This window comes from Emys orbicularis, chromosome 1, assembly GCF_028017835.1.
Source record: "Emys orbicularis isolate rEmyOrb1 chromosome 1, rEmyOrb1.hap1, whole genome shotgun sequence".
NCBI classification, from domain to species: Eukaryota; Metazoa; Chordata; order Testudines; family Emydidae; genus Emys; species Emys orbicularis.
Window position 1 is genome coordinate 60,039,568 of NC_088683.1, and position 288,358 is coordinate 60,327,925.

At 44.4% G+C, this 288,358-nt stretch overlaps 2 protein-coding genes across 2 annotated transcripts; one reads left to right on the forward strand and one right to left on the reverse strand.

Annotated features, from left to right (window-relative positions):
* Positions 1–954: 954 nt before the first annotated feature.
* Positions 955–23,940, reverse strand: DBX2 (developing brain homeobox 2). Its single transcript, XM_065423857.1, has 4 exons — positions 23,625–23,940; positions 8,282–8,377; positions 3,521–3,708; positions 955–1,281 (listed from the first exon to the last, which is right to left on the reverse strand). The coding sequence occupies exons 1-4, from the start codon at positions 23,938–23,940 to the stop codon at positions 955–957; spliced, it is 927 nt and encodes a 308-aa protein (XP_065279929.1).
* Positions 23,941–116,414: 92,474 nt separating this feature from the next.
* On the forward strand, positions 116,415–242,563 carry ANO6 (anoctamin 6). Its single transcript, XM_065404068.1, has 20 exons — positions 116,415–116,564; positions 165,461–165,540; positions 180,710–180,838; positions 200,548–200,613; positions 202,052–202,330; positions 202,644–202,757; positions 203,929–204,044; positions 204,426–204,560; positions 212,657–212,762; positions 213,436–213,496; positions 217,665–217,810; positions 219,564–219,641; positions 222,857–223,082; positions 223,922–224,091; positions 224,957–225,054; positions 227,740–227,870; positions 229,874–230,079; positions 238,259–238,461; positions 238,879–238,984; positions 242,357–242,563. The coding sequence occupies exons 1-20, from the start codon at positions 116,492–116,494 to the stop codon at positions 242,561–242,563; spliced, it is 2,730 nt and encodes a 909-aa protein (XP_065260140.1). The 5' UTR covers positions 116,415–116,491.
* Positions 242,564–288,358: the final 45,795 nt, after the last annotated feature.

The window sequence follows — 288,358 nt, forward strand, 5'->3', positions numbered from 1 at the left end:
CTGAATTTAGGAACAGATGCATACCCACTGGAACCAGCTTAAATGAGCAGTCAAGAATAAGTCTGGTACAGCATGTTAGCTGTCAAATATTTTTTTATATAGAGTAAGAGTGGCAGTTTGCACAATTATAGTACTGCTGCCGATTCCATGTAGGTTCTAATTTTCCCTTTCGCTATCACCAATTTTAAATGCGAAACACGATACAAGAGACTTTACTGACAATCTGACAAAGGCTACTAAAGCTAAGGACATTGTATTTTTCATCCCCAGGCAAAAAGAATTGACTCAGTAAATTGCATTTCCTGGCATTTCCTAGCTTGTGTCCAAATTAAAGTGATGTAAACATGGAGATTTTTTTTTTTAATATTCAATTCTTTCATTAGGATAACTCATCTGAGTTGTTGCACTGTACTGTATACACAACTGGATACCGATATAAATGAGGAAAGATGGAGAAATACCACTAAAAATACTTAGATGTTTTCAGTATAAACCTATTGTCAATGTCACAGGCTGTAAGCAATTAAAAAAAAAATTATAAGCTTTAGAGAAAGGGTTTTTCTCTATCCTATGGCCAAAAAGAGCTTAATGAGTCTGACTACAATAAGAGAGAAAAAGTATGGTATCAGTGTGTTTTAATGAATATGTATACACAGCACAGTATGTAAATCAAAGCAAAATGTCAGTTTCATACTCTTCGCTTCATTTTACTTACCATTCCTTCCTAATTCATTTATAAGTTCAGTATAAGACCAGAAAAGACATAAGAGAAGATTGAATATTAAAGAATATTTCTTGCAGCATTAATTGTTTGTCATTTTAATGGTGTTAGATTTTAGTAAGTGATGAGGTATAAACTAGTTAGCTTTACAACGTTCAAACATTGTTAGTTTTAAAAAACCACCCATTTAAAGTCTATGTTCTTTGATCAATTTGCAGAACTCCATCATTCCTTTATACTGATAATGTAACTGCCTTGTCTCCAGTGTCTTGTTCAGGGTACAAATACAATGTGCCCTGAAATGAATCTGCTTCTTGAGGTGGCTGCGCGCTATTTCTATTATTCAGTCTTTCTGAAGGTTCTGCAGAATTCTCTCTCCATCTTGGACTTGCCTGCTGTTGAGACACTTCCCATTTAGGACACGGGGAAGTAAAATTCAGAGTGGATCTTGAGAGGTAGTTCTCTTGAAGACCCTCTTCTTGGAGGCACCTGTTTGAAAGCACTTCTTTTTCTTTGGAGTTTCGCCATTTCATCCTTCGGTTCTGAAACCAAATTTTCACCTGTTCCCAAGTTAATTGGAGGTTATTATTGTTTCCTTAAAATAATTTTACCTTAATCCCTTTTTTCTTGAAATCCCTTCAATTTTATACACTCCTCTCTGGGCCTGACTGAAGTCAAGTTCAACATAGCTCCAGTGAAATCAGCAAAGCTATGCCGACTAACACCAGCTGAGGATTCAACCATTATTATTAACAACAGTCAGACCAAACACTCCCCTCTACTTCCACCAGCACAGATGAGGTGAGGATTTGGCTCAGCAGACTGGGAAGAGGGCAGGTGGTGGCCAAGGAGACAACAACTTTCCACAGCATAGCTACAGGAGCTGTGGCTCTTATACCCACAAGAGCAGCTGAGCACGGCCCAGCTGCAGGAACAACGTGGCTATTGACAGTGGGCTGCAGGCCAGAAGGCAGAGTGGTGGCACTGCAGGCTCCAGGGATCTCCTAGGATCCATGTGGCTCTCATGTGGGTTTTGGGACAAAATCCTCTTCCCAGTCCTTAGATGGCAAATCTCGCCCCCAAAGGGTACAGACAGTCAAACTACAAATTGACACTCTCAGTCTCTCCTGTGTTTTATATAGGAAAAACCTAGAGAGGAATGATGCCCTATTGTTTTTATTAAATTGTTTTTCTTTTAGTATTAGTAGTAACCTCCCTCTCAGTCCATTTCCTATTCCCCTGGGCTCAACTGAATACCCAGAAGGCAAAAGAATGTAGGAGGGAAATACCTGCAACGTACAGTATGTGAATATGCACTGTGAGGATTTTAGAAAGCTCATTGCAGAGTGTGACTGTACACTGTCAGCATGAAAAGAAACAGTTTGTCCTATGGTGATTACTACTCTGCTTCAGCTAATAGACTGGAAAGGGTCTCAGTCTGTGCATTCTTTATTGTTTCTGGCTGAAGTGTTCAAGTTAAAAATTACAGTAATGTACAGTGCTCCACCACCATTCCTAGCCTTTATATCCCACCAGTTATCTTCTCCCTCAAGCACCTCCGGGCTTTCTTTTATGCCCCTTATGCATAGAAAAAGCTCATTCTAAAAGTGTACAGTCACTATCTCTGCCTCTTTTGAATTCATCCTTAAGACTCATCTCTCCCAAGATGCCTTCAAAACCCTGCTTGCTGACTATGGCAAAGCAGGTGATATGTTAGGACTGTTCTTCCTATTCCCTTTATCTCACTCACTCCCCCATTCTTGCCACTTCCCCTCTCCCTGACCATTACCTCCATGTAATTAACGAAATTGTGCCAATCACACAAGCTTATTTTCTTGTGTGTTCTATTCCTGTCCCCACCTTTTGTTTGCCCTGCAAGCCCTCCAGGGCAGGTACTATCACTTTAGCACAGAGACCAATGCACTGGGGTCCCAAAGCTCTCGGGCACCTCTGGGTACCATCCTACTATATGCATATGGTAAAAGTAACACTGTAATGATATTAAACACTGGGCCAAATCCTGAAGTTCTATTCTGGGACAGATCATACTCCCATATGGAAAAACCCCCGGAAGGTGGCCAAGTAGGAGAGCTGGGAACCTCCAGTAAGGTCACCTCATGGAATTTTCATTCTAATGCTTCTCTCAACCCCATAGGTCTCCCTCTGCCTGGATCCAGGATCAGCTGAAAGGTTGCTGCCTCCATTGCCCCATCTCCCTAGATGGCATGAGTCCAGTAGCAGTTGCATTGCCATTAGCATAATTCCCTGGTGGCTGCTCAGTAACAGGTGCAAAAACAGAGAAAACTAAAACAGCTCTGAGCCTGGATTTCTGTGCAGACACCTAGAAGCAGAGCAGAAGACAGTGCCCTGCTCCCAGATCCCTGCGGAGCTTTGTGCATGCAGAGCCAAAAGCGGCCATCAGTTAGGACAATGGGATTAGAGGGTGCTAGTGTTCAGAGGGGATTTTCCTCCACCTTTGTATGGAAATGGAGATATTAACTTTTGAATGCAAATCACTACAGGATGGGGACTCTCTTTTATTCATTCTTTACTCAGGTAAAACTACCATTGACTTCAGTGAGACTTTTGCCTAAGTAAAGACTATTGGACTGATCCTGGGCTGTTTATATCCCCATCCCTCTCCAGCAAAGCTATTTTGAAGATTTTTGTTTCAAAGACAGAAAGCTGTGAATTATTATTATTTATTACTTGTCTTACAGTAGCACCTAGGAGCCCTAAGTCATGGGCTGAGACCCCATTGTGCTAAGTGCTGTACAATGTCTCCCCATCCCTCCATACCTGTGACTCTTTCAGACCCAGGTTAATGGCGAGTTTCTTTCTGTCTGTTTTGCTGATATATTTCTGTTTCTGAAACATCTTCTCCAAAGCTCTTCTCTGGTCTTCAGAAAAGACAGCTCTTCTTAAAATACCTCTCCGGGCTTTGGAGTTGGAGTCCTGGGTCAACAGAGGCAGAACACTTTCCTCTCCTAGAGGAAATGGAAGATAGTGTAACGCTATGTATAACATATATCAGAGGAATATTAAGCATTATACTTTACACCACTATCAGACTGGAGTCTCACTTTTGAGTTGTTGGTGTTACAAATGTGTCACCATGATTCAGTCATGTTCAATAAGGGTCAGATTCTACACTGGATACAGCTCTGATCAACTTCAGTAATGCTGGGATCTAGATGTGTTATAGATGGCCAAGATTCTGCTCTTTGGAGTGATAAAAAGCATAACCAGATGAGTCTATGTAGGGGGTTGAATATAGAGCTCTTTTTAGTGTGAAATCCAGATATGGTCAGGGAGAAACATCTACACTTTTACTTATACAATATGATCAGGGTGAGCAAACTGCAGTGAGTTTTTCATGGGTGCTCATTCTGCCCCAGTATAAAATGCATAATGGGATAAGAATAGTTTAAGGATGGGGCTAAGTAAGCTATGCTATATATACAATGTAATGACAAGGCTTTCGTAGTAGACTTTTCCATAGAAAATAATTGGCCATTCACATCTTGATTATGATGGAAACCACAGATTGTTTATTAAAAGCTTTCTGGAGTACTTGAATTTATTCCATTCAGTCTAATTTTTAATCCTTTAACACTTTTCAGCAAGCCCTAGTATGGCAGTTTATTCCGGGCCCAGTCACACCCCTTTGATCTGTGCTCTGAGGGGACCTTCTGCTTATCCAACTCATGGAGCAGGGGCATTCACATCATCCCTCCACCAGCCCCAGAAAGATGATAAAACCTAGACCTGTATCACTTTTTCATGTGCCCTTTCCCCCACTTCCAAAGAAGGATCCATTTTCCACGGGAATCCACAAAGCAGCTGCTGGCTAGGAGTGCTCTGGCAGTGCACCTCCAAAAGCACCAAATTCCAGAGAGCAGGGCTTGGGGGAGGTACCAGAGGCCCACTAAATATGTGCTGAACCCAAAATATTATAAGTGGCTTTTGGGCAAGAACAAATATACTCCATAATCACTACCTACAGGAAAGTGCTTTCTTTGAGTAAGAAGCAATTTCCACATCCACAAAGCCTTAGACACCTGTGGACTTTCTGTGGGCCAGCAGCCATAGAGATGGCTTTGTTTTGAAATCACATTCATTTTAGACCCTAACGGTACAATCCAAACATCTTAGATATAACCTTCTCTCTCACAGAAGCTTCAGAATGATTGCCTTCTTAGTACAGTGTCCTGATCATTCTCCCTTTGAATTCAGTGAAAAAAATCCTATGTAGAGATGATCAAAATAATTTCAAGTTTTGAAATTTTCCAACAAAAAACTGAATTATTTGACGAAACAATTCATGGAAATGTATCCCTTCTTCTGACAATTTTTTTAAAAATTTCAGTGAAAAAAATTTCAACAATTTTTTTCACAAAAAAACATGTCCCTATTGAAATGCTAGTCAAATTCAGCTGCAGCTTTCACTAACCACTAATTGGGGGTGTACTAATCTTTAACTTTGACACGTTATATATACAGATTATGTGCGTGCTTTTGTAGATAGATACACACACGCACACTTTAGTCTGAATAGAGTCCTAACATGTCCCCATTGTATATATCACAGTTTATTAGATATTTTTTTGTGATGAGTGTCTGAGTGGTTTTAAAATTAAATGTTAGTATATATGAAGTTACAACTTGGTACAGCCACATTTCAACTTTAAAACTGATATTTCAAACCACTCAGACACAAACATCAGAGTTTACTGGTTACTTTTGTTATGTTTATGTATGTAATGCAACACAATAGAACTCTGTTCAGACTCAAATATGCTGACTATGGCACACAAGCCCCAGAAAGCCATATTTGAGACTTCTGAAGAAGGCCAAGCTTTTCATGGAAAATTTCAACCCAGTGCACCCTCTAAAACCCTCTAAAACCCCATTCTGCTGCTGAGAGCTTCTTGGGGGCAAGAACCTCATGTAAATCCACACGTTGTCTCCCATATATTACACCTTCCAGATCAAGGATAGTCTCCGTCCCCCACAGGTAAGCATAGGCAGTGGGGAGATACAGCCTTAAAGCTGTAGTCACCTCATACATGGCTGCAGTAGGAGGGAGAGAGTTAAGTTTGGGCTGCAGTTTAAAAAATAGCTGGGGTGGTAGTTCCTGACCAGTCTGTACAGCCTCCAGTGAAACAGGTGGAAGAGATATCTCCTCTCAGCCCCACAATTGCCACAGGGGAGAAAGAAAATAATTTCTTAGCCAACAAGGCTGGTCCTCACCTCACCTCCCTTGCTGAGCTCCAAAATGGAATTGTCAGCCAAAGACAGGGTGTCAGATTATGTGACCCCTTTACAGTTTTCTTTCCTTGATTATTGACTGGCAGTCACTCAGCTAAGAAACAGCCACTAGAACACTGTGAGTTCATGCACCTACGTGCCATACACAGGAAGCAGGTAGGTGACTGTTTTAATACCAATATTAGAATTATATAGTAGGGAAGAACCCACCCAGTTTGGGGAGAAACCTCTCTGACTTTGTATACCACAGTAATGGATGTACTATAAATGCCAAGCTAAACAAAAACTAACAGTGAGCAGAACCACAGACAAGCACTAGTGAAAAGTGGAGCCAGCCACTTGGTCAAATTTTAAAACTAACATTTTTGGGGAGGTGAGCATTCTGATAAGAAGGTGGTCTAGGAATTTTGTTTTAACTGCTTTATATTAAACAATATAAAATACACCAAAACTGTACACATAAAAGCCAACCTATGATCTTATTGATGGAGTGAATACACTAATCGTACAAGTGAAATCCACCGAGTGTACATTGTCTATTTTTCTGATACTTGGAGGCATGAGCTTACACACACAGCACAACAGTTATGTCAAAATGAGTTAAGCGAAGCAAGTCTGCAGTCTGTCCTGCTGAACAGACACTGAAAGGTTTAATACTGTGTTGACATAAATGCTAATATGGTACCAAATGTTTGGCATGGGGTTTTTTGTTTGTTTGTTTTTTAAAGTCTTTCCTTAGTATCCTAATATATGGTGATAAATGTCTTCTTAATCTGTGGAACAATCTTAATTTGCCTTCATGGCAGAGACCACCTTGAAGGAGCGAGTAAAAGCTTTAGTCATGGTTTCCATTTTTTCATTTGAATTCAATACATTCTAGTTAAATGGACAATTAATAGGTCACTTCCAAAATAGTAGTGTATCAGTCCTGGTTAATAAACAATCCCCACAGTTGATAATGGGCCCTATGTATTCAGCAAGTCCCTGTATACACGCAGCTCATCCACTAAATCCCTTTTCAGGTAGACAGGGTTATATGGGAAGATGAGCTAGAATGAGTCTATAAAAGTCAGTTTCATTCACTGCTTTATTTTTCAGTCAAGTGCTTTAAATGCTGTCCAGAAATTCTCTTGGAATGTGAGACAGGAGAAAAGACTGGCACATAGAGCATTGCTTTATGACCATACAAAAGGGCAACTGACCCTTGCCCAGGCCTTTTCAATGTGAAATGGTTCCTAAAGTTCATCTGCACAGTGAAAAATTGTGGTGAGGTCGCGTGTGGATGAGTAAAGTGAAAGTGGTGATTGGTCATGGTGCTGTCAACCATTGTGATGGAGCCAGGGCCATGTAAAACGCTCTGTGGGAAAGTGTCAACTCCCTAAAGAGGTGCTCAGAAACTTGCAGCTCATTAAACTGCCAGCATTTGCTGCCTCACTTGTCAGGAATCATTCGACTTAGCAACTGCCCTTCGGAAACATTTATAAAAACACATACACATAGTCCGCAGTGGTTTGAATTCAACTGTGATAAAAATATATGCTGCAGAATGCATAAATTGCAATTTCCATTTGGCCTGACACACAGTTCTGTGCTTTTTACTCAATTCTGAGGAACTAAAATGTATCCTCTGCTTGTCTTCCTTAGTCATGAACATCAAAACTCTTTAATAAAGAATCTTATATGATGCACAAACCTAAAAAATCAAGGTTAAATTTAGACTTGGATTAAATGGTAATATAAAACAAAGCTTTCATCCCAAATGTATAATACTGGGACCAAATCATCTTCCAGTTTTAACATTATAATCTAAAAAAAAAAATTAAATGAATACAGGTGTTTGTCTCCTATGAACAGAATGGTTGGGTTTTGAGGATTTTTTAAATCAAGTTAATGTTTCCTGAATCATAATTTATGCCAAGCAGACATTAATATGCAGTGTCCATTTTATGATCTTTCAATTCTTTTCTTTTCCTGTTTGCAAATGCGTATTGATACAGATTTTAAAAAGAGTTATTGACTCTTAAAGGATCTTTTCTAGCAAACTGAAAACAAGGAGCGTTCCTTAGTTAGCTGTCTGGATGTCTCAATGCCATTAGAAATCTCTCACAATTGCTCAGTGTACTTAAGTTTGATAAATCTTTGGAAACCTTCTGAATAGGATTGCTGTGATTTTACTGAGGAATTAGCTGCTGCCATTGCATCACCAATTAGTTTTGCAGAACACATTAAATCCTGCTGCTTTGGTTTACAGAATAACTCAAGCATTACTGATGAAGCATAAAAACTTACTTGGAAAAGCAGTGGGGGATACAGGGTGCTGACAGGACCCACCGCAGCATGCTGAGTAGAATGGTGGGGCTCGGAGAAAAAAATGTTTGGAAAGAACTGCAAATAAAGCATAGATCTAATTGATTATCCATTAATCTTAAGTGATATTCACAACAACAATTTTCAAAAAGTCAGCATTTGAAGTCCTGCCTCACAAACCCTGCTTCCCTTTTCTTAAGCAGAGATTTTTATAGCAAAGGACAATCTGCCAAGTAATCTTTAAGTAACTTAATCAAGGCTAGTTTTAACTCATTTATTGCTTCAATTATGACATACTGAAGCATCACAGTACATTTATTGCAAGACTGCAATTCTGAGGATTCAATATTTATTTGTTTTAGTGCCATACATCCTAAGTAATATATCTGAACACATTGGCCAAAATTCATAACTAACTGTAAATCCATCTAAAAGTTATTTTATACAACCTTGCTAGGTAAAACATACTGGGGAGGGATACCTTTAAAAAAAAAAAACAGAACCGACAGGCACTGCCTAGCAATGAATATCTTATTTACAGGTCAGTTTTTTTTACTTTTACTCACATGGAATAAGGAAATAAATAAACAAGTTTTTATGAAAATGCCTATAAAATGTAATAGAGATAAATCAACTAAGTTCTATAGAAATTATTCTAAAACGACATGGCCTGATTCTGCCATTCTTCTGTTAAATAGTATCTCACTACACAAATAGTCCCATTTATTTGTAAAAACTTGCAGAGGACGATTCTATTAAATACAACTAAGAGCTGCAGAACTGGGCTCAGAGAATTTGACATCTCTATAGGGGTTTTTTAACCAGCCTATAGAATTCTGTGTTAATTTCTACAGAATGCCAAAAAAAAAAAAACACAATAGAAAAGATCACATTCTGTAGTAAATTCTATAGGATATTTCCATAAAGATAATTTTTTTCTAAGCTTACTCTTGATTACATTCATATTTTTGCCAGCACCAATGAACTATTAAAATGTGGTTTTCTCTTTTTTCCCCCTCCATGTTGAAGGCAGACATGCTGTAATTGAAAAAATAATATTTTTTCAAAATTTGATCTGCAATGTAAAAAGCAGCCAATAATCAGAACTAAAGATGGGTCAAAATGAGTGCATTTGTCTATCAATCTGCCTAATTTATATGGTTTTTAAAAAATTTTGACATGATTTTTAAAATGGAGCACTCAAAATTAGGCTCTTGATTCCATATTCAGACACCTTCATAAGTAGCTTGATTTTCAAATGTGCTGCACACCTCCCATTGTAATCAAATATGGTCTTAGAAGCCTAACTTTAAGAACTCATTATTTAAATCTTGGCCTTTATGTTAAATTTATCTTAACACATGACAACCCTTATTGTAAATTTCTTCTCATTTGATTATACAGCTACAAGGATGTTAATTATTTTGTAGCTGCAACTGTTCATCAGCACTTTGGAATTCCAAGTGCAATATAAATAAATACACTAACGTAACTGATTGCAAGCTGGTTGTCCAAACTGTCGGTATGTGCTTTGGAGGCATTTACAAACAGACAGGATCATCAGACATGGAACTCTTTACCATCAGAAACAGTTATGGTAGGCAGTTTAAAGGCCATCAAAAATATAAAGTCAAAACTTGCCCACCTTACTCATCCAAATAGTCCCGTTGGCATCACAATGACCTTAGAGTACCGGGCATCAATAGAACTACTGGGGCAAGTAAGATGGGCAGGATTTGGCACTAATTTCAGAATCACAGAAGACTGAGATGGAAAAGACCTATTAGATCATCTTGTCCATCTCCCTGAAAATGCAGGCCTATTCCTTCCAGTACATTTGCTAATGTTTTGTCCACTGTAGTTTTCACAGTCCCAAGTGAGAGGATTTCTCTGCTTTCTTTGGGAGACTATTCTATAGCCAAATAGGTCTTGCTGTCAGAGAGTATTCCCTGTCAGTCAGCCTAAATTATCTATTTCTGATCACAGCCTATTAGTCCTCACTATACCCCAGGCACCACACTTCTTGGTATTTAAATCATTCAAATATCTAATCTGTGGGCTGTTATCATGCCCTCCCCACCCTAGGCCACCCTATATCTACTTAAGGTTTTTATCTTTATAAATCATTCCCTCCTGTCCCGCAATCTTTTTTGTTGCTCATCTCTGAATTCCCTCTAATTTCTTAATATCTTCTTGAGAACATGGTGCCCAGAATGCCCTTGCAATATTATACTCCCGTCACCTGGATATATCACAATTGAATATACCATCACTTCAGAGAGGTGGGTAGCATACTCCTGCGTATAGAGTTCTCTCCATTCACTAAACCTTTATGCTTCTATACATGACTTGTAAACATAAAAGGCCTGCTCCTTTTATGTCTATGTCCTTTTATGTCTATTGAAGTAAATGTTAAAATTCCCATTGACTTCAATGAGAGCAGCATCAGAAACTAAAACACAATCCTGCCTTATAAAACCTGAAATAATCTATGCAGTTGCATGAAAGCTGCAGACAGCACCTGAATCCACTGGGATTCTGCAAAAAGAAAGAAAAGATCTCTAAAGGCCTGCTCTCAAGTCCAACAAAGTCAGTGGGAATCTTTCCTTTGACTTCAGTGGTCTTCTGATCAGGCCCCAAAACTGCCTCTCTCTTGTATTTGTGATGATGCACCCAGAAATAAGATGCAGATGACATCCTTCCACAGATCTCAAACAGGTGGCTTCTAGGCTGTTTTTTTAGATTAATCTATTCCAGACCTTGTGGGATAAACAATGGTCCTGAGTTTCCTTAGATCAGTGTTTCTCAAACTGGGGTCGCCGCTTGTGTAGGGAAAGACCCTGGCGGGGAGGGACTGGGCCGGTTTGTTTACCTGCCCCGTCCGCAGGTCTGGCCGATCGCGGCTCCCACTTGCCGCGGTTTGCTGCTGCTGGCCAATGGGGGCTGCTGGAAGTGGCGGCCAGTAAGTCCCTTGGCCCGCGCCACCTCCAGCAGCTCCCATTGGTCTGGAGCAGCGAACCGTGGCCGGACCTGCGGACGGGGCAGGTAAACAAACCGGCCCAGCCCGCCAGGGGCTTTCCCTACACAAGCGGCGACTCCAGTTTGAGAAACACTGCCTTACATGTATAGCCAATGGTCATTAAACATCTTTAAATCTTTCAGCTATGAGAGATCTACATGCAAATTCTTAGAGACACTGGGTCAGATTTTCAGGAGGTGTACATCAGTGTAGTTCCATTGAAATCAATGTGTGGGAACTACACAGATTTACATCAGCTCAGGCTCAGGTCCATTATGTAGATGTATAGCACTCCCCGGGGGACCGTGGGTCCATAAAAACATAGAATATCAGGGTTGGAAGGGACCTCAGGAGTCCAACCCCCTGCTCAAAACAGGACCGATCCCCAACTAAATCATCCCAGCCAGGGCTTTGTCAAGCCTGACCTTAAAAACCTCTAAGGAAGGAGATTCCACCACCTCCCTAGGTAACCCATTCCAGTGCTTCACCACCCTCTTGGTGAAAAAGTTTTTCCTAATATCCAACCTAAACCTCCCCCACTGCAACTGGAGACCATTACTCCTTGTTCTGTCATCTGGTACCACTGAGAACAGTCTAGATCCATCCTCTTCGGAACCCCCTTTCAGGTAGTTGAAAGCAGCTATCAAATCCCCCCTCATTCTTCTCTTCTGCAGACTAAACAATCCCATGGATGGTTTATCTTGATTCAAACAAGTACATTTTTATGTATGACAGATATAGTAAATAGTTTTAATTTCATTTTATTAAAAAAATTTCAAGTACCATGTGTGAAACAGCATAATAGAATGGAAACTGTCTGCGCAAAATGATGCAATACATATTGGTCAGGTTAATTTATTCCTGAATTTTATGCAGCATGATTGTAACTGTAGCTATCACGTAAAACAGATATTGGATATAAGGATGGGACAACTATTATATACATTTTATTTCCTTGTCATATACGAAATGGTAAATCAAACTATTTGTTGGTCAAGCAATTTCAACCAAACATTTTTGAGTCCTTACATAAGGCCGAAAACAGCTGCAATGCCGGTTGGTTGCTAGGAAACCTGGGGGGTTTTGATAGCCAGAATTAAGCAAATGGTAGCCATAAAACTGCTTATGTACAGACCCATCTGTGAATTAAACATTAACCTTGGGCCAATCCCGCAAATCCTTACTCATGTGTCTACTCCTCTCTCCCCTAGCATTCCCATAGAATTAAATGGGACAATGTGCAGGATTAAGCAGCACTATACATAGGTGTAAGGGTTGCAGGTTTCGTCACACAGATCATGAAACGCAAAAGTCAGAATAAGGAATAAATTCCACTGTCCTGATTACATATGAAAGAGCTAAAAAATTATTTTATGCGCTTTTTTCTTTAAAGTGACAGTACCTGGTCCTAAATCTCCCAGGATTTAGTATTTGAAACGATGATAGATTCTTGTTATACTGTAACAGGATGGTGAATACAAAATATAATTAATAATGCTTATTTATATTCAGCTTTATAAACCCAAAGCATTTTACAAATACTAAGCAATTAAGTATACTGTAGTATACTTGTACATGTAAACTGAACCTTAGCATTCAGCAAAGGGTAATACTTAGACATTATCTCAGACACTGACATTCTAAAATGCTTTCCAAATCTGAATACAAAATAGTTCTAAAACTGAAAATTCTGCCACACTAGAAACTCATGTCTACAATGCAGACAGAGGTCCCAAAGCACAGTCCTTTCTGTAGTCAAGTTCCTAAGTACAATTCACGTGAAATGAGTTTAGATTAAATCATTATGAAATTCTAAAGTGACTTGTTTTCAAGGGGCTTCTGGGGTGGGGTATTTTTTTAAAACTCTAGCACTTTGAAACACGTTAGGAAGTATTCTAGGCCCTAATTCTACAATTCACTGTGTTGCACCTATGTGGAGTCCTAATTCTTTCAGCTGCAGCATTGAGGCTCTCCTTTCTGCATGATTAAAGACCTAGATAAACGTATTTGAAAATATACCTTTCCAAAATATTAGACCTGAATAAATAATTCATCTGACAAATTTAGACTCTTTTTCTGCCCATGGAGTAGATAATAAAAAAAATGTGATTTCCTCACATTTATTCATTCTTCAGAATAATTAAAACACATTTTCAATAAACAAAATTTAACTCTATAGAATAATCATGAACAGTTCTCTGCAAATATCCAATAGTGGATAGTCCAGGGGCATTGGTTAGTTGTGATTGGCCAAATAAGTCACATGGTCTTGTTTCTGTTCACAGATTGTATGAATGTTCAAGTCTAAGGGACCAGAGCTGCACACACCATGGTCATCAGAGGGGATCAATCCCAAGACTTTTTCAGCACCAAAAGCACAAGCTTTCACCACTTGACCTAAAGGTGAACTTCCTGTCCGTGAGACAGTAGCAGATTGCCGAGTTGCTGAAATCTGCCACCAGAGGGAGTCACAATCACATGCACTTGGCTAGTGTATTTAGCAAGCTCTACTCCTGGGGGAATTCTGCACCAAAAAAATAAAAATTCTGTGCCAAAAAAAAAATTTGGCGCATAATATTTTAAAATACTGAAAAATTCTGCAAATTTTATTTGTCAAAATAACACTACATAATCACACCAGTTTCAATTATTTTAGTAATTTATTTCAAAATACCCGTCAGCAAGTATGTCTGTGACAATACAGACACACATAAAAATTCTCCCAGGAGTAGAAAGTTAAAGAAACCCTTATGACAACCCAGTTCATGTTTCTCTGCCCCCTCTCCCCCCCCACCCCCCAAGCCCAGCTGCAGGGCCTCCCTAGTCCAGATACCCGCACCCCTTTCAGAGCCCAGCCGCGGGGCACCCCCTTGCCCAGACACCAGCCCCCCTTTACCCCTCAGAGCCCAGGGATCCAGAGGGAGAAACAGCTTGATGCTGGGTCCCAGGCTTGTGTGGAGTTTCCTGCATGCCACTGTCTCCATCCCTCAGGGTGTGTGGGGAACTGCAGTTGCCAGGAACCCTCTAGCTTCCTCCCGCTCCCCCCAGCAGTGTCTTCTATGTATGAGCTGGGCTCTACTGGGTCCAGTGGCCTCTAGTGGCATCCCATTTCTGTGGGGAAAAGGAAATTCTGAGCACACATTATTTTCTGCAAAATTCTGCACTGGGCAGTGGTGCAGAATTCCCCCAGGAGTAAAGCTCTTCTGATGCATTTACTGTTGCAAATTTAAATTTGGGTTTCTGTGAATGTTCACACATGCCTTTCTTTCCATGAACATTCATGTCAATAAAACTTGATGTTCAGACAGCAAACATAAAAGCAGTGCATGTGTGGCAGAAATAGATCTATTTAAAAATGTGAGCAAATATTCCTCAAAAGTATTTTGCGGTTCTTTTTAAAAAAAAACACCCCAAAAAGTATTTTAAAATCCTGCATAGAAAGTTAATGGAAATAATTGTGTTTTCATTTTTATGTTGTTAGTTTTCAGTAGGGCTTTCAAAAATTAGCCAGACACTGTAAAAAAAAAAAAAAAAAAAAAAAAAAAAAAAAAGATACGTCACCCAAAAGGGGTTGAAATATGCAAGTAGCAAAATGATCTCTCCCTTTCAGCCACAAAAATCAGGCAGATGTTAAAGACACACCTAAGGTTAAGTGACAATATCTGAGGCTCTTTCATTTTTGTAAGCTCCTTATCACCTTAGGAGCCTATGCACATTTTTGCACATTTCTCTATGTATCCTTTATCTTGGGGACAATCTACATAGCAAGAAGAGTGCACTGGAAGCATGCCATGTGGCAGGCTTTGGTCAATGGCATAGCTGGCATGGATTTCACATATGGGAACTAGAACCACTTCTGTGACAATATTAGGCACTCTGCAAATTTTAACACCACATGTAGACTGCAAAACAATAGTAGAACATATAGACTCATTGATTTTGTGGCATGGTTTAGGCAAACAGTCTCAGCACTGTCTGCTGATACTCATGAAGCTACCACTTTTAGCGCACTAGAGACCAATCACGTCAGTTAGAGTAGCTGTGCTAGAGTGTGGCCAGATGTCTGAAGGAACAGGAAACCTCCACCTCAAGCCACAAAACAGCTGTGACAATGCTCTGTGGAAGCTATTTCTATCTATTGGCTGAAATTAGGATTGCCAACAGTCCCTTATTACAATGGACATCCCTTTTTTTTTTTTAATCTTTGTATAACAAGATCAGGAGTTGCAGAGTGCTGCAAAAAGCACCAAGAAATATCCTTGGTGAATGTAGAGGAGTACTACTTAATAAATAATCAAATAAAAAATACATTAATTAAATTAAATAAATAATATCAGAAGGAGGGGTGGGGTGGCGGTACTAAGAAAACAGTCCCTTATTTTTGAAATGCAATGTTGGCAATTCCTTTTACACAGCCTAAACAGAAGACTGGGGGATCTACATAATGGTGGATCCATTGGCTTTGCCACCAGGCCCATCCTGCCCTTGTTTTTCTCCCACATGCTACCTATATACGGCTGTGCCAGGGCTCCCTGCTGCTTATCTATTGTCTTATTGTGACACTAGAGTTCTCAGTGGGAATGTTCCTCCTGCCCACTCCCCACCCACTCTCTCTCTCACTCACACACACAGGCACTCATGTACAACAGCAAAAGAATATCCTTCTCTTTGTAACTACTAAGGACACCGTAAGAGGAAAAACAACAGAATTCAGCCATAAATGGACTGACAGATTTTCCTTGTATTCTTCATAAAACGTCTTTGTTTAAAAAGAATTCCCTGAACCCCAGTGAAATTGGGGTTATGTGGTACAATTGATTAGAGAACTTGGCTTTTGCTGCTGCAGACCTGATTTAAAATCCTGCCTTGGGCTACAACTGAAAGTAAAAGCAGCAAAGAGTCCTGTGGCACCTTATAGACTAACAGACATATTGGAGCATGAGCTTTTGTGGGCGAATACCCATTTCGTCAGCATCCGACGAAGTGGGTATTCACTCACGAAAGCTCATGCTCCAATACATCTGTTAGTCTATAAGGTGCCACAGGACTCTTAGTCTGGATCTGTAAAAGCAGCAAACACGGCTACCCCTCTGATAACTGAAAGTAAAGGATTCTCACCATGTGCAACTGAAATGCACCTGTTATTCTAGTCCTGGGTCTCTCTTGGTCAAAATTTGCCAATTAGGCTTAAAAATCATGAGATTTTAAAAATAATAAATATTGGATTCTTTTTATTTGCCTTGTTTTAAGCCTTTAAGGTCCGTGTTTGCAAGCTTTTCGCTGCAACCACAAGGGCTAGTATTTACACTTGTTAAAATGAAAACTGAGATTCTCATCATAATCTCATGACTTCAGGAACTGGGGCTTTAGGAAAGACACCAAATATCACAAGGCTCATGATAAAATGGTGAGATCTGGCAACACTGTAAATGTTGTATAACAACCTAGATAGACCAGCATAATTTGGTAATATACAGAAATAGGCATCCTGTTGACGGGAGAATTGTGGGAGTAAGGACTGCAGGATCAGGCCCTTTCCTATTTAAAACCCACTCTCCTACCCCAAGAAGTAAGTGTCTGATGTTTAAAAAGCCTCCTAGTGTCTAATATATTGGAATATGTTTTCATCCTTAAGGCTGTCAAGGGTTATTAGCCACATAAGTGTCACTCAGAACAGTTAAAGCAATTGTTAGCTTGCAGAGCTGAGTTCTCCAAGGAAAATTTCCTGAGGGCCTCATTCGGCAAGCAGTACATGCACAGAACCCCCACTGAAATCAATGGGAGTTTTTCACACACAAAAATCATGGCATGAAATAGCCATAATTTTGCAGTCAGGAATTTAAGCAACTTACATGATCAGATTAATCTTTATCCCTTTTCATTCTTCTATTTCTTAACAAACATAAGCATATGCCCTGAGGTTCCTGTTTCAGAAGCATCTCATTGTGCAATATAAAATCCATGTTACAATAACTGATTTCACTATATTTAGTGAAATGACTAACTCCATCATTTCCCCCCTAAGAACCTGTTTTTTCTCCTACAGACCCAGATCCTTGGCCCTGCTAATGCTGCTTTGTGCTTCTCCAGCAGTGCTTAAACCTTTAAGCAGGACCAGGTCCAATGCCAATCCTTTCCTCAGACTGCAAGGCAGAAGGCATGGCTAGGGGGAAAGGGGCATGACCAGACTATCCCTATGCTCTGATGATCTCTGCTGCAATGGGCCCTGGGGGCTGTAACTAAACAGCATCATTAGGCTAGCCTCAGCATAGGGGGAAAGCAAACGTAGCGTAAAGCCACCTTTGCACCCACTCTACTGCATTATGCTGGGTACCTAAAGACCTGCCTTTAGGAACGGGCCCACAGACTGCAACGGGAGCAAAAAGAGGTCCTGAATAATGTGAAAATTAATTTTACATGTACCTAGTCACCACAGAATCCTTTGCATGTCCAGAGAGAATCATGGTGAGATGTGAGAGTCCCTAATTCTTATAACAGGGAGTTTACATTACCTAGTGAGAATCTAGAGAGTTCTAATAGTTAAAAGCACTTGATTCTTTTCTTCTTTTAATTTCAATGAAAGCTACAGAGTTACATGTCACTTGAGGACACATTCTGATTGTCAGCCAGTTTGGAAGAAATAATTAATAATGCTTTTATTAGTGTAAATCATAAAAAGGGATATGAGCTGAAAAATCATTTAATTTCAGTAAAACATATTTACCAATTGCTAGATTCTAGAAGGAGTGAAATGTGAATTTGCCACAAGCTTCCTATATGACCTTGAGCAAGTCACTTTGTGCCTCAGTTCTCCACCTGTGAAACGATGGTGCTGGCACTTCCCTATCTTATAAGGGGTTCTGAAGATAACTGCATTAAAGACTGTGAGGTACTCAGATACTATGGTAATAGAATCCTGTAAGTACTTTAGCTAGATTTGTGTTAGTATGTGTCTGATTTATTATATACTTATATACGTTCTGTGTATATACATGTGCATATTTTACTGTAGGCAAAAATCCAATGTGTTCAGTATCCCAGCAAAGTTTGTAATGCAAGCATGCCCGCTGTTGTATTTTATTTATTTATTTCCGTGCAATATATATCAGATGTGCTTATCATTACTCTAGGCACATTACAGAATGTAAAAGCACAGGGCCTGATTTTGGTTACATTTACCCTAGTGAAAATTCATTGTCTCCAATGGATTTGCTGTCATTCTGCACTGTGTAGATTACTTGAGAAGTACACAGCTTTCTAGTGACTGATTTTCACAACTGTCGAGCAACTGCAACGTTCACTGAAATCAATATGAGCTGTGGTCACTTGGCCCTTCTGGAAATTAGGCCGTAAGAAAACCTGCCAAACAGACCTCCTAAAAGCCTTCCCAGCCCCAAAACAAACTACATCCCATCAGCCCCTAACGTGACTCTTTCACTCAAAAAAATGTTTGGGAAAACAAATGAGTTGTTGCAGTTCTACAGGGAACCACACGCAGGCTCTGGTGGACTAGAGGCAGAAGCAGATTCCAGAGCCAAGGAACACCTTCTCTTACCAGTCCCCTCCCATTTAAAGCAGGACTGGTCAGAAGAACCAGGATCTTAAATTTCACCCCCATAGTAACGGATAGTGCATAGCTATAAAGTGCTCCACTGGGTAAAACACTGCCTAATAAGCATGCCACCGGGTTCTACAACAGCTGTAATTTGTAATGGTTAGATTAGCACGCACTGCAGTAATTCAGTGTTTTAAAGAGGTGGCATGATTCTTCACTTTGTGCAGTCATTTAGACTTGTGAGTGCAAAGTGGATGTCAATTTTAACCGGATCAGAAGGGCAGCATTTTATACAGGTGTAAATGACTACACAAAGCAGTGGAGCATCAGGATCAAGCCCATAGTATACAGAGTAGGACAAATTCTATCCTCTGATGTTTCAGAGTAAGATGTAAGAAACCCAGCAGTAGGTGGTCATGGGATAACCTACCTCCAGGGAACCTTCCCTCATAACTCCCAGTAGTTAATGGCTGGCTTATGCCCTGAAAAATGAAGGCTTATATGCCTCAAAAACTCCTCTTTATTATTTTAATATTTACTGTGATAACTCGAGATACTCTTGTTATTAATATAAATGTCTAATCCTTTTTAAAATCCTACTAAGTACAAGGTCACAACTATATCCTGTGGTTATGAGTTCCAAAGACTAATTAGGCCTGTCATTCCAGAATTAATGGCCATAGGTGTTTAAGCAGTCAGAGTCAACAGTTAAAATATTTTTCTTTACTAGTTGTGGTGCAAGAGATCCTCAGCTGGTGTAAATTGACATAACTCCATTGAACTCAATAGAGCTACAACCAGTTTACACAAGTTGAGGATCCCATTGTGTTTGCCTTTATGGTTTAACTTTTATATAGTATACTATTTGCACATGGTAGTAATCATTAAAAACCAAAATAATTTAAAATAAGCTTAAAATTCCATAACTCAGTTGTACAATACAGCGAAGGCAAGCATTCATTTTAACCCCTTCAATGGCCTCATAGCCAGCAAAGGGATGTCTCTTTGAACACTGCTCACTGTGTGACATATCTCATAGCGTGATGTTTTGTGGATGACTGTTCGTCATCCAGCTTTTCACTGGGGACATTTTGGCACTATTATTAAAGTACACATGGGGCTAAAAATATGGAACTATAAATGTAGACCCTTTGTAATTCCCAACAGGAATGAAAAGGCACACGATAAAGCACTGCTGATGGAGAGTCACAATGGCTGAGGCAGTCAATGGCCGAGCTCTAATGTAATCAGATGTTGCCATGGCCAGATGTCACAGATAAAGAGTGTCATCCTGCATCCCTTGCAGGCATTGATGGGAGTTTTAAGGTTCAAACAGAAACCAGGATTTGGGTTCTTACACGGTGTTAAAAGATTTTATAAATCAAGCCCATTTGTTAATTTTTTTATAGAAGTTGTGGATACTTGTTATTTTCAGAACTGTAGCAAAGGTTCGGTTTATTCAGATTTTCAGTTTCCAGACTGATTGTGCATTCCTTGCTCTCCTAATACTCCCATTAACCTCACTGGAAGTTTTGGACACATAAGCAATACAGGATGAATACAATATTTATGATACATTTCAGTTCCCCTTCATTGAAAAGTATACTTTTTTCCTTTTAAATATAACTGAATGCTAAGAAATTCTGCTACAGTAACTAGCTCAAAGTATACATAAAGCCGTAAGAGCTCAATTCGCTTTGTCATGATCATTCATTTTAGTTAAGACTTGGGCCAAGATTTTCATCAATACTGGTTTTGAGTGCTGAACTTGAGACAACTTAAAGGGGTCTGATTTTCAGAGGGTGAATGCCCAGCACTTTCTGAAAATCAGGCCCTTTTAAGTGACCTCGCATTGCATATCCAAAAACATAAAATCAGTGGTCATTTTGAAAATTTTGACCTCTGAGAATTATCCTACTGGGATATATAGGAACGCTTCCATGCACATTTACTACGTGAAGAAAAATCTTATAATAAACATTGTGACATTACCCAAGCGTATAGCTTTTTAAATGGAAAAAAGTAAGTATCCCTAGATACCACATAAGAATCAGTCAGTAAGTATAGTATATAGTATAAATCTTCTAGTTAAAACATCTTTATTTTGCTCCTACCATCCTTACTCTGACAAAACTCTTGTCCTTCTAACGGTTGCATCAACAAGAAAAATAACATAAGGGCCTGATCCTGGCACCTTTACTCACAAATATAGCCCATAATCAAGTGACTAGTTCCATTGGGATTAGTCTAATGAGAAATGACTCCTTACCTGAATATAGGCTGTAGAATCCAGTAGTAAAGGCCAGTTTCTGAACTAATTTGCAATTATTAAAGTTCAGGGCACCTCCTACAAGGCAACAGCTTCTGCATTTACACTGATGTAACTGAGATCAGAAACTGTCCATATAATGTTTACGGCTTTTTAAAAACTTTACTGAGAATTTTGCCTAAGTAAATAAGGAAGGATTGCACCCAGCATTCCTTGTTTCAAGTAATAAGGGACGGATCCTTCAACCCAAGGTTCCTACTGAAGTCAATGGAAACTTTGAGCTCAAGAGAAACTCGGATCAGGTCCATTGCCACTTGAAGAGTCTCACCCTGCAACCCTTTACTCATCTGAGTATCCAGAACTCATGTCCCCATGGCCTGCTAGCAAGAGTAAGAACTAATCATGCAACTATTTGCAAGATTGGGCACTCAGTAACTTCCACCTAGTTTCTAACAACTAGAAATAGTGATGAGATGATCTTTGGGGAATTCTCTGGGAATTCATTTCCTTTTTTAATATAAACAACATTTACTCAAAATCAGGTGAAATGTGCATCCTTTCTCATTTCCTTAACTGCTTTTAACTGAGTTAGTATAAAGTAAGAGGGAAAAGTAAGTTAAAATAGTTTCAAATTTTTTTGATTATTTGAAAATTTAAACATGCACCTACCTGGCCCAGTCCTGCTAATTTCTTGGAGTAGACTCATTGAAGTCAATGGAACTACAAGTAGGAGCTACTTGCAGGATTTCATTTAAAATAAAATAAAAAATATTCCAGAGCATTTTAAAAGAATATACCATGTTTTCATTTTGGGTTTTAATACACACCTTTTGCAGTAGTAGTTTAAGGTTGTACTCCAAGTAATATTTGTTTGTTTACTTTGATTTTAAATACATATTTTTTTCTCTTAATTTAAATATACTCCAAGACTCTGAAAATATTATATTGGTCTAGAACAAGTAGGTATGTTCTAGTGGGAATTTTAATTAATAGATATACATTTAATTCATTATCCAGTTTTAATGAATTAATTTCTAAACCAGCTTTGAACACTTCCATAACTGGACAAGGTATATATTCCTCAAACCTATTTTTTTTTTAATTTCTAACAACAAAATGCACATGTCAAGTAACACACTAAAGAAGCATAATTTGTCTGGAAAAGCTTTACATGGTTCAAACTTGCAGTGCAGTTAAACCTAGCCATAATAAACAAAAAACTATGATCGCCAAATAGTACAGCAAAACTTTGCACAGTTCAGATTACTGCCAAGTAGCATTACCAGTTTAAGTGACAAATCTTTATTAGACTATAGAGATACTGAGAGCAGTGGCTTTTATTTTAACGTAGAAGTGATTATAGTATTAGACATATTTTGCAAACTTCTAATAAAGTTTTTGTGGTGAATTTTGCCTCTAGTGTTTTGTCAGAACTTCAAGAAAATTGTAGCTACGTCTCAATTCAATTTCCTTTTGCTACAAAAGGCCCAATCTTGCATCCTTTGTTGTACCTAAGAATCTGATCTTTCTTGTGTTTCCTAAACTCAGAAGGATTTCAGGTCTATCATGTGTGTTTGTTCATGGTTAACCCTCTGATATCATTTCAGATTCCAATCATTTAGCAGCACTGAAAGATCAAGGACTAAGGAAGATTTAAAGTCCTCATTATAAAGATTTAAATTGTTAAACATTTTGCTGTGGTTATTAATCCACAGGCATGCAGGACAGTAACCTAGTTTTAATCAGATGTTATATGAGGAAATGGGTCAAATATGACAGATTAATGTTTACTGGTCATTCTATACTACCCTCTTGAACAAAGAGAAAGACCACAACAGACTTTCTTTCATAACCCTGCCATTCAGAACTGATTTAAAGAACACTTTGGTCTTGCACAGGGGGAAATTTTCCTTAAGAAGATTTAAACCCCTTTATAATTATATATTATATCATATAACAGCAGATTCAACCTTTTACTTCGGACACAAGGCTCTGTTTTTAATCCATCCTGGTAGACAGTGCTGCAATGAAATCAATATCCAAACTGCCATTGAGATTTCAGTGGGAGCAGAAGCAGCCCAATGAATAGTTTAGTTCTCAATTTTCATAGCATCAATCCTGATTTCCCCAGAGGTGTTTGAAAACACTAAAAATATTAATAGAAGAAAAAAATATTTAAAATAACCTCACTGATATAGCCACTCTGGTTCTAAGACAGTAGCTTAAAGCTTATTCTGTGCGGGGGGGGGGGGGGGGGGGGGCGATGAACTTGCGAAATACCCTCGGGGACATCCCAGCCCCATAGGCTGCGGCAGAGCCAGGCTTTCAGCCTCTGGACCGGGCTGGAGTCTAGGGTGTCTCTAATTGATGAATGACTCCGCCCGCTGCCCAGCGAGCTCCCAAGGGGAAGTTTTGCCGGCGCTGTCGGGGGCCGGTGTACCCCGGGCGGGGCGCTGCTGCGGGGCGAGGGGAGCGCGCTCACCTGTGGCTGCAGGAGGGAAGATGCCGGTGGCTCTGTCCGGAGCCCGCGCTGGCAGCCCGCTGCTGGCCGCGGCGGAGGGGTGAAGCCGGGGACAAGCCCATCGGGCAGGGCCGGGCCCCCCCGCGGGGCTGGCTGGTTCCGCCGCCGGGCACAGCGTGAGCGGGCCGGGGAGGGGCCGGGCGGGGCTCGGCGGGGCCGCCCGCAGCAAGTTCTCGATCAGGAAACTTTTGCCCAGGTTGCCGGAGCCAGGCGGCGCCGGTAGGTCGAGCAGCGCCGAGGAGCCCGCGACGCCCCAGCCCAGGGCGGTGGGCAGCATCGCGGGTCTGCGCTGGCCGCGCCTCGTCCGGCACCCGGGGCCCGATCCGGCCGCCGCGCGGCCCCGGCCCCTGGGCTGAGGAGCCGGGGTCGGGGGCAGGCATGGGCCGGGGGGCCGCTCTGGGGAGGCGCAGGGGCAGGAAGGTGTGTCTGCGGCGCGGGGGCAGGAGGGACGCGGCCCACAATAAAGGGCTGCCCGAGCCCGGGGCGAGCAAAGGGGCTCGTCTAGCCCCTCCACGGGCCTTCGCGCTGGGCGGGAGCGGGGCCGCTGGCACGAGCGCCCAGGACAACCCCGGCCTTGCCCAGCACAGGCAGAGCCGACCGCGCCGAACTGCTGGGGCTTCCCCCGAGAGCTGAACTCCTGCTGTCCCCCCCCACCCCGCCCTCCCCTGGGAGTGGCAGCAGCGATCCCGGCTTGGGGGAAATGCTCCTGCCGGGCAGGATGGGCAGCGACGTGTCAAATCGGGTTCCGAAACTGGCTCAAACCCGTTATGAAGCAAAGGCTGGGGGAGCTACAGGACACGGGTCATACTCGCCCTAGCTCCCTGGCAAGCTTGTTTCTACAAGAAGATGGGAAGGAGAGGGGGGATTTCCCTGTTTTATATCAAGACCCAGTAGATGTAATCCCCTCACATCCTCTGTGTCTTGACATTTTAAAACCTGGCCAAAATCTTCACCTCACTTAATCCAGAGTAACTCCAAAGGAACTACTCCTGGTGTCCACCTTTGTAGCTGAGATGGGCATTCTCTCCCCCCCCGCCCCCCTATCATTATGGAAAGATGCCTCTGTTACTAGTTTAAAAATGGATGATCTATAAGGAACAAAGAAGTGATCTTGCTTCAATCTCATGATCTCACAAACAGTTCTCTCCTTCTGGGCATTTATATTTGCTTGCTACATCTAGTTTACTTTTTAAACATTTGTATCAATAAACCTAATAAAATCAAAACTACATTATTAATAATCCTCAGCAATCTGAAGATGCTTTCTAGGGCGATGAAAATATTTTGGTACAAGGACTGAATTTGTCTGATTCCCATTGTTTGAGGGTATATAAAAGAAAACTTGGCAACAATCCTACAATAATTTCTTAGTTAAAAGATACAAAGAGAGCCAAAAAGCAATCTGGTCCCAAGGTTAATAAAGTGGAATGAAGGGGATCACCAAACTCATGTGAACTCTTTTACTTCAAGCAGCAGCAAAATATCTCTCCTGTTATAGTCCTTCCTTGTAAGCTACTCTGGATAAGGACTGTCTTTTAATAGATGTTTAAACAATAATTGGACCATGATGCCTGACTGGGGTCTCCAGGCATTATCACACCAAATAACGATAATCACCCCAATAGTGGACTCAGCTATATCTTCAGGTAGGTGAGAAGAAGGATGGCCTCATTGTTAAGGCACTAGCTTAGGACTCACAAGAAGTGTGTTCAATTCCTAGCTCTCTCAAAGGCTCCTTATGTGTCCTGGGGCACTTTGGGTAAGAGCCTGGTCCTACTGAAGTCAGGGGGAGGGGTTGCCATTGACTTCAACAGAACCTAACTTGATCCTATGTGGAGGGGAAGCTCTAAATGCTATTGTAATATAAATAATAATAGACAGACTTATTTTTATCATTTTAAAAAGCCTGGAGATACAAGTCTTCCCAGGAGAGCATGTGGTGTTGAACAAGACAGGTAGCTAGCTGCCTTACCAACTAACCCTCATGAATCTGTTCACATTGAAAGATTTATCCTTGCCTTTCTTCCATAGTTCAAACTCCCATTAGGGGGCTGATACATTGAAAGTCTCTAAAAACACACAACTCAGCACTTGGGAAGATTCTTTTAGAAATCACCTAATATGTCTCTGAATGCATTCATAAAAAATACTCATGAATAAAACATGACATCACCAGCAAATCGGAGTAGGCCTACCTCATCCAGTCCAAATCCAAGCCTCAGCATCTTACCTACGCAGTTTTCTCCGATGTAAACCTCCAAGAGTTGTGGATAAAATGTCACCACCAAAAATCATAATTTCATAAGCGTTAAATAATTTAAATGCTCTTTACACTCTGCCACATCTAGCCCACAGATACACTGGCCTAGCTCCCACTGGCATCTGTGATAGGAGCTTTCTGCCACCGCACAACATTCCCCTTTGGCAGATTCAGGTTCTCAAACTGATGTGTCATTTTGTAGGGCCAAAAGTGGGGGTATAGATAGATGAAAGAGACAACAGAAAGACAGAGATGAGGTAATGGGGACTTTCTAATGTTTCTTGTGCCTAGAAACACTAATGACTACCCTACCCGGACTCAGAGTTTTTAATGGATTATTTGCATTACATTTTATTACCCCTATATTTTCTCTTAACCATCAAGGATTCCTGATAGGGTATAGCACTGTCTCTCCTGCAGAAATATGTGTCTTCTTTCCTGCAAGTAAACTTCACATATACCAGCCAAACCAGCAATACATATTTCCCATCAAATTGTATCAGAACATCTTGGTACTTATCGTGCAGATTCTGTCACAAAAATGCCTTGTACATATGCATTATAGTACTGTTGTTTATAACATGATCACATACCATTTCTCAAGTAAGATATCATAGCATTTAACTGTAGCCTCAAGAGTATTTGTATCCTCTTGCAGTACACTGCTCTGAGGGGACTGGACAAAGTCTGCAAGAGTAATTTATTTTAAAAAAGCACAAATAATGCCATACTTAATGTATGTCTATACTGCAAAGTTAGTCTGGGCTCTTCCTCAGGCATTGCCTCTAACCCCGCCTCCCATCCATACACAAAAACCTCTCATCTGAGTTTGGTGGTGCTTTCAACACAGGGTAACTGGCATGGCTGTGCATATGGATTAGAGCTCTGGTTTCATTTTCAGTTGGGCTGTTAACACATTCGCTTTGCAATGAGGATGGGGCTAAGTCATTTAGTTGCTGATAGTCATTCAATGCCTTCACATAATTCCCCCCACATGCCTAGAAGGACAGATAAGTTCTCCCCACAATTCACTGGGAAAGAATCATAGGCTACGTCTACACTTACAGTGGCATGTAGAGTACAAACACAGCACGCCTAGCTAGCATGTGTACAAATGGCAGTGTAGATAATGAGGCACTGCTTAGGAGAGAGATGCCAGAACCATAAAGTAGATACGCAACACGGCACACTACATGCCCAAGCCTCCCACATCTACACAGCAGTTTTTAGCAGTGTAGTGTCCCACTGCTTCCCTGCTGCCAGAGCCTTTCGGTGTTGCAGTGAAAGGCTCTGGCAAGTGGGGAGGCAGCAGGGAAAAGTTCTGGCAGTTCCCTGCTGTTGGAGTTCAGCATACTGCAGCACAAAGCATCATGGGATTCCCAGATGTTCTAGCAACATACATGGCAAAGTGTAGCAGCAATTAGGGCACAGTAACTCAGGTACAGTTATGCAGTGTGGCTGCTCACACCCAAACTAGACTAACCCAGATGCAGCTCACCCAGGCTAACTCTGCAGTGAAGAAGTACCTTACACAATATACTACAGATGAAGTATAATAGAGTGAACATAGCAGCATTAGCACAGGTACTTGGCAGACCAGCATCAAAGCTAAACTCCTGCACTTGAGGAATTTAGCATTTGGTCAGGAGTTTATCTTCATGCATCACTGCTGCAGAATCTCCATCCAAAGGCCTTGAGGAGCTCTGCCCCTGCGGAGCCTAGGAACTCTTCACTTACCTGGATGCTTCAATGGCTCATTAAGCCCTCAGGATTGAAACTACACTCCTGTTACTGAAGACTTTAGGATCTGGGCAGTAATTTACCTGCATGCTTCAATTCAATGCTCCTCACTCTGCAGAGCTGAAGCTAAAATCCTGCAAAACAGTAGAGGAAATTTGCTCCAGCAGTGCTTAGGAACTTCTCAGGAGCTTATCCATACACAGGAGTGGATCTCATTTGCCAAAACTTTGGTTTCCCCTGGACAGTTTGGAGTCATTCTGACAATGATATAATCCACTGCACAGCTAAATTAATTGTGCCTTTGATGTAATTTAACAAGCTTAATACAAATATTATGCATGCTCAGTAGGGAATTATTAAATTTTCATGATTTGGTCAAATCAAAACCAATTACTCTGAAACAAGGTTGTGCATGGATCCTTATAGAGAGCTATGTCCCTACGAAATTTCACCTTTCAAATCTCAACCATTTCAACTGTATAGCTATTCAAAAATCATAGCATCATTACACTGGAAGGGACCTCGAGAGGTCATCTAGTCCAGTCCCCTGCACTCATGGCGGGACTAAGTATTATCTAGACCATTCCTGACAGGTATTTGTCTAACCTGCTCTTAAAAATCTCAATGATGGAGATTCCACAACCTCCCTAGGCACCCTGACAGTTAGGAAGTTTTTCCTAATGTCCAACCTAAACCTCACTTGCTGCAATAGGTTGCAACTATTTATTTTATATAATACTATATTTTTCTATTATATACAAATATCTGGAATGTTTTTGCTCAAACTTCCCCAAAAATGTACCATTGGTAAAATACCAAGCCTGAAAAATATCAGGTTGAAAGGTGAGAATTTCAGAAAGTTATGAAAGAGTAAAAACAGGACTGGAAATCAGTATGGAACCTTCTCTGTAATAGCACTTACCACTATTATATATTTATAACCTGTTAACAGGATTTTGTGAACAACTTTGAAAATGATTTTTTAATCTATTCCCAGGGTTTATTTCAGATGTTTGATTTGTGAGCCTCAAACTAGGCCTGCAGTACTAAAGGCTGGCTTGAGACCTTCCTGAAAATCAGGACCATAGGGTCAGTGACCTGACAACTGATCTACATGTGTGCTCAGAGATGAAAAGTTAGCACAGCATGGGCTTCAGCGTGAGTAGAATACATACACAGGATCAATGTCAGGCTTGAACTACCTGCACTGAAGCCTGCTGCTACTGTTACCTGAGCTAGATGGATTCAAGTTAACTCAGGCTTTTGCTATGTAGACATACCCTAAGTCAGTATATGAGAACAAAGTGAATTCCAGCTTTCCATTAAGCAAAGGAGTCGTGGAGTGGCTACCCTGGTGGGCTAGATAACAAAGTAGCATCAGTCCCATTTTACAGCTGTTGAAAGGTGAGGTACAGGAAAATTAAACAGCTTGTTAGTGAGGTATTGTTATGTAGTGGATTAGTCATGTGTTTAGGGCTCTAACACTGAGTTGCTATATTATCTTTAGCAGGTCTCCGAGCCTCAGTTTCCCTAACTGTAAAATGAGGATAATATTATGTATCTGTTTCATGGAGATGTTGTCAGACCTACCCAATTAATGTTTGTAAAGTGATATCTATACACCCAAACTTTTATTCAGCTCAGTCAGTGGCAAATGTGAATATAATTCAAGAAGTCTGGGCTCTCAATGCCCTGTACTCATTCTTGTAGGCAATATAATTTCTAGAGCGTTGTTCTTGATTTATGCCCCTCTTCTTCCTTCCCTTCCTATTCCCTGCCTGGATTTTACAGCCCTGATATGTTGAAATCTGTATAAGGTTTGCCAGGTTTGTCAAGCCCTTGAAAGATTAGATTTAGCTGAAGCATTTCACATCACCCCAGGTAGCATACCCACTTTGGGATGAACAGAAAAACTGGACAGGAAATTCTACTGGGGATGGGAGACTCCAAAAGTGTCAGATTCCACCTGAACAAATATACTTAACAGGAACACCTACTGCAATTCCATGATAAACTTCCAGTGCTCTTAATTTCAAATGATGGAATCAATTTCCTTCAAACTTGGCTTGTTTCTTAGATCTCAACAAATTGTAAACAACAAGAAAGAATCCAAGTTTGAAAAAAAATTGGTTCCCTGGTGATGTATTATCACTCACTCACGCCCGTCACCCCAATCGGGGTATGGGCCGCCAACCACAGATCTTCAGAGTCCTTTATCCTGGGCCATTTGCTTTAGCTGGTTCCAGGTATAGCCCATTTTTATGCTATCAGCCTGAAGGTCGCGTCGCCAGGTGTTTCTTGGACGGCCTCTTTTCCGCTCCTCATCTCTGCTGCGACCTGCAACGTATTTCTTGACTCATACATGGTCCTCACGTTCCATGTACCGATGGTAATCCTCCTGGTTGCAAGAAGGGTAATCGGCTTAGTGGCTTCCTCACGACTTTCACCACCCAGCGTCATGCGTCTTCGAGTTGAAGACCCTTCTTTTTCCAGGCTAAAAGTCTCTGTTATCTCTATTGTTGGCGTTTCTGATTTTTTACGGGGTGGAGTTGCTAGCCCCACGCCCAACCCTCCTCCTTTATCCTGACTTGGGACAGGCAGATGGCCCCAAAGGACCTCTCTGGTGGAGTTGTGATGTATTATATATGCACAATATTTCTTACTGAAACATGAAACAAGTTTATTGTGTGATTTTAACACACATGGAACTGTAGCGACATGGATGTTGCTGAATCTTTTAAAAATATGCACCTCTGGGCAGAAACCACATATGGAAAATTTCAGTCCAAAAGGATTTTACATCAGAATAATATGAGCACTGAAAAGGAGGTTATATATGGAAGTTGCATTCCAATTTTAACTATATTGTAGCAAGATCTGCTATTCCAACTATAACATAAAGAGCTCAGTAGACAGTATTTGAAACATACAGTGTGTTCCTGAAGATGAGTTACATTCCCAATAGTAACTGCATTTCATGTCAGCAGAGTCAAAAATAGGAACATTTATGTGACAGCCTTCAGTATAGCCTAATATACACCAGTATGAATTACTACCAAAATAGAGGTGTGTTGTTTTTCCCACTAGTCTGCTGATGTATAAGAAAACATTTCCTGAAGGTTTTCAGTGTCTCATGTATTTCAAGAAGCTAGTACTGTTTACCTTTCACTCTGAGGAAAGTGAAGTTGTTGCAAGGGTGTGTGATTGTTTTAGTGAAGGTATTTTAGATATTGGACTAATTGGATGAAGTACATGTAGCATTGTGCTTGTAGTCAGGGCAGGGCAATTTTCTAGAGGAATGTATCTTTTACTGTATTTTTAGCCATATATGAATTATTAAACATACTTATAATAATCTGTGCTAGATTCAAATAGTGTGGAGGAAGTGTTAGAATCACCAATGTCTCCAGTCCCCATCTCGTTCTACTGCCTCTCTCCAGTGCTCTTGCTCATTCCATCTTCTTCCTGTTTCCAAAATGATCTATTTTATCACCACAGCTACCATTTCCTGAGCTTTAGCCACACTCAAGGCTCAGGAGACAAGAGGGCTCTGTGGGCTATTGCACTGTTCACAAATACCTAGGACCCTCTCTGATTGGACCAAAGTATCCAGATCAATAGAGCAAGGTAGACAATTTCTATTTACATTTTCTCAGCCTATGTTGCATGTCATCAGGCAAAATTCCCACTGAAGGAACTTGAAAATTTGCCTGAGTAAGGTTAATAGGATTGTTGCCAATAAAGGTAAGGTATAGAGTAGGACATGTAGGATTCCATACATAACCCATGGATTTTTAATATGAAGAAAGTTCTCCACAAGTGCTTAACTTTTCAGAGGAAACTTATTAGAAAAATTACATCTTGTGTTAAGTATATGCATGCTCCATACTTCATCTTCCCACTATAAGTCTTTTATGATTTGTATGTGCATGGCTGCTTCTCATAGCAGATAAACTCTTCACACTTTCTTTGAAACAGTCATGATTAATTTATTTTTTAAAACACCTTTAAATGTTGGAAATAATTGTTTCCCAAAATAGCACAGAATCAAAGTCTATCTGTGGTAAAAGGAGGAGAACATTAGCTTGCTTTATTTGACCTACTTAATTAATTTCTGTTAAATTTAGTAACATAATGCTAGGGAGCTACTGTAGGTGGGTTACTGCATTAGCATTTCACCTTTAGAGATCCAGGTTCAAATTTTGATTAGGTCCCAAATGGCTATGGGTTTGGAGGTGGCAGGTGTTACTACTCAGGAAGAATAATGGAGAGTGGCAAAGGCAGATAACTCTTTATTTTGTGACTTCCAATTTGCCAAAGGAAACAAAACTTTGAGAGTCGGATCTCATCCCAGTCTTTAGTGCCCAATGGTGCAACCCTTCCTCAGATAAAATTCTCACTGAAATCAGTGGGAGTTTACCCTGAGTAAAGAACTGCAGGATTGGGCCCTTAGTGAGAGTTTCTCTGTACCACGAATCTATCATACAATTTAGCATGTTGTATGATTACCTTTCCCAGCCCTGATGAAGATCTCTGTGGAGCTCAAAAGTTTTTCTCTTTCACCAACAGAAGTTGGTCCAATAATATATAGTACCTCATCCACCCTGTCTCTAACTTAGCATGTTGGCATTTTTTCTCTAGAGAAGTCCATTACCAGAATAGCAGGTGATGGTTGGCAAAGATCAGAACAAACAGGACAGTGGGAGCTGAGATGGACAAAATGAGCTATTTTCTCTTTGTGAATTTTGCATGTGAAAGCTGAAGTCTGCACAATTTTTTCATAATAATCCACTCATTTGACCCAACACAAGGTTTTTCTGTTACTGCAAGCGAACAAACTGGAATACATTTTCAAAGTGAGTATGGTGCAATTGCTAAGGTAATATTAGTAACTGATCACCGTACCTGCACAATTCAGGGCCATCTTTTTGGTCCATGAGAAAATAGTAATATTTTTCTCTGGCACATACGAAAGACCCAAACATATCTTATCTAGCTAGCTAGTTTATACCATGCTTATCAAGGCATTTGAACACTATTAGAGTCAATGGGACTACTCATGTGAGTTCGGCTTTGCAAGACTGGGTCTTATAATTTCCCAAAGGAAATCTCACAATTTTGCGTTCATAGTTGTTTTGCTACATAAAGCAGTTTTTCCCCCCTCACAAAGCTGCTTTTCATTTTCATGGCAAGCAAGCAAAGGACTTGAGGCAGAGACCACATATGTCTTGCTTCTTAAGAAGCAAGTACAAATATTTCATGAGCAGTGAAAAAAAATTATTGTAAAGTTCCTGTCACAATTGAGGTCGAACAGTAGAATAGGTTGGGGATCTTGCATAACACCTGCCACCTGTACAAGGCTATTATTTCCACAAACACAGAACTGACCAGGTAATGCCTTTAAGAAGACAAAGTTTTTCTGAAAACGAAGATCATAGGGATCAAATACAGCTTATCTAAGTTCATCTCATTGGTTTCAGTGGGACTAACCACTAGAGTAAAGGGAACAGGATTAGATGCTATTGAACAATCCTGAAAGGATGTTTTGCAATTCAGCTCCCACTTTCTGGGTAAATCTGCACATTTTTTCCAAACTTCATTTGTTTTATTTTGCACCAACAATTGTTTTAATGACATAATGCCCCATGTGGGGTTAGCTTCAGATATTTTCTGCACATGTTCAAAATATATTTAAAATCCCCTATTTTTCACAGTAAGAACTTTGGCATTAAATATGGGGGAAAACCTTTCAAAGCCAATTGCTCTTTTATAACTTATTTACAATTAAATAACACTATTTTTGGATGTGTTTTACATTTAATTAACTTTTACTACCACAGAAACCCTGTTGCATTGATTCAACTGTTTCTCTTGTACTGCATATTTGCCAGATAGTAGAAGGCAGTTATTGTCCTGCTTGCTACTAATATGAATGACAGAAAAAACATATTTTCTTCTGCAAACCAATGTCTTACCAATAATATTCTTTTCAATTGTCTCCAGACACCAAGATACCTGAATGTTTAAGCATTTATCTATACAAATACAGCCTTGTCTCAAGAGAACGTCTGCCAGGCAGGAACTGGCCTGTCAGCTTCATCCCATCAAAAATACTTTCAGTGCCATGAGCTGAAGGCAGGTTCCAATTGTTAAGTCATTCTTGCCTGGACTGAATTTAAAGTCAGGCTCCTGTCGTTAACAGAAGTAGCTGGAAATGATTGTTCAGAAAGAGGCATTAAAATCATATGTCTAATAATTATTCTTTTGACTCCTTTACCCTTCTGCTTTTTATTTTCATATCCACTGGAAACTGAGGGCAGCGAATACTGCATAAGGGCAACAAAAACTGCATAATAGTTCTTGTTTTGGTACATTCACTTAGTAGTGATTTATTAAGGGCTGCTGAATAAGCCTGATTAAAATGCATAAACAGTTCTGAACAGTAAACAACCATGTCTAAGGATGAAAAAATGGGACCCACATGCTGTGCATGGAAATTGCCCTTAACAACATGGCCTATTGTTGAACAGATAGGAAGCCAAAGGTTGCTTGTAATCAAATTTGAAGTTTCCCATCACTTATAAAAGCAACACTTCCTTATGTAAACGTTTCAATTTGTTGTTAAAAACTGCTTCCTGACTTAATCCTTACAGGAACCCAGGATTTCTTTTGCTGCTAGGTAGAAAGACAATTTCAGATACAAGAGCATTTAGATTTTAAAAAGGTAAAACAAATGCAATAAGCACACGCATTCCCCCAGAAATAAAATCTAAAGATTTTAGATTTAGATTGAGGTTAACTGGGAAAATACTGAACCAGCTCAAAATTATTCTGTTTTGAAAATCTCCTGCAGATAAAAGAATGCAAAATAATAGAGAGAAGTATGTCACAGTACAGCAGAACCTCAGTTACTTGGTGTAATGAATGGGAGACCATTGCAGATTATAAAAGTACAACTAGTTAAATACGGGAATTTGCAAAGAAAGAGTTAAATCCAATATTCATTGGAACCAACAGGAATTTTTCCACTGACTTTAATGGGCTTTGGATCAGGCCCTGTGTGAACAAACATGACTTATAAAAATCAAAAATACTTTATTAATTTATTTTTAAAAAGTAGTTCAGTTTTACTGATAATGCTTCAAAGCAATGAAGTCAAATCCAAACTACATTGTAAATCCTGTGACGTGAAATCTTGGCCCCTTTGTCAGCAATGGGAGTTCTGCCATGGACTTTAGTGGAACCAGGATTTCACCCATTGTGTTTCGGGGCCCAGTTACAACGTGTTGTCCCCTGATGTAGTTAACCCATGGTTTGGTCTTGCAAACCCTATTTTAACTTGGGTCCTAAACCTTGCTAAAAGTTGAAGGATGTACCATGATTCAGGAGCAGGGCTAGATATACTTCAGTCTAATCTACACTACGGGACAGAACCAAGTTTTAATAATGTTGTAACTGGGGTCCTCCATATGGCAGAATATTTCAATCTTTGCTGAAAGCGGGGCTTGGGGGAAACAGTATTGTGCTGAACCCAAACTTTGGTTAAAAAATAAATTGTCCAGCATAGGTGAAATGTGGCAGGATGTTATTTTAATCTATACATATGTTAAGTACAATTGTCATTGAAAGAAAACATGGAATGAACTCCAATAAATAGTGTGCTCTGAGCTTGTCTGGATGAAAAAAGCTGTTAATCTGGGATTTTCAAGATATCTGGCAAAACTCTGCAAAACTGTTCTACCAACAAAGCAGAATTGTGTCAAAATGAGAGGAAATCTTAGGGTATGTCTACACTACGAGAGTAGTTCGATTTTACTTAAATCGAATATGTGGAATCGATATTACAAAATCGAACGTGTGTGTCCACACTAAGGACAGTAATTCGACTTTGTGAGTCCACACTAACGGGGAAAGCGTCGACATTGGAAGCGGTGCACTGTGGGCAGCTATCCCACAGTTCCCGCAGTCCCCGCTGCCCATTGGAATTCTGGGTCGAGCTGCCAATGCCTTCTGGGTAAAAAAATGTGTCGAGGGTGCTTTTGGGTAACTGTCGTCATCCGTCCGTCACTACCGCCCTCCCTCCCTGAAAGCGCCGGCGGGAAATCAGTTCGCGCACTTTTCTGGTCAGTGACAGCGCGGACGCCACAGCACTGCGAGCATGGAGCCCGCTGCGACCATCGCTGCAGTTATGGCCGTTGTCAACACCTCGCAGCTTATCATCCACCTTTCCCAGAGGCAGATGCAGAGAAATCAGGCGAGGAGGCTACGGCAGCGCGGTGAGGGCCTGAAGTCTGAGACTGGCACAGACCTGTCAGAAAGCACGGGACCCCGCGCCGAGGACATCACAGTGGCAATGGGTCATGTTGATGTTGTGGAACGGCGATTCTGGGCCCGGGAAACAAGCACGGACTGGTGGGACTGCATAGTGCTGCAGGTCTGGGATGAATCACAGTGGCTGCGAAACTTTCGCATGCGGAAGGGGACTTTCCTGGAACTTTGTGAGTTGCTGTCCCCTGCCCTGAAGCGCAATGACACCCAGATTTGAGCAGCCCTGACTGTCCAGAAGCGAGTAGCCATAGCCCTCTGGAAGCTTGCAACGCCAGACAGCTACCGGTCAGTCGCGAACCACTTTGGCGTGGGCAAATCTACCGTGGGGGTTGCTGTGATGCAAGTAGCCAACGCAATCGTTGAGGTACTGCTCTCAAAGGTAGTGACCCTGGGAAACGCGCAGGTCATCATAGATGGCTTCGCCGCGATGGGATTCCCAAACTGCGGTGGGGCTATAGATGGAACTCACATCCCTATCCTGGGACCGGACCACCAGGCCAGCCAGTACATCAACCGAAAGGGCTACTTTTCAATGGTGCTGCAAGCACTGGTGGACCATAGGGGACGTTTTACAAACATCAACGTTGGATGGCCGGGCAAGGTTCATGACGCTCGTGTTTTCAGGAACTCAGGTCTGTTTAGACGGCTGCAGGAAGGTATTTACTTCCCGGACCACAAAGTAACTCTTGGGGATGTGGAGATGCCTATAGTCATCCTCGGGGACCCAGCCTACCCGCTAATGCCCTGGCTCATGAAGCCCTATACTGACGCCCTGGACACTGAAAAAGAACTCTTCAACTACCGGCTGAGCAAGTGCAGAATGATGGTGGAGTGTGCTTTTGGCCGTCTCAAGGGGAGATGGAGAAGCTTACTGACTCGCTGTGATCTCAGCGAAACCAATATCCCCATTGTTATTGCAGCTTGCTGTGTGCTCCACAATCTCTGTGAGAGCAAGGGGGAGACCTTTATGGCGGGGTGGGAGGTTGAGGCAAATAGCCTGGCTGCTGATTACGCCCAGCCAGACAGCCGGGCGATTAGAAGAGCCCAGCGGGACGCGCTGTGCATCCGGGAGGCTTTGAAAGCTAGGTTCCTGAGTGAGCAGGGTAACCTGTGACTTTTAAGTTTGTGTACAGAGAAGCTGAATCTGCCCCCGTTTCTTTACCCACTAAATGTTCAGTATCCTCTCCAGTTACATACCCCGTTCCCCCCCTTCCAACACACGTTTAAAAATAAAATCACTTGAATTTTGTTAATGAACACCGTTTTCTTTATTACTGTTTTCGCGGGAAAGTGTTGAACCTGGGACGCAGACTGTGGTGGGGAGCGGATGTAGTGTAGTGATGCAAATGACGCTTCTAAACTCCAGGAATGACAGGCTCCGCAGTGGTGGACTGGTTGTTTCAACGGAGCCTGCCACCCCTCCTGTTCGGGACTCTGTGTGTGGGGGGGCTATGTGACTTTGTGGCAGGGGGAGGACGGTTACAGATCCCCTGCTGCGTGGCTCTGTGATCCAGGATAAGGACCGCTGCATAAGATCTCTAACTGCCCTCCCCCGCCACAAAGTCACAGAGCAACCTCCCCCCCCCCCCACAGAACATGAAAACCACCTCCCAGACTGACCAGGGTAACTAGTGACTGCACTGTGTGTGTGCCCTGCTGCTGAACCTGCCCCCGCCTCTGTACCCTGGTAAAGGTGACTTCCTGTCCAATTACCAACCTCCTTCCCCCCCTTCAGACAGACTCTCCTCCAAAAGAACATGATGGAAACAGTAATTAACAGAAACGTATTTTTTATTAGCAACTACACATGAAACTGGGGGGTGAAACTTGGACGGGGGCTTGGGTGAGGCGGGAAGGAAAGGACTTGTCAAATTTTGGGGAATGAGAGCCTTTTAGTACTAGAGCAGTCTGCAGGGGTGGAGTGAGAGTTTTCACGGACTCTGCCGCCCCTCCTTCTTTGGACTTTGGGTGAGGGGGGTATGGGACTTGGTGGCGGGGGAGGGCGGTTACAGATAGACTGCAGCGGGGCTCTGTCCTCCTGCCTCCGGTCCTGCAGAACATCCACAAGGCGCCGGAGCGTGTCCGTTTGCTCCCTCATTAGTCCAAGCAGCGTTTGAGTCGCCTGCTGGTCTTCCTGCCGCCACCTCTCCTCCTGTTCCATGTGTGATCGGTGCATTTGGGACAAGTTATCCCTCCACTGGGTCTGCTGGGCTGCCTGGGCTCGGGAGCAGCCCATAAGTTCCGTGAACATGTCCTCCCGTGTCCTCTTCTTCCTACGCCTAATCTGCGCTAGCCTCTGGGAGTGTGATGCCAGGCTAGGTCGGGAGACAGTCGCAGCTGTGGGAATGGGAAAAAGGTAGTGAATTCCTCAGAAAGATAAATTTAGTTGTGAACAAAGAACATAGTCTTTCTCTGTGAACAAGACCATGCACAGCACCTATCACATGCGCACTCAGGACAAGGTCGAATTTTCGGCCTTCGCATTCAGTGCCTGGGGTCTTGCAGTGCAGATCAGAGAAGCGGGGCAGGACACCGGAATTTGTGTAGCAGGCCAACATGGTAAGCCGTAGACTTGTGGCTGCTTAAAACTTTAATAGTAGCACTGGCCTCCTTTCACATTGAAAGCAATGCCAGTCCCTGCTGCCAGCAATCCGGCAAGCATGAACTCTGCCCCTGTCTCACCCCGTCGCGGCTGTCCCAGGGAAAGATCCCTGTATGCTGCCCCTCTCCCGCCTCCACCGCGTGGCTGTAAACCGCCGGTTACAGTTCTGTAAAGGAACAGGCAAGCAGTCCCAATACTAACATTCCCCTACCTAATTCAAAGCAGGTCACCATGAGCGACATCACTCTGATGAGGATTTCAGAGACGGAAAAAGAAAGGATGCTTCGGGAAAGCCTGCAAAGACCAGGGCCGTATGCCGCCATGCTCTGCAGGGCAATGATCCCGGAGTACTTGCTTGTCTCCTGGCGCGGAAATGTTTGCTACTACGGAGGACCCAATAAGGCCGCTCTCCCCAGGAACCTGATGCAAAGGCTTTCCAATTACCTCCAGGAGAGCTTCGTGGAGATGTCCATGGAGGATTTCTGCTCTATCCCCGGACATATAGACCGGATTTTACTGTAGCTGCACTGGCAGGGACTAAACAGTAGAGCGGCTTGGGCAGAACAATCATGCTAAACCGGACATTGTTAGATTTTTTTTAGTAGTTGCACTGCCAGGGACTGAACCGTTAAGCGCCTAGGGCAAAGTAATCATGCAAAACCCATTGTTAATATTGTTAATATTCCTGTTCTGTAAAAAATAAATGTTTAGATGTTTTAAACACTTACTGAGTGATCCTTCCCCTGATTCTGTGTCCGGGTTAATGGCTGGGAACGGTTGGTAGGGGATCTCTGTAAGGGTGATGAAGAGATCCTGGCTGTCGGGGAAATCAGCGTTGTAAGCGCTGTCGACTGCCTGGTCCTCCTCATCTTCTTCCTCGTCTTCCCCGTCCGCTAACATGTCCGAGGAAGCGGCCGTCAACAATATCCCATCCTCAGAGTCCACGGTCAGTGGTGGGATAGTGGTGGCGGCCGCACCTAGGATGGAATGCAGTGCCTCGTAGAAACGGGATGTCTGGGGCTGGGATCCGGAGCATCCGTTTGCCTCTTTGGTCTTCTGGTAGCCTTGTCTCAGCTCCTTGATTTTCACGCGGCACTGCATTGCATCCCGGCTGTATCCTCTCTCTGCCATGGCTTTAGAGATCTTCTCGTAGATCTTTGCATTCCGTCTTTTGGAGCGCAGCTCGGAAAGCACGGACTCATCGCCCCACACAGCGATCAGATCCAAGACTTCCCGATCAGTCCATGCTGGGGCCCTCTTTCTATTCTGAGATTGCACGGCCATCTCTGCTGGAGAGCTCTGCATCGTTGCCAGTGCTGCTGAGCTCGCCACGATGTCCAAACAGGAAATGAGATTCAAACTGCCCCGACAGGAAAAGGAATTCAAATTTTCCCGGGGCTTTTCCTGTGTGGCTGGTCAGAGCATCCGAGCTTGGACTGCTGTCCAGAGCGTCAACAGAGTGGTGCACTGTGGGATAGCTCCCGGAGCTATTAGCGTCGATTTCCATCCACACCTAGCCTAATTCGACATGGCCATGTCGAATTTAGCACTACTCCCCTCGTTGGGGAGGAGTACAGAAGTCGAATTTAAGAGACCTCTATGTCAAACTAAATAGCTTCGTGGTGTGGACGGGTGCAGAGTTAATTCGATGTAACGGCGCTAAATTCGACATAAACTCCTAGTGTAGACCAGGCCTTATATAGCCTACCAGAATGTGCTTTAATTGTATAATGTTAATGCAACTAGTTTGCCACCTTTTGGGGCATTTATTTTGGGTGGAGCATTTGGTGATTTACTGAACATGGCAGGGAGCTTTGAATAGCAGCAACCTCACCATACTGATCAGCACTGGCATCATCATTTGTCAACCACTATTCCACACTGGGACCTTGTGACTGTTTTTCCAGATCTAGAAATATGTTTTGACTGGACCAGATGACCATCTCCATGGTTGTGGTCTCACAAAGATGTGAACCCCTATCGTGTCAATTTCCACCCTCACATTATTTCTCCCACCTCATTCTCTCCTCTCTTTTTGCCTTCTGTCTAATAATAATCCTAGTTAGGCAAGCAGGACAAATCTAACTTTAACACTTTGCCATGGTAAATTTGGCTAGTTAAAAATCATAGAAAAGTAGGCCTGGAAGGGACCTTATGAGCTCATCTAGTCCAGACCCCTGTGCTGAAGCAGGACAAAGTAAACCTACCATATTCCCAGACAGGTGTTTGTCTAACCTGTTCTTTAACACCTCCAGTGATGAGGATTCCACAATCTCCGTTAGTAACCTGTTTCAGAGCTTACCTACCCTTATAGTTGGAAAGCTTTTCCTAATATCTAATCTTCATCCCTCTTGCTGCAGCCTGAGCCTATTACTTCTTGTTCTACTTTTAGTGGATATAGAGAACAATTGATCACTGTTCTCTTTATAATAGCCCTTAACATATTTGAAGACTATTTCAGATCCCCTCTCAGTCTTCTTTTCTCGAGACTAAACAAGCTGAGTTTTCTTAACAGGTCAGGTTTTCTAAATCTTTTATCATTTTTGTTGCCCTCCTCTGGACTCTTTCTTAGTGTGGTGCCCAAAATTGGACACAATATTCCAGCTGAGGCCTCACCAATGCTGAATATAATGGAACAATTACCTCCTATGCTTTATATATGTCACTCCTGTTAATACACCCCTGAATAATAGCCTTTTTTTGCAACTGCACCACATTGTTGGCTCATATTCAATTTGGAATCCACTATAAACCACAGAGCCTTTTTTGCTGTGCTACTACCCAGCCAGTTACTTCCCATTTTGTATTTGTGCTTTGATTTTTCCTCCCTAAGTATAGAAGTTTGCACTTGTCTTTACTGAATTTCATCTTGTTGATTTCAGACCAATTCTCCAATTTATTAAGATCATCTAAGACTGTTCTCCAACGTGCTTGCAACTCTTCCCAATTTGGTGTCATCCGCAAATTTTATAAGCATACTCTCCACTTCATTATCAAAGTCATTAATGAAAATATTGACTAGTACTGGATCCAGGACAGACCCCACTGGCTATGTCCTCCCGGTTTGACAGTGAACCATTAATAACTGCTCTCTGAGTACAGTTTTTCAACCAGTCATGCATCCACCTTGTAGTAATTTCATCAACACAGTTCCTTAGTTTGCTTATGACAGTGTTAAGTGGGGCTGTATCAAAAGATATATCATGTCTTCTACTAAAATGATTGCCAAGCAAACAGAACTTTGTAATAAGCTTTGTTTGCCACACCCTAGCCAAAGGAAAACAAGGGCAGCCTAGCCAAATATCTTCCTGAGCCAGAGAAGCAAACCCGGGGTCTAGGAGTGGCTAAATGGGTCATATGCTGTGCCTATGGTCTTCCAGTAATTGAAAGCCTCAGAGACTGAAGTTGCATGTTCCTGTCATTTGCCATTCATTTCTCTCTCCCTCTTTGTGTGCATTTATCTTGTTTAGTTTTAGGAAGAAACAGCACTGGACTTAAAACAACAGAACCTGAGAGCTACCACCTATACCCAACTTTTTTTCCCCATTAAGGACATTTCATACCCCGTGAGAGACTTTCAACCAAGAATCTTTCCCTTAAAAGCCTTTTGGGACTAGATTTTGACTTTAGGCACAAACCTAAGCAAGGGGTGGCACATAAATTCTAGCACTCCAGGATTAGCCCTGTATATTGCAATCATGAGGTGCAATTGTGATTCGAGTAGTCATACGCAAGATTGCTTTAATCTAGCTTGGGTACTGGAGCAGCGACACCACAGTAGCTCATGCTTCAGCATGGGCTAGCCTGTCAGTAATTACCCAGGCTTCCAGGTGGGCTTGTAAAGCCTGTGCTGAAGCACTTGCTGCTGCAGCTTCACTGCTCTGGGACCCAAGCTAAGTAGATTAAAGGTAACTCAGGTATGTCCTATTCAAACTGCAATCCCGCCCTGTGATTGCTGCATAAACATACTCTCAGACACACCACTGATGTGTGCTACCCAGCACAATCCCTGTTTTATCCTTGCTCCCAGAGAGTAGTAATTCACTGCTGGCCTATACCATCTGGGAATTAGTTGCTCCCTGCATGTTGGCTCAACTACTTTGGAAAGCAGATGGGGTGGGGGGGGAAAGGGAGTAGCCAAGACTCCAACCCATTTCTACCACTCCCCACCTACTCCAGGGAAGAACTAAGTGAGCAAATAGCCCCACTTACCCCTGAGTGCCCAGACCTAAATTCTCAGTAGCCTAAAGGTTCTTAATCCCTTTATGTGTGGGCAAGTAATCTGAGGTCTTGTCTACATGGGAGGAGGGATAGCTCAGTGGTTTGAGCATTGCCCTGCTAAACCCAGGGTTGTGAGTTTAATCCTTTAGGGGGCCATTTAGGGATCTGGGGCAAAAATCTGCCTGGGGAATAGTCCTGCTTTGAGCAGGGAGGTGGACTAGATGATCTCCTGAGATCCCTGATATTCTATGATTCTATAGTGCCTTAGTCCACACCAGGTGGGGAGAAATTCTAATGCACATCAGTGGGTTGTGCACTAACAAGGTTGCATGGACCCTGCTGGTGCATGCTAAAAGTTCCATATGGGGCATTAACATAGTCCCTATCTATCTTTGTTGTGTCGTAATCAGCAGAATGTGTACATTTAAGTTATATATAAAGAATCTGAATGTACTTTCAGCCTGAATGAGCATTAGTGCTTTTCAGGCTCACCAGTCTAAATAAACACAGTTTCATAGCATTTACTAAGGCAAAGGTGAAAGCTAAAGACCTCTCTCTGCCTTTTAACTTTGGGTGTTAGCCATTTTGACATTTGAATACAAATAACTGGTTTGTTTAAAAAAAGTCTACAAAACTGGTTGGTTAATCAATGTATTGCCTAAATGCTTGGCCCATCTTTTCGGTGACTATTGTTTGTCTTAAAACCTTGAGGACACTTTTCTGAGACAACTTTCTTTCAGTCAGGTTGTTGAGGTTGAGCTCCTTAAATATTTTAAGGCTGATGAGATTTGTTATCCAGTAGGGATGTAGAGGCTATATGGAATAGCATTGTGTTGTGGTGAAAGATTGGGTGGGAGGGGAGAGAATTAATTTTTAAAAATGTGACAATGAATGTTTTGATATTTTGATTGAATGTGTGTTTATCTATTACTGTTTGTCAGTCTGTCTGGTTTGTTTAAGCCTTGAACCTGCAGTTGACTGTTTTGTAGGAACTTATCAATTTAGTCAAAAATTTCAATGAAAAAATCATCAGAATGTTTCATTTCAATAAGGTCAAAGTACTTCATTTTGACTTTATTTCAACTATTATATTCAATTTTATCGAAAACAAGTGCTCTGATAAGATCATTTCAATATTTGCAAAGGTTTCCAGAAATTTCATTTAACGGGAAGTTTTGACTTTTTTTGTACCAGGTTGAGATCAAAAAAAATTTCAAAATGTCAGAATTTCCCACAGAACAGAAATTCTGATTTTGACCAGCTCTATAAGTCCAGGTTTATATGTATTTAGTTGTCTGGTTGTGTCATTCATGCCTGCCTCAGAGGTATCCTGTTAGCTTCTCTCCAGCTACTATGTGGTATGGAGTTAAAGATCACCTCTACAGTGACTTCCCTTTGACAGTTACAGGGTACAGATCATCCACTGCTGCAGCCTCATCTGTTTCCAGGTGGTCCATTTTATTATTGTTTACTTTTAAACTTCTCTTATTCTGGTTTGACTCATTTCCAGATTTTTTGTTGTTGTTTGTTTTCTTCCCCAGCTGCCAAAAATGTATCTGTATTGTAGCATATTTTTACATCTCTGCTTGGCAAACATTGATGTGAAGAAGTATTCACCATACCTGCAACATTCACCCTTTCTTCACAGGGGAACCTTAAGTTTCTCTCACCAGCCTCTTGCTCCTCATACAATGTACTTGTCTTTCCATTCACATCTTATGCAGCGACCTCTCTTTCTGACCTTATTAAAATCCTTTCTCCTCTTAAGTATTACATTCTAGCATGGATTTTAGTAGTTTTATATCATTATGCCTTTTAGACCCATCTTATTTTTCTTTGATCACTTGCTATATTTTTCTGGTTATGTGTATTGGTTCTATTCAATGTCCAGTGCTATGCACAGTAGTTGTTCTCCCTACAGTTAACCTTTGCGACCCTTGCAGGCTCATATTTATCTTAAAACATTTCTTAGTTTCTCTATTATTATTACTATTTAACATTTACATCCTGGTAACACCTGCAGGTTAGCCAGCTCAGAGCCCCATTGTGCTAGGCACTGTACAGATAGAAAATGACAGTCCTTAGGAGTATTACTCAATGGTAGGTGCATTGTTCTAGATGTCCCAAGGATGATATTTTAAAACATTTCTATTTCAAGAAATTAAACATGAAAGAACATGTGAAGTCCTACAGTACAGCGTGGATCTTCAAAACCTGGCAGTCAGGGCCCCATCTTATTTGTACAATTTTATTCTTGTATATTACAGCTATTGGCAATTTGCGTTAATTTTCAGACTTGTTTTTGCTCCTCCATTTTTACCATTCACTGCCCCAATATTTCTGAGGTGAAACTCTGGCACCATTGAAGTTAATGTGAGTTTTTGACATTGACTTCAATAGGGCCAGGATTTCACTCTGATGTTCTCTTGCATTGCTTCACCTTGGTGAGCTCCTCTCCCTTATATGATTTATCTTGCTGACCCAGGGATAGATTGTGCCTTGCCCAAGTGTGCACAGGGAAAGGGCACAAGGACCCTCACCCAGGTGCAAGGGCTAAGCAAAATGACAGTCGTTGTGTTCAGGGAGTGCAAGGCCAGCACTGCTAACCACAGGGGTCAACTTTGTCCTTTCCTGGGGGGTGCTCAACCCCCACTCCACCCTTTCCCCAAGCCTGCACCCCTGCCCCTCCTCTTCCTGCCCTGTTCCACCCCCTCCCCTGAGCGTGCCCCACCCTCGCTCCTCCCCCTCCTCTCTCAGTGCCTCCTCCACGCTACTAAACAGCTGATCCGCGGTGGGCAGCAGTGCGTGTGGGGGGGTACTGATTGACGGGGCTGCCGGCGGGCAGGAGGCGCTGGAAGGGATGGGGAGACACTGATTGGGGGGCTGCCGGTGGGTGCTGAGAACCCACTGTTTTTTTACCATGGGTGCTCCAGCCCCGGAGCATCCAGGGAGTCAGCGCCTATGCTGCTAGCTAACCCAAAGGAGCTATAGAGTTGGTTAGCCTATGCAGAGAGAAGTATACTGCATCCCCTATAGGGGTTTAGCAGCAGCTGCATTCCCTTTTTATGCTAAGGAATTCAGGGAGACTGCCACCCAGTGTTCCTACTGAGCTAGTACAGCTCCACTCCACACCCCACTACGTGGCAGTGGTTAGAAGCCACAACAGAATGAGAAGCGGGCCCTCACCAGAACATGGACTAATCATTTTACCCAAACTACAGTGCACTGAAAGTGTCCAAAAACAGTACACCACCTTCATGTTCAAGAATGCAAATAACTTCAAACACAAGACATTAAAACAATCAACAACCTACTAATGTTTTTATGCTAGGTTTTATCTAACAAGCCATCAAGTTGGATAATTTTACTGTTAAAGGAAAAACAACTTTTAGTGGATTCTGTTAGATTAACTACTTGGCTTTCGGTCTTTATTCAGTCTTGAAGAGGAACAGCAGCTGGAAGTACAATTTATAAAAATGTTTGTTGACACTATACCTAAATGAAATAAGAGAAAGTTCCACGTTATTAAAGTGATAAATTGAGGGTGCTTCCTATTTACAGGGGAATGGCCACATCTCAGATTAAATACATTTGAAGGTCAAAGGTGAAGGGCTTAATTAGCTCAAGATACAGTTATTGCCAAATCAAGGAGGCACCCTCAAGTTATTATTATACTGAACTGTGTGCACTGTCCTTTCAGCCCCGTGTTCCTCTTAGCTACTATAAAACTACTTGGCTATTACCATGAGAATTCTCCATCCATGAAGCTAGAGGAGACTTGGCCAAGTCAACCTTTGGCCTCGTCCTTACTCCACCACTCTATCTAAGAGCGGCCTTCTCAGTAACTTCTCTCTTACTTGTATTTGCCCTTTGAAGTAGGCCCCTCTCTCCCACTAGGTGCAATTCCTTTAAAAATTATATTTAATATCTGGAGTTAGATGGAAAGATAGGGTGAGAATTGGAAGCTGAGGTGGCCATGTTTGCATGGGCAGATGGATAGGAAATCTGAGAGCTACAGTGTATCAGAAGAGAGAATTGTAGAATCATGGTATAGTTACTAAAAATTAACCTCGCAGTTGGTTATACAAATCCCAGTACTCTGGTTTATAATGGCTCCCAGCTGGATAGCGTACAGGAGTTTGTGTAGCATACAGTTATTGAGGATAAATTATACAGTCATTATACAAATTGGCTCCACTCAGTCAGAGAGCATGGACCGAGAAATAAATGTCAATGTATAAGTCAGTTAGTGTACAATATCCCTCCTCTCTGGTTGATACAATTCCATCTCAGTGTAATTGCAGGGATTTGACATTCCTCTAGCATATTCTGGGTCTAGCTTTTTTGTTTGTTTATTTTGTATGATTACTCTGCTAATTGGGCCAAACGAATTCATAGTGCAACACTAATGAAGTAAAAAAAATAATTTCAATTGGACTAACAAAGCTATTTTTCTCTCAGGCCGTATAGGTGTAATTCAATTTTTGATATGTGTTGTAGATCTATTAAACAGAATAACAAACCCTTGCCATATATTATACATGTTGAGATAAAAAGGTGTGAAAATTACCCCGTCTAGCTTTGATTTGTACATAACATAAAACTTCCCTAATTTCGCTTTTCACTGAGTGTGGGAAGTTAAAATGCAGTCCCATAAACATCCATGGCCATTTTTATTTTCTTAAATCACAATCTTGCTGCATGAGTTTGACAAAAACCCTTACCCAGGTAAATAGAATTTTTATTAGGGAAGGATGCTCTGTGTTGAAATATTAAAGGCAAAATTATCTTTACATTTTCTTGTTTCCCACAAACACACAACACTTAATGCTTGATTGGTAAAAGTGAGACCACTTGGGTTTGCAAATTTGTTGTGACTGTGCTTCCGAGAGAGTGGCAATTCTGATAGAGGACCTGCAAGCAGCTGCCTCTACAGGGCAATGAGCTCAACCTTCAAAGAAAATATTGTAATTGATTAAAAACCAGAACTTTCTTCAGTGCCTTAAATATCAAAGCACAATTCAAAATATACTTAGGGCATTGACTACACTGTTATGAGTTGAGAACCAACCCTGCATGGGGCTGAATGCCCTCACCAGAGAGCACTTAGTACCTTAGGCCTTGTCTACACTACGAGAGTACTTCGATTTTAGTTAATTCGACTATGTGGAATCGATATTACTAAGTCGAACGTGTGTGTCCACACTAAGGACAGTAATTCGACTTTGTGAGACTTTGTGAGTCCACACTAACGGGGCAAGCGTCGACATTGGAAGCGGTGCACTGTGGGCAGCTATCCCACAGTTCCCGCAGTCCCCCCTGCCCATTGGAATTCTGGGTCGAGCCCCAAATGCCTTCTGGGTAAAAAAATGTGTCGAGGGTGCTTTTGGGCGCCTGTCGTCATCCGTCCGTCACTCAAGCCCTCCCTCCCTCCCTCCCTGAAAGCGCCGGCGGGAAATCAGTTCGCGCGCTTTTCTGATTACTGACAGCGCGGACGCCACAGCAGTGCGAGCATGGATCCCGCTGCGACCATCGCTGCAGTTGTGGCAGTTCTCAACGCCTCGCAGCTTCTCCTCCACCTGTACCAGAGGCAGCTGCAGATCAATCATGAGAGGAGGCTACGGCACTACCGTGACGGCATGAAGTCGGACACTAGCTCCGACCTCTCTGAGAACATGAGACCCAGCGCCCAGGACATCTCGCTGTCACTGGGTCTTGTTGATACTGTTGAACGGCGATTCTGGGCCCGTGAAACCAGCACGGAATGGTGGGACCGCATAGTGCTGCAGGTCTGGGATGAATCCCAGTGGCTGCGCAACTTTCGCATGCGGAAGGGGACTTTCCTCGAACTGTGTGAGTTGCTGTCCCCTGCCCTGAAGCGAAAGGACACCCGGATGCGGGCAGCCCTGACTGTCCAGAAGCGAGTGGCCATAGCCCTCTGGAAGCTCGCAACGCCAGACAGCTACCGGTCCGTCGCTAACCAGTTTGGCGTGGGCAAGTCTACCGTGGGGGTTGCTGTTATGCAAGTAGCCAGGGCAATCGTCAAGCTACTGCTATCTAAGGTAGTGACCCTGGGAAACGTGGAGCTCATCAGAGATGGCTTTGCCGAGATGGGATTCCCAAACTGCGGTGGGGCTATAGATGGGACTCACATCCCTATCCTGGCACCGGACCACCAGGCTAGCCAGTACATCAACCGGAAGGGCTACTTTTCCATGGTGCTGCAAGCACTGGTGGACCATCGGGGACGTTTTACCAATATCTACGTTGGATGGCCTGGCAAGGTTCATGACGCTAGGGTGTTCAGGAACTCTGGTCTGTGTAGACGGCTGCAGGAAGGTCTTTACTTCCCGGACCACAAAGTAACCATTGGGGATGTTGAAATGCCTATCGTGATCCTTGGGGACCCTGCATACCCGCTAATGCCCTGGCTCATGAAGCCCTACACTGGCGCACTGGACTCAGGGAAAGAACTATTCAACTACCGGCTCAGCAAGTGCAGAATGGTGGTGGAGTGTGCTTTTGGCCGTCTCAAGGGGAGATGGAGAAGCCTACTCACTCGCTGTGATCTCAGCGAGACCAATATCCCGATTGTGATAGCTGCTTGCTGTGTGCTCCACAATTTGTGTGAGAGCAAGGGGGAGACCTTTATGGCGGGGTGGGAGCTTGAGGCAAATAGCCTGGCTTCTGATTACGTCCAGCCAGACAGCAGGGCGATTAGAAGATCACAGCGGGACGCGCTGTGCATCAGGGAGGCTTTGAAAGCCAGGTTCCTGACTGAACAGGGTCTCCAGTGACTTTTTACTTTGTGGAGACAGATGCTGAACCTGCCCCCGTTTCTTTACCCAGTTACTGTTGACTATCCTTCCAAGTTACATACCCCCTTCCCCACCTTCCCAACAAATAAAATCTGTTCTGTTCTGTTAATGAACAAGGTTCTCTTTTTTACTGTTTTCGCGGGAATGTTTTAAACCGGGGACGCAGACTGTGGCGGGGGGCGGGCTTAGTGTTTTGATGCAAATGATGCTTCTAAAGTCCGGGAATGACAGGCTCCGCAGTGCTGGATTGGTTGTTTCAACGCAGCCTGCCAGCAGTCCTGGGCGGGACTGGATGTATGTGTCGGCCAAGTGACTTTCTGGCAGGGGGCGGAGGGTAACAGATCCCCTGCTGCGTGGCTCTGTGATCCAGGATAAGGACCGCGGCATAGGATCTCTAACTGCCCTCCCCCGACACAAAGTCACAGATCAACCCCCTCGCACCCCAGAACAAGAAAACCGCCTCCCAGACTGACCAGGGTAACTGGTGACTGTGCTGTGTATGTGTCCTGATGCTGGACCTGCCCCCGCCTCTGTAGCCTGCTACAGGTGACTGTCCTGTCCAAGTAACAAACCCCTTCCCCCCCTTCAGACAGAATCCCCTCCAAAAGACACTCTCGGAAACAGTACTTAACAGAAACAGATGTTTTATTATGAACCGCACATGAAAAGGGGGGGGGGGAGGAAACTTGGACATGGGCTAGTGTGAGATGGGTAGGAAAGGACTTTTCAAACTTTGGAACGAGAGCCTTCCATTGCTGCAGCAGTGTGCAGTGGCCGACTGACAGTTTTAACGGCCCTTGCCGCCCCTCCTTCTTTGTACTTTTGGTGAGGGGGGTGTGGGACTTGGTGGCGGGGGAGGGCGGTTAGAGATAGACAGCAGCAGTGCTCTGTCCTCCTGCCTCCGGTCTTGCAGAACATCCACTAGGCGCCGGAGCGTCTCCGTTTGCTCCCTCATTAGTCCAAGCAGGGTTTGAGTAGCCTGCTGGTCCTCCTGGCGCCACCTCTCCTCCCGTTCCATGACTGCTCTGTGCATTTGTGACAAGTTCTCCCTCCACTGTGTCGTCTGGGTTGCCTGCTCTCGTGAGCACTCCATAAGTTCATAAAACATGTCTTCACGAGTTTTTCTCTTCCTTCTTCTAATCTGCGCTAGCCTCTGGGAGTGTGATGCCAGGCTGGGTTGGGAGACAGTCGCAGATGTGTCTGTGGGAATGGGAAAAAGGGAGTAAATTCCTGAGACAGATAAATGAAGTTGCTAACAAAGAGCATAGTCTTTCTCTGTGAACAACACCATGCACTGCACCTTTCACATGCGCACTCAGGACAAGGTCGAATTTTCGGCCCTCGCCTTATGTGTCTGGGGTCCTGCAGTTGCGATCAGAGAAGCGTTGCAGGACACCTCTACTTCTGCTGCAGGAAAACATGGTAAGCCGTAGACTTGTGGCAGCTTAAGCATGTAATAGTAGCACTGGGCTCCTTTCGCACTGAATGCAAGGCCACTCTCTGCTGGCAGCAATCAGGGAAGCATGAGCTCTGCCCCTGTCCCACCACCTCGCGGCTGTCCCCGGGAAAGATCCCTGTATGCTGCCCCTGTGAGGCCTCCACCGCGTGGCTGTAAAGCAGTCCCAATACTAACATTCCCCTCCCTAATTTAAAGCAGGGCGTCATGTGTGACATAACACTCATGAGGATCTCGGAGACCGAGAGGGGAAGGATGCTGCGTGAAAGCATGCAGAGGCCTGGGCCGTATGCCGCCATGCTGTGCCGCGCACTGATCCCCGACTACCTGATGGACTCATGGCGTGGGAACGTGTGTTACCACGGGGGACCAAACAAGATCGCCCTGCCGTTGAACCTCGTGCGCATGCTGGAGCGGTACCTGCAGGAGAGCTATGCCGAGCTATCCCAGGAGGACTGTCTGTCCATTCCCGGGCACATTGACCGCCTTTTCATTTAAGTTCAGCATTACGGACTACAGAGTGGAGCGTCCTGTGGTGGACTAATCATGAATATCCGGACAGTACTTGATTTTCTATACATAGTTAGGAGTAAATAGTTCACTAAGCCAACTAAATCATGAACAACAAATTACTAATATAGTTAATATTCCTGTTTTGTTATAAGTAAAAGTTTCTATGTTTAAATGAGTGACTGAAAAGCCCATTCTTAACAATATAAATATTCCATTTATGTTAAAATGAAATGTTTAGATGTTTAAAGCACTCACTGCTTGATCCTTCCCCTGATTCGGTGTCCGGGGTAAGAGCTGTGGACGGTTGGTAGGGGATCTCGGTAAGGGTGATGAAGAGCTCCTGGCTGTCGTTGAAATCAGCGGTGCAAGCGCTGTCGACTGCCTCGTCCTCCTCATCTCCTTCCTCATCTTCCCCGTCACCTAACATTTCCGAGGAGGAACCGGCCGTGGACAATATCCCATCCTCGGAGTCCACGGTCACTGGTGGGGTAGTGGTGGCGGCCGCACCTAGGATGGAATGCAGTGCCTCGTAGAAACGGGATGTGTGGGGCTGGGATCCGGAGCGTCGGTTTGCCTCTTTGGTTTTTTGGTAGCCTTGTCTCAGCTCCTTGATTTTCACGCGGCACTGCGTTGCATCCCGGCTGTATCCTCTCTCTGCCATGGCTTTAGAGATCTTCTCGTAGATCTTTGCATTCCTTCTTTTGGAGCGCAGCTCTGAAAGCACGGACTCATCGCCCCACACAGCGATGAGATCCAAGACTTCCCGATCAGTCCATGCTGGGGCCCTCTTTCTATTAGATTGCACGGCCAACTCTGCTGGAGAGCTCTGCATCGTTGCCAGTGCTGCTGAGCTCTCCACGCTGTCCAAACAGAAAATGAGATTCAAACTGGCCAGACAGGAAAAGGAATTCAAATTTTCCCGGGGCTTTTCCTGTGTGGCTGGTCAGAGCATCCGAGCTCGAAGTGCTGTCCAGAGCGTCAACAGAGTGGTGCACTGTGGGATAGCTCCCGGAGCTATTACCGTCGATTTCCATCCACACCTAGCCTAATTCGATATTGCCATTTCGAATTTAGCGCTACTCCTCTCGTTTTCGAGGATTACAGAAGTCGAATTTAAAAGAGCTCTATTTCGAACTAAGTAGCTTCCTGGTGTGGACGGGTGCAGGGTTAATTCGATGTAACGGCGCTAAATTCGATATAAGCTCCTAGTGTAGACCAGGCCATAGAAATAAAGGCTTTTATAGTGAATGAAAACCAACAGTGACTTTTGCTGTATACTAAAAAATTACATATACTGAATGTATCAAAGATGTTGATATTTTAAAGAGACCGCGAAGATGGAACATGGACCAAGAAGGGAAAAGCCTGTTTTATTAATGGTAGAAGAACAGTTCTATATTCTCACCATATTCAGGGCCAGATTCTGGGATCCTTACTCCCCTTTAGTAGTGACTGGCTCCGCAATAGTCCCATTGAAGTCAAGGAGCAGTACGGTGCCATTGGAGGTGAGTAAACAACAGAACATGGCCCTTACTCTACAAATGCTCTGCAGAAAAGTCTGTTAAAAATAGGCTCTGAATTATTGTTTTATTGCCTTTAGAACAAACACACACAGTTACCAAATCCTGCGTTAACAAGTGGCAGCATAGTCCTGTCCTCAGCATGTCAGTTAATTTAAAATGTTGCTCTAAATGAAACTGGAATTTCAGGAAGCAAAGTTAAGGGATGCTGGTAAATGAATCTCTGCCACAAAGGATGAAATGCTGGATTACAAATGAGCACTCCCTTTAGTTAGCTTGCTAAATTGGTGTGCAGGACTGGAAAAAGAGAACAATGAACACCTCCTGACACCAGGCTGTTTGTCTGGTGAGTATCCCTCAGTGCAAATGTTGGTACTGTGGGGGTATTTTTTGTGTTTCTATAAAGTCCTAATGAGCTCCTTGGGTGAGAGTGAAACCCTTTGCTTTTTCACACTGTGCTCAAGACCCATAAACTTCTTGAGGTCAGGCCTAAAGAAAGGGTAATGGACCATGAGGTCCAGCTTAATAGACCCGATATTAACACAGCAGCAAGAATGTCACCAAATGCAAAGTTTAGGGCAGGCAATGAATGAAGTATTTGTTACACTTAAATAATATACAAAGATTATAACAGAGTAGTAGCACTACATCAATGTCATCACTGCAGGACTTTGAAAATACCCCATGTATGAAATAACTTTGCAATGCATCCTTCCATTATAACAACCAGAATCTATCTACACACATTAAATGATAAATTATATCGGTATGTGCTAAATGTCATATTTGACCAGTAACTCCTCATTATTTTAAGACCTTGAAAAATCTCATATAGAAAACTTCTGTAATGTTCCAGATACAAGTAATACAAAATTTGCATATGAGAAGAAAACCATTCTTTTGGAAAGAGATTCTAGTATTACTGAATCTGTTCATGAGAGCATTTTTGCCGGATTATAGAAAAAAGAAGAATCAGATATGCTCACTTGGGCTCAGTGCTGCAGTTCTTTCTTGTGTAAGATTCCCATTGACCTGCGAGCTTGTGCAACAACATGTGCTAAACTATGAACCAATATGAGATCTGAGCCATCTTGATTCAGTTTTAACAAACGTTACAATCTGAGCTGATAAAATAGTACTCTCTAATGAGATAAAATTGGCAGTCTTCATAACAAGGAGTGCTGCAGACACGGAGAGCAACATCATAGGTCACCAGCAGAACTACATTTGTAGACAAATAAACCTTTCCTCAGCCCTCTCCCCCAGTGTCGGTGTTGAGGAAGCTGCTTACCTTTTCACTTGAAATCATACTACATTTCATTTTTATTTTTAAAAAATGAAGGAGCTTTTACAGTTTTCCCTAGTTTGGCTTGCTACAGGCATTTAAAAAGAAGTAGCAAAAAGCAATGTAGTCTCTGATGAGCTACTAGTGAAACTTGCAAACATGGCAATATTTTTTCTTTTAGTAGAAAGCCTTTTTCTTTTGTCTCTCAGCCCTGTTTTCGCATTTTAATAATTTATGGGGATTGTTGAACACTTTCCAATTTGCATTTTAACTAAGAATGAAAGTTAGAAACTACTCAATGATGGGTGGATGAAGCTGTTTTGAAGGAAGCCCCTGCACAAGTGTGAGGTAAGGTGTTTGGAATACAAAAGTAAAGATCTGGTCAATCTAATAATTTTAAAAGTTAATTCAGTTTACAACATTAAATATTATTATGACTTTATAAAGAAAAAGAAATGCCACAAGTGTGGCTACCGAACTGGATTCTGATCTCAGTTCCACCTGTGTAAATTTGGAGCAACTCCACTGCAGGCAATGGCAGTGAAGCCTCTGATTTGGTGTAAAAAATTGGGGTAAAAATTTAAAGAATGCCTGTGTGATTTAGAGCCTAATTTCCATCGACATTCAGTAAAAGTCACAGCAGAATTTTCAAAGGTGCTTCAGTGATTTAGGAATTTAAGTCCCACTTTCAAAAGCAACAGATATTTAGGAGCCTAAATTCCATTAATTTTCAATGAGGCTAAATGCCTGTATCACTTTTGAAATGGGACCTAGGCATTTTGGAAAATGTTACTGTGATGCTGGTAAACCACATGCCAGCTCTGGCCAAGGCCATATGTATTAGCTAAGAATGGACAAACTCACAGCTGGAAACCAAACCAGCTCATCTATACGTTAGTTTTGTTCAAAATAGGTATTAGTCTCATAAGAATATATTGAGTGTTTAGACTCTATGAAATGCTTGTAAATTGCTGCGTGCATTAATCTTACTTGTAATGTCTGTATTCCATGCTATAAGGAAATATGTAAGTTTTGCTTTATCACTTTGAAAATGTTTGCTCTGAACTTGTGAACCCAGTCACAGGAATCATTCCTCCCCTTCCCTGCCCATCCAGGAGGGCTATCAAAAATTAAGTGGGTCATTATAAGACAAAAGCTTTGTTAAATGTCCCCATTCACCCATGGAGAAATACTTGTGGAAGGCCTCATCCCATTGGTTTGAATGCTGGAAGAGGGAAATAAAAATAGTTGTCAAGAGAGATGACAAATCTTCATAGCATCTCATCATGAGGCTAGAGACTCTAAACTGAAGCAAGAGATCACTTAGGGTTATCCCTGGGGCTGCCATGAAAAACAGCTTGAATTGACAGATCACTATAATTCTGTCACTCTTAGGGTTTAGATTGGAACTCCTTTGTGTTATATGCTTGCTTGAACCTGTAAATAAGAGTTTTATTTCTTTTTCCTTGCTAATAAACCTTATTTCGTTTATTACAGAATTTGCTTCAGGCATTGCCTTTCATGTGAGATCTAAGATACCAATTGATCTGAAGTAAGTGACTGGTCTCTTGGGACTGGAAGCCACAGGAATATTTTGTGATTTTTTGATGTAATTGACCATTCAACTCTAAGGGTATGTCTACACTACAGGATTAATTCGAATTTATATAATTCGAATTTAGGAAACCGATTTTATAAATTCGAATGTATTCGGCCACACTAGGCACCATTAATTCGGTGGTGTGCGTCCAAGCTACCATAGTAGCATCGATTTCCAGAGCGTTGCATTGTGGGTAGCTTTTACATAGCTATCCCATAGTTCCCGCAGTCTCCACCCCCCTTGGAATTCTGGGTTGAGACCCCAGTGCATGATGGGGCAAAAAACATTGTCGCAGGTAGTTCTGGGTACAGCCTCCCCCTCCCTCCCTGAAAGCAACGGCAGACAACCATTTCGCGCCTTTTTTCCTGAGTGAACTCTGCAGACTCCATTCTGCATCAAGCATGGATCCCGTTGTGCTCCAGAACGCAGTCTTGAACATTATAAACACCTCGCGCTTTCTCGTGGAGTTTATGCTTACACAGGACCAGAAAAAAGAGGCGAGGAGGAGGAGGAGGCGGCGATTGCAGCGCAGCGACCAGCGTGATGAGGACATGGACACGGACACAGAATTCTCTGAGACCGCGGGCCCCGGTGCTTTGGAGATTATGATGTTAATGGGCCAGGTTATAGGCTTTGAACGCCGATTCTGGGCCCGGGAAACAAGCACAGACTGGTGGGACCGCATAGTGTTGCAGGTGTGGGACGATTCCCAGTGGCTGAGAAACTTTCGCATGCGTAAGGGCACTTTCATGGAACTTTGTGACTTGCTTTCCCCTGCCCTGAAGCGCCAGAATACCAAGATGAGAGCAGCCCTCACAGTTGAGAAGCGAGTGGCGATAGCCCTGTGGAAGCTTGCAACGCCAGACAGCTACCGGTCAGTCGGGAATCAATTTGGAGTGGGCAAATCTACTGTGGGGGCTGCTGTGATGCAAGTAGCCAAAGCAATCACGGAGGTGCTGCTACGAAAGGTAGTGACTCTGGGAAATGTGCAGGTCATAGTGGATGGCTTTGCTGCAATGGGATTCCCTAACTGTGGTGGGGCAATAGATGGAACCCATATTCCTATCTTGGCACCGGAGCACCAGGGTACCCAGTACATAAACCGCAAGGGGTACTTCTCAATGGTGCTGCAAGCACTTGTGGATCACAAGGGACGTTTCACCAACATCCATGTGGGCTGGCCGGGAAGGGTTCATGACGCTCGCGTCTTCAGGAACACCAATCTGTTTAAACGGCTGCAGCAAGGGACTTACTTTCCGGACCAGAAAATAACCGTGGGGGATGTTGAAATGCCAATTGTTATTCTTGGGGACCCAGCCTACCCCTTAATGCCATGGCTCATGAAGCCATACACAGGCAGCCTGGACAGGAGTCAGGAGTTGTTCAACTACAGGCTGAGCAAGTGCAGAATGGTGGTAGAATGTGCATTTGGCCGTTTAAAAGGTCGCTGGCGATCCTTATTGACTCGCTCAGACCTCAGCCAAACCAATATCCCCATTGTTATTACTGCTTGCTGTGTGCTTCACAATCTCTGTGAGAGCAAGGGGGAGACCTTTATGGCAGGGTGGGAGGCTGAGGCAAATCGCCTGGCTGCTGATTACTCGCAGCCAGACACCAGGGCGATTAGAAGAGCACACGATGAAGCGCTGCGCATTAGGGAAGCTTTGAAAACCAGTTTCATGACTGGCCAGGCTACAGTGTGAAATTTATGTTTGTTTATCCTTCCTGAAAACCCGCCCCCTTTATTGACTCATTCTCTGTAAGGAACCCACCCTCCCCCTTCCCCCAGCTTGCTTTCAAAGGAAATAAAGTCACCATTGTTTAAAAATCATTTATTCTTTATGAATTGATTATAAAAAGAGGGAGAGAACCTGAGTGGGGTTTGGGAGGAGGATCAGCGGGAAGGAAAAGCCCAGTAAAAAAAGGTTAAGAAAATGGCAGCCTTTTGCTTGGGCTGTCCACTGGGGTGGAATGGGAGGGTGTACGGAGCCTCCCCCCCCGTGTTCTTACACATCTGGGTGGGGAGGCTATGGAAAATGGTGAGGAGGTAGGGGGGTTATACAGGGGCTGTAGCGGCACAGAACCTGAGTGGGGTTTGGGAGGAGGATCAGCGGGAAGGAAAAGCCCAGTAAAAAAAGGTTAAAAAAATGGCAGCCTTTTGCTTGGGCTGTCCACTGGGGTGGAATGGGAGGGTGTATGGAGCCTCCCCCCCCGTGTTCTTACACGTCTGGGTGTGGAGGCTATGGAACATGGTGAGGAGGTAGGGGGGTTATACAGGGGCTGTAGCGGCACTCGGTTCTCCAGCAGCCGTTCCTGAAGCTCCACCAGACGCCGGAGCATGTCTGTTTGCTCACGCAGCAGCCCCAGCGTTGCTTCCCGACTCCTCTGATCTTCCTGCCGCCATCTCTCATCTCGAGCGTCTCTCCTCTCCTCACGTTGGTCCCTTCTGTCCTCACGTTGGTCCCTCATGTCCTCACGTTGGTCCCTCCTGTCCTCACGGTCACTGGCTTCTTTCCTATACTTGCAAACCGTCTCCTTCCACTCATTCAGATGAGCTCTTTCATTCCTGGTGGATTGCATGATTTCGGAAAACATCTCTTCTCTCGTTTTTTTTTTACGACGCCTTATCTGGGATAGCCTTCGGGAAGGAGGAGGGAGGCTTGAAACATTTGCACCTGCTGGAGGGAGTGAAAAAAGGAGAGAATTTTTTTAAAAGATACATTTTTCAGAACAATGCTTATACTCTTTCACGGTGTATACTATTCACATTACATAGCACATGTGATTTCTGTGCAAGGTCGCATTTTGCCTCTTAATATTGAGTGCCTGTGGCTTTGCTGCTAGAGATCACAGACGCAGGTCGGGGCAACAGAATTCACCTTGCATGCTGCCATGGTAAGCCACTGTCTTTAGGCTTCTGCGCCCTGCTTTCCCACATACCAAGCAAAGCCCGTTGTGCTGCAGTTTTCCTGTTAGCTTGTTTTCTGCTGCTGAAGGTTAACACCCCCCCCCCCCATCCAATTCTCTGGGATGAGTGCTTTATCCCTCCCCCCACCGCCTGGCTGGTATCAGGGAAGATCCCAGCAGGAACCAAACTAACACCCCCCCCCCATCCAATTCTCTGGGATGAGTGCTTTATCCCTCCCCCCACCGCCTGGCTGGTATCGGGGAAGATCCCAGCAGGAACCAAACTAACACCCCCCCCCCATCCAATTCTCTGGGATGAGTGCTTTATCCCTCCCCCCACCGCCTGGCTGGTATCAGGGAAGATCCCAGCAGGAACCAAACTAACACCCCCCCCCCACCCGCCATGAATTCTCTGGGATGAGTGCTTTATCCCTCCCCCCACCGCGTGGCTGGTATCAGGGAAGATCCCTGCAGGAACCAAACTAACACCCCCCCCCCACCCGCCATGAATTCTCTGGGATGAGTGCTTTATCCCTCCCCCCACCGCCTGGCTGGTATCAGGGAAGATCCCAGCAGGAACCAAACTAACACCCCCCCCCCCACCCGCCATGAATTCTCTGGGATGAGTGCTTTATCCCTCCCCCCACCGCGTGGCTGGTATCAGGGAAGATCCCTGCAGGAACCAAACTAACACCCCCCCCCCACCCGCCATGAATTCTCTGGGATGAGTGCTTTATCCCTCCCCCCACCGCGTGGCTGGTATCAGGGAAGATCCCTGCAGGAACCAAACTAACACCCCCCCCCCACCCGCCATGAATTCTCTGGGATGAGTGCTTTATCCCTCCCCCCACCGCCTGGCTGGTATCAGGGAAGATCCCTGCTAGCAAAACGCGAAAAGCTCTGGGCCAATCCTCCCCCCCCCCTTGCACTTGGCTAAATGCAGGGAAGGATTTCTTTTCAGCCACAGGCAAACAGCCCAGTAGGAACGGCCACCTCAGTCCCCTTAATTAAATTCCCTTATTTCAACCAGGTTACCCTAAGCGATATCACTCTCCTGAGGATTACACAGCAAGATAAAGAACGGATGTTGCTTGAATGCCAGCAAACACCGGGACCATACGCTGCCAGGCTCTGTCAGGCAATGATACCAGATTACTTGCTACTAGCATGGCGTGGTCAAGTGTCCTACCATGGAGGACGGAATAAGGCTGCACTGCCCAGAAACCTTGTGGCAAGGCTTTTGGAGTACCTCCAGGAGAGCTTCATGGAGATGTCCCTGGAGGATTTCCGCTCCATCCCCAGACATGTTAACAGACTTTTCCAGTAGCTGTACTGGCTGCGAATGCATCCCAAGTGCTCAGGGCAAATTAATCATTAAAAATGCTTGCTTTTAAACCATGTTTTATATTTTAAAAGGTAAACTCACCTGAGGTCCCTTCCATGGGGTCATGGTCTTGGGTGCTGGCTTGGGAGGCTTGGGAGGGTACTTCAGTCAGGGTGAGAAACAGTTCCTGGCTGTTGGGGAGAACGGAGAGCTGGGTGCTCTCTGCCAGCTCGTCCTCCTCCTCCTCCTCTTCCCCTTCCGCGGAATCATCAGGTGTCCCTGATGAGATTATCCCCAGCTCGGAATCCACAGTCAGAGGTGGGGTAGTGGTGGCGGCCCCCCCTAGAAATGCATTTAGCTCAGCGTAGAAGCGGCATGTCCGCGGCTCTGACCCGGAGCGACCGTTTGCCTCCTTTGCTTTTTGATAGGCTTGTCTGAGCTCCTTGACTTTCACGCGGCACTGATCTGTGTCCCTATTGTGGCCTCTCTCCATCATGCCCTTGGAAATTTTTTCATAAGTTTTGGCATTTCGTCTTTTCGAACGCAGTTCAGCTAGCACTGAATCCTCTCCCCATATAGAGATCAAATCCAGTACCTCCTGTACGGTCCATGCTGGTGCTCTTTTTCGATTATCAGCCTGCATGGTTACCTGTGCTGATGAGCTCTCTGTGGTCACCTGTGCTCTCCACGCTGTGCAAACAGGAAATGAAATTCAAATGTTCCCGGGGCTTTTCCTGTCCACCTGGCCAGTGCATGCGAGTTCAGATTGCTGGCCAGAGCGGTCACAATGGTGCACTGTGGGATAGCTCCTGGAGGCCAATAACATCGAATTGCGGCCACACTAACGCTAATTCGAATTGACAAATTCGATTTTGGCGCTACTCCGCTCGTCGGGGTGGAGTACAGAAATCGAATTAAAGGGCCCTTTAATTCGAATTAAATGGCTTCGTTGTGTGGACGGTTCCAGAGTTAATTCGAATTAAAGCCACTAAATCCGAATTAAAGGTGTAGTGTAGACCAGGCCTAAGTCCAGCTTGAGTGGGTGGCAAGATAGACTATGGGGACTGTCTGTGACTCCATGGTAAAACTGTTATAGTGATCCAGGAGCTCACATTTGTTACTGAGTTGATGGGTGTCTGCCATGTTTTTGACAGTCTACCCTGAGGGAGGCACTCATGCTCATGAGCCATTGCAGACACCGTGACAGTTACCTGTTCAGTTATCTAGGGCCTCTCAGGAATTGGCCCATTTAAAAATCAAACATCCTACCAACACTCAATCTATGGAGTGATAAATCAGAATACTCCCAATTAATATCCTTTTTCAATGGTCCCTAACACAGCTATAAGGGAAACTCATGAGTCATCACAGCTTTATAATAAAAAAAAGTGTACATTCAGGGGGCCAGACGCTGCTCTCACCTGCATTGCTGTAAATCCGAATTACCTCCAGTTTACTCTAGAGGAGTTACTCTGGATTTACACCAACATAAGTGAGAGCAGAGTCTGGCTTATTATATGCAAACTTCTCTGGAACATATATACTGCATCCTTTGGTTATTTGTCCTTGATGTCCTCTTGCGTCCACATTGTGATGATTTGTCTCAATAATCCGTTGTGTCCGTTAACTCACCTACCCACTCTTTCCCATACCCACAGTCAAATTCCCAGCTCCACTAAACAGCTCAGAGTCCAAACCTGATATTACCAAGATAACTGAGGTTGGTAAGGGTCCACCCATGCTGATGCTGGGAGAGGAAGAGGTGGTGCAAAGGCCAGATATCCCCAAAACCCTGCCTGTGCAGAAGAGATATAGAATGTCAAGTATGTTCTGGTGTTGGGTTAATTATTAATCTAAGTAATTATTAATAATGTCATTGTAGTTTGTCAGCTAATATGACAAATTCTTACGTGACACAGCTGACAACAGTAAATTATAGTAAAGCCTATTGCCCTGTGAAACTCCTTTGCAATGACAGACCCCAGCAAATGCAATATCAGTAACAGCCTTCAAATGAGGAAACAAACTTTTTTAACAATACCAGAACATCTTTCCTAAGCAAATATCCAAGCCTTTCCACCAAGAGTATAAGCAACATGAATCTTTTGTTCCAGATACACAACTGCACACATTTTCCCATCTGGTCCCTCATATGTAAAAAGGTCTTTGATTTCTACAATCTGAATAGAATAACTAAACTTCAGTTATTGTCTCAGTTTTATAATATCAGAGGAGAGCCCCACTGAGATTCTGAATCTTTAGTGTTATAGTATAATTCTGAGAACCATTTTTTTTTTTTTTTTGGTAGCCCTTGAGACACAATTTTCCTCACATGCAAAAAAGCAAACATCTAAATTTCTGTTGTATAATGGCAACATCCCTTTTTGAGTTTTATTTTATTTACAAATGGATCTGCATAGTACAGTGTGTCAGACTAAGTGCCAGACTGTCACAGTGGAGACCAAGATATCAGACTTCCTGGTATGACTGGGGGCAGAGAAGAGAGAATGGTAAACAACCATTCTGCATCGAGATATTTTACTGCAACTCACCAAGCTTGTGTAGTTCTATTACAAAATGAGGTTTTCAAGTGCTTATCAAGGCTTAGACCAGCAGTAGTGTTGTAGCTGAATCCAAGGGATCCAGCTCCACCCGCTAATTAGCATAACTCCTCCTAGTGTATGTTTGATGGGGATGGGGATAATTCTATCAAAGGATAACCTCCAATTTGGACTGTTTTCTCCAAACAAATAACTGTTGCAGAAAGAGCCTGAAAGGGGAAAAAAAATAATGGTATGAATGGCTGGAGTCCTAACTCCACTCTTAACTCTGCACGTATGCACACCCAATTCATTAAAAAAAAAAAAAACTAATTCCCCTTTCTGGGGTTGTCCCTTAGTCCTTATTTAAGACCAAACCCCCCAAATCTTAGTCCAAGTTTCCTCCTTAGCTGCCTGTTTCTGGGGAGGTTGTGTCCCGTCCCCCCCCCTCACCCCCCCGCACAAGCCTTATATCAGCTCCTAGTCCCATTTTAGTTTAGACTCCCCAGGCATGAGATTGTCCCTGTGAACTGCCACCTGTATTACTCCTGGGGGAATTCTGCACCACTGCACATGCGCAGAATTTATGTCCCCTGCAGATTTATTTGCTTCCCTGCAGAAAAAATGACTTTCTGACAGGGAAGCAAAAGGAAGCCACAAGAGCGGTCATGCGACCCTCCCCAGCAGTATGTTTTGGGTGCCCAAGGCAGCCGGTAGAATGGTAAATCACTGTGGGACAGGGGGTGGGACTGGGGAAGACCCAGCTGGTGGCTTCTACCCTGCGCCAGGCTCAGCTCCTAGTCCTGGCTGGGCTGGGGAGGACGGGACTTGCTCTTCCCCTGCACAATATCCGGGCTGGGTCAGACGCAACCCCCAGATTTCTCTGTCAGCTGCAGGAAGCTCTACAAACTCCTCCCCTCTCCTGCTTCCTGCACCCATAGCTCCACAGCTGCAGGGGGAGGGATCCCTGTACAGGGAGTTGCTCCCCCATCCACCCAACCCACATGCAGCTAGACCCTCTCATACCCAGACCCTCCTGCCAAGCTTCACCCCTCCGCACTCAGAACCTCCCTGATGAGCCCCACTCCCCTTGCACCTGGATCACCCTGATGAGCCACCTGCACCTGGATCCCCACGCCACTGAGCCCCACCAGGGCCGGCTCCAGGCACCAGCGGAGGAAGCACATGCCTGGGGCGGCACATGCTAAGGGGTGGCATTCTGTCCATTCTTGGGGCGGCACAGTCCAGGTGGCTTTTTTTTTTTTTTTTTTTTTGCGCTTCGGCAGTTTGGGCAGCAGTCTGAGTGGCTTTTTTTTTCTTCTTGGGGCGGCAAAAATGGTAGAGCCAGCCCTGGCCCCACTCCCCCAGCATCTGGGCCCCCACTGAGTCCCCCACACCCAGAACCCCCTGCCAAGTTCTATTCCCCCCACACCAAGACCCCCCCAATGAGCCCCAAACACCTTCACCTGGACCCCCCTGTAGAGTTCCATTACTGTTGCACCCAGAACCCCCCAACAAGCCCCTGTGCCTCCAGATCCCTCACTGAGCTTCCTGCACCCAGATTGCCCCACACAGAACCCTCTCAATCCACACCTGGATCTCCCCACATTATGCCCCTCCGCACTTGGATCCTGCCTTGCTGAAACTGCCTGCCCACACAGAGGGGCAGGGCCCTGGGGTGTTTCTGGGGCAGGCCGGGTCCTTGCGCTGTGTCAGGGTTGGGTGCAGCCTCACTGCTGAGTCCATGTCCCTGGGGGGAGCTGCACAGTGATCACTCACCTCTGTGCAGCCAGTGGTCTGTGCTCCCCAATGCCATGCTGGAGCCTCCACATTTATTTGACAAATAAAATTTGCAGAATTGTAAAATATTGTGCACGGACTTTAAATATTTTTGGTGCAGAAATCTCCACTGGCATAAAGCTGACAGAGGCAGCTTCTGTGTCTTTTGGTCTGGAACAGGGTCAGGGAAGAGACATGGCAGGGAAGGAGAGCAATGGTGGAGTGAAGCTCTACTACCTCTGATTCTCCAATGACAAAAAGTCCTTGAAGCCCTTACTTCAATAGTATAAATTAAAGCTGCTCCCTGTACCAGGGGGACAAGTGACTGAGAATAAAGTTGCTGTGATGAGCTGCCCAAGAGCTCCTCCTCAAGCCCTCAGTCTCTAATTCAACTGAACTGGAGCTAATGAGACCTGCCTACTCTGGCTGCCAGATGAGTCAGCAGAATAACCCTGGAATGTCATCCAGAGTCCTGGAACTAAATATTCTGTCACAAAAAGAAGGAGGGAAAGAAAGAACAGAGGTCTGTCCCAACACTGAGAGAGATATTTGAGATAGAGCAGAGTGGGCACCCTCGTCCCAGCCTATTCTTTCTCAAATTAGAAAGGAAAAGGAAAAGAAATAAAGGGTCAGAATCTGGAGTGAGGCTGTTTTGTGTCTATTACATCTTTGGCATTGGAATGAAGAAGGCACAAAGATGGAGGAAAGAGACAGACAACAAAAAGTGTCTTTTATTCTAGGGACATCTACTGAAAACCTAGGAGTGTTCTCCAGCAGCCACATTAGTATAGTAGCACAAACATGCTCTTACACTACCATGCTAATTCTCAAGGTAACTCACATTACCACAAGGATGGCCAGCTCCTATTGGTATGATGCTCCTGCATGCTGTCCTGGGAATGTCACTCCCACCATACACCAGTAGTAGAGTCCATGCAGATTGTCCCAGGAGTGTTATTCTCCTCCTCCCATCCCTTTTGCTAACATGACACATGAAACTAAGTTTTAATATTTTTATACAATCTATGGGATTGGAGAAGCAGGTAGGGATTTCATCCAGATCAAGTGGGAGTCAGTAGGAGGAAGGAATGGAACCTCCATTAAAGTCAGGATGACAGTAGAGATGTGATCATGCTGGAAGCCCATCTCTGAGTGTAGACGACAGGAAAAGGTCTGACTATTCCACCATATGGAGGATTCTCTCCTAGGACCTTCTTTTAGGGATAAATTTCTGTAGCCTGCATTCTCCTGAGCAAGTGACACAATTGTAACACAATATTGCAACACGGCATCATGGCAGCAAGGCTGCCAAACCTAAATTCACAATATTTCAAGTTCATTTCTGCAGGTGGGGGTTTCCTCTTCCTCTGAAAGATTGTGCACTTGACACTGAAATCAAGGAGGCTGCACAAGAGTAATTGAAGGCAGAATCAGGCCCAGCATTTGTGTCTCATCATGTGTATTAATCCTTTACAGGGGAATAGATAGTAGGTCATCATCATTCATTCCAACTTCAGGATGATGAGTTAAACTTTGTTTAATAAGGTATCTTAGGCACGGGGGGGAAAGAAATCAGTACATCCTAAAATCTGAGGCTGAGGTATAATCCATACAAAACATTTTCACTCTTATACTATGTGTGGTGAAAATAACTTCTTGATCATCATTATCATAATGGTAATAAATGCACAATGCATTTTATTTATAGTGCATCCTGCTACCAAAGGTTTCTGGTTGCCTTAAAAATGTAACAAAAAAAATATCTTAAAGGAGAAAGGAAATATGGCCTGGGACATTTAATTAAGGTAACCAAAATGCTGTGAGTTTTACTACAAAAACTAGAGAATCCTGGTTTTGCTCAGATAAATACTGCCACGTCTTTGTCAGTTGCAGAGAATAGTTAGTAATCCTCCCTCTTTGCCACAGCTGTTGGTTCAGATTGTAAACTGAGACGCTGCTGCCACCACGAGGCCACCTTGTATGACATGTTCTGTGTTTCACTACATAGGTTTGACTTCTGCTCCACAAATATCTATAAACAATCTTAGAGCCTTTCACAAAGCCATTGGGGACATAAATAAGAATGGGAAAGAACTAATGAGCTACCCTAGGGCTGTATATAAATTATGGCTAAAAGTTACATTAGTTAAGTGACTGTTAATGCCCACATTAGGCATGTGCAAGTGAGTGTTGCACTAACATGCTGCCACATTTTGTTAATTATGACAATGAAAAGTAATCGTTCCAACTTCACCAGGACTCTTCCCAAATAGGATCAGGGAAGCAGGAAGTGCCCATATAATTATATATTTCTACTTATGTGATTATGACAATTAATTGTTAACCTCATCAATAAAAAATTGTATTTACATTGGGACATTGTTCAGAGTAATAGAACCTAGTCAGTTACTTATGTCTAAGGGGTTAGAGCCTCAGCACCATATATACAGCACTGACATAGCACCATTGAAGTCAATGGAACTATGACAATACACACCAGCTGAGGATCTGTCCTTTAACCTGCTGCTCCGATAGATGTACACTTCCAAAAGCAAAATTTTGCCCTAAAAGTTAAGGAGTCCCTTTTCCCCCTTTGGTTTATATAATATCCAACCCCCTGCACTATCCAGTCCATCTTTCCCCAGGAGATACAGATCAAGTTTGATAGAAAAACACTAGTATTTGGTTTAAAAAAAAAAACCACTAGTTTTTGTCTAGTGTTATTAAATGTTGAGAATAGGGGATCCCCTTTCCTTTCGAATTCCTGGGTCTGTCATTCACTCGGGGAAGTTATTTAGTGCCCTGAGATCCTCAGATTAAAAGTGGCCACATAAGTATGCAGAATTAGTATCTCTGCGAATTTTAAAGGAGTTTAAAACAAACACATAATAGCCACACTTTCCTACAGTAATTAAAACAACATCTGCTTAGCTTTTCTAGTAACAGCTCATTTCAAACAAAAGTAACATTATAGAATAAATGGGTTTACATCTAGTAATGACTAGGATGTTTTATAGGTCCCAATGATAACTAGTCAATATTACTCACAATTCCATGGAAGGCCTTCTACAGGTACTCTGGGGAGGGGAGGCAGGTAGACAAATGGACAATCCTTAGTAGTACCTATAAAGGTGTTGCATCATTTCTCCACCCCATCTCCCAAACACACAGGGATCCGCAAAACACGATATGTTAATTCTGACCCTATCAGTTTTAACTTACATCAGCTTCCTCTGCTATACAGTGAATTCCTCTCTAAGTGGGGAGGTTGGAAGGCAGCAAAATATGGAGACATCAGCATTATGGCTCCTGAATGCCAGCAGCCACAGTGCCAGTGGGCCCAGATTATTCTGGCTTCCAGTGAACCCCCGCAAGATTCATGTAGATCTCAGTAGATCTGCTACTTTGGTGGGCTGAAGCTGGACATCCCCCCCACACACTTCCTCCCTTGCTCTGGATGGGGAGAGGGAGCAAATTTTGAATTTCCAATCCCTTAGGCGCCAATAACGCTCACAGGGATGGTTTGGGCCATAATTATTTAAATATGCAAGTGATGTTTGATTTCCAAAAGCTGTATTCTAGTTGGGATGGGCAAATTCCAAAGATCACGATTCACTCTTATTAAAACAATCAATTATTTTCTAACTTTATTAGAAGCTGACAGAAGGACTCCCCCCACCCCCTTCTCTAATGATATTGTTTATTCTGGGAATATTTCATCTACTAATCTGTTTTTCCTCCTATTCACAAGAGATAGTGAATCTCTTTTGAATTGTTGAGTGCTTTGTACCATTATCTGCAACTAAAACAGCCGGAACCATCTGGAAATTCATTCTTAATGAAAGCATTTGTTTAGAAAATTATAATTTTGCTTTGTTTTCTATTTCTACCATTTTGGTGCCATCACACTCTTCCCGTAGTCCAGATACAACAAACATGTTTAAAATAATAAGTAGGACTTGAATCTTCAGTAGTTTTTTAATGAGTATAACTACAGAAAGTTTCAAAACGAACAAGAGAATTAACTAGCCCCATAAGGATCAGCCTAACAAATGCTGAAAGCAAATAAACAGGAGTTGTTCGCTGCTTCCAGGCTTGAGCTCCCATCCTATTTTCACTTCTGCTGAGCCTTCAGTGCACAGACTCTCTTGTAGATTCCTTCTCCCACATCTCTCCTTTTTCCTGCACAGAGCCCCTGAAGGCCTTTTACTCCTTTTCTGCACTGTGGTTTACTGACCCACTTCAAGCCTTGGATGATCCAGTCAAAAGGATCCTCCACGGGTGATGCCACAGGCACAAAAGCTACAATGACTATTCTCCTTGTCTGAAGAAGAGATATATTCTCTTTCTAGCTCTGTTTTACAAGTCAGTCAGTCATGGAGAGGAAAAATCATCCCATCCCTGTAATGATCTATACTATTATGGTGACCACTTTTACAAGATTATGATAAATTTTGTACAAAGTGTGCCTTGAGAGGTATCATTTGACAACTCATAATCTGCTGAGCATTATTGTCTTGGTAAAGTATGTGTATCAACATTGTATGTAAAGCTATAAGTTGCTACTGTATAACATGTTCCTGAGTTAGAAAGGCAGGTCCATATCAGTTTTCCAGAGACAAAAGTACCTGTCTGGGGGTGCCAGTGTATCAACAAAGTTAAGTGGGCTATCACTTACTTAAGCAGCAATTCTCCAGCAATGGGAAGGTGTGAATAAGAAATTTACATTGCATCACAGCAATGTTTCAAACCTCACATCTACACCGGACTACATGTCACCATAACTCAGCAAGGATGTTTCTAGCATTCACCTTTCCTCCTCCCATCTCTCTGTTCATGACAACAATTCACAAAGAACTGAACTAAAGGGGGAGTGGTCCCAGGCTGGAAGGAGACCCAGCCTGTGAAATTTACAACATTGTATTGGGAGACAACAAAACCTTTGCTTTTAAGTTCACTTAGCTTGTTAAATTAGGTATTAGCTTGCATATTGCTCTTATTTCTTTTGTAACCAATCCTGACTTTTATGCATAATACATTTATGCATTACCACTTGTAATCAATTAACCAGTGTGTTTGGATTAAAGTGTGTGGGAAATTTCACTTGGGATTAAAAGGTTGGTGCATTATCATTTTCCTTTGATGAAATGATGGACTTACTGTGAGCTTGTACTGTCCAGGAGGATACTGTGCAGTACAAGATCTACATTTCTGGGGGAAAGTCTGGTACTAACAATTTGCGGGTGTTGCCCTGTATGTAATTCATGAGCGACTGGCAAGAGTGCGTCTGTATTTAGCTCGAGTGAATTTACATGCTGAAGGCTGCGTGAGCAGACCAGGAGTGGCTGTTCTGGCAGCAAAGCAGTGTAAAAGGCACCCAAGCTAGAGAGTTAAGGGGTCACCACTATTCAATGGTCCAGATTGTACCCTGGGAAATGTCACAATCCCCCACTTCCCATGATCTGCTAGAGGAAAGAAGCCTCCAGGACTCCAATGAAAGGTCCTCCTCAATAGTACAGTAACGACTGACCATTTATGCCACTTCTGCCTCCTCCAGCCCCCTGTAGAGCCAGACACAATCCTGCTCCTCGTACTCAAGGAGTACAAAGATTGCTCAAGGCTAGCACTGACAGCAACATTGATCTCCCCAAAAGGCACATGAGGGTGGAGTTCCTCCAGGCTGTCCATCATAGCTGCGCCTACATATAGGGAATGCACATGGTGCATCCTCTAAATGGTTGTAGGAGAGGCTGCTCCAGAGAGGAATTGTGCCTCCCTAAGGCAATATGGTACCCATAGCTTCTGCTCGGCCATGGGCCTCAACAACCCCATATTATGGGGCAGTACTTTAAAGGTCCAACTTAGTTTTATATTTGTGCTAACAAAGCCACATGTTGACAATCAGTTTTCTATTGGCTCCACATGAAAAAAAAGGGGGGGGATAGAGACTGTTATTCCAGGTCAGATAATGCTTGTTTATATCATAAATGCAAAGTAAGTTATTCTACACCTAATTTATTATTATTTATTGGGCCTCATTTAAGAAGTTTTTAAACAGCTGAAATGGCTTCAGTTGTGAGTTGTGTAGAACCACCTCTAACCAGGACTGACTTCCAGAGTCCTCCCTCCACACAGCAGCCAAGTGGAGCTGGATTTTGGAATGGGACAGTAGCCTGGAGAATATCACTTGTTACTCCATTTGACCTGATGAATTAGCCAATATTGAGGGTCTGGAAGGTTGTTTCTGTTAGGAGGAGACATTTGATGGAGTCTGGTATTTCATTTGATGCAATCCTATTTACAGAGGATGTACAAAGTCCTGTTTCCCTGAACACTGTAGGAATCAAAACAGCAGGAGACAGTTTCTTTGACCACAGTTCCAAGTCTCCTTCCAGCCAGCATTCTACCCAAAAAGCTCTCACTTGGCTTTTTCTCAGGGCCATGCTCCCAGTGCTTGTGCTGGCTGTCTTGTACATGGCCTGTGTTTGGGCAGTGGCTCCTATTGTTTCAGCTATCGCATTCCATAAAGGAGCTTAACTGAGTCTTACATTTAACCTAAAGGAGCTACAAAGAGATTTCACCCCAATCCCCAGCATTACACACATTAAATGCTTCAACCCACCACAGCCCTCATTTAAGCCACGTTTCAGCATGAAATAATTGCAGACCTGACTTTGGGATTTGACCTTTAGCAATGTCTGTGCTTCCTACAGAAAGCTAATGGGAAGTTCCTTTTTCTACTAATCAGATGCAATGGTGAGAAACTCCAGGCTAAAAAATTAAGAAATATTCTCCCTCTTCAACAACAGAAATATAAAATCAAAGCAAAATGCTGTATCGTGTTACTGAAAGGCAAAGACATTTCAGGTAGTGTTAGTGACAGAAGCACTAAGAGTCCCACTTCTTGGGTCCAAAGCATTCAGTAAGGGAAACTTAGGATACCCCCTGGTATAATTCAGAATTTACCACTTGGTGGCACCAGAGTTGTGCTTCTCCATTTCAGCTGTGTAGAGGAGCGCTGTGTTCTGCCCTGATATGGGCTTTGCAGTGTTTTATGTGCAGGTGTATGTGTTTCTATAAGTTAAACATTGTTGCAATAATACAGTTGCTAAAATCTTTCCACCACCCAAAAAAAATGAACAAAAAACAAAAACAACTTTCACTTGGCATGAAATGGTCAGAAGAATGTGTGGGGTTTGGGAGGACATTGCTTTGTATGGCAAACTGAATGGACGGATTAGTGCCAAGGCAGCTTGCTATTTGCTCATGTGATTATCTAGGATGCAAAGGCATTTCTTTTCTAAAGCTTGATCCTGAGCTACATGACTCCTATCAAGAGCAGTCAGCCCTGAAATGTGTGTGGATCTGCTGAGTCACAGTATAGCTCTGAGTGGCAACTGCGGAACAGCAAAAAAGTTAATACTGCTATGTCCACATGTAGCTGCAGTATGTGAGGATTGATTGACATAACTTCCCCAGAACTACCAAGCACCTTCTTGCAGCCCAGGGGATCTGCCCCTAAATTCAAAAGTTGCTGGATTAGGAGTGAAGCAAAGTGTTCATAATCAGTGGCTGAAAATAAAAGAACTGGTCCCTTAAATTCAGTGGCATTTCAATGGAAATATAAGATCTATACTCAAAGAAGATACACTCTTAGAGAAATCTATTAAATTAGTGCATATATATTTCACAACAGATTTCAAATATAGTAGATATTGTATGTACAAGCTAGACTAAATTGTATTACATACACAAATACTACATAAAAGAACATTAAGGTTGCAAAGTCAAGTGCTCAAAGGTTAGGAAGTGCCAAAGTTAAGACTGTGTAACCTTAATGCATAACCACAAGAGGGCCAAATTGTGAAACAGCTTTTAATTATATGATTAGATTAGATTATTTTTTCTACAGGACCACTGCCTCATTCAGAGCATAACATGGACGATCCTCAAGGAATGAGCAGCCAATCAAAAATTTGTTTTATCCTCATTATTCAAAGTGTGGCCCCAGGCCTTGTTTACTGCACATTATTCAAATGGAGTGTTGTATACAGAATTATTAATTTCCTCATTATAGTACCAGAGTGCTTCACAAATATTTATTAATTTATCTTCACAACAACCCTGTGAGGTAGGGGGATGGTAATATTCCCATTTTACTGATGAGGAATAGAGGCACAGTTAATATTTAACATGTCCACTAATTTTAGGTGCCCAATTTGAGACCGCTAGGGCCTGATTTTATCCAGAGTACTTAGAATTATATGTTCAAAGCACAGCTCCCCTTGACTTCAGTTACAGCAGTGAGTGTTCAGCACTTGCGCAAATCAGACACCAGGGTCTCAATCAGGCACCCAGAAAATGAGGCACATTAGTGACCACATGTGAAGAGTTTGGTTTAAGTAACTTGCCCAGCATCACACAGGAACTCTGTGGCAGAGGCAAAGATAGAATACCATTGTTTAAGCCGGTATTCAACTGCTTTGAATCATGAGACCAACTTTTCTTAGCCTATCACCTGCCTCATTCACTACACTCCTTGCAACTTGTGCGAGGATCCTCCAAACAACTTTCTCCTTCACTATACAACCCTGATTCACCCCCAGCCCACTGTTCAGCCTATGTATTGAATGATGCAGGGGTTCTGTGAAAAAAAAATAGTATGTGACCATATGATTAAAGACTAACAGAATTGGTATGCACAAGTCATGGACAACCTTAATTCTAGCATTTCCTAACTTTTGAGTGCTTGACTTTACAGCCTATTAACATACCTTTGATGTCATTTTTCCATGTAATATTACATAGACTGGCAAACAGGGAAGCACAAAATGCTGATATCACTAGGTTAGGAAGAGTAGGCTGTGACCAAGGAGAGTTCCTCACTGCTAAATGACCACCCAGTATACAATAGCTTGAGAATGGCATTTTAAGAACATTAGTATTATTCAGGTTTAGTCAAACTGGAAAGAGAGGTTATGGGATCCTGATATTGCAAACAGTATGGGGATAGGTCACTGTAAAATGGATCATTTCACAAAACAAGCAAACTAACCGACGCTAGTGAGTCAAGTCAAGTATTAGCCTGTGCTGGAATAGCTCACATCCAGGGCTAACATAGTACATAGTTCATTTGTTTAAAAAAAAAAAAAAAAAAAAGCAATGAAAATGAATGAGAGATTTGCAAGTTCTTGTTCGTCTCTTGGAATTCAGGGATGGGTTCAGCTTTTCACTGGATACCACACTGTGAATGAGTAAAGCTATACTATTAGCTTTCCAGAGTATTTGCTAAGGATAGCCCCTTACTTTCATAATTAACATGATACTGAAAGTTCTGGTGAAAAAACTAGATAGGTCAGGTAGTTGTTTATGGAGTAAACTTAAGTGATGATGAAAACTCAGGTGATTTTTCTTACTTGTTAACAATAAAAGTCCTGTGTCAAAGACTCCACAGGGTTTGCACAAAATTGACCACTGGAGAAGTTAATGCTTCAATCAAGCTGCAGTTACTTACAACCCTCATGCTTTCAGCTGAAACAATTTTGCTGATGGCAATAGCAAGATGGTAAAAGGCATCCCAGATGTTCTGACAGCCTGGCACAGAATGCGGTATCAATCACTGAAAGATAACCTCCATGAATTGTGAGAAAGCTAGGGTGACTGAATGGGCTACCACACATGAACAGAAGGTGTGCAGAATGAGTTGAATTTGAAAATTTAAAGCAGTTCCATGGCTTGATTGATCTGATTGAATTTTTTTTTTTTTTTTTGAAAGGGGCACAGTGTGGCATATTCTTTAGTTCCTGCATTCTTTATTATAATCCAAAAAAAAGAGAAAAAGGCACTGGGTCAGTTTTTGAAAACTGTCAACCTAAATTGAAGCCTCAGGTGCTTATGAAAACTAAACTGCCCTGCAAAATTTATATGCACACCTGTTTGTGCCAGTTTGCATATGGAATTAGATACCAGTTTTACACATTAAAATATCTGTTTGTCCACAGAAATGTAAGTTTTGTGAGTGTAACTGAAGTATCTATTTTTGAAAACTTGACCCTCTCTCTAATAACAGATAACGCCATGCAGGCTGAATTTGTTCATTTTACAATTTTGTCCAAAGCTATAGCTCCAAAAGGCTGCTTTTGTCAGTTTTAGATATTCGCATCTTAAAATTAATAGACTAGTCCAGGCCATTTGCAGTCCGGAATGTTAAAATGCTGGTACCAAATAACAACATTCACCTTTTCTACAAAAGGGTTTGAAGAATCCCTCTTAATAATAGCACTTTCATTTACAAACATTAGCTAATGAATACTCACAACAGCCCAACAAGATAGAAAGAATTTATCGACATTCCCATTTTATAGATGGGAAACTAAGACAGAGGAGTTAAGTATTTTGCTCAAGGCCGCAAAGCAAGTAGATGTCATCACTTGGATTAGCTGCAAAGTGGTTGAGGATGCTACACACTTACTAGATGGCTGTTTATCCTGTGCTGGTCTATCAAAAGGACTTTCCAGATTCCACACAGCTGACCCCAAGGCTAAACCGTGTGATGACTACCTAAGCCCTTTGGATATTTTCTTCTTTTTTTGACTTGTACATCACTGTTTTCTCTACTTTATAATTTGTATTTTGAACTTTTTTCCATCTTTATTGTACCACTTGTGCATTTGCTAATGATAAGAAGAAGAACTCAGGTGTTTTGATGTCCAAGCTATTTAACAGTTTCCCTTTAAGTGAAAATAACACTATTGGTCAGTTATAACAGACCAAAGTTCTTAAGAGATTTATCATCTGGAAAAGAGAAGGAGATAGGGAGGTTTTGTCTACAGAAATGTTATGGCTAAAATGAGGGGAGGGGCACTTATCACTAGGGGATATGGATGTTTTGTTAGCTGGATGAATCTATATGAGAGTATCTGACAACAAATGCTCAGTAAAGCTGGTGCAACATTTACTCCCTTCCTTGTGCCCTCTTGACCTGACTACCTGTTCCAGCTTCCCTCTGATTTTCAGCTCCTGCCTTCTCTTGTCTTTGGCCTGTCTTACACAATGAACTTGGGGCTCAATTCAGAAGCAGGTAGCTAGGTCCCAGCAACAGATTAGTGTTATTTACTTGTACAATGATAGCACCTATGGGCTGCAGTCATGGATCAGGGCCCCATTGTGCTAGGAATTATACAAACACATCTCTGCCTCCTGCTGTTACCAGATCTAGAACATAACGTCCCCAGAGCATAATGTCTTTGAACTGTCCAGCCCACTCTTCCACTACAAACAGCAATCCTATCTGCAAAGGCTTGCTAAGCAGCATTACGTGATGTGATTGGTTCAGATAATTGGACCTTTGCTGAACATCAGCAAGATGGATTTAAGGGCAGGCAACATGCCTGCTTGTTACTCAGCCCTGGTCTACACTATGAGGTTAGGTCGAATTTAGCTGCGTTAGGTCGATTTTATAAGCAATGTGGCTACACAACCAACCCCATTCCGTCGACCTAAAGGGCTTTTAAAATTGACTGCTGTACTCCTCCCTGATGAGGGGAATAGTGCTAAAATTGACCTTCCTGGGTCAAATTTGGGGTAGTGTAGACACAGCATTGTGCAGTTCAATGGTATTGGCCTCCAGGAGCTATCCCAGAGTGCTCCAATGTGACCGCTCTGGACAGCGCTTTCAAAAGTTCCCAGGGTCTTTCCTGTGTACCTGGCTAGTGCATCGGAGTTGAATTTCATTTCCTGTTTGGTCAGCATGGCGACCTCAGCAGCACAGGTGACCGTGCAGTCCCAGAATCGCAAACGAACCCAGCATGGACCGAACGGGAGACACTGGATCTGATTGCTGTATGGGGAGAAGAATCTGTGCAGGCAGAACTCTGATCAAAAAGAAGAAATGCTAATATATATGCCAAAATCGCACAGGGCATGGTGGAGAGAGGCTACACCAGGGACACACAGCAGTGCCACGTGAAAGTTAAGGAGCTCAGGTAAGCCTACTACAAGACAAAGGAGGCAAACGGTCGCTCCGGGTCGGAGCCCCATACATGCCACTTCTATGATCAGCTACATGCCATTCTAAGGGGGGACCCTACGAGTACCCCACCACTGTCCGTGGACACCTGCAAGGAGGGAGTCACACAACACGGAGGAGGATTTTGTGGATGAGGAAGAGGAGGAGGAGGAGGAGAATGTGCAGCAGGCAAGCAGAGAATCATTCTCCCTGGCATCCAGGACCTTTTCATCACCCTGGAGCCAATACCCTCCCAAGGTGGGTCCCCGGACCCTGAAGGCGGAGAAGGCACCTCTGTTGAGTGCACATTTGTAACTACACTACAGGATTTAAAAGCAATAGTGTTTAATGTTTGATTTGCCCTGAAGAATTGGGATGCATTCGCGGCCAGTACAGCTACTGGAAAAGTCTGTTAACGTGTCTGGGGATGGAGCAGGAATCCTCCAGGGACATCTCCATGAAGCTCTCCTGGAGGTACACCGAAAGCCTTTGCAGTAGGACACTTTACCACGCCAAGCCACTAGCAAGTAGTCTGGAATCATTGCAGCACAAAGCATGGCAGTGAATGGTCCTGGGTTTTGGTCACATTCATGCAACATTCGGTCTTTATCTCTCTGTGTCAGCCTCAGGAAAGTGATATCATTCATGGTCACCTGGTTGAAATAGGGGAATTTTTGTAACAGTAAAAGGACCCCATTCATGCTGGGCTGTTGGCGCTTGGCCAAAAGGATCATCCCGGAGAATAGCCACGCAGTAGGGGAGGGATGTGCTGCACATCCAACCCAAAACCACAGCCCCTCTTTTTAAATGGCAAACCCAACTGGCATTGCTTGCTATGGGAAAAGAGGGCGCTGCAGTTTGAAACCATTCCCATATGTTATGAACACGTTAGAAGCCAACCCCACGTGCCCTTTGGCTTACACTGGCTGCCTGGAAACCGAATTCTGTTGCCCAGCCGTGTGTGATGTGTCACAATACCAGCAGGCGCTCAATATAAAAGGCAAAATGCAACCTTGTACCTACAGCACATGTGCTGTCTACTGTGAATTGCTTGATTTACTGTGAGTCTCCCTTTTCTTCTCAGAAATGTATCTTAAATTTTACTCTCCCTTTTTATCCCCCCTGCAGATGCAAATGTTTCTATGCTTCCCGTATCATCTCCGTCCCTGAGATTATCACAGATTAGAAGGCGAAAAAACCCACACTTGTGATGACATGTTTTCCGAGCTCATGCAGTCCTCCTGCACTGATAGGGCACAGCTGAATGCATGGAGGCATTCCGTGGCAGAGGCCAGGAAAGCATACAGTGAGCATGATCAGAACACGCAGGAGGCAAATGGGGGAGCAAACGGACATGATCAGGCATCTGGTGGAGCTGCAGGAAAGGCAACAAGAGCACAGACTGCCACTGCATCCATTGTATAACCGCCTGCCCTCCTCGCCAAGTTCCATATCCTCCTCACCCAGATGCCTAAGAATGCAGGGGGGTGGGGGGGAAGGCTCCAGGCACCCAGCCACTCCATTCCAGAGAATGGCCCAAGCAACAGAAGGCTACAAATCAAAGCTGTTTGAATGACAGTGTGGCTACAATAAGCAATGTGGCCTTGTCCTTCCCTCCTCCCCCACCCCACCCGGCTATCTTGTCAGTGATCTCCCTTTTTAAAAAATAAATAAAGAATGCATGGATTCAAAACAATAGGGGCTGTATTTCCTTTGCCAGCTGTGGTCGAAGGGGGGAGGGAGGTTGGCTTGCAGGGAAGTAAATTCAACAAAGGGGGCGGTTTTGCATCAAAGAGAAACACACACAACTGTCACACCGTAGCCTGGTCAGTCATGAAACTGGTTTTCAAAGTCTCTCTGATGCGCAGCGCGCCTAGCTGTGCTCTTCTAATCGCCCTGGTGTCTGGCTGTTCAAAATTGGCCACCAGGCAATTTGCCTTAACCTCCCACCCCGCCATAAACATCTCCCCCTTATTCTCAGATATTATGGAGCACACAGCAAGCAGCAATAACAATGGGAATATTGGTTGCGCTGAGGTCTAATCTAGTCAGCAAACAGCACCAGCGAACTTTTAAACATCCAAAGGAACATGCTACCACCATTCTGCACTTCCTCAGGCTATAGTTGAACTGCTCCTTACTACTGTCCAGGCTGCCTGTGTACAGCTTCATGAGCCATGGGAGCAAGGGGTAGGCTGGGTCCCCAAGGACAACTATTGGCATTTCAACATCCCCAGTGGTAATTTTCTGGTCTGGGAAGTAAGTCCCTTCTTTCAGCTGTTTGAACAGCCCGGAGTTCCTAAAGATGCGAGCGTCATGCACCTTTCCCGGCCATCCCACATTGATGTCAGTGAAACATCCCTTGTGATCCACTAGTGCCTGCAGCACCATTGAGAAGTACCCCTTGTGGTTTATGTACTGGTTGGCAAGGTGGTCCGGTGCCAAGATAGGGATATGCGTTCCCTCTATTGCCCCACCACAGTTAGGGAACCCCATTGCAGCAAAGCCATCCACTATGACCTGCACATTTCCCAGAGTCACTTCCCTTGTTAGCAGAAGGTCACTGATTGCAATGGCTACTTGGATCACAGCAGCCACCACGGTAGATTTGCCCACTCCAAATTGATTCCCGACTGACCGGTAGCAGTCAGGCATTGCAAGCTTCCACAGGGCTATCGCCACTCGCTTCTCAACTGTCAGGGCAGCTCTCATCTTGGTATTCCTGCGCTTCAGAGCAAGGGAAAGCAACTCACAAAGTTCCAGGAAAGTGGCCTTAGGCATGCGAAAGTTTTGCAGCCACTGGGAATCATCCCATACTTGCAACACTATGCGGTCCCACCAGTCTGTGCTTGTTTGCCGGGCCCAAAATCGGCGTTCCACTGTATCAACCTGCCCCACTGCCGCCATGATGTCCCAATTGCCACATCCCGTGCTTTCAGGAACATCTGTGTCCACGTCCTCCTCACAATCGTCCTCGTGCTGGCGTCTCCTAGCCAGGTTCTGCACATACTGCAGGATAATGCGCGAGGTGTTTACAATGCTCACAACAGCAGCGCTGAGCTGAGTGGGCTCCATGCTTGCCATGCTATGACATCTGCACAGGTAACCCAGGAAAAAAGGCGCAAAACGATTGTTTACCGTTGCTTTCAAGGAGGGAGGGAGGGGAGACTGACGACATGTACCCAAAACCACCCGCAACAATGTTTTTGCTCTATCGGGCATTGGGAGCTTAACCCAGAATTCCAATGGGCAGTGGGGACTGTGGGATAGCTACCCACAGTGCACCACTCCATGAGTCGATGCTAGCCCTGGTATTGAGGACGCACTCTGCTGACCTACTGCGCTTAGTGGGGAAACACACAATCGACTGTATAAAATCGCTTTCTAAAGATCAACTTCTATAAAATTGACCTAATTTCGTAGTATAGACATACCCTCAGAGGAACAATAGAGTGTCTGCCTTAACCACTGGTGGCTATCCAGGCCAGAAGCGGGTTAGAAGAAAGGGGGAAGGCCCAGACAGGTAGGTGGCACTGCATTTAAATTGAATCCAGCAATAGCAGGTCTCTGGCTGCCAAGGAGAGCATTGCTGGATTGAGCACAGCTAGAAAGGTCATCTGTGAACAGGAGTGGAAGAGAGAGGTGATGCTATCGCAGAGTGTGTACCAGCAGTGTACCCAGAGCAGGACTTCACGTGAAGCTGCGCACCATACGCTATCTATTTTTAGCTAGCTAAGCATTTATACCATGCTCATCACTGTGGTACCCACATGCTACATTTCACGCTTAGTTTGTGCACTGGTGTTAGATGTCAGAAAATAGTACTTGAATACCTGATTTAAACACAGTCAAAAGCATAAGTGTCTTGTAGGGGAAAAAATTCCAAACAAGTCTTTGAATGGTGTTAGTAGCAGAGATGGGATGAAGTTACAGTCCATGGCATCCCATCACATGGTCTCATGTCAATACTTAAGAGGAAGGAGGGATAGAATAGATCCCTGTGAGATTCCATGGATGAGACTTATGGGAAAGAGTACTTGCTCATCCACATTCTCTGGGTCCTGCAGGAGACAAATAACTGAAGCAGTGGTAGTGATGTGCCAGCTACTCCTGCTATGCCACGTAAGTGACTTGGCAATACCTCGTGGACTATTGTGCTGAGGCGTGAAGTAGTATAAGTATTACTATTAATTATATTATGCAGTAGTGCTTAGGAACCCCACTCAGGCATCAGGGCCCCATTGTGCTAGGCACTGTACAAACACAAAGGAAGCACCTTATATTTGCGAAGAAAAATGGGAACTACCTTCAGAAGAAACTCATGCTTTTCCTGGATGAATAACCACTGTGTTCACTGCTGTTAGAAACTACCTACCAACCCTTCAGAGGAGGGAACCTCTTGACCTCACTTAAAAGCATGACACAGTCTGTCCAATCTTCAAAGCCAACTGATGGCACAGAAGCCTCTTCATCTATTGCCTCATCTAAGAACCTTTTCTACATTCCCAGTGTCCATTCTTAAGCAGGTTAGGTTGAGTGTGCACCTGCAGATGGCCTGTGAGTAACATAGGTTCTAGGCAGGAGATGAGATCAGATGCTAGGGTGTCTCTGGCACTGATGTTGAGGTCACTGGGAAGAGCAGATCAGAGGTTTCTAGCACCACACTGAGCAGAAGTTCTATTGCTTCCTTGAGGAAGTCAACGGGTCTTCAGTGGGATGGTCTGTCTTTGGACCTAGGTTGTTTGTATCCTTCACCTCACAGTTCAGGTAGATGCATTCAAATGTTTGTTTCTTGTGTGGAGTCTTATGCATCTGAGGGTATGTCTACACTACGAGAGTACTTCGATTTTAGTTAATTCGACTATGTGGAATCGATATTACAAAGTCGAACGTGTGTGTCCACACTAAGGACAGTAATTCGACTTTGTGAGACTTTGTGAGTCCACACTAACGGGGCAAGCATCGACATTGGAAGCGGTGCACTGTGGGCAGCTATCCCACAGTTCCCGCAGTCCCCGCTGCCCATTGGAATTCTGGGTCGAGCCCCAAATGCCTTCTGGGTAAAAAAATGTGTCGAGGGTGCTTTTGGGTGCCTGTCGTCATCCGTCCGTCACTCCCGCCCTCCCTCCCTGAAAGCGCCGGCGGGAAATCAGTTCGCGCACTTTTCTGATTACTGACAGCGCGGACGCCACAGCAGTGCGAGCATGGATCCCGCTGCGACCATCGTTGCAGTTGTGGCAGTTCTCAACGCCTCGCAGCTTCTCATCCACCTTTCCCAGAGGCAGCTGCAGAGAAATCAGGAGAGGAGGCTACGGCACCACCGTGACGGCATGAAGTCGGACACTAGCTCCGACATCTCAGAAAACATGAGACCCAGCGCCCAGGACATCTCGGTGTCACTGGGTCTTGTGGATACTGTGGAACGGCGATTCTGGGCCCTGGAAACAAGCACGGACTGGTGGGACCGCATAGTGCTGCAGGTCTGGGATGAATCCCAGTGGCTGCGCAACTTTCGCATGCGGAAGGGGACTTTCCTCGAACTGTGTGAGTTGCTGTCCCCTGCCCTGAAGCGAAAGGACACCCGAATGCGAGCAGCCCTGACTGTCCAGAAGCGAGTGGCCATAGCCCTCTGGAAGCTTGCAACGCCAGACAGCTACCGGTCAGTCGCTAACCACTTTGGTGTGGGCAAGTCTACCGTCGGGGTTGCTGTCATGCAAGTAGCCAAGGCAATCGTCAAGGTACTGCTATCAAAGGTAGTGACCCTGGGAAACGTGGAGCTCATCATAGATGGCTTTGCCGAGATGGGATTCCCAAACTGCGGTGGGGCTATAGATGGGACTCACATCCCTATCCTGGGACCGGACCACCAGGCCAGCCAGTACATAAACAGAAAGGGATACTTTTCCATGGTGCTGCAAGCACTGGTGGACCATCGGGGACGTTTTACAAATATCAACGTTGGATGGCCGGGCAAGGTTCATGACGCTCGGGTTTTCAGGAACTCTGGTCTGTTTAGACGGCTGCAGGAAGGTCTTTACTTCCCGGACCACAAAGTAACTGTTGGGGATGTGGAGATGCCTACAGTGATCCTCGGGGACCCTGCATACCCGCTAATGCCCTGGCTCATGAAGCCCTACACTGGCGCACTGGACTCAGGGAAAGAACTCTTCAACTACCGGCTCAGCAAGTGCAGAATGGTGGTGGAGTGTGCTTTTGGCCGTCTCAAGGGGAGATGGAGAAGCTTACTCACTCGCTGTGATCTCAGCGAAACCAATATCCCCATTGTGATAGCTGCTTGCTGTGTGCTCCACAATCTGTGTGAGAGCAAGGGGGAGACCTTTATGGCGGGGTGGGAGGTTGAGGCAAATAGCCTGGCTTCTGATTACGCCCAGCCAGACAGCCGGGCGAATAGAAGATCCCAGCGGGACGCGCTGTGCATCAGGGAGGCTTTGAAAGCCAGGTTCCTGACTGAGCAGGGTCTCCAGTGACTGTTTAGTTTGTGGACACAGATGCTGAACCTGCCCCCGTTTCTTTACCCAGTTACTGTTCACTATCCTTCCAAGTTACATACCCCCTTCACCACCTTCCCAACAAATAAAATCTGTTCCGTTTTGTTAATGAACAAGATTCTCTTTCTAACTGTTTTCGCGGGAATGTTTTAAACCGGGGACGCAGACTGTGGCGGGGGGCGGGTTTAGTGTTTTGATGCAAATGATGCTTCTAAACTCCTGGAATGCCAGGCTCCGCAGTGCTGGATTGGTTGTTTCAACGGAGCCTGCCAGCAGTCCTGGGCGGGACTGCGTGTATGTGTCGGACAAGTGACTTTCTGGCAGGGGGCGGAGGGTTACAGACCCCCTGCTGCGTGGCTCTGTGATCCAGGATAAGGACCGCGGCATAAGATCTCTAACTGCCCTCCCCCGCCACAAAGTCACAGATCAACCCCCCCGCACCCCAGAACATGAAAACCGCCTCCCAGACTGACCAGGGTAACTGGTGACTGCACTGTGTATGTGTCCTGATGCTGGACCTGCCCCCGCCTCTGTAGCCTGCTAAAGGTGACTGTCCTGTCCAAGTAACAAACCCCTTCCCCCCCTTCAGACAGAATCCCCTCTAAAAGACACTCTCGGAAACAGTACTTAACAGAAACAGATGTTTTATTATGAACCGCACATGAAAAGGGGGGGGAGGAAACTTGGACGGGGGCTTGTGTGAGATGGGTAGGAAAGGACTTTTCAAACTTTGTGGAATGAGAGCCTTCTATTGCTGCAGCAGTGTGCAGGGGCTGACTGAAAGTTTTAACGGCCCTTGCCGCCCCTCCTTCTTTGGACTTTTGGTGAGGGGGGTGTGGGACTTGGTGGCGGGGGAGGGCGGTTAGAGATAGACAGCAGCAGGGCTCTGTCCTCCTGCCTCCGGTCTTGCAGAACATCCACTAGGCGCCGGAGCGTCTCCGTTTGCTCCCTCATTAGTCCAAGCAGGGTTTGAGTAGCCTGCTGGTCCTCCTGGCGCCACCTCTCCTCCCGTTCCATGACTGCTCGGTGCATTTGTGACAAGTTCTCCCTCCACTGTGTCGTCTGGGCTGCCTGCTCTCGTGAGCAGTCCATAAGTTCATAGAACATGTCCTCACGCGTCTTCTTCTTCCTTCTCCTAATCTGCGCTAGCCTCTGGGAGTGTGATGCCAGGCTGGGTTGGGAGACAGTCGCAGATGTGTCTGTGGGAATGGGAAAAAGGGAGTGAATTCCTGAGACAGATAAATGAAGTTGCTAACAAAGAACATAGTCTTTCTCTGTGAACAACACCATGCACTGCACCTTTCACATGCGCACTCAGGACAAGGTCGAATTTTCGGCCCTCGCCTTCAGTGCCTGGGGTCTTTCAGTTGCGATCAGAGAAGCGTGGCAGGACACCTCTACTTTTGTTGCAGGAAAACATGGTAAGCCGTAGACTTGTGGCAGCTTAAAAATTTAATAGTAGCACTGGGCTCCTTTCGCACTGAAAGCAAGGCCACTCTCTGCTGGCAGCAATCAGGGAAGCATGAGCTCTGACCCTGTCCCACCACCTCGCGGCTGTCCCAGGGAAAGATCCCTGTATGCTGCCCCTCTGCCGCCTCCACCGCATGGCTGTAAAGCAGTCCCAATACTAACATTCCCCTCCCTAATTTAAAGCAGGGTGTCATGTGCAACATAACGTTGATGAGGATCTCGGAGAGCGAGAGGGGACGGATGCTTCGGGAGAGCATGCAGAGGCCAGGGCCGTATGCCGCCATGCTCTGCCGTGCCATGATCCCGGACTACTTAATAGACTCATGGCGTGGGAACGTGTGTTACCACGGTGGACCGAACAAGATCGCCCTGCCACGGAACCTGATGTGCATGCTTGAGCGGTACCTCCAGGAGAGCTATGCTGAGCTATCCCAGGAGGACTCTCTGTCAATTCCCGGGCATATTGACCGTCTTTTCGTTTAACTGCACTAGAAGGGACTACAGAGTGGAGCGTCCTGTGGTGGCCTAATCATGAAAATCTGGACATTATTTGATTTTTTATACATAGTTGGGACTCAATAGTTGACTAAGCCAAAGAAATCATGAACACCCAATTGCTGATATAGTTAATATTCCTGTTTTGTTATAAATAAAAGTTTCTATGTTTAAATGAGTGAATGAAAAGCCCATTCTTAACAATATAAATATTCCAGTTATGTTAAAATTAAATGTTTAGATGTTTAAAGCACTCACTGCTTGATCCTTCCCCTGATTCGGTGTCCGGGGTAACGGCTGTGGACGGTTGGTAGGGGATCTCGGTAAGGGTGATGAAGAGCTCCTGGCTGTCGGGGAAATCAGCAGTGCAAGCGCTGTCGACTGCCTCGTCCTCCTCATCTCCTTCCTCATCTTCCCCGTCCGCTAACATTTCCGACGAGGAACCGGCCGTGGACAATATCCCATCCTCTGAGTCCACGGTCACTGGTGGGGTAGTGGTGGCGGCCGCACCTAGGATGGAATGCAGTGCCTCGTAGAAACGTGATGTGTGGGGCTGGGATCCGGAGCGTCGGTTTGCCTCTTTGGTTTTTTGGTAGCCTTGTCTCAGCTCCTTGATTTTCACGCGGCACTGCGTTGCATCCCGGCTGTATCCTCTCTCTGCCATGGCTTTAGAGATCTTCTCGTAGATCTTTGCATTCCTTCTTTTGGAGCGCAGCTCTGAAAGCACGGACTCATCGCCCCACACAGCGATGAGATCCAAGACTTCCCGATCAGTCCATGCTGGGGCCCTCTTTCTATTCTGAGATTGCACGGCCATCTCTGCTGGAGAGCTCTGCATCGTTGCCAGTGCTGCTGAGCTCTCCACGCTGTCCAAACAGAAAATGAGATTCAAACTGCCCAGACAGGAAAAGGAATTCAAATTTTCCCGGGGCTTTTCCTGTGTGGCTGGTCAGAGCATCCGAGCTCGAAGTGCTGTCCAGAGCGTCAACAGAGTGGTGCACTGTGGGATAGCTCCCGGAGCTATTACCGTCGATTTCCATCCACACCTAGCCTAATTCGATATTGCCATTTCGAATTTAGCGCTACTCCTCTCGTTTTCGAGGAGTACAGAAGTCGAATTTAAGAGAGCTCTATATCGAACTAAATAGCTTCGTGGTGTGCTTCGTGGTGTGGACGGGTGCAGGGTTAATTCGATGTAACGGCGCTAAATTCGATATAAACTCCTAGTGTAGACCAGGCCTGAGCTTGAAGGAGAACAAGACTCCATTTTATTTCTTTTGGCTCATTCTGGATCTCTTGGTTTCTAGACACTCAAAACCATGTTGATTATAAGGAGTAATTTCAAGTTCAACTACAAGCATATTCACAAAGGGCCACATTCTGCCCTTGCTTACACTTTCTGAAACTCCAGCGAATTCACCAGGGGTTGCATGGAGTAAGGGTATATCTACACTGGCATCACAGGTGATTGCAGCATGTGTAAACATACCCAAACTAGCTTTGACCCAGTTAGCTCAAGTAACAATAGCAGTGAAGCGGCAGCAACACAGGCTATACAAACTCATCCAGGACCCTTAGCATGTACTCAAGCGGCTAGCCTGTGCCGCTGTTTCACTACTATTGCTAGTCAAACTAGCTCAAATATGTCTACACATGCTACAGTCACACCGCTAACTGCCACATACATACCCTAAGTTATGCTAAGGACTAGATCCTGCCCTTCCATCCTGCAGACCTTACTCAGGCAAACTCCCATGGATTTCTTCATATTGATACACTGTGCAATGGAAGGGAACATATGCTCATGTAAGTGGCCATGGTAACCAGTTCTTGGGTTTCCTAGGTGATTTCACTGGCAAACAGCCAAAGGAGGGAACTGTAACAAAGTAGGATCCAAGGCACAGGAAACATGGGATTCCTTGGTGAAAAGTGCTGCTTGAGTGTAATAATATTAGACTGAAGTGACAAACTATAGCAACTAACATTCAAAACTCCCAGACTTAAAAATATTAGTAAGTGTCAAACATAGGGCAGAGAGTCCAACTAAAAATATATTATTTCCATCTTTGTGAAACTGATACACTTCGTGTGTCCCCCTCCCTGGATCTGCTACCCCATGGGTGACAAATCTTGTCAAACTAATAGAATACAATTTCTAGAAACTAGCTAGAATAGAAAAAAGGCCCAAAAGTGTCCCTAGGAGAGAAAATAGACAGTTTAAAACTGATAAATAGGTTGAAGTTAAGAAGCCTACTAAATATTTTTAAATGCTTCATACGAGTAAATAACTTACTGCTCATATAGCTTGCATTTTTCACAGAACAGTACAATTATTAAGCAAGGGATAGATTTTCCCCAAGCTCTCATCAAGGATGGTAGAGGAGCTACACAGTGGCCAGAATTTCTGCCAGAATTTCTCCTGGTGCCCTCAGCCAGTGGACAGAAGCATGGCCCCTCCACAGCCCTTGAACAGGGTACAGCACACTCCTCACCCAGCTAGAACTGCTGACCAGTGAAGATGGGGAAGGAATCTTTGCTCTGCTCCTCTCTGGCAGTGAAGAGGAGGGTGTTTGAAAGCTCACAAGGCATGAGGCCAGGAACCTCTCTCCCTTAACAGAACAGGAGAAGATGTGTGCACACACACGTCCTTTAAGTCTTTTACCAGCATAAAGGACAGACTGTTAGATTTTCCTCACAAAGAATCATGTGGTCTCCCCAGTCTGCAGAGAACTGATGGAGAAACAAGTACAGGACCAGAGGCCAAATATCTAGCTATTAGCAGAGTAATCCTGGTTTGGGTTAATAAGAGCCAGATCATAGGCTGCTCTGAACCAACGAGAAGACTGTCAGAACTGCAGTGGTGTTGAGACTATAAAAAGATTGATCTGGAAATAACAGTAAGCAGTTTCCTTTCTGTTGAAAGGGAAAAAGCCAAAGGCCTTTGAGGAGACATTGTACAAAGGGCCAACTTCTACAAAGAATGGTTGAGTATCAAAACCATAAATATGAATTAAAGATTTTTGCTACTGTTGCCAAGTATTTACTTATACATTATTTTCAAGCCTTCAGCTACAACCAGTGCTCTATGAAGCTTGATTAATGCAAAAGTAGTCAAAGTCAGAGGGATCTATTCCATCCCTGCAGAATACAGTTCAAGTAGGGATGTAAAAGGTTAACCGGTAAGCATTAGGCTTACCGGTTAACCAACCGTAACCGTTAACTCTGGCGGCCCCGCACAGACCAGAGGGACCCCAGCCCCAGCTGTACTAGCCGGAGCAGTCCTGGCCACGTTCGGCTGGCTGCACCGGTGCAGGCCCCAGCCCTGGCTGCACTGGCCAGCCTGAAAAACTCCAGCCCCAGCCCCCGCCATGCCAGGCCCGCCGGAGTTACCTCGGTTAATAGTTAACCGGTTAAACGATATAATTTTACTCATTTAACTGGTTAACTTTTTAACCGATATATAGATACACCTCTACCCCGATATAACGCGACCCGATATAACATGAATTCGGATATAACGCGGTAAAGCATTTCTCCGGGGGGGGGGGGGGGGGGGGGAGAACTGCGCACTCCAGTGGATCAAAGCAAGTTCGACATAATGCGATTTCACCTATAACGCGGTAAGATTTTTTGGCTCCCGAGGACAGCATTATATCAAGGTAGCGGTATATATAGATATATATATCCCTAAGTTTGAGTTGGGCAAACAACATTTTTTTTTGGTTTACTAGCAATTCTGGGGAGGATGGGGACGGGATTCATTTCAGGTCAAATGAAACATTCATTTCAGTTTTGAGCATTTAACATTTTAAGTTTTTTCAAAATAAAATTGAAGACACATGCCAAGCAGTGGCAGGGGAAGGTGCACAGCCGCAGTTACTGAAGGCATTTAGCTTGCTGAAACAGGCAGAATGCTTCTAGAGGGTGTTCGGAAATAGCACGTGCACATAATTTTTGTTACTCTAGTGCAAGTTAAACAGCCCCAGCATGGACCATCAGCCACTGTGCAGTAACAGAAGTCTCTGGCCATGCCCCCACTCTGCACCCTATGCATGTGCACTACCTCTGGTTGTTTTGTTTTATTATTCCCCGTGCACATTAAGCTCAAGAAACACTAGGTTCCTGGATGAATCAGGTAGATATAGGGAAGCCCTGAAGCCATTTACACAACCTTGCAGGGAATCCAGAATCTGGTGCTTACTTTGTAAATCTTTTGAACAAGAGACAAATTACTACATTTATTTGGGAATATAATATCCAAATGGAAGGCTGAGCCCTACAGTCTTTCTGTATGCAAAACTCTCATTGACTTCAGTAACATTTTTACTTGTACAAGAATTATAGGATTTGACCCAGAATTTTTACCTTTGAGTAAATAACTAAGGGCTGGATTCACAAAAGGATGTAGGCCCCTAACTGCTCCTTTAGGTACCTTAGAATCAGGCTCCACTGGGATTCACAAAATCCCAGTAGCCAAATCCTGTGCGCCTAAATTTGCTGGCACCTTAATTTTTGCAGTAGAAGTCCCTTAGGTGCTACAGTTTCTGACTCTGTGCATGCGTGCTGTTGCTCCCCTCTAGGATAGCCACACCTCAGAGGGATGCACGAACTGGAGGAAGATAGGCATTCTTCCAACTAACTCTCCTGCGGGGCCCAATCTCATGGGTGTGCTTAGAGCTCCCCTACCAGATTGGGACCACGTAGGTGAGCTCCCACAAAATGGGGAAGGAGGGGTAAAGGGCTCCATTATAACTCCCCCCCCCCCCAGGGGTTAGGGTACTTACCTGGGATGTGGAAGATCTCTGCTTCAAGTCCCTCCTCTGTCTGAGGGGAAGAAGGGATTTCAATAGGAATCTTGCCACCTCACAGGAGAGTGCTCTAACCACTGGGCTATAGGATATCCTCGTGTTGTGCTCTGTGTCTCTATTGTTGAAACTGTTCCACTGTGAATAAATGGCATAGGCTCCTAACTACAAGAGAGGGAGGCACCTTGCTACAGACCTGCCTTAGGCACTGAACTCCCTGTGAGGGGCAGGGCTTCCCTCAGTATCTCCCACTGGTTAGTTTAGGCAGGGAGCTGCCTAGCATGCTGGCTTTTGTGAATCCAATTCTGAGGTGCCTATAATTCCTATTCACTGTATAGGGAGCCTAGGCACTGAACCCCAGGCTCTGCAATCCCAGAGATTTCTAGACACCTAAAAGTCAGCATCCCCACACCTGAGTTCCTTCATGAATCTAGCCCTAGGAGTCTTTGGAACCAGTTCTTCCCTCAGATACTCCTAATACAACTCCACACAGCTGGAAAGGGTTAAGAAAAGAACTACATGATTTGAGATCTGGAAAATATGTCTCATAATGAGAGACTAAAGAAGCTCGATCTATTTAGTTTATGCAAAAGAGGGTTAAGAGGTGACAGTCTAAAAGTACCTATATGGAAGAGATTTCTGATAGTTGACAGCTTTTTATTCTAGCCGTAAAAAGGTACAACAAGATCCTCTTGCTAGATACTGAAGCTAAACAAATTCAATCAGAAATATGGTGCAATTTTATTTAAGAGTGAGGTAATTACTCATTGGAACAACTTACGTAGGGTTGTGGCGGGATTCTCCATCACTTGAAGTCTTTAAATCAAGACTGGATATTTTTCTAAGGGCTTGTCTATACTTACGCGCTGGTTCTGCGGCAGGCAATCAAACTTCTGGGTTCGATTTATCGCGTCTTGTCTGGACGCGATAAATCGAACCCAGAAGTGCTCGCCGTTGACTCCGGTAATCCTGCTCGGCACGAGGAGTACGCGGAATCGACGGGGGAGCCTGCCTGCCACGTCTGGACAGCGGTAAGTTCAAACTAAGGTACGTCGACTTCAGCTACGTTATTCACGTAGCTGAAGTTGTGTACCTTAGTTCGAATTGGGGGGTTAGTGTAGACCAGGCCTAAGGGCTTGTCTTCACTACCGGAGTAAGTCAACCTATGTTACGCTACTCCAGCTACGTGAATAACATAGCTGGAGTTGACACAGCTGAGGTCAACTTACCCCAGTGTCTTCACTGTGCTGCATCGACAGGAGACGCTTTTCAGTTGACTTACCTTACTCTTGTTGGGGAGCTGGAGTACCAGAGTCAACTGGAGAACACTCTGCCATCGATGTAGCGGGTCTTCACTAGACCCTCTAAATCGACACCCGCTACATCGATTGCAGCAGCATTGATCTCACCAGTAGTGAAGACAAGCCCTATAAAATCTCAAACAGAAAATAGCTCAAACAGAAGTTACATCCTTGATTCAGAAATTACTGGGGGAGGTTCTATGTTATGCAGGAGGTCAAGCTTGATTATTACAATGACTTCTTCTAGCCTAAAAAAAAAAACCAAAAAAACTATGAACTTCCATTGAAGTAAAAGGAAGTGAATTGTTCATTTGTATATTAAGCAACATTGTGGTCTCTACTACTGATTCACATAGGAAACCCAAATTACTTCAGTAAAATTACATAGGTTCAAGTCAGCACTGAATTTGGCTGTTTGTCTCTTTTCAAAACACTGGGCCAAAATCCATTTTCAGTGACACAAATATAGTCTCACTGGATTTCAGTAGTGTAACAGAGCTGTCACTCTTCTTAGTTGGTAAGATTTAATTGAGTCACTTTGGGGAGCCTGTGTTAAGGATATGCAGATTTTGAGCGACCTTGTCTTTTCTAAGTAGAATTTAAGAGTAATAAAACAAATATCTAATATAGGATGCTGTAAATGAGATATATCTTACTAATTGTACTAAATCTGAAAAAACAACCCCATTAAGTCATTGAAATTCAGGTATCTTGAACCATTAAAGTTGTTGTTGTTGTTGAGGCTATTTAAACAATGAAGCCACCATTCCAGGATTTAAATAGGCCATCATTTTTGATAATCACTAAAACAATTGTATTAAACACTCCCAAAGTATAAAATGAAAAGATTACCATAGGATTACAATGCCCAGGTCCTGCAATAAGGACAGACAGAGAAGGAGGTTAAATGAACATGTAGGTACAGCCAATAGAAGATTTGGCAGTGCTCATGAGGTTTCCTACAAGCAGTAATTACATACACCACTAATCTAAAAATCAATGTATACCCTCTATTTACATACTGTAACTCATTTTATTGGTAATTGTTATTACCAATTACCTTCAATAGAGGGCAAAAGTTTGAAGCTGTTATCACAGACTGAAAATTGTATGCAAGAGTAAGTCTTAAATACAGTAGGGAACAAGACTAAAGTGAAAGAAAAATACTGGAACTGCATGGCTTTATGATTTGTTTTTTAAGATAGTAATTGTAATTTCCTTTAATGCCCCACTCTTTGCCTATCACTGAAACACTGAAAGAGGCAAAAGCACCTGATGGCAGGAAGTGAATTCTATTCAGTCTCTTAGAAATACATTCTCTCTAGAACTGCAGATTGGAAGTGCACAGCTGAGCACTGTGAAATATACAAGTAGGGACAAAATGTAAGAAATTACATTCCCTTAGCATTTCCTTTATTAGTTTTGATATTTTTAATGCGGCAAGCTCCAATATAATTAGATGTGTTTGTGGGAACTACTTGTAACTGATTAAAAGTTTGGTTTTGTATTTATTTTCTATCTATCTGATTTTATTCATAAGAGGACAGGAGCTCTCACTGATACCTAATGTGGATAGTTTAAAATACACAATTTTCTGTAAATCAGCACCCATGGTAGGGCTGTCACCACCCAACATCACCCCTTGTGGCCTGGGGTCACCCTAAAGACATTCTGCCCCTCTTCCCCTCTGAGTTCCCTCAGAACAATCCAGTCATACCCAAGGTCTTTGAAACAACATTCCCCTTCTCTTATGGTTTAATTTATTCAAAGTCAATCAGCTCCTATAAAGGTGCCTTCCTGCTTATCCCTCAGGTTTAGGGTCTTAGCCCTCCTTCCTAGGACTGAGGCTTTAAGTCCTGCTCTCCCCAGACTAACTCATCCCTCAAGTTTAGGGGTTGCACGGCCCTCCTTCCTATGTGCTAGTTTATTTCTTTCCTTCAGCAGCTCCTTTTTCAACAACCCCCATGCTACCTCAGGCCTCTCTCTTTTATATCCCTCGGCCTGGCCTGAGTTAGTCACGTGACCAAAATAATTTCTTCCACTGGGGAGGTGATTGAAGCTTGTTAAAGGTGAACTGGAGTCCATTCCTTGTTCTAGAGCTTTTAAATAACCTGGGCTTAGGCTATTCAGTGTCTTGACGATAAAGACTGAGACATTGAACTTAATTCTATATTCTTAATGTAATTAATCTCAATCTTATATGAGAAGCCAGTGTAGTGAGCTACAGGCAGGTTTGATGTCCTCATGGTAGCCCATGTTACTGAGGAGATGTACTGCCACATTCTGTACTACTTACGGGTTGCTAGCTCAGAACCCAGCTATATTGCATTGTTGTCCAGACAGGAGGTGACAGACATGTATAGTTGAGGCTAGTTCATCGCCTGCCAAAGTCTCTTTGCCAACTGGAGATGTAGAAAACATTACTCCTATATATTGCTCTATATATTGAGTTTAGTATCAGCAAAGAATCCAAGAGCACTCAAACTAAAGATTAAATTTGGCCAATTGTGGGTGGGTGTCTTCAACCAAAGGAAGCTGCATAGTGACTGCAAACTCTCAGAGTGCTTTCTTTTTCATACCAGCATCACCTCTGTCTTGCTTAGGCGCAGCATCAACAAGCTCTTCTTCATCCATGAGCTGATCTTGTTCAAGCACTGGGCCATCTTGGTGGTAGTGGTATAGTATGTGGAGTTCTGTATCATCTGTGTATGACTAGCACTTGTTTCAATGTCATCTACATGTAGCACTAGGTGAACTGGTCAGATGTTAACAAGGTTCAGAGAGAGAATTGATCCTTGTGAGGCTCCACAAGTCTAGAGGTGGAAGTGCAGTTTCCCCCATCACTATTCTTTGGGCACATCCCTCCACGAAGGACTTAAGCCATTTTAACATATTCCCTTGAACCCCTGCAACCTCTCTCAGGAGAGATAGTATCTTATGGTCGACAGTGCTGAATGTTGACAAGAGGTCCAGGAAGAATGGATGAGGATGGATGTCTGCCCTCCATCTATTGACAGCAGGAGACCATCCATCAGTGCTGTGACGGGTTGGATCACAGAAACCCCCTTGGGAGCTGCCACCCAATGTGCAAAGACTACCCCTGCTTCTGTTTTCCCTGCCAGCTCAGGACTCCAGCACCCTGTCTTGCTGAGCCAGCCACTCCTGTCCGGCTCCAACACAGGCCCAGGGTCTGAATCACTTGTCCCAAAGCTGCAAGTTTACCCGAAACCAGCTCACAGGAGTGTGCTTGTCTTTAGCACTCAGATGCCCAACTCCCAATGGGGTCTAAACCCAGATAAATCTGTTTTACCCTGCATAAAGCTTATGCAGGGCAAACTCATAAATTGTTCGCCCTCTATAACACTGATAGAGAGATATGCACAGTTGTTTGCTCCCTCAGGTATTAATACACACTCTGAGTAAATTATTAAATAAAAAGTGATTTTATTAAATACAGACAGTAGGATTTAAGTGGTTCCAAGTAGTAACAGACAGAACAAAGTAAGTCACAAGCAAAATAAAATAAAATGCGCAAATCTATGCCTAATCAAACTGAATACAGATAATCTCACCCTCAGAGATGCTTCAGTAAGTTTTTCTCAGACTGGACACCTTCCAGGCCTGGGCACAATTCTTTCCCCTGGTACAGCTCTTGTTGCAGCTCACGTGATAGCTAGGGGATTCTTCATGATGGCTCCTCTCCTTCTCTGTTCTCTTCCACCCCTTTATATATCTTTTGCATAAGGCGGGAACCCTTTGTCCCTCTGGGTTTCCACCTCCCCCCCCCTCACTGGAAAAGCACCAGGTTAAAGATGGATTCCAGTTCAGGTGACATGATCACGTGTCACTGCAAGACTTCATTACTCACTTGCCAGCACACACACATACAGGGAGACTCACAGGTAAACAGCCATCTGCAGACAATGGGAGTCATCAAGATTCCAAACCATCATTAATGGCCCACACTTTACATAATTACAATAGGCCCTCAGAGTTACATTTTATATTTCTAGTTTTAGATACAAGAGTGGTACATTTCTACAAATAGGTTGATCACACTCAGTAGATTATGAGCTTTGTAATGATACCTTACAAGAGACCTTTTGCACAAAGCATATCCCATTTGCATTATAGTCACTTATTATCAATTTTTTTATAAAACTATCCCAGTTACATTATATTCACTTATTGTCACGTTTTTATAAAACCATGTAGACTGCACAACGTCACAAGTGCCACCAAAGCCATTTTCATACCATGTCCAGGCCTGAAGTCATATCATGTTGGGTCTAGGATATTGCTTTGGTTAGATGACTGTGTAGTTGGACTTTAGCTAGCTTCTCTATGAATGTGCTAAGGAACAGAAGGCTGATGCTGGGCAGTAGTGAGCTAGATCCCATCTTCCTAGGGGTGGGTTTCTTCAGTGTTGTCTAGATATTGCATGTTTGAAGGGGGAAGGGAAGATTCCTTTCCCAAATGAGGCATTCGCTGTTTCAGTCATGAGTGGCACCAGTTGCTCATGACTCTCTCATCAACCAGGAAAGGTAGCAGTCAGATTCGGAGGTTGAGTTTCCTTCAGAGTGTCCAGTGCTCCTTGAAGAGTGAATGCACTGAGCTCTGGGAATGCAGGTAGATTGTTTAGTGGCTGGTGAAGACATAATGGATCCATGCTTGATGAGAAGCCTTCCCAAATGCATGTATATTTTTCTGTTCAGTGGGATGACAGTTCTTTACTGCACTTGATGCTGGATTCTGCTGTGGAAGGCAAGGAGTCAGGGATAGTTAACCACTTTACAACTCTTGTTAGTTCTTTAGGGAGGGACTTGGCATCCTCTGTAGTTTTATATCATTGGCACTAATGTTTCAGTCCCTCTTTCTACATCTGGTGCAGGGTGTCGGGAACCCAAGGAGTTCTGTTGGGATGATAGAGAGAGAAGAGCCATTTGGGAGCCAGTGTACTATGGTAATGATTCAGCAGATCCTCAATTCTGTCCTTTACATGAAGTGCTGCTGTACTTTAGCGTGCTTTGGAATTTGATGGTTCATGGCAGAGTCAGGAATTCTGGTCTTTCTTGTAGGATGGGATCTGGGAGAGCTCTGACCAGTACCTGAATGAGGTGTCCAAGACAGTGGCTGGGTTTAAATATCCTCTGTATTGACATGTAATCCAAAGACCAAGTCCAGGATGTGAATGTCTGGGTGGGTGGGACCAAAGATGACCTGTGAAAGTCCTACAGGGACAAGTGAGGAGAATCAGGGCCTAAGGGATCATCTAAATATTTTGGACAAAATTCTGATCTCATTTATACCAGTGTAAATCCCAATTAAATCCATTGGTTTTAGTGGAGCTTCACCCAATTTACACTGCTGTAACTAAGGGCCTGATCCAAAGTCCAGTGAAGAAAATGGGAGCTGGTTCTGAGAATAGAATCTGTCCCACTGATGGCTTCTTACTTGTCTCCTAGCTTAGAAGTGTTGTCAGCCATTTATACCTTGTGTGAAATCCAGGTCCTATGAAGTCAACAGCAAAAGCTTCTTTGACTTCAGTGGAGTCAGGATTTCAACTGTGGTATGTAACATGTCCAGACTTCCAACTATGTAAGTATTGATACGGTTTCATAAACATTATCTGAGCCCCTTGCAACCTGAGCAGTTTATCTCAAGACTTGCCTCACTAGAGCAGACCAAGTGTTAATCTAGATTGGTATCCTTTAACTACGGCCAATTACAGATGCTTTCCCATGGTAATTGTAGCATTCATGAATTTAGGATGTGGAATACCACAAATACTGAAAATCCTGCTGCAATAATAATCAAGGTTTTGATGGCAATCACTGTACATTGAGTATTACTGTATTCTTTGAAGGTGCACTGTACAACAAGTAATTGAAAATTAGTTACAGGGATGTAGGCAATGGACATGAGTTAGTGAACAGTCTGGTAGTAAAACTAATAGGATATTATTTGGGGAATCATCACATGCTGCTCCAAAGTCATGTTGTACCAGTCTGCCAACTCAAGGGAGGTAACCCTTGTAAGGTCAAGGATATTTAGCCTATAGTTTTCTGTAGGACCTACAGATGCTAACAGACACCAATATAATGCCTTCACTATTCCAATTTGTATAACAAAATGTATGCAGTAGTCACCTTGGCGCAGAGCCCCAATGTAGGGCTTCAGTGGTTAGAAAGGCCTTCTGTGCCAGCGTGAATTTCACTCCCATTGAGTTTATATTAGATGGCTAGCATGCCGTTTTCAGATATTTGACAAAGCTATGACTCAGAACTAATTTCCTCCAAATGAGGGCTATGATGGAGAAGAATGGGGTAGTGGCCAGAGCATGGGACTTGGCCTCAGGAGACATGGGTGCAATGCCTAACTCAGCTACAGACTTCCTGTGTGACCTACGCACGTCACTTAATTAGGCTTGGCAGAATTCAGTTTTATTTTTGTATAATTTCAGATAATATCAATGTTTATTTTTATTTAGATTTTCAAAATTGCAAAAAGTTATGGGGTTTAAAATTTTTGTAATCCATTTAAATTTTAACAATTGCAGAAAATTATGGCGGGTCAGACAATTAATTGCAGTAGACCTTGAGATTCAAAAAGTTGAAGCTTTATAACCACTAACACACAAAATTTGTCAACACCACATGTTGAAGTATACAAAGTAAATATTCTTAAATCAAACTAAGCTCTCAAGCAGTATTTTTCTTAACTTGCCTATCTGTAAATTTTGATAATCAGTAGAAATAGTGTTTCATTGGTTTGTGCATGTATGGTGAAATTGACTTTTACCAGCATTTGCCAAAAACCCTAATCCTGCCAAGTTTACACTTATGTACCCTGGCTTCAGTACACCCATCTCTAAAATGGGGATAATATTTCCTTACCTCACAGGGGTAATGTGAGGTGTTCAGTTACAGTGGTGATAAGGGCCATCTAAGTACCTAGATAGATATACTGCTATTCCTCAGATAAGATTTCTGGGACAGCATTTTTCAAACCTTGGCTGTTGCAAACTCATGTTTGTTTTGTTTTTTTAAATGGGGAAAAGTGCATTTTCCGCACTCTTCTTGAAACTGGCTGAAAGGATTTTGCTTAAATTTTTAAGCAGAAATCAAACATCAATAATTTCAGTCCAAAAATGGGATTTAAAAAGCATTTAAGCATCTGTGATCAGGGAATTATAACAAATCATTTTGCAGCTCTAAATATAGTATCTGACAAATAAATGCTCCAGTGTTCATATGACCTTTCCCACACTGTACTCACATGACAGAATTTGCAAAGAGAAAAAGAAAAATGTAACCATGTAGTCTTTTGCGGAGGGGCGGGGAGGAGGAGAAATGGGCCTTGTCCTGCAACCTGTTACTCACATCAGCAATAGCCCGACATACTTCCACTGGTTCTACCTAGTTCATTGCACTGCTTCTTCTTTTGCCAGGAATGTTAACAGATTTGTATTGCTTTAATTACAAAAAAAGAAAATTGAAAGCAGCCCTGCTCAGAGTTAGTAAAAGGATATTTTTTTAAACACTTCATCCTCACAGTATCTGACTTTTGTACGTTGGCCCAGGGTTTACAAAACCAGATTTGATTTAACAGATTTCCTGTTGTTATCTATTTGACAAAGAGATTGCAGCTGGGTGGTGCTGTTGCTTTATTTCCCCCCGCCCATCTTGGTTTGCTACCTTTTTAATAACTATTTCACAAAAGTAACATAACCAGCCTGCTGGGCTTTTGATTCATTGCCAAGAATATCTATAGAAATATTTGCATCCACAGATGTAAAGTTAAGAAACAAATACCCGTACATTTTCAAAGAATCTTGTAGGATTTAAGTCACACACTCCCATTGTCTTTAATGTAAGTGTAATTCAAATGTAGTGTGAGAAACTGAACGTACAGCACTTAATGGCTGAGTGAAGCTTAAAGAGTCTGTTTTTACAGAAAGGGATACGTTAGAGAAATGTATGGGGGGGAGCAAGGATGGAGGGCTGGATCCTTTAGCTACATTTTTTTTTATTAGGGTCCAGTCCGAAACTTATTGTGTGGAGACTAGCAGCCGTAAAAGGCTCCTCTTTTCTGTATGCCATTAATGTACCTTGCAGCTTCCCAATATTATTTTCATTCAGTGAGGGACATGCAACTAGCAATAATGATGCAGCACCTGTGAATTAGACAGCACCAAGTATTTACACTGCATTTGTGCAGTGACTGGCTACACAATTATTTTCTGTAATAAACTGTTTTCTGCTTCTGTTTTGGAAGAAGACCTAAACAGCAGCCCACATTTATTTTGTGACGTGGTATTCTGGAGCAAAGGGGACTTTGTTATTACACACGAAGGAGAAGATGCTGCTGCAACCATCTGCAGTGTGTGCAGATCCACAGAAATCATGTAGAGAGATCTCTGTGGTTCTGAGCTGGTCCACAGTGCTCCTAGCAAAGTGCTGTGTAATCTGCTCCACTGCTCAGTGAAGTGCAGAATCTAAGAAGTGGCCATGGCAATGAAGTAAAGGGAGAGGTGCTTCCTCTACATAACCAAGCATAGTATACTGCTGTGGTACCTTTCACATGCCAGGCTGCTATGCTACAGACAGGAGCCCCAGGAGAAGATATGTCTCCTGTGCTATACAGATTCCACTCTAATACAGTCTTTGTCCCCTCACGCAGCTCTTTAATGACGGATCACTTTAGTGGAAGCGGACACTCACTCAATCTCAAGTGTTGGTCCTGATGACACTGGTGCAAGTACTGGTATGTCTGTGGGTGCAAGATAGGAAGTTTCTACTATGCTGGGTTCACAGATGACCTCACACGTTTTTTTTTTTTAAATCAGTGGTACTTGTGTGGGGATCCCTGCTGTGTCAATGCTAGACAGAGCTGGTCAAAATATTCTGAATTTCAATTTTTTTACACTGAAATTTCAAAATTTTGATAAAAACAAATGTTTCATGAAAAATATTCATTGTTTGGCCCTCTCTAATACTAGGCTGATATGTACCTCTTCCCAAGCCTGCCTTTTTACTACTGGTAGACTGATAGCTCTTTGGGTATGTCTACACTGCATCTGGGAATGAGCCTCTGAGCTCGGGTCCACAGACGCACCTTCACGCACTAAAAATAGCTGTTTAGCCACTGTTTTGACATTGTGACTCAAGCCACCTCCCCTCTTGCCTCCTTAGCTTGATCGCCCAAGCAGCAACCTCAATTCAATGTCTACACAGCTATTTTTAGCGTGCTAGCATGAACCCAGTTAACACATGTTTGTGAACCTGGACTAGGAGGCTTGCTCACAGATGCACTGTAGACATATCCTCTGAGGGAGCAGAAGAGGCCTCTGACACAAATGGCCTCGGTTTTTGCCAGGTTGCTCAAATTAAAAGTTTATCAGAAAGGTTAGCAGACTACAAGCATCTTACGTATCATAATATCATGGGCAGACTGTCCTATCTGATCTGCAAAGCAAAGGATGAATGTAAGCTGCAACAGGCTGTACTCTGAGAAACTTCATACTCAGATGCAGAAAAGAAGGTTCTGGTTCAAAGTGGTCTCCTTCTTTCCACTCTTGCCACCAGGTTGCTTTGACCCAACCCACAATATCCATCTCCGCTAACCTGTTTCCCTTCATCCTCACTACCACTAAGGCTCTCACGCCTTATTAAGTGCAGCCCTTTTCCCTTCTCCATCCCAACCATCACTCAGCCAGATCTCTTTCAGCTTTCACTCCTTTCTGTCCTCCCCAAGGACCAGCATTCCTCTGTTGTAATCACTGGGCCTACAAATTTGCTCTAATTGTAAGATTAATTGTGAAATGTACGTGCAAGTTCATAAGATGTCATAATAACCTATAACAGCAGTTCTCAAATGGTGGGTCACAACCGCATTTTAATGGGGTCACCAGGCCAGCATCAGACTTGCTGGGACCCAGAGCTGAAGTCCGAGCTCCACCCTCACCCGGGACAGTGGGGCTCGGGCTGTTGTCCTCTCTCGCCCCACCCGGAGCGGCAGGGCTCTGACTCCGGCCCTCCTCCTGGGGACATGTACAGTACAGACCCGTTTACACGCAACCCGTTTACACACGAATCCGCTTAACGCACAGTAGCGCCATGCCTCCCAGTGCTACCTATTTAACACGCGAGACTCGTTAACATGCGGTACAGGAACTTGCTCTGTAGCGCTACAGATTTGCTCACTAACTCACTGATATAGAAATCGACAGGAAGTGCGGAGCAGAAACGTGTTGTACGTCTTTACCGCCGACAGGGGGACGGGGCAGCAAAGTTAAAAAGCTTTAAAGATCCTCAAAGCGCTGCCGTGGCAAAGGACCATCCTTAAAACGCTGCTGCAGCAGCGCTGTAATGTTGCTGCCCCTTTCTCCCCCCCGCGTCGGTGGCCCTACCAGCAGGGCCACCAACAGGGGAGGCAAAAAGGGCAGCGCTTTAAGGACGTCCTTTGCTGCGGCAGCGCTGGGCCGGAGAGGGGGCACAGCAACTTTGAAGCGCTGCCGCGGCAAAGGACCCTGCAGCGCTTTAAGGTCCCTGCCCCTTTTACCCGCCCCCTTGGCTGCCTACGGGGGAGGGGGAACAAAGGGAGCAGCTGCCCTGGGGCTGGCTATTTAAAAGAGCCCGGGGCTCTGGACGCCGCTACCGCAGAGCCCCGGGCCCTTTAAAGTGCCAAAGGAACCCCAGGCGGTGTGGACTAGGTGGCCTGGAAGGGCTGGTTGGGGGATGCTGACCCCTAGCCCCGTCCCTTCCACCCCAGGCCCCGCCCCTTCCAGGGGCCAGAGCCACCCCCGCCCCGTACCAGTAAGTGTCCTGAGTTATTTTCACCCCATGTAGTAATAATAATTTTTATTAGATTACACATCTGAATTTATATTCTTGCAAAGCGCCGTTAACAGATAGGCCTGCAGTATTTGGGACGCTGTGAATACATATGTAATTCTAGATAATTATACATGTATATATAGATATCTTAAGATATTTCAGGATGGCCCTCTTAACCTGCGGTCTGTTAACACGCAGTCGTGATAGCTTGACTCCCGCCATCCGCGCATAAACGGGTCTGTATTGTAGTAACTTCGTTGTCAGAAATGGGTCAAGGTGCAATGAAATTTGAGAACCCCGACCTATAATAAATGTTGATAGGAAAAATACAAAAAGGAGACAGAAAAATTGAATTAGTCTAAACAAAAGAGGCTATTGATATGATCTAGCACTATGTTAAACTCATGCTTGGTAAAAACAGAAGATGTTGAAGTGGAAATTAACCAAGTTTGCTGTGTCAGATATTAGGCCTAACTAGTGGACAAAATAGTGTGTGTGGTGGGGGGGGAAGGGAGTGGCAGCTATTCTGTGACGTTGTGCAGTCTACATGGTTTTATAAAAACATGATAATAAGTGAATATAATGTAACTGGGATAGTTTTATAAAAAAATTGATAATAAGTGACTATAATGCAAATGGGATATGCTTTGTGCAAAAGGTCTCTTGTAAGGTATCATTACAAAGCTCATAAGCTACTGAGTGTGATCATCCTATTTGTAGAAATGTACCACTCTTGTATCTAAAACTAGAAATATAAAATGTAACTCTGAGGGCCTATTGTAATTATGTAAAGTGTGGGCCATTAATGATGGTTTGGAATCTTGATGACTCCCATTGTCTGCAGATGGCTGTTTACCTGTGAGTCTCCCTGTATGTGTGTGTGCTGGCAAGTGAGTAATGAAGTCTTGCAGTGACATGTGATCATGTCACCTGAACTGGAATCCATCTTTAACCTGGTGCTTTTCCAGTGAGGGGAGGGGGTGGAAACCCAGAGGGACAAAGGGTTCCCGCCTTATGCAAAAGATATATAAAGGGGTGGAAGAGAACAGAGAGGGAGAGGAGCCATCATGAAGAATCCCCTAGCTATCACGTGAGCTGCAACAAGAGCTGTACCAGGGGAAAGAATTGTGCCCAGGCCTGGAAGGTGTCCAGCCTGAGAAAAAACTTACTGAAGCATCTCTGAGGGTGAGATTATCTGTATTTAGTTTGATTAGGCATAGATTTGCGCATTTTATTTTATTTTGCTTGTGACTTACTTTGTTCCGTCTGTTACTACTTGGAACCACTTAAATCCTACTGTCTGTATTTAATAAAATCACTTTGTATTTAGTAATTTACTCAGTGTGTGTATTAATACCTGGAGGAGCAAACAGCTGTGCATATCTCTCTATCAGTGTTATAGACGGCGAACAATTTATGAGTTTGCCCTGCATAAGCTTTATGCAGGGTAAAACGGATTTATCTGGGTTTAGACCCCATTGGGAGTTGGGCATCTGAGTGCTAAAGACAAGCACACTCCTGTGAGCTGTTTTTGGGTAAACTTGCAGCTTTAGGACAAGTGATTTAGACCCTTGGTCTGTGTTGGAGCCAGACAGGAGTGGCTGGCTCAGCAAGACAGGGTGCTGGAATCCTGAGCTGGCAGGGAAAACAGAAGCAGGGGTAGTCTTTGCACATTGGGTGGCAGCTCCCAAGGGGGTTTCTGTGATCCAACCCGTCACAGGATCACAGAAACCCCCTTGGGAGCTGCCACCCAATGTGCAAAGACTACCCCTGCTTCTGTTTTCCCTGCCAGCTCAGGATTCCAGCACCCTGTCTTGCTGAGCCAGCCACTCCTGTCCAGCTCCAACACAGGCCCAGGGTCTGAATCACTTGTCCTAAAGCTGCAAGTTTACCCAAAAACAGCTCACAGGAGTGTGCTTGTCTTTAGCACTCAGATGCCCAACTCCCAATGGGGTCTAAACCCAGATAAATCCGTTTTACCCTGCATAAAGCTTATGCAAGGCAAACTCATAAATTGTTCGCCCTCTATAACACTGATAGAGAGATATGCACAGTTGTTTGCTCCCCCAGGTATTAATGCATACTCTGAGTAAATTACTAAATAAAAAGTGATTTTATTAAATACAGACAGTAGGATTTAAGTGGTTCAAAGTAGTAACAGACAGAACAAAGTCAGTCACAAGCAAAATAAAATAAAATGCGCAAATCTATGCCTAATCAAACTGAATACAGATAAGTTCCTCACCAGTTCCAGAATGCTCCCTTTTACAGGCTAATCTCCCTTTAGCCTGGGTCCAGCAATCTCTCACAACCCCTGTAGTCTCTGTCTTTTGTTTCAGTTTCTTTCAAGTATCCTGGGGGGGTGGAGAGGCTCCTTCTTTAGCCAGCTGAAGACAAAATGGAGGGGGTCTCCCCCAGGTTTAAATAGGCTCTCTCTTGTGGGAGGAGACCCCCCTCCTCCCTCCTATGCAAAGTCCAGCTCCAAGATGAAGTTTTGGAGACACCTGGGCAAGTCACATGCCCCTGCATGACTCAGTCTTTACAGGCCGACGCCATTGTCCACATGGTATCTTGCATGTCTCCAGGAAGACTTCTTATGTGGATTGGAGCATTCCAAGATGCATTGTTCCCCAAGTGTTTCCTGATCAGGTACTTAACCTGGCAAATTCCTTCCTAAAGAAGCTGACCAAATGCCTCACCAAGCTTACTTAGAAATCAAGCAAGCATACAGCACAAAACATATTTCAGTTATATCATACATACATTTATAAACACCCACCCATAAAGCCTTATGGGGTACGCTGTCACACCCTCCCCCTGAACTTACTGCCAGAGACTTGGACACTGTCCATGGCGGAGGCAGTATACCTAAAGTTCCTCTTTTCTGGACAGGGCATCTGCTACCCAGTTCTCCTTTCCTTTAATATGAGTAATCTCCATGTCAAACTCCTGTAGGACCAGGCTCCAGCATAGCAGTTTGGAGTTGGTGCCCTTAGTTCGGTGAAGCCATACTAAAGGTGAATGGTCAGTTAGAATTCTGAACCTCCTATTAAAAAGGTAAGGTCTTAATTGTTTGACGGCCCACACAATGGCATAGCATTCCTTCTCTATAACAGAGTAATTCTGTTCGGCCGGGGACAGTTTTTTGCTCAGGAAGGCAATGGGATGCTTCTTACTGTCTTCCCCTGTCTGCATCAGCACAGCACCCAACCCTGTGTCTGACGCGTCAGTGCACAACTCAAAAGGCTTTTCGAAGTCAGGGCTGGCCAGCACAGGCTTCGCGGACAGGAGTGCTTTTACCTTGTTGAAGCCTTTTTGGCATGCCTCTGACCAAATGACCTTATTAGGTTGATGCTTTTTACATAAGTCCGTGATTGGGGACACAACGTCACTGAACCCCACCACAAACCTCCTGTAATAGTTTGCCAAGCCTATGAAGGATTGGACTTGCCTTTTAGTCTGGGGTACAGGCCATTTCACGATGGCTTCCACCTTAAGAGGGTCAGGGGATATTTTACCCCCCCCTACCCAGTGCCCCAGATAAGGGACTTTGGCTGCCCCTATCTTGCACTTGGAGGGCTTCACAGTTAGCCCAGCCTCTTTGAGCTTTGATAGCACGACTTCCAGGTGCTCTCTGTGGTCACCCCAGGTGTTGCTGAATACAGCAATGTCATCTATATATGCCCTAGCATAATGCTGCAAGCCATTTAACACTCTGTTGACCAGTCTCTGGAAGGTGGCACCCGCATTTACCAGACCAAAAGGTAACACTGTGAATTCATAGAGCCCTATGTCCGTGATAAAAGCGGATTTTTGTTGCGCCTCTCCCTCCAGAGGGATCTGCCAGTAACCTTTGGTCAGATCAAAGGTACTAAGGTACTTGGCTTGGCTCAGCACATCCAGCATGTCATCAATTCTTGGCATGGGGTATGCATCTGTTAGTGACAGCATTGAGTTTTCTATAGTCTACACAAAATCTAACGGTGCCATCTCTTTTGGGGACCAAGACCACAGGGGAAGCCCATGCACTGTCAGAATCCTTAATCACCCCCAAGTCCAACATGCTTTGTATCTCAGCCTGAATTTGCTCCTTCACCTTGCCGGTGGCCCTATAAGGCCTGGAAGGAGGAGGTTGAGCCCCTTTTGTGAGGATCCTATGGGACAGCAAGTGCGTCCTCCCTGGTTTGTTGGAAAATACCTCACTGTACTTCTGCAGTGTTGACAATGCTTCCCTCCTTTCGAGTGGTGTCAGCTCACTACAGATTTCTATACTTTCAAGGGACGACCCATCTTGGCATTCAGCCATCAGATCAGTGAGTGGGTGTGCCTCAGTTTCCCCTTCGACGCAACAGATCATGTTTACCTCGGCCACTCTGCTGTGATAGGCCTTGAGTCTGTTTACATGTACCAATTGGGGTACCGCACCATCCAGGGGCTTTTTAACTTTATAAGTGTCCTCATTCGCCACTTCCACCACTTCAAAGGGCCCCTCCCAGGAGTTTTGCATCTTGAACTTTTTGGCAGGGCCGAGTACCATGACCAAATCTCCTACATCAAAAGTGCGTTTACAAGTATTTTTATCATACCACGCCTTTTGCTTGGCCTGACTGCTCTGGAGGTTGTTTTGTACAATCTCCATCATGTCTTTCAACTCCCTCCTGAACCTTTGGACATACTCAGTCACAGGTTCCTCCCTTACCGTGTTGCATCCTTCCCAGGTATCCCTGATGAGATCGAGGGGTCCCCTCACTTTCCTCCCATACAGAAGGTCAAATGGAGAAAAGCCTGTGGACTCTTGGGGTACCTCCCTGTAGGCATACAGCAGGAACGGTAATAGTTCATCCCAACTTTGGCCCCTTTTTTTGGCATACATGGAAATTAACCAAGTTTGCTGTGTCAGATATTAGGCCTAACTAGTGGACAAAATAGTGTGTGTGGTGGGGGGGGGAAGGGAGTGGCAGCTATTCCACCCACCATTCCCTTTGGGAGTCTGCGACAGGGGACACTCACCTCATGTGAGCGCCTCCTGTTGGCCAGGTGCAATGGGTCAACAAGGACTATTATTGTGCTCTTGTTTGTATTTTTTGCCTGCCTCTGGGCTCAGTTCTCAGCCCCTTCTGGGCTAGCTTTAAGTCTGTCCCTGCCCTGTTATAGAGCTGTGCCACCAGGGCTTTCTCCCTGGAGACTCCGGACCTTTAGCAGTTCTGTGGTGTCTCAACTCTCCAGCCAGGTCACTCCTTAACTTCAGTCCCCTACCATGGGGTAACAAAGTTCAACAAATGGTTGGCCCCCTTGGAGGGTCTTCAGTCCCATCCTACAGCCCTGTGCTTGGGCTTCTAAATGAAACCTGTCCCCTTCTCTGGGCTTAGGCCACTTGTCAGTGGCTGAGGGGGGGAGCAGGCCCACCCATTATACCAGGTCCAAACCCAGGTATCCTATAAATAGCAGCCACATGCTGCTTCCTGTAATGATTGCTGTTACTATTCCCTGGGCCACTTACCACAGAGCCTCTTCCTCTTCCTGGGTTCTCTGTCTGTTTCCAGTTTGAGCAGGACCTCTCCCAGGTCTCCTTGCCTGGAGAGTTTCTCAGTCTCTGTCCTGATTTCACAGGGACTTCACTCAGGCCTCTTTGCCTGGAGATCTTTTAACAGTCTTCACACCCTTTTTAATCAGCATTCTCTCTCCCAGGCCTCTGCACCTGGATATCTTCCCAGCCCCATCCCTGCTTAAGCAGGGCTTCGCCCATCTCTTTACCTGTGGAGTTCTACAGTCTTTTAGTCCTTCACACTTTTGATCCCAGCCAGCCACTGAGCTGCTCACTCCTGCAGCTCCTTTTAACTGGGCCTGGTGCACTCTGATTGGCTGCTTCCCTGCAGCCTTTCTAGGCCAGCCTGGAGGACCCATCTTCACTGCTCCTTTTCTGTGATGAGGTAGGACCATGAGACCTCCAGCAGGGGGCCTCAGAGGGCCTGGTATACCCTGTCACAGGGTTCTTAAAGAAAGGGGAGGGGGGAAACAGATGGAGGCTACTGGAGCAAACTTCACTATCACTGCTGCTATCCCCAATCATCTTCTGGGACATCGGGCCTTCTTCCTCCTAATCCTGAGGGATGTCCTGATCAGATCGGGTCAGAGAGAGGGATCCAGATGAATCATCATCCCTACCAGTGCTAGACACCACCAGAGATTTAACTGGATTGGACATAACAGCAGCAATGACAGCTCCAGCCCATCTCAACTAATTTTTCCCTTTTCCCCAAAAGGACAGTTATTACCATCTTTGATACCATCAAGTAGACTGCCAAACAAGGGGGGTTTCCTTCTAAAACTTTCTTCAGCTAAAGGGAAAGGAAACAAAAAATTTAGTTAAAATGAAAGCCTTACTTAATACTCTACATTTTAAATGCTTTAACTGTTTTTCCTTTTCTGTATCTTTAATAAAAGGTAATAGGATTTTTAATGGTGTTTTTGCCATGATACTAAGCAAGCTGAGGTCTCGTGTATACCTGTAAACCCTGAACCTTGTTTAACACTGTTTAATGTCAGACGGTGACTGGGTTATGTTAACATCTTTGGCCCATTTATTCTGTCTAAATTAATACATTTTTGGCAGCCCAACATGGGGCCTAAAGGGTTAATTATACTCAGAATCCCGCAGGTTGGCAAACAAGCAATTGTTTTCAAAGTTAGAATTTTAAAACAAGGTTTGTTTTAAAATTCTTACATGTCTTGAGCTTGTTGAAATAAGCATGCAAAACAAACAGTTAATGTTTTGCCTTAAAAAAATAGGGTTAACAATTGTTTTAAAGTTACTAATTTTTGAAATCTTTTAACAAATGCTTTGTTTCATTTTTTTTCTTTTATAATGAGGTTTATAGTTTCTGTGATTGGTAATAATTCTGAAGGTTTAATTAAAAGATCTTTTTAAGAAAAAGCAAAAGTCGTAAAAATGAAGTTTGTTTTAAATTGTTGAAGGTTAAGTTGCTAAAACAGACTTTTACTGAAATAACATTTGGGGTAACCTCCCCACCCCCGTTGACAGAGTACCCCCTTAATTCAGTGCTGCTACTACACTGACTGTGAATTAAATTTCAAACTACCAGATCCAAGGGCTCTTGAAACACCAGACTTCCTCCCAACTCTCTCCAGCTAGGAATGGGAATAAAAAATGTTGTTAAAATGAAAGCCTTATTTAATAAAGCATTTGAAATGTAAAGTAACTGTTTTTACTTGTTTTCTTCATCTTTAATAACAGATTGAAAGGATTTGAAATGCTGTGTTTGTCATGGAACTAAGCAGACTGAGGGCTCTGTGTATCAAACCTTGAATCTTGCTTAATTCTGTTTAATATTGCTGGGACTGGGTAATATTAACACCTTCAACCCATTTATTCCATCTAAACTAATACAACACCTCTCTTGCATAGGGTTTCCTTTTTTACACCTGCTGGCCTTCCTTACATACATAGGGCCAGCATTTTCAGTGTGTAGCGATTTTGCATGCCTCCATTTTTGGATGCCCAATCTGAGACAACTTAAAGGCACCTCACCTGATTTTCAAAAGATTGGATGTTCAACAAAAATGGAGGCACCCAAAATCATTAGTCAGTTTTTAAAATCTTTGCAATGGCTCCTGCTAAGAATATTTAGTTTTTGTACCACTTCTGCCCTTACATCATTATATTAGCCCCCCAAATTAGTCTATTTGTTTGTTTTTAAATAAACAACAGATCAGGGCTTGCCAGCTGAGACAATATAAATAATTGAAATTTTAGAAAAATTAGTGAGATTTTCAATGGCTCAAACACACACACACACACACACACACACACACACACACACACACACACACACAAAGATGTTTATCTCAAGAGTAAGATACTGCAATGAACTTGCTAGTATGTATGTGTAGCACTGCACTATAGTGAAGAGAATTAGAACTGACTGTGTCATAGACCCTATACTGCAAACATCAAACTGAGATTCTTCTTTAGCTCTATTAGGGCTTTTGCTTTTGGAATAAGAAAATCTGATATCTCTCTCTGCTGTTGGCATGAAGATATGAGTCACAGTAGTATACAGATCTGTGACAACTGTGGAATTTAAGGTGGTTATGAACTTGTTACAATATTTTTAAAAGGACACTATCAACTTAAATTTGGCCCATAGCTTGATTTTGTTAAAAAACAAAACAAAACAAAACAGCTTTTACAAACCTAAGACCATAATGAAACAGTTGGGTTTCAGCAAATGAAAGTTCCTTGCAGAGCTTGAAATCTAATCACAGCAGCACTAATGGTATGAAAGTGGCTACAAGCAAAAACGAAATGTACAAGTGGAAATGCAAAAAGTGAACAGTCATAGTGCCAAGTAAATTGATTTTTATACTCATTTCCCTTTTAATAATCTAAGATACTATTAGGAAAATAAATAAGTGTTTGTTTACAATGTATGATTTTTACATTGTAGGGGTCCCAGCTTTAAACTGCCTTCAAATTCATCTAACCAAGGGAGCATCCTTCCCCAAGTTAGTTTAAGTTTAGCAAGTCTGACTGCAGCAGGCAGCTTACAAGTTACAAGGAGATAATGTTCCAAGAGCTAAAGAAACATGTTACTTCTATACAGGGCTTGTCTTCATTGCAACCGTTAACTCGGGTTAGTACACTCAAGTTACTCCATGTAGGAGGGCTTAGCTACACTACAAGTGCTTTGCCAGCATAGCTACATCAATAGCTATGCTGCTATCGCCGCCTAGTGGTGATGCAGGTTATATGGATAAAAGGAGTTACAGAATTTTGCTGGTATAGTTAAACCACCTTCACAAACAACATAAGCTATATTGGCAAAAGGACCCTTTTCCTGGTATAACTCTGTATATACTAGGGCAGTGGTTCTCAACCTTTTCGGGCTCAAGACCCATTTGTAAATGTTTATGGCCTGTCGTGACCCAGTAAATAGTCTGGGGGTGGAGGCCCTGGGACAGAGCCATAATTAAGCATTTTAGTGCCCGGGGTGAGCAAGCATATTTGTGCCCCCTAACAAAGACAACGTGTGTGTGTGTGTGTGTGTGTATGTGTGTGTGTGTGTGTGTGTGTGTGTGTGTGTGTGTGAGGGGGTGCACATGGGGTCACGTGCCCTTCCAGATTTTTTGGTTGCGCCCCCCTCCCCCAACCCAGGCAGACTGGGTGGCCCACTGAGGTGAGTCGGGGGTGGAGGTAGTACTCCCTCCATGAGCCCCACCACTGCCCCCTGAGCTCCTGTGCTTGCCACCCGGAGCTGACCCAAGCTGCCTGGTGTCACCGACCCGAGCCACCCATGCGGCTTTTGTGCTCTGGGCAGCTGCCCTGCTTGCCCTGCCCTGGTCACAGCCCTGCCCTAGGGTGGTTCCGGTTGGGTTCTGCCCCTCATGCAACCCACAGAGGCGGCTCCTGTGCTGTGGGGCTGGCTGGGCTTGGCTCTCCACTCAGAATTGCAACCTCCATGGTTACAGTGCCGCTCGGGTTTCCCCTGACGACCAAATTTGTGTGAGTGGAGTTGTGACCTGGCTCATGGGTAGGGCCCTACCAAATTTACAGCCATGAAAAATGCGTCACGGACCGTGAAATCTGGTCTCCTCCTGTGAAATCTGGTCTTTTGTGTGCTTTTACCCTATACTATATAGATTTCACAGGGCAGACCAGTGTTTCTTAAATTGGGGGTCCTGACCCAAAAGGGAGTTGCAGGGGGGTTGCAAGGTTATTGTCACCCTTACTTCTGCACTGCCTTCAGAGCTGGGTGCTGGAGAGCAGTGGCTGTTGGCCAGGCGCTGAGCTCCGAAGGCAGCACCCCACCAGCAGCAGCACAGAAGTAACTGTGGCAATACCATACCATGCCATGCTTACTTCTGTGCTGCTGCTGGCGGCGGCTCTGCACGGCCGGATTAACCTTTTGTGGGCCTGGAGCCAAACATATTTGTGGGCCCCCATTGAGGCTATGGAGCATGGCATGGGGGGGCCAGCCAGGGGCATGGCATGGCAGGGGCGGCTCCACTCCGCCCAGCCCAGTGCGAGGGCACTATTTACGAACTGGAAGTTGCCAGATGCACAGCGGCCCTGTGATGCCAGCATGCCCCTTCCTCTCAGTGGAGGGCGGGCCTATGCCACGCCACATAGCCCCCCACCCAACACCCCCGACTCCCTATGATCAGAGCCCCCCTGGACCCACTATGCCCAGCGGGCTGCCCCAACCGCCGCAAGAAATGCACAGCGCCCTGCACAACACCACCACTGCCCAGCACTCCCCTGCCCACAGCCCCACCACAACTGCCCAGCACCCCGCACAGAACCTCCAATCCCTATTGCCCCAACACACACATCTTCCCCGCCCCCTCACAGCCCAGCACCCCCCCAAACTCCCCAGAGACCCACTCCCCCAAGCCCTGCCTCCCAGCTGCACTCTCCGGCCCTGCTGGGAGGTGACTGTGTCTGTCGGGCTGAGCCGGCAGCGCAGCCAGGGCTGGTCCCAGGGCCGGGAATCGCTCTGTCCTTTCAGGAGTGGTGCGATCAGCCAGGCTAAGGCCTGCCCCAGCTGGTTAGGACGCACTTGCCTGGAGGGGCCCAGCCAAGCCCCTCCACCCCCACTGTGTTCCCTCGCCCCAGGCTGAGACTGGCTAGGCTTCTGCACCAGTCCCAGGCGGCTCAGCTCTGGGGAGACAGACGGGGCCCCACAGGCCTGGAGCCAGAGGTGCATTGGGGTCCTGCCAGGGGGCAGAGAGGAGCAGGGGGGTGGGGCCGGGGGCATAGAGGAGCCCTTGGCCAGCTGGCAGGCAGGCCGAGAGGAGCAAGTGGTGGGCAGGGGGAGGAGTGGGGTCTCGGGGCGCAGTGTAAGTGGAGTAGGACAGGGCCCCTTCTGAGCATGGGCCTGGCTCCATGGTGCCATTGTAAACCTGGCACTGGCGCCATTGTAAACCTGGCAGTGCGGCTCTGGCTTCGGAGCTGGGCTCCCAGCCAGCAGCCACCGCTTTCCAGCTGCCCAGCTCTGAAGGCAGCACTGCTGCCAGCAGCAGAGCAGAAGTAAGAGTAGCAGTATCGCAACCCACCCCCACCCACACAATAACCTTGTGACACCTCCCCTCCCCTCCCCCCTCCACCCCACCCACAACTCCTTTTTGGGTCAGAATCCCTACAATTACAACACCATGAAATTTGAGATTTAAATAGCTGAAATCATGAAATTTATGATTTTAAAAATCCTATAACTGTGAAATTAACCAAAATGGACCGTGAATTTGGTACGGCCCTACTCATGGGGTTGCAGTGACACTCACTCAGATTTGGCCTACCCGGCTCTCCTCATCATGACAGTGTGGCCAAACCGGAGTGGCACTGGTACCCAGGGCCGGCTCCAAGGTTTTGGCCGCCCCAAGCAGCCAAAAAAAAAAAAAAAAGCCGCGATCGCAATCTGCAGCAGCAATTCGGCGGGAGGTCCTTCGCTCCGAGCGGGAGTGAGGGACCGTCCGCCGAATTGCCGCCAAATAGCTGGACGTGCCGCCCCTCTCCGGAGCGGCCGCCCCAAGCACCTGCTTGCCAGGCTGGTGCCTGGAGCTGGCCCTGCTGGGACCCCAGAGGTTGCAGTGCCTGGAGCCTGTGTCTGCTGGGCTGAGCCGGCAGCCCAGCCAGCGCCATGGGGCAGGAGCCATAGAAGCTGCCACATGACCCTTTGAAACATTCTGGTGACCCAATTTTGGGTCCCAACCCGCGGGTTGAGAAACCCTGCACTAGGGCTTTTGGCAGCATAGCTATGTTGGCTTCGGGTGTGATTTTTTCACACTCCTAGCCAACACAGCTGTGCTGGCAAAACTTTGTAGTGTGGACAAGCCTCAGAGAAGTGTGAGGCCTAGTCTTCACTGCTAAATGGGTGTATTTTTAACCTCTGGGTAACTAATGTGCGCAAACTATCCTGAAGGAACTATCCATGAGGAAAACTTACCAAGGTCCACTCCTAGAGAGTGTATAGGGCAATTAAACAGCCCTGCAGCCCAAGCGTGAGTCAGCTCGCATAGGCCAGCTGCAGATGTCTAACTGCAGTTTAGACATACCCTTAGTGCACAACTAGCCAGGGTATGAAGCCACAGTAGACTAGCTTGCCATGCACTAACTGGCTGTTAATAGTGCTACCGCACTAAGAGTAGGTGTACTGCAGAACTGTTAGTGTGCGGTAGCAGGGTCAACGTGGCAAACTAGTGTGCTGTAGATTCACACCCTCACTTGCCAGGTACTGTCTCTGTGTAGTCAAGTCCTTAGAGTGACCACACTTCAAAGCAGCCATACCCAGAGTGACTGGATTAGCAGATGAGCTGCTGTAACTTGATCTTTTGCACCCCCGCAGCATTTACTAGCTTTGGCATCAGTGGCACTGGAGCTTCAGCACTCATACCCTGACACGGTGGCCAGTTAGCTCAAGTTTAAAGCACTACTCAAGCCAGAGATTTGTATGTGTGGACAGGAGTTGGGTTAGGAGCAAAACTTCAGTTATGGCTTGAGCTAACAGTGCAGTGAAGACAAGCCCCATAATCTTTCTTTGGGGTGGGAACCTTGTCTTCAGTGATATAGTGCCTAGCTAACAGGACCCGGATTCTGACTTGGACCCTGTATGCTACTCCCATAGAAATAAGGAATACTCATACCTAATGGGAATCTGACCAATTTCAGCATAGGCCATAGTCTATAAAATCCACAGTCTTCAGTACAGTGGCAATGGCTGAAGGGTTGGCATGTATGTGGCCATGTTTGTTACACACACTTTTGTTTTATGGCTATGCGGGTTGCAATTTGCTACACCTCTACCCCGATATAATGCGGTCCTTGGGAGACAAAAAATCTCACCATATTATAGGTGAGACTGCATTATATCAAACTTGCTTTGGTCCCCCATTCCTTGTTCCCTGACCACCCCCTCCAGAGACCCCTGTCCCTAATCACCCCCAGGACCCCACCCCCTACCCAGACACCTATTTTTATCCCCCCCTCCCCGACAGGCACTCACCAGCAGCGGCGGGAAGCAGAGCAACGTGGCCCCAGCCCGCTCTATTCCACCACCTCCCAGCCACAGCGCTCCGCTTCCCGCCGCCGGTGAATGTGTGGAGGTTAAGGAAAGGACACCCCCTGCACTCACCTGCCGTGGGAAGCGGAGTGACGCAGCTGGGAGCATGGAGCGGGCTGGGGCATGGAGATATCCTATCGCCTAGAACTGGAAGGGACCTTGAAAGGTCATTGAGTCCAGCCCCCTGCCTTCACTAGCAGGACCAAGTACTGATTTTGCCCCAGATCCCTAAGTGGCCCCCTTAAGGATTGAACTCACAACCCTGGGTTTAGCAGGCCAATGCGCAAACCACTGAGCTATCCCTCCCCTCTGCTTCTGCCACTGCCGGTGAGTGTGGGGGGGATCCCTTCCCCCAAGCCCTCTCCCCTGAGCGACACGGCTGTGGCCAGGGCAAGGGAAGCAGAGCAGGCTGCTCCCGGGCCCCTGCTAATCCCCCAGGCCACTCTGGGACTGCGGGGCCCCCAAAATTGCCCCCCCCCACAGCTCCTGCCTCCTAGACCCTGGGGTGGGGGAGGAGCTCCTGACCGCCCCTGAGACCCTCTGCCCCTTATCCAACCCCTTGGTCCCGGCCCGGCACCCTTAACATGCTGCTCAGAGCAGCGTGTCAGAGCTTTACCGCGTTGTATGTGAACCCGTGTTATATCGGGGTAGAGGTGTAGTTAGAAATTGGCCACCTTTACTCTTACTTTTTCAAAGCAGGGCCTTAAAATTTAAACACACAGTGGCCGTTGCCCTGGCTACCACTTTGAAAACAACTCCATAAACATCCAACCCAGGAAGGAAGAACTGGCTGATGCTGTCTGGGGCTGATGCTGTACGGGCATTGGTTAACTCCTCTTCTGCCCGTGTCTGGGCTCAGAACACAGGAAAGGGCAGGACTCAGTGTGGCAATGGGCCCACCAGAGTTTCAGTGGGAGACCTTCCCTTGCCCTGTAGCCAGCGGTGGGATAACCCTGGGCTGCTAGAAAGTGAAACCACGTGCCCTGCGGCAGTCAGAGTCAGTGCTCGGGCTCTGGAAGCTGGGAGGTGTCTCTGCTTTGGCAGGGGTGGGGAGGGAGAAGGTGTCAGACTCCGGCTGTCCGGGCGTTGCACAGAAAGGGGAGGATTGGCTAGTCACTGCTTCCCCTTCTGCTGTCCTGTCTCTCAGGCAACGAGAGACTCTCCCCCCTTGAGTAACACTCGCTAGGAGGGTGGAGGTTGCAGCCCTGCCCGCCCTTGGCTCTGTACGAATCTAGCCTCCCCAGGCGTCCTCCCTTTTCCTGCCCCGCCCAGCCAGAGCTCGCTGCTGCGCGGCTGGGACTTAGCGAGCGGAGCTGGGCTCGGCTTTCGGTCCTGCTAGGAAGACTTCGCGCGAGACCCTGCTCCAGGGAAAGGACCGAACTTGTGTGCGAGGCCGAGTCGGTACAAAGGGGGGGCAAAACTTTCGGGAGGATGACAGCGGAGAACCAGGACGTGCTGCTGGAAGTGGAGGAGGAGGAGGAAGAAGAAGAGGATGGGGAGGTTGGTAAGTAAGAGTTTGATCACGGCTGGCTGGGAGCGAGATGAATAGCCGGCACCCTAGAAATAGAAGGGGGAGTCCTGGAGCTAAGTACAGACACGTGGAAGGGGTCGTGTTGGAGAGGGTGATAGTTCTGACCCCACACCGAGGAAGCGCCCCTTACTTGCGATTAATTTTAAGAGAGTGGTTTGGAGTCTCCTCCTGGGGAGGAGGAGGAGGAGGGGCGAGGATTGTACTGTGGGTGGGCTTCAATCGCACGTGGGGTTTTTTTGCTTTCACGTATTGAAACTCTCTGTTTGCCAGCCCTGCTGCATACCTGGGAAAGTTTCTCCCCCAGCGTGCTCTTTCAGCTCATGTTGAAAGCTAAACTCCTTGACGGCTCGTTTTTGCTCTGAACTGTGTGAAGAGCTGAGGCCAAAGAGATGCCTGAGGATGGAGCTGAGGTGCTTACATTTAGATGCCCACGTTTGAAAATGCTGGCCTGAGATTTTACTGGAATGAATGAAGCTGCCCGTGCAGTGAGTGTGTGAATGGGGGTGAGAGACAGAGTGATACCTGACTTACGAATGAAATGCAGTGTTTAGGTTTATGATCTACTTTTGTTCTGCAAGTTTCAAGTGCAAGGTCTGGGACTTCTCCAGATAATGGTGACACAGAAAACACAAATTTGTCAGCACAAGTGATGCATGTAGAAATGGGTTGTCTTCCACAGTTAGCCTGAAAATTATCTTTCCTCCTTTCATGTGAAAGACAATATTGAGCTATTTTAGTGTGCATAAATATATAGAAAACTTTATCCATAAACTCGCCTGTTTTTGAAGAGAAAAAGGAACTGTTTGATGGCACAGAGGAAGCACTTTGCAGTAACCATGAGGATGTAGCTAGGATCCCAGATCATAGACAGAGCCTGTTTTGGAGGAAGGTGGAGGTGAGATTGGCCCAGTACCTTTGGATAATGAAAATAATTCAGTTTCCACCACACACAAGATCCCCTGAAGCTGATCTGGCCCATGCTATTGGCATACCTGTCCTGAGAAAGCAGATTGCTCATTCGCCTTGCCAGGCCGAACAAGATGTGGGAGAGCAAGGATGGGGAAGAAGCAATGAACAAAACAGGGAGAAGACTGGCCCAACAGAGAATGATTTTTCATTGGAACATTTATACTACCGATAGTAAAATGACTGGAGAATGTTATGTCCGTTAGGATTATATACTAGTTTCTGTACCAACAGCAACTCGCCAGAGCTATTACTTCTGTATTTAATATTGGAGTGAATTCTGTCAACGTATCTCCCTTCCAGACTATAGACATAATGGACTAGATCTTCTGCTGGTGTAAACTGATGTGGTTCCATTCGTTTCCATGGTGATACATTGATTTACACCAGCTGAGGATCTGATCCTATGTTTTTGGATAATAGCAGCTATGGCATCCAGAAGCCTTTTGTTTCTACATAAATTGATAAAAAAACAAAATAAGCAAGAAATGCAGCCAGTTGACGTGTTATCTTTGTCAGTGGTACATGCCAGTGGAAGAGATTGGATATCAGATGTTGTCCTGGATTCATCAAAGGGAGAGTGAGTAGATTTCCATATGTTAAGTTTTAACAAATAAATAGGATTCCTGTTTACTAATATTCAAAAGCTAATGAGTAGTTCTAATGTCAATTACACAATGTTGATATTTTCAAAACACTGGGATTGAAATTCTGTATTTGTAGAAAACAGCAAAAATGAAGGCACGAGCACTATTTGATACTCATGATGTCACAGTTGTCTGTAAACGTTAACTCTTGTGAAGTGCCGCTAAAACTAAAGCACATCACTAGCTTCCTGGGGTTTATTATGTGTTCAGTACAAAACTGCACAGATTTTGGCCCTGATCCAAAGTTCATTGAAATCAGTGGGAAAATTCCCACTGATTTCAATGGACGTTGAATCAGGCCCTTAGGGAGTATTTGCATAATACTAAAGGGAAGAATGCAAAACTAGTTTTCCACTTGGAAAGTTTATAATCACTTCATGACTTTTCCTTTCCATCCTGTCCCTCAGAGAACAACTCAATTGTTTTCTGTTCAAGATTGTATATCAGCTCTGGATCTGGGCTGGGTTCAGCTCCCAAAGCCAGCTAGCATGGGTTATGTACTTGCAGGATACACCAGTTTGGAACAACAAGGATATTTTGGAAATTTAACTACAAAGTGGGCAGGGGTGATCTCCTAAATTGTTACACAGAGAAATTCCATCACAGAGTTCTGCTGAAACTCTTATTCAGCCTTGTGAAGTGCATGTTCTGTTAATACATGAATATTCAGGTAACATGTCTGAGGTTTTTTACAGTAACTGTAGAGCTACCTATGGAGAGGATGTTTACCATGAAATATAACTGCTAGTCAGAGAAGTTAGCAGTTCACATGTTTGCCTCCAGCCTTATCACGCAAGTGTGCACGTGCGTTTACCAAAAAAGTAGCACCTGCTCTATATTAGTATTAAACGGGCCTTCTCTTGAAATTTGTAGTCATGCAATACTCCCATTGAGTCAGTGGGAATTTTGGCTGAGTAAGGACTGCATGGTCTAGCCCTCTGGTTGGGCTTTTAGCAAGTTAGAAGGATATTTTTCCAGTGCATGGACATCTCTATATTTTAGAGGCAGGAGCTAAAATTCCCAAAACAATTTTTTCTCTAGAAACCACCTTAAATGATTTACTATGGACAGCTCTGAAAAATGTTGTGTTCTTTTGCTAGTGCCAGACCACATATTGCATCTAAATTGGTTTGTATATATGTGTGGGGATTTCCTAAATTCCTCAGTGTTCTCCCTAGAGGAATTAACGTTAAAGGCAATTTTCACAGATGGAAGAGCCATTCAGCACAGCGTCCTTGTCACTTGCATGGGATAGTTTGCTGCAGTCTCAGGCAGTTCGTTTTCTTCTTTTTGCTCTATTCTAGGTGTACTTGTGTGTGATGGGGAATAAATAGGTCTTCTTCATGACAGTGCCTTTTACTAGTCACTCATTAGCCCCTCTCTCTCCTCCCTACTGAGCTCTTTTCTGAATTTTAGTTTGGGTATTCTTTCTCTGCAGATATACTCAATTCACTGTTCAGCCTGTCTGCCTGTCTCAATCTCATCAACTCCCAAATCTGCCATAACAACCTTAGGCTCGTCCTAGCCAAAATTGATATCCAATCAATAAGGTAAGCATTATTGGCCAAAACGCCAACATCTCATCTCCTGCCAACTGAAATCAAACACTTGCCCCCTCTTCAAGAACCTAGGTGCATTATTTGAACCTGAACACTAGCCTCTCATCTATCTGGTCTTGAAAATGTGCTGCTGTAACCACTGAAACATCTTTTGCAGGATGCTACTTTGCATTGTTCATGTGATGTTAACTACAGGTGAACCAATCCGTATCTTTTTCTGCTCATGCCTGCCAGGTACTATACCTCTTCTTTTTAAAAAAAAGAAGATTTCATATTTGACCCTGTTGTTTGTCTTAAACTTTTCCTAGCTCTTAAGCCACTGTTTCTAGTTAGTTCTCCCTACCCCATCCTGAACAGTTCTTCCCATTCGTCCTTAATGGTGTTGCCTCTTAAGTTCATCACAAATCTTCAGCAGCTTCCGGCCCATTTTTGACTCCAGCACATTTCTCTCCTCGTCTTCAAGATCCCCTGTAGATCCTAACTTCTTATGTTTTGTTCAGCATCCAGCATAGTGGAGCTCCTCTCATAACTGACCATCGGGGTGCTACTGCAGTACAAATACAGAAGAATAATTATTGTGATTCCTCACCTCAGTACCTTTGCTTTTAATTCAGTGCACCCTCTGGGGAGAACAAATTATTTTCTCATACTACTCAGAGCTTCCCGTTTCCCACCCATTCTAATTCTTCTTCTCTTGCTATTCAAAATCTCACAATACTCTACGTAAGTAAGTAAATTTAGAGCACAATAAATTGTTTTCTAAATAGTTTACTTACACAAAATATTGTGTACACACTATGATGTTCTGTAATGCACTCCAATACTTGGGCCTGAATGATACTATAGAAAGATAAATCATATATATATCTGCCAAATTCTCCAATCAGCAAAGGGATATGTCAATTGTCAGGAGATTTCCTGACCTACCAAAATATAACTTACTTTCTGCTATAGTTTACTGCAAACCACACAGTTGTGGAAGATTTCAAATTGGTCTACTCTGTACTAGGTGCTGGTATTAGACTCAGTGACCTAATAATGCATCTGGTCTTTTAACAAAGTCAACATCATTTTCAATTTTATTTTCATACGGAGATATTTTCCCTCTGTGGTTTACATATGGGATATGAATCCCTACAGTACAAACCATTGTCTGTTCTGCGCCACTCCTGTCACTTCTGTTATTCTTCAGTTTGTTTCTCTGTTTAGTAATCTAACTAAAAATCAATTAAGGTACATCTCAGTCAGCCCTCATCTTGAAGCGCACTACAGGCTGAAAGTCTGTTGCAGAATAATTGGAGATGGATCAGCAGGGCAATTTGGTTTGCTGTTCAGCCAAAACATATTAGGCTGAGCATATGCATAGAAGGGGTTAATATGCAACTTGCTCTTCTCTGCTATTTACTGCTGTACTAGGCTCATGCTGGAATACTAAATGAAGCGACTGGCTGGCACAAAGAAATGACAACCACCAAAAAAAAAAAAATCAAATAGAAGAAAAATCCTTTTTTCACTGAAGCTACAGGAATTGCTTTCATATTTAATAATACTTTTTATACTGCAGCTTTGGTACTCTTTCAGTATTTGGGAGAGCAAGACTCTGGAGATAACGCAGGAACCATTCAGTATGACAATAGTTCTGTTGCTGTTTCCACAGGCAGTTTTTCTCCTAACTTTGTCAAAAGATTGAGAGAAACTTGTTGACGGGGACTTAATCTGAAAAACACAAATTCTTAGGTTAGTTTTAGATTTAATTTACATATTTTGCACGTATCTAGCATCTTTCATGTGAGAATCTCTCAGGTGGGTAAGTATTATCTCTGGTCTGCAGATGGGGAAACTAAGGAACAGAGAGATGAAGGGCCTCACCCAGTGCCACATAGTAAGTGGCAGAGGTAGATTTAGAACTCATGAGTTTCTGGTCCCCATTTCCATGTTCACTGCCTCTCTAGCATATGAAGACAGACAGAAGTTGGTTTCTTTTTTTTAATATATTTGTATGAAGTGGAATTTCTTGCACGTTCACAGACAAATATGGTGGGAATTCAGAAATTTTGGAGTGCAGTTTTTATTTATTATTGTACTAGCATAGCACCTAGGAGTCCTAGTCATCGACCAGGACCCCACTGTGCTAGGCGCTGTACAAACACAGAACAATGATCATCCCTGTAATACCCATCAAATTACAGACAATGATATGTCACCTCTTAACTATCTCTTGGAAAAATTCAATAGATCAAGTTTTTTTAGTTTTTCCCATTCTTAGAGAGATGTTCCAGACAGGGCCGGCTCCAGGCACCAGCTTAACAAGCAGGTGCTTGGGGCGGCCAAGGGAGAGGGGCGGCACCTGCAGCAATTTGGGGGCGGCAGGTCCGCTGATCGCGGCTTTTTTTTTTTTTTTCTTCCCAATTGCCCCGCCGCCAATCGCGGCTTTTTTTTTTTTTTTTTTTGCTTGGGGCGGCAGAAATGCTGGAGCCGGCCCTGGTTCCAGACCTCAAAATCATTCTTGTAGCTCTTTTCTGAACTTTCTCCTATTAGTTGACATCCTTTTAGAAGTACAGACACCAAAACTGAATACTGCATTCCAGTAATGGTCTTACTAATGCTGTATATGCTTAAAATAACATCTCCTTAAATATCCAAGAATAGCATTTGTTCTTTTAGCCGCTATGTCGCACTCCATGTCGGAGCTCATGGTCAGCTGGTTATCCACCATAACCCCCTACGTCCTGGCTCTCCAAAATATACTCCCTGATCTTGCAAGTGAAGTTACTTTATTGGGTCTGGTGTATACAGGGGAGTCGCATCTTACGCGGGGGTTAGGTTCTGAATTCAGCGCGTAAGGCGAAAATTGCATATAGTCAAACGCTCATTGAGTGGAATGGCGGGTGGAATCGCCTGTACTACAGGTACAGTATTTACATTGTTATTTTTCTCTTTTTTGTTTTTGTTTTGCCGAGCGCGTATAGTTAAAATCGCATAAGTTAAATGTGCCTATGATGCGACTCCACTGTATCACTTTGCATTCAGCAGTATTAAACTGCATGCTGTTCAAATGAGTCCAGTTTACCATGCAATCCAGATCACTCTTTAGAACTGATCTGTCATTTACCATTCAGCTAATTTGTGTTATTTGATAACTTTACCAGCAATTATTTTATGTTTTCTTATGTGCCTGTGATATTTATTAAATATGTATATCACAATGGCTTCCTTAAAGGAATCCATGAGGGGTTTTTTTAAGACAAAATTTCTCTCAGAATTTGCTGCTGAATATGCCAGAGGTAGTAGAGTTTTTTTCTGTCATTATTATTCACAAAAAAGTTTCCAGTTTCACTATTTGCCCCAAGCACCTAACTGGCTAAAACAGAACTGAAGTAAAATAACCAAGCTTTTCTCAGCTCTGATTCATAAAGAAAACTTACCATACATAATAGGCAGTTAAAGACAACCAGGTCTGTTGAATACAATATCATGTCTGAGATGAAAAGCTATACAACCATTGGCCAAATATTCCATAATGATTCAATTATGGAAATTAACATCAAAGAACTCATGCTGTGTATTAATACACTAGCATTGGCTATTTTGCAACTTAGGCATTATATCAAAACCCATGTAGAAAGTCCAGTTTTCAGAAGACCGTTAAGGATAAAATCCTTAACTCCAAAAAGGCCACCTCAAAGGACCTGATCTCCACATAGTATAATAGTGTTTCTATACCAGTGAGTCATGAACCAGAAGGGGTCACAAAAGGCAATCAAGGGAGTTGTGAGGTGTTGGAAATTTTAGTACAATCTGAAACAAAGAAAAACTCACTCCCTGCACCCCCTTGCCTCTGAAGGTCAAGTAGTCTCTGTCAACATCTTGCAAAAACATATACAAATTATACAGGCCTATCATTGATACTCTTTAGTATCTTTTATAGTAAATATAAGGGCTGTGAAAGTTTTTCACTTTGAATAAGGGGTCACCAACCTCAAAAGGTTAAGAAACACAGGTATAGCAAATTGATACTAAGATATCTAGAATATAAGACTACCTTTATAGAAAAATGGGGAAAGGATCTGAAATAAGAAATCACCCTGGAGTATTGTGTCCAGTTCTGGGCACCACATTTCAGGAAAGATGCAACAAAAATGATTAAAGGTCTAGAAAACATGAGCTATGAGGGAAGATTGAAAAAACTGAGTTTGTTTAGCCAGGAGAAGCGTAGTCTGAGAGGGGACATGATAACAGTTTTCAAGTACATAAAATGTTGATACAAGGAGAAGGGAGAAAAATTGTTCTTCTTAACCTCTGAGGCCAGGACAAGAAGCAATGGGCTTGGGTTGCAGCAAGGGTGGTTTAGATTGGACATTAGGAAAAACTTCCCAACTGTCAGGGTGGTTAAGCACGGGAATAAATTGCCTAGGGAGGTTGTGGAATCTCCATCATTGGAGATTTTTAAGAGCAGGTTAGACAAACACCTGTCAGGGTTGGTCTATAACACTTAGTCCTGCCATGAGTGCAGGACACTGGACAAGATGACCTCTCGAGGTCCCCTCGAGTCCTCAAATTCTATGATTGGGAAAATAGCTGGAGGAAGGACTCATCTAGTTGTGTAATCATTAAGAAAAATTATTATAAATACTTTATCAATGGTACCTTACTTCATATAAAATGCATTAAAAAGAGTCATTAATAGAGCTGGGCAAAATTTTACTATAACTGAGCCGCTGCCTCCTGAGTGCTCTCTTGTGCCCAAAGGTCACTCTGCAGCACCCTGCCTCTGTTTTCCCCCCTTCACAGCCCCTTTAGAACTGCATTAGGCTTCCACTCCTGCCTGGGGTTGGTTTAATAACAGTAACAGTTCAAAACAATCCTCAGGGTCCCAAAATAACCACAAAACAAGAACACTAGTGTTCATATATAGCTCTAGCATCTTATATCATAACCGGAGCTCTTCTTCTGCCCCACTCTGTTCTCTCAGCCAGCCTTCCCAGCTCTTCCTAGCTAGGGCTCTGCCTTCTGAGCCAAGCAGAGTCTCCCCCAGGAGCCTCCCACTCACTGGACTCCAAACTCTCCAGATGTCAGGGTCTTTCCTGTAGGAGCCTCTCATCTCCTGAACTTCCTCCTGCTTCTCTTTATAGGGAAATCACTTGATCTCTCCCAGTAGTGCCTCATTAGTAATCAGAGTTGGCTAGCCACAGACCCTCCAGCCTTTTAAGAGGCAAGCCACTCTGTTACATTGACAAATGGTTTTTCATCAGAAAATGCATTTTTCAGAGCCAGAAATTATTGGCCGAATTTGGATTGAATTTGTGTAATAGTTTTGGTTGGGAGGAGAGAGGGAGTTGAAACTAAATATTTCAACTTTTTGAATCAAACCAGCATTTTTATTTCAAATTTAGCCTATTTTAAAAAACCCACAAAGGGTGAAAAACAACCAAATCAAAAATTTTTTTTTTTGGTTGACTGGTTTTGATTTGGTTTGAATCAAACTGGATTTTCTTTTGGATTTTTTGGTTTCGTTCTTGAATCAAAAAACCTCATTATTTGCTCAGCTTTAGTCATAAGTGGATGTGGAAGAATGGGGACCTTCCTGAATTATGGTGGGAACGTCTTAAGGCAATAGTATTTTGGAGGAAAATAACAAATAGAACTTTCAAGACAACTGAAGTTAGCTTACCCACAGAATCCATAGCGGCTCTATTACTTTAGAGATTATTGACTTGAGGAAGGACCCATTGATAACGCAATTACGTGATGTGTGATAGCTTGTTTTGGAAAAGGACAGATCCCCCGTCAGTGGCATGGAGAAATAAAGTACGGGAAACCCATTATATGGAAAAATGACAGCCTTATATCAGGATCAAGTAGATTTTATAACATGTGGTGACCATTTTTGGACTTGGAACAGAATATATACACAGATAAGAGGTTGACCAAACACCAATGGATCTTTTAAAAGTAACAGATACAGGTTTTGAATAAGGTTTGTTAATACATGCATGGAAAGGTCAGATATGTTAATGACAAAATAAAAAGCTTTTTTTTTTTTTTTTAAAGGACACCATTCTTGTTAAAGTACATCTTACCATATCCTTTAAACCACTTCATCCTAGCATTTCTTGGCACCCAGGCCTTGTAGTTTCATAGAAGATGATGTCTTGGATGCTGTGGATTCAAATGGTCTGGTTTGCAACTAGAGATGTGCCAAACCCCAGAGGGTAACTAACCCCAACCCTGAGGTTTCTCATACCACATTTAAAAAACAAGAGCTAACTATTGAGCTGTGCATAAGAGCATTTGCCAATAGCAAATGTAACTGGCCTTGCACTGATTTCCCATTTTTCCTTTTTGCACAGACAGCTGAAAGAATTTTCTTTGGTTGTTTGGATTTGGCAGTGTGAGATGACTTATTCTGTATTCAACCGGGGGGGGGGGGGGGGGGGGGAAGAGAGAGAGAGAGAGAGAGAGAGAAGCACCATTAGACAAATCTTGCCTGGCAGGAGCAGGTCAGGAAAAGGGTTGTCCAGTCCACTGTGAAATAGTTAAGTGTATGCTAGAGAAACTAAGCATGCTGTACTTGATATAAGAAAAAACATTTTCTAAACAGTGTAGAAGACATTAAGACTATAAAGACTCTGCAGGTGTGTATTTTAACAAGACATGAATTTAATAGCATGTAAACAGAAATAGGAAGCACAGAGGGTTTGTGTTTGTTGTTTTTGTGTTGGGAGTGCAAGAGTCAGAAGAGAAGAATTGTGGGAGGCTCAATGCAATTGTTGAGCTTTGTAGCCTAAAGTAATGAAAAACAGAACTTCATTTTCTGTGCTGTAGTCATTGCTTCAGTATGTGTCTTTGGCATCATCCTTTGTAACAACTATGAAGTGTTGGTCTATAGTATAGATGTACTATTAAACAGATTCTTGACCCACAAGCATTTAATGGACCTAAAATGAGAAACAGTTCCTATGGTAATGTCCCTGAGATCACTTGTACCTACAATCATATTCTGCCAGGTTTGCTATCCAAATTCAGCACTCAGCAGTGTAGAATTGAAAGAACTTGCCCACACAGAATGGTCTGTGTGACAATCAGTGTGCTGATCTGTTGATAGAACTAACATATAAACATATGAGGTCACTCTTGAGGTTTTGCATTAGAGTGCAAGTTTGATGGAGCTGAGGTTCGTGTTGCTTTTGGGCGTCTGTTGGAAATGGAAATGGCACACTGGAGTGTTTTATTGACAGTGTTGTAAGCCATATGAAGGCGGAAAGGAGTCTGTTCTCCAGCTTCTTATGGTTGTGCTTTTAAAGATTTGTGTGGGTGGGTTGTGTCCTCCTGCAAACATAAAAGTCACTATATATAGTTTTTGTCTGTCAGTTCATATAAGGGCTTGTCTAAACAGCGGGGTAATGTACCCTGCTGGTGGTGATTTCTAAAGCACACTGACATGTTGCGCATTAATTGGTTCGTGTAGACCGTGCTGATGCGCACTAAAGGTTCCCTAGTGCACTTTAACGTAATGCTGTTTCAAACAGTACTATGTTAAAGTGTGCTAGTGAACCTTTAGTGTGCACCGGCAGGGTCTATACAGATCCATTAATGTGCAATGTTATGGGTGTGTTAGAAATCACATCCTTGTAGTGTGCACTGCTTCTCCGTGTAGACAAGCCCTAGGTAAAACAAAAATTTGCCTGTAGAATCCTTCATTGGGTTCACCCTTTGTGCTTTAACCCAAGCATCTCTCATTTCCATGTGATTCTGCTTTACTCCAGGATAGGTATATTGGCATTTTCTTGGAGAATTATATGAACAACTGAAATACATTTCTGCTTGCTAAGATAGTATAGCTGTGCTTTCTTTCAGTGCTGAGCACTGCACATCTGGAGGAGAGAACAATGTGCCTCCCTGCTCCCTTGTGACGTTCAGGAGTGAAATCTTGGCCTCACTCAAGTCAATTACAAAACTCCCATTAACATCAGTAACGCCAGGATTTCATTCCAGGGCTCACGGATCGGTCCCTACTCCGCAGAATCCAAAGTAATAGCAGAAATGGTGCTGTAGAGGAAGCTGCCCTCCTCCCTATTCTGTAGATGGAGTACCGCCCACATGTGGATCAGGAACTATGATTGTACCCCTTGTCTGTACCTACGGCAATACTATGTCCAGCTATGTTTCTCCTTTATAATGCTGTCACTTCTAAACCTTATTGATATAAATGTCCTACTGTATTTGCTCCACTACAGTCCTTGTGCAGTAATGAAACTATTAAAGTGCATAATACTATTTAATCAGAAGGGGGTCATGAAAAGGCCAGAGGCTAGTTGTTTTGTCTGCGGCAGTAGATATATTAGTTAAATTTGCATGTCATGTTTGTACAGGGATAAAATTCAAACCAGTTAAACTGGCCTTTTATCAGGAAAATCTAGGAAGACTAAATGGTTTAGAGAGACAAGCTTATGCTGTGTGTTCATATATTTAGTTATTACACATCCAGATTGGGAAATTAACAAAAATTAATTAAAGCGTAAATTTACAACTTTAAACAGTGTAGTTACAAGTGTGCTGAAGCATAAACGTTCTTTAATTGATTTCATGCCTCATGTGGTTGAAATTGTGGCTCACTTTCAAAATATTGTAAGAAGGCTGAATAAGAACAACCCCCTCATTTAGCATTTACATTAAATACTTTCCATCTAAACCATTAGTTACTATTCTTTTTTTGAAATAACTGAAAAGCCAAGGTTTGTAGTGACTGCCACCAGTTGTGGTGTATGTTTTTCTTTTAGTTTCTGTTCCTTTCAATTTCATGTGGAGTGATTTTTTCTCCCCCTGCCAGTTAATCTGGTCAATCAAGTTCTTCAGGATTTTTTTAAATGTGGTTCACCATGGGACATTAAATATTTACATAATACAGCACTTAATTCAGAACAAACTCCCACTCTGCCATTCTCTTTGCATTAAAAAACTGCAGGCATCCCTTTTCTACACAAGCACTAGTTGAAAAGAGCCCTTGCAGATGATGGATAATAGTGGGCTAAATGTATGACAATTTGGGTGTTCGGTGTTATTTCTATTCTGTGGAGTGAATGAAAGGACCCAAGTTATAGATGAACATTAAGTGTCAAATTCAGAGGACTTTGCTCAGTTTCTTCTCAGCCCTTTCGCATGGAGAGCTCACTGGTGAGCTGGACAGGGCTCGAGGGGAGCTCCTGTTAACAGAGCCAGCCTTTGGGCCCTGTAAACAAGACTCTTGGTGCTTGTCACCACTGCTGCCAGCAGAAGCCACAGGACAATCCCTCATCCACTACTGCTGCAGGGAATGGCTGCCAAGTAAAGGAGCCATCTAGAGGAGCCTTCAGGAGGTGCTAAGGAGGAGGAAGCAGGATTGTTAAATGGCACTGGCCTCTCCTGGTTTGATGGCAAGGGGACTGGCGGTTTGGGCAGGGAGAGGATATGGGGTTGTTGTATTTGAGAGGAGAGAAGAAAGATGGAACGGATGGATTTTTTTGTGGAAGAGTAGAGTATTTTACCCAGGAAATGTCACATTCATCATGGATTGAGGTGGAAATTTTGAATGAGCCCCTTGTTAAAGTTTTGGCAGTACAGCACTGGGAAACCACTTGTTAGAATGTGTATGAATAAAAATAGAGTAAGGCTCTCAGGATTTGGCCCAGTGATCTACCACTTTTGCTCTCAAATACAAGCTGGGGAGTATTGTTGACGTCAGTGTAAGCCCTGCATTTGAACTAGAGGGTAGAGCTCTGGGCTTAGGTAATGCAAAGAAGCCACAGTATGAGGCAGGATCTAGATTGAAGAGTTTGGTGAGATGGGAAGAGTTGAAAATATGCAGGGAGGCTGAAGTGGGGGCTTCAGTAGAAAGATATGATGGATGGACAAAGATCCAGATTCAGAAGTCAGTTAAAAAAAAATCAGTTTTTTTTCCCAACCTACTAACACACTTCACTGCCGCTCACACCCCTCGTTCATGTACTCCTAAGCAAATGGGTGTTTTCTTGTTCCCAAGAGTGTTGATGGAACTCAAAAGTATTGCAAATGCCAATGTGAATAAAGAGCAGCAGCAGAAGTGCTGTCACAGCTCTCTTTAGAAGGCACAAATAATTACACATAGTGAATGAATTCATAAAAGTGGCAACTTGCTCATGGGTAATTCATGGGCCAAGAATGACTCTTCCCGCTTATAACAGTTACATCATCTAGTCAGGGAACAGAAATAATACCACGTGACTTAGGGGATACCGCAGTGTGCATAGTGAATCCAAGTACTTCTAGTGAGCCAGTTACAATCATGTTTGTAATACAAAGTAAAAATCACTTGTTATGTCTGTGGATAATTCAACAGAAAGAGGACCATAGTCATAGCACAAATTATTTGCAAGAAATATGAATTGCTCTAGGTTTACTTGTGGAGATAGGGATAATGACATTTAACCAAACAAGATCAAGACAATTAGAGTGCTGTAATATTGCTAGAGTTTTATTAGTTTATTAACATTATATGACTAAAATTATGATCTGTTTCTGTGTCTTTCTCTGTGTCTTTTTAAGTGGAATAATTGGCAGAATTCTTAAAGGTGTGAATGTAAAAGAATCAGGTCAAAGAATAAAGTCTAACTGAGGGTCTGACTCCACAAATGTTACTCATGTGAGTAGTCCCATTGACATCAAAAAGAATTGGACTGCTCTTGTGAGTAAGGGCTACTTGTTACCAGGTTTGCAGAACCAGTCCCTTAAAGAAGATATTCTCTTCATTAAGTCTTTCATTTCAATACTGTACTATAATATTCTATGTACTTTACTAAGAGACAGTTAATCTGAATAAAATCCCTGTCACTGGACCCCCTAAAAGAACTCTAGTCTGTAAAAAGATAAATAAGAAGCCGCACACATGGGCCTTTTGGTACATAAAAAGAGGGGCTGCACTTAAAAAAAAAAAAAAAAAAAAATTCCTCCGTTTGGAAAGACTTAAAGATGTAATATGTTGTTTGTTTTACTCTTATTTAAAATATGACCTGATGGAGGAGTCACAGCTTAACTTTTTTTAAACAATTCCTTAATGCTACTAACGGGATAAGGGAAATGTGTTTCAGGGATAGTGTGGCCTAGTCAAACAGAACATCAGAGGTTTTCTTACTCTTACTGGGTTTTGAGAAAAGAGCAAGTTATTCACTCAAGTACAAAGTTTTAAGTAAAAAAAGCTGGCTACAAGGCATACGTTAGCTGGTGGGGGGAAAAACCGAGAAGAATCTCTTAAAAATTGCAAAAACCAGGAAAATATTGTCTAATTAGAGAAAAAAAAATGTGCAGTTTTCTTATTAACCTTGGGACCAAATTTGCAAACATTTTTACACACACACACACACACACACACCCGTAAAGGGACTGACATTCATAAGATTTCGCAGGATCAAACCATGAACCCTAAATATGCAATGTGCATAAAAGGTGAACGAGAAATATTTTCAAGCAAATATTTCAAGAAACTCAGTACAGAATTCAAATATCTGCCTCCCTCGAGACAAGATAATTTAAGAAAGATGGGTATAATTTTATAAATATATTTCAAACTACAATTTTCTAATTAGATATCTCATAGGCATCAAAGTCTAACCAAATAGTCATTTGCAATTACAATTTGGCTGATCATTTCAGTTCTCATTAAAATCTAGTTTCACAGCTGCCTGGAGATTTGGCATTGGTGACGCACACTTAGACACGGGTTCAAGAATAGCTTCTTGAGCTGACATAACTCAGGTGCATTTGGAAATGATGCTCTTTGGCTCTGGGGCAGATAACAACACTTGGAGGAAGCAGCTTGCAAAACACTTGACTATAGGGTTAACTATTTTTGCAGCCCCTCTAGAAGTTGAGACAATAGTGATTCAATAAGTCACACATACAGTATATCTATTTTTTAATTAGGCAAGGTTCTGGGCATTCTCTTGATTATGATAGAGAGGCTATAGTACATATACACACCAAATGACAAACGGCTCTTGCTGCTGCTTACTTGTTTCCTTTGCAACCCTCAAAACAGAATTGTTGTGATTTTGTGCTAGGTTATTTCAGATCTCAATAACTACTGTCACCTTAGAAATTTCCCAGGAAAGCACACTGGAAAAAGCAGTCACAACCTATGTAATTTGACATGAGTTGCACTTTGCTTCTAATGTCTTGTTATTCATTAATGTGTAGAAACATTGCTTGCTCCCCTCATATGGGGCACGATCCATGGTAGGCGATATTATGTTTACAGGATTGTCAGTAGGCTTTGAATCTAGGATCTTCAGACCAGAATCCAGACCTTTACTGCTTGAGCTAAAGGAGTAATTCCACTAACTGGCAGCAGCAGCAGGCTATTATCTTCTGTGTACCAGCCACTACAGAAGGACACACCACACATTTTACAAGCTTATTACACAAACACTTAGCTATAAATAACTTCACTCACTGATGCAATCCTGGAAACAGAACTACCCCGATGAGTAAATTTATTCATGTGTATGTTTACTGGGCCAGGTACCATGAATGTTATTCATAGCACTGTCTTCCATAATTTATCTTCCAAATAACAAGCTATTCAAGATTTAGGCATGGGCAAAAGTATCATTGTTAATCTCTCAGAGTACGCCCAATGTGCCTAGCCATTTAATAGCAGCAGCATCAGCCAGATTAAAAGCCTGTAGCCTGCCATCAAAGTAAGTCAGTGGGCACTCATCAAGGATATGCGACATAGTTTGAAGTTGACCGAATCTACATGCAGGTCATTAGAGAAACCCCATTTGAAGAGACTGTTAATGATGGTATTATGTGAAGCTGTGAATTGTGCCCTGGTCTCCCTCAGAAGTTTCCAACATTATGGCTGCTCTTTGAGTGAAGAAAGAGTTTAATTAAATGTTTTGGGAGTATATGTTCATCCTATATTTTTAAGATAAAACCAAAGACCAAATGCATGTGGCAGCTACATAGGTTTTCTGTACATTTCAACATATGCAGTTCACTGAAACAAACTCTGATCATCCTGCTTTGCAGCCAAGGAAATATCTCGTTGTTGACTCTCAGGAGGAGCTTGCACAATTCTTTGCCATCCAGCTTCCCCTCCACTTTCTCCCTCTTCGTTCCACCACTTCAAATGACATCCCCCCCATAGCCCTCCTGACCTTAGGAGGGGCAGAATGTGATTCCCTGTAGAGTTGATCAGTGCTATGAAAAATATCAACGAGAAGAAAATTAGTCAAGGGTGATACAAGTATTGCACTCAGTATTGAGATGCACATAGCACAGGCTGACCTGCAGAAAAAGAATGAGCTCAGTCCTGAAATCGGACCTACCTCTGGACCTCAGAGGCAACCCTAAATTTCTCAAACTGAACTAAGTCAAGAATACCACAATCTGTTGGCCAAGTGAGTGGAGTGAGGATGATCATTAAAATCTTACTAATGTAAAGTCAGCATAAATACATCTCATCTGTAATAAGTCTAACAAAGCAATGACACCATATTCTGTATGTTAAGAAAACTCCTAGGGGAGAGTTTTTCTTACATAGGGAATATGGGATCAGACCATAAGTAGTATGACCATGAACAGCTATAATTAAAAAGCATTGATAAAAGAGCCTCCATTTTTAACTGTGCTTAAAAACAATGACTAAAGCTAACAAAAGTGGAAATGTATATATTTGACATTATAAAAATATCTTGCAGTTGAGGAAGCAAAGTTTACTTTGAGGATAGTTGAAATATTATATATATCTGCATCTAAGAAACAACTTTGCATCTTTTCCCATTATCCATGAATGTATCAGCACAATTTTCCACTTCTTACTGAACATCTGGGTTTCATTTCTTAAACACAATAAAAAAGAATGTGCCAACACTTTTTTAAATGTAGCGTGTGTCATATCTACAGGTGGTATGCATCAGCATGCTGTTCTGTTAGCTTTGGTAAGGGATAGTACGTATAAGAATAGTCACACTCAACAACATTTTCGCATACGGTTGCATCACCAACGCTTATTAGGATGTAATATTGAGTATGTAATGTAAATCAATGGGTCATATTTGTATTATTCTTTCTATGTCTAATCCTTTGCTTTCTGATCTTGTGTGGTTTTAGATTTGGTTTCTCTCTTCCTCTTTCTTCCAAAATATACACCAAGTGTGCAGTATTTTTGTTTTTCATTCAGGGCTAGATTGCTCCTGGTAGAAACAGCCCTGTGTTAGGAGCACTGGAGGCATTCTGTCTCAGAGGTCCCTAATACATAAGTACATTAAAGAGTGTAGCATGGTACGTAATGTGCAGCAGGCCAACTTTGTTGGCTAGCACATAGTGGACACGTCTCCACCTACTCTCTGCCCCCTTTGAGGCACTAGCTTTTCCTGAGGCAGTAATTAAGGAGTGGTCAGTGCATTATTTTGACAGTTCTGCCCAAGCTCCTTACCCACTCCCCTTCCTCCCCCACCCCCGAACTGTGCTCCTGGGTGGTAGTTCTCAACCAGGGGTACACGTACCCTTGGAGTACTCAGAGGTCTTCCAGGGGTTACGTCAACTCATCTATATATTTTCCTAGTTTTACATAAAAAGCACAAGCGAAGTCAGTACAAACTAAAATTTAATACAGACAATGACTTGTTTATACTGCTCTATATACTGTACACTGAAATGTAAGTACAATATTTATATTCCAGTTGATTTATTATATGGTAAAAATGAGAACGTAAGTAATTTTTCAGTAATAGTGTGCTGTGACACGTTTGTATTTTTATGTCTGACTTTGTAAGCAACTACACCTCTACCCCAATATAACGCGATCCTCAGGAGACAAAAAATCTCACCGCATTATAGGTGAGACTGCGTTATATCGAACTTGCTTTGGCCCCCCCTGATCCTTGTTCCCTGACCGCCCCCTCCAGAGACCCCTGTCCCTAATCACCCCCACAACCCCACCCCCTACCCAACCCCCCTGCTCCCTGTCCCCTGACTGCTCCGACCCCTATCCACACCCCCCACCCCTTGACAGGCACTCACCGGCAGTGGCGGGAAGCGGAGCAATGTGGCCCCAGTCCGCTCCACTCTGCCACCTCCCAGCCGCGGCGCTCCGCTTCCCACCACTGGTGAGTGCGGGGAGGTTGGGGAAAGGACGCCTCCCCATACTGACCTGCGGCGGGAAGCGGAGCGCCGCGGCTGGGAGCTGGCGGAGTAGAGCGGGCTGGGGCTGGGCTGCTCCGCTTCCTGCCGCCGGTGAGTGCGGGGAGGTTGGGGAAAGGACGCCCTCCGCACTCACCGGCGGCGGGAAGTGGAGCGATGTGGCCCCAGCCCACTCTGCTTTCCTTGCCCCAGCCGTCTCGCGCGGGGGCGGAGGGGGGGAGTTTGGGGAAAGGTCCCGCACTCACCTGCGGCGGGAAGCGGAGCGCTGCGGCTGGGAGCTGGTGGGCTTGGGCCGGGCTGCTCTGCTTCCGCCGCTGCCGGTGAGTGCGGGGGCGATCCCTTCCCCCAAGCCTCCTCCCCTGAGTGACACGGCTGGGGCCGGGGCGAGGGAAGCGGAGCGGGCTGCTCCCGGCCCCCCGCTAATCCCCCGGGCCACTCTGGGACGGCGGAACCCCCAAAATTGCCCCCCCACAGCTCCTGCCTCCTAGACCCTGGGGCGGAGGAGCCCCTGACCGCCCCTGAGACCCTCTGCCCCTTATCCAACCCCTCGGCCCCGGCCCAGCCCGGCACCCTTAACACGCTGCTCAGAGCAGCGTGTCAGAGCTTTACCGCATTGTATGCGAACCCGTGTTATATTGGGTCGCGTTATATCGGGGTAGAGGTGTAGTTTTTAAGTGAGGTGAAACGGGCATATGCAAGACAAATCAGACTCTTGAAAGGGATACAGTAGTCTGGAAAGATTGAGAGACACTGCTCCTGGGTCTGGGCAGGGAAGAATCTTCCAGTTGTATGAAAAGAGATAATGGGACAAAAAACTAAAATATTTTAACCACTCTAATAAAAAGACAGTGAAAGTGCATAATATGAAACTATAACAACATCAAATAATACCTCGGTTGGTTCTAAGAATTTAAGACAACTTTCAGCCCAATGTTTGAATGAAAAATTCCTCAAAATGAAGTTTACATTGGAAATTTAGACAGAACTGCAAATGTAGTGGCTCGAAAGGTTTTGTTTATAAATCTAATCATAGTCAAACTAAGAGGAAAAAGGACAGTCGTTTGCCATGGGCTCTTCAGTCTGTATATGAAGAGTTGTATGTCTGGCTGCCATGCTGCTTTCTCAGGGCTTATGTGTATGGCCCTATCAAATTCACAGCCGTGAAAAACATGGCACTTTAGCTGAAACTTGTAATAATAAGATGTGTAAATAAAACAGTGATGAAATAAAAGACCTTCTTACTTAGATGAGAAACAATTCTGTGGAGCCTGGAGCTGGAAAGTGTGGTTTTTAAAAACCTTCCCATTTCCAATTTTTAATGAATGGATTATAATAGAAACAGAAATAACTTTAGAAAGAAAAGCATTTTTGCTTTCTCAGGGACATAGTTATTTGAACATCTCCCTAACACTTGATGAAATGATCAAACCCAACATATTTCAGATTGTTATTTTTATACTATTAACTAAAATAGTTTCATAACACCCACAATATGTATCTTATCTTCAGTCAAAGTAAACTTGAATCCAGAGCAAAGCTGGCTTGTCTCATTTCTGTATTTTTATTTTTATTTTTTTGGCTTTCTTAGGGCTGAGTGGCATGCAGAGTCAAAGACCAGATTTTTTTCCGCTACCAAGAGTCAGCGTGTGATTCTGGCTACCCTTTCCACACAGTCTTCCCCCCCTCCCTCCCCGCAAGAAACTCTCAAAACATGAATTTTCCACATTTTCATGTTATAAATATTTTTATCAGCTATAGACTCACATTTACTCATGTTCTTTTTACATTAGGTCTTATTTTGTCTCCTGATCATCTTCCCGCCCAATCTTGTGGGAGGGTAAAGTTACTGCTGGAATCTACAAATTGCACCTTTGTAGTGTATTTACTGTGTGCTTTGATGTGTCTAAAACTGCCTCACTGGTTCCAGCCTTAGAAGACAGAAGTCAGCCATCTCATCACTATGGAATATGAAACGTGCACTTGTTGTTTAGTGCACAAAAGAAGCCTTTTGAGAAGATTTCTAAGCATGTGTTAGAGCAGTGATACCTAAAGCCTCAGTGGTTCAGGAGCCTAATTAGCGATCAACATTACCCAAAAGACCCACAGTAGTGTGAATTCATTGTTTCGTTTACTATAGTTAGGGCTATGATTTTGTCACGGAGGTCACGGAAGTTATGGAATCCATGACTTCCAGAGACCTCCATGACTTGAGCCCACGGGAGCTACAGGGTCCCCCTGCCTCCTGTGGTGGCTAAGAACTTCAGGGCACTGAGCTCCCAGTCACAATGAGCGGCAGGGGTACCCCGGAGCTCAGAGCCATGGGTGGTGGGGGACTCCGCAGCTCTGAGCCGGGACCCCCAGGGTGGTGCGGGGACCCCGCAACTCCCCATTTTGTCGTGCATATTTTTAATAAAAGTCATGGATAGATCACGGGCTTCCATGAATTTTTCTGTATTGCCCGTGACCTGTCCGTGACTTACTAAAACTATGTGCAACAAAATCTTAGCCTTAACTATAGTACTGTCGTATTTAAACAGTGTGACAGGGAAAATATTTAGTATATAAATGACTGATGAAGTATTATTTTATCAACTACAAGTCGTTAATAACATAGTAAAAGCAACCTGATTGGTTAATAACTTAGGTTGGTGAATAATTGAATCACATAGTGTTTTAATATCAGGTGCTGCAAAGAGCCACAGGAGTCACATTAAAGAGCCACTTGTGGTTCCTGAACCTCAGTCTGAGTATCCCTGTGGTGGAGTAACATCAGTATTGTACACAGCTGTGGGCTAGAGTGTGGCACTCGGATCTCATCTGTGCAGAGTCCTTGAGATCCTGCACTGTCCCCAGGAGGAGCACTAGGGATATAGTCTCTGCCAATGCTGTTCCTTGAGCATGAAGTACAATGCGCTCACCCATTTGGATGGAGCATACTGCTCCTCCTAGTGCACCAGCCTTAATCCATGCGGGGGGGAGGGGGTTGGAAGGCATGATCCTGTCCCTGTCCCACCCTTCTCCAGCTTCAAGGAGCAGGGGCAGAAAAGAGGAAGCTGTCCCTGTGCTCGTTCTATTGCGTGAGACTGTTGTACAGTTGCAGATGGTGGGTTCTTGCTAACCCTGTAAATATGCAAGGCCTGCAATGATCCAGCTCTGTACGTATAGCTTGGGCTGTGTACCCTGTAAATGGAGGTTCTGCACTGGAAAAATGAATGTTGCCAGCTGGATGCATTGCAGCTATTTTGTCCTCAACCCTGAGAAGACCATAGTTTTGCTGTTGGGTAGTGGTTGTCCATAGAGGAATCTCACTCCTCTACATCTGTTCACAATGAGAATTGTTCACATACAGCAAAGAAAAGAGCACTGAGAGGGGCAGGGTGAAACACGATAGCCTTTCCACGTGATGTGTTCTGGAATTTTCTTAGTTGCATAACTTGTCAGTCATGTCTTTATTTATACTGTGCTGACCTTGCAACAGCACAGTTGGCCTTGTGACCATAAGACTCATTTGGTGTAATCCCCGCACTTCATGGCTCTCAGAAGGGTTGTGGCATCTTTTGCAGCAGCACAATTGTTCACTGGTTTGAGGTGACTGTTATATTTTTCCTGTTTTCCATTCTGTATATTAGCTAACTGTAAACTAAATTGGCAGTATTGGCTTTTAAAGCCTGTAACATTATTTGCTCTGGCTGTATTTCAGGCTTGCTCATTTAGCAGAGTATTGATCGATCACTGCACTCACACATCACCCAAAGTTTATGGTTTCCACCATTGACTAAGGTCATCAGACGATCAGGCAGAAGAAGGTGGTGGGGTCTATAGTGTAAAATTCTTTCCCCAGTGACATCCGTTGCCTTGGTCCATCCCCATTTTATAAAAGGCCTGCCATTTATCATCCGACTTCCCTTACCCCCACGCCTTCAGTTTGGGATTTTGTTTAATCACTCTTGGCCCTGTGTTGTTTGTTTTTATTCACATTTTCCAAATTTGTTTTTGTATGTTAGTGTTATGTTTGGTTTGTTCTTGTTCTGTTGTACAGTGCACCTAGCACTCTGGCTGTAGGCAAAAATAAATTACCCTTACTGTCGTACTTGGTTGAACATTAATGGAAGGCTGTGAGCACAAGTATATCCTTCCTGTTGGTCCTTCCTTGCCTCTTCCCACCAAAAGGTAGCTTACATGCACTGTCTTCAAAGCCACAGCTGTTTTGCATTAAGTTATCAAAACATAGCTAGGAACAAGCTGTAGTCATTGAGTTTCATGAATTGTCAACAGGATCCAAAACCTTTTATTAATAGTGACTGTGCAAAGCCTAAATACAGCTGGGTTTTCTGGTATTAAGTTAAATTTCCATTAAATTAGACACTTTGTATTGACTTTGAAAACTTAGCAAATCTGATATGCAAGTTGCTGAAGAGTTGTGTCAGTCACATATCTCATAATACCCACACTTTAAGATGATCGAACATTAAGAAGTGTATTTTATAGCTTCTACACGTATTTCCACTAATCAAATTGCTTGATTAGGTGTAATTCTAGAGCCTTAACAAAGTTTCCCCTCCCTCAGGAACAATTACTGCTACATCACTTCTGGTCAGGGGCACCTCTAAAATGTTTCAATTTTTGTTTGTTTGTAACTGGCTGTTTAATTACATTGTGTGTAGCCAGCAATAAGCTTTCCCCATGTTTAAAGATGCTAGGTGGGTGAGGTAATATCTATTATTGGATCGACTTCTGTTGGTTAAAGATACAAGCCTTTAAACATGTGTAAGCTCAAATGCAGATATCAGTTTAATATAGCTCCCATTGGTTCCTTATTGGCAACAGTTGACAGAGTCATACATTACATCCAAATATTAGAGTGGCAAAGTCAAGCACACAGAAGTTAGGAAGTGCCAGAGTTAAGTTAGTCTGTGCTATCTTAATTCACCCTTCTTTGTGCACATACATTATGATACAGTCTTTTACTACGTAATCACACTATTTTTTTCCCTACAGGTCTGCTGCCTCATTCAATAAATTAGTAGTTAGCACAGTGTTTTTTACCCTCAAAAGATATGTGCCCTCCATCCACTTTATTTAATACCCATTATCCAAATCCTGCACTGAATAGTTGTTTCCTCAAGGATGTTTTTTACAGTCCTCTCACTGTAGTATCTGAGGGCTTCACAAAGAATGAATTTAACTTTGTAATACCCCTGTGAAATCAGATGGCATCATCATCCCCATTTCACAGCTGGGGAACTGAGAGACAGAGGTTGAGGCCAAAATTATCATGTCTAGTACTTTTGGGTGTCTGACGACACCTAGGGCCTGATTTCTCAGAGTACATAACATTTTTTATTATTTTATTGGAGCAGTGCTTTGAACAAACTTCAGTTGCGAGTCCTCAGCACTTCTGCAAATCTGGCCTCAAGTGTCTCACTTTGAGTATCTAGAAAACGAGAATCACATTTAGTAGCCACCTGGGACAAATGTTATTTAAGTGACTTGCCTAGCCCTAGCATCACATAGCAATTCTGGCAGAGGCAGGGCTAGAATGAGTTCTCCAGGGCAGCATTCAAACTATCCTAACCATAAAACCATCCTTTCTCTTCCTTTAATCCCCTTCCTCATTCACAACATACTTTCCAGGCAGTGTCCACTGACTCTTTAGACGCCTTTGAGGAGCAGTGGATGCTGTCGGGGGTTCTCTGCTTGGTGTCTCCCTACAGATCCCTGATTTTCAACTTTTGACCTCACTCCTGATCCTGTTTTTTCATTTGTTGTCCCCAGTATTTACTTGTGGCCTAGGTTTAGTGGCTTCTCCCCCTTTGTTGAAGGGGTGGGATTTTAGCTTTGGGCAGATTTAGGCACGCTGTCCCCGGGAACCACAATAGGTACCCACTTTCCAGCTTCTGGCACAAATGAGGCAGGGGCCTACAAACAACGGCCTCTTTCACTACCCAACCCAGCTTCGTTCCCAGAGGAGGTGCATCCTGCACACTTCCTTGTTGTGTAGAGCCGCTATTGCTGCCACTCCAGCTGCTGGAGCTGGAGAAAGATGTGTGGCTGCTCTGCTCATAGGACTCTTCCAGGCATTGGTGGTGGGAGATTGTCTTGACTGCGGCTGTTGCTGCAGCTAGGCTCCCCCTCTGCTGCCTGTAGTCTCCTAGTAGCAGCAGCTTTTTGTCGGTGTTGTTGTTTCCCCAGTTCCAGCTTGTGGCGTGGCTTGCCCTCCATTTTGGTGCCCTTTCCCTTTGTTCATTTTGGTGTCTTTTGTTTGAGGATCTCCCTTCCCCTCTTGTGATTGTTTGGTCTTTGTTTGTTTGTCCCCACCCTTATTCCCCTTTTTGGCCCTGCCCTGCCCTTTCACTTCGGAAGACAGGCTCCCTTGTAATCCCCTTTCCTTTCCCTTTCAGCGTTTACAGCCCTGCCCCGGGAGTGCCCTTCCCTCCAGAGGGGACGGGTCTCCCCCATAGTTGCTCTCCCCATCGGGTGCGAGAACCTGAACCTCCACTACATGCAATCTTTCCTTTGGAGGAGGACACTGGTTGTTAACCAAATGGTCCTGTCCATTCTCTAGCACCGGTTCAACACCCTGAGCCCACTCGTAGGTACCTTGGCCAACTCCAGAGGGAAGTTCTGGAGTTTTTTAGGCCAGGGAAGCATTGAGTCTCTGCAGGTCTCCTGAGCTCCCTCTGGAAGAGGAAGGGCAGGGCCTGGTATGCTTTTGCAGTCTGCTCCATACTTCTCATCTTCAGGCCCTGCAGAGATTTCTGTTTAGTGCTTGTAGTCCTCTGGTGCATCCGAGGGTTCTTATATGACAGGCAGCTCTTTTATCTCCATCTGAGAGGTCTTCTTCAGTTTATCTGAGATTTTTTTTTTTTTTTTTTATCAGGAACTCCTCAGTATCTGAACGTTGGTCTCCACAGCCAGGTGCATTGCACGGCTGAGGACTTGCTCACTGAACCTCTATTCCACAGTCCACATCTTGTGGCTCAGGTGGTAGAGGTCTCCTCGGTGCACCAGAGGTTGGTCCTCGCTGGTGTCACCAAAGTTGGAGACCTCCTGGACCATGGTCGGTGGGAGTGGATGAACCCCGGTACGCTTGCCCCGTGTATGGGATTGTCCACCCTGTGAGTCACCCACCATGTGCTCCAGGAGCCAAAGGCTGCTCTGCCCCCTGCCTCAGTAGCTTTCCTCAAGTGAGTCCTGCAGCATAGTGCACCCTGGCCAACCATCTCCCCAGTCCCTCCAGAGGTTGGTGTTGGGCCCCTGCCCTGGGGGGTGCCCGGACTGCTTTGAACCTCCCATGTGAGCAGACTTAGTAAGATTCAATCAGTCTGCTTCTAAGCCACATCACGGGAACAGCTATATGCACTTGTGCTCCGTGCTATTCATTTCCTCACCGTTGTGTCCTGCCCTCATGCAAAATGGCAGGACCTATTGCCACATCTGGAGGGCAACGAGCAGCGGTGGGCAAGTCTATATTCCACCTTGGTTACACAGCCCATTGGGGATATAAGTTGGCAGCTCCTTCATGGAACCATGACAATGGATGTGTTGCTGATGCAGTTTTCAGACTCCCTTGACACTTGTTTTCTTGTGGTAAGAGGGAGATCCTGGTAGTACATCCATATGTACAGTACACCAGGCTGCCTCCCCTTTTCCATCTCCTGCGTTCTGGCTGCACTTTTCCCCACACTTTTTAATTTATGCACTTTTCATATGTTGCGGGGCCTCCTTGTCAACCTCCTCCTGGCATTGGCCAAGTTGGCCATACATAAATCAAGGAAGAGGGGGCTGGATGGGGATGAGGGAGAGTGTTCCTTGCAGCAGTGATTATGGAGCGTAATTTTGTGCACTTGTCTGTTCACGCCTGCGTACAGAGTTCCATCCGCTTGGTCCCTGGACTCTTTCAAGGAGCAGTGGGTGCTGTCTGGGGTTCTCTGCTAAGTGTCCCTTTCTGGAATTCTGATTGTGAACCTCTGACCCTCATTCCGATTCCTGTTTTTTTTCATTTGTTGTCCCCTGGAATTAGTTGATCCCTGTGTTGTTCGTTTTTTTCCTGGTCCTTTCTCTCAGAAGAGGGAAAGGCCCTTCTGGTTTACTAGGTGAATCCCTGTCAGCGATCCGTCACATACATAGGGACCATATAAGCCTGTGCCCTGAGTGAGGCATGGTTCCAGTGGAACAAAATAAGATATGCAGTTAAAGACTGTTCATAATGCATAAGGGGCTGAATTAAGGTTTCACAAGCAGCCTCAAGTCTGCTATTTCATAACTCGTATTTGATTTTGAAAACTTAATGGTCTTTGAATATAGGTTTAATGTTCTATTTAAAAAGCACCTGAAAAGCAAAACAAAATAGAAATTCTATCACATGGATCTATACTGACCCCCAGCTTGGTTCATCAGCAACTTTTGGACCATTAGATCCACAGCACATACATATACCACTTGAACTAATGGAGTCACTGGTAGCAGTAATAGGCTATGCTCTATATGGCCCAGCCACTAGAAGGGGATGAGACAGACTTTAGCAGTGGGTTTCACAAGTATTTGTGGACAGAAGAGGACTGTGGAGAATTTAGGATTCCAGGGTTCTATTCCAGATTCTGAAGCACAGAGTGCTCTAGTGGTTACAGATCTTTCTGCCCCTAGTTTGTCCCTGTCCCCCACCTCTGCCTATCATGAACTTACATACTCACATCCTGCACCCTCCAGTGGTTTTATCTCCCCACCCCCAATGGCTCCTGCAGCCTCCCCCCTCCTTTATTCCTCTGCTTTGAAATCAGGCTGCTCTTTTTCTCCCATGCTCCCTCAGTCGGTCTCTCTACTCTCAGTTCTTGTGCCACAGCAGACTTTGGCAGCAAGGAGAAGTAATTGCAGGGAAAGGCCTGCTGAGTCTAGGGTGGAACATGTCCCTGCAGATGGAAATGTAGCTGCCACTGTACTGAACATGTGTGAATTGAGATTTTTTTCTTTTTTTGGAAAGCTCTAAATTTGGGTGAATTTTCTTGGGGACTGCAAGAGGATAAATCTGGCACAAAGGGAACCCCCCCTACCAAATTTCAAGCTTTTGCCTCAGAGCCAGGGACTCTAGAGCTTCTCAATAAAACAGCTGTACGCATTTATTTTTTAATGGGCAAAAAAACCCACATTCTTCTTAGTCTTGTTTTCAGAAATGGTTGGACTATTATAGCTGCAACTTAAAAAAAAAAAAAAATCAGTCCTGAGGCAAGCACCCAGTATGAAACATTTGAGCCTGACTGGCTTAATTGTGGCAAAGTTATAAACAAGTGAAAAGAGGGTCCTATAATGGAAAGTGTCAGGCAACCTTAACTACGGGCATTGGTACATGCACCACCTATTATATGGAAGTCTAGGAACCCAATCGTTATCTAATCTAGCAGTGTAGATTGAAATCCTGGCCCAATTAAGTTAATGGAAATTTTGCTATCGACTTCAACGGATTCTGGATTTCACCCTGTGTTGTAGTGCTTGCAGTGTAAACCATGCCTCTCATTCCTCCCAAGGTAGTTGAATGGGAGAAATGGAATCCCATCCCCACAAGGCCAGACTAGAAGATGTCTTCCCCTTAGGAAATTTATTCTTGAAGGGGGAAATCACACACTGGTGCTTGATTCAGCTTCCAAATTTCATGAGTCCACTAGCCCAGAAGCTCACAGCCCTCTGTACTAGCTCTGGGCACCTTTCTTCACATCCTTAATCCTCCAGCTTCCTGGCAGCCTAGCCAGGACCTCCCCACTACCTCAGATATCCCCTTTAAAAATGGAGGTGGTCTCCATGATGCAGAGCATGATTTGGAGAAGAGAAGACTGGGTTGCATCTCAGCAGACTCTGTCTGGTATTCAGGGGAAAGGAGTCAGGTAACATGGCTACTATTCTACCCTCCTCCAGTCCATATCCCCAGCCCTGCAGAGGCTCTCAGTGGAGACTCGAGGACCATGGCACAGAGACGGTTGAGCCCACACAAAGATGAAGGGAGATCCATGTGTGGAGGATATTCTCTCAATGCGCTGCTCTCAGGGAACAAGGCAGGCCTTTGTCAACAGGAAGGATTTTGAATTTCCTAATCAGTTTATTCCATTATGCCCTAGGTTTAACCACACCAGATAAACATCTTTTTAAACATGACTTGCATTGTTATTTGTAACAGGCTTTAAATAGTGTTAAACAGAACTTAAAACAAGCTGTTTTCCTCATCTAGATTTGGCCTTAGTGATACATGAAACTTGTAATAATTCTTAACCACGTTGCAGGAGGAATAACTGCTTGGCCTCTAACATGGGTCTTTATCACTGCCAAACTAATGAATCAATTTCTGCTTTAATTTACTCCTTGTGCACCCCATTGAGATTGTGTCATGTATAAATCAGTAGAATTTACTTTGGAGTTTCAATTCTGGTCTGAATTACCCCAATGAAGATCTGGCATCAGCATTTGGGTTTCACTGCTGTTACTCTGGATTTATAGCAGTGGAACTAATCAGACTCTGGCCCATGGTCCATTATATAAACTAACATCGGGCCCAATCCAGCTCCCATTGAAATAAATGGGAGTTTTGACATGGACTTCAATGGAAAAAGAGTCAGGCCCTTTGTTTTTCTGATGAGTCAGCATTGCCTACAAACAGGCAGTTAAGAGCCTTTCCCAGTCTTTGGGCAAGTGGCCAACTTTCAAATCAAGGTTTGGACACAAGAATTGAGCAATAATTGGTTACTGAATCCCTAAACATTCCAGTCTCATGCCTTTTTAATGTACAAGCACTACAGTTAGCATAATCATTTCCATCATCTGTCACTTTATAACAATCAGCGAGTTGCATCTTCCTTTTCTTAAGAAGCAACAGAGGGTCCTGTGGCACCTTTAAGACTAACAGAAGTATTGGGAGCATAAGCTTTCGTGGGTAAGAACCTCACTTCTTCAGATGGTTCTTACCCACGAAAGCTTATGCTCCCAATACTTCTGTTAGTCTTAAAGGTGCCACAGGACCCTCTGTTGCTTTTTACAGATTCAGACTAACACGGCTACCCCTCTGATACTTTTCTTAAGAGTTACCTTGGCTCGGACCAGTTTCAGGCAACAGGGCTTTATACTGGTGTTCTTTGTATTTATATTCCCAACACAGAACTGTCTTTGTCTTTATGGCTAGCCTTAGCAGATATTTTAGTTTTGGATTTCTAATCATCTGTTCTCAGTGCTCTGTTTGTACAGCTGTTGGGGGGGGGAAGAAAAACCCCTTAAAAATAAGTCTTCCAAACAAAAAAGAAGAGTCTTCCGAGACAGCCATTGCACTTCCTTTAAGATTGAGTTGTGTGTGTGTGTGTTACTACATACAGGTTGCATATTCTGAAACTAAAATAAATGTTTATTAGGTGATGTAGATTAGTCTTTGGTTTAACAATACCTACACACATGCGGTTTGTGACTATGCTAACAATGTAATTTACCAATAGTTTAAAAGCCATTGTGGCATTACTAATTGCTATCTATTTCTTACCCACCCTTATAAGGAGCTGTAAGTGACCATAAGGAGAGAACTAAGTTTTAATATTAAAAAGTGGTAAGACCTTGTTAACTATAAATACTGCATACATAAGACAGCCCATTAGAAAGAAAAAAATCAATTTCATTTTTAAATACATGCCCCTATATAAAGTGGAGCACAGGTTTTAGTAGCATGTATTTTTAAGCTAAGACCTGCACAAGTGTAATAAAGCAAATAATGTAAACTCCTGATAAAGGTCCCTTTATAATCTTTGATCAGAATGGCCGGGCTCACAGGTGAGTTCTGAAAATAGTTTATCCCAGAGAACAACTGTTTTTGTTACCCAGATAATATCTAACAATTGAGAAGATCCTGACAAATAGCGATACATGTCCACCTAACAAGGAGGAAAGAAGACTCCCTTACTTCTGGTGTTGATATTGCAACCCACCCCTCTTCCTCAGGTTTTTGGGGGTTTTTTTTGCCTTCTCTTGAAAGGTAAAGATCACGCCTCACTACTTCAGTATCACCCCTCCCCCCCATCTACACAGTCCCAAAAACAGACAGTAAGTTAGAGTATCTTATCTCCTGAACTAACGAGTAGTTTTTGGTGGCTATGAATTCAGAGTTTTACCCATGACTGGGAAAATAGTGTGTACTCTGGAAGTCTTCCTCAGGTCGTCATTCCCTTCACCCCATCCTGTAACTTTGAAACAAATGTTGAAGCTTTGTAAGCAAATGCTCCAATTCCTACCTGTTGGAGTTGGCTGTGTGGTCCGGGCTGGCAGAATGCCAAGTGGCAGTACTCCAAGATGTGTCGCCTAATGGTGAGAGTCCAAGGGTCGATTTCTCTGTCTGTTATAGCTCAAGGTAGTGTCGCCCACTGGCAAGAGACCAAAGGTCACTCCGCCCAGTGGCTACAGTTCAGGGGTAGCATCATCTACTGGCAAGGGGGGATAGGGGAACCTGGGTCCACCCTACTCCAGCAGTTTCCGACCCAGGGCCCTTTGCAGCAGTAGCCCTCGTACAGGGCTCAGGGCCTGATACCCAGGGAGCATGCTTTGGGGTCACTTCCTACCCTTGTTCCAGTCGCTCTGGGGTCATCATGAGCTGGACATGGGATTCTCTTGTATTCCCCTCCAGTATGTATCCGGTGTCTCTCCCACTGGCCCTGGTGAGTCATCACCCTCCACTCTTCCAGTAGCTTCGCTATGAGGCTCAGTGCCGGTGGCATGGAGGCGTGGCAGCTTTCCAGCAGGAGGCTGCTGCACCCCACTGCTCTTTGCCACAGTCAGCCCAGATTGATCTGAGTCGCTCCCTTTTAAATGCTCCCTCCACTGGGAGCATGCCCAGCAGAGGCAAGAGGGTGTGGCCTCCTGGGCCCAGAACAGTTCTTTAACCCTCACCTCCCCAATGCAGGGTTGGTATACCCTGTCAGGTTACCTTATATCAGCATATGTTCAGCTCATCCTTTGCTCATGCACAGCTCAATTGACTCCATGGCTCTATGGTGCACAGCTTTTTTTTTTTTTTATTGCATCTTCAGCCTTCCTCAGTTAGATACTGGAACTTGGAAAAGGGAAATCCTCACACATTTAGGGAGACCCCCTTTATTTCAGTGGGAATTTCTTCAGTAGTCCAGGACAGTTACATCTTCAGATTCAGCCTCTCTCACCACTGGTCTTCAAGTGTGCTTGAGATCCTAGCTTAAAGCAACAAGCCGTGTTTACCTTCTAAAATGCCAGAACAAGGTTCTAGGCTTTAATTAATATTATTTTTCTATTGATCAAAAAGTCAGGGGACTTCAGACCTAGCCTAGGGTCTCTTCTTTAGAGTGAGCAGATGCATAAAACCCATTTCAGGCAGTGCACCAATCTCTCCCCAAATACTACATGTGCTCTGTAGACTTTGAGGAAGCCAGACTCCAGTAGATATGTACTGGCAGATATTCGCATTACCTCTTCTGTGATAGAAACAACAATTGTCAGTTCCTCATGTCTGATGTGCGGATAGCCATCCTTTGCTAGGAGATGCCTTTGCCTGAGTATTAGTCCTATCCCTTCAACAGAACCAGCTCAAAGTAATTCATCTGTGGAACTTTGGTTTCCTCAGAATCGGGGAGAGACCACTCATAGTCATCCCACGGTCTTCTGGAGTGAGGTACGATTTTTAGACAACAAGCTGCAGAATAGACTTCATTTCAGGAGCCAGATTGTATCCCTGTATCATTCTTTATCCCTTCCCAGAGCTCCTGTGAGATGTGGCCTTGTGAGCAAGGGGTAGTCTTCAGAAAGCTCTTTGCTTCTTTGTGTGTCAGTGACCTGTGCCCTAGAGGTAGGCCTATCTGCTTACCTTGATGGAGACTCTTCCACTGGTGTGATCGGATACCAACATAGGAACATCAGTCCCTCTTTTAGGAAATTCAAAGTCACATGATTAGCACTCAGTAAGGAGCATCCTGAAAGAAAGCCCTAGGATTCCACTACATTTAGACACTGCAGCTTATACCAAATGAACAGAACAGAGCCAGGACCATCTGACTCCATTCAGTAGCTGCAAATCTAGATCTGTTGACCCCTTTATTTTATTTTGTCATTCCATTCAATTTGGACAATTATAATGGACTAATCCATTTCATATACTGCTTCTGATGAAGTAGCACCGGGCTACCGCGGTTAGACTGACCACTGCAGGGGAATATTTAAATTCACATAAAAACTTATTGTATTTTACTTACTAACTGTAAATGTTTATTGGGTTTATTAATTTGTGACATTTCTATTAGGTTAGTAGGTACCTCTGTTTCCCTCCAAAACCTTAAACTGGTGTTACCCAGTTGTCTCAAAATGTATGATTACGTTTTTAATTCAGTCAGCCAGTGAATTCCCCTAAATAATTGTCTGTAATTCTTCCCATGTGCAGAGGGCACAAGTATAAATCCCACAAGTGGGATTTGCCTGTGCAGCAGGCAAATCCCACTGAAAGGCTCAGCAGGTGCTGACTGGTGTATAGGCTTTGTATTGACCCTTTGCTCAGGAGTGGATTGTACCCCATGAGAGTGCAGTGTTCCATTTCTTTTTTTCCCCTGTGAGTGAAGGATTTGGACTGTGTTATTTTTAAACTGCTGTGTCAATGCTCTCATTTACCAGGTACTCTCAGGAAAGTGAGAGATGACATTTATGGCAAAGTAACAATGTTTAAGGACATTGGGGACTTGAAAGTACTGGCAGACTGGCCTTGCATTAGTGATTACACTGTAGGTGTCTTACTCGTTGCCGTGGCTGGGGGTGTCTGACAGGGTTGAAGCGAAGAACTCAGTTTTTAAGATTGCATGTGATCAGTATTGTGCAGAGAGATCTTGGTGCTTGGAGTAATTCTGTTCTGATTGGTTTGGCTTCTCTAGATAATTGAATGGCAAAAAACTTCAGTAACACAGGGGTAAGTTATCACTATCCCAGTGATAGCTCATGCCCCTCCAGAATGCTGAGTGCCACAAAATTCAAACATCTGAAAACCAGGAAATGCAGAGTTAAGGTAAACACCCACATAACCTTAACTACGCCCCTGAAGCTGGGAATCACCATTGGGAATTATCTGCATGCATTCCAGCTGCATTCACGGTATTAGGGTATGTCTACACTGGAAACTTCAAAGCGCTGCCGTGGGAACGTTCCCGCAGCAGCGCTTTGAAGTGCAAGTGTGGTCACTCGCAAGCATTGGGAAAGAGCTCTCTCAGCGCTTCTGGTAATCCACCTCCACGAGGGGATTAGCTCCGAGCGCTGGGAGCATGGCTGTCTACACTAGCGCTTTAAAGCGCTCAGACTTGCTGCGCTCAGGGGGGTGATTTTTCACCCCCCTGAACCAGCAAGTTAGAGCGCTATAAAATGTAAGTGTAGACAAGCCCTTAGGTGTAGCTGTACTGAACAGTGGAAGGATAAGATGGAGCAGTTTGGAAGAGCTGTGATATGAGGAGATCTGGGTCTGAGCACCACCGCCCCCCGCCTTGTTATCAACAGTGCATGTGCACCTTGAGGTTCCAGTCTACATCATTTCAATACAGAATTGTGTAGGCTGTGTCAGTAACAGGGCACTGAGGTCTTCTTGACAGGGGTACTGTCAGTAGTATAGTGGAATATGACAGCAATCTGTGGATTCTGTGATGGGTAGGGGGAAGTATAGGTTTAGGCGGTATCCTCTGTGCAAGTCTGAAGGGGGTATAAAAGGGTATAAAATGGTGGTTAAATTTTACCAGAGTGGTATTCTGCCAGGGAAGTAGGCTCAGTGTTTAAGGCTAGGAGGATAAGTGCAAGTAACACCTATCCATTGTAGTGAAAAGACAGAGAAAAAGAGATTGATGCGTGTATTGGGGCATTGCTCAAAGAGGGCAGAGTTAAAGTTATGTGGGCATTTAGCATAATTTTGTATTTCCTTGTTTTCAGATATTTGAGTTTTGCTGAGCTCAATGTTTTGGAAGGGCATTAGCTATTTCAGGGCGACCTTACCTCCGTCACACCCCTGGAGATTGGTTGAGTGACCCCCTGAATGTGACAAATACATAGTAGTGGAATGTGGGGCTTACAGGCACCTCTGGCCCAAGTCTCCCTCTGTACCCCTATCACTGTGTCTAATCCCCATCTCTCAACCCATCTCCCTGCATATTCTTCTACCCCAATCACCCTTCACTCCCAGCAAGCATTTGTGTAGTATACTTCATTTAAATACATTATATTAATTTATATACGTTATTTATTTCAGTGCCTTCTGAATATTCTTCTGTACTGAATTAACATTTCACCAAAATAAAAATCCCCCTTTGATAAAGGCAATATGCCTTTCCCCCTTTTCAGATTTCTGCCCTGAGCCAGATTTGACCTTGCAGTGCTTGAATTCTAAGCCATAGCATACTCCCAGAGCCACACAGGTCTTGTGGTTGCTGAGTTGTTTTCCAAATAGTTAGCTTCTCTTTCAATGTATGCTCAATGTAGTGCATTAGATGTGTGAACAGATGCCGAAGCCTCAGGGTGCCTAAATGGAGAAGCAAACTTTTTCAAATAATATTTTAATTTGATTTCCTCAAAGGGCTGGTGGGTGCCATGCACTCTGTTGCGATAACCATCAATTATTTGAGACCCTGGTGCGATGAGCCTTAGTTTGATCTCCATCTGTGAGGGGGTGGGGGAAACCACACAGCTCCACACAAATTGCCAGAATGTGTCAACTTTAAGAAAAAGCTGTTTTACTCCCCATGCCCTTGTGAGGCACACCAAAATTCAAGCCAGTCTGATCAACTGTATGGATTTTAGAACACTTAGAACAACCGAGTTTTAAACAGAAAGCTAGTCTTACCCTAAACTATAGAAGAGCTGTCACCCTGCTATAATTTAGAAGCCTGAATAATCATTCCCCTTTTCGTCCAAGCAGTTAGTCAATATACAGTCATGCTGATTGTTTCCGTTAAAAGGAGAAATTGATGACTCAGGTATTTGTAAATAAAGAGGATTGCATACAAGAATGTGCACAAAATCCTGTTTCCCCAAACTCAGTAAGAATCAAACCGGTGGCAGTTTATTTGCTCTCTGTTGCAAGCCTCTTTCCAGTTAGCACTCTTCCCAAAAACTTCTCTGCTTTCTCCCAAGCCTCAGAGTGTAAGGCCTTGGCTACACTTGCGAGTTACAGCGCTGTAAAGGCTCCCCCAGCGCTGTAACTCACTCCCCGTCCACACTGGCAAGGCATTTGCAGCGCTGTATCTCCGTGGTTGCAGCGCTGCATGTACTCCACTTCCCCGAGAGGAACAGTGAGTATTGCGCTGCCGCTGCAGAGCTGCAGCGCCAGTGTGGCCGCCCAATGCACTGTGAATGGCCTCCAGAATTATTCGGCAGTATCCCACAATGCCTGTTCTAGTCACTCTGGTCATCAGTTCAAACTCTACTGCCCTGGCCTCAGGTAACCAACCATGTGACCGACCCTTTACATTCCCTGGGAATTTTAAAAATCCCCTTCCTGTTTGCTCAGCCCGGCGTGGTGTGGAGTGCTATCAGCGAATCTTTCCAGGTGACCATGCCTCCACGCACCAAGCGAGCCCCAGCATGGAGCAATGGCGAGTTGCTGGACCTCATCAGTGTTTGGGGGGAGGAAGCTGTACAGTCCCAGCTGCGCTCCAGCCGTAGAAATTACGATACCTTCGGGAAGGTATCAAAGGACATGATGGAAAGGGGCCATGACCGGGACGCCCTGCAGTGCAGGATTAAAGTGAAGGAGCTGCGGAGTGCCTACCGCAAAGCCCGCGACGCAAACGGCCGCTCGGGTGCTCCCCCCACGACCTGCCGATTCTACAAAGAGCTGGATGCGATACTTGGGGTTAACCCCACCTCCACTCCGAGCACCACCACGGACACTTCAGAGCCGGTGGGGGGGGGGGGGGGGGAGGAAGAGGAGGAGGAGGAGGAAAACGGGAGTGATGGTGGTGGGCCGGATGGAGACACCCCAGAATCCCTGGAGCCATGCAGCCAGGAGCTCTTCTCGAGCCAGGAGGAAGGTAGCCAGTCGCAGCGGCCGGTACTTGGTGGAGGACAAACAGAAGAGCAGGTTCCCGGTAAGCGGGGGTTTTTTCGGGAAGGAATTTTTTCGGTGCGGGCTCTTTGGGAGAGGAGAGTTAGGCATGCATGCCTAGATGCGGAATAGTGCATTGATGTGGTTTATCACATCGCGGTAATCGGCCTCGGTAATCTCCTCGAATGTCTCATCCAGAACGTGTGCAATGCGCTTGCGCAGGTTTATTGGGAGAGCCACCATGGTCCTTGTCCCAGCCAGGCTAACGTGTCCGCGCCACTGTGCCGCGAGGGGCGGGGGGACCATTGCTGCACACAGGCAAGCTGCATATGGGCCAGGGCGGAAGCCGCATTGCAGTAGAAGACCCTCCCTTGCTTCCCAGGTCACCCTCAGCAGCGAGATATCGTCCAGGACGAACTCCTGTGGAAAATGTTGGGACAGTGTTCAGTGTAGGTGCCCCCTGAAGCTGTTGGCTCTCCCCAAGGCACAGAAACCCAGAGGATAGTGCAGCCCTGAAACAATCAGTCCCCCTTACTCACCATTTTGAGGCTCCCGTGGGATATGTGTGCTCTGTTTCGGACGGGAAAATTATGCTATTGTGTAGACCCTGTGTGTTTTCTACTCCTTAAGTGCGGGGGGAATCATTACTCTTTCTGGTATAAACAATGCTGCCTCTGTTAAATGTTGCATTTTGCCTATACAGCTGCATCAACCTTGAAACCTCAGCCGTCCCTCTTATCGCCTGCTCAGAGACTGCAAAGACTCAGGAAGAGACCGCGAAAAAGCAAAGAAGACATGCTGCAAGAAGTGATGCGGCAATCTATTAAAGAGAATGAGAAAGCACAGAACTGGAGGGAGAGAGAAAGCAGGATCCGCCAGGAAAATGCAGCGCACCGGCGGCAAAGCACCGCGCACCGGCAGCAAAGCACTGATAGGCTCATAAGCATCCTGGAGCGCCAAGCAGACGCTATCCAGGAGCTGGTAGCCATGGAGAAAGAGGAGCAGTACCGCAAACGCCATCCCTCCCTACAGCCCTTGTCCCAAAACTCTTTCCGTTGTGCCCCACTGTCACCTCCAACCCACTTTCCCCAACTTCCGTGTTCTTCACGCCACCCGCTGCCTCCAACACCAGTATCTTCACCACCCAGCCCTGAAAACCACGACCCTTACCCTCTGCACTCAACCCCCATCACCATGCAGTATAGCTGTCCTGAAGTGCAGCACTCACTGCACAGCACACCAGACAGGACATACACGAATCTGTGATTGTACTGTTCCCCACTCCACCCCCTTGTTTCTTTTCAATAAATAATTTTTTTTTCTTTTCAATAAATGGATTCTTTGGCTTTGAAAACATTCTTTATTATTGCATAAAGTAAAAGACTCCTTAGCCCAGGAAATAAACAGGCACTGCAAGTCTGCTTGTCTGCTTAGCAAACACTGATTCCTAAAGATTGGAACTACTGCACTTCACTCCCGTGCAGGACACCAGATATCACTGCTGGTTTTCAGCCTCAAATTGCTCCCTCAAGGCATCCCTAATCCTTGCAGCCCCGCGCTGGGCCCCTCTAATAGCCCTGCTCTCTGGCTGTGCAAATTCAGCCTCCAGGTGTTGAACCTCGGAGGTCCATGCCTGAGTGAAGCTTTCACCCTTCCCTTCACAAATATTATGGAGGGCACAGCACGCGGATATAACCGCGGGGATGCTGTTTTCGGCCAAGTCCAGCTTCCCATACAGAGATCGCCAGCGGCCCTTTAAACGGCCAAAGGCACACTCCACAGTCATTCGGCACCGGCTCAGCCTGTAGTTGAACCGTTTCTTGCTGCTGTCAAGTCTCCCTGTGTAGGGTTTCATGAGCCACAGCATTAACGGGTAAGCGGGATCTCCAAGGATCACAATGGGCATTTCAACTTCCCCTACCGTGATCTTCCGCTCTGGGAAAAAAGTCCCGGCCTGCATCTTCCTGAACAGCCAAGTGTTCCGAAAGATGCGTGCGTCATGCACCTTTCCGGGCCAGCCTGTGTTAATGTCAATGAAACGCCCACGGTGATCCACAAGCGCCTGGAGAACCATAGAGAAATACCCCTTCCGATTAACGTACTCGGATCCTAGGTGGGGTGGTGCCAGAATAGGAATGTGCGTCCCATCTATCGCCCCTCCACAGTTAGGGAACCCCATTTGTGCAAAGCCATCCACTATTTCCTGCACGTTACCCAGAGTCACGATTCTTCTGAGTAGGATGCGATTAATGGCCTTGCAAACTTGCATCAACACGATTCCAACGGTCGACTTTCCCACTCCAAACTGGTTTGTGACCGACCGGTAGCTGTGTGGAGTTGCCAGCTTCCAGATTGCAATAGCCACCCGCTTCTCCACTGGCAGGGCAGCTCTCAATCTCGTGTCCTTGCGCCGCAGGGTGGGGGCAAGCTCCTCACACAGTCCCATGAAAGTGGCTTTTCTCATCCGAAAGTTCTGCAGCCACTGCTCGTCATCCCAGACTTCCATGACGATGTGATCCCACCACTCGGTGCTTGTTTCCCGAGCCCAAAAGCGGCGTTCCACGGTGCTGAGCATGTCCGTGAATGCCACAAGCAATTTCGTGTCGTACGCGTTACGCGGCTCGATAGCATCGTCGGACTCCTCACCCTCACTCTCACTGTCACTTTGGATCTTAAGGAATAGTTCGACAGCCAAACGTGACGTGCTGGCGAGACTCGTCAGCATACACCTCAGCAGTTCGGACTCCATTTCCCGCAGACAGATCGTGCTGCACAGAAACCGTTGAAATATGGCGCGAAAGGTGGACGGAAACAAAGGGATTTCTGGGATGCGAAGCGATGCATCACGGGGCATTGGGACAGGACCCAGAATCCCCCGCACCCACGCCCCCTTCCCACAACCCATGGCGCAAGAATGGGAAAAGGTGCTCTGTGGGATAGCTGCCCATAATGCACCGCTCCCAATAGCGCTGCAATTGCCGCAAATGTGGCCACGACAGTGCGCTGGGCAGCTGTCAGTGTGGACAGACTGCAGCGCTTTCCCTACTCAGCTGCACGAAGTCAGGTTTAACTCACAGCGCTGTACATCTGCAAGTGTAGCCAAGGCCTTAGGCCAGAAGGGACCATCGTGATCATCTAGTCTGAGCTCCTGCACATCGCAGGCCACAGAACCTCATCCATCCACTCCTGTAATAGGTCCATAACCTCTGGCTGAGTTACTGGAGTCCTCAAATCTTGATATAAAAACTTAGTTATAGAGAATTCACTGTTTGTTCTAGTTCAAACCAGCTAGTGACTTGTACCTGACACTGCAGAGGAATGCAAAAAAAAAGCCCAGGGTCTCTTCCAGTTTGACCTGAGGAAAAATTCCTTCCCAACCCAAATGTGATGATCAATTAGACCCTGAGGATGTGGGCGAGACCCACTAGCTAGACACCTGGGAAAGAATTCTCTGTAGTAACTCAGAGTCCTCCCCATGTAGAGTCCCATCTCCAGGCACTGGAGATATTTGCTAATAGCAGTCATAGATGGGCCATATGCTAATATAGGCAGTCTCATCATACCATCCCCTACATAAAATTATCAAGCTCAGCATAATAGAAATTTTTAATTTTCAGTGAAACTGCAACACAAAAGCAGCCAAATGACACACTTTGTATTGCAATAATATTTTACACTTCCATAGTGCCTTCCATCTCAGGCTCTGTAACAGGGTCAGCCACCCCCTAGTCATTCCTTCACGAGTCCAGGGTGGCCCTGCCAGCACATTACCTCAGTTTACCTTTATCAACATTCAAACAACACCACACAGTCCCAAAGGTATGAGACATAAGTCCTCTGCCAGGGGCCTACTTTGAGTCTACATAAACTAAAAAAAAAAAAAAAAAAAAGACACTTCCTTCTCTCTGCTCCAGCTTCTGGTTGTCACGCAAGTTCCTCACACTCCTTGAGTCAGGAGGCCCAGGTCCTCCTCCCAGAACTGTGTTCAGTTCAGTTTATTCACAGCAGCACTCACCTACAGCTGCTTTATCCAGCCAGGTGCAATTCTCCAGGCTTCTGTCCTGCCTGGGATTCCCAGGCCCAGCCCTCCTACTCAGAGTGTTAGGCTCCCACTCAAAACTCCCTTCTCCACAGACTACCCAGGAATCTGTCCCTTTGTGCCTTCCCTTCTGACACCTGGCCTGAGTTAATCTCATTACCTCATTCATTACCCATCTGGGGAGGTGAACTGATCTTGTCACTTGTGAGCTGAGGCCCCATTTTCCCTTAAAGGGCCAGCTACCCTGTGACAGGCTCTCAAGGCATTTTACATACCGTGGTAAATCCAGCCTCACTATGCCTCTGAGGCAGGCAAATATCAAAATTTTACAGATGGGAAAACTAAGGCTGTGAAACTTCCCTGGGATTACATAGCAAATCTGTGCCAGAGCCAACAACAGAACCCAGGCCTCCTGATGCAGTGCTGAGGCCAAATTCTGACCCCTTCCACAGCCTGTCCACAGCAGTATATTGGCTGTAAAAGAGTGTAAGGGCATGTCAAGGACACGTTCAGGGATCTGGTCAGTGTACTCTGCAGTGTGGCTAATCTTGGCTGCAGAGTAACCTATAGACAGCTGTGGGGAGACTGAGAGTTAGAGCAACTCCTGGCTCTGCTCTACCTTACGCTGCAAGTTGTTTCTCCCCCACAGCATCCCAAAATCTTGACAACACAAAGATGCCATAAAGGGACTTCTGTTCCCCACTCTTCTTGAAATGTGCCTTCCGAGTTGCATCTTTCAGGAGATGCAGCACAGAATCTGACCCTCTGGTCTTTAACTTGTAGGTCATGCTTCCTTGTAAGCTATTGTTAGGATATTTAATAAAGTAGTGTATATAAATCTAGGAACTATAGTTTGAGTGAGATGTAGGATCTGTTGAAAGGAATATAATAAAGCAATGAGTGTCATTGAGCAATGAGTGTCATTGAGCAATGAACTCAAACTAGGATTAAAATGAGAAAATTCAGATGAAATTTTGTCCATGTAAAAACACAAAAACTTACGTTGCCAAAAAGGACCACCCAAAACTAGAAGAATTGGTGGATTGGCACTTAAAAAATCAGAACAGAGCAGGATCACAGGCCAGACAAACCTATCAGATTTCTTGTGTTCTCTTTCTGAGACTACGGCTTTGTCTGCACCAGTGGTGGACAACCTGCGACCCGTGGGCCACACACGGCCCGTCAGGATAATCCACTGGTAGGCCACAAGATAGTTTGTTTACATTGACTGTCCACAGGCACGGCCACCCACAGCTCCCAATGGCTGTGGTTCGCCGTTCCCGGCCAATGGGAGCTGCAGGAAGCGGCGCGGGCCGCAGGGACGTGCTGGCCGCCACTTCCTGCAGCTCCCATTGGCCGGGAACGGTGAACCGCGGCTACTGGGAGCTGCGGGCGGCCGTGACTGCAGACAGTCAATGTAAACAAACTGTCTCACGGCCTGCCAGCAGATTACCATGATGGGCCGCAAGTTGCCCACCACTGGTCTACACTATGGACCTTTCAGCAGCATAACTGTATCACTGTAGCTGCGCCACTGTAAGGTCTCCTGTGTAGCTAGTCTATAAAGGCATAATTAAAACACGCCTAATAAGCAGTGGTAGCTATGTCGGCGGGAGAGCGCCTCCCACCGACATAACGCTGTCCACACCAGCACTTTTGTTGGTGAAACTTGTCGGTTGGGGTGTATTTTTTCACACCCCTGACTGACAAAAGTTTTACCAACAAAAGTCCTAGCATAGGCAAAGCCTTAGTTAGCTGAGCAAGCAACATATTACATACAGCTGTAGCTGACAAACGCTAACCTAAGCATGAACTGTAGTTGGTATGCTACTGAAGTAATAAAAAGGTAAAAATGTTATTTTACTAAAGGCTCAGTGCAGTGAACTTGCATGCCTGAAGGGGTGATGACATTAAGTACACAGTGAAGCAGTAGTATGGGTACTCTGATATTGGGGGTTTGTGCCAGCAATAAAATGCTTGTTTAAATTGAAGTAAGAGGGATTATGGGCCAGTGTCCCAGCTGGTGGGAGAGGTCAGGTCCTCTTTGCATGGGGCCTACCAATGGCCCAGGCATTGTACTGGACAATGTTCCAACAAAAGGTGTGTCAGGCCTGGTCTACACTGGGGGTGGGGATCAATCTAAGTTATGCAACTTCAGATACATGAATAGCGTAGCTGAAGTCGACGTACTTAGATCTACTTACCACGGTGTCTTCACTGTGGTAAGTCGACGACTGACGCTCCCCCATCGACTCCACCTGCGCCTCTCGCTCCGGTGGAGTACCGGAGTCGATGGGAGAGCGCTCAGCGGTCGATATAGCGCGTCTAGACTAGACGCGATAAATCGACCCCCACTGGATCGATCGCTGCCCGTCGATCCAGCCGGTAATGTAGACAAGTCCTCAGATATATGTATTTGTACAGTGATATTCTGTGCTACTTCTGATGGTTATTGCTGATGAGTCCCAGACTATTAGTACTTGTGAGCAAGTATAAGTGTGACCCTTTCCACCATGAATGTCATACTTCCGTCTCTCTCCAATTGTGGCTGAAGTGGTTTCTAGACAGCACTGAGGCATGCTATGCAATTACACATAACGAGTACCCAGCAACAAGCCCACTTTTAACATATGGTTCTCATTACTTCAGTTCAGTGGCTGGAGCAAATTTTCTTGTCACATGCTTCCACTTTGCACATCTGCTTGCTCAATATAATGGAATGCAAATTTTTGAGTGAATGACTGTACAAAATATCTACTCTCCACCTAGTCCCTACCCCTTTTGCAGTACAGGCAATTGCCCTCTTTCCTCCATAGGATTTCAGACATATTCCACGGACAGAGATAGAATATGCAGAGGCCTTTAACTCTGTGCAGCACTGGTGCTTAGGAGTATAAGTGATGAACACAAACCTTACGTAGGAGATATGTAATTCCCATTTCCACACACTGGTTTGGATTGAGCCTTTACAAAAAGAATAATGATGTGCATATGTGGTAACCTTGCAGTAAATGCTGAATTGTATCATTGTTATCTGATTACCCGTAATAGGATTTAGTATGTGTCTGATATTTCAACTGTACTGCTGGGCTCCTTCCTGTTTTATGTTTGCCTGTACTGGCCAGCGTTTAAGATTTTTCTGTAATTCCCCCATCAGCTTCAGAAATGGTTATTTTGAGAGCTGACCAACTCTGATTATCCAACTGGGCCAATATTTAGATTATGACTCAAATGTTTCTGAAGCTTATGCTGATGGAAAATTCATGGAGTTGTTTTTGCTTTACTCCCTGGAGTAAATACTATCACCACACTAGAGCTCTAGAACTGATGGCTCAACATCTACTACAAAGTCACAACCAAACTATAAGCAACCGGGGGCTTTAACAATGTGCAGTTTTGGAACCATAAACATTATTCTCCTCTGTGGAACACTATTCAAAGTCTTTTTACATCTTGGATCAGCAAGCACTGTAGGGCCACATCCCTAGCTGGCGTGAGTCAGCATAGTCAACAGAGTAACACCTATTTACACCTCCTGAGGATCTGGGCATATATAATGTAGTTTAAGTACTAGTGAGGTTGGTGAGTCTCGCCTGTTTATCTGATACTTGTTTAAATAGCCTTCTAAAAACACCATCTAGTCAAGTTGCCTACTTCTGTTGGCGAGTGTTGATGCTGGGGCCCAGACTCCTCACTCAGCACTTCTGTGCCGGTGCCCCAGTGACCCTTTCCACGGTGAAGGCCATCCCTTCCATTTTTAAGGCATGTAGGGCATGAAAAATAGCAGAAAGAGTCAAAGCAGCTGGCCCACATGGGGGAGAGAACAGTAACCTTCTCCCTTCACCCATTCTTCTCTAACCTCAAATGTGTGTGTTGTTTGATGCTTTTCTTTTTAGAATCCGAAAATGGAATAATGTCAAATTCATATTTAAAAGCTTAGGGAAGGTCACAATCCTGATGGCTAACAATGATTCACCTTTCATAAATATTCTGATAATTAGCCTCTAACACATTTCTTGGGGTTGATAATTAGCTTATAATTCACTAAGTGCTTGAATTGGCAGCCAATTTTCCCGCCTGTAGGCAACTGATAGACGGTCAATATTAGATTATGGTGTTGAGAGGTGCAGAGTGGTGTCTTTCATTAAATCATCTTGATTTTTGTATTTTAATTTTAGAAGAGAAGTCTCACATTGCTGGAACCAGGATGTAGATTCTTTTGCAGGATGCCATTCTAGAGAAGCGAGGAAGATATTGCTTAGGGCAGTACATTAATATTATTGTGCTTGTGATACTTAGGAAGGTATCCATTCAGGTTACATGGAAGTCATTCACAGAATGGCATGAGTAAATGTTGCAATGTCACTGCCTATACCACATTTGACCTGAAATAAAGAATTCTCTGGCACTGGTAACTTATTGCATAACAAGTACAGTCAACCTCAGCCAGGGTTTATCTATGCTTGGTACACATGGAGCCAGATCCTGGCACCCTGACTCATAATGAGATAATGTTGACACTGGGATTTTTTGCACCAGTGTAGCTGCACCATTACAAACTCCTTGTGTAGATATGTTGCTCTGGTGAAAGCTACTTATTACCCCGATGCAACATATCTACAATAAGAGTTTGCCTTGGTACAGCAAGATCTCTGTCCAACCCTCCACCCCTAAAATCTCTCACATAGACAAGCCTTGAGTAGTACCTTAGGGCATGTCTACACTACGAAATTAGGTCGATTTTATAGAAGTTGATCTTTAGCAACCGATTTTATATAGTCAATCGTGCGTGTCCCCACTAAGTGCATTAGGTCGGCGGAGTGCGTCCTCAATACCGTGGCTAGCATTGACTCACGGAGTGGTGCACTGTGGGTAGCTATCCCACAGTTCCTGCTGCCCATTGGAATTCTGGGTTAAGCTCCCAATGCCTGATGGGGCAAAAACATTGTTGCGTGTGGTTTTGGGTACATATCGTCAGTCTTCCCTCCCTTCCTCCCTCCCTCCTTGAAAGCAACAGCAAACAATCGTTTTGTACCTTTTTTCCTGGGTAATCCGTGCAGACGCCATTGCACGGCAAGCATGGAGCCCGCTCAGCTGCACACTGCTTTTAGGGTGGATGTGCAGCACACCCCTCCCCCCCGCGAGGCTATTCTCCGGGAGGATCCCTTTTACCCAAGCGCAAACAGCCCAGCATGACCGGGGTCTTATGCTCCAGGGATCACCAAACAGAGAGGATTACTGTTCCCTTACAAAAATTCCCCTATTTCAACCAGGTGACCATGAATGATATCACTCTCCTAAGGCTGACACAGAAAGATAAAGAGTGAATGTTGCATGAATGCGACCAAATCCCAGGACCATTCGCTGCCATGCTTTGTGCTGCAATGATTCCAGACTACTTGCTACTGGCTTGGCGTGGTAAAGTGTCCTACTGTGGAGGACGAAATAAGGCAGCCCTCCCCAGAAACCTTCTGCAAAGGCTTTCAGGGTACCTCCAGGAGAGCTTCATGGAGATGTCCCTGGAGGATTCCCACTCCATCCCCAGACACGTTAACAGACTTTTCCAGTAGCTGTACTGGCCGCGAATGCATCCCAATTGTTCAGGGAAAATCAAACATTAAAGACAATTGCTTTTAACCCCTGTAGTGTAGTTACAAATGTGCACTCACCAGAGGTGCCTTCTCCGCCTTCAGCATCCAGGAACATTGGCTCCAGGGCTCCTGGCTGCCAGGGAGAACGGATTCTCCGCTTGCCTGCTGCGCATTCTCCTCCTCCTCCTCTTCCTCATCCACAAAATCCTCCTCCGTGTTGCGTGAGGCTGCCACCTTGCAGGTGTCCATGGACAGTGGTGGGGTAGTGATAAGGAATGGCATGCAGCTGATCATAGAAGCGGCACATCTGGGGCTATGACCCAGAGTGACTGTTTGCCTCCTTTGTCTTTTGGTAGGCTTGCCTGAGCTCCTTAATTTTCTGTCCACCATGCCCTGTGCGATTTTGGTGTATATATCAGCATTTCTTCTGCTGGATCGGAGTTCTGCCTGCACAGCTTCTTCTCCCCATACAGTAATCAGATCCAGTGTCTCCCATTCGCTCCATGCTGGAGCTCATTTGTGATTCTGGGACTGCATGGTCACCTGTTCTGCTGAGCTCGCCACGCTGACCAAACAGGAAATGAAATTCAAAAGCATAGGCGTGCGCAGGGGGTGTGCCGGGTGTGCCTCGGCACACCCTAATGCAGGGCAGGCAGAGCTGTGGGAGGGCGGGGCTACGTGCTCCCGCAGGGCAGCGTGTATGGCGCCGCGCTGAGCCAGACGCTGCTAGAAGCCTCCCTCATGGTTGGGGGGGGTTGGAAGTGGCGGGGAGCAGTCGGGGGACAGGGAGCAGGGTGGGTTGGGCCGAGGGGTGGGGTGCTCTCACCTCGGGGGCAGCTCCTCCCTCCCCAGCGTCCCTGCGTGCAGGGGAGAGTCTCGGCAGAGGCAGGGCAACTCTGTACGCTGCCTCCCTCCCCCCTCCCAGCGCTGACCTGGTTCCCAGCCCATTGGCCAGGAACCCCGGCCAATTGGAGCTGTGAGGGGGGGCGGTGCCAGAGCTGCCTGACCGCGCCTCCCCTGCAGGGAGGGGGAGGGAGCTGCAGGCAGAGAGAGCCTCAGGATATTCTTCAGGGGGACAAGGAGTCCAGGGCAGCCTGGGGGGTTAGCGGGGAGTCTGGCGCTGGCAGCAGCAAGTGACCTGGCCCCAGCCCGCTCTGCTCCACCCCACTGGCTCCCAGCGCTGCTCAGTGGTGGGGGTTTAGGGGAAGGGGTGGGTCATGCTGGGGCCGGGTTGCTCGCTGGTGCCAGGCTCCCCGCTAAGCCCCCAGGCTGCCCTGGACCCTGTGTCCCCCTGAAGCACAAGGCCCTCCAAAGCACGGGGTCCAGGGCAGTTGCCCCAATCCGTCCTATGGTTGGGACAGCTCTGCTTGGGCACCACCAAAAATCATACAAACCTGCCGCCCCTGATTGGATAGGGGGTGGGATTATGGGGTGGTGGTTAGGGGTGGGGGTCTCTGGAGGGGGCAGTCAGGGAGCGGGGGGGTTGGATGGGGCATGAGAGTCCCAGAGTCTGTCAGGAGGTGGGGGGTGGATAGGGGTCTGGGCAGTCAGGAGACAGGGAGCAAGGAGGGTCGTGGGGGGGGTCTTTGGAGGCGGTGGTCAGGGGACAAGGAGCTGGGGGGGTTGGATGAGTCGGGAGTTCTGGGGGGGCTGTCAGGAGGCAGGGGTGCAGAGAGGGGTTGGGGGAGGCAGGGAGCAGGGGAGGTTGTATGGGTCGGGAGTTCTGGGGACCCTGTCGGGGGGTGGGGAGCAGTTGGATAGGCGTGGGAGTTCCGGGGGTCTGTCTGGGGGCGGGGGTGTGGATAAGGGTCGGGGCAGTCAGGGGACAGGTAGAGTCCTAGGGGGGCAGTCAGGGGACAAGAAGCAGGGAGGCTTAGGTAGGGGGTGGGGTCCTGGGGGGCAGTTAGGGGCAGGGGTCCCAGGAGGGGGTAGTCAGGGGACAAGGAGCAGGGGCGGTTGGAGGCTCTGAGGGGGGAAGTCAAGGGGCAGGAAGTAGGAGGGAGTGGATGGGGGCAGGGTGGTGGCGGGGCTAGGGCATGGCAGGGGCAGGGCTAGGGCGAGGTTCCCTGGGTACACACCCTAATGAAATGGGCTGCACACGCCTATGTTCAAAAGTTCCCTGGGTTTTTCCTGTGTACCTGGCTAGTGCATCGGAGTTGAAAGTGCTGTCCAGAGTGGTCACATTGGCGCACTCTGGGATAGCTCCCGGAGGCCAATACCATTGAATTGCACAGCGCTGCATCTACAGTACCCCAAATTCAACCCAGGAAGGTGGACTCTAGCACTACTCCCCTCATCGAGGAGGAGTACAGCAGTTGATTTTAAGAGCCCTTTAGGTCGTCGGAACGGGGTTGCTTGTGTAGCTGCATTCCTTATAAAATCGACCTAACGCAGCTAAATTCAACCTAACCTCGTAGTGTAGACCAGGCCTAAGTTGGCAAATACCCCATTGGCTTTTCAGTTATATTATATGAACAGGGCTCCTTGCAGAGTAAGATACTATTCAGCATGTGGGTAAAGGTGGTGGAATCTAGATTTAATGATAACCTTTCTTCCACCATGAACAGTGAGGTGCTAATACAAAGTCTTCTACTCCAAATAAAAATTAAGGGTGTTATTCTTTATCCAGATTTGCTAGTGTAACTCCATAGACAAAATCAGTCTAAAGGAGTCAAGAATCATCCCAACTGTATAAATGTATGTTGATTAATCAAGCTTGACTGTATTTGAAAGTGTGGAAGGACAAAACTAAGCAAATCCTGAAAATGTGAAGTGCAGTAAAGCACTTTGCCACCAAGCCACTTATTTAAAAGCTACAAAAGATGCACTACAATGTTATACTTCTGTTTGTTTGTTTTTTAGTCTTGGAAGAACTGGCACAGACTATTGTTCCCAGCTATGGAACAGCACCCGACCAGCAAAAGCTTCATACTTCAGAGTGGGTGAGTACTCTTTAAGTTTACCTTTAGATTTCCAATGAAATTAAAGTGTTTTGTAGAATTTAAGGGTAGGCTTCCAGAAGAGTGGCTTTCCTTTTGCAGTTGCAGTTAGTGCCTGCAGCTCAGATTCATGCATGAGTCTGAACAGCTGCATCTCTAACTAGACTGTGGCCACGATTCATGTAAGCTAGAGTTGCAGCTACTCAGATTTGCACTGACACTTCACTTTAGGGTGCAAAATGTGATCTCATATTACTCACATAAATATGGAGGTCAGGCCTCAAACTGGTCTGAAAACATACCCCCTTAATTTCTAGGATATCTGTAATTTGGAATGAGCCAGGAAGAAGTGTTCTGTGTTTCATTACTCTACTGAGCATGTTTAGTACTGTTGGATTTAGGTGTTAACAAGGTGCCTATCGCTTTAAGCAACATACATATTGTGACAAAGTTCCTCCTCTATCTTGGTGGGTCCTGCGCTTATTGGCGGATTTTCTTGCCTCAGAGCTTCACCATGTGGGTTGGGGAACAGCCCAGAGACCTTCCCCTCTGGAAGAACCCACAGTCCAGGTCAATTGGGAGGTTTGGGGGGAACCCAGGCCCGCCCTCTACTCCGGGTTCCAGCCCAGGGCCCTGTGGACTGCAGCTGTCTATAGTGCCTCCTGTAACAGCTGCATGACAGCTACAACTCCCTGGGCTACTTCCCCATGGCCTCCTCCAAACACCTTCCTTATTCTCACCACAGGACCTTCCTCCTGGTGTCTGATAACGCTTGTACTTTTTGTCTTTCTACCCAGTCTGGGAGTGGAGAACAAATCTGGGGATATTTCAGAGAAGATTGGGGGTTGACAGTCTGCTGTGGATGCCTCACCAATTTTAGGATCCCCATCTTTCTCCAATCCCCCTACTGGGAGTAAGTTTCCAAACCCTGGGAAGTCCCTCTGTATGAGCACCGGGTATGGGAGTTTAGGGACTACACCTGCTGCTACCTCAGTAGTGTTCCCTTGGATCTCGATTTTTACTGGGATGGTGGGGTAGTAACTAACTGTCCCATGGACACATGTTATCCCCGTACGTTTAGCCTGCAGCGGCTGACTACGCTTCACAAGCTTCCCTGAGATAAGCGTGATAGCACTCCCCGAATCAACCAGTGCCGTGGTCCCTACCCTATTTAGTTTCACTGGTCTGGTATACAGATGTGGGGTTAGTGAGACCCCCACAAGGTGGATTAGGGAGCATGGATCTGCTCAGTTCCCCAGGTTACACTGCATAGGCTCTTCAGCATTGGGACACTGTGCAGCTATGTGTCCCCACTCCCCACAGGCATAACATCTGTATGGAGCCCTAGGCGTTCCCCGGTCTCTTGGTTTGGGCAGTCTAACATCACGATCCTCTTCTCCCTCAGTGCTCCGACTCTTTGTGGCCTCTGATGGGCCTTCAGCCTCTCTCTTTTTCCACCTGGGCCCTCCTGGTGGCCCAGTCATCCAAACTTTAGGGCTTGGTGCTGCTAGTTTAACCCGGGATGCCTCTTCCTTAACTGGTCGGGTCAGCTCCCTCGCTGTCCTTCGCCTCTCTACCTGGGCGACAACCTCGTCATAGGTGGAGGGTTCGTTCTGGCTTACCCAGGCACGAAGGTCTGGTGGTAGTCCCCTCATGTATCGGTCAATGACCAGAACCGCTAGTATCTCTTCCGGACTCCGGGACTCTGTTTGCAACCACTTTCGTGTGAGATGGATGAAGTCATACAGTTGGGACCACGAGGTTTTGTCTTCCTGGTACCTCCAACCGTGATACTGCTGGGCCCGCACTGCTGTCGTTACCCCAGATCTGGCCAGGATCTCTGCTTTCAGCTGGGGGTAGTCTGCCGCAGCCTCTTCAGGCAGATCATGGTAGGCCTTCTGGGCCTCCCCACACAGGAATGGGGCAAGGATGCCAGACCACTGACCTCGAGGCCAGGCCTCCCGTAGAGCTGTCCTCTCAAAGGCCAGAAGGTATGCCCCTACATCATCCTCCCGTGTCATTTTCTGCAGCCAATGACTGGCCCGTATGAGCCGCGTCCCATCATGGCCACGATTCAGCTCTGTAAGAGACTTTACCTGGTTTACCAGTTCCCGTTACAAAGCTCGGTCTTGAGCAGCCTGGTCCATCAGCAGGCGATTACTCTCTTGCTGCAGCCGCACTGCCTCCTGTTGGGCGGCTGCCTGGACACGGGTAGCCTCCTGCTGGGCCGCCGTAGCTTGTATCAGTGCCTGTACTACGTCATCCATTGTGGTGAAAAAAAATAAATCCTCTCCTTTTTTTTTAAATCACCCTCCTTCTTCCACCGCGCTGTGCACCCCAAGATCCCACCTCTGACACCAGTGTGACAAAGTTCCTCCTCTATCTTGGTGGGTTCTGCGCTTATTGGCAGATTTTCTTGCCTCAGAGATTCACCATGTGGGTTGGGGAACAGCCCAGAGACCTTCCCCTCTGGAAGAACCCACAGTCCAGGTCAATTGGGAGGTTTGGGGGGAACCCGGGCCCGCCCTCTACTCCGGGTTCCAGCCCAGGGCCCTGTGGACTGCAGCTGTCTATAGTGCCTCCTGTAACAGCTGCATGACAGCTACAGCTCCCTGGGCTACTTCCCCATGGCCTCCTCCAAACACCTTCCTTATTCTCACCACAGGACCTTCCTCCTGGTGTCTGATAACGCTTGTGCTCCTCAGTCCTCCAGCCGCACACCCTCTCACTCAGCTCCTTGCGCCTCTTGCTCCCAGCTCCTCACACTCGCACCACAAACTGAAGTGAGCTCTTTTTTAAAACCCAGGTGCCCTGATTAGCCTGCCTTAATTGATTCTAGCAGCTTCTTCTTAATTGGCTCCAGGTGTCCTAATTAGCCTGCCTGCCTTAACTGGTTCTAGCAGGTTCCTGATTACTCTAGGGCAGCCCCTGCTCTGGTCACTCAGGGAACAGAAAACTACTCATCCAGTGACCAGTATATTTGCCCTCTACCAGACTCGTGTACCCCACTGGTCTGGGTCTGTCACAATATGTTGTGTCAAATGTTATATGACAAAGTGTAGAGGAGCAATTTTTTAAGACGACTTAGAAGATTGCTTCTTGCAACAACAACTAGGTCTAGAACAACACAAGAGGTTTCTTGACTTCATCCTCAGTAACACAGGAATCAGTTCAAGAAATAAATGTAGTAAGTAATCATAAGGGAAGCTGGTAGCTGCCATAGTTAAGTTGCTTAACACTTTCCTTTTTAAGCTGTGGATTTTACTAGCAAAGTGTGTGGGTCATGCCATTCTAGTGGATGGCCCACAGAGGATAACAGCCTACTATTGCTACCAGTTACTCTAGTACAGGGTGGGCAAAATATGGCCCGTGGGCCGGATGCAGGCTGTCTAACATTTCTGTCCAGCCTGCCATGACTCCGGCGGCGCAGCGGGGCGCTCAGGCAGGCTGCCTGCATTCTGTGGCCCCACGCCGCTCCCGGAAGCGGGCGGCTGCTGATGGCATGTCTCTGCATGCCCCTGGCAGGGGGGGAGGGGGAGGAAGCATCCCAGTGTGCTGCCCCCGCCCCCAGTACTGTCCTCACAGCTCTCATTGGCTGGAAAATGGTCAATGGGAGCTGTGGGGGTGGTGCTTGCGGGCGCAGGCAGCGCACAGAGACCCACTGCCCCCTTCCCCCCAAGGGGCATGCAGGGACGTGCCAGCAGCACCCGGCCGCAGCCGCTTCTGGGAGCGGCATGGTAAGCACGTCCCAGCCAGAGCCTAGACCTTGCACCCCCACCCGCACCCCAACCCCCTGCCCCAGGTCAGAACCCCCTCCTGCACCCAAACTCCCTCCCAGACTCTGCACCCCCTTCTGCACCCCAATCCCCTGCCCCAGGTCAGAACCCCCTCCTGCACCCAAACTCCCTCCCAGACTCTGCACCCCAATCCCCTGCCCCAGCCCAGAGCCCCCTCCTGCACCAAACTCCCTCCCAGAGCCCACACCCCTCACCCTCTCCTGTACACCAACACTCTGCACCAGCCCGGAGCTCCCTCCTGCACCCCAACCCCCTCCCAGACCCCGCACCCCCTCCATTAATATAGTAGAAATGTGCGGCCCGTGATGACTTACCAAAATTCATGGAGTGGCCGCCTTGCGAAAATTATTGCCCACCCCTGCTCTAGTAGCTCAAGTGGTAGAAGTCTGTGCTGTGGATGTAAAAGTCCAAGCTCTGATGATGACCCAAGTTGGGGGTCAATATGGTTCCTTTTCTCCTATTTTAAAAAAAGGGACATGACATCCAAAAACTCTTTATTAAAAAATGTTAAGATTGCAAAGTCAACCACTCAAGTTAGAAAATGCCAGAAATAAGGCTGCCTGTGCTTTGTATATGCATTATGATAAAGTCTAATTACATGATCCTACACTATTTTTTTCCACAAGACCCCTACCCTATTCAATACAAAGATTGGACAGCGCTCTAGGAATGAATCAATGTTGTGTAGAGACCGAGCCTATTGTGTGTAGGACTCCTCCTCCATTGTTTAGGAAAACTGGAAGGTGTGTAGTGAATAAGGCAAGGTGCTTGAAGAAGAGAAAGGATGGTCTTATGGTCAAGGAACCTGAATGCTGCCTTGGAGAACTGAATTCTGCCCCTGCCTCTGCCACAGAGTGCCTGTGTGATGTAGGGCAAGTCACTTAAACCAAGCTTTTCAAAGGTGACCATTACTGTTGTGTTCCCTATTTTATGGGTGTACCAGGCAAGACAAGGGCCAGATTTGCAGAAGTGCTGAGCATTCACAACTGCAAGTGAAGTAGATTCGAGCTATGCTTTGAACAAATAAAGAGCTGTAAAAAATGTTAAGTACTCTTAAAAAAAATGAGGCCTGTGGTATCTTAAGTTGGGCACCCAGAATTAGTAGACACTTGTCAATTTTGGCTTGATCTTGGTGTGCCTCATTCCCATGCTCCCATCCCAGTCTATAAAATGGAGATAATGCCACTTTATCTCAGAGGGGTATTGTGAAGATAAATTCATTAATGTTTGTGAAGTACCCAGATACCATAGAAACACACCGGAGGAAAATAATACATTCAACGTCTGTCCTGAGGGTACGTCTACACTGTACGCTGCCGAAAGAAGCATGTAGAGTATATACGTGGGTAGCTCCCCTAGCCCAGTATAAATAGTGTAAACTGTGAGGCATGGCTTAGGCAAGTAAAGACATGCCTGAAGCGTGTGTATGTACCCGTGTACATACCCTGTACAGCTCTCTCCCTGCCCAAGCAGTGCTTCCCTGTCTACACTGCTTCTTTTAGCAGTGTACTGTCCTGTTGCTGGAGTCTTTCCCCACCGCAGGGAAAGATTCTGGTAGTGGGGAAAGGCTCCAGCAGGGAAAGCCCTGCTGCCTCCCAGCTGCCAGAGTCTTTAACCAACATGTGTAGCTACACACCACAGTGTGGACGCATCTTGGTTTCCGCTGTATTGTGTAGCTACACATACGCTACACGCTGCCATCAGTGGAGTGGAGTGCAGTGCAGATGTAGCCTTAGAGGGCACCCAAAGATCCTGAAAGTGTGAATTTCCCCACCCCTTCCCTTATATGGCGGCTGAAAACTAGTCCTACAAGGGAGCGCTGGCTTCAGCCTTATGTAAAGGTAAAGACTTCTGGCCTCTTCCTAATAAAGCTTAACAAATGTCTTGTGTCCGTTGCAAAAGTTACATGAAAAATATAACAGGAAGTCAGCTGGATGTCTAACCTAAGTTAGCACAGCGCAGTCAAATGGCTTTGACATCATCATATGTCAGCAGTTACCATCAGTTTTCTTAAGTCAAGGGGGTACTAATGACTCCCAGTATATTTCTCTGTTCTAACTGGTGCAAAAGCTTTAGTTTTAGTACTGAGCTTCATTCAGTAAATAGAAGGGAAGCAGCTTTCTCCTTTTACATGTTGGGGTACTGAAACCGTATAGGAAAGTTTTCCTTTTGACTGATGCTTACTAATCTCATTGTTGCTAAAAACAGAACTAAAAACGTATCTCTGTTTTAGCACTTCATTACACTGGAGTGGGGGCAGGGCCTGTGGCAGAGCCAGGGGTTGAGCAGTGAGCACCCCCTGGCACATTGGAAAGTCGGCACCTGTAGCTCCAGCCCCGGAGTCGGTGCCTATACAAGAAGCTGCATATTAACTTCTGAAGAGCCGCATGTGGCTCTGGAGCCACAGGTTGGCCACCCCTGCTCTAAGTGGTCTCGGTGCCACTAGATGGGACAGAAGACCACACCCAGAATGTGTGTGGGTTACACCTGCACCACCACTTGCAACACTAGCAGCATTCATCTTGTCATGGGGGATACAAAACATATCTCGTAAAACATCCCCAGTAAATGGTGAATGCTTTGTCATGCACAGGCCTCTGGTTGAACACCCAACAGGTCACTTGTTCAAGCACAGACTTGTGAAAGATTTGTACTACAACTTTAGCAGTGCAACATCTTTTCCAAAATCTGCCCTTTCACCATCACTATGTTCATGCGTGCTAGGGACCTTTTAATGTGAGCCAGCAGGGTTTACACAGGCCAGTCAGCGAGCACATGTTGGAGTACTTTAGAAATCACATCCCTGTAGTGCACATTGCTGCGCCATGTAGACCAGCCTTACAGCAACTTCCTGCTGTCCAGCCTACCCAACTCTTAGTTTGCATCCCTTCAGCCTTTCTAAAATGCTGCTTTCCCTCCTGCTGTTCTGACCGTCTCGTGTGCTTTGTGACTTTTAGGTCAAGGGACAATGGAGCCTTTCTGAATATTACAGAGTAAAGTGCTACTCAGTGCAAGAGTGGCAGAACTAGGGACCTACGTGGTTATTATTTCAAGTGCCAGCAATGCATCTGGCTCTGTGTAGTTCACACAATGAAGAAAATCTCTGGCCTGAAGAGGTCCCAAGCCATATGGATATTATTTTGTTTTAGTCTTTCTGAGTTCCTTTCAGACAGAGTTGAGTAGTTAAGCTCAGGGCATGACAAAAGGGTAACTTGTTTCCAGACTAACTGCTGACATCCGGGGACCAGAACTTAATTCCATGTCAGGCTGATGGCATCTGGCAACAAAAGGAAATTCAGCAAAGCACTATAGTTCTTTTGATTTTTAATAGAACTGTCTGAGTCATAATATGAATTGTGAGCTTGGCACTTGAATATCAATGAAAAAGCAGCCTACATTAGTGCAAAGGAGCTTCTATGGTCTTGTGTTATGGTTATATTATTCTATGTGTAAGGGAAAAATAATCTAAAGATAAAGCAAAACAATGGGTCAGACTCTCAGGTGGTGTAAAATGACACAGTCCTATTGACTTCTCTAGTGCTATACGGATTAGGGTGACCAGATAGCAAGTGTGAAAAATCAGGATACTTTGGGGGTGGGGGTGCAGGGAGCATAGTTGCCTATATAAAACAAAGCCCCTAATATCAGGACATCGGGTCACCCTAACAGGGATTTACATCAGCTGCAAATAAGGCCCAGTATATATAACCTGATGTCCAAGGCAGGCACATTTTTACTACAATAGTAAATTACTGAAGAGCAATTAATCTTGTGAAAGTTGTCCTCCATAATTTCAAAGATAGTGTGATCTTAGGTTTTCTGCCATAAAAATGCCAGTTGGACAAGTCACTCCTGCAGAGGGTCTTGTCACTTAGATTATCTAGGTTTCAGAGTAGCAGCCGTGTTAGTCTGTATCCGCAAAAAGAACAGGAGTACTTGTGGCATTTGTTAGTCTCTAAGGTGCCACAAGTACTCCTGTTAGATTATCTACTGACCTTAAAATATTGTGCTTGTTCATGGTGTAGTAAAAGATAAATAAACAACAATCTTGGCTTTTACTAGCTCACTCATTTTTCTTCATTCTCATCTTTTTACTGATCTTCCATGTCTCCACCCACAGACCATTCGAGTGTCCTGAGAAACCACTGTAAATGTAGACACATTTCACTCTGGCTAATGTCATGTGGCATTGTTTCCATGAAACTGGAGCATAGGCGTAAGCTGCTGCTGAAGAATGCTCACTGCTAGAATGTTATGCTCTCATCTTCTGCTGGAGAAGTCTCGTGCAGCTAGGTTTCACATATGTATGACAAAACGTTCAAATAGCATTCTGTGCCAGAGAGGCCCAGTGATCTAGAGCACAGGACCGAGAGTCAGGATGTCCTCAGTTCCACTACAGATTCTCACTGATTCGCCACGTGGCCTTGGTCCAGTCACTGCCAGCCAAGTTATCCCAGACCTTACTTAGCTGTTCAGGATAAAATCCCCTTTATTTCCCTGTTCAGATTGCAGCTTTGTCCTGACAGTGAGAGAGCAAGGGCTATTCGCCTGATACTCGCTCATATTGGCAAGTAGATGGGAAGGAAGTGGAGAGAAATGGGGAGAGGGCACAGCTCTGCCTCAGTGCCGCTTAATTCACTTGCCATAGTAGCTAGTTAGGCTCACAGGGACAGTAATTTACTAAATACAGAGCCAGGAAAGGTCAGAGGACTGTGACTCTGAGTCACAATTTGTTCCTTTGTCTGGCTCCTAGGGCATAGACGTTACACACCACTCTTTATTCAGGGCAATTGTTATTACAGGGTACAATTTCCAAAAGTACCTCAGTGACATAGGTGTCTAAATCACTTTTGAAAATGGAACATAGGTTCCTAAATTATTTAGATGCATTTGAAACATTTACCCACAGTCTAGCCCGTCTCCTCTCATTCGGATTCCTTATGTATAAAATTAGCATAACTGGTACCTACCTCACAAGGGTGTTGTGGTGATTGATTGATTGGAGTGTACTGTGTAGTGCTTTGAGTCTTCAAAAACATGACATAATATGTGCTAAATGTAATTATTCACCAGGTAAATGTATTGTTTCATACTGTTTAACGGTATTGATCAATATCAATCTGCTATATATTAGGGCATTATTATAACGTCAGACTGGAAGAGTGATATCTGCATCACTACTGAAAATGTATTAGCTGATTAAACTGAGGCTCTGAAAATTGGACCCATGATTATTTCTTCCCAAACAAAGGGCTATCAGATACAAAGGGCCTGTCTATAATGTTTGGGCTATATTAAGCCATTGATGTTTAAGCAGAACTCATTAAATTTGCAGCCCAGTTCAACTCATTTTAATAATAAATTTAAATTCTTATAGAGTATTTCCTGGAGCCCCCTCCACTTACATGCTATAAAAACTCTGGGGAAGGGTTGAAAATATTTACTGGAGCTCTGACTGAATTTAATCCCTAATAACAGCATTTTGAAGCATCATTTTAACTCTTTTAAACTTGAAAATGAAAAGTAAGAGAGTATAATAATATAACATTATGGTTGAATAGGTGAAATAACAATTCTGTTGGAATCTTATTTTTTTGTTAACTTAGCTGCATTACACAGATATGTTATTTTCTATTTCCCTCTTTTTTCAATTAAATGTGTTGCTTAATCTATTACTGAACGTTACAAAAGCTATGCAATAAAATATATGGGATGTACAACCCAATTGGACTATTGGAACCTGAGTTTTTGCATTTCCTGACTTTAAACATTTTAACTTTGTAGCACTTAATATTACATTAATGTAGATGTTGGTATTTCATAATTTTGATCATACAACAAAATGATAAGTATCAGAGGGGTAGCCGTGTTAGTCTGGATCTGTAAAAAGCAACAGAGAGTCCTGTGGCACCTTTAAGACTAACAGATGTATTGGAGCATAAGCTTTCGTGGGTGAATATCCACTTCGTCAGACGCACCCACGAAAGCTTATGCTCCAATACATCTGTTAGTCTTAAAGGTGCCACAGAACAAAATGATAAATACCCATGTTTAATCTGTTATTTTACTTTAATGCTTTATAAAGTGTGTAATGTGGGGGAAACTGGACACTATTTACAGTAGCTATAAACAAAAGTTAAAAAAAGGCTTCCCGGTGGGATTACATTTGAAAAATGGGCTTCCAGCTATATTTTCACAACTGTGAACCCTTTGTTGACCTGCATTCATGAAGTTGCAATAAAATTGCTTAATCTTTCAGCTACATAAAAGGTGATACATATGAATGCTATTGAAATGTAGGACACTGGGGAATGGCCAGCCTCTGTAGGCTTGTAGTGTTATTGCCCCTCCCCCTTATGATAGTCTATATACTGTTACGTTAAAAAAAAACCCTCCACATTATTAAAAGAAAATTGGGTTGCAAAGTCAAGCACTCAAAAGTTAGGAAATACCAGATTTAAGGTTGCCCATGCAGCCTTCATTTGGCCCCTTTATACATCTATCCTGCATACTGAATGAGGCATGGGTCCTGTGGAAAAAGAAGTGTGTGATCATTAGGGCCGGTGTTTTCTGGAAACTGCTGCTATTGCCACGATTTTTTCCAAAATGACTCTTCAGTTCTGGAATCACCAATCAGAGAAGGGGTGGGGTATGCGGGCTCATGTCAGGCCTCCTCCCTCTTCCACCTCCCACCCCCCCGATTTCTGGCTGGAGACACCTGACTCATCCCCAGGGTGCAGGGCAGAAGCTGGGGGCTGGCTGCTGTTGAGGCTCGTGGCCAACTTCTCCTATCCTTACACAGCCCTGTGCTTGGCAAAACCTCTGTGGAGCTTCTCCTGGGTGGGCAGGGCACTTGGCAGTGGGGCGCCGGGCTCCCTCGCCATGCTGCAGAGTGGACAGCGCTTGCACCTACTCTCGGCAGCGTCCACGGTGCCTCTCCCCTGCTCCCCTCCCCTGCACACAGCTGGCTCCTCCCTCCTCCCCCCACCACACAGCTGGCTTTAGGCTGTCAGTGCCCAAGATCTGTCCCTCCTCTCCCCTACACAGCTGGCTCCTGCCCCCTCACCCCAGCACACAGCTGGGCTGGCTCTAGCCCTCAGTGCCCAGCATCTGTCCCCCACCTCTCCTGTACAGCTGTCTTCTGTCCCCTTCCCCAGTGCACTTTCATGCTGTAAAGGATTACGTATTGCTCAAGTTTGTCGATACACGTATTTTTTGTATCCCTATAATTCATATCTAAAATTTCCAAAATATACAGCTTGGAAAATCTGAAATTACTCTGTTTTCGTGGCTGGAAAACACTGGCCCTAGTGATCATGTAATTAAAGTCTGCATCGTAATTCATGCGCACGAGGGGGACAAATTAAGGTGACATGGGCAACCTTAAATCTGGCATTTCCTAACTTTTGAGCAGGACCGGCTCTAGGCATCAGCAAACCAAGCACATGCTTGGGGCGGCACAATTTCAGGGGCGGCATTCCGGCCACCTTTCAGAGTTTTGTTTTTTTTTTTGCTTGGGGCTGCAAAAAACCTAGAGCCGGCCCTGCTTTTGAGAGCTTAACTTTGCAACCTAAATGACTTTATTTAAACATTGGATTTTTAATGTAATTTCCTATTAAAACTGTCAAGGCCTGCATGAAAACTTCTAAGCTTACCAGCTTAGATCTGGTCCGCTGCCACCACTCTCGATGCTAATTCCCTTCCCTGGGTAGCCTTGAGAGACTCTTCATCAATTCCCTGGTGAATACAGATCCAAACCCCTTGGATCTTAAAACAAGGAGAAATTAACCATCCCCCCTCCTCCCTTCCACCAACTCCTGGTGGATCAAGATCCAACCCCCTTGGATCTAAAAACAAGGAAAATCAATCAGGTTCTTAAAAAGAAGGCTTTTAATTACAGAAAAAGGTAAAAATCATCTCTGTAAAATCAGGATGGAAAATAACTTTACAGGGTAATCAAACTTAAAGAGCCCAGAGGACCCCCCTCTAGCCTTAGGTTCAAAGTTACAGCAAACAGAGGTAAACACCCTAGTAAAAGGTACATTTACAAGTTGAGAAAACAAAGGTAAACTAACACGCCTTGCCTGGCTGTTTACTTACAAGTTTGAAATATGAGAGACTTGTTCAGAAAGATGTGGAGAGCCTGGATTGATGTCTGGTCCCTCTTAGTCCCAAGAGCGAACAACCCCCAAAACAAAGAGCACAAACAAAAGCCTTCCCCCCACCAAGATTTGAAAGTATCTTGTCCCCTTATTGGTCCTTTGGGTCAGGTGTCAGCCAGGTTACCTGAGCTTCTTAACCCTTTACAGGTAAAAGGATTTTGGAGTCTCTGGCCAGGAGGGATTTTATAGTACTGTACACAGGAGAGCTGTTACCCTTCCCTTTATAGTTATGACAAAAACAAACAAAAATTCTGTTATGTGCAACCGTAACAATTCCCCCCATTACTCGTCATCGTAAGAGTCTGACCGCTGTACATTCAGCATTGCAACATGGACTTTTACCACTTGAGCTACAGGACCAAACCAACCAGCAGTTTGAAAAAAGCTTTTTGCCCAGGGGAGGGCATAGTCTGCTGGGCCATGTGTTGGGTCCAAGGGGGAGAAAGAGGGGAATGATTGGCAGAAGTCTGACCTGGCTTTCTTCCCTTTCCCCCACTCCCACTGCAACAGCTGCTACAACAGCTCACTTCAATTGCATTTTCAGTGTTGTATCTGCTGCTGCTTCGGTGGGGGTGAACACCCAGCTCTTTAGAATGTTCATGTTCAGTTATTTTGAAATACTGCCAAAATTTTCCTGAGGAATGCAAGTGAGAAGTTGGAAATAGTAATTTTCAACAGTTTAAATCTCAGGAAAACCTGTACAGAATTTCATGGGACAAAGCAAAGGCTCTTCTCTAACCTGAGGGCTTTCTCTCTGCTGAATGTCTAACCTGAGGGCTTTCTCTCTGCTGAATGTCTAAGGCCTTCTGCAAACAATAGAGGTGTTAGAATTTCTCTTTAAAAAGTTACAAGAATCCTTTTAAAATGGAAGGTGTTTGGCTACCTAAATATACGGGTCACTTCTATCTTCCCCTTTCTATTATAGACTTAGATACATGAGAGTCTATTGTAATTATGAGCATAGAGATTGGCCCACTTAGTATTTATTGTCATTGTCCCTTAAGTAACAGGAATGTCATAAATTCTTTTTAGTATGATTTTTATATTTAGAACACCTGGTTGCTGACTTGATTTTAGTCATTTGACTCTTTCCCAAGTTCATATTGTTTCATTTTTTAAAATGCAAATGACAGTGTAGTTGTCAAGGTAAAATCAGTGTGATAAAAATACAAATCCAATGTCTAACATCACTCTACTGTTTATTTTAGTTCCAAGAAACGTAATAAGTTGTAAAAGTATGATCAGGTTCTGCTTCAGTAGAAAAGAGGGTGCTAATTAAAAAACAAAACATAACTATTTTACAGTAATTTGATATTTTAACTCCACACGAGAATGTAGACACCATGCAGCTAAGCCCAATTACAAGACATTTAAAACTAGTCTGGAGATAGCACTAGCAGTGCTGCATTTTATATTTAAAACTACAGCTGTTGCAGACAATCCTTGAATGGCCAAGTGGGATGATCTAATAGGTCTCTTTCAGCTCTAACTCCTATAATTCTAAGAAATGAGAACTGCTGATTGATTTGGTTCAGACAGATATTCTGTGTCATTGCAATAAGCTAAAGATGCTGGATGTCAAGAAGTTTGAAACATTAATTATCCCAAACCTTTAAAGCCTGGAGTAATTTATAGCAGTTGTATCTAAACTCGTTAGTAATAATAGGTAACATTACCATTTAAACAACAGTGAGTAAAGCCTCATACAAGTCGTTACTTTGATATCAGGGTCAATATAGGAAAGGCAGGGAAAGAAGTTCTTGTTTTCAGCAGTTTTGCAAGCCTTTTATGAATACATATCTTCTCTCATACAACTTTGGAAATAAGATCCTAAACTGGAATAAGTTAACATAGTTCCGTTGACTTCAGTGGCACTATATCAGTTTACAGCAGCTGAGGATCTGGCCCAATGTCATGAACACCTTCCAGTTTAACCTAAGCCACGCAGACACCCACTTCTTCAAACTGGGTGAGAATTCTAATGACATTAAGGTTTAGTTGTTAACAAAATGAATGTGAGGATGAGCATTATTAAGGATACGATTTCATCCTGGAGATCATGGATTCCGTGACTGTAAGAGACCTCTTCAGCTTCTGCCCTGCAGCTGTCAGTCCCTCTCTGCAGGACTCGGGCTTCAGTCCCCCCCAGCGTTCAGCCCCTCACTCCCCTGTGATTTTTAGTAAAAGTCACAGACAGGTCACTGGCTTCCATGAATTTTTGTTTATTGCCCATGACATGTCTGTGACTTTTACTAAAAATAACTGTGACAAAATCTTAACCTTAAGCATTATTACACATGGTGATGCCCACAAGTATTCCCACAAACTAACTGCAAAAACGTAACTCTAGCATTCAGATTTCTCCATCAAACCCATCATCAATTGTGCCTAAAATGTCATACACATGAATTAACACATTAAGATGTTATTAGTGGATATGACAATCTATCCTATAAAAAGAACAGGAGTACTTATGGCACCTTAGAGACTAACAAATTCTGAAATCTATCCTATGTTCCTCTAGGGACTGGGTGATGGTTTATGGATATATTAATCTTTTTGATTTTGGCATATATTATAACATGATGGATGTGTGGCGTTTAACAATGTTCTGTGCCTGCTGAGATTTTGCTAATAAAAATAAGAAGTATATCCACATGGGATGCGTTACATTTCGTGAATGCATTTGCACTGTGGCCGTGTCCTTCTCTGGTTCAGGGTCGTGCATGTGGCACTGGTTCTTATGGATATTAGTGTGTATGGAGCCATGAAAGGATTTTTCAGTTGTTGAGAAGCTCAGACTTCTGGCAAAGTTTCTGGGAAAGACGGGAAGCCAGTTATTGTGAGAGTCCCTGCAGGAACCAAAATGTTTTATAACATGGTTCTGTAACAGTATATCACAATGGTATGTACATTACTTGACAGATGCCTTATTTGGTAATGGTACTGTCACCTAAGCTCCTTCCATTGCCATATTTGCAAAAGTTAATCTGCAATTTTTGAAGGAGAAAATTAGGTAGAAGTTCTGCTGTCCTTATGTCATACAGAGACCTGTCTCTTTACAAAAGGGAACAGTGTGATACTGAGTTTTGTTGCTACTGTAACGACTTGACATTGAGTTTTTCTACTCCTCAACTTCTGTACATAGTCAACAAACAAAAAGAACTGGCTTGTAAAGATCTTCATAATTAAAATGTTCTGCACTCCTTACAGGCAGAGTTTGATCAAAAACCTGATTCCTTGTTCTTTAACGATGGCCAGCGAAGAATTGACTTTGTTTTGGTGTATGAAGATGAGAGCAAAAATGAGAATCGCAAGAAGAGTGTGAATAAAAAGCAAATGGTAAGGTGTTTCTCAGTTTCTGTTTCATGGATGCATTGGTCATAATTAGCATGGAAAAAATAATTGATTTTTCAGTTCAAGCCAAACTGAAAGCTGGGGGAGAGGGGAGGGGAATTGATTCAGGTTGAACCGAAACTGGATTTTTTTTCAGTGTCTCACTAAACAAAAAAACAAAACAAAAAATGATTTTTTTTTTCCAAACAAAATGTTTGAACCCAAACTAAATTTATTTCAGTTTTTCATTTTGTTTTGGGCCATTTTTTTGGTGGTTTCACCTTTTTTTTAAATTATCTAGATTTCAAAACAAAACACCGTTTTGAAAGGAAAGGTCAAAATGAAATGTTACAAAATGTTTTGACATTTTCAGTATTTTTGTCCTTTTTTTTTTTTTTTTTTTTTTTGGCTGAAACTATTCTCTAAATGCAGTTTGGCAAATAGTATCAGTGCCCCTGAAAACTGCATATTTCAGTGAATTTACTATTTGCCAAAAAAAGGTCACCCAACTCCATAGTTCAGGGTGAAGCCACACTTGTATTTTAAGCACTATTTCTCACTTTTGTTTGGAGTAACCAATGTGTCTGCGCATTGGAATGCTTAACCTAGCCTGTGAAACTTCTTTCAGGGAATTTGGAAAGAGTAGGAATAGAGATGTTTATACGTTGCGTAGTCAAAAATTACATGTGTTTTCCCTGTGGTTTGTGATTTTTCAGCCCACATGTTCTCAGCAGCAGCAAGTTTTCTGAACTCCCAAGTTTCACTCATAAAAACTGATTTTTAGGCAGTGAGGAATAGGGCAGTTTTAATTCACAGACCACTTCCCTTGAAAGAACAATCAAGGAATCATTGTTGTTGTAGGCTGGCTCCTCCACAAGTTAGCCGGTGCTAGAAAGATACCAAAGCCAGAAGTGTCACTGTGTTGACCTAGACACCCAAGTGAGCACCGGAGCACACCAGGCCTTCACTGTGGAAACCTATAGACAGAGAGGACCAGATCCTCAGGTGTGGGTGAGCTCTGCTTTACACACCTGAGGGGAGTGGTTTTCCACCACTTTTCCACTCCCCCTCTCCTGAGCACTGGTGAAGGCTGGTTTGGCTGCTGGCACAAGCTGTAACAGTCACAGGACTACTCCAACTTGCACCAGCTGGAATGACCTGTTAGGGCCATTTCACTAGCACAGGATGGCATAGCATACTCTGATCACACTCCCTCCTGCACCTGACGTGCCCCACCATGCTGCAGGAGGAAGGTGCTGGGAATAGAGAGCATAGAGCTGGCTGTGCTGGCATTAAGCCACTCAGGGCTATGCCTACACAAAGGACATCCCCATCAGCCCCATAAGGGCAGCTTTAGCACAAAGCAACCAGCAGTGGGGCCAAGGATCTGGCCTTGAATGTGTGGGATGATCATAAACTGTGGGATTAGTGGTGAGCTCCATGATTGAGCTCCCAGATGGCTCAGGGCTTGGGGCCAAGCTTGCAGTTGGATCCATCTGTGCACTTCACAGGGTTAGATTTCTGTAACGAAAGCGTCAGCACCTGGAATGCTCTGGGGCTTCATCACTGACTTGATACATATTAAGGATCACTAGGGGTAGTAGATGATTGGCAGAGAACTGGGGGTTCTGAAGGACCAGGATTTGGGGGGATATGGAGGAGGGGATATGGAGGTGGCACGGAGAGGAATGGGAAAGCGAGGGCATTGCTGGGAGTTATAGGAAAAACATGGGTGTTAAGAGTGGGTGGGAGGAGGAACATAGAAACAGGAGTGCCAGACTGGATCAGATCCAAGGTTCATCTAGTCCAGTATCCTGCCTCTGACAGTGGCCAGAGCTACATGTTTCAGAGGAAGGTATAAGAACCCAGCAGTAAACAGATGTTCAATAGTCTATTCCAGTGTTTCCCAAACTTGGGATGCTTGTGTAGGGAAAGCCCCTGGCTGGCCGGGCCGGTTTGTTACCTGCCGTGTCCGCAGGTCTGGCCGATCACGGCTCCCACTGGCCGCGGTTCGCTGCTCCGGGCCAATGGGAGCTTCTGGAAGCGGCGTGGGCCGAGGGACCTACTGGCCGCCGCTTCCAGCAGCTCCCATTGGCCCGGAGCAGTGAACCGTGGCCAGTGGGAGCCGCGATTGGCCTGACCTGCGGACGCGGCAGGTAAACAAACCAGCCCGGCCCGCCAGGGGCTTTCCCTACACAAGCGGCATCCCAAGTTTGGGAAACACTGATCTATTCCAAATATAGGTCTCATCTTGGTCTCTAATAGTTAGAGACTGGCTTAAACCCAGGAGCAAAAAGTTTAATAGCCCTTCCAAAGTTTTAGTCATCATTAATTATGACAACTCTGGATTTTCTTGAAAACTATATAAATACCCAATCCCTATTGGAATCTTGTCAAGTTCTTGGCCTTAATGACTTCCTATGGCACTGAATCCCACAGTCTAATTACACATTGTGTGAAAAAGTATTTCCTTTGATCAGTTCTGAATTATCCACTTTTTAAATTTTCCCCTTCTTCTTATGTTATAAGACAGGGAGAACAGAAGTTTCTGATCTGCCTTCTTGATATCATTTATTATTTTATATGCATATATAATGACCCTCTTATTCATCTCCTTTCCAAGGTAAACAACCCCAATCTTTTAAATCTTTCTTTATATGAGAGTTTTTTCCAGGCCTTTAATCATCCTTGTTGCTCTTTTCTGCACCAGGGAGAAATAGTGTGTTAAAAAGAATAATCTTGACTAGGGCAGGGGAACGAAGAAAGAGAGCAGATTGTCACTTCCTATATCTTCTCTCCTCACAGTCCTTTGCCCCAGCAAGAGCTGATCAAAAAGTTTCAAATTCCAAAAGTTTTCAACAAGAAAAAAAGGACAATTTTTTCATGAAAATGTTCATGAAAAATTCATCCTATTTTTCAATGAACTCCAACCTCAACATATTTTAAGGTGTATAACATTTACATAGATAAAGTTTTCAGCATTAAATTTATGCATGTAAGAAAGGGATCAGGACAAAATACAAAAGGGCTAAGCCTGAGGTGTGGAGGGAGATAAACAGGTCATGGAGACAGGAGGCAGGGCCCTCTTCCCACTTTGCCTTAAAGCCCCTGCTCTAATCTGTTCCATCCATTTTTCCCACTCCACATGCCTGCTCCAGAACGCCCATTTCTCAGACATACACCCAAATGTACTCCAGCGACACCATATCTTCCATACTCACTTCTCTCTGTGTCCCTCCCCCAGCAATATTGTTCCCCCAATACTTTCTTCTCCCATGTCACCCCAACAGTTTGATCCTCCACCATGATCCTCTGTAATACATCAGCTTCCTATTCGCACCAGTGTCTTGCTAGTGCTACAGTAGGAATAGTGCTATTGAACTGCTACAGAGAATTTCTTCAATATGTACAACAGCAGATTTTGTTGATAAAGATATCTAGAACCAAGAGAACATTCCCAGCCATATTATTACAGCGCATAGGCATTGTAGGTCACATTTTAATCCTGGACTCCTTGATATTGTCCCTTTAATTTTAGGATTATGTAGACATCCCTAAACTTGAAAGATGCATTTTAACACAGTACTTCACTCTTGTATCTGAGCAACGTTTCTCTCTTAAATCTTTGAGTTTTAATAGACTCTGCTGGAGACGGGCAAGGATACAACACAATACCAAAAGCAGCAGGTTTATGAATAATGACTTGCCTTAGGGAAAAGGAGGAGTAGGAGTAAAAAGCCTTGTAGCTAGATGGGTTGATATTCATTGCACAGTATTGCAGTTGGCATTGCTGAGGCAGTCATAAGGAATGTCATTAGTTGTGTTTAATAGAGTACAACAGTGGGTGGATGTAGCTTCACACATGGTCACAAGTACCAAAAATAAAACGAAATGGAGAGGTAATTAAAAACAAAAAGCTGCCCTTTTGGAAACACTGTTGTATCAATTACATTTTTATGGTTTTGTCTGTCATTTTTGGTCAGAACCCAAATGTATTTTTTTTAAATGAGTGTCTTTTCCAAAGAGTGATGAAAATTAAACATGTGCAATAAATTATTAGTATTTTATTATGTGGATAAAATTAACGCTTGAATTATCAGACCAGTAAGATAATCAGTATTATGCTAGGTGCTTTCCATCCATAAAAGAAGGTGCAGTCTCTGTCCCCAGGGGCTTACAATCTAAGGCCCCATCCTGTCATTTGTTACGTGTGCACAGACTGCTGTGCCCCTGTGGAGCACAACTGAAGTCAGTGGGGCTCTGTGTGGTGCAGTAATACACCTTCATATTATGAATTGCAGGACCAGGGTCCATAGGACACAAAAAGAGGGGATAGTGGGATACAAGTGGCCATGGTGGAGACTAGTCACTGTTTGATAATTTAATGATGACATGATCTGAGGGAGTGTGGAGAGTGTATTTTCCATGATGTATATACCCTATTTCCAATTACTTATCAACTCGGCCATTATCAATCTGCTACGTTTTTGCAGGACTCACAGCAGAAGTGGGTGTCCAGGAAAGATTTAAATGTAGAGTGGTAGTAGCCTTTAGAAAAGGGCCTTACATGAATAGGGACAGTGTGAAGGCCCGGAGATGTTATAGGAGCTGAGGACAAACATGTTGAGATTGGTATCAGTAGAGCCGAGGAGATGGCTGGTGACACAAAAAGAGACAAGGACGGAGAACTAGGGAGAGTCAGAATTATGCAGGGTCTTGAAGCCCGGAACAAGGAGCTTGAATCTGATGTATTCATAGATGGAGAACCAGTAAAAGGATTCAAAGCTGGGGGGTGATATGGACCAGATGATGGATGAGTGAAGGGAAGACGCGAGAGGACAGTGAAAGGTTGAGGAGGAGGAGGAAGAAGAGGGTAGAGAAAAATGGACTGTTTCCCTTTTAATCTGGGAGGTTTTTGTACTGTGGAGTGAGAGGAAGTGAGTCATTCAGTGTGACCAGAATCCTATGGTGAATTTCTCTAAATGTTGAAAAACACATCAAATACTGCTGTCATGGATTTAATAATACACTTTCCTTATCTGTTAGTCAAGGAATAGGATTCTGGCATCTTTAAAAGGTGAGAGGTTTCTGCCTTTATGATGATAGAGTAGATGAGGGCCAGCTCCAAGTACATTTGCTCCTGAGATAAAGGTGGGATTTGCCTGGGCTGTCCCTCCCTCATCAACTCTGTTGTTCACTCTGTGCAATTAGACCTCACTTGTTTATTAGATGGTTTTAGGTTTATTACAAAAAAATCTCTGCTGAAATGTGCACTATTAAAAGCCAGTTTTCAAAGGTAGCTCCAGTGCATAGATGCTTGTTTTCATTTCAGAGCATCTGCTGTGCAGAGAGTATTGAGGCCAAAACCTTCTACACCACTTCATTTCATAAGCAAATTATGTATAGACATGTAAAACTTCCTGTTTCCTTCCAAGTAATGCACTGGATTTTCTCTGGGTCTTACTGCACCCTGGTATGAGGGAGAGAGAGAGAGAAAACAAAGAAATAAAGGGAGTTAGAGTAATTGAAAATGAGGGGGTGGGGAATAAAACAAAAGCTTCTGTAACTAAGAGGTGGAAGGGAAAACAGCTTATTTATTTGTTATGCAATTTTGCAGCCTGGGAAAATACTAATAAATAGAAAATGTAATGACAGAATTAGCATTTTGGCCTATCAGAATTCCCAGAAAGATGTGGAAATATTTTATGTATAAAGATTTTATTTGCCTTGGAGTAATCTCTAATCTTTATGTTGTCTTTTACAGGCACTGTTGCTTATTTGTTTATATTTTCATTTGGGACAAATTGACTACTACTTTTATGATGAAATACTATTACAAGTAACCAAAATGGGAAATGTTGTCATTTATAATCAACTTTAAATACTGCATACTTTACTGTCTGTCCCTGGTCAATAATAAACTGGAAAAAAAGGCCAAACTTTATATCCAGCACATTGTGTAATTCAAGGTGCTTAAAGACTGAAAGTTTCCTTGTTTGTACTACTCTTTCTTTGACTCTCCTGGCAGCTTTATATACCTATTAGGCAGGGGTTTATTGTGTACAGAGCTTTAGAACTCTGGTTTATTGAATAGTAATAGATCCAAAGGGGTCTATTCTCCTGGGGTGAAATTGTGGCTTCATGGAAGAAAATGGCAAAACTCCCATTGACTTCAATGGAAATAGGATTTCACCCTTGATAGGTAAGGATAATACCTACTGGGACAAGTTCTGGCCTGAATTGCTCTTCACACAACCCTATTTTGTGACATGTAAATCAGGACAGAAATTAGGTCATTGACTCATTAAAATTAATGAGAGTTAGGACCCATATATTCAGAAGTGGCCGCTGATTTAAACCCAGTGGCCTTCAAGCTTCAACTCCCAGAATTCCTCAAAGATTCACCCCGTGTTTCGGGTTTGTCTCCTCAAATGGTTCATCGACAACCTCCTTCCCCAAACGGGTAGACCCTCCTCTATTCACGCTCCAGTTATTGTCCATGGATAGGAGGAATACAAAGTTCATTGGTCCTTGACTCCTAGCGGGTCAGGGGAAGCTCTAGTTTCTCAAATGTGGCCACATGCGGCCACCAGGGGCTTTTCTTGCGGCCACAGCCTCCTGGGCTCTGATTGGGGGGAAGGGGAGGGCAAAGTAGCATCCCCTCCCCCACCCTGTTGCTCCTGGATGTGCTTCCTTGGTGTTGGTTGCTGGGGCCGCCAACAAGGGTTGGGCCGACACCAGGGGCACAACACTGGAGGAGCTGGCAGCCGGTGAATTCCCACCTTCCCGGTGTGGTGGGGCTCAGGCTTTGGGCTTCAGCCATAGGCCCTGGCTGCACGGCGGCACGCCCCAGCCTCCAGCTGCGGGGCTTCAGGCTCTAGCCCCTGGCTGCCTCCCCCGTCCTTCCAGATATCCAGGGCTTAATTTGTCCCCAGGCTTGGCAGGGCTGAGTAAGTCTGCTGTGAAAAGTGATACTTGTATGTTGGTTAATATCACTTTTCACAGCAGACTTACTAGCTAGCAATAAATAAATTACAATGATTTGGACATATCTATGTGCATATTTATTTGTTTTTCCTAAAGCTAATTAAGTACTTTAGGAAAAAGTGTGAGAGCGGTCACCAGCAAAAGTTGGTGGCCGCAGTCTGAGGCCACCAAAAAATTTGTCCTGAGAACCTCTGCTCTAGATAGATTGGAAGAGGTACAGACCAGAGGAGTGATCCTGGAAACCAAAAGAAAACGTTCATACTCCCTGTCTCCTGCAGTAATTTCATGGAAGATACTCTGACAAGCCAGGGCTGAGGGACCCTAGCAGGAGCCCTCAAGGGGCGGTGTAGAGGTACTGTCAGGACCTCAGCTAGCTCCAGGCATGATCACCTAGCACCCCACTGAGCTCAGCAGGGACCATTAAAGCCTCACAAAGTGACTATGCTCCCTGATTAGACAGAAGGGCCATCAGATCACCATTTAAGCCTTGAAGCAAGAGCTGCACAGTGGCTCCTCAATGTGCTCTTTGCCTGCAGCTGTGCCAGGCCTGCTTCCTATACTGGACCTTGCTCTAACCTATGCCTGCTCCAGTTTCAGCCCTCATTCCTATCTTCCTCAGAATTTCTGATTACTGGGCTCCAACCATTGTCTTAGAATCTGCTGACTATGACCTTGGCTTCTGACCTTGGTTCTGTTCTGACTGCTGGCTCCAACCATTGGTTGGGCCTCTGACCACGCCTCCGGTTCTACCCTCTGATTCTTCTCCACCCAGTAGGCCAGGCTCCTGTTCTGACCAGTAGGTCACACTGCCTACACCCCATTGTAGGACAGTTATTTAGGTAGGAAGATGATAGAACTGAACGATCAGAGAATGAATTTGTTGTAATGGAGAAAGTCAGCCTGGTCAAGGGATTTTCACCATGTCACTTTGCAGTGTGACAGCTCAGTAGCGTCACATCCCTAATAATTCTAATGGGATTGCATGAGTGTAACTGAGGGCAGAAATTGACCCATGTTAATTTAAGGGCTGTCAAGCAATTAAAAAAATTAATCATGATTAATCGCGCGACTAAAAAAATTAATTGTGATTAATGGCGCTCTTAAACAATAATAGAATACTATTTATGTAAATATTTTGGATGTTTTCCACATTTTCAAATATGTTGATTTCAATTACAACACAGAATACAAAGTGTACAATGCTCACTTTATATTTATTTTTATTAGAAATATTTGCACTGTAAAAATAAAAAATAGTATTTTTCAATTCACTTAATACAAGTACTGTAGTACTCTTTATCATGAAAGTTGAACTTACAAATGTAGAATTATGTACAAAAAATAACTGCATTCAAAAATAAAACAATGTAAAACTTAGAGCCTACAAGTCCACTCAGTCCTACTTCTTGTTCAGCCAATTGCTCAGACAAACAAGTTTGTTTACATTTGCAGGAGATAATGCTGCCCACTTCTTGTTGACAATGTCACCTGAAAGTGAGAACAGATGTTCGCATGGCACTTTTGTAGCTGGCATTGCAAGATATTTACATGCCAGATGCGCTAAAGATTCATATGTCCCTTTATGCTTCAACCACCATTCCAGAGGACATGCGTACATGCTGATGATGGGTTCTGCTCGATAACGATCCAAAGCAGTGCAGACCAACACATGTTCATTTTCATCATCTGAGTCAGATTCCACCAGCAGAAGGTTGATTTTCTTTTTTGGTGGTTCGGGTTCTGAAGTTTCTGCATCAGAGTGTTGTTCTTTTAAGACTTCTGAAAGTATGCTCCACACCACATCCCTCTCAGATTTTGGAAGACACTTCAGATTCTTAAATCTTGGGTCAAGTGCTGTAGCTATCTTTAGAAATCTCACAGTGGTACCTTCTTTGCGTTTTGTCAAATCTGCAGTGAAAGTGTTCTTAAAACAAACAACATGCTGGGTCATCATCTGAGACTGCTGTAACATAATATATATGGTAGAATGCAGGTAAAACACAGAGCAGGAGACATACAATTCTCCCCCAAGGAGTTCAGTCACAAATTTAATTAATGCGTTATTTTTTTAACGAGTGTCATCATCATGGAACCATGTCCTCTGGAATGGTGGCCAAAGCATGAAGGGGCCTACGAATGTTTAGCAGATCTGGCATGTAAATACCTTGCAATGTCAGCTACAAAAGTGCCATGCAAACATTTTTTCTCACTTTCATTATCTCCCATAAATGTAAACAAACTTGTTTCTCTTAGCGACTGGCTGAACAAGAAGTAGGACTGAGTGGACTTGTAGGCTCTAAGTTTTACATTGTTTTGTTTTTGAGTGCAGTTATGTAACAAAAAAATTTACATTTGTAAGTTGCGCTTTCATGATAAAGAGATTGCACTGCAGTACTTGTATGAGGTGAATTGAAAAATACTATTTCTTGTTATTTTTACAGTGCAAATATTTGTAATAAAAATAATATAAAATGAGTACAGTACACTTTGTATTCTGTGTTGTAACTGAAATCAATATATTTGAAAATGTAGAAAAACATCCAAAATATTTAATAAATTTCAATTGGTATTCTGTTGTTTAACAGTGCAATTAAAACTGTGATTAATCACAATTAGTGTATCCTGCACGATTAATTTTTTGAGTTAATCGTATGAGTTAACTGATTAATCGACAGCTCTAGTTAATTTGTAGGTATTAGTAGCATAATTGGGTAAATTGGGGGGGAGGGGCAAAATAAAAACTCCCAAGACTGGGTGAACATTTGGAGAGAAGAAACAAACACTTTGGGTTTCTGAAGTGTTTGGATACAGTTCTTGGTTTTGTTCCTGTAACAGGACATGCTCTCTTACTGCTCTGCTGCCTCCTAGTGGCCCATCTGGCTCACCACATGGTCTGATGCTCCTTTCTACTCAGCCTGTCTTCCCGCTCACTTACTCAGTGGGCTTTCTTATGCGTCTGGAGCTGCAGCGCTTTCCTCTTCATGGCTTAGCCCTCTTGCCAAGTCACCTTGACGCTCCCCCCCGGGTACTAACTCTCTCCTTCCTAACTGTCTCTGGCAGTCACTTAATGGGCTGCACCTAGCATGCCACTCCCAAACTGGCTTGTAGGGGAACCCTGGCCCACACTCTACACCAGGTTCCCATCCAGGGACCCTAAACCCAGCAGCTCTGGGCTTTATTCTCCCAGCCCTTTCTGCTGTGCCCTGGACTGCTTCCTACCTTAGCTATTCTAGGCTCCTACTCTCCCTCCTTGTGTCAAGGAATATGTCTGCAGGCCAAGTCTCTGTTGCCAGCTCCCTAGCTTTATAGAAGTCATACCTGTTTCTGCCCAGCTGAACTTCTTCACCAATTAAGCCTCATTATGTTCTAGCTTCCCTCCTTCTGCAGCCTATGGCTAATTGGCCTCTCTTGCCTATATTAACCCCTACAGGGCTAGTATGGGGTGAATCAGTGGTGAGCTGGAGCTGGTTCCCACCGGTTCACGGGAACCGGTTGTTAAATTTAGAAGCCCTTTTAGAACCGGTTGTCCCGGTTCTAAAAGGGCTTTTAAATTTTACAAAATCTCTGGCAGCTCCCTGCCCTGCTTCTGGCCCCAGCTCACCTAGCTCCGCCTCCTCCTCTGACACTCCCCCCGGCTTCTCCTCCCCTGCTTCCCGCGAATCAGCCGATTTGCGGAAAGCAGGGCTTCCTGCAGGTGAGCTGGGGCAGGGGCCGGGCCCTGACTCCGGCTGGACGGCTCCGGGACGGGACGGGCCCCGGCCCCAGCCCCAGCCCCGACTCCTGCAGGTGAGCTGGGGCGGGAGGAGGGCTCCAGGCGCCGTGCGGCCCGGCCCCGGCTCCGGCCGTGCGGCACTGCCCGGCCCCGGCCCAGCCCCAACTCCGAGCCCCAGCCCTGCCCCGACTCCGGGCCCCAGCCCCGACTCCGGCCGCGCGGCTCCGGGCCGGCCCAGGCCCCGACTCCGGCCACGCGGCACGGCTCCGGCCCCGGCCCAGGCCCCGACTCCGTCCGCGCGGCGCAGCTCCAGCCCGGGCGGGGGTAAGAGGCCGGGGCCGGGGGGGTTGGATAAGGCGGGGACAGGGAGCGGGGGTATGGGGGTTGGATGGGGCAGAGGTTCTTGGGGGGCGGTCAGGGGATGGGGAAGGGGGTAGTTGGGTAGGCGCCGCGTGGGAGTTATGGGGGTCTGTCGGGGTGGTGGTGGATGGGGTCAGGGCAGTCAGGGGACAGGGAGCAGGGCGAGTTGGGCAGGGGGTGAGGTCCTGGGGGGAAGTTAGGGTTGGGGGTCTCGGGAAGGAGTGGTCAGGGGACAAGGAGCGGGGGGGGGGTTATGGGTTGCGGTTTCTGAGGGGGGCAGTCAGGGGCAGGACATGGGTGGGGGGTGTACTCACCGGGCGGTTCCCTACCGGGTCTTCGGTGGCGGGTCCTTCAGCCGCCGGAGCCGTGCCGCCGAAGACCCGGTAGGGAACCGGTTCCTAAGATTTTGGCAGCTCATCACTGGGGTGAATGACCCATCACAATTCACCTTCCCTAGCTGCATCCCCATGTGCTTCTGTGTCTTTGCGGTATAGTTGAGACAAAAGTCAGAAATGTTGAAATACTATGAAGGAAGCCTGTTCTCATAAGATTTCCAGACAAATTTATCAGATTCAGAAGGGGTTAATAAGCTTCATATAAGCATCTGAACTTGAACTCTGAGCCGTTTGAAGTTTACCTGAAACTAACGTAGCAAGCACTGTTGAAAATCACAACAATTTAGGACTAGATTCCAAACTCCAATGAGTGGAGTGCATTTCAAGTAAATTTTATAAGATATCTGAGGGTATGTCTACACTACGGGATTAATCCGAATTTATATAATTCGAATTTTGGAAACAGATTGTATAAAGTCGAATGTATGCGGCCACACTAAGCACATTAATTCGGTGGTGTGCATCCATGTACCAGGGCTAGCATCGATTTCTGGAGCATTGCACTGTGGGTAGCTATCCCATAGCTATCCCATAGTTCCCGCAGTCTCCTCCGCCCATTGGAATTCTGGGTTGAGATCCCAATGCCTGATGGGGCCAAAAACATTGTCGCGGATGGTTCTGGGTATATCCTCCCCCCTGTCCAGGGAAGCAACGGCAGACAACCGTTTCGTGCCTTTTTCCTGGGTGAACACAGCAGACGCCATACCACGGCAAGCATGGAGCCTGCTCAGCTCAAGACAGCAGTCATGAACATTGTAAACACCTCGTGCGTTATCGTGCAGTTTATGCTGAACCAGAACCTGCAAAACCAGGCGGCGAGGAGTAGGCTACGGCAGCGCGGTGGCGAGAGTGATGAGGATATGGACATGGAATTCTATCAAACCACGGGACCCGGTGCTTTGGAGATCATGCTGTTAATGGGGCAGGTTATAGCTGTGGAACGCCGATTCTGGGCCCGGGAAACAAGCACAGACTGGTGGGACCGCATAGTGTTGCAGGTGTGGGATGATTCCCAGCGGCTGCGAAACTTTCGCATGCGTAAGGGCACTTTCTTGGAACTTTGTGACTTGCTTTCCCCTGCCCTCAAGCGCCAGAATACCAAGATGAGAGCAGCCCTCACAGTTGAGAAGCGAGTGGCGATAGCCCTGTGGAAGCTTGCAACGCCAGACAGCTACCGGTCAATCAGAAATCAATTTGGAGTGGGCAAATCTACTGTGGGGGCTGCTGTGATGCAAGTAGCCAAAGCAATCACTGAGCTGCTGCTACCAAAGCTAGTGACTCTGGGAAATGTGCAGGTCATAGTGGATGGCTTTGCTGCAATGGGATTCCCTAACTGTGGTCGGGCGATAGATGGAACCCATATCCCTATCTTGGCACCGGAGCACCAGGGTACCCAGTACATAAACCGCAAGGGGTACTTTTCAATGGTGCTGCAAGAACTTGTGGATCACAAGGGACGTTTCACCAACATCAACGTGGGCTGGCCGGGAAGGCTTCATGACGCTCGCGTCTTCAGGAACACTAATCTGTTTAAACGGCTGCAGCAAGGGACTTACTTCCTGGACCAGAAAATAACCGTTGGGGATGTTGAAATGCCAATAGTTATTCTTGGGGACCCAGCCTACCCCTTAATGCCATGGCTCATGAAGCCATACACAGGCAGACTGGACAGGAGTCAGGAGCTGTTCAACTACAGGCTGAGCAAGTGCAGAATGGTGGTGGAATGTGCATTTGGCCGTTTAAAAGGTCGCTGGCGCACTTTACTGACTCGCTCAGACCTCAGCCAAACCAATATCCCCATTGTTATTTCTGCTTGCTGTGTGCTCCACAATCTCTGTGAAAGTAAGGGGGAGACCTTTATGGCGGGGTGGGAGGCTGAGGCAAATCGCCTGGCTGCTGATTACGCGCAGCCAGACACCAGGGCGATTAGAAGAGCACACCAGGAAGCGCTGTGCATCAGAGAAACTTTGAAAACCAGTTTCATGACTGGCCAGGCTGCAGTGTGAAATTTCTGTTTGTTTCTCCTTCATGAAAACCCGCCCCCTTTATTGACTCATTCTCTGTAAGGAACCCACCCTCCCCCTTCCCCCAGCTTGCTTTCAAAGGAAATAAAGTCACTATCATTTAAAAATCATGTATTCTTTATTAATTGATTATAAACATAGGGAGAGAACCGACAAGGTAATCTGGGTGAGGTTTGGGAGGAGGATAGGAGGGAAGTAAAAGGCCACTGAAAAAATTCAATATAATGACAGCCTTTTGGTTGGGCTGTCCACTGGGGTGGAGTGGGAGGGTGCACGGAGCCTCCCCCCCCCCCCCCGCGTTCTTACACGTCTGGGTGAGGAGGATATGGAACATGGTGAGGGGGGAGGGAGGTTATACAGCGGCTGCAGCGGCAGTCTGTTATCCTGCTGCCGTTCCTGAAGCTCCACCAGACGCTGGAGCATGTCCGTTTGATCACGCAGCAGCCCCAGCATTGCAGCCTGCCACCTCTCATCTCGAGCGTCCCTCATGACCTCACGTTCACTGGCATCTTTCCTAAATTTAGATACCGTGTCCTTCCACTCATTCAAATGAGCTCTTTCATTGCGGGTGCATTCCATTATTTCCGTGAACATCTCGTCTCGCGTCCTCTTTCTCCGCCGCCTTATCTGAGATAGCCTTCGGGACGGAGGAGGGAGGCTTGAAAAATTTGCAGCTGCTGGAGGGAGGGTTGAAAAAAAGGAGAGAAGTTTTTAAAATGATACATTTTACAGAACAATGCTTATACTCTTTCATGGTGAACAACACTATTCACATTACGTAGCACATGTGATTTCAGTACAAGGTCGCATTTTCCATCTTAATATTGAGTGCCTGTGGCTTTGGTGTTAGAGATCACAGACGCAGGTCTGGGCAACAGAATTCAGCTTGCATGCGGCCATGGTAAGCCATTGTCTTTCGGCTTCTGCGCCCTCCTTTCCCACATACCAAGCAAAGCCCGTTGACTACTGTGGTTTTCCTGTTAACCTTCAGCAGCAGAAAACAAACTAACCCCCCGCCCCCCCATCCAATTCTCTGGGATGATCGCTTTATCCCTCCCCCCACCGCGTGCCTGGTATCAGGGAAGATCCCTGCAGAAACCAAACTAACCCCCCCTCCCCCCCCCCCTCCCGCCATGAATTATCTGGGATGATCGCTGTACCCCTCCCCCCACCGCGTGGCTGGTAACAGGGAAGATCCCTGCTAGCCAAACGCGAAAAACTCAGGGCCAATTCCCGCCCCCCCTCCCCCGCGCTTGGCTAACTGCAGGGAAGGATTTCTTTTCAGCCACAGGCAAACAGCCCAGTAGGAACGGCCACCTCTGTCCCCTTAATTAAATTCCCGTATTTCAACCAGGTTACCATGAGCAATATCACTCTCCTGAGGATTACACAGCGAGATAAAGAACAGATGTTGCTTGAATGCCAGCAAACACCGGGACCATACGCTGCCAGGCTTTGTCATGCAATGATACCAGATTACTTGCTGCAAGCATGGCGTGGTCAAGTGTCCTACCATGGAGGACGGAATAAGGCTGCAGTGCCCAGAAACCTTGTGGCAAGGCTTTTGGAGTACCTCCAGGAGAGCTTCATGGAGATGTCCCTGGAAGATTTCTGCTCCATCCCCAGACACGTTAACAGACTTTTCCAGTAGCTGTACTGGCCGCGAATGCATCCCAAGTCCTCAGGGCAAAGTAATCATTAAAAAACGCTTGCTTTTAAAACAAGTTTTATATTTTAAAAGGTAAACTCACCTTAGGTCCCTTCCATGGGGTCATGGTCTTGGATACTGGCTTGGGAGGGTTGGGAGGGTACTTCAGTCAGGCTGAGAAAAAGATCCTGGCTGTTGGGGAGAACGGAGTGCTGGGTGCTCTCCGCAAGCTCGTCCTCCTCCTCCTCCTCCTCCTCTTCCTCCTCTTCCCCGTCCGCAGAATCCTCAGGTGTAGCTGATGAGATTATCCCCGCCTTGGAATCCACGGTCAGAGGTGGGGTAGTGGTGGCGGCCCCCCCTAGAACTGCATGCAGCTCGGCGTAGAAGCGGCATGTCCGCAGCTCTGACCCAGAGCGACTGTTTGCCTCCTTTGTTTTTTGATAGGCTTGTCTGAGCTCCTTGACTTTCACGCGGCACTGATCTGAGTCCCTATTGTGGCCTCTCTCCATCATGCCCTTGGAGATTTTTTCAAAAGTTTTGGCATTTCGTCTTTTCGAACGAAGTTCTGCTAGCACTGAATCCTCTCCCCATATAGTGATCAGATCCAGTACCTCCCGTACGGTCCATGCTGGTGCTCTTTTTCGATTATCGGCCTGCATGGTTACCTGTGCTGATGAGCTGAGCTATCTGTGGTCACCTGTGCTCTCCACGCTGGGCAAACAGGAAATGAAATTCAAATGTTCGCGGGGCTTTTCCTGTCTACCTGGCCAGTGCATCCGAGCTCAGATTGCTGTCCAGAGCGGTCACAATGGTGCACTGTGGGACAGGTCCCGGAGGCCAATACCATCGAATTGCGGCCACACTAACCCTAATTCGAAATGACAATATCGATTTTGGCGCTACTCCGCTCGTCGGGGTGGAGTACAGAAATCGATTTTAAGAGCCCTTTATTTCGAAATAAATGGCTTCGTTGTGTGGACGGGTACAGGGGTAATTCGATTTAATGCTGCTAAATCCGAATTAAAGTCATAGTGTAGACCAGGCCTGAGGGTGTGCTAAGCATGTCTGAGATTAAAATTTCTCCCATGAAGTATGAATTTAAATCCGCGCAACTGATGTGCTCAGTTTAGTTCCCATGGACTATTTTCTGCTACAAGTCATTAGAGTTTCAGTAAGTGTTCCAATATGCCATTTTTTCCCCCTGCTGGGATCCTTAAATAGCTGGTAGTTGAAAACTAATGAGGCAGCAATAGAAAGGTAAATTCAAAATAAATTAACAGATAATGTGGTTTTAGTCCTAATCCAGTTTACATTGAAAGACTCTCACTGACTTCAGTGAGAGTTGGATCAGAACCTTCATTTCTGATCATGGTCACCAATGAAGATAAAACAATTCATGCTTCATAAAAATAATTTTAAAAAAAAAAATCTTTATCCAGACAACAAAGAAACAACTGACAGCAAATATTTGATATTCAGCAATTTCTACAGAGAGTTTACAGAGAACTCTAGATTAGCATGATATGAGAGGTTTGTTTTCATAAGTAAACAATCTTTTTCTAAATTGTTCCTGCTAATCAAATATAATTCATCTAATTTAGTTTAGCTACCTGACAAACAGAAAACTGGTTTGAACAATTTAAAAAACCAACATTACTTCTTCCATTGTTTTTGAATGTGTCATGCCTGAAGAAAGGGAACAATATCTGTGTTATTAAAATAAACACTGCAAACAAATATGATATTTTAGGTCCATTTTATGCCATTGCTTGGGTCTGCAAAAGATAGCAAGCTACATAAACTGGTTGTGTGCCAAGATGACCTATCTTGCAATGAGGTAAGAAAGATGAATGAGCCCATTAAGTTAAGGGAGGAGGGCAACCACACCTGTTCTGCAGTCTGGTAGAGAGATTTGTTTGGCAGGGCTGAGGGTAGTGAGGAACTCCTGGAAATAAAGTCTCTATTCCTGTGGCAGCCCTACTTGTATCCTGCTCCCACTTTCTCACCTCATCTATACTAAATAGGGTTTCTTTTTTCTTTGCCTTCAGGTTTATGGGCCTTTATGGTACACTCACTTCACATTTTCAAGCTTTAGTCTTGCAACCATGAGCAACAGAAACTTACTTTTTTAAAGAAAAAAACAAAGTGGAGAATCTCTTGATGCCAGAACTAGCAGCTTTAAGAAAACCTCCCAATAAAATCATGAGAGATGGCAATAATGAGATTGGAGGGTTGTTTCTTCTATTCTCCCCCACCCAACTATCAGCGGGATGCCTTAAGCCTGATGAGCCCATGTTCTGTTGGTGACTGACAGATCTCCCTCTGATGTTCTGAAGACCAAATTAACTTGTGGAACTCATTGCCATTCTATTATTATTGAAGAAAACTGATTAGCAAGATTTAAAAAAAGGATTAGACATATGTAAATAAGCACAGTATCAACATTTACGTTCTCTAGCAAAAAAGAGGCTTTCTGTCTTTGTGCTTCATGTATTAGTTAAATGACAGCAGGCATCAAGAAGAAATATGACTAAGATGAGACATCATAAAAAGATTAAAATAATAAATGGTATAAAGAAGATAGTTCTTCTGTTATCCTTGTCTCATAACACAAGAACAAAGGGATGAATATTCAATTAAATTAAAAAAAAGTTGGAAATTCGAAACCGATAAAAGGAAATACTTTTTTCACACGAGGGATTAAACTGTAGAATGTGTTACCACAAGAAATTGTTGAGTCCAAGAATTGAACAAGTTCTTAAAAGGGATTGGATATTTATAGGGCTGTCAAGAATATCCAGACTTATCATAGTTAATGCTAACAAAAAATTTGAAGGGATTTTAAATCTCAGGGTTTAAACCAATCTCTAACTATTTGCGATTAGGATGAGACCTAAATTGAAGGCAGATTATCCAACATCGGCTTGCTGTGGGGTTCTTAGACCTTCCTCTGAAGTATCTGGTACTGACTTCTGTCAGAGACAGGATACCTGGTGGATCTTGGATCTGAGCCAGTATGCCAATTCCCATGTTCCTATCAAGGTTCTGCTTCTGCTTCCACTTTAGTCAATGAGAGTTTTGCCATTGATGGTTGGAGCAGGACTGGACCTTAAGTACAGAGGTTACAGCTGGATGCAGGGTACCAGAGTAGGTGGATCTAGGCTGTTTTTGTTTGAGAAGTCTTGTTTGAGAAGCTTTGAGACTGGAAGTCCTTAAGCAGAGGCGTAGCGAGCGCCCTCCGTACCCTCCGACCGGAGGGAGCCCCGCAAGGAAGGGGGCCCCTAAAAGTGGCAAAATAAATACCGCATTCCAGTTTCTGCATTGTAAGGGGCCCCGCCCGGACATATGTTCGGAGGGGGCCACCGTTTGGAGGGGGCCACGTTCTTTGTTGCTACGGCCCTGTCCTTAAGCACAGGACAATACAAACAACTACGAAAATGGTCTGGGGTATGAAAACAATCTATTGCACTTAATAACCCAGAATACTAAATATGGGTCTTCACCTAGAATATGTGATCAATTAGATGAACAAATTGCTCATAGAGGAGTTATATAGTGGGCTTCAAGTAGCTTTAATTTGGTCTACTTCACATCAACTTTTAAAATATCTAGTAAAAATACAAATCTCTTTGTGAGTTCCTTATTTTGTTCTATTCAGGGTTTTTTGAGGAAGTTAACAGGAGAGTTGAGCATCAGAGACAGATTTCAGATTTTTGAGCCTCTGGATAGATTGCCAGGTGAGATACACTCTGTGAGTGAAATTAACATTTTTCACGGACTTCAACAAATTGCTGTCACTGTACACACCGTGGGGTCTGTAGCTGCCCCATCAGCCAACTCCTTTGTTACATGAGGAAAGACTATGAAACCAGGCTTTCCCCCCACCTAGGGACACTGAGGCCTGCTGGGACAACACCACTACCCCTACAGCCGCTCCAGCCACCAGCTTTTTAATTTTAGGATGGTGCATTTATGGATTGTGAGATTGGTGAGGATTTAGTTAGAATCATAATATAAGGTTATGTCATTATTGTGAAAGACGGAAAAAATTGCAGACTATTGGCAGGGAAATGGAGATTGGTTGTCATGGCAAGATTTTGGAAGTGAAGAATATTTGCTACTGGGAGGGATTCCCTCAGTGGTTAAATTAGAAGAGAAAAGGAGGAGAAGATTGCCAATGTGGATGACCGTTTTCACAGAGACAAAATTTGGGGCTGACCCATCTCTGTGATGCATCAGACTAAAATGCTAGATACAAATCAAGATCTGAACTCGTGGCTCGGCCCACCTGTAATTGTAAAACATGGGCTAAAGATCAAGTGCCTTCAGCAATCCAAGAGAGCAGGTATTCCACAAAACTGCATTTTAAAGTGTTATTGCTTTTAGAAAAGAGTATAAGACTAGTGGTTAATAGAGCACTAATTGCCATAGCAATTATAATGTAGATATTGAGGATAATAACTCAGCATCTGGGTGATTCTTCACCTTTGTTGGACAATCCTGTTCCTTTATTTTATGTACACTACTTTATATGAATGACATAAATCAGCAAACAAAGATATTTTACTACTTGCAATTGATTTTAACAGAGGAAGAGGCAAGCATATGAGTCTAATCTGATAAGCAATGGCTTGCAACTTGAAGCAACAAGATCGGTGAGTATCCTTTCCTTTGTGTGGACCAATGTGTCTGAAGAAAGACTTTGGCTCCATATGGAAAAGGAAATGAAGTCCATCATGAATGCACTGTAGCTTCTTCCCCCTCTTTATTCCTATGAGAGCAGAATGTTGGGGTCAAAGAGGTTCCCCCTGCTGCCTCTTTCCTTATTCTTTGTCTAGGAGCCAGGAATCTCTGTGCTGAAAAATCATGGATCTGTCACTGACTTGCTCTGTGGCCTTGGGCAAAGTCACTTAAGCTTTGTGTCTGTTTCTTTCTCTGCAAAATGGAGGTAGTAGTAACCTACTTCACAGAGGGGTTGGGAAAATTTAATAGTTAGTTTGTTCAGCACTTTGAAAACATGAAGCCCTATAAACATTCTAAGGGGCCAGTTCTGCCCCCTGCCCTTGTGGCTTATAGGAATTGTAAATGGGACACCAGGAGTTGGGGAGAATTCGCCTAATGAAAGAGCAGCCATAGATCTGACATAAGTGGCCCTAGGTGGATGCGCCTTGCAAGCCCCAGCATAGTGGGAGTAGCTGTAGCACTCAGCACTGTGGAGATTCTGGGCTGCATTCCAGCCTGTAGGCAGCCCTGGATAGGCTGCTACAAGATGAAGCAGCCACTGGGGATGTTCTTATTTACAGTGGAGGCCATGTTAGCCACCACAGTATCCCAGAATCCAGGCAGCACAAAGATGGATCTTCCCTTCCTTTCTTCTTGGCTACATCTTCTGTGCTGTGGCTCCCAGCAGATGCCACACAGAATCTGGCACAAAGTATTTTTATGATTATTTTGTAATATAATGAGCTCCAGAACAGGGAGGCCCTCTGCCACTTCCTCACAAATTGGGCTCAAAATCCACATCTTTAGGCTTTTGATTAGATAGAAACTTGCAGTGGAAGCTCCACTTGTGCATCCCAGCACATGATTTGGCCCTCTGACCATAGCATGTACCTCAGCATGCAACAAGGAGAACTGTTAGGAGAAAATCCAACATGGATATATTGCTACTTGTAAATGGTACATTGTAAATTTGTGCAGGTTTTGGTAATCCTGCAATGCTCATGGTTCAAAATCTTTTTAAATAGTGAGCTTCCTGAGGACTAGATCTATAAACAGCATTAAAAAATCCATATAGGTAACGTGTGTTAAAATTTAAATTGCTTTGTAAAATATTTTGCAAGATGTTACCATTAAAGCAACAATTTAGTGATCTTTTTAAAATGCCATTCTCTCCAGAGAGTTCTCATCTCTCTTCAGTGTCTTTACAGAAGTTAATGAGATGTTCACTAAAATGGATAAAGAATACACCCCGGAATTGGTTTTCTACGGGTTTTTTAAAAAAGGGAAAATCTGTGTTACTTAAAAGTATTATGAAGGGCTCCTTGCTTTCATTTTTTGTGCACATGTATTTTTAATATTCTTTCACTTTAGGTCTTAGATGAAAAGCTTATTTTTGTAAAAGTGCACGCGCCTTGGGAAGTGCTATGCACATATGCCGAGGTTATGCACATCAAATTGCCTCTGCAGCCCAATGACCTGAAAACCCGAGATTCAGCTTTCAACTGGTTTAGTAGACTCTTCCGAGTCGATGAAAATATCATCAAACCAGAGCAAGAGTTTTTCACTGCCCCATTTGAAAAGGCTCGTTTGTCTGATTTTTACATTCAAGACAAAGACATCTTCTTCAACCCTGCAACCAGAAGCCGAATTGTAAGTCAATATAAAGATTTATTTATTTTCTGTCTCTAAACCCACACAAAGACATTTGTTTATTTCTCTTTGGGTATGTCTTCACTACTGGCTGGATCGGCGGGCAGCGATCAATCCAGTGGGGATCGATTTATCCACTTATGCCCCAAAATAGAGTTTAAGTGGGACTTAAACGGGGCAGTGGCCTTGTACAGTGAATTTCACGCAGAGAACTTGCCCCTCTTTAACGTCTATGATTCCGTGGTGACACAGTTATAGTTTATATTCCTCACTTACAAATTGCAAGAGATTCAGGGCATTTTGTATTTTTCAGGTTCATTTTATTCTTTCCCGTGTGGAATATGCAGTAAAAGACAATGTGAAAAAGTTTGGTATTAACAAACTCCTGGACTCTGGGATCTACAAGGCAGCATTTCCTCTTCACGATGTAAGTCCAATGCTTGGAACAGGTATCTTAGTTGGGAATAAATTTGTATGCTGATTGAAGACATATGTATGATTCCTATAGCAAAATACATATGGGGGGCATTGATTTTATTTGTTCACTGACTGTCATATCTGGAGACAATGGCTGGAAGAAAATATTCTTTCAAAACTCTTTTTCAGAGGAATATTGATTTTTCCAGTAAACAGAATTTTCCACAAAAAGTGTCTTTTCACAGAAGATTTCAACTTTCCTTTCAAAAACCAAACACCCAGAAACTGAAATATTTTTATCTGGAAATGCTGCAGAGGTGCCTGATGGGAGTTGTATGTAGTTCAGTTGCCTCATGTCCCTATTGTCCTCTATGGGCCAGGCTCCCCAGCCAGTCTATATCTTCTATGATGCTCCATGGCCAGAAACTCCCAGGATGCATCACTTCCCTTTTCAAGAGGGAAAGCCAAATGTTCTTCCTCATCACCTTTCTTGTTGCACTATAGAATGAGAATGGAAAAATCCATTAAAAATTCTTAATACAAGTTCACATTTTCACCAAATACGTTTACAACCAACCTAGCAAGGAAATGAAGGGTTATTTCCCTCTGTACCCTCTTTTGAATCTGAAACAGATGCTCGAAGCCCTGCATTTATTCTCCAGAGTTTTCAGCGTTCACTGTAGTACATTACTGTCCTGAAGAAAGCGCCTGATAGTATGTAAGAGGTACTTAAAGTCTCATTTTTAATTAGAACTGATCCTTTTCTATTTATTTTCCCAATCCTAGGCCCCAAGCCTGCAACTGCTTACATGCATGTTTAAGCATATGACTAAACCCCATTATTTTCAATGAGATGACTCCCATAGTTAAAATTAAGCATGTGCGTAAGTATTTGCAAGATTGGGTCCTTAATGACAAGACTCTGTACTGTCACTGCTTCCTTACTTCCTACTCCTTTTTGTAATTTGCAATGGAACTTGGGCTAAGAGATTACTCCAGACACTAGTCTCACAAGTGTAGCTCCACGGGGATCAGATTTTACACAGCCAGTGGGGCTGAAGTGGCACTGGTTGGTACAGTTACAGTCTAGTCATGTAAACTGGTTCAGCTGCCCATAAAGTTTGGGTACTATAAGTGCTTATTTTATGGGACAGTGTTTCCATATTCATTCTCTTTTGCAGTCTAGATTCAATCGCCAGTTAGAGGACCCCAACTGCCCTAGTGAACGGTATCTTCTTTACAAGGAATGGGCTCACCCCCGAAGTTTTTACAAACTGCAACCATTGGATCTTGTCAGGTGGGTATGCATATGATCAGTACAATTCAGAAGGACCTAGGAATTCACATAACATTTTCATGTTTTGGTACATTGAAGATTCATGCCTTAATTTTAATTGCAGATATGTACACCCATATCTGCACACACATTTGAGCATGCTCTGTTTCTGACTTTATAAGATACATGTAACCAATCAAAATTGAGCTTCAGTGAGAAGTAGGTATTTCATGCAAATATAAAAAATCATGCAAATTCACAGAAATGGTTAGCTGTTGTACTTCTGCAGTCACACAGTGTAAAAATATGAAAATAGAGTCTAGCCCTAAATATTTGGAATAGACAGCTGAGAAAGAAATGTGGAGTTATTTGCATTTTCAAAGAGTATTTTTCCCCCCACAGGAAATATTATGGAGAGAAAATTGGAATATATTTTGCTTGGCTTGGTTTTTACACTCAAATGCTGATCGTGGCAGCAATAGTAGGACTTGCCTGTTTTTTGTATGGATACATAACAAAGGACAACTGCACATGGAGGTACCGGATGGACAGTTCAAATATATTTTCATATTGACACAGTTCTGAATACTCACAAATAGCAGAGAGTTTTCTAGGCATAAAAAAAGGGAACCTTGTTAGTGATCCCAGATTGAAGTTCATGGTACTGTTGAATGAACACTGTGAAAAGGAAATGACAAGTATATATCGGGGCTACAAGAACATTGCTGGGTCATCTAGTCCAAGGGACATGAAAGTCCTCCGATACCCTCTTATTTCTTCTACTTCTCTTGCTTTCTCCTTTCTCAGTGTGCATGTTTCCTCCTCTACTCTCTGTCCTCCTTCTCATTCCTGACATACTGTAAGCAAACAAAGAGCCATATCATGCCATCAGCTTTTAAGCAGAACTCCCTATTGAAATCAGTGGGGAGTTGTGCTATAAATCTGATGGCACGTTATGGCCCAAAGGCTTTTACAAATCAGAATATACAGAGACATTCATGTCAAATAAAAAGGACATAGAATGAAAGGGACAGATGAGCAAAATGATTAAAGCAACTAAAACATTAAAAGAGCATCCCAAAATATAAATCAGTTTTCTGCCTTCAACATAAAGAATATATAAAAGGAAATTAAAAAACAGGGAAAGAAAATGACAATAAATCCTGGGGAGAAAATAAAGAATACAGCACAGCATCTGAAACAGAATCAAATCATTAATATCTTTTAGGAAACGAAAGCTATCATGGACGGAAAGGGCTCACTAAGGACCTGATCCAATACTTAGGGTATGTCTACACTACGAAATTAGGTCGAATTTATAGAAGCCGGTTTTATAGAAATCGGTTGTATACAGCCGATTGTGTGTGTCCCCACATAAAATGCTCTAAGTGCATTAAGTCGGCGGACCGCGTCCACAGTACCGAGGCTAGCGTCGCACTGTGGGTAGCTATCCCACAGTTCCCGCAGTCTCCGCCGCCCATTGGAATTCTGGGTTGAGATCCCAATGCCTGAATGATGCAAAACAGTGTCGCGGGGGGTTCTGGGTACATGTCATCAGGCACCTCCCCCTCCGTCAGAGCAATGGTAGACAATCGATTCGCGCCTTTTTACCTGGGTTACCTGTGCAGACAACATACCACGCCAAGCATGGAGCCCGCTCAGCTCAGCTCAGCTCACCGTCACCATATGTCCTCTGGGTGCCGGCAGACGTGGTACTGCATTGCTACACAGCAGCAGCTAATTGCCTTTTGGCAGTAGACGGTGCAGTATGACTGGTAGCCTTCATCGGCGATCTGGGGACTGGCAGACGTGGGGCTGGCAGACGTGGGGCTGCATTGCACACAGCAGCAGCCCCTTGCCTTTTGGTAGAAGATGGTATATTACGATTGGTATCCGTCGTCATCGTACTGCAGTGGCTGTCAATCATGGGCACCTGGGCAGACATGCTCAGTCCTATCGAACTGTCTTGACGATGATGGCTATCAGTCATAGTATGCTATTTTTTGCCAAGCGCCCAGTATTTTCTGCCAAGCACCCAGAAGATGCTGAGGGCTATCAGTCATGCTGCACCGTCGTCTGCCAGCTTAAGATGTAAAAAATAGATTTGTTCTGTATTCATTTGCTTCCCCCTCCCTCCGTGAAATCAACGGCCTGCTAAACCCAGGGTTTTGAGTTCAGTCTTTGGGGGGGGCCATTCTGTGTGACAGTTGTTTGTGTTTCTCCCTGATGCACAGCCACCTTTGTTGATTTTAATTCCCTGTACCTGTACGCCATGTCGTCACTCGCCCCTCCCTCCCTCCCTCCGTCCGTCAGATACTAGTTTCGTGCCTTTTTTCAGACCAGACGCCATAGCTAGCACTGGGATCATGGAGCCCGCTCAGATCACCGCGGCAATTATGAGCACTATGAACACCACGCGCATTGTCCTGGAGTATATGCAGAGCCAGGACATGCCAAAGCAAAACCAGGACCAGCCGAGGAGGCGATTGCAGCGCGGCGACGAGAGTGATGAGGAAATTGACATGGACATAGACCTCTCACAAGGCACAGGCCCCAGCAATGTGGAAATCATGGTGTTACTGGGGCAGGTTCATGCCGTGGAACGCCGATTCTGGGCCCGGGAAACAAGCACAGACTGGTGGGACCGCATCGTGCTGCAGGTGTGGGACGATTCCCAGTGGCTGCGAAACTTTCGCATGCGTAAGGGCACTTTCATGGAACTTTGTGACTTGCTTTCCCCTGCCCTGAAGCGCCAGAATACCAGGATGAGAGCAGCCCTCACAGTTGAGAAGCGAGTGGCGATAGCCCTGTGGAAGCTTGCAACGCCAGACAGCTACCGGTCAGTCAGGAATCAATTTGGAGTGGGCAAATCTACTGTGGGGGCTGCTGTGATCCAAGTTGCCAGGGCAATCAAAGACCTGGTGATATCAAGGGTAGTGACTCTGGGAAACGTGCAGGCCATAGTGGATGGCTTTGCTGCAATGGGATTCCCAAACTGTGGTGGGGCGATTGACGGAACCCATATCCCTATCTTGTCACCGGAGCACCAAGCCACCGAGTACATAAACCGCAAGGGGTACTTTTCAATGCTGCTGCAAGCCCTGGTGGATCACAAGGGATGTTTCACCAACATCAACGTGGGATGGCCGGGAAAGGTACATGATGCTCGCGTCTTCAGGCACTCTGCTCTGTTTCGAAAGCTGGAGGAAGGGACTTTCTTCCCGGACCAGAAAATAACCGTTGGGGATGTTGAAATGCCTATCGTGATCCTTGGGGACCCAGCCTACCCCTTAATGCCATGGCTTATGAAGCCGTACACAGGCAGCCTGGACAGTAGTCAGGACCTGTTCAACTACAGGCTGAGCAAGTGCCGAATGGTGGTGGAATGTGCATTTGGACGTTTAAAAGCGCGCTGGCGCAGCTTACTGACTCGCTCAGACCTCAGCGAAAAGAATATCCCCATTGTTATTGCTGCTTGCTGTGCGCTCCACAATATCTGTGAGAGTAAGGGGGAGACATTTATGGCGGGGTGGGAGGTTGAGGCAAATCGCCTGGCCGCTGATTACGCGCAGCCAGACACCAGGGCGGTTAGAAGAGCACAGCAGTGCGTGGTGCGCATCAGAGAAGCTTTGAAAACGAGTTTTGTGACTGGCCAGGCTACGGTGTGAAATTTCTGTTTGTTTCTCCTTGATGAACCCTCCGCCCCCCGCCCCCACCCGGTTCACTCTACTTCCCTGTAAACCAACCACCCCACCCTCCCCTCCCCCCTTCGAGCACCACTTGCAGAGGCAATAAAGTCATTGTTACTTCACATTCATGCATTCTTTATTAATTCATCACACAACTAAGGGGATAATTGCCAAGGTAGCCCGGGATGGGTGCGGGAGGAGGGAAGGAAAAGGACACACTGCAGTTTAAAACTTTAACTCTTATTGAAGGCCAGCCTTCTGATGCTCGGGCAATCATCTGGGGTGGAGTGACTGGGTGGCCAGAGGCCCCCCCACCGTGTTCTTGGGCGTCTGGGTGAGGAGGCTATGGAACTTGGGGAGGAGGGCTGTTGGTTACACAGAGGCTGTAGCGGCGGTCTCTGCTCCTGCTGCCTTTCCTGCAGCTCAACCATACGCTGGAGCATATCAGTTTGATGCTCCAGCAGCCGGAGCATCGACTCTTGCCTTCTGTCTGCAAGCTGACGCCACCTATCATCTTCAGCCCGCCACTTGCTCTGTTCATCCCGCGATTCAGCCCGCCACCTCTCCTCTCGTTCATACTGTGCTTTTCTGTAGTCTGACATTGACTGCCTCCACGCATTCTGCTGTGCTCTTTCAGCGTGGGAGGACATCTGGAGCTCCGTGAACATATCATCCCGAGTCCGCCGTTTTCTCCTTCTAATCTTTACTAGCCTCTGTGAAGGAGAAACATTTGCAGCTGGTGGAGGAGAAGGGAGAGGTGGTTAAAAAAGACACATTTTAGAGAACAATGGGTACACTCTTTCACGTTAAATTTTGCTGTTCACATTACACAGCACATGTGCTTTCGTTACAAGGTCGCATTTTTCCTCTTATATTGAGGGCCTGCCGGTTTGGTGTGAGAGATCACTCACGCAGTGCCAGGCAACAGATTTTGGCTTGCAGGCAGCCATGGTAAGCCACAGTCTTTTGGCTTTTTTAACCTTCTTAACATGTGGGAATGGTTTCAAACAGTAGCGCCCTCATTTCCCATACCAAGCACCCGTTGGGTTGGCCATTTAAAATGGGTTTGCAATGTAAAAGGAGGGGCTGCGGTTTCCGGGTTAACATGCAGCACAAACCCAACTAACCCCCCTCCCCCCACACCCAATTATCGGGGATGATCACTTCACCCCTCCCCCCCACCGCGTGGCTAACAGCGGGGAACATTTCTGTTCAGCAGAGCAGGAAGGGGCACCTCTGAATGTCCCCTTAATAAAATCGCCCCATTTCAACCAGGTGACCATGAATGATATCACTCTCCTGAGGATAACAAAGAGCGATAAGGAATGGATGTTGTCTGCATGCCAGCAAACACCGGGACCATACGCTGCCATGCTTTGTTATGCAATGATTCCAGACTACGTGCTACTGGCCTGGCGTGGTAAAGTGTCCTACCATGCCGGACGGGATAAGGCAGCCCTCCCCAGAAACCTTTTGCAAAGGCTTTGGGAGTACATGAAGGAGAGCTTTCTGGAGATGTCCCTGGGGGATTTCCGCTCCATCCCCATACACGTTAACAGACTTTTCCAGTAGCTGTACTGGCCGCGATTGCCAGGGCAAATTAATCATTAATCATTAAACACGCTTGCTTTTAAACCATGTGTAATATTTACAAAGGTACACTCACCAGAGGTCCCCTGTGTGCCCTCAGGATCTGGGAGCACGCCTTGGGTGAGTTCGGGGGTTACTGGTTCCAGGTCCAGGGTGATAAACATATCCTGGCTGTTGGGGAAACCGGTTTCTCCGCTTCCTTGCTGCTGTGAGCTATCTACATTATCTCCATCCTCATCTTCCTCGTACCCCGAACCCGCTTCCCTGTGTGTTTCTCCAGTGAGGGAGTCTGTGATCGGTGTCGGTCCACCTACCCGCTAGGGGGCGGTGGGGAGCTACAACGTCACTGGCTGGCCTGGGTCACGCCTCCGCCAGCGGGGAATTAGCTGCGGGAAGGCCGCCAGCCAGAGTCTGTAGCGCCCGTCAGGCAGGGGAGCGCCGGCAAAGGTCAATAGCGCGCCCCTCAGGCAGGGGAGCGCCGGCAAAGGTCAGTAGCGCGCCCCTCAGGCAGGGGAGCGCCGGCAAAGGTCAATAGCGCGCCCCTCAGGCAGGGGAGCGCCAGCAAAGGTCAGTAGCGCGTCCCTCAGGCAGGGGAGCGCCGGCAAAGGTCAGTAGCGCGCCCCTCAGGCAGGGGAGTGCCGGCAAAGGTCAGTAGCGCGCCCCTCAGGCAGGGGAGCGCCGGCACGGGTCCCGGTGTGGCTCGGCCGGGTAGGGGAACGCAGGCCCACCCTACACCACTGCGTTCCAGCCCAGGGCCCTGACAGTGGCAGGACGAGGGTCCCGCCACTGGATCAGCGGGGTCCTTCCGCGATACAGACTCACCACTGTGCAGCTCTGTCCCTGGGCTACTTCCTACCCGATTGCTCGTCCGAATCCCTCTGGTCCCGTCAGTGCGTCGGGGTAGTCCGCTGTTGGCAGCTCCAGCTCCCCCTCGGGCTCAGGCTCCTCCAGCTCCTCCCGGTCCTTGGCTGCTGGCAGCTCCAGCTCCCCCTCAGGCTCCTCCAGTTCCTCTGGGTACTCGGCAGCGGGCAGTCCTGGCAGCCCCAGTCCGTCCTCCAGGTGAGGTTTCCACTGGTCCAGGGCCTCCCCTGGCGTGGCAGCAGGGTCTGAAGGGAGCAGCCCGCGGTCTGCGTCTGCCTCCCTCCCTGGTGCTGCCCTAACTGAGCTAAGGGCCCCGCCCTTTATACTTCCTGTTCCACCCCTCCCCTTCCGGGGGGTGGAGCGAGCTCGGGCTGGCCCCGCCCACTCAGGCTGAGAGAAAGGCCCTTTACCCTCAGGTTCGGAGGGCAGCCACCCTGGCTCCCTACAGAGTCATAGCACACGGTTGGGGTAGTGGTGGCTGCACCCCCTAGCATGGCATGCAGCTCCGCGTAGAAGCGGCATGTTTGCGGCTCTGCCCCGGACCTTCCGTTTGCCTCTCTGGCTTTGTGGTAGGCTTGCCTTAGCTCCTTAATTTTCACGCGGCACTTCTGTGCGTCCCTGTTATGGCCTCTGTCCTTCATGGCCTTGGAGACCTTTTCTAATATTTTGCCATTTCGTTTACTGCTACGGAGTTCAGCTAGCACTGATTCATCTCCCCATATGGCGAGCAGATCCCGTACCTCCCGTTCGGTCCATGATGGAGCTCTTTTGCGATCCTGGGACTCCATCACGGTTACCTGTGCTGATGAGCTCTGCGTGGTCACCTGTGCTCTTCACGCTGAGCAAACAGGAAATGAAATTCAAACGTTTGCGGGGCTTTTCCTGTCTACCTGGTCAGTGCATCTGAGTTGAGAGTGCTGTCCAGAGCGGTCACAATGAAGCACTGTGGGATAGCTCCCGGAGGCCAATAACATCGAATTCCGTCCACACTACCCCAATTCCGACCCGCTAAGGCCGATTTTATCGCTAATCCCCTCGTCGGAGGTGGAGTAAAGAAACTGGTTTAAAGGGCCCTTTAAGTCGAAAGAAAGGGCTTCGTCGTGTGAACGTGTCCAGGCTTAATTCAATTTAACGCTGCTAAAGTCGACCTAAACTCATGGTGTACAGCAGGCCTTAGTCAATCATTGAAATGATTCCCATTGACTACAGTGAGTGGTGGATCAATCCCTGCATGAACAAAAATCAAGTTAATGGAGAAACAAATACAGAGAATAAGAATAGCAACTGGCTTGGTTCTGAAGTTAAAGCTGTAGTGTACAGGGCAAAAAAGTAATAGACAGACATGAGAGGTTACAAATGACTTGTATTTAAGATTTTGGTTTTTTCATTCTTTATAGTTTGACATTTCTATGTGAATCCACATATAATGTAAAAATGTAAAGAAAACAGTGAAAAATCAAAACTTCAACATAGGTTACCATAGCATGTCCATTTATGTTTGCTACTCCCTAAGGGAGAGAAAAAACTTTCTCATAGGTGAAATTCACATATGGGTGGAGGGCCTGCTAAAAGGAACTGCTTGGAACTCAAGACCTTCCTTCCCCCCCTCTTCTATAGGAGACTAGGCAGAACCAGCAGCACAGGGGAAATTCTGCTCCCCCTTTACACCCTGAATAGAGACATTGGTGGGAAGGGGCTACTGGATCTGCACTTATTCAGATCCCCTGGTCCTCTTGCGCCCTCTGTAGCTAGAACTACTTCAGCCATTTTGGCTACTCCAAGTGACTCTGCAGCCACTCCCTAGCCACTCCCTGGCCGCCTCAAACCTCCCCTACCACCATGCTCAGACTGAACATTATAGGGTGGATTTGCCCATTGTAAATCAGGTAAATGAGTCACCCTGAAATCCTGAAAATGTGAACAATAGGATTTTTTAAGATCTCTGTTTTATTTTAACATGATTTGTTTTAGAGAATAGCACCAAGAGTAATGGGAGATAATTCCTTCCATGCTTCATAATCTAATTTGCAGTTTATTAAAGGCTAAGAGTGGAAGTGGAGGAGGCGCGTTGTCTGAAAGCAGCGCACTTAGCAACTTATTCCTTACTTCACCGAGTTATCACACCATCTACAACAGGGGTAGGCGACCTATGGCACGCGTGCCAAAGGCAGCACGCAAGCTGATTTTCTGTGGCACTCACACTGCATGGGTCCTGGCCACCAGTCCGGGGGGCTCTGGATTTTAATTTAATTTTAAATGAAGCTTCTTAAACATTTTAAAAACCTTATTTACTTTACATACAACAATAGTTTAGTTATATATTATATATTATAGACTTATAGAAAGAGACCTTCTAAAAACGCGAAACCTTAAATTAGAGTGAATAAATGAAGACTCAGCACACCACTTCTGAAAGATTGCCGACCCCTGATCTACAAGCATTAACGGTAGTCTGAGTTTCGTGCTTGTGTAATTGATTGATTTTATTTTTAGCCAAGAAGTGTGTGATCCCAACATTGGCGGCAATATCATAATGTGCCCGCAGTGTGATCAGGAATGTACATACTGGAACCTCACTATCACCTGTGAATCCTCTAAGGTAACGTGCCATTTACATCCTGCAGAGATGGGCTTCTACGTTCAGTTGCAATAGCCTTTGTATTTTCTCTTACACCATCCATGGGGTAAAGTAGCAGCAGTGTTATTCCCCCACCAGTGCAAGATTAATGTTTCTTCAGCACAGCAATATGAAAGGCACAAGAGAGAAACACATGAAAAGGGAAATGTTGGAAGGAAAAGGCAGAAGGGCAACCCCACAATTACCATATCAAAACAGTGTTTTCTTATTAAATAGGTTAATGTTTTTCATGTCACTTCTTGTTTGTCAGAATTACTTGTTCATTTGCTCTGTGTGTGTATGTGAGAGAGAGAGAATACAATGTGTGTGTGTCATGTCAACTGAAATTCCTAGTACTGAAGTACTGGCTCTCCTCTTCCAGTACAGTGAATTGGTGGAACATTGATACAACAGCAGTTGTATATCCTTTTGCTGCATATTTGGCTCGTAGGTTTAATATAGGTTTTTTGCATTTAATTTCCTTGATTTTGCATATTGGAAGAATACTAGGAGGAAAGGTGAAGATTCTTTATTAAACCATGTAAAAGCTCAAAACTAAAATCAAAATGTGCAACATTCTTTCAGCGTTCTTACCCCAAGTAGAAAAATTATTGACCCATTACAACTAAAGCATTTATTTTTTAATTCTTTACAGAAACTGTGTATATTCGATAGCTTTGGAACACTAGTATTTGCAGTATTTATGGGAATATGGGGTAAGTCGATTTCAAGGTTTTGCTTTCTATCTACAGTTTTGTCATCTAATTTTGGGCAGACCTAAGGCATATGCCAAAAAGTGTAGCTAAATGTACAACCATTTCAGTTCCTAGTGTTCAGCAATATTACAAAAGGGAGTTCACACACAAAAATTAAGCATGACAGTAACTCTTTTTAGCATCATTTGGAGACCGATTTCAGAACCTTCAGGGGCAGATAGGAATTGGGGTTTTTTTCAGTGTTTGCTTCATCCTTTTAAACTTGGAGAAAAGTAAGAAGAAGGGATAAGAACTGCCCAGTGTTAAGCCAGCAGGAGCCACATGCTTAAACATGTCTGGCAAAGGACTGTTTTTCTCCAAGGAATCTTGGAGCTGTCTATTCCTACTAGCAGCTGCATGACTGAGAAAGGCAATGGGAAAAATAGAGTCATTTATTATACACTCTAGTAATTATCTCTTTCCTTCTTCATTTATGTAATTGATACGCTAAACATGCAGTAATTACAAGCACTAGGGACATCTTGTGGCAGTGAAAGTGTCTCTTTAATTGGGGTTCCCACTGACTGATTCTATTCTGTACTGGATTCAATGGACAAGACAAAGTTTATTTTTCCAGAAAGTGTCTTGTTTCACTGGACCGCAGAGGCAGAACCAGAATTTTCTTAACAAGGGGGCCCACGTTACCTGCCAAGTAGCAGAGATGTAGTAGTATGTGCTACTTCCCAATTTCTTCATCTACAGGACTCTGCTTTATGCATGCGCTGCTGACCAGGAGGTGTGCAGATGTGGCACTCACACCCCCCACCCCCCCCCGCTTCATAGTGTCACCCATGTCCTCACCAAGCCACAATCTCTTCTTCCAGAGCAAGCCTGGAAGTGGATGTGGTGGAAGAGGCAGCGTGAGATGGCAGCCCACGGTTCAGAGAAGTGGGGAGCCAGGTCCAAGACCTCTCCCCCCTCCTCCCCTCCCACCAGAGAGCTGGGGAGCAGCCAGGACCTCTACTCCCTTCCCTCCCCTCCCACCAGAGAGATGGGGAGCGGCCAGGACATTTCCTCCCACCCCTCCTCTCCCATCAGAGAGATGGGGACTGTGAATTAGTAGTAGCAGCATTGTCTATGGCCAAGGGAGGAGCCTGAGGGCCCCCCCCTTCATTAAGCCTCTGTGGATTGTCCATATTAGCAAGGTTGCTAATTGGCTTTAACTATAGCCCCTTAACCAGAGTGATTACTAGTTGGTGATTAACAAGTAATGTTGACTTGGAAGCTAGTCAACAAAGTTACAGAAGTAAGTTTTATGTTATCAGTGGTGCTGCATGAAGGGTAGTGTACAGAAGACAACTAGTGTAACATTTTAGAGCAATATGTCGGCTTGATAAGGAAAGGTTAATATGCTTGTTATTGTAAAACATGTTCTACCTTGATCTTTTGATAATGAACTTAATATAAAGTGCTTTAAAGTAACTATTTCAATAAAATAATTGTTAAGTTAAATGTGATTCTTTTAAGAACTTTTCAAAGGTATACTACGCTCAAGATACCAGCAGGAAATTCCCTAAATCAAAGATTAGAACAGTTTGATGTTAATTTGATCTTTTTTCTGTTGTCCCAATAGTTAACTTATTTGTAATTTGCCTCTAAACTAGGAGGCGTGGTAGATACACTAGAGGGTAGGGATCGGATACAGAGGGACCTAGACAAATTAGAGGATTGGGCCAAAAGAAACCTGATGAGGTTCAACAAGGACAAGTGCAGAGTCCTGCACTTAGGACGGAAGAATCCCATGCACAGCTACAGACTAGGGACCGAGTGGCTAGGTAGCAGTTCTGCAGAAAAGGACCTAGGGGTCACAGTGGACGAGAAGCTGGATATGAGTCAACAGTGTGCTCTTGTTGCCAAGAAGGCTAACGGCATTTTGGGCTGTATAAGTAGGGGCATTGCCAGCAGATCGAGGGACGTAATCGTTCCCCTTTATTCGACATTGGTGAGGCCTCATCTGGAGTACTGTGTCCAGTTTTGGGCCCCACACTACAAGAAGGATGTGGAAAAATTGGAAAGAGTCCAGCGGAGGGCAACAAAAATGATTAGGGGTCTGGAGCGCATGACTTATGAGGAGAGGCTGAGGGAACTGGGATTGTTTAGTCTCCAGAAGAGAAGAATGAGGGGGGATTTGATAGCAGCCTTCAACTACCTGAAGGGGGGTTCCAAAGAGGATGGAACTCGGCTGTTCTCAATGGTGGCAGATGACAGAACAAGGAGCAATGGTCTCAAGTTGCAGTGGGGGAGGTCTAGGTTGGATATTAGGAAACACTATTTCACTAGGAGGGTGGTGAAGCACTGGAATGCGTTACCTAGGGAGGTGGTGGAGTCTCCTTCCTTGGAGGTTTTTAAGGCCCGGCTTGACAAAGCCCTGGCTGGGATGATTTAGTTGGGAATTGGTCCTGCTTTGAGCACAGGGTTGGACTAGATGACCTCCTGAGGTCCCTTCCAACCCTGATATTCTATGATTCTATGATTCTTAATTAAAAATTGTGATTTTCTGTTTTGGAGTATTGTTCCAAAAATGATAAATGGAAAGTTAAACTGCATAATTACAATAATGCTTACAAGGGTCTGTTAGTAGTCTCATCATAAACCCGCTCTATAAGGAGGTGAATTGTCAATCAAAATTGTACTGAATCCAAGTGAGCCATGGTCCTGATGCCATTTCAGTTGTAATTTTCATTGAATTGTAATACTTTTGTAGATAGACTGGTCCAAATAATTTAAAGAATGATACATTTTTAGCCCTATGATTGCATTGCTACCATTAATATACTTGTTAATAAAGATACTTCTGTAATATGTTCCCTTCAGAGAACTCAAATAACTACAAAACATGAATGAATTAAGCCTCACAATACCCCCTGTAAAGTGGGTCTGGACTACTAAATTATAGTAAGTGACATGCGCAAGGCCAGACAGGATTAAAACCTAGATCTCCAGACTCCCAGTCATTTGTTTTAACCAGTAGAAAATGCCTTCTTAGAATAAACGAAAGAAAAGATCAGTTAAAATACAGACAGAAGAACCCGCCCTGCTCTGAGGCCTGAGTGGTACAAAACAGCTATAAAGTTATCACACCTGGAGGATTCCCTCTATGTAGGCAGCTCCCTCAGTGACAGAGATATCCTAGCATCTCTTGGGCCACACCCGCTTCCTGGCTGCTAGCACAGGGATTGTGGCAGGGGGAGGGGAAGCAGGCTGTAAAGCCAGGACAGCCGTGCACTCCGATAATTCCCGGCTACTGGAACAGTCCCTTGAGGGCCTTTTGAAGCTGGTGCTAATTGGAGCACCGATGAGATGCTCTAAATTACTCTGGGGACCAGACCAGTGGCCCGAGGTAGGGATGGAGGAGCTTGTTCCTCTTTGGTCCACTGGCCTTGCTCTGCAGGCTGATACAGAAGGTCAGGACCCCACTTCCCCTTTTTTGGCCTCTTGCTTGGAAAGAGTAGTTTCTGTGCTCCACAGAGTTCAGGGAGCACAGGGATTGCCAGTGTGAGAGGCCTGTTTGAAGCCATGTAAAGGTAGGAGCCTTCCATCCATGGATGCGCTCATGCAACAGCCTCTCCCAAGCTGGCCCTAGTTTTTCTGTTTATTGCATGCTTGGTTTTGGTGAATTGACTGTAACTGTTTCTGGAAAACCTTTAGTAGGTGTGGCACTAACTCTATAGTGTATAATAAATGGGCATTAGCCTTTTCCCTATGGCAATTTTTTATATGCGCTAAGGTTTTATTTTAAAAACATCGATAACTCTCCAAAATTATTTTCCTTCAATTAATCAAACAATCTGCTTTGAAAAACCATCCTGCAATATAAAATCCAAATTGTTCATATTCTATACATTTTCAGAAAGAAAAATAAACTTTTATGCATTATTTAGCATAAAGAATCCACAGGTTCATATCATAAAAACACCTACATCATTAGAGCAGTAATTAGGTAAAGAAATAGATCCAGTTATTTTCTCCCTGAGAAAGTCTTGGCACTATCCCACCAGCCAGTAAAGGTTATATTCTATGTCTCCAAAAAGTGATCTAAAAAATTAATGATTCACATATTACAGCATAGGAGTTCAAACGCTATACAGTGCACATGTGATAGAGCTCTGTTTGTTTATCCTTTGGTTAGTTACTTTGTTTCTGGAGTTTTGGAAGCGACGTCAGGCTGAACTGGAATATGAATGGGACACTGTTGAATTTTTAGAGCAGGAAGAATATATACGTCCAGAATACGAAGCACGATGCACTCATGTAGTAACAAATGAAATCACACAGGTAAGGAATGTTTTTAGAATTGGTCATACTGCAAACTGTGAAAGCTAGAAATTCAAACAAAGACCTCATGAAAGTGATGGGCCAGATCTTCAACTGATATAAATCAGCATTTCTCCACTGAAGTCAATGGAGCTACCTCAGTTTGCACCAGCTGAGGATCTGACCCGATATGATGATCTAATAAATTGCAGGCCTAGCATTCACCAATCTGTATCAGGCTAAAATGTGAGGCCTGGGGCTCACAGAAATCAAATTTATCATTGCAACTGGTTGTACCAATTACTGCAACATTGGGACTGGCGACTTTCTGTAATTCATAACACCAAGTGAGAGGGTGATTACTAAAGGGCAGTTTCCGAACAGCCAGAGGGACTGCAGTAGAATGATCTGGTGCCACAGAATGGTACCTCTAAACCCAGGTAACAGCCTGGCATTGAATAATTTTTGTTGTGAGAAGCCCACAGTGGTCACTGATAGGGTTGCCAGCTTTGGTTGGACATATTCCTGGAGATTTCATCACATGACATAATATTTAATTAGTGGTTAATCTTTAATTCCTGGAGACTCCAGGACAATCCTGGAGGGTTGGCAACCCTATACTCGCTGATTGTTCATTGTTCTTGAAAGCCTGGAGACATGCCAGGAAAACAAGACAAAATGGAGGAAGAGAAGTTGCATTTCATACAGTATTCAGACTTTGTTATCCAAAGGTGTCTTTGAATGAGAGAAGCACAAACAGGTATTATGGCCAAGCATACATGGATGCTAATAACATTAATGAGTTCACCTGGACAGGGATAATTCTCATTCTAGTGAAACACAATACACATTTCTGAGGCTCTTAGTTTAGAGTTCCTTTTTTTTATACGTTTTCAAGTGGCTTTAGCGGCTCACTCCAGCTCAACTGTCAGGTTTTTATTATTTTTTGTTATTGCATCACTACCGCAGTTACCTGATCATTTGCTTTGCTTTCATGTTCTAGTCATACTATATTAATGTTTATAATAGAGGACTTGAAAAGTTCCAAAACTAGACTGACATGGTTAAAAATCTACCCTAAGTGGCCCCTTCTGTATTATAATCTTGTGCTACAGGATACCTGGTTTTATTAATAAGCTTATAAAATTTACATTATCTTTACTACACAAGGATAATTCTAAACAATTCTTAAGGTATTTTTAGATAGAGAAGATTTGGCTAAAAAATAATATTTTTGCCATTATACAGACCTTTCATCTGAGTGTCTCAAAGATTTTTTAAAACATCAGTGAAGCCCCATTACACCTGGGTGAGGTAGGCATCAACCCCATTTTAGAGGGCGGTAAACTGAGAGGCAAAGAAGCTGAGGCCTAAATTTTCAAAGTGTCCACTAATTTTGGGTGACAGTTTTTGGATGCCAAATCTCAGGTACATAGCGACCTGACTTTCAGAAGTGCTGAGCACCCACTAATCCAGCTGATGTGAGCAGTGGGTGCTTAGCACTTCTGAAAATCAGGTCCCACGTTTCTCAAATTGGGCACCCAAAAACTGACACCCAAAATCAATGGACATTTTTTTTTTTTTTAAGCGTTGGCCCACATGAATTGCCAGGGGGACCTGGCAAAGATGTCACGTCTGGGAATAGAAACCAGGATCCTGATTCCCATTATTGTGCCCTAAACGTATCAAAGTGCTTAACAGATCACACGAAAAATATATTTAAAAGAAGAGCAGATGTATGATTAATCCCCTTCTAAATCAACTCTCTTTCCAGCAAGAAGAGCACGTGCCATACACTGCCTTTGGAAAGTGTGTACGGATGACCTTCGGTATAAGTGCAGTCTTATTCTGGGTAAAATTCTATTGATCTTATTCTTTAATATAATGTACTTCTCTTTTCAAATAATAGCTTCATGAAAAACTAAACTATATATGAGTCAATAAGTGACAGGCTGGTTTGAATTTTCAAATATGGATGTTTAAGTTGCACCCAAAAAGCATCTGCACACATGCCCAAACACATAACTGCTTACGCCAACCATACATTTGCATATGCAAAACAGATATTCGTGCATATAAGTTTATACTTATGCATATTTTGTGGCTACAACTTGTGGGCTATGTTTGAAAATATGGTCCACTGTTTCCTCCATCAGCATTTTCAGATACAGGTTTTGCTGGTAGGTGAAACAATGGATTACCTTGGGGACAGACCTGGTTGCACTTTCCCCCCCTTCTTCCCAGTTTCTTTCATTGTTGTTCCAGCCATTCGGTTCAATAGCATGTCATGGACGACTGGGCCTCTTTCAGCTTTTTTGTTTCACTTAAAAGAGCAAAGCTGGGAGCTCTTTGATTTTCCCAATCTTGCTACTTTAATTAAAACTAAAAATTGAAAGAAGTCCAGCCATCCATGAAACAATATGTAATATGGTGGGCAGGCCCAGAAAGGCCATCTCTAAAAGCTGAGGGCTCTAATATATTGCATGCTCCCAGAGCCTGTACAACATACTGTAGCCGGAAAACCATCACCAGTGATGGGAAATGAAGCTGGAGCACAGGGACTGTACAGAATGCTGGCTGGCCAGCAGGGAAGAGGCTATGCTCTGGGTTTTCATGTCTCGAGCACAGTGAAGAAAATAACTAACTGGCTGGTTGGGGTTCAGAATGCTGGGAGAATCTTGTAACATGTATTGTGATTTGGTTTATTACTATGGTATTATGTCTATGGTGGGGGGGGCAGGGGATAAATGTCACTTTACAGACATATAAGAAGAGAAACTCGCTGCCCTGAAGAACTTACAATCTAAATAAAAACTAGATAGCTAATAAGAAATAAAAATGGGGAAAGAAGCAGATATGACAAAAAACAAGGAGAAAGAGAATACTGAACATGAAAGTATTATTTCAACCAATGCAGATGATATGACTGATTAAAATTAGGGCTGTCAAGCGATTAAAAAAATTAATCGTGATTAATTGTGCTGTTAAACAATAATAGAATACCATTTATTTAAATATTTTCAATGTTTTCTACATTTTCAAATATATTGATTTCAATTACAACACAGAATACAAAGTGTACAGTGCTCACTTTATATTTATTTTTGATTGCAAATATTTGCACTGTAAAAAAACAAAATAAATTGTATTTTTCAATTCACCTAATAAAACACAGTAGTCCAATCTCTTTATCATGAAAGATGAACTTTAAAATGTAGAATTATGTACAAAAAAAACCTGCATTAAAAAATAAAACAATGTAAAATTTAGAGCCTACAAGTCCACTCAGACCTACTTCTTGTTCAGCCAATCGCTCAGATGAACAAGTTTGTTTACATTTCCAGAAAATAATGCTGCCTGCTTCTTGTTTACAATGTCACCTGAATGTGAGAACAGGCGTTTGCATGGCACTGTTATAGCCAGCATCGCAAGATATTTACATGCCCTGATGGGCTAAAGATTAATATGTCCCTTGATGCTTCAACCACCATTCCAGAGGGCATGTGTCCATGCTGATGACGGGTTCTGCTCAATAACGATCCAAAGCAGTGCAGACCAACATATGTTTGTTTTCATTATCTGAGTCAGATGCCACCAGCAGAAGGTTGATTTTCTTTTTTGGTTGTTAGGTTCTGTAGTTTCCGCATCAGAGTGTTGCTCTTTTAAGACTTCTGAAAGCATGCGCCACACCGCGTCCCTCTCAGATTTTGGAAGGCACTTCAGATTCTTAAATCTTGGGTCAAGTGCTGTAGCTATCTTTAGAAATCTCACCTTCTTTGCATTTTGTCAAATCTGCAGTGAAAGTGTTTTTAAAACAAACAACATGCTGGGTCATCATTCGAGACTGCTATAACATGAAATATATGGTAGAATGCAGGTAAAACACAGAGCAGGAGACATACAATTCTCCCCCAAGGAGTTCAGTCACAAATGTAATTAATGCATTATTTTTTTAACGAGTGTCATCGGCATGGAAGCATGTCCTCTGGAATGATGGCCGAAGCATGAAGAGGCATACGAATGTTTAGTGCATCTGGCACATAAATATCTTGCAATGCTGGCTACAACAGTACCATGCGAAGGCCTGTTCTCACTTTCAGATGCATTGTAATTAAGAAGTGGGCAGCATTATCTCCCATAAATGTAAACAAACGTGTATCTCTGTGATTGGGTGAACAAGAAGTAGGACTGAGTAGACTTGTAGACTGTAAAGTTTTACATTGTTTTGTTTTTGAGTGCAGTTATGTAACCAAAAAAACCACATTTGTAGGTTGCACTTTCATGATAAAGAGATTGCATTTCAGTACTTGTATGAGGTGAATTGAAAAACACTACTTCTTTTGTTTACAAATATTTGCACTGTAAAAATGATAATCAAAAATAGTACAAAGTGAGCACTGTACACTTTTTGTATTCTGTGTTGTAATTGAAATCAATTATATTTGAGAATGTACAAAAACATCCAAAAATATTTAATACATTTCAATTGGTATTCTATTGTTTAACAGTGCAATTAATTTTTTGAGGTAATAGCGTGAGTTAACTGCGATTAATTGACAGCCCCAATTAAAATGTGCCTGTTTCTCTTTAGGGGCAGTTGCTTTTTTCTGGCCACAATCCGCAACAACAACAATACCTGGCTCATATACAGTGTTTTTCCTCCAGAATGCATCCTACCGACTGTGCAATGCTGTACATGGGGTGTTGGGAAGAGAAGATTCTTTTCTAACCCAAGGAAGTGACCATCACATTCCCCAAAGCATGAGATCTGATTACCTTTCTCCTTATCTTAGCTTGCATAGCTACAAACATTATCGGTCATAAAATTATCCATCTCTTTTTCCACAGGTTGACCGTATGCTACACAAAGTAGTCTTCTCTTTTATGGATTCTAAATTTACTGTGTTTTATCTTCACAGAGCATCCCCTTGCTCTCATATTATGGGGTGGGGAGAAAGAGGGTCCAATTAGTTTCACTTTGGCCTTCGTAATATATATTTCAAACCACTGTTTTTCCCAAGCCATATGATTTTACCCCAATATATATATATTGTATTCTATTTTCAGATTCTTTTGATCGTTGCTTCAGTTATTGGCATCATCGTCTACAGACTCTCAGTTTTCCTTGTGTTTTCTGCAAACCTGCCACGGCACATTAATGGAACAGAAGCAATTCAGAAGTACCTGACTCCCCAGGCAGCCACTTCAGTAACTGCTTCAATCATCAGTTTTATAATCATCATGATTCTGAACATCATCTATGAAAAAGTGGCAATCATGATTACTGACTTTGGTAAGTTTATGCTTTAGCTAGGAACTATAACAGAAAACAACATCATTCCTATAATAAGGACCCCAGTAAATGAATATCTACACCAAGTATTTCAGAATTTTCCCTCTATAGCATGCAATGACTTCTAAAATTTTTCAAATACAGCTTTTCACTTTCATCAAAGAAATATATTTTACTCCTTGCCTAAGAAATCCTTGTATAGCCAGCATGAAAGATCAGTTGTTTACAGCTTTGTATTTGTGAAACAGACAAAGCTAGGAAGATTACTATAATACCCAGGCTTTATGAAAACAGATCAGTACCGCACAACACATTCAAGTACATTAGCTATTATTTATGGAGAGAACAGCCCCTTTTTTGTAAATAAATAGAATATGGTCACTGGTCCAATGCTAGATGATTTTCTCTCGTTATTAAACAGATAACCATTCACAAATATTACTATCCTTTCCATCCAGGCCATCTACATTAAAGTAGCTGTTCTACTTTAGATGTGTAAAGTACTGGTATTTTAATATGGTTTATTTCCGTCAGTTCAAAGTGTTATGTTTGTTATTTGTTGAGTCTGCGAGGATTTTCTCTTTCTACGAAAGTGATAGAGAATTGTGTTGCTCTTTTTCTTTTAGCGTCAAAGAACAAATTCTTTCCTCTTTACAATAGTCTTATAATTAACATAATGGCTACATTGTATTAGGGACCCTAAACAATCTAAATTGTGCTGTAAATTCTATTCAAGCGTGCAAGGCACATGCACATTTTTTGACAGAGGCACTAAATCTGTTCAAATATTAATTTTCTTTTCCTTTTTGTTTTTTGGTGTGTTTTTTTTAAAACTACAGAACTACCAAGGACGCAGACTGATTATGAAAACAGTCTGACCATGAAGATGTTCTTATTCCAGTTTGTCAACTATTATTCTTCATGTTTCTACATTGCATTCTTTAAGGGTAAATTTGTAGGATTCCCTGGAGACCCAGTTTATTGGTTAGGAAAATACAGAAATGAAGAGGTAAGAATCCACTATAGTGTATCTTTTTTTTCTTAATTAACAATGTAAGATATTAGCCTAGGGCCTGATCTACAGTAAAAAGTTAGGTCAATTCCAGCTACGGCGCTCAGGGGTGTGAAAAATCTACACCCCTGAACAATGTAGTTATTTTGAGCTAATATCCGGTGTAGACAGCGCTAGATCAACAGAAGAATTCTTCTATTAACCTAGCTACTGCCTCTCAGAGAGGCAGATTACCTACGCCAACGGGAGAACCATTGTAGCATTTTGAGTGTAGACAAGCCCTAGATCTTCAGCTATTGCCAAGGAGTGTACAGCACAGAAGGGGAGTTCAAAGGTAGCCTTTGCACTTCCCCAGTTCTAGGCCAACTGTGTGCTGGGCCAGCCCCTTAGCATAATTTAGAGTAGCTTCAAGGTTTCTTAAAGTTACTTAGGTTGTCATTGACTCACTAGGGACCACTGTGGAATAACAAAGACCCAGCCACACTCACTTTCCCATGAACACCTGTATCAGCAGCAGAGAGAGGGTGGTATAACATCCTTAGCACCAGCTCTCCACCATCCATGGATCCCCCTCCACTAGAGTGATCTTCTTGTAATGACAGTGCAACACAGAGAGGCTGTATGATCTGGGCCATTGTTCCATTGACTTCACTGGTATCCTGCCCACTTATAGCAATGTCAGATTTGGTCGGTTGGGCTTTTTGTCTAAATTATCAAAGGGATTTGTCTCAATTGTCTTCGCGGATTATTTTTAAGGTTAAAATAATGTAATTTTTAAAATTTTAGTATATATTTTATTTAAAACACTTTAATCTTGCCTGAAGAGTTATGCAGCATTTTTCATACCTCTTTCAATCTTTAGTGTGATCCAGGCGGATGTCTCCTTGAACTTACAACACAGCTAACAATAATAATGGGAGGTAAAGCAATTTGGAATAACATTCAAGAAGTGCTTCTTCCGTAAGTACCTAATGTTTTTTTAAAAGTGACCTAATGAAACAAAAAGGTCAAATATTTGATGGCTAAGGCCCTGCTCCTGTTTGAAGTAAGTGGGCATTTAGATTTCAATAGCAGCATATGCTCAGGCACCTGGAGAACAAGACCAACATTTTCCATGGTCTCCAACTTGGATGCCATTTTTGGGTCCAGCTTGAAACGCCTTGGGGCCTGATTTTTCAAAGGTGCTATCGATCCCCAGTTCCCACTGAGTTCAGTTCAAGTTGTGGATGCTCAACACTACCGAAAATCAGGCCCAACATATCTCAAGTTGAGTGCCCAAAACTGAGGCAACCAAAACTGGAGGCTACTCTGACAATTTTCACCTTATTATTGCTTTAAATGGCATACCGCGATTTAGTATTTACTGTTCTATGTCAGACTTTCCACAGAACAAGTGTTTAAAATGCTATTTTAGTTTTTTTAATATATTTTTGTAGTTGTATTTTGACATTCACAGCTCTGTTCATATGACAGACATTCCCAAAGGGTAATGTTGAATGTAAATGATACAGTAAAACTGGAGGCTGCATGTCTTCTGTGTAACTTACACAAAGGTTATTCAATAGTATTGCCCTCGTCAGGAGACAGGGAATGATCTAAGTACAGAAAGCAGGAAAAGGTATAGCGAAGGGAGGTGGCGAAGAGAGGGAACCAGCACGAACTCATTTAAATACATATCTGATGGAGTTGTAATAGAAACTTATGACATTTCTTCACCAATCAAGTATGCACAATCGTAAATAATAACAATTATCTTGAAAACTGGAGGTGGGAGTCCTAGAAAATAGGGTCAGATCCTGTTCCCATTTACACTAGTGTAAACCCAAAGTAACTCCACTGCCTTCAGGAGAGTTACTCCAAGTGTACCCTGTTGCAAATATGAGCAGAATCTGTCCCTTAGAATCAACAGGCCTGATTTTGTGTATTTACATCTGTAGATTAAAAAAAATTGCCACAGGAGTCAGTTTTTCCTGCATCAGGCTGACAGCCAAAAAGTCTCATTGTGCTAGTTGATTTTATTTATGCCAGTGATTGTCCCAGTTTGCTTAGCCAGTTATCTGTTCTTCCCATTACTTATGCCTATCCATCACCACACACGATGTATCACCACTTGCAACCAGTAGTCAAGTCCTAGGTTTGTGCTTCCTTCCCAGATCAATTCTTAACATGACCTGGTATTGCTTGCACTTGAAGAACTAGATCCACCCAATTCTGACATTTTTAATCATTGCAACAGTAATGTAACAGGCATTACTGATGCTTTAGGATGAGAAAAGTTGAATTGTGAAGATTAAAATGTGTCTACATACGGTGATTCAGAGGAGCAAGTGGAGTATGCAGTGAGTTGGGTATGCATCAGGGACTTTTATTATTTATTGAGCACTGATAGAATGCTCAAGGCTATACAAATACAGAAAACAAATGATCCCAGACTCAAACATCTTGCAATCTAAATCAGACACAAGCAAACAATACATGGATTGAAGGCAATGAAGGAGAAAGATTAGGAGACAGAGAGCATGCTGTCTGACAAATAAAGCTGCTTTAAACAAGATAACACTCAGAATATTGACAACCTTATTAGGGAGTGTAGATTTGGGGCCTTGATAACAGGTGGCTGGGCAGGAGGGAAGTGTAAGAGGAGATGACCAGGAAGAAAATGTGGAGAAGGGGATTGGAAATAGGGAGTGACCTAAAACACAAATATGGGTAAAGGAGACTTAGAAATGGAGGAAAAGAGAAAAGGCCCAAATCTTGCTTCCATTGAACTCCTATTTGCAATGATTGGGCCCAAAAACTGTAAGTAAGATGAGAAAGGAGGAAGAATAATGTATAAAGGAAGAGTGTCACATTTTACTTGATATTAAATGGTTTCAGATTCAGTCTCAGTGTATCTGTTTTTCAGGATATATTTAAGGACTACTTTAAGCCAAGATACCACAGTGAGGGATGCATTAGAAGTTGGATTGATGGGAAATTTGGAAAAATATTGAAAAAGCAATTCTTCCTGTGTATTTTAAGGAATAACACATATTTTGTAAAACTGTGATGCCTCATGCAAATCTTTAAAAGCATTTGGCTGATATCTCATTTTGTATTTCTCTTATTACAAATGGAAATTTTCTCTTCCCTTATTATGAAGGACATTTATGTGCAAACAATACCTTTTTTTTCTTTTCTTAAAAGCTCATCTGCTGCCACTCCTTATTCTAAGGTAACAGATAGAAATAGTTATAACTACATCATCAATTTTCCTAAATTCTGGTGCTCGCATTTCAGACCAAGAGCTTTTGGGGAGGAGGGATTAAAAACTGTACAGTCTGAGGAATATATTGGGCCTGGTTCTCTGTCGCCTTTTCGCCTGATGCTGTCATTTACACCAGTGCAAAGTGGGTGTGAAATACTAACAGATCAGAATGGTAGTGTTGTACACCCACTTTGCATTACTGAAAATGATTGCACAAGGTACAGGGCAATAGCGAATCACAGACCCATTGTTTGTATTAAGGAGTTTCAGTAGTTCAGTTATGATCAAAAACCAATTTTCAAACTTGGCTATACCACCAGAGCAAGATCTTTGCAATAGCTCAGCCTTTGGCAGAGTAGACTAACAATGTGAGTCGTCATTTTCCTCCTGACTGATAGCTGGGTTAAGAATCTAATTGGAAGATGTTGCTCAGCTGCCAGATCAGAAAAGACTATTCCCCGCTGGGAGCAGGACTACCATCTGCAACCCATTGGAAAACTTGGATTGTTTTATGAGTATCTGGAAATGGGTAAGTCAGCAGTGCAATTCTGATTCGTATGAAATATTTTCAGGACCCAAAGGTGTTTTTTTTTTAAAAGTCTTCAGATAAATAATGTCTGATGATTTTATAGATAGTGTAAACATGTTATAGAGATTAAAGCTTGTGCAAAATGAATAAAGGTAAAAAAATTTGTTAGTCTAAATCAAATAAATGACAATCCAGTTTACAACTAAAGACGATATGGCTTCTGTAGCTAGGGATTGTATGACTAAGTCTGGTGCCTCTTCATCTATTACCCTATCCACAGGTCAGGGGCCAGAAGACTGTCATCTTCAACTCCAGCACTGCAGCATGACATTCCTATACCAGTTTACTGTAGATTTACAGCAGCTTTCAAGTTTTTGCTTTTTGGAAGCTGTCAAAACTTTAATTTCTTTGCAACCAGCCATACTTTAATAGTATTGTAATCATACTTATTTCAGCACACAAACACCAATAATGTGATTCTTAATTGAGGCTTTTCAGCATAGCACTGGATTAATAAATAAATTTACATGCCTGAAAGATAAGAAGGCATATAAAAAAAATTTAATGGTAAATTCTCAGAATGGAGAGGGGTAACTAGTGGTGTTCCCCAAGGGTCAGTCCTAGGACCTATCCTATTCAATTTATTCATAAATGATCTGGAGAAAGGGGTAAACAGTGAGGTGGCAAAGTTTGCAGATGATACTAAACTACTCAAGATAGTTAAGACCAAAGCAGATTGTGAAGAACTTCAAAAAGATCTCACAAAACTAAGTGATTGGGCAACAAAATGGCAAATGAAATTTAATGTGGATAAATGTAAAGTAATGCACATTGGAAAAAAATAACCCCAACTATACATACAACATGATGGGGGCTAATTTAGCTACAACGAGTCAGGAAAAAGATCTTGGCGTCATCGTGGATAGTTCTCTAAAGATGTCCACGCAGTGTGCAGAGGCGGTCAAAAAAGCAAACAGGATGTTAGGAATCATTAAAAAGGGGATAGAGAATAAGACTGAGAATATATTATTGCCCTTATATAAATCCATGGTTCGCCCACATCTCGAATACTGTGTACAGATGTGGTCTCCTCACCTCAAAAAAGATATTCTAGCACTAGAAAAGGTTCAGAAAAGAGCAACTAAAATGATTAAGGGTTTAGAGAGGGTCCCATATGAGGAAAGATTGAAGAGGCTAGGACTCTTCAGTTTGGAAAAGAGAAGACTAAGGGGGGACATGATAGAGGTATATAAAATCATGAGTGATGTTGAGAAAGTGGATAAGGAAAAGTTATTTACTTATTCCCATAATACAAGAACTAGGGGTCACCAAAAGAAATTAATAGGCAGCAGGTTTAAAACAAATAAAAGGAAGTTCTTCTTCACGCAGCGCACAGTCAACTTGTGGAACTCCTTACCTGAGGAGGTTGTGAAGGCTAGGACTATAACAATGTTTAAAAGGGGACTGGATAAATTCATGGTGGCTAAGTCCATAAATGGCTATTAGCCAGGATGGGTAAGAATGGTGTCCCTAGCCTCTGTTCGTCAGAGGATGGAGATGGATGGCAGGAGAGAGATCACTTGATCATTGCCTGTTAGGTTCACTCCCTCTGGGGCACCTGGCATTGGCGACTGTCGGTAGACAGATACTGGGCTAGATGGACCTTTGGTCTGACCCAGTACGGCCTTTCTTATGTTCTTATGTTCTTAAGCAATATTTAAATATTCAGACTAGTTCGTATGTATGAGTTATGGCTTTTTTGTGCGAGTGTGCACCTCACATACTTTTACAGTCTATTGTTCATTCTTGGTAGGCCTCACTATCTTTCAGGGGTTTATTGTACTTTTCTGCATGTATGTTCACACAAGGTCTGCTATTTGAGAGAGAGAAAGAGTCTCTGATTAACCATTAAAACATGCATTCCTGTCTCTGTCATGGTGTGGGTAAATATATACACATCGGAGTTAAGGCATCACCAATGTATGTCACATTTTCATTGGCAGTTATACAGTTTGGATTTGTCACTTTATTTGTGGCATCATTCCCGCTGGCTCCTCTTCTGGCTCTTGTTAATAATTTGTTGGAAATACGAGTTGACGCCTGGAAGATTACAACCCAGTTCAGACGCATGGTGCCACAGAAAGCACAAGATATAGGAGCATGGCAGCCAATCATGCAAGGAATAGCAATTCTGGCAGTAGTGACCAATGTAAGTATGACCTGAGAATTATAAAAAATGGTATACTCTAAATATTCTTGTCAAGTGAGGATGTGAAATATTAATATGTATTGTACCAGACTGACTAGAGGTAACATTTTCAAAAACACTTAAGTAATTTAGGATCTTAAGCAATGTTCCCTCTAATTTTTTACATCCACGTGTGGAATGAATTTTGTTATGCGCACCAACATGGAGGTGATGTGTGGCAGTGGTGGGGTCAAGGGGTTCGGAGTGTGAGAGTGGGCTCAGGGCTGGGGCAGAGGGTTGGGGGGGTGAGGGCTCCAGCTGTGGGTGTGGGCTCTGGCGTATGGCCGGGGATGAATGACTTGGGGTGTGGGAGGGGGCTCAGGGCTGGGGCAGAGGATTGGGGTGCAGGAAGTGAGGACTCCGGCTGGGGGTGCAGGAGGCTCTGGGGTGGGGCTAGGGATGAGGGGATTGGGGTGCAGGCTGCCCCGAGACTGCTGCAGGGGGAGAGGCGCCTCACCCCACCTGTGCAGCCCTTGATAGCCTGTGGCCACGCAGCTTATAGGGAACTTAGATCTTAAGTCCCATTTTTTAAAGTGACATAGGCGTTTAGGAGCCTAAATATCTAGCATCCTAAGTCTCTTTTGAAAATGAGACTTTGGCTCCAAAGTCATTTACATGCTTTCAAAAACCCTAGGCCTAAATAAAGGAAGTTTCACTTTTCATGATGTGACATCCTTGAGAAAATTCTGTGTCCAACCTTCCATTATGTATGAAGAATACAGTGTATCCTCCCTAAACTTACAATACTCACTGAATACAGAATGAATTTCTGAGAATTTTCAGGTAACTGCATGGATTTTGAAGAAATTAGGTTGTAATTAAACTTTATTAATTATTATTGTATTTATTATGGTCGTGCCTCCCCATCTAAGCAGAGATTCAACAGCTTTGTTAGGTATGAAAAATACAATGTAGCCTCAAAATTACAACACTTATCCTTTGAGTGTAAAATGAATTTTCTGAGAATTGCAAGTAAATCCATTAATCAGTCTGAGTTAAAGTTAATTTAAAAAATGAGTCCTTTATGAAATTTAGTACTTGGTTTCAGATCTTTTTATGGTCTTATTAATCAAGTGCAGACTCTTCAAACTTCCCATATAGTTAAATCATACTGAAATCTTACGCATAGGCTATGTTGGAAAAAAGGTAATGGTCTTTTTCTGCTGGAGAACAAACAACAGTTTGTTCTCCAGCAGAAGCTAACATATAATCTTATCCTTCAGAAATTTCCACCAACTGCCCTCTTTCAAAATGGCTGCCTTTCCCCCCTCAGCAGGACTGAGCCAAGAGTGTTCTCAGTTAATGTCCTTCTCAAAATGGCCACCATCTTCCATTATTCTCAATAGGACTGAGGCCTCAGGCTGTCCTTAGCAAAGATAGCCACTTCTGACTTCATATGGTGCTATCATCTGCCCAGAGGGCAGCTTGGCTTCTCTACTATTGAGTGAACAATCAGATGTGGCAGCCATTTGGAAAGAGGGCAATTCGTGGCGAGTTTCTCTGAAGGAGAAGGTTTTGTGTAAGCCTCTGCTGACGGATTCATTTTTTCAGTTATGACAAATAACAAAAAATTACTATTACTCCTGTGTGTGTGTATGCAGATGCATAAAGTATTGCAGAGGAGAGTGCAGGCAACAAGACAATTTAGAGCAAGGGGGGTTCACAAGCGAATGTGGAAGACAAGAGAGAGAGAGAAACATTCAAGTTGCTTTATGCTACTCTGGTGATACAAAGCAACTGTAAATCCAGCTTAAATGTCCAGTAATGTCTGGCTGATTTGTGCTGCTCCAGAGTGGTGTAAAGCAGCTAGAATTTATTGGTGAATCTGGTGCTAAAAGTTAACATACAAATGATTCAAAGTTGATAGTACATATCTTCATATCATTAGAAATATTTCATGGCACCGGGTTTGTTTGTTTTTTGGCTTTCTTGTTTAGTGTTCATGTACAACGTTTTTAATAATAACTTGAATTAAAAAAATAGGAAAATTCCCAGACAAAAATAACTCTTTAAGCTACAGTTAAGGTTCTGAGTACATATTAGTAACTTCCTTTGGATCACTCTGCTACAAACCTAATAATAAAACACATATAACCCTGATGCAGTTATGCACCAAAAGAAATCCAAACATGTTATCAACACAGTTAGGACATCCAAACAACCTTAACTCTGCCTTTAAAGACATCATGAAAGAAAAAAAAGTCTAATGCATTTTTAAAAATTAGTTTAAACTACTCTGGGAGCACAAACACTAAAATGTCTTCATCATAATCCGTATGGTTATTGTATGCTGTCTCTACAGGTCAGAGGCAGCCTGTAGATTGTTAAGATTGTTTTGGTGATTTAACTATGCATTTAGATACCTTAATATGTTTGGATTCCTTTTAGTGCCCAGGAAGTTGTTAGAGTGTTCTATTTTTAGGTTCTATAGAAGACTGACCCAAAGAACTAATTTTGGTCTGTCTCTCTCTCTTTTCCCTCCACAACTCAGAAGAGGGGGCTATCTCACATTCTCCAGTGCAAGGAGTTTTAGATTATTGAAGATGCATTCTCCCCCACAATTGATTACTTACTTGTCTGCCATTTTCCCATAAGCCAAATCCTGCTACCTCAGACTAGCTGTAAACACTCTCTCAAAAGGCAAGCAACAGCTCTTAAATGTATAATACTTGTAACCACCACGAGACAGGTATATTTAAAATGCAGCTTTACTCCCTCTAATTAGGAATCAGTCCCATAGTCCTTGAGTACCAACACATTTCCCTTTCACTTCAGTGAGATTATTAGTACATAAGGGCTGCAGGGTCACAGTGAGTGGCTCGTCTGCAATTTTCCCAGTCTCAGTTGTTTTAAGAAAGACAAGGGACTCAAGAGCCAACCGATGCTGAAGCCTGCAGGACCCTGTGGGACGGACTCCCTACAGTCAGCACAGGCGACCAGGACTGACTAGAGCAGTCTCTCACTCTGTCTGAGTTCTCGGAAGCCTTCTGTCTGATGCCAACCAACAAATCTCCAGGCATCGATGGGCTGACCGTGCAGTTCTACTGCGTGTTCTGGGATGTCCTCACCTCAGACCTCACCTTCATTTGGGCCAAGTCCTTAGGGAGCAGGGTGCTCCTGCTGTCAAGCAAGTGGGCCATGCTCACTCTGCTGCCTAAGAAGGGGAATCTCTGCAACCTTAGGCACTGGTGCCCAGTCTTGTTCCTCAGCATGGACTCCAGGGTCATAGCAAAAGCCATCTCGCTGCAGCTGGGGTCCATGCTGATAGATATGCACCACCCTGACCAGATCTACACCATCCCAGGCCAGACCATCTTCGACAACCTCTATCTGGTCCAAGACCTACTCCATCTCAGGTGCCGGGATGGTCTGTCACTCACCCTCCTGTCCCTGGACCCGGAGAAGGCGTTTGACAGGATGGATCATGGGTATTTCATGGGCGCTCTGTGGGCATTTGGCTTCAGGCCCCGCTTCATGGGCTTTCTCCAGGTGCCGTACATCTCGGCGGAGTGCCTGGTCAAGCTCAAACGGGACTTGACTGAACCCATCGTTTTCAGTCAAGGGGTGCATCAGGGCTGCCTGCTGTCCAGCCAGCTCTATACTATGGCTATTGAGCTCTTCCTCTATCTTCTCCGTAAAAGGATGATGGGGTTGGTGCTTTGAGAACTGGACTTGTGGGTGGCGAGGTCAGCGTATGCCAACAACCTGCTCCTCCAGGATGTGGGAGACCTAGTGCAAGTGGAGGCTTGCCAAGCCATCTATTTGGCAGCCTACTCTTGGGTCAAGAGCTCTGGCCTAGTGGTCAGGGACAGGTGGCAAGTGACCTTCCTCCCATCTGCGCTATGGGCCATCCGGTGGGGCACAGGTCCGCTGCTCTATTTGAGCATCTATCTTTCTGCCACCGATCCCTCCCTGCTGGAGAATTCGGTCGATCTCGAGGCCAGGGTGGCTGACCAGTTGCAGAGGCTACTCTGGTGCCTTTCTCTTCAAGGGAGGGTGAAGGTGCTCAACCAGATGGTCCTGTCCATGCTCTAGCACCAGTTCAACTCCCTGGTCCTGCACCTGGGATCCCTGGCCAGCCTCCAGAAGAAGATCCTTCAGGTTTTCTAGCTGGGGCTGCACTGGGTCTCCAATAGTACAAGAGACTCAAGATTCATTTTGGATGGAAGTTTGCTAAGAACCAGGATATGGTGCTGTATCCCAAATATTAGAAGGAGCTTTTTGTTGGTGTTGTTTTGTTTTTTGTTTTCTTTTGTTGTTTGACGTACGGGCTTCTACATATACACATGTGAACTTTCCCTCACCATCTGTACCTCCCACCTGATTGATTAACCTGAATCAATGAATCTATATCTCCTCTTCTCCACTCAACTGTTGGTTTTGCTATTGCTGATTAGCTATTATAGCCTAAGGCACCATATATTCTTCCACTGCATATATTACCTTTGCAGCACCTGCAAGGCTCCAAGAAACTTTTGTGTAAAACTATCAATCTTGGGACTTGCAGTTCAAGCAGCAGAGCTGCTGTTGTACCATGCCAGAGCATCTGTTGTTGATTTGAAGACTGATTTTAATTTGTTATGGTATAAATGGAAAACTGTGTTCAGTGTAGCTTGGGAAATGGAGAACACTATTGGTTTGTACTTTTCCAGCGTGATACTCTAAAAAGCAGCCCACAGTTCGGGAGGGTGGGGTGTTTCCTTTTAAACGACACAGTAGAATTAGCTTTCATGTTTCTGTCCTTGTAGCAGTTTGCAACACATCTCGGATCATTCTGAAGGAGGGGAAACACCCCTCCCCACAATTAGAAAACTTGTTAATATCATGCATTTTTGTTCTAACATTACCCTTTGGAGAGAATTTGTATGCTATGTGACAAAGTTCCTCCTCTATCTTGGTGGGTCCTGCGCTTATTGGCGGATTTTCTTGCCTCAGAGATTCACCATGTGGGTTGGGGAACAGCCCAGAGACCTTCCCCTCTGGAAGAACCCACAGTCCAGGTCAATTGGGAGGTTTGGGGGGGAACCCGGGCCCGCCCTCTACTCCGGGTTCCAGCCCAGGGCCCTGTGGATTGCAGCTGTCTATAGTGCCTCCTGTAACAGCTGCATGACAGCTACAACTCCCTGGGCTACTTCCCCGTGGCCTCCTCCAAAAACCTTCCTTATTCTCACCACAGGAACTTCCTCCTGGTGTCTGATAATGCTTGTACTCCTCAGTCCTCCAGCAGCACACCCTCTCACTCAGCTCCTTGCACCTCTTGCTCCCAGCTCCTCACACTCTCGCACTACAAACTCAAGTGAGCTCCTTTTAAAACCCAGGTGCCCTGATTAGCCTGCCTTAATTGATTCTAGCAGCTTCCTGATTACTCTAGTGCATCCCCTGCTCTGGTCACTCAGGGAACAGAAAACTACTCATCCAGTGACCAGTATATTTGCCCTCTACCAGACTCCTGTACCCCACTGGTCTGGGTCTGTCACAGCTAAAAACAACTAATCTTAGTGTAAATTTAAACAATGTAGCATTTCATAGAGTTTCTTGAAAATGGTTTTTAAAAGGACATACTCTACATTTAATTTATGCTAGAATATGTTACAAAAATCCTTCATAAGTAGTTATTTATCCTCAAAAACTTAAAAACAAGATTCTTTACCCATAGGCTACCTCCATTTTCCCTTTTGTCAGCCAAATGGATGAGAGTTTTCTCAGCTAAACTTCGAAGTATCAAAACACACTAAAAGTTGAAATCAGGTTTTTAGAGCCAAATCCTGGTACCATAGAAGTCAATGGGAGTTTTGTCCAGTTGGAACCAGGGTCTAACTTTCGATCCTGCCACCTTGCTCATCAAGTTCTTTACAGTGGGTCTACTTGGTGAGTGACGTATTACCCAACATATGAGAGAGATCTCCACAGTCTTCCATCTACCCACACACACACACAAACACACACGCATACACAGAGTTTTGTATCCCTCGCAAATGTCCTCAGATCAAGACTTCCCTTAGGTACAAAGGTTGCTCCTAGGCAAAGAATATTTGTCACTCCTCCCCCAAAGGTGAGGAACTATGTATATTAAATATAAGTTCACCCTGAAAGTCACCCCTAAACACAAAGGCTATCATGAATGTAAATAGAATACAGTTTTACCAACTTTGAAGTTATACATTTTCCCTTATTCTTTCCCTTGCTTTATTGCCTTTTCTCCCCTTCCATTTTCCACTTTCTGTAATCACTGTTCCTTTTTCTCTTTTCTGCCCATTTTTCCTCACTTCCTTTATCGATTTTGTTAAATCTTTCCTCTGTCCCTATATCTAATTTTGCCCTCTCTCTCAATCCCACCCCTTTTTCTATGGCTTTCATTCATTCACTCTCTCTTCCTCTCTATTTATTTCCCACTCTGGATTTTGGTCTCCCCTCTTTCCCCATCAATGCATCAGCTACTCTATTCACATTGACAAGGTTTTATTCGCTGCCATAAGGACAAGAGACTTTTTTGGCTTTTAGATTCTGGAGCACAAGATGTCAGCCAGAACTGGGAGTGCTGTGCATAAGCCTATTGTGCCCAGTTGTTAAACTGGGCCTGGGCCTAGTCCCTCAGTTGCAGAGTTTAACAATGAAGATCCTTCTTCATAGTGCAGCTCTTTGAATATCAGGCAGACGAGAACATTTGACTCGCCAGGATGAACCTATCTAATGGTTTGGGGGTCGTGATGGATAATCAGCTGAACGTGAGTTCCCAGTGTGATGCTGTGGCCAACATCGCTCATGCAATCTGGGGATGCATAAACAGGGGAATCTCAAGTAGGAGAAGAGAGATTATTTTATCTCTGTGTTTGGAACTGGTGCAACTGCTGCTGGAATACTGTGTCCAGTTCTGGTGTCCACAACACAAGAAGGATGTTGATAAATTGGAGAGGGTTCAGAGAGGAGCCATTAGAATGATTAGACTCAAGGAGCTCAATCTATTTAACAAAGAAAAGGTCAAGGGTGACTTGATCACAATCTATAAGTCTCCACATTGGGAACACATATTTAATAATGGGCTCTTCAATCTGGCAGAGAAAGGTATAACATGATCCAATAGATGGAAGTTAAAGCTAGACAAATTCAGACTGGAAATAAGGCGTAAGTTTTTGACAGTGAGGGTAATTAACCATTGGACAATTCACCAAGAGTCGTGGTGGATTCTACATCACTGACAGTTTTTAAATCAAGATTGGGTGTTTTTCTAAACGATCTGCTCTAGGAATTATTTTGAAGACGTTCAGGGCCTGTGTTGTACAGGAAGTCAGACTAGATGATCACAATGGTCCCTTTTGGCTGTGGAAACTCTGACTCTTCCAGAACAGGAGGTCTTTGTGAGTCACTGTTTTAACCACCCAGCAAAAACCACAGGCCTGATTCCCACATACAGTTTATGGCACTCACTCTGAGTGGGGTATGGATACTCTTTGGAACAGGATGACAATAAGAGGCCATGTAATATGTGAACTGGTATTAAGCAGCTGCTAGCAAGAGGGGAAATACTGTCTTGGCATCAGGAGCAGTTTCCACATCTGCTGACAACTGGAATCTCTGAGCCAGCAGCTGCAGAAGTGAATTTGGGCTGGGTATGACCCCCTAAGGAATGTTTTGGAGGTTATAGATGAATGATCTGTAGCGTTTTAAGTTTGAATTATCTTTAAAAAGTTCCTTGTGAAATTTAATTTATTTGTAATGGTAGGCTTCTTAGTGTGTGTCATTTTACTTGAAATTCATCAGGCAGTAGTTTAAAATATGTGGTGAGCAGGTCTCGATAGGAAACGTGTGGACTGAAGTGGAATATACAATAGTATATGTTTAATTTGGTGAGATTGGCCATAAGAAAAAAACATTAATTGCACAACTTTTTGAAGGTGTCCCGCACAAAAGATGTAATTTAGAAACTATACAGAATGTGCATTCCAGAGAGATTGTTTTATGCCACTGAATGACTGCACATCTATTTGCAGAGAGAACCACTGAATGGAAAAGTGCAAACTTTCTGATTTTTAGTGCAGTAATGCATATTTGTTGAAATCTAAAGTGCATGGAAAAGCTATGTATATATTAAGGCTGCCAGTTAAATACTGCTCCCTTTTTGTCTTCCTCTTCTAAAATACAGGCAATGATAATTGCTTTTACATCTGACATGATTCCTCGTTTGGTTTATTACTGGTCCTTTTCAGTCCCTCCCTATGGGGATCACAGCAGTTACACCATGAAGGGGTATATCAACAATACGCTTTCTGTCTTCGATATATTGGACTTCAAAAATGAAAGCAAACCAATTCCACTTCCTGGGCTTGGCAACCAAACAACATGTAGGCAAGTGTCAAATAATTATTCTCGTCGTTGGAAAGGAAAATATCCTAATTTTGTTTATAAAAATCTCTTTAGTAATATTAAGACTTCGCTAACCTCAAGAACAGTCAGAAGGTAAAACAAAACAACATGGAGTTCTCTAAATCTTTGATTCATTGTATTTCCCCCAATAATTAATAATACATTATTCAAAATAATATAAAAGTGATTTAAACATATTTTGGTATAGTGGAGAAAAAAATGTATTTCATTAAGTTCAGCTTATTCTGTAAATGTAAAATTTACCATTCATTTTAGTTCTATACAGCTTATGACTCTAGGCTGTGTTAAATGTGACATATTTTGCTCCATCCTCTGGCCATAGTGCATTACTGCAGAGGTTGCTGAAATTATTTCTTGGCTTTTCTAAACTGTCTTTAGATATCGTGACTTCCGATACCCTCCTGGGCACCAACATCAGTATGAACACAACATATATTACTGGCATGTGATTGCAGCCAAGTTGTCTTTCATCATTGTCATGGAGGTCAGTACATTAGGTCTTGATTTTTTAAAATATAATTTTAGGCTTCCCCTCAATAAAAAAGAACCTTCAGTTTGCAATTAATTATGTTCTTCACTCAAAATTATTCATTTTGTTTTGTGAACAATGTTGAATATTATGGGCCAGATCCTTAGCTCAGCATATCTTAATTTAAAATCAATGAAGCTATGCCAATTTACACTAGTGGAGGATCTGACCCTATGCATTTAGCAGCTTCTTAGTTTGGGAATTTAAAATACTGTCAGAGAAATTTTGTATATTAAAAAGAACTGGAAAAAAACGTTGCTCTAATAAATGTATGGAGATAGCTGTTAGATCATCTTATATGTGTGCATTTGTGTGTGTGTGTACGCACGCGCACATCCACACACAGAGAGAATTACCCGTGTAAAAATAATCAGTGTTAAATATTACTCTTTTAATGATCCCTGTTGGGTAAAAATCAATATAGCCACATTTTCCACCATTACATGGAGTGTAGCAAAATGCCCAAATCCAGAGATAAACCTGTACTGGGGGCAAAAGAGCTGCTCTGTAGCATTATACTGTAGATATGGGCATCTGTAATTCTAGCTGGGAAAGGAGCAACAGAGAAGCTGCATGGTTCTCAAATGTGAAGCTAACTGTTAGGTTATTTTTATTTTCCGTCTGGGTTTTGAGCATTTAGGTTTTGAATTTTCAAGCTTTTCTTCGTAATCATGGGAGCTAGAAACTTACTCTTTATTAAAAAAAGAGGAAAAGCAAAGATTCTAACATAAATCCTCAGCTACTGGAGTCTAGTGATTAAGAAAGATTTTTAATATCATGAGACTTGCAATAAAATCATGAGCTGCAAATCTGATGGGTAAGGAGCTAAAAGCATTAGCAGAGCAGACATTAGTAGTAATAGTAATTTATAGAATATGTTTAATCTACCAAGCAGTTTACAGACAGACATTAATCCACATCATGTCTGATATAGCAGATAAGGAAGTATTATTATCTCAATTTTTAAAATGGGGGTTCTGAGTCAGAGAGGTTGAATGACTTCTGGACTCTGACCTCTCCCGCAGTGCCAGAGAGTTGGGCTGTGCCTCCCTTCGTACAAATATTGGAGGCAATGCAGACTGGTCCTTCCAGCTCTGGGATTTGGCCATGCTCCTTCTGCCCTTTCACCAGTGTCTCTGCCAAAACACTTGCCCACTGCTAAGTGGCTGGTGTGTAATGACCACTTCTTACTTACACTTATCATAATTGTCCCCTCCATTGTTCTGTGCACACCAGCTCCCAGTCTGTTGTATCAACTCATTGGCTCATCATATCCTTATATTGTAAATACTTCCAGGCAAGAGACTGTTCTTTTATTATGCATGTACCGTGCCTTGCATGTTGATACTCCCAGGTACTGCCACAATGCAAATAATAAGGGATCACAGTTCATTCAGCACACCCCATGGTACCATCCTGGGCAAAAAGGGCATTGCCTATCACAGAAGATCTATAAAGCTGCCACCTAGTCATCCATCAACACTTCAGTAAAACAATACAGGTTTGGCCTTTATTCCTCTGCAGAAGCATCCTTCAAAAGGAAGATATTCCAAGCAGTTGCTTCAAAATAGTCTAATATTAAGTTTAGGGAAGAGTTAACATTATTTTCTGCTTCTCTCTCCCACCCTTTTAATTTTCCTTAATGCCCATCACATCCCAAATGTCTCAGGGAGAGGGCAGGATACAGAATGGAAAACGTATTACATGATGATTTCCTTTCTGGGACTGACCTGCCTCCTAGTATAACCCAGCTAAGTCTATTGGGTGGCCGTATATAGAGTGGAATAAAGCACTGCTGTTACAAAAATTCTATTTAATCTACTAGTAAGAATTTTGTATTTCCATACAGCTTTGGAAGTACTGCATGGTGGAAGTCATCTGGGAAAAGGTGGAGGCTTTTGTGGAGGCATTTGGGATTGTAGGAGGAGCACACTAGTAAATGTTTCTGTATAAAATTCATCAAGGGCCTGATCCAAGGCCCACTGAAGTCAATAGAAAGACTCCTACTGACTTCAATGGCTGTTGGGTCAGTGTCCAGGTAGGAGGTCAGAGGAGATATGACCAAGTCCTGGAGTCATCTGAACAAGTCTGCACCAGCTCAAATAGTTACAAGAAGAGAGAGACTCAAGCCAGATGTGTCAGATGGGGAGGAAAAGGGGGGAGAGGTCAGTCCCAGAAAGGAAGTCATCAGGTAACAAGTTTCCCAAGGCTACAGGAGAAGGCACTGTCAGAGCCAGGATTACAAATTAGGAGTTCCTGGCTCTGTCTTGTTTTCAGACAAATTTTTCCCAGTACATTGCTCCTTTCCAGACTTCTGTATTCATTGGGACATTTAGCTACTGTGATATAAAACACAAATGTACCTTAATGTAACATTTCATCTATATAATAAGATTGCAAGAAAGTCACTTTGTGTGTCATTCTGAAGCCTATTATGTCTGTACAATCAGCATGAAGTGACGGAAGCAGCTATAAGCATGCTTTGGGGGCTCTTTATGTTCAGAATATTATCAGGTTGAATCATCACTGGTTTTGTGGTCTGTTACCATCCAGTTTTTAAGTTCTCCGCCATTTTGACTTTACAAATTATACCTGTGCAGTGTACAATACAGTAAGGCATGTATCTATGCCATGCCAAGAGGCCTCGACCATTGCGGTAGCAGAGATAACTCAACCATCCAGCATCCTTACTCTGCCCTTATTTGCGTGCAACAATTTCATTGGTTGTATGAGGGAGACTGCACAGATGGTGGATTACTTGGCCCAATTGTCACATCACAGCACACACGCTTATTCAGCACCCGCACAAATCAACACCACTCTCCCAGCACACTCCCCCTAGACACAAATCAACTACCCAGACAGCAACACAGACAGCATACACAATAACCCCAAATATACACAGCCCCTCACCACAGCACATGCCCCTCACTTGCTTCCTGCACAGATCCACACAACTCTCCCAAAACAAAACTCATACACAAATCAACACAAGCACCCACACAACAACACAACCAGCACACACAATCACCCCAAACATCACTCTGAAGCCTAGAATATTTGTTGAGTCAGTGTGCAGCAATGGACACAGCTAGAAGCATGGCTGAGAGCTCTTTTTGTTCAAAATATCACCAGGTTCAATCATCAATGGGATTTGTGGTCAGTTACCATCCAGTTTTTAAGTTCTCAGTCATTTTTGGCTTTTTTTTTTACCGTGCATGACTTTGTGAATTACACCTGTGCAACAGCATGGGCTTTCAACTCCTAGTTAGTAATAATAATAGCCTATTCTGCATGACTGACATTCTTGATTTTCATCTTCCCTAGCATGTCATATACTGTGTGAAGTTTATTGTTTCATACGTAATTCCGGATGTATCACAAAAGACGAAGAGCAAGATCAAACGAGAGAAATACTTAACACAGACACTCCTGCATGAGAATCATCTCAAAGTTATGAAAAAAAATATGGGGAAAATAGCTGACAGAATCTGGAAAGGAGCAGACGGCACTTTCCGACCTAAATTTGACTAAGAATTTTACACACAGACAGTACTTAACCGGCTCAGTACTGGTTACTAATGGCTAATCAAAATGTTACTAACGGCTAATCAAAAGTTGGGGATTAACTCCCTTTAGCAAATAGTGTCTTGTAACTCTCGCCTATGTCTGGAACATCATTGGCTATAGAGGCAAGGACTGGAAAATACAAAACCTTGAGATCCAGTATCACCTGGAAAAAGCGAAATGACGTCTTTAATAGTTTTAACCGAACAGAAAAAAAAGGCATCTGGTTTTCTCTAGACTGTAGCCTCGTAAGAAGGGGCAGATTCATTCTGAAATGCAGCACAACACCTTCCACTTCATTCAGCCATTGGTTATTTCATCTGCTGTTCAATTTGCACAAAACCACAGAAACCAAATCATTTGTATTAAAAACAACACAGCTGCCATTAGGGTGACCAGATGTCCCAATTTTATAGGGACAGTCCCGATTTTTGGGTCTTTTTCTTATATAGGCTCCTATTACCCCCGACCCCCTGTCCGATTTTTCACATTTGCTGTCTGGTCACCCTAGCTGCCATTGAATGAGTTGTGATCACATGAAGTGGCTGTCATTGGATAATTCAATCACTGGCTATATAATTAAGCTAAGAGGAAAAGCCAAAATCAGAAAGAGACAGAAGAAAAAAGATGACGACAACTAAACATTAGGATGTTCAGCCATTGCTGTTGCCATGATAAGCCTGCTATGTGCCATACAAGCTAAGAAATGCGCAGCAGGGATTATACAGATAACAAGATATTTCAATCAACGTGGTAAGAATGGACTTGAATCACAATGAGAGGAAGCACTGCAAGCCTGCTTCTCCTCTCATTGATACCTGCATACGGTCAGTGGCGATTCCCTGCCTTTTTACAGCAGTATGAGTGAGAGGAGAATCAGGTGATGTGTCTTTACCCAGTTGATGTACATTAAGTAGTTCATTTTGCCCATTCTGTTTTGAACCTGTATGCTCTCGGAGGCTTCTTACCTGTAACAGGAGTGAGAGTTTAAATTTTTGTCACACATTAAATCAATATCCACAGAGGGCTCACTTTTGTATTTCTTTCACAACCAAAACTCCATTCACTTCAGTGGTAGTTTTCAGTGTGCAAGGAATGCAGGGTTGGACCTACTGTGATATCCTCAATTCAATCCATCACAAAATAGCATGTGTCAACACAGTAGCCAGGAGATGTGATTTCCAGCGCGGGTAGACAGACACGTGCTAGCTCTGCTTGAGCTAGCAGACTAAAAAGAGCAGTGTGGCCAGAGTAGCTCAGGCTAGCCATGTGAGTACCTACCCATGAGGTTGGACAGCTAGCCCGAGCCACCCCAGTGCCACACGCATCTATGATCATCATGCAAAAAAAATCCATGTTAACCTTAAAGACTCTTTTACAGTACAGTGTGTGTGTGTGGGGGGGGGGGGGATATTTACCTAATGAAAAAGGACAAAATCAGGAGGGAATGGAGGAGAGACCAGCCTGAGAAGGGACCGTGATTTGGCCTTATGTAAATAACCTCACCAGACTTACCACCCATTTTATAGATGGGGAAACTGTGACACAGAGCAGTTAAGTGCCTTTCCTATGGTCACACAGTGATCTGTGGCAGAGCTGGGATTAACATGCAGGAACTCCTGGTCCCCAGTGACCTATTCAATCCACTGGACCTCATCCCTGTATACCCAAGGGCACGTACTATCTCTTCCTTTTGCTGTCACCTAGCATTATTCTCCTGAACATAGTAGTCTTAATCCACATCTGGCAATTATTCCTCCTTCAGGATAACATTATGCCAGGAGTGCCTTTGATCCATTATATCATCTAGAGAGAGAGAGAGAGAGAGAGGGAGTCTTACTTTAAGCACAGTTCAGAATTACAGATAGTGAAAAGTATGGTGCCTTAATAAAGAATATCTTAAATAAAAAGATACTTAACATTCTGTGCGGTTTACATAGACTTTATCTACACCTGCTAAAGATGGGATTACTAGGCCTCTCTGAACTTTTGAAGCATAAGAATAAAACATTCAGGAGGGGAAAAACAACAGTATTTGTAACTCCTTTAGAAACTAGGTCACTTGGAGAATATTTCACTAGGCTTTTAAAGGGAAAATTAGAATCTGCTTGAAAATATAAACAGGTTTTTCGCTTTTGATGCTGCAAATCACAAACTGTGACATCATCATCCACTGTGGGCCAAAATCATCTTTGGTATAAATCCAGTGAAGTCAGACCTGACAAAGAGCTCTGTGTAAGTTCAAAAGCTTGACTCTCTCACCAACAGAAGTTGGTTCAGTAAAAGATATTATCCACCCACCTTGTCTCTCTAATAGTCTATTTGAGCAACTTTATAAACTACATAATGCCAATATTTGTAAGGTTCTTCAGAAGTTGATATGATTTGCCACATAAGAATATACATTTTGTATTTTTGCTAAGAATATTTGCTATTAATTTCTGAACATTAAGATATTTCGTTATATTTATCATTTTAATAAAATTTATTTTAAAATGCATTCAGTGTCTTCATTTGTGTTGTCCTTTTTTAGAAGCAGAACAATAGAGCTGCCACCAAGTACCATTTTTAAATTATTAGAATATCAACATTGTCTATTTTCCATATTACTGCCCTTTTTCAAGTCCTTGCCATGAAGTTGTGCCACTGCTATTGAGAACTATCAGCTTCTTTTCTAAATTCTCTGGATGATGGAATTCCTCCTTTTCCACAGCAGAGCTGTGATATGGAGGGAGGAAATCATTATGCTCTCATAAAAACTTAAGATCTGGGATTCAGTTTATTCCCGCAGGATCAGGCCTATAATGAGCACCCTACTTCCAGGTAATTCAGCCTTTAGGTCCCTTCTTGGGGCTCCTGCTAATCCAGGTTTATCCTCTATCTGGGACTGCACAATCAGCGTGAATTATTGTTTGTTACTCCTATACCCCTATGTATGGGGTTGGGGTGTTTATTTGACTTAGGCATGTACGTGCAATTGGAAACAATCTACAGATCTTACTGCACTCATGAACTCTTCCTCTTCCCATCATCCATTCAAACCTCAAGCCACTTAACTCTCTTATGCCTCTCTAGCCCAACAATACCCTCTTCAGAGGCCTAGGAGAATGGATGGGCTTGAAGGATAAAAGATTCTCTGGCCATTTCTGACACAAACTTTGTCTGCACTAGCCTTTTTTTATGTTTTCCACACATAAAAACTCTTAAACACCAGTGTAGCTCCATGGTGGTTGTAACAGTAGAGCACTAGTTTAGCCGTTTTTACCACTGTGGTGTCTAGCCCTGTATTGAGCAGGCTGACAACCCAGTCATAAAAATGCCAGTCTACACTGTTGTTCTCACATGGCCAGGTGCTGTGATGACATAAACTCAGCTGATGCTGAGTGCAATTTACAAGCTATGGGTATAGAGGATGTAGCATCATATTAGGCCATGTCTATGCCAGGAAAATGGATCTATTTTTAAATGTTAGCTAATGTGTTAATGTGCTTAAATCCTGTTGTAGACAAGTCGAGCCTAGGGCCCACACTTTGAGCAGCTCATATGCATTAGCAAGAATAAGTTATTTTGCAGCCCATTGTTAGTTGCTTTTACTGTTAGTAGTTTACCTGCTACCTTCTTCCCTTTTTGCCATTGTTCGAGTGAATTACTCTTATTTTGCATACCCACTGCATACCAAATTGGCACAAGTTACGCTGCTTTACCAATTGCACCCATTTTCTAACATACTCCAGCTGTATAGCTTACTCCACTGTATACCTCACAAGAGAATTTGGCCCAGAGATTGCCATGGGCCTTACACCAATTTACACCAGGTCTGGATTTTGCCTAACGCTCCAATTGTCATTTCATGTCTGGTAAAAGGGGATGGGGCGTTACTGTAATTCCTCTCAGGAAAGAAAACACGCTTGGTGGCTTTAGAGCAGTGGTTCCCAAACTGGAGTTCGTGAACCCCTGGGGGTTCGCGAAATGTTACAGGGGGTTCTCGGGCAAAAAATTCCCTAATGACGGACAGAGGTGTCCCAAGGAACCCTGGGTAGCATGGGGCCAGCAGCCTGGAGCCCCTGGACTTCCAAGAGCTAAGCAGATCAAAGCAAGCATATCTAGCACACTGAGGAGATTTAAACTTCAAGACTCCTTATAAGAAATGGAAAGGGAGGTGTATATATTTTGCTATTTTTTAAATTAAATAGGCAGCTAGTATTGTTTTTAAAATTATTATGAAGAACAAGTTTAAGCTTTGTTGTAACGTGCGCTGTTTGCCTGGACTGCTCAAGACCTGAATCCTTGTGTAGGAGGAACTCTTTAAGTTGGCTTCTTAAATACCTTCATGCTGTTTCACATCTGATACTCCTTGATGAAACATAAGAGCCTTGTCTTATAACAGGCTTATTCAAAGTGATACAAGCTACGAAAGTGAGATCTTGGAAGAGTGTTGCCATTTTCATAATATAATAAAAATACTGTAATGATAAATAATAATTAATAATAAAGTGTGTAATAAGCATGTCATAAAAACAAATTTTATATTTCCAAGATCACTGCTTTTATAATTTACTCAGGTAAAGGAGAAAATCCCTGGAAATATTCATTTTTATGAGGGGGTTCGCAAGACGACATTTTAATGAAAGGGGTTCACAGGTGGTTAAAGTCTGGGAACCACTGCTTTAGCGCAAATATTTACTTGTATTACGTAGGCATACACAACCCAGTCAAGGATCAGGGCCTAAGTTCTCTCTAAGCTGGGCAGCCATGCACCTGCCTATTAAACCCTGCGCAGGGGCTTAGGGCTGCAGCGGGGAGAGATGCCTCTCCCCCAGCACAGACCTGCCGCAGGGGGGAGAGGGACCCCTCCCTGCCGGCCCCAGCGCAGACCTGCCATGGCGAGGAGATGCGCCCCTCCCCACAAGCCCCAGCGCAGACCTGCCACGGTGGGGAGAGGCACCCCTCCCTGCCGGCCCCAGCGCGGACCTGCCCTGGACTTGCCGTGGCCAGGGGAGAGGAGCCCTTCCCTCAGCCCAGCCCAGCCCAGCCAGAGCTGCCGCAGCCGGGGAGAAGCGCCTCTCCCCCGGCCCCGAGCTGCTTCAGCGAGAGAGGGCTGGGGGGGAGTCCTCTCTCCCCACCACAGCCTCAGGGCAGCCTGCACCCCAAACCCCTCATACCTGGCCCCACCCCGGAGCCCACCCCCTCACCCCAACCCTCTGCCCCAGCCCGGAGCCCCCTCCCACACGCCCTATTATGCTAGGCACTGTACATGTACCCAGTGATTAGGACATGACTTGGTATAACAGCAGCAACAAAACCTGTGTGAACTTTCATTTATTTTGGGGATATTTCTCTAGTAAGAAAGAAATATTTCTCAATAGCCTAGTAAGAGCACAGTATTGAATTCTTCCTGAGCCTGCTCTGTAAATTGGATTTTATTTGCAAGCTCAAACAGCATTAGGACTGGCACCTTTTATTTTTCTAATTTGCTAATTGTGTGCTTTGATATGATTAGCCCCTAAAAAACAACACTAATCTCTGGAATACAACTCCATTTTGCTAGTCAACAATGAAGCAAAGAATTGATTTAGGCTCTCAGCAACTGTACTTATTAACTCCCACTCTTGCTTTTCGTCACCCTGACTTGCTATATTTTCCCCATTCAGTAGTTCAATCATTTTAGTCTGTTACACTAACAATACAGGGTCACACACGTATACCTTGGTCATCAGCTAAACCATAGCCATGCCGCTCAAGGAACACAACTCACACTTGCTTCATGGCAGAGGATGCTCCCCCCAGTTACAGAAGAAATTTGTGTAGGTCTCTGTAGTATTACGGTGCATTAGCCTCAGTTGGCCAGCCATTAGAGGGCAAAAAAACTCAAAAGCCACACATTTCACCTGCCAAAAATCATCCAGGTGGGTCACATCTTAGTTTAGTCACTGTGTCCTGCTTTCTGAATTGTCCCATCTCAAGATTACTGTTTTAGTTGGTCCAATAAAAGATATTACCTTACCCACTTTGTCTCTCTAATATTCTGGGACCGATATGGTTACAACAACTCTGCATATATATTTTATTCCCAGTCCCTCCTTTATTTTTAAAATATAACCCAAATTCCAAACATAACCAAACTGTGATCAGTGTGGCTCACTTCTTGCTATGATTGTCTCTCCATTCAGTACACTGGGCAGCTGGGTAGGTAATTTAGGCTCAAAATTTAGTTTTTGTACATTATTATTTTTATTGTGGTAGTGCCAGAGCCCTGATCAGGTCCTAGTGTGCTAAGAGCTGTCCCTTCATCAAAGAGCTTATAACCCAAAAAAAAAACCATTGGCAGCTAAGGCAAAAAGGATACCAAAATAAACACATTTGCTTAATTTTAAATTATAAATAAAATGCTGCTATGCTCGCAAATAAGCGTTATTAATTGGCTGATTTCTTTTAAGCGTTATTAATTGGCTGATAGCAGAGGTGGGACTTGAAAGCACAGCTTCACTGAAAAAAAAGTGTGATCTTAAGTCGATTAGCAGACTCGGGTAACATTGAGTCATTGGGAGGGAGTTGGGGGTGCAGGCTTTGGGAGAGAGTTTGGTTGCGGTGGGGATGCAGGCTCTGGGAGAGAGTTTGGTTGCGGTGGGGGTGCAGGCTCTGGGAGGGAGTTGCGGTGCGGGTTCTAGGCTGGGACGGGGATTGGGGTGTAGGAGGGGGTCAGTTGGGTTGGCACTTACCTCGGGCGGCTCCCAAAAGCGACTGACACACCTCTCTGGCAGCAGCTCCTAGGCAGGGGGTCCAGGGGGTCTCCATGCGCTGCTGCCCGCAGGCATCACCCCCACAGCCCCCATTGGCTGCAGTTACTGGCCAATGGGAACTGCGGAGTCAGCGCTCGGGGTGGGAGCAGCGTGCGGCGACCCCCCTCCCCAGGGGCCACATGGATGTGCCGGCCGCTTCTGGGAGCGGTGCGGAGCAAAGACGGGCAGGAAGCCTGCCTTAGCCCCGCTGCACTGCCAGCAACGGCAGCCAGGGCCCCCGGGCCTCTTTAAATCACCTGGGCCCCTGGGCAATTGTCCCCTTTGCCCCCCACTCCCCCATCAGTGGGCCTAGCTCAAGTTCAGTGAGGGTGTGTAAGGGGCATCATGGAAGATATGGAGACAGTTGTGCAAGAAGCTGATCAATTGGTAGACAAGACTAGCACAGTTGGCGGAGTGTTTGAGTAAGGGGGCTATTAATAAAAGTAAAGAGCAGACCAGTTGAGGAGGGCCTTGAATATGAGAAGAAGCAGCGGTGAAGAAAGGCATGCAGGGATTCGCACAGGGAGGGGATGTGCGTGTTATAAAACACAATATTAATGGAAAATTTTAATTAAACGAGTTTAGATTGAGACATCTGTTCCCACTGTCCAAGCTGTGTGAAATCCAAACTACCAGCGTAAGTGGAGAAAAATAAATTCAGCAAATGTTCCATTTTAATAATCTACACCATTAATAACAATTATTTAATAAAAGTTGTTTTTATTGACAGTATCAATTTACTAACCAGCCTCCTCTATCATTTCCCTGCTTCTTGGCTAATGACCACGAGTCAATAAGCAATATCTGCTTATATCCCCAGCCATACAGCCAGCTAGTGTATAACCTCCACTGTACACAATCCAGGTTAGCCCTACCTAACCACTGTCTCCTGTTACAGACACACCTTTTTCATTCAGCCAGTCATTTTCTGAACCAGTCTGACTGTTTGGCCCTGCCCTGCCCAGACTGAACTGAATCACACTGAGTCATCTACAAATAAGCCATTGTAACATTGTGGGGGCTTTTTTCTGTTCATCTCCAGTGCAACACTAGTGAAAGTTAGTGACAAATATCTACAGCCCAGCGGTCAACGGGTAGGAAATGTACTAATCCCCAAGTGGATGGTACAGGGATTTGCTAATTCCTTGGGGTCGGTGGGGCTGGAAGCAGTTTAGACAGCATCTTTTCCAGCGGGGAGAAGAGGGAGTCTCTGGCCACTGAGAAGGAGCAAATCTTTACCTCTTCTACCTGGGAAATCCCTCTCCTCCCACAGTTAGTATGCCCAATGTGTCCCATTTCCCATGGATCTTTTTACTGAATTAATAAATGAAACTTTTAGATAGCTTCATTCCCACAGGTGTGTTTTACTTGATTAACCTGTTGACCAAGTCCTACTCGATCTTTGAGACTCTAGTTGCTGATCCTTCACTGCTGCAAACGCATGTCTACACATGGAAATTAATTCAGATTAAAGTAGGATGTGAATTTAAAGTGCAATAGTTGTTCCCAAATAACTCCATGTGTGGATATCAGTGCTTTAACTATTCACCCTATCTTAATCCAAATTAGCCTTTCGGTGTAGACAAGCCCTATTATTCACTTGTGCAATTTAAAAGAATGGAAAAATTACATACATGGCTACAAGATTGCAGAACTGGGTCTTAAATGTAGTTTTAAAAGGAATAAGCAAGAGTCAAACAGGGAGTTGCCATTTTGACAGCCTGCTGGTGGAATCTGTGACAGGAAATGTAGCTCAGCCGCATCGGGAAGTGTGAGAAAGTCCCGAGATTGACATTTTTAATTATTGTGTCTTATAAAAGTCTGTGTCACAAACTAGATCAGACAAGAATTTCTGCTGAGAAGTATCAGTAATGGGGCACTGGTCACTGATGGAAGAGCCGCTCCATTCACAGTTACGGAGCCATAGCCTGGTGGCAGGTATTTTTAAGAACTAAACTGAAAATTCTTTCCATAGCTGTTGTTAATTAGTAACTACTTAGTTAGCTATGTAAAAGCCATATCCTGCCACTGATCTACATCTCAAAGGATTGTACTTCTGGATTAATGGCAGATTATAGCCCCATAACTACTCACTGCAATTTTCCTTTAATGACAGAGGAACTAGGAGACTTTTTTTCCCTAACTGACAAAAATGTGTCTTGCTTTTTATACCTTTAATGGTTTGTTTTAAACACACACACAGACACAGAGACACACACACAGTCTGTTATAGCATAAACCATGTTTCCTATAATGTTGCATGTTATATACTGTTTTACACCAGGAGCATTTTTTTAAAAATTAAGCGCCCTCATGCAACTTTAAATCTTAAACACTTTAATTGAAAGGCATAAACCCAGAGAATAGTTTCATCAAATTTCCTTAAAAATAACAGGAGTACTTGTGGCACCTTAGAGACTAACAAATTTATTAGAGCATAAGCTTTCGTGGGCTACAACCCACTTCTTCGGATGCATAAAGCCGAAGAAGTGGGTTGTAGCCCACGAAAGCTTATGCTCTAATAAATTTGTTAGTCTCTAAGGTGCCACAAGTACTCCTGTTATTTTTGCGGATACAGACTAACACGGCTGCTACTCTGAAACCTGTCAAATTTCCTTGTGTTTCTCTCTTTTCCTGGTTTGTTCCCAGTGAGCTGCAAGGAAAAGGATAAGACATTCACCATCCCTAATTGGAGCAACTAGAAAATCCTTTCGTATCTTGCAATTAAAGTAATAACACCTTATTGACAGCACAGTAGAGTAAACAGTGTCTTATTGAAAGCTTGTTGCAGGAATTTGGGTTGTCCTCAGGACTTCAAGCTGAGTAATGAAAACAGGTTTTGCTACTAAATCAAAGACGTCTCTAGTTTTTCAGCTTGCCTTTGGCAGTCAGAGGTGCTTAAAACCTCTTTCTAGCTCACTGAGGCATTGTTAACCATCTAAACATAACTAAGTAAGGGGACCTGCTTAAAATAAAGAATGCGACAAATAAAAAGGTTAAGTACAAGCTACGGTACATATGGGAACCATGTTGTATCTGTGTCTCAGGACTGAACTTTATGTGATGGGGCCTGAGAGTGCAAAGTGTTTGTTAAAGGTCCAATTCAGCCTTACCTAATTATTTTTGTTTGCAGTGTTGTAGCCCAGGATATTAGAGAGACAGGGCGGGTGAGGTAATATCTTTTATTGGAGAAAGGGACATGGTTTCGACCTACACAGAGCTCTGAAGAAGTAGTATGGGAAGAGGAGCTACAAGCTCGAAACCTTGTCCCTTCCACCAACAGAAGTTGGTCCAATAAAAGATATTCCCTCACCCACCTTGTCTCTATAGCTATTTTTGTAAATAATTTGCTAGCATTTGTCTCATGATCATATCTTGTAAAATTAATTCAAATACATGGTTATGAACACTGTTGTGGACCAAAAATTGGCTGAAGGAAAGCAAACCCTTCACTGATGACATGCACATGCAACTTTGCCCTTTTGAAAATATATCCCACTACTATTCTTAATCCATTATTATTAAGGCTACAATTTTGTCATGCAAATTTGTACTCAATTTCATGGTGTAGGTATGGGGGGGGGAACCCATAGTCAGGAAAGGTCATCGCCCAGGAGGGAGGGGTGCGTTGTAGAAGAAAGGGCCCGCTCCAGCAAGGAGAGGCAGCCCCAAAAGTCCTGGTAAGCAAGCCCACCCCAGAGAGGAGGGGAGGTCCTGGGGATGGAGAATGAGCACACCCTGGTGTGGAGGAGAGGTTCGGGGGTGGGGGGGAGGTTGGCTAGTGAGCAAGCCCTCCCCAGTGAGGAGGAGAGGCCCTGGGGGCAGGGCTGGAGTAAGCCCGTCATGCATATACCCCACAATAGCAGCTCCTATCCCACAGGGCTGGACCCAGCTCTCCGCTCTGAGCATTGTGACCCTGTGTGTTAGGTTGCAGCTCTTCCATCTCAAAAGAATATAAGAACAGCCATACTGGGTCAGCCCAAAGGACCATCTACCCCAGTATCCTGTCTTCCGCCAGTGGCCAATGCCAGGTGCCCCAGGGAATGAACAGAACAGGTAATCAGCAAGTAATCCATCCCCTGTCACCCATTCCCAGCTTCTGGCAAACAGAGGCTAGGGACACCGGCCCATCCTGGCTAATAGCCATTGATGGACCTATCTTCCATGAATGTATCTAGTTGGGGTTTTTTACACCTATTATAGTCTTGGCCTTCACAACATCCTCTGGCAAAGAGTGCCACAGGTTAACTATGTGTTGTGTGAAAAAGTACTTCTGTTTGTGTGTTTTAAACCTGCTGCCTATTAATTTCATTTGGTGACCCCTCGTTCTTGTGTTATGAGGAGTAAATAACACTTCCTTATTTACTTTCTCCACACCAGTCATGATTTTATGGAGCTCTATCATATCCTCCCTTAGTCATCGATTTTCCAAGCTGAAAAGTCTCAATCTTATTAATATCTCCTCATACGGAAGCTGTTCTATACCCCTAATCATTTTTATTGCCCTTTTCTGAACCTTTTCCAATTGCAATATATCTTTTTTGAGATGGGGCGACCACACCTGCATGCTGTATTCAAGCTGTGGGCATATTATGGATTTATATAGAGGCAATATGATATTTTCTGTCTTATTATCTATCCCTTTCTTAATGATTCCCAACATTCTGTTAGTTTTTTTGACTGCTGCTGCACATTGAGTGGATGTTTTCAGAGAACTATCCACAATGACTCCAAGATCTGTTTCTTGAGTGGCAACAGCTAATTTAGACCCCATCATTTTATATGTATAGTTGGGATTATATAGAGGGAGAGACATACCAAACTCAAGTGGTGCTGTGACCACGTGGGTCAGATCGCAATGCCTGGAGTAGAAGCCAGGCCTATAGCTGCTGCAGGGGTCACAGACATCATTAAAACTCACGGTTACCATTTACACCATGACCTCCATGTCAGAATCCTAGCCTTAACCTTTATACCCACACCGTAGGCCAGATTCTCCTCTACATACAAGCTCCTCCTGACAGAGTGCAGGATGGGGCAAAGGAGAGGCTACTGCAGATCATAAATGAGACTCTAGCTTAGTATATATGTGTGACACTGAACAACTGAAGGTCAGTGTCAAACAAAAACTGGATCCCTACACCAAAATGTTCACAATCAAAAGGCATAGACAGAAACAGACCTTACAAACGTGATAAGAAGTTACACTGTGTGGGCTGCCTTCGACTTGGAATGTTAGAATTGGAACATTTCACCGAAAAGCAAGGGGGCTTCGGGGCTGGGGGATGGTATTGTTCATTTTATTTGTGTATATGTTTATAACACCAATATATATATTCTCATGAATGACACACAACAAAATACACTGAGAAGAAAAAGCTCACCTTGTCAATATTAAATCCTTAATAAATCTTGGATCAAATATAACTTTGAAATAAATACTAAATGTATTAATGATGAAGCCGAGGTTAAGACTAAAGTCGTGCATTTATCACATACAGCCTGCTGGACACTGTATAATGTTTTTTACCTTGTAATTATGGTACTTTAACAAGTAAAGAGAGTGTAAGTAAGCGCCTGGAGTCAGAGACTGTCGTTTTGTTCTGTGTTTGTACAACACCTAGCACAATGGAGTCATGATCCACAGCTAGGGTTCAGATGTGCTACAGTAATACAAATAAACAAAGGCCAGGATAGTAGCAAGTGAAAAAGGACAGAGCTGAGAGTCCGCCTACAATTTGAAAACATCTCCGGGATTGGTCACTGGAGAAGATGGATGGATTCATTAACCACTGAGGCTTCAGTTTTCAAAAGTGATGTGCCACTAACAGCTCCTTCCTTCCTCCAAGTTTGCAGACAGAAGGCTCAGGATAAGAGCTTTCCTTTTCCAGATGTTCCTATCAGCTCAAAGATAACTTGTCAAGGAAGGAAAAAATTGGAGTAGATTAAAAATCAACCACATTTTTAGAGAGGGGTAATAATTAGAATAAACTAGGTGGGATAGTCCCAGCTGTTATTTGCTCTACAGAGAAGCTATGGTTCTTGTCTCCCATTCTCTTTAAAGGACTATTAAAAGTAGTTAAAGGTATCCCTTTCCTCTTTCCATTGCTCAGCTAAAGCAAAGAATCTGACAGGTCATCGCTAACTTCCCTCTTCTCCTGTCCAGGAGACCACTTCATAAGTATCCACCAAAGTTTACACTATAGTTTACATTATACTTAGTCATGTTTTATAAGAAAAAGATGTCCAAAACCAGATCTCAAATCTAGTCTAAAATAGTTGGGGTTGGGTTAGAATATTCAGCTCTGAACTCCATAGAATCATAGAATCATAGAATCATAGAATATCAGGGTTGGAAGGGACCTCAAGAGGTCATCTAGTCCAACCCCCTGCTCAAAGCAGGACCAATTCCCAACTAAATCATCCCAGCCAGGGCTTTGTCAAGCCGGGCCTTAAAAACCTCCAAGGAAGGAGACTCCACCACCTCCCTAGGTAACGCATTCCAGTGCTTCACCACCCTCCTAGTGAAATAGTGTTTCCTAATATCCAACCTGGACCTCCCCCACTGCAACTTGAGACCATTGCTCCTTGTTCTGTCATCTGCCACCACTGAGAACAGCCGAGCTCCATCCTCTTTGGAACCTCCCTTCAGGTAGTTGAAGGCTGCTATCAAATCCCCCCTCATTCTTCTCTTCTGGAGACTAAACAATCCCAGTTCCCTCAGCCTCTCCTCATAAGTCATGTGCTCCAGACCCCTAATCATTTTTGTTGCCCTCCGCTGGACTCTTTCCAATTTTTCCACATCCTTCTTGTAGTGTGGGGCCCAAAATTGGACACAGTATTCCAGATGAGGCCTCACCAATGTCGAATAGTTTTGGTTCCAGTTCTGATTCAAAACCAGAAAGGGCCTAGACTTAGCAAGTCTAATTCAGGGGCAGCCAAAATCTCATAAGACGAGCTGCTGTCGCAAAACATTGACCCAAGATGGTGGAAGTCTCACAATGTCAGCAGCTCTTGTGATATTTCTGCCATTCAGAACCACCAAATCTGAACCCAGGCACTAGCTTTGATTCAGCCTCAAACCTGGACCCAAACTCTTAAAACATTATTGGCTTATTCAATTGGTTCCCTGTGCTCCTCCTGGCTGCTGTATCCACCTTTGGTATCTCATTTTATACTTAGATTTTGGACTCGTTGGGGCAGGGACTGTATTTTTGTTTTGTGTTTGTACAGCCCCTTGCACAATGGGGTCCTGGTCCATGACTGGGGTTTCTAGTACTGCAACACAAATAATAATAATTCAACCTAATCTGACACTACCTCTTTGGTCCATCTTTAATTATAATTAAACCATGTAAATGAATCCCACAGCTCAGTGAAAACAGAATCCCCTAATTTAGGGTCTTGCTGTACACAGAGGTTTCATTTATTCCTGTTACCTGGCTTTAAACTGTATTACAACTGGAAAGGTCAGCATGCCCTATAAATAAACTACTTTGATGCTCTGATATTGGCAGGGTTAGAAATTTTCAGCTGTGAGGCTCAAAGAATTAATTTATTTCCCAAGAATGTCAAGCAACAGAAGACTCCTTTAAATCCAGGTTGTCTAATAATTTATCCTCAATTATATGTCTAAGGTTAGAGTGAAAACTTAAATTTGGTCACAGTTTTTCAAACTGTCAAAGGTTGAATGTGATTAGAGAATCACTAAATCTATTCAATATTTCTAAATTTAGCAGTCTGGAGTACATGGGTGCTATACTTGCTATCCACACATAATTTTCCCAACACAGGAGTCCTCAAGTTTTATACATGCCAACCACGCTGGAAGTCACTGTCTTTTTCTAGTGAAACCATTTGCAATTTTCCCCACTGTTCTTCCAAAGGTGCCTATGCTATTTCAATGAATATAAAAGCAGCAAAGAGTTCTGCAAAACTCAGTGACTGCAGTTTGCAGAGTGGAATTCAAACAAATCATGTTTGGTTTCTGTTTGGTTTCAACACTGTGCCATAAATACCATAGGCACTCATTCACCAAAACAACCCTTTAACTTTAAGCAGTGAGCAGTTCCATCAGCATAAATTAAGCATGCGTGAAGTCTTTGCAGATCAGGAACTCAATGGCAGCCTGAATGAGACAATCAGCACACAGACATTTCTATGAAGTAGTAATAGAGCACTTGCATCTTGTTACCTCGTGGATAGATAAGGCACAGATTCTGCTGATGGGAAGGATTCTCATCTTTTCTAGGGAATATGAGACTTCATTCAGATAAAAAGCTGAGAGCATTGGGGGCCCATAAGGTCAATTGTCCATCTTGCCCTGGCATGGCCTACTCTGAGAAACTGAGCTGAAAAGTAGTTTCTTTAAGATCAGAAATTCCCCAGGCTCTGTCATCCACCATTGTTTAATCGTTTGGGTATCAAATAGAGATCTCCCTTCAAGGATGAAATATGTGGGAAAGAGTGCTGTATTTGTTCTATTCCACCACCACTCCCACCACCCCCAAAGTTAATTGGAAGGGCAAAAGCATCTATCTTTTTTACTAGGCAATTTATAGTGAAGCTGAAATCGATCCTTTCAACGGTATGTTGAAAAGTGGCTCTGCCATATTCATATCCATCGGGAGCTTGTAAGGGCACATAATATTCATATGCATCTTGACTATGGTTTCCTGGTCCATAGGCAGAGCTAAGCAGGAAATGCGAGGTAGAACTTTGGTTGGTTTGTTTAAGCAGCACTTACAGGACTTAAGGGCTAAATCTAGTGCCGCAATGCCCACAGGGTGGCTAGATCCTTAATGATCTTTCAGTGACCAAGCAGGTAATCTTTGCCTAGTTCCTTCCCATGGGGAAGGAAGAAGAAAATGATCCCCAGAACTCTTGAGTTTTTGCTTTTGTAATGGATTTCAGAAAGGCTGAGTGAAATAAACCTTTCAAATGAAACAATGCCAATAGAGTCATCACCTTGGCATATCAGTAGTGCTGGAAAGAAAGTATGTTAATCCCCTGTACAGTCTCTCTATTTATACCCTTAGGCTGCAAAGAGACTGGCCAAGTAAAAGAACAATAGTGGACTAGAAATATCTCCTCTGGCTGTTATTCTCATCAGCTGTTTATCCCCTTTATTAAGGATCAGTGTGAGAACAACCTCTGTGAAGGACAATGTTATACAAATAAGTGTGATTGTCATGCTGATTAAGTGGAACTTGGCCGTGTGATTTGCATCTCACCATCTGACCCTCTGCCCTGTTTTCTTGTTATTTGTAAAAAGAAATGTTCTGTAGTTCAGGTTCAGAGAATGCATCATAATTTAAGGTGATTCTTCTGCTCACATCCAGAGAGCAGTTCACTGCAGGATTCAGATTCTCTGTTTGGCATGGACAGAATGCATGCAGCTATGTGTCAGACTAAGGCCTTGTCTACACTGCTACTTACAGCACTGACATTTTTTTTCGCTCAGGGGGGTGAAAAAACACCCCCCTGAGCAATGCAAGTTTCAGCGCTACAAAGTGGCAGTGTAGATAGTGCTATAGTGCTGGGAGCTATTCCCCTTGCGGAGGTGGTTTTATTACAGCACCAGGAGAGTTCTCTCCCGGCGCTGGAGCCGCGACTACTTTAACGTCAGCTGTGTAGACAAGCTGGCAAACTGAGATGTAAAGGTTTCTTTTCACAACCAATCAAATGTGACAATCAATAATTTGATTGACAAAGAGTAAAAAAAACTTAAACAAGAAATTTACTAGATCATTGGGGGAAATTATGATAGCTCTTAAACATGGAGTTCTGAGGCTAGTTAATTCTCAACCAATCTGACCTATCTTTTTAGGAATCTGCAGTATTTTTCTGTTTTTTTTTTCAATTTTCAATTGATATTTTCAATATCCATAGCCGGTTAATAACTGTAATTATCTCCTCTATTTAGAAGGAGCAAGGGCTTGGTCTTTTCTGCACACAATGGTCTTTTCTCTCACCCTTCACCATGGTTGTAAATAGGAAGATAACACCTTTGACCTCAAAAGCTGTACAGTCCTATCCTACTGACCCTCTGTTAGTCAGACCCCATGAACACAGACACTCAAGAAACCTGCATGTGTTTACCAGGGTCTTAGGGTTTGAGAGACAAGGTGGGTGAGGTAATATATTTTATTGGACCAACTTCTGTTGGTGAGAGAGAGATACAAGTTTCTGAGCTATACAGAGCTCTTCTTCAGGTCTGGGAAAGATAGGGAGAGTGTCATCACAGCTAAATACAAGATGGAATGAGCGATTTAGCATAAGTATAAGTAGTTAGCACATATTCTAAGGTACTATTCAAGGTGAAGGGGCCCATCAACACTCCTGTAGTCATAGGACAAAAAGGGGAATTACTGGGTTACGGATTGTTGTAATAAGCCATAAATCCAGTGTCTTTCAAAGATTCATAGATTCTAGGACTGGAAGGGACCTCGAGAGGTCATCGAGTCCAGTCCCCTGCCCTCATGGCAGGACCTAATACTGTCTAGACCATCCCTGATAGACATTTATCTAACCTACTCTTAAATATCTCCAGAGATGGAGATTCCACAACCTCCCTAGGCAGTTTATTCCAGTGTTTAACCACCCTGACAGTTAGGAACTTTTTCCTAATGTCCAACCTAAACCTCCCTTGCTGCAGTTTAAGCCCATTGCTTCTTGTTCTATCCTTAGAGGCTAAGGTGAACAAGTTTTCTCCCTCCTCCTTTATCACGGTGTGGTGATTTTTAATGTCTAACAAAGTTATGAATTTAAGCTCCCAGACTCTTCTTTTGAAAGGGTTGTACAGGTTTCCTTTGGGTTTGATCCTGCAAGGGACTAAGCACTCTGGCCCCGATCCAACAAGTACTTGAGCATGTGCTTAACTTTAAACATGATCAAAGTGAAGCGCATGTTTAAGGGCTTTGCTGGATCAGGTCCTGAGTGCTTAGCACCTTGCAGGATTGAGCCCTTACACTCAGCTTCACTGTTTTGTCTTTCAGTTGTCATCTCAAACGTTGCATAATTAACCAATCGGGAGAATTACTTCAACTGTACCCTTTGGGTGCAAGATCTGATCTGCACATTCTAATCAACTGTATGATCGATTCTGTACATGCCAGACACTACATTTTAGCAATTAGAAACAACAGAGTGTGAATTACAGTGTAATAAATTATGCCTAGTGCATTGTGAATCAAAAGGTTGGAGGCTGAGAGCCGTCTAAGAGCTAAGTGTGAATTACCACATCGTAACTCAAGGCCTGTGGTGTCTTATATTAATCATTTATACAACAGCATATTATTAATACATGCAAAAGCAGATGTCTCTTTCTGTGGTAGAATGTGCTCATGTGAGCAGTTTGGGGGAGACCAACTAGATTAAAAGACAAAGCCCAAGTGAAGTATATACAGTAATAATGAAAAAGAGAAACAGTCGCTGCAGCCAACAAAAATATGTTGGGAAGCCTCTTAAATTTGTATGTTACCTTCGATTATAAATCTTGTATCGTTTAAATACACCACAGGGTCATATTCTCAGCAGGTATAAGGGAGCTAAGTTGACTTACAAATAGCCATGCCTATTTAGGCCAAGGGCTTGTCTTCACTACCGGGGTAAGTCGACCTAAGTTACACTACTCCAGCTACGTGAATAATGTAGCTGGAGTCAATGTAGCTTAGATTGACTTACCCTGCTGTCTTCACTACGCCGCATCGATGGGAGATGCTCTCCGGTTAACTTCCCTTACTCTTCTCGGAGAACTGGAGTACCAGGGTTGACCGGAGAGCGCTCTGCTGTCGATTTAGCGGGTCTTCACTAGACCCACTAACTTGACCCCTGCTGCATCGATTGCAGCAGCGTCAATCTTCCCATAATGAAGACAAGACCTAACTGAAGATCTCGCCAATGGTCTTCAAATGTAAAGAACTAGAACACCACCAATAACAAGTCTATTAGATATTTCAAGTATGCAGTAACACAAAGTAGGACATGTATTACACCATAATAGCAATATAACTTGAATACGCTTCAAGACATAGGGCCAAAGTGCTGTTATTACAGTACAATTAGTACATTCGAGTGATGTTGTCTTTATGCATTTATAAAATAGATATTTTTTCCCACCCTTGTACCCAAATTCTTTACTTATTTGCCACATCACAATTTCCTGCACTTGAGGACTGAATCTCTGCACCACTTGTGGTTTTCAAAAGCATTCTTGGGTTTCCAGAAATCTGTTCCTCCTATTTAAACACATAATTAACTTTGTGGCAGCCATTTGCAAGAAGTTTTTTTAAACCGTTTAAAATGCCTTTGTGTAATTCTCTTCAAAGCAGCAACATCAGCTAGTTCAATCTGCTAACACTGTATATCAAGCAACTTTCAGAGTAAAATAGCAATTTCTTAATTATGACAGTTACTTTTTAAAAATCAAAGAAAAAAGCAAAAATATTTACTCCCATAGAAACATGTGAAAGGCAATACCTAAATATAAAATTATTTTTATCTATAGATACTGCAAAAGAAATGAAATGTAAAGTTAATACATTTCTTCAGCCAAAATAGTTACTGTAATAATAAAATTTTGACTTTTGGACAAGTTCATAATACATGCAGTGTATCCTGATAGAATTCCAACTTCCAATTTTCCATAATTTTCCTTCACACAATTTGACTAGAGCCCCATAATCTTAAAAATACGATTTTTCTTATATTAGCCTCACTCAAACAAAGCTAATTAACATTATGCAGTTCATGAGACCATTCATTGTCTAAATATGTGACTGGATTGACTATTATAGGTGCAAAAAGAGTTTCCATTGTAAGACTGTTTTCATCTCCTTTTGGCTGAATTTTCCATAGTTGGTGTCAATTGAAGAGTTGAAGTGTGTTTGTTTTTATCTCTGTTGGGAAGATTGAGGAAAATCTGCTCAGTCATTTTTGAGTATGAGGATGGAAAAAAGCACCATCTCCTTTTTCATGATCCGTGAATAGAGAGATACCCAATGAGAATGGGGTCTCGGCATCTGCTGTCTTGTGTCCCAAATACAAGTAAGTATCCATAGGTTAAGCTATTCTGCATATAGAGGTTTTGGGGACAAATCCAACCCTATGGAGAGGAGAGTATAGACTGGGACTGTCAAATGCCTCTGTATCTACAGAGACAGGTGCAATGGAGGCCTGAGAGATTAAGATTAGGTTATCATATGTTGCAGGTGGTTTAATGAAGCCCATCTGAATGGTATGTTTAATGGTTGGGAGAACTTTCTTCAGTTTCTGTGCAGATATTTTTGCCAATATTTTACTGTTGATATTTATCATAGACAATGGGCAGTAACTGGCATATTAACTTGGGTTTTAGCAGTAATGAAATATGGGTAGTTTGCAGGATGGGAAGTAGAACATCTCCTTTTAGGATTTTATTAACATGCACAGATTAATATACACACAGAGAGTCAAGTGTTTCGGATAGGTGTTGGGAGAAGTCTACTGGGAAACCAGCATTTCCAAAAGCTTAGCTAGCTCTTGTCTTCTGGATTGCTTCCTGGACCTCCAGAATGATGGGGAGCCTCCAGCTACTAGTGGCATCCTTCATTGTCTGAGGGAGGATAAAGGAATCAAAGAATTTAGAATGGACCTGAATGGAGACAGAGAGATCACTGCAATATAATCTTCTTTGTCTTCACCTTGCCCCATTAGTTGGGGTCAGCAGCTCTTGTTCTTCATCTCCAAGCATTCCTGTTGAATGTATCTTCCAAGCAGACGCTCACCTTCTTCATGTCCTCCTTCAGCATCTCAAACCATCTTTTTCTGGGTCTTCCTTGTGGTCTTTGTCCCATGACTACTAGATCTTGTACTCTCTGACTAACACATCCCACGCCTCGTCATTTCACATGATCCAACTCTCTCAGTTGATGCTTCCACAGCTTTTCCATGATAAGAGCTACCTGCATCATGGCTCATACTATTTTACTGCACAGCATATCAGCTCTTGTTTTACCCAGCATCCACCTGAGCATTCTCATTTTGGCACTGTGATGTAGTTGTTGTTCTCTGTTCTTCACTGGCCAGCATTCTGACCCATATGTCATGGTTGGCCTAATCATGGTCTTATACACTTTGTTCTTCAGTTTACTTGGCATATCCTTAACACAGAGAATTCCCATCAGCTCCATGTATTTGCACCAAGTGCTCTTCATGCAGCTCCTAACATCTACGTCCCCATTATAGTTTGACACTCAACTGAGATATTTGAATTGTTGCACAGACTTTAACTCTATACTATTTAGAATTACTGGCTTCTCATTGTCCCACTCAAAGAAGCATTACATGTAATCCATCTTATGTTGACTGATTTGTAAACCATTTTTTTCTAATGCAGCCCTCCATTGTTCTATATCCTTTTCCAGTGCGTATTTATCTTCATGACACAATATAATGTCATCAGTGAAAAGCATGCTTCATGGAGTCTCTCCTCTAATCCCATGTCCATTACAATCACAAATAGCATGGGTTTAAGACTGATCCTTGATGTAGGCCTACCTGCATAATGAATGGCTCATTGTAGCTGCAGCTGCTTCTCACTACTGTTGTGCTACACTTCTAAATGTCTATGATCATCTCCAGCAGATTGCATGACCACAGACATCATCATATCAATCCTCTAGGAACTCTGTGATAAGCCTTCTTCAAGTCCACAAACACCAAACACAATTCCTTGTGTTTCTCCCTGTACTTCTGCAACATTCAGGCTGCAAATACTGCATTTATGGTTGACCTTCCTGGCATAAACCTGAATTGATTGTCATTTACTTGGGGTTCCGGTTCCTCGTGAAATCTTTTCTCCATAATTCTTTCCAACCATTTCATCCAGCATGTGACTCATTAACTTGATGGGTTTGTAATTACTGCATTCTTGAACATCCCCTTTACTTTTGAAGATCGGGACCAATGTGCTCTTCCTCCATTTGTTGGGTATTTTTCCAATTCAAGATTAAGTGGAAGAAGTTCATCATCATCACCACGACTCCCTTATGGCCTAATGCTTTAAATGCCTCAATTGGTACACCATCCAATCCCACTGCCATGTTTCATCATATTTAGTGCTGCCTGACAACTCACCATGCTAATAAATTGTGAGGTTGTTGCTTGCACACACTTCCCTCAACAGTTTCCTCAGATTCTTTTGATTGAGCAGTTGCTCATAAAACTGCTGCTATCTTCTAATGATTTTGCCACCTTCCATCCACACCCTTCTGTTTTCATCTTTGACACCCTTCACGGCTCCCAAATCCTCAGTGCTTCTTTGCCTAATCTTGGTTAATCTGTATATTGCTCACTGCAATATGAGGATTCCTAGATAATGGGTGTTGATCATGTGATCACGGGCTACGAGTTGTGTAGTTTCTCTGTGGTGCTGGATGGGAGAGATTGGACTAGACTTAGGCTATGTCTACACTGCAGCCTAAGTCAGTATAACTGATGTCGCTCAAGGGTGTGAATAAACCACACACACACACCCCGAGCGACATAAGTTACACGGACATAAGTGCTTGTGTGCACAGCGCTATGGCATAGTGACACAGCTTCTGCCCATCATGGAGGTGGTTTTGTTATGCCAATGGGTGAGCTCTCTCCCATCAGCATAGAGCAGTGGGTCTCAAACTTTTGTATTGTGGCCCCCTTTCACACAGCAAACCAATGATTGTGCCCCTCCCCCCCTTATAAATTAAAAACACTTTTTCAATGTTTAACATTATTATAAATGCTGGAGGCAAAACAGGGTTTGGGGGTAGAGGCTAGCTCATGACCCCCATGTAATAATCTTGCGACCCCCTGAGGGGTCACGACCCCCAGTTTGAGAACCCCTGGCATAGAGCATTGTCACCAGATGTGCTGCAGCGGCGCAGCTGTATAGATGTGACCTTAGTTACCTACCAAAGGTGAGAGCACATTTTCAGCAATTACAAATAAATAAAATGGAAAATACATTTTGCTATTTTTCTAAAAATGTGAATAAAATAATTTTGAAATGGTGTAAAATATTTCATAATATGTTATTATACATCTGACATTTTGGTTATTGTATATCAGTTTTTAAAATTACAAACAAAATGGGGAAAGTGTAAAGTAGTTTGAAGCAAAACATATCTTTATGTTCAATACTGTGTCTTTTTAAAGTACTGGATTACATTTAAAACGCTTTCAGTAACAGTAAAAACTGCAGTAGTATTAAAAGAATATATTGCGCTTCCTACTATCTGCAGTAATACCATGGTGACACAAATTTCCTGCCAATAAGAAACATGAATGATTATTCCTAAAAAAAGGTTTTTCACTTTATACAGTGTCCTGTAGAGGGAGTGCCTCTTTCATTTAGCAATCAGATTCCAAATGCAAAGTTAAACACAAATGTTTGTAGAGTCAGGGCCATTGCAGTACTATAAATGTTTACTTATGCAAGTAATGAATACTCCTATACATACGGGAAGACCAGGTCCATAAGGCAAAGAGACACTTGTGAACATTTAGCCAATATTCGGGGCCTTGCCGGTAGTTTTCCATTAGGAGAAGAAATTGATTATATGAGTCAGTTATATTCTTTGATACAATCCTGTTTATTTACAAAGCATGTACACAGAGTTCTGTTTCCCTAAACACAGAAGGCACAAACACCAGTAGACAGTTTCCTTACTCACAATTTCCAAACCTCACCATCCAGCTAGTCCTGTGCCCAAAGGAGCTCGGACTCTGCTCCCTCTCAGGGCCACACTCATGATTGCTTCTCTCACTGCTGCTTTCTTTTGGCTTTCAGGTTGCTTTCTCCTTCTGACCCCCACAGACACACACAGCTCCAACAAATCCAGGACCCGCTCCCTGTATTTATTTGCAATCAGTCCCTAGGGCAACCGCTCTCTTATTCTCTATGAGTTAGTTCTTGCTTAAACCTTCCCATGTGGCCCAGTGCCTTGGATGGTGGATGCTATTGTTTCAGCTTACTCTGAAAAAGGAGCTTAATTGCTCCTTCCATCTAGCCTGAATGGGGGGATGGTTAGTGTGCTCATCAGCTTTAACAATTTCTGTGATTGCCTATAGATCAAAGACATGCATACTGGTAGCAATTAACAGCTTCTAGCATAACAAAATGGAAAAACAGCAGCCCTGATTCTGATTTTAGGCCTTGTCTACACTACAAAGTTTTGTCCACAAAAGCCAGCTTTTGTTGACAAAACAGTGGATGCATACACACTGCAATGTGACTTTTGGCAGCAAAAAGGCCCTGTTTTGGCGACAAAATAAAACCAGCCCAATGAGAGACATAAGGCTTTTTATGCAAAATTTTTGTCAACAAAGTGCCAGTGTAGACACCACGCTTGATTTTATCGCTTTAATTGGGATTCAGGAGGTGTCCCACAATGACCATCGTGACTGCTCTGGTCAGCAATTTGAACTCCATTGCCCTGCAGCCAGGTAAACAACCATCCACCCCTACCACTTTGAAGCCCCTGAAATTTTTGAAATTCCATTTTCTGTTGGCTCGGCGTGGAGAGGTCTCATCACATCATCCCAGGTGACCATGGCAGGTTATCGCAGCAAATGCTCTCCCACTTGGACCATTGCGGAGCTGCTGGATCTGATCAGTATATGGGGAGAAGAGACGGTGCAGTTCCAGCTGTGCTTGAGCCGTAGGAATTTTGATACCTACGGGCAGATTTCTCGAGGCTTGTGCGAAAAGGACTATGATTGGGACACGCTGCAGTGCAGAGCGAAGATAAAGGAGCTGAGGCAGGCATACCATAAGGCGAGGGAGGCAAACCATCACTCTGGTGCTGCACCTAAGCCCTGCCAGTTCTATAAGGAGCTCGATGCTGTCGTCGGTGGCGACCCCATCTCCACCGCCAAGAGCTCCATGAATACTTCGGCGGATCTGGAGGCAGAGGAAAGACGACCTAACTCAGAGGACGAAGTCATTGATGAAGAGGTGGAGTTAGATGATGATGTGGAGCTCCTGGCGGGGAACTGTTCTCTACTCCAGAGGTGTCTAGCCAATCTCAGCAGTTGCTCTCTGGTGAATAAAAAACAGGACAGGAGACGCCTGGTAAGTGGCTGTGGTTTGTATAGTGCGGAGGTGGGTTCAGGGCAGAGCCGTAACTAGGTATTTTTGCGCCCGAGGCAAAAATATAAAATTGCGCCCTCCCCCAGGGCCGGCTCTTCGGTGGCAATTCGGCAGCGGGTCCCTCAGTCCCTCTCAGAGGGAAGGGCCTGCCGCCGAAGAATGAATGAAGCGGCGGTGGTAGAGCCTGTGATTTTGGGGGGTCTAACTCATAATTTTTGACTGCTTGGGATGGTACTGTTGCTTCCAAGATGGTCTTTGGTTCCAGTCCAGTTCCAATCCAGAGAGGGACTCACAGGTTAAGAGAGGAGGGAGGTGCTGGATATCAGCAGTGGCCACTAGGGATCAGCATGTGTCCTGAGAATGCTGGGAGTTCAGGTTTGCAGGGCAGGATCAGGGGTGGCAGGTTTGTAGAAATTTTGGTGGTGCCCAGAACACACCCCGCCCAAACTCCATCCCCCCACCTGCCCAAGGCTCTGGGAGGGAGTTTGGGTGAGGGAGGAGGTCTGGGGTGCAGGCCCTAGGCTGGGGCAAGGGATTGGGGTGCAGGCTCTGGGAGGGAGTTTGGGTGAAGGAGGAGGTCTGGGGTGCAGGCCCTAGACTGGGGCAGGGGATTGGGGTGCAGACTCTGGGAGGGAGTTTGGGGATGGGGGGGGTGCGGAGGGAGGGGGTGCAGGTTCTGGGAGGGAGTTTGGGGATAGGAGGGGTGCGGAGGGAAGGGGTGCAGGGGTGAGGGCTGTAGGTTGTGGCTGCAGATGAGGGGTTTGGAGTGTGGGAGGGGCTCAGGGCGACAGTAGGAGTGTTGGGGGTGAGGGCTCTGGCTGGGACTGGGGATAAGGTGTTTGGGTGCTGGAGGGGCTCAGGGCTCGGGCAGAGGGTTGAGGGTGCAGTGGGGGGTGAAAGCTCTGACTGGGGGTGTGGGCTCTGGGGTGGGGCAGGGCTGGGGATGAGTTTGGGGTGCAGGCAGGCTGCTCCGGGACAGGGGCCAGAGAGGAGGACTCCCCCCAGCCCTTACCCTGCTGGCAGCAGCAAGCTCTGGGGGAGAAGTCCCCCTTTCCTGCCCCCCCAGCAGCACACTCACCCCCACCACTGTCACTGCATGTGCTCCTAGGGTCCCTCTCAGGTCCAGGAATCACCCTCGCCTCCCCCGTGGTGGGTGCCGGAGGGGGCTGCATGCGCCTCCTCCCCTGCTGTTGCCCCTGACTGTAGCCTCACTGGGGGTGAGGGATGGGGCTGCCTCCTTGCCCAGCATGGGGCAGGAGCAGTGACTGAGGCGGGGGGGGGGGGGGCTGTGCTGCTGGCAGGGCCGGCTCTGGCTTTTTGGCCACCCCAAACAAAACAAAAACAAAAACAAAAAACGGGGAGGCCAGAACGGCAAAGCAAAAAAAAACAACCTGTGGCGCGGCCGGAGCACGGGTGCCGGGGGACCGGCTGGGAGGGGGACGGGGAGGGAGCGGGCAGGAGAGAGAGAGAAGGGGGCAGCCAGGGCTACAGCAGGGGCGCTGCCACGCGGCCCCTCCCGCTGCGCCGCCTCCTGCCGCCTGCCGCAAGGGCTCTGCTCCGGTCGGCGGGGTGGGAAGGAAGAGGACTGCCCTGCAGGGCGCTCTGGTTCTCCGCGCCGCCGCCCCCTACAGGGCAGCCGGAGTGGAACAAGAACAAAAAACAACAACAACAACAAAAAAAGCAGCTGTGCCGCCCTAGGATTGGGCAGAATGCCGCCTCGAACAGTCTGCCGCCCCAAGCACCAGCTTGCTCAGCTGGTGCCTGGAGCCGGCCCTGGCTGCTGGAGGGTCCCATTGGAAAATGAAAGGGTCTGAGGGGGAAGGGCAGGCTCAGAGTCAGTCTGCCCTGGCAGTCGAGATGGGGGGCGCTAGGACCCTGCGGCAGCAGTTGATGCAGGGGAGAGACAGGGATTCTCTGCTCCTTTTTTTTTTTTTCCCCTCCACCGCTTTCTGCGCCCCCTTCCCCTCCCGGCTTTGTGTGCCCGAGGCAAGTGCCTCACTCGCCTTGCCCTTGTTACGGCACTGGTTCAAGGTATAGAAATGTTCAAAGCTGGCAGTGTTTCTGTGTGCTGGATATTTCCCTGTGTAGCTAATCAGTACGGTGGAATGGGGTGTTGCTGCACGCCGAGATCTCCCGGGAATCCTCCAGAGAGATTTCTAGGAAACTTTCCTGGAGGTACTAGGTAATCCTCTGCCGAAGGTTCCTTGGCAGAGTTGCTTTGTTCCTTCCCCCATTGTAGGAAACTTTCCCGCACCATTTGGCAATCACTTGCACAGGGACCAAAGCGGCACAAAGCGAGCACCACACGGACCAGGGCGGAAGCCACCAGCATGGAGTAGATGTACCCTCACTTCCCTGCTTACCCTCAGCAGTGAGATATCTGCTACAGTGACCCCACCTGTGGAAAAGTGTGGGAGAATTTTATAATGTTTTCCCTTGTCGGCTGCACCACAACCCTTGCAGAGTGTGTGCTCTTTTCCCCATGTAGAGCGCCCCCCCCCCCCCCAGCCAACACTCACCATGCTTTGGGTGTTCACTAGGGTTACCATATTTTAATAAAACAAAAGGAGGACACTCCATGGGGCCCCGGCCCCGCCCCAACTCCGCCCCTTCCACACCCCAGCCACGCCCCAACTCCGCCCCTTCCCCAAAGCCCCCGCCCCAACTCCACCCCTCCCCTGAACGCTCCGCCCCCTGCTCTTCCCCCTCCCCTGCTTCCTGCGAATCAAATGTTCACGGGAAGCCTGAAACAGGCAGGCAACAGGTAAGCTGGGGCTGGGGCTGGGGCTGAGGCTGGGGCTGGGGCTGGGGCGGGCGGGGGGGCATGAGGAGACGCGGCCCAGTCCGGCCCCCCCGGCCAAGCGGCTCCCTCCGGCGGCCAGCCCTGGCCAAGAGGCTCTGGCCCCGGCATCTCCGGCCCGGCTCGGCTCGGGCCCCGGGGCACCAGCCCCGGCCCCGGCCGAGCGGTGCCGGCCGGCGGCCGAGCACCCCCAGTCCCGGTCCCAGCGGCTCCGGCCCAGCTCAGCTCGGGCCCTGGTTCCAGCCGAGCGGCTCCAGCCTGGCCCTGGCCCCGGCCCTGGCCGAGCGGCGCCGGCCAGCGGCCGAGCACCACCGGCCCCAGCGGCTCCGGCTCCGGTCCCAGCGGCTCCAGCCCAGACCCAAGCCCCACGACCCCTCCCTATTTTCCCAGACATGTCCGGCTTTTAGGAATTTCCTCCCGGACGGGGATTTGAGGACCAAAAAGCCGGACATGTCCAGGAAAATCCAGACGTATGGTAACCCTAGTGTTCACAGAGATGTGTGCTTGCCAAGGGCCAGTGAGAAAGTGACTGTTACGTTACAAAAGGTGTATTTTACTGAAATGTTTCAATGCTGTGCATGAACACATAACAATCGTGCTTCTGTGTATTGGTCCTTCTGCTGCAGCAGATGTGGCCTTCAGGAACACCCGACACACACCAGCCGAGTGTCTCCGCCAGATAAGAAAGCGCTCAAGATGGAGTGAAGACGACATTCTTGGAGGTACTGCACTGCTCCAATGCAGAGAAAAAGGAACACAAGGAATGGAGGGAAGCCAAAAGGCAAGACAGAAAGGAAAATCAGGAGTTTGTTAAGGATGCTACTGAGTGGATGAGTAAAGTCACGGAGGACCAAACACAGATGCTGAAGTCCTTAATAATGCTACAGACTGAGCAAATGCGAGCCCGCCCTCCCCTGCAGCACATTCAGAAATCTTTTCCACGCCCCTCCAAACTCCACCTGCACAGTCCTTTCCACTTTCTGGGACTTCTCGGTTTCCCCATCACTCCACCTCCTCGGACAACTTTCAAAATAATAGCTGGACCTACACACAGCGCTGAAAGTTTGCCCTTCCCTTCTCTGGTACCTCCTTTCCCACCAAGCAGTGTGTGTGTGTGTGTGTGTGTGTGTGTGTGTGTGTGTGTGTGTGTGTGTGTGTGTGTGTGTGTGTGTGTGTGTGCACGTTGGTTCTTGTGCAATAAAAGCAAAGTTTTTGAATGGTAACTCATCTTTATTTATCAGAGGGGTAGCCGTGTTAGTCTGAATCTGTAAAAAGCAACAGAGGGTCCTGTGGCACCTTTAAGACTAACAGAAGTATTGGGAGCATAAGCTTTCGTGGGTAAGAACCTCACTTCTTCAGATGCAAGAGAAGAAGTGAGGTTCTTACCCACGAAAGCTTATGCTCCCAATACTTCTGTTAGTCTTAAAGGTGCCACAGGACCCTCATCTTTATTTGTTTTCTACAAATTGAGATAGCAGGCATTACCAATACATACACAGGCAGTTTAATCATTTGCTTACTGGAATGTAAGGCCCCAGATATCACCATTGCTTCCTAGGAAAACTACATGTAATGTAACATCGCAGCGCCAATCACAGTGATATAAATTACTGGTTCTCATTTTCAAAGTGTAGCCTTAAAGGCTCCCTGATTCGAATTGCCCCCCTCTGGGCCCCTCTGATAGCCCTGGTATCTGGCTGCTCAAAATCAGCAGCCAAGCGGTCTGTCTCAACACTCCACCCCTAAGCAAACTTTTCACCTTTAGCTTCACAAAGATTATGCAACATACAACACGTGGCTATGACCATGGGAATATTATCGTCATTGAGGTCTAACCTGCCATAAAGGTATCACCAGCGCGCCTTTAATCTGCTAAAGGCACATTCCACTGTCATCCGGCACCTACTCAGCCTGTTGTTGAACCTCTCCTTACTTCTGTCCAGGTTTCCTGTGTAAGGTTCCATGAGCCACGGTTGTAAGGGGTATACTGGGTCTCCCAGGATCACTATGGGCATTTCAACATCCCCCACTGTAATCTTCTGGTCTGGAAAGATAGTCCCCACTTGTAGCTTTCTATACAGGCCAATGTTCCAGCAAATGCATGCGTCATGCACCTTCCCGGACCACTCCACGTTGATGTTAGTGAAACACCCATGGTGATCCACAAGCCCCTGCAACACCATGGAGAAATACCCTTTCCTATTGATGTACTCCATCACAAGGTGGTGTGGTGCCAAAATTGGAATATGTGTGCCATCTATTGCCCCTCTACAGTTAGGGAAACCTCTTTTCTGCAAAGCCAACCACTATTTCATGCACATTTCCCAGAGTCATGGTCAGGGGACAAGGAGCAGGGGGGGTTGGATGGGTTGGGAGTTCTGAGGGGGGCAGTCAGGGGGCGGGAAGTGGGAGGAGGCGGATAGGGGGCGGGGGCCAGGCTGTTTGGGGAAGCACAGCCTTCCCTACCCGGCCCTCCATACAGTTGCGCAACTCTGATGTGGCCCTCAGGCCAAAAAGTTTGCCCACCCCTGCTCTGGGTCCTAGTGGTACCCCCCCACAGTCTGGCACCTGAGGCGGCCGCTTCAATTCGCCTCATGGTAAGGCCAGCCCTGCCACCATGAAGTCAATGGAACGACTCCCTTGCTTTTAATGAAGTGTGTGCACAAACATTTGAGGGGTCACAGTCCAAATAGTTACTTCTATAATAAATTAAAATCATCTAGCCAATTAAAATAAAGCAGTAGGGCTGTTGTCTCCCAATATCCAATCAACCAATTGTGCAATTCATTTTAACTAAAATGACTAATTTGATCAGGAGAGCAACAAGAGAATAAAGTAAAAACAAAATCAAATTAACATGGTGAGAGTCCCTGTTTGCAAGCTGCATCCAGACCCAATTCAGTCTCCAAATAATTCCAGTTGCAACTGCTTCCACCTAACACTGAATTTACATTCTGTAACCCACCAGCCTCTTCTTTATGTCCTATGACTGCAGAGGTGTTAACAAGCCACTCTACCTTGAATGGTCCCTTACAATATGTGCTAACTACTTATGCTAAACTATCTGTTCCACCTTGCGTTTAGCTGGGATGCTCTGAGTACCTTTCCCAGACCTGAACAAGAGCTCTGTGTAGCTCGTCTCTCTCACCAGCAGAAGTTAGTCCAATAAAAGGTATTACCTCACCCATGTTGTTTCTCCACCTAACAAGTCTTTTTGTCCTTTGTGTCCAGAAGGTGCCAGGCTTTAAAGATGCAGTAACCGTATATAGTGTCCACAGGGAGCTCACACACCTGCAAACTGCAAGATTCAGACATGACCACAGTCTGTCTGAAAAGTACCCTGGGAATGTTTGCAACTGAATCTTCTGATCTTGAAAGTACAGACTGCCTTTTCATGACACAAGGAAAACAGGGAGCAGTTTGCACACCTGCAATCTATTCTTTTTTGAAGAAGGTTGTTATCTTTTTTAGAAGGTCTGTAGGTTACATCTTTAATGTTAACAACAGATTCCCCTTCGTAAGGGCTCTCTACCTAGTCACTTACTTTAGTGATTGATGAGCATAATATAGCTGGGTGTCTAGGGTTCTACACTGCATACTGTTAGTTAATTGGAGAAGGATATATAACCACAAGCAGGCAGAGCACTGGCTAGTTTTGTAGTTACTCCTCCGTTGAATGATCATAAATTAGAGTTTGCTTTGAAAGACTAAAGGGTATGTTATCGCCTCAACACACAAGGGATTTAAGTGCAAAGTTCCCATTAGTGACAGCTAACAGGAGTTATCTGTGTAAATCCCTGTACGTGAATAAACTTCTAAAATTCAAAGAATCTCTTAGGAAGAAAGGAGAGAAGTTAAAATGAATGGAAAAAAAATAGCAGCATCGCTCAGAACACAAGCCAAGCCCCTGAGGCCCAGATCTTCAATGGGTATTTAGGTAGCTAACTCCCAATGGGAGCTAGGCGCCTAAATGCCTTTAAAGGTCTGGGCCTGAGCTAGCAAGGTCTGGGAGCACAATAGAGTCACTGACCACCTCAGTTATTGTCTAGCCAAGCCAACCCCTCTAACTGACGCAGGAATGTATTTAATGGTTTCTCATAGAGCCCAATCTCAACCTCCTTTGCCATGGGTCTGCCCCTTGTGATGTCTGTGGGAGAGGAGGGGAATCAAAGGGAACATGGGAAAGACCCCTGTACAACTATATAAATCTCTGATAAGTGAATAAATTGTCCCAGCTTCTGCGTGATGAGAAAAGATGTGAATTCAAAGTGTGAGTTACTTCCATGCCAGGACAGAGGTGGGGGGTGGATTCAGACTCAGGATACTCTTTCCTAATATATTTTAAGTTATAATAGATATATATAACAGGATTTGCCAGACTGGATCAGTCCCGTGGTCCAGCTAGTCCAGTATGCTCTCACTGACAGTGCCCTGCACTTGGTGCTCCAGAAGAGGGTGCAAGAAACCTTGCATTAGGCAGCTGTGGGGTAATCTGACCCCATATTTAGTCTCCTCCTAATCTCTAATAGTTGTAGGTTGTTTTAAATCCTGAAGCATGAGGTCAATATCTCTTCCAAAATTAGTTAGAATTACGACACCTCTTGATATTCTCATTAGCCATATAAATGCTCAATCCCTTTTTGCTAAAATGTTGGCCTCAATGACATTCTGTGGCAATGAGGTTCCCTCTTTGTTTATGTTTTATGTGAAAAAGTATTTCCGTTTTTACTGGTTTTGAATTTGCCGCCTTTTAATTTCATTGAACGTCTCTGTGTTCTTGTGTCACGAGATACCGAGAACAGAAGCTCCCAAGCTCACTGCTCTAAACCAGTGGTTTTCAATCCTTTTTCATTTGCGGACCCCTAAACCATTTCGAATGGAGGTGCGGACCCCTTTGGAAACCTTGGACATAGTCTGCAGCCCCCCAGAGGTCTGAGGACCACAGGTTGAAAAGAACTGCCAGCGGTTCTCAAACTGTGAGTCAGGACCCCAAAGTGGGTCTCAACTCTATTTTAATGGGGTCACCAGGGCTGATGTTAGACTTGCTGGGGCCTGGGGCTGAAGCCGTAGCCCAAGCCCCACTGCCCGGGGCCAAAGCCCAAGGGATTTCAGCCCTGGGTTGAGGGGCTCAGGCTTCAGCTTCAGCCCTGGGCGGCCAGGCTCAGGTTACAGGCCCCCCACCTTGGGCTTCAGCTTTGACACCCCCCCACACCTTGGGTGGTGGGGCTTGGGCTTCAGATTTGGCTCCCGTCCTGGGGTCGTGTAGTAATTTTTGTTGTGAGAAGTGAGTCGCGGTGCAATGAAGTTTGAGAATCCATGCTTTAGACCATTTATTATTTTATGTGCTTTTATCATGTCCCCTCTTATTAATCTGCTTCCTAAGGTAAACAATCCCAATCTTTCCAATCTCTCTTCACAGGAGAGTTTTCCCGTGGCTCTGATAATTTTCGTCACCCTTCTCTGACCCTCATCTAATTCCTGTTATTGCTTTGAACAAAAACAGATAGAACAGCCAAAGCAGCAGCAATGCTTCCAGCAGATGCAGCTCCACTGACAGAACTACAGCAAAACAGGTTAAGGCCAAATTAAACTCTGGTATAACTTCGCTGAAGTCAATGGGTTTATCCCAAGGATGAATTTACTCCTCTTCAGTTAAGTTCCCAGGCAGAGTTCAGTTTCTCTAGCATTATCAACCCTGAAAATTACCTGTTCCTGACAACAGGTGTCAGCAATGCGTGAAACTGAACTGGTGCTGAACAGTTTTACTGTAAATGCAAATAACTGTATTTAGCATTGTTTCAGAAACCATGGTTAAAACCAGGTACACAGGAACTGCTATGCCTGTTCAGAACTGTGGTCTATCTACTTCAGTATCCCATTCTGACCAGTGCAGACGCTTTAGAGGAAGGAGCAAGAAACACGGTAATGGACAGTTATGAAATAATCTACACACATGGGTTCTTTTTCCCTAACCTGTCAGCTAGTGGTCAGCTCGTGCCATAAAGTCCTATCTAATGTAGTTGTGGATATTCTCATTATCCATACAAAGAAGTTCTCCTTGTTTGAATCCTCCTAAACATTTAGCTTCAGTGATATTTGTGGCAATCTGTACCATAAGTTAATTATGCAGTGTTTTACCTTTCAGTTTCATTTAATGTCCACTTGTTTTTGTATTATGCAGAAGTGCAGATAGGAGGGCCCGATTTCACATTTTCTATAACACTAATAATTTTGTATACCTCTCATATCCTCTTATTCATCTCCTTTCTAAACAAAACTGTCCCATCTTTTCAAACCCTCTTCATAAGAAATCTTTCTCTGCCTGTAATAGATGTCTGTTCATGTTGGGTGAGTGGTCTGTTCCCCTTTGCCCATGTGCTCTGCAATATATAGGAAATCTTCTCCAATTCAGTTAACCTCCCTCTCAAATAAGGGGCCTAACTCATCATTGGTGTAACTCCACTAGCTTCAGTTGCTTTACAAAGCATTAATTTGTCCCAATATCTTACATAGTGCTACTACTACTCCCACCGTCTGTCCGTCACAGTGTCTGATCTAAACTCCACTGATGTCAACAGGAACCTTTCTATTCACCTCAACAGCTTTGCAACAGGGTTATCTAGCACTTTTCATCCTTACATCTCAATGCACTTTAGAAAGAAGGGCAAATATAATTATTCCCATTTTATCGAGTGGGAAATTGAGGTACAGTAAAATGAAATGACTTGACCAAAGTTATACAGCAGGCCAGTGACAGAGCAGGGAACAGAACTGTCCATCAGCAGTTGCCATCCATTTCTCTCAGATAAGTACCTTTGAGCACTGAGTAGGTGTAGCCGCAGTGACAAACCCGAGTCTGGAGGGTCATATCTCAGATATGTATTTGACATTTAATAGTGATTATCAGTTTAACATCTAAATGTTTTCTGTGATATGGTGCATTGTATTATGAAGAATTCTACAGATTCAATACAGTCAAGTAGTTGTCTAGAGGCAAAAACAACTGAATAATGCTTTGCTCAAAGAGGTTTTCTCAGTGCAAAGAAAAAAAATTCCTAATTAAAAAAATCAAATCAATATAAATGTATGTCATGGATAGCTGTAAGTTTTTATGCCTAACTAAAGGCATTTTTATGAATTCTCACCTTAAATCCAACTCTCTTTCTGAAATTTCATCCCTTTGAGACTTTTTACAGTACTTCCATACCTACCGATTTTTGAAACTTATAAATGGGAACATTTTAGTGAGAAATTGTGGACAGTTTTTAACTCTATTGTCATATATTGGATGAGGAGAGCTTTGAGCAGGAACAGAGCTGAGGAATTACAGATTGCTCTTTAAAAGGGGGGGGAAGGCGTAGACAAAGCCTGTCCCTCTCCCCTTGCATTAAGGCCTAGCAGGAATAGTTTTAATTCATCATGGCTGCAGAAGCTATTGGGGGCGGCAGGGGGGTTAATACTACTTCTACAGGTGGGAGGGATAGCTCAGTGGTTTGAGCATTGGCCTGCTAAACCCAGGGTTGTGAGTTCAATCCTTGAGAGGGCCACTTAGGGATCTGGGGCAAAATCAGTACTTGGTCCTGCTAGTGAAGGCAGGGGGCTGGACTTGATGACCTTTCAGGGGTCCCTTCCAGTCCTATGAGATAGGTTTTATTAACTTCTGAAAGGAATTATTGGGGTAAAATCCTGGTCCCATTAAAGTCAATGGCAAAACTCACAGTGACCTCAAAGGCACCAGGATTTCACCCTCAGTGGATATCCACCAGGTGTCCAGGGAACATGCTGCAGATATTGGTGCCTCTACCTTTCCCCCAATATGCACTCTCCAGTAGTTACAGAGGGATTTCTATAGATTCCAAAGTGGGATAGCATGCACCAGACCCACCTCTGTCCTTCTTCCATGCTCTCACCCCAGATGCTCCAATCTTGCTTGCTCCACCCATATAAATGTACATGTATCAATCTAGCCCATTCTTATTAATGAATCACGAGTTATGTGAATTCCCATCTAATTTTAGGAAAGCAAAAGGAATGGTTTGGCCTGCCATTCATGTATTACTCAATATGAAATAGTGGCAGGATACATTAGTTGTACAAAATGGCTGAAAGTAAATACGCCTTTACCTCGTAAGTTGGGAAACAAAACTCAATGTTCTAAAGCAAGATTATGTACATTCCAAAGACATGAGTGCTTCATCTATTAAAGAAAACCTGCTCATTAATTAAGGTTGTTGCATTGAGACAAGAAAGATGCTACAAGAGACACAAGAAAGAACACCAATGGAAAGAGTTAAAAACCAGACATCTTTAAGAAGTAAGGAAACAGCCCAAGAAGAGTGAAATAATCTGAAAGTACTCAAAGAACAGAAGAATAGGAGCACAAGGCACAAAAATCCCAAGGAGACAGAAAATAGAAGAAGGACTAGAGAAAATAAGAAAAGTCATCAAGGTCATCCACAGGGCCGGCTCCAGGCACCAGCGGAGCAAGCTTGTGCTTGGGGCGGCAGATTCCAAGGGGCGGCATTCCATCTAATCCTTTTCTTTTTTTTTTTTCCCCTTCACCGCTTTGGCCGCCCCTGCAGGTTTTTTCTTTTTGGTTTGCTGCTCCCTCCGCCCTGTAGGGGGCAGCGGCGTGGAGGACGGGAGCGCCCTGCAGCAAGCCCGGAGGGCAGCCCGCGTCCTTCCCTGCCTGCCGACCGGAGTGGCAGGGAGCCCTCCCGGCAGGCGGCGCGCGCGGAGGGGCCGCGTGGCAGCGCCCCGCTTAAGGAAGCCCTGGGGGCCCCCCTTCTCTCTCTCCCCCGCTAGCCGGGCTGCGCACTCTGCTGCCCGGGGTCTGCAGGGCCGGGAGTCCCCCTGCACCCACGCTCCTGCTGCCCCGCAGGTATTTTGTTTTTTCTTTCCTTCGCCGCTCTGGCCGGCCGGTTTGCCGTCCCCCCCTTTGCTGCTCCGGCCAGCCAGTTTGTTCTTCCCCTCCCCCGCCGCTCCGGCCGGGGGCAGGTTTGTCCCCCCCCCCCCCCTCACCGCTCCGGCCGGCCGGTTTGTTCTTCCCCTCCCCCGCCGCTCCAGCCGGGGGCAGGTTTGTTTTCCTTCTCCCCTCTCTTCTCCCCCCCCCCCTTTTCTGCTCCGGCCGGCCCGGCGTTTTTTGCTTGGGGCGGCAAAAAAGCCAGAGCCGGCCCTGGTCATCCATAACAAGAGAAATCACTGAAATGCACAAGCAATGTTCTGTTCATTTACATGTATTTTTTTTTTTGCAGTCATTAAAATAGGTTCTCAACAGTAAAGAATATCTTTAAGTTTTATATATATATATTTTACAGCAAGAGAACTAATTCCTTAACTTTGCAGTGAAAACAAAAATGGTCGGGCTCTCAATAAAATGGGAGAGTATCAGGATTTAGGTTAGTGAGCACATTTGTCTTATTAATCTTCTCTATAAACAATTATTTGTAATGGTCCATCAGTCCACAGTGCATACTCATGTTAGCAGTTGAATCGCTAACCAGTGTTCAAACATTTTATTTATAGAAACAACCATAAACCCACAAAATAAAGTACTGAAGTCACATGATAACTGATCATTAAGAAAAACATATTCAGAATGTTCAAATCATCTGGTGACAAGTCCGATTTCAGAGAATTCATAGAGTTTAAGGACTTATTATCATGAAATACTAATGTGAGAATTGAATTATATCAGGAGAAAAGGTCATATGCATGCATAATAAAAAGTTAATAAAGTTTTTCAAATAGCAAGGAAAAATGAATCTGCACAGTAGTGACTGAAAGTTGTTAATGCTTGGCAACCTGTATATGTTTGGCAGAGAACCTGTATGTGAAATTAATTGTTGGTCTCAATACAGCTAATAGTAAACAGGTAACTATATCACAAAAATCTACAGTGACATTTGGTGATGAATCTCACAGGAGATAACAGTCTGAGCAGCCAAAGAAAAAGTGATCATGGAAGCCGAACCAACCTCCCCTCCCAGAGCTGGTCCTTTAAGGACTACTTTAAAATACACAGCGTGGCAGTAGCGGGAGGTTTCCTTTGCCACTGCCTATGCTGTATCAGTTATATGGTTAAATAGAGGACTTCATTCTCTGGGACTGCCAAGTCAATACCTTGATTCACTTAAAAAAAAAAAAAAGCACAATATATAAGTGAATTCTAGAAGTTAGGTTTTATTCTGATTTTTTTTGAACAGGGTCATAGTAGGGGAGGAGGCAAATAAAAGCCTTTTGAGATGTTTGATGTTATGATGCAGGGCATAAGCCAAGCATAAACTGCCTGAAGTTAAGAACTACTATGGTGGGCAGATAACTACATAATATTAATTATAGGATTTATTGCACCGCCCTTTAAAGCATCAGGTGCTAGCCACAGTCAGAGACAGGATACAGACTAGATAGGACCTCTGGTCTGTCAAAAGACAGTAATTCTTCTGTACCTGTGTTATTTACTAGCATTGGGCCAATAATTCACACTCAATAATTTATTAGATAGCTATTCACTTTTTTCTTTTGTGAACTGTCCGCAAACAAACTGCAAAATTCTCAGTATATCTCTTGTTCGACAATTTCTCCTGTGACTAGTTCTTGCTCTGGAGATTGTCCATGAAGAGTACATTAACATTAGCAATTTGCAAATTTGTGCTGTGTTGGTGAGTTATGTATATCACATTGTTTTTGGTTTCTGTGACCCCACTCTTAATCCCCACCAATAAGGAAGGAGTTAAGCAGCTGCTCTGAGCCCACACAGCTCCACCCTGCCACCCCTGCAAAGCATGCATGACTTGGAGGAGGAGTGCCAAAGGAGAATAGGCCAGCAGACAGTGGAGGGGAACTGAAATACACCCTGTGTGCCTGCTGTCTGAGGTCTGGCTGTTGCAAAGCCCAAAGGGAAGAGACTTGTGATTCTCAGAAGGTCTGAGATTTTATCCTTGATTCCTTACCCGTTGGGAAAGAGAAGACAAGTAGGAAATGATCCATGGAGGAAATGATCCTTATTGAAATTCCGGGAAGCGGGTGGACACAAGCCCGCCCACGTCTAAAGGTCCCTCCTTGTGGGAGGAACCACTGGACCCGGGACTCAACTGATGATGCGGGACAACTAAGGAATAACAGGGTCGGGAGTGGGGGTCCTAGGTTCAAAACTAGGGATCCAGAGGGGACACTGAGCAGAGAACGCTGGACAGTGCCCACTGCTCCTCAAAGCTGGTTAGGGAGCCTGCAGATACTGCCCAAAGGAACTCTGCTCGGATACGTAAGACAAGGAAGGAACGGAAATAGGCCCCAGAGTCGCAGAGCACCTCCCCGTCCAGCATCCTCCTCCTGGTGCTGTAGATGGCTACTTTGGCCAGTGCCAGGAGGAGCTTGACGAGGAGGTCTCGCGACTTCATGGGGCCACGGATTGGGTGTGCATATACAAAAAGGTGTGGGGAAAAATGCAGCCAGAACCTCAACAGGAGGTTCTGGAGGAGCCGGAATAGGGGCTGCAACCTGGTGCATTCCAGATAGGCATGCGCCAGGTTCTCCCTCATGCCTCAGAATGGACAGGCGGCGAGGATGGGGGTGAACCATGCCAGATACACGCCTGTGCTCAAAGGTCCATGAAGGAGGGGGCAGTGTAGCACTTCAGGGTGCAGGTCTTAGCTGTTTACACTGGGCCCTGGATCAGAATCTGGTGGAGAGGGTAGGCCTGGGTTGCCCTACTAATCTCTAGTGGGTGCTGGAGGCAGAAGTGTACTGCTGATATGGGGAGTCTAGAGGAGGGAAGGTCCTGAGGACAGAAGGGTCAAGATCTTGAGACCTCAACCCAGAGGAAGACCAGAGTGCTGCCCCATCGCTGGACCCTTTATACACCCTGAAAAGGATGGACATAAAACATGTGATCCGGCCGGCAGGATGAGTCATGGAAGGGGCAGAGCGCTGCAGGACCAGAGTGGCTGCCAACAAGGGGCACCAGGGAAGAAGAGAACTTGCCATGCCCTGCCTGACCACTGAGCAGTGTCTGCAGAGAGTGATCTCCCTCACAGTACTTGATGGGATCATGTATATATGTAAGAGCAAAGTGTGAACTGCAGCTTTCTAATATGACGAACATATAATGCAAAAACTATTTCTGGAAAATATGAGAGCATAAAAAATGCTTTTTGCTAAGTGTTTGTACAGGAAATCTCAGGCATTCCAATGTTTACAGAATAAGGACACAAAAGGGTTGTGTCTAATCAAAGCTTGCTGTCAAATTCAAACTTCAAATACTCAGACTAAATACTAAAGACTTATTAGCCAATCTGTTCTAAATGACTCCTGCGTAATCCCATCTTTGGGTCATATTGTGCCGCCCATATTTAGCAGTACCTTACTCTGCGAGAGTGGCAGAATTTGGCCCTTAGAGGTCAGAAATAATTGCACATCATTTACAGCCATCCATGATGGGATATACAAACCGCACACTGGGCCCAAGTAGCCCCATTCCTCCGGGCCTGCTGAGCACATCCCAGCTGGTAGAGTTGCCAATTTCGGTTGGACGTATTCCTGGAGGTTTTCTCACATGACATAATCTTTAATTAAAGATTAATCTCTAATTCCTGGAGACTTCAGGACAATCCTGGAGGGTTGGTAACCCTATCAGCTGGAGGAGCCTGCTGAAAGGAGCTCAGAAACCCAGACACAGGGTGGAGGACAGGCTGCAGGAGAGAAGAATCCTTCTCCAGGAAACCAGACAGAAGGTGGAGACCGAGAGAGAACCACAAAGCAGATAAGGCCCCCCCGAGGCAGTGCCTTATCCAAACACCACCTGCAGGGCCCTGCTCATTTGGATTTTTTGTGATGCTATTGCCTATTTGGACTACAGGGGCCAGTGGACCACACCCCAAACTGAAGGAGCACATTGGTAGGAAGTAGCTGAGCTGCAACCTGGTGGAGAGAGGGATGGCCTGAGTCCCCCTACCATTCCCCAATTAAGGGTAAAGGCCCAGATACAGGGGCTGGCACAGATGCTCCGGCCTGGGGTCAGAAACCAGGCACCACTACCCCACTTTGCAACAGAGGCAGAGAGTTGAGGTCAGGTGCACTAATCATCAGACCTGGCCCTCTGGGCATTCTATCCCACGGTACAACCCCACTAATGATAGTGAAGGCAGAATTTGGCCTCACATGCATTTCTTCTATTGGAGTTTTGCAGCACCATTTTCCTAATTATTTTTTGCTAATTCTGTTATTGACCTTCCTTTGAGGAAGCAGGTCTCTTTTGTGGACAGTATTAGCTGAATTTTTCAAAATTATATAATAAAAAACTATATTAGGGCCCAAATGTTTGTGGTGTATATCTTTTCCTTTGGCTTGAGACCAATTGATATTATTTCCATTAGTGAAACTGCAGATTCTGAACAGAAATGGGTGAGGTTACTGCTATCTACATGTACCAGAACATTTCATACAACTTACGCAGGTAGCCTGACCCACTGCATTGGTTTGTTTTATAAACAGAATGTTTTCCGCTATTACACAAATATAAGAATAATTAATCAAACAATACATGGACCAGTCACTAGCAGGCTAGATCCCCCAATGTATGGTTGCTGTGATGGGATGCATTGACAGTCTAACATTTGTGATACTACACAGTTCTTGTGAAAAAAGCTCAAAAGAATTCAGTGCATAAAGAGGCTGCTCCTGCTGACTTCTATGGCAGCAAGAAAAGTCCCAAGCAGCAGTACTGGTGTGTTCTGTCCACCACCCATAGCATCATCAGCCTGGATAGAAGGAAGAAAGACTATTGGAATTCTGATGGTGCACTGGCTTTATTTAAAAGGGGACAATCTTTAGGGGTTACAGTAGGAGAGAGAATGAGCAAAGGGCAAAAATTAAGTTTATGATGTTTCCATAAGGCCTTGTCTACACTATAGAGTTTTGTCGACAAAAGTCAGCCTTCGACAAAAGTCAGACAAAACACTGAAGGTGTACACACTATAATGCTCCTTCCACCACCAGAACTCTCCTGCATTGCCGACAAATTAAAACCACCTTGACAAAAAGCATAGAGCTTTTTGCAGCAAAGTTATATTGACAAAGTTTCAGTGTAGACATTGTGCTTGGTTATGTCGCTGTAAATGGCTTCCAGGAGGTGTCCCACAATGCCCATCCCGACCACTCTGGTCAGCAGTTCGAACTCTGCTGTCCTGCACCCAGGTACACAGCTTCTGCCCCATCCCCTTTAAAGGCCTGGGAAATTTTGAAATTCCACTTCCTGTTTGCTCGACATAGACAGCTCATATTGCATCTTTCCCGCTGACCATGGCGGCTCCACACAGCAAACGCTCTCCCGTTTGGAGCACGCCTGAGTTGTTGGATCTGCTGGCACTGTGGGGAAAGGAGGCTGTGCAGTCCCAGCTCCGCTTCAGGTGTAGGAACTTTGATATCTATGGTCAGATTTCTTGTGGCTTGTTGGTTAAGGATATGAATGGGACACACATCAGTGCCATGCAAAGATAAAGAAGTTGAGGCAGGCGTACCAGAAGGCAAGGAAGTCAAATGGTCACTCTGGTGCTGCGCCGAAGACATGCCACTTCTATAAGAAGCTGGATGTCATCCTTGGCGATGATCCCACCTTTACTGCCAAGACCCCTGGGAGGTGGTGGAATCTCCATCCTTAGAGGTTTTTAAGGCCCGGCTTGACAAAGCTTTGGCTGGGATGATTTAGTTGGTGTTGGTCCTGCTTTGAGCAGGGGGTTGGACTAGATGACCTCCTGAGGTTTCTTCCAACCCTAATATTCTATGATTCTATGATTCTATGAATACTTTGGCGGGGCTGGAGACAGCAGACAGTAGTCTTAACCCCAGGATGAAGTCATGGACAAGGAGGTTGAGTTGGAGGATGACATGGAACGCATGGCAGGGTTGTCTAGTGGTGTGGCGAGTCAGGACCTCTTTTCCTCTCCGGAGGGGTCTAGCCAGTCCTAGCAGTCTGTCTCTGGCACACATGATGTAGGAGAGGAGAGCTCTGGTAAGTGATCTTTTTGAGTTGATGCTGCTCGGTTATATGAGGTAGAGCTGTCCTTTGCTTTGTATATTCTAGAAATGGGTGAAGGGATAGAAATGTACAAGACTAGCTGTGTTTGAGTTTGTTCCACATTCCCCTGTGCAGCTAAGCAGTGTGGCATAACAGTGTGTTAATGCACGCCAAGGTTTCATGGGAATCCTCCAGAGAGATCTCCAGGAAACTTTCCTGGAGGTACTCGCCAATCATCTGCTGAAGGTTCCTTGGCAGAGTTGCTTTGTTCCTTCCCCCATGGTAGGAAACTTTCCCATGCCAATCGGCAATCACTTGTGCAGGGACCAAAGCGGCACACCAGGGAGCAGCATAGGGACCAGGTCTGAAGCTGCATGCATGCAGGAGATGCACCCTTGCATACTTGCTTACCTTCAGGGATGAGAGATCAGCATCAATGATCCCCGCTTGTGGGAAATGGTGGCAGAATTTACAATATTGTCCCTAATCGCCTGCAGTGATCCCCTTAAAAAATTGGGGATATGCGTGCCATCTATCGCCCCACTGCAGTTAGGGAATCCCATTGCCACAAAGCCATCTAGTATTTCACGCACAGTGCCAAGAGTCACAGTCCTTCGTAGCAGGCTACAATTAATGGCTCTGCACATTTGCATGAAAGCAGCCCCAACGGTGGACTTCTCGACTCCAAACTGATTCACAACCGACCAGTAGCAGTCTGGAGTCGCCAGCTTCCACACAGCAATCACCACACACTTCTCCACTGAGAGGGCACCTTTCATTTTGGTGTCCTTGTGCTGCAGTGCTGGGGCGAGCTCTGCACACAGCTCCAGGGAGGTGGTTTTCTGCATCCAAAAGTTCTGCAGCCACTGCTCGTCATCCCAGACCTGCACAACGATGTGATCCCTCCACTCAGTGCTTGTTTTCTGAGCCCAAAAGCAATGGTCTACCATTTGCAGCTGCTCCATGAATGCCAAAAGTAATCGGGTGTTGTTTCTTTCCATGGCACACAGCAGATCAGGCACCTCTGAGTCCTGTTCAGATTGGGAGTTCATGATATACTGCATGCCCAGCCGCGACGTGTTCATAACAGTGATCACAACAGTAGAGAGCAATTCAGGATCCATCCTTTCAGACAGAGATGGCGGGCGCACAGTAAATAGGGGCCATTGAAAAATGCCATGAAATGCAGTTGGAAGCCCATGGAATGATGGGATGGAAAAAAACTGCATCATGGGACATTGAGCCTGCACTCATGATGCACTGTGATCCATTCCGCCTTCCCACAACTTCTAGTGGCAAGTAGCACAGTGGGATAGTTACCCACAGTGCACTGCTCTCTCTGTCAATGCTAAAACACCAACTGTGGATGCACTCTGCCAACAGAAAGAGCATTGTGTGAACATGCACAAGCGATATAATTATACCGTTTTTTTTAATGTCGGTGTAACTTGCGTTGACAAAACTCTGTAGTGTAGACAAGGCTTAAGACATGAACAGATGAGTCATGTGACTGAGGATTTGACAGGCAAAGGGAGAAGTATAGTTTACAGAGATCCTGTGAATAACAGTAGATGTTCCAAACAAATGTTTGGTCTGTTAGACCTCTTTCATTCCTCTAATAGAAGAGCCTTCCGCCTAGAAAGACCACACGTTAACTATAGTGTCAGTTGTGGATCACATAGAGGCATGTACTTTAGACAGATTATCAAGAGTATTTCTCTGGCTTCAGGCCTAATGAGTAATCTCTCTGGTGGACTGGCAAAATTCAAAAGGTTCATAATAATATAGAGTGAAGTAAAAAGTTTTGAGAGTATAGGATGTACATCTACTTTGATGTAAATGAAGAGATCTAACAGCAGGGTTTCCATGAATTCACGTTTTCTCAAGTGGATGCCCTTAAGGAAAAGCTATGCAAGATTGAATTTCCATTTATTTATTTATTTATTTAATAGTCTGAAAATAAAAGCTTGGAAGAATTCTCTAACATGCTGATCATGGATCAATTCTTGAGAATTTTCTCTGAGCATGCCAAGTTGTAGATGTAACACCAAACAGAAAATGGTAAATGAGCAGTTTCTGGGTTGGAGAGTTTCCCATTTATGTGATAAGATTATGAACAATTACAAAGGAGAGGTATAGACTATACAGGTCTCTTCCCCGTCCCCAAGATGTACATAATACAGTTTAGCCCAGAGAAGCAAATCAAAGAGTCACCAGAATTAAAACACTATTGTTAACCATTTGCAAAGGCAGAACACCTTACTCCACTCTGCCATAGGAAAGATAAGGGAGCTAGCCACACAGCCAACAGACCTGCACTCATTTCTGGCTTCGTTGTGTGTTTTAGCCACAGCTCACACTGAACTGAAGATAGGGCAGCTTCCATGGCACTAGGAATGTGCACTCAGTAGTGATTTCTCATTCATGCTTCTACATGGTGCAGTATGTGTTCTCCATGCCAGCTCTAGGAGGAGGCACATGGAACCTTGTTCACACCACTTGAGTCTCTGTGACCTATAGGATTTCTGGTACCACTGTTGGTATTAAGGTTCAATAATTCTGTGCCCCAGAAGCATAAGAACTGGAATGTGCCCAGCCCCTGCATAGGAATATGTAAATGGGGAAGTCCACAGCATGTCAAAAAAGTTGCACTACTGAACATATCCTGTGACCCTTTCTATACTTACACTTTTAGCTCTTGCACTTAGAAGTACAATGCTGGAAACAGTTGGCATGATGGTTTTAACCCACTTTGACAGTTGTACTACTCAGGTAAAAATCAATGGACAGTTGGTTAAAACTGCTTATCTTCCTAGGTAGTCTTTAAACTTTGATTAGGCCTGAGTTAGGGCTTTTAAAACACGTCTACAGCAGGCACAACTGACCTCATTAACGTTACTCTAAACACCACCATTCCTTGTAATCTTTTCCTCTTCTTTTGATTCTTTGTATCATCAGTCTTTCAAAATATAAAGAAAGGTGAATGCTTCTCAAGCTTAACTGCAAAAATAATTACTCTCCAAAAAAGGAAGAGAAGGGAAATTGGTGCATTTGGTAT

Excerpts from the sequence above, each read along its gene's own strand:
- DBX2 (XM_065423857.1), bottom strand. The coding sequence starts at position 23,940 with ATGCTGCCCACCGCCCTGGGCTGGGGCGTCGCGGGCTCCTCGGCGCTG. Across the intron at positions 3,709-8,281 it reads ATCCCCCACTGCTTTTCCAA|GAGAGGAAAGTGTTCTGCCT; the intron begins GTAAGTTTTTAT and ends CATTTCCTCTAG. Across the intron at positions 1,282-3,520 it reads TGGGTCTGAAAGAGTCACAG|GTGAAAATTTGGTTTCAGAA; the intron begins GTATGGAGGGAT and ends ACTTGGGAACAG.
- ANO6 (XM_065404068.1), top strand. The coding sequence starts at position 116,492 with ATGACAGCGGAGAACCAGGACGTGCTGCTGGAAGTGGAGGAGGAGGAG. Across the intron at positions 204,561-212,656 it reads AAGGACAACTGCACATGGAG|CCAAGAAGTGTGTGATCCCA; the intron begins GTACCGGATGGA and ends TTTTATTTTTAG. Across the intron at positions 238,462-238,878 it reads GGCAACCAAACAACATGTAG|ATATCGTGACTTCCGATACC; the intron begins GCAAGTGTCAAA and ends AACTGTCTTTAG.